This window comes from Phyllostomus discolor, chromosome 4 (genome assembly GCF_004126475.2).
Source record: "Phyllostomus discolor isolate MPI-MPIP mPhyDis1 chromosome 4, mPhyDis1.pri.v3, whole genome shotgun sequence".
NCBI lineage: Eukaryota > Metazoa > Chordata > Mammalia > Chiroptera > Phyllostomidae > Phyllostomus > Phyllostomus discolor.
The window spans coordinates 203,547,993-203,794,078 of NC_040906.2; the positions used below are offsets into that span (position 1 = coordinate 203,547,993).

Here is a 246,086-nt window from a genome sequence, read left to right on the forward strand (position 1 = left end):
AGTATTGAAACCAGTTGAATATATATGTATTGGGGGAATATGTTTTCAACATTGACAGAGCAAAAAACTATCCTTAAAAAAATATTTATATGAGCAAATACTTAACCTATGTTATAACACAAAAATCTTTATTTTATTTTTTATTTTAAAGATTTTTATTTACTTATTTTTAGAGAGGGGAGGGAGAGAGAGAGAGAGAGAAACATCAATGTGCGGTTGCTGGGGGTCATGGCCTGCAACCAAGGCATGTGCCCTGACTGGGAATCGAACCTACGACACTTTGGTTCACAGCCTGCACTCAATCCACTGAGCTATGCCAGTCAGGACATAATACAAAGAATTTTTTAAAAACAGAGAGAGGGTATGGGAAAAGGAAATCTATACATAAGGGAAAAAAATTTTTTTAATAACTAGAGAAATTGGCCTTAACCATGTGGCTCTTAAACCTAAAAGCAACCTTGGACTCAAACGGAACGTCTGTCTCCAAATCGTCTGAGGAGATGAGAGCAAATGCACCCAGCCTGGGTCCCAGGTGACGACATGGAAACCGGGAGAATAGGAAAGCGGCATAAGGAACGGGAAGCAGACATCGCAAGGACGGAAACGGGGCCAAGGGACCAAGCAAGCTGATCGGCATTTAATGCCACACCACAATGCACTACGATTGAGTGCTGAGTGACCCAGCCGGATGGAACACCACGCCCGTGCGAGTACAGCTGTGTAAAACATAGACAGAGGAATCTGGAAGGAGAGTGGGGAAAAGTCGAAATTAGCTGTGTCAGGAAATATGGGAATATCTTCTGTTTCTTCGCCATTTTCTGGTGTTTGCAGTTTGTCAACAGCGAACTAGGCGAGGCTCATTCTTGCTTGCGGCAGACTCCATCTCCCGTCTGCAGGGCGGGCAGGTGGGCAGGCTGGAGGCCCAGGGGAGAGCTGACATGGCCGCTGGTAGAATTCCCTCTGCGCGGGGTGGGATGCAGAGTGGGGAATCGGTCTTTTCTCCCCCTCAAAGCTTTCAACCGATTGTATGAGGCCCACCCACGCGATGGAGGGTAATCTGTTTTACTCAAAGTCTACTGATTCAAATGTTAATCTCATCCAAAAATACCTTCACAGCACCATCTAGACTAGTGTTTCACCAAATGTCTGGGTCCTGAGCCAAGTCGACACATTATTAGCCGTTAGAGCATCCAGGTGCAGTTGGATGCACGCAACTGCACACTCCGGGCACGCTCCGGAGTCCCGGCAGCCAGTGGGAGAGGAGACAGGAGCCCACCTGCACCCCTAGGGTGAGAAGCAGCGCTCTGTGCCCCACCCTTAGCACCCACAGGGGGTTCTCCATGCAGGAATACCACCCATGGAGGGGTCTCCATACACAAATACTACCCATGGGGGGTGCCCCAGAAGCAGAAGCAGCCTTTTAAGAGACACTTAGCAGTTATATTGTAAATAGGAAACAAAATTTCCTTAACAAAAGCATTGCAAGTTCAGCAGCAAGGCCGCCACGAGACTTCGAGAGCCTGAGTGTCAGGTTAGCCTGGTTTTGTGGCTCCTGAACCCCCCACCCCGTGCCTTCCACCCCCCCTCCGCCTCTTCCATGCCAAGTAACTGCACCACAGTCCACCTCGTCACCCACCCCAGGGACCTGGGCTTCACCCTGGACACCCCTCTGTCCCACTGCCCACACCAAATCAGTCGCCCAGTCCTGTCATCTCACAGATCCCTCCACTCTGTCTGCCTCGCCTGTCTGCCTGTCCCCACATGGGCTCCCAGAGGGTCCACACTACTCCAGTCTATCAGACATAAGGGACTCGTGACCCAATGTCACAACCTCTTGTGATAGAGGTGCTGGGATTGCGTGTTATCCACCCCCCCCAGATGACGGAAGGACACATGACACGGAGCACAGGTGGTAAACTACAGAACTCTAAATGACTCTACGTTTCCCAACTGAGGATGTAAAATGAAGCTTAGATTTATTCCACTTTGCTCAAAATGTCCTTCTGGATAAAATTTTCACTCAGTTTGCCTGTCTGTAGCCCCCGATGTGTATCCCACTATCTAAATATATCTCCACGGCACCCTGCCGCGCCCTTTCACGCATTCCCGCACGCACACACACACACACACACACACACACTCAGTCATCCAGCAAAGTGTTATGGCGTGTCTCCGGCAGGCGCCGGGCAGGCCCTGAATATCCCCAGATGCGTACGGGAGGGCTGACATATTTCAGCTCACCACCTCCATCAGTTTTTCCTGGCCACGGGCCTGGGGCTGAGTAAGGGTAGTAAGTGCTCGCCACGGGAAGAAGCACCCACCCCACGGGGCGTCTGCGAGCCCAAAGTTGTTATTTGAACGTTTTACTGGAATTCCATACCCCCAAAAGGAACAAAAGTATGTTTCTTTCTTTCATCAGGCTGGTGAGAAAGACAAACAGCCAAAACAGGGTCAGCCTCCAATTGAGCTTGTCTGTAACTCTTCATCGTTTTTGACAGAACACGAGAAAGGCGCCTCTTCCTCCTGGCAGCTGGTCCTGCTCCGCATGGCAAACCCACCACCCAGGCCTCTTCCTGGCCCCTCCTCCCCGCCCTGCCCTCTCGGCAGGGCCACGGGTTACTGAGTCACTTCTCCTCGACACGTGTAACAGTGACACAGACTCCCCCAGACACTCGGTAACTGTGAAGAGAAGCGTATTTGTGAAGCTGTATTCCGTGGGTAGGATCGTGGCTGTGCAACTCTTAGCGGGGAAAATGCAGCATCCCCAAGGTTCTCTATAAACGCTTTAAGGTGTAAGGCAAACCAAACAGCTCTCTGCAAACTGCTTTCTGCTGAATACTCTTAAAACCAAGGGAAAACGGCAGCTGGTGCCAACCAAATCTTTGACGACTTTGTCTTGATGTACAGTTGACCCGTGAACAGCACAGGGATGAGGGGTGCCCACCTCCCATGCAGCCAAAAATCCCTGCATAACTGCAGAGTGGAAGTGGATGATTTAAACCAATTGCCAAATAGTTTCTTTCCTTCTGAAGTGTAAGCTCCGTCGTCATGGCCACAGAATGGATGGATGACCTGGAAACGGAGACAATGGCGGTTGGGGCCCAGCTGCCTTCGCACGTCCATCTCAACAAAATACCCTTCTCGGCTTCTGCACGGGCAAAGCCCAGTGCAGTGTTTTCAGAAATGCTACCGATAGTCACCGACAACGAGAATGTCTACAGAGGACTGACTCCCCGATCCGGTTCCCCTGGGTGTTTCAACTGCCTTCCACCGGCCCCCTGCATGGCCCCCGCACTCCGGTCATGCTGGCCTGCTGCCCCTGGCCCTTTACTGAACCGCTCCTGCTGCTTTCCTCTCGTGGCCTCATCCTGAGCCTTTTACTCTAAAAAAAAAAAAGGCTCTTTGCTCCCATCACCGTCTAAATGATTCCTGTCCACCCATCAGAGGTGGAAGCCATGGCCGCCTCCTCCTGGAAGCCTCCACTGTTCACAGCCTTCCCTTCGCAGTCAGAGGACAAGAATGGTCCCTGAGTGGGGCAGGCGAGGGGGGCCCTCGCTCCCTCGGCGTCTGTACATCTTGGCTATTGCGATCGCTTTGTAACCGATCCTTGGGTCATGGACCACTTTCTGCTAAAATTCGCTCTGAGATCTACAAAGGTTTACCACTGTAAAGTGAATTTGATCACGTCCCTCTCCTGCTTAAAATCTTTTTTTTTTAAAGCAAATCTTTTTTTTAAGATTTTATTTATTTATTTTTAGAGAGGGAAGGGAGGGAGAAAGAGAGAGAGTGAGAGAAACATCAATGTGCGGTTGCTGGGGGCCGTGGCCTGCAACCCAGGCATGTGCCCTGACTGGGGATCGAACCTGCGACACTTTGGTTCTCAGCCCACACTCAATTCACTGAGGGCTCTCCTGCTTAAAATCTAAAGTCTAGTTGTAAGTTCCAGGAGGATGAAGGACCTAAAACTCAGGTCCCAGAAATGTGGCCCGCTGAGCTCACGTGGACCCCACTCCTGCCTCTCCACGTTGCCCCGACACAGAGAAATATTACATAAAGTGTAACAAAAAGTGTTTTAGATGAATGGATGAGCTCCAAAGTGAGTGGTGAAGTTATAACTTGAGGTCTCAGGTGTGGGGAAAGGGCAGGAATGATACCTGGATGTGGCCCCCAAAACAAGGGGAGGGAGTTCAACACCTAAGCAAGGGTGGGAGAGCCCACGTTATGCAAGGAGCTGGAACTGAGACCCTTAAATAAACGAGAGCCCTGGGTGGGCCGCCCTTTCATTAAAAGAAGGCCTAGAAGCTCGCCCTCCTTTCCCCAGAAAGCCACAATGAAGGACCCCCTCCCTGGTTCCTGGAAGATTCCCCGGTTCCACCCGTGCACTACGGAAGGTTCAGAGCTGCACCAGCCGAGGGCAGGGAGTTGGAGTCGACAATGCCTTCCCTGTGTGGGGGTTTCCAGACTATAAACATTTAGTAGGAAAACTAGTCTCTGACTGGTGGACTGTGTCTAAACGTGGAAGTCAGCGATATGTGTACAAACGCTGGGACTCCCCAAGGTACCCATGTTTAAAAAGGGTTAGGCCTCAAAGATGCAGAGGAAGGATGGATGGTGAAGCATGATGGGGATGTGCCTTGTTGACTGTTTTGTCCCCAGTTATTAGTACAAGGTTGTACTGATTACTGATTTTTTTTACTGTTGTTCAGGTACAGTTCTCTCCACTTCCCCCCCACCACTTCCCCCCGCCCCACCCATCTCCGTCTCCCACCCTCGATCCTTCCCTCTTCTGCTTTGTCCACGTGTCCTTTATACATGTTCCTTGATGACACTTCCCCATTTTCCCCCCGTTATCCCTCTCCCCCCTCCCCTCTGGTTACTGTCAGTTTGTTCTTTATTTCAATGCCTCTGGTTCTATTTTGCTTGCTGATTACTTATTGCCATGTAAGAAATTGCCCCTGCCAGTGTGGCTCAGTGAGTTGGAATGTTAGACTGTACACCAAAAGGTTGGGGGTTTGATTTGCGGCCGGGGCACATACCTAGGTTGCAGGTTCAATCCGCGGTCCAGGCGTGTATGGGATGCAACCAATCGATGTTTCTCTCTCACATTAATGTTCCTCCCTCCCTCTGTCTGTCTGTCTCTTTCTCAAATCAATATTTTTATACAATTTGCAAATCTGTATTTTTTAAAGATTTTATTTATTTTTAGAGAGGGAAGAGAGGGAGATAGAGAGAGAGAGAGAAACATCAATGTGCAGTTGCTGGAGGTCATGGCCTGCAACCCAGGCATGTACCCTGACTGGGAATTGAACCTGCGACACTTTGGTTCACAGCCCGTTCTCAATCCACTGAGCTATGCCAGCCAGGGCTAATATGTTTTAAATTAAAAATAATTACCCTGCTATTTAGCAGCTTAACACAACAAACATTCTGGGGGGGGCACAATTTAGCTGGCTGCCTCTGCTTCAAGGTGGCTGATGAGACTGGTTGTTGGGCTGTCGGCCAGGGCTGCAGTCATCTCCAAGTTCACTTGCATGACTGTCGGCAGACCTCAGGTGATCTCGGTAAAGCCCAAGCATACCTCAGCTTCTCGCCGCGCAGAACTCTCCAGGGGTTGCCTGGATATCCTCGTGACACGGCCACTGGGCATGAAAGAGAGGGAGGGGTGGGTGGGAACCCCAGAGCATCCAGGGTGGAAACCACAGCCTTTTTACAACCCAACATCAGTAGTAACATCCACCCCTTCCGCCCTTCCTATTCATTAGAAGCAATTCCATAAGCTGGGCCTGCACCCAAGGGGAGGAGCTTTTGCAGGGGAAGGAATACAAGGGGCGGGGGATCATGGGAGACTCTCTCGAGGCTGCCCAGCATGGAAATCCGGTAGACGCTCCACAGATGTGTGTGCGGTGGATGAAAGGGACAGGAACTGGAGAACGGGGAGGGAAGCTGGGAGAGAACTTTATAAAGTGGGTTGTGTATTTAGTTCCGGCATGTCCTATCTTGGTCCCGATGCCAGGTGCCTGAACATGGCCCATGTAAAAAGCAGAGGCAGAGGATCCTGGGAAGGGAGCTCTGAAGACTTTGGGGACGGTGAAGCCAAGCAGCAGGAGAGCTGCTTACGCAAAGCAGCTAAAGAGTAAACAGCAGGCGACAGCAAACGTCTGGCATCGGGCTAGGAGGGGCTTGCAGAAAGGGTGTGCCAGGCCAGTCTATATACTCTCAGATAATGATACAAATTTTGCACATTTGCCACCACTGCCCCCACCCCTTCGCCTCCACCCACTTCGGAGAGCCTCCCCTGAAGACCGTTGGGCCACGGTCAGTGGCATTTCTATTCCCAGTCCCGGAGGTGCAGCAGCCCGGCTGCAGAGGAAGGAAGTCAGGCGCTGGGCTCCTCCCTGGAGCCTCATTTCGGTTCGTGGCTTCCTGCTTCTCCAGGAGAGTCAACACGGAGCCTGTCAGGAGCCGCCCTGGCACCCAGTGTGAGCTCGGGAGACGTCAGCAGTTACTATCACCCAGCATCTAAGACACAGGTGCCTTCATTGTTCTCTTTCCACACACACAGAGTCGGTCACTAAGGCTACGCCCTTCATTGGAAGCATCTCTTATGTTTACGTGCGGCCAGGTCTGCCGATGAGACGCTGACGTCTAGGATTCTGTTCAGTGCCGTCCGGGAGGGAGCGGGTGGACGGTGTCAGACTCTGCCCACGGCTGATGGTTTCAGGGGCCGGGGAGGGGCTACACAATAGTTCATGTTACCGTTCTATCTACTTTGGAATTTTAAAACTTCCCACCGTAAGAGTTAAAATGACAGCCACAAAATTAGTTTTCTTGGCGATTCTGTCTTTTCCATCCCACCATACAGACATTTAAAGAAGCAAGAAGATGCTCGGTGAGCAGCGATGCCGAGACACACGCACCCTGGGAAGGCTGGCGTGTCACAGGAGGGCCACGGTGGCGTGTTTGTGGTGTGTTCCCTCCATGCCTCTGCCTGGGTCCCCGCAGGCTCAGAAACTGATTCGTCACCACCTCACCTGCAGCTTCACTGAGGGGCAGACTCCTGGGATCCAGGCTCAGGAGAGTGACAGCTACTTTGGGATGCCACTTATTCTCCCATAATGGAAGCTGTGCCTGCTGGAAGCGTGGGGCACTTGAGTCCTTTTGCCAGTCACTTCTCTTCCTCCGGGCAAGCCCTGTGGGGTAGATGCTGAGCTTGGAATCAGAGCACTGGGAGTTAGCCGTGCTCTGCTCGTGGCCACAGTGGCCTGATCCTTCCTGACAAGGTCAGGTGCTGGGTAGGTGCTTGCTGCCACGTTGGCCTCTGGACTCTGCTTTTCTTCCCTCCCAGGCAGATCAAACACCTCCTACTGAAAGGCACTTCCCTCTTTCTTCAAGTGCTTTAATACCTTCCATCTAATTCTTGTTAGAGGCACAGGCTAAGGAGCTGTTTTATCTCTTTGAGGTGTCTTTGGATATTTCCGAGCTTATCAATGCCGTCCTGATCTTAAAAGCATCTAGTGGTCACATGATTTCTCTTCATCCCGAATTCCTAGGGACGTGAAGGGAGTGGGGCATTTCAGAATCCTGTGGCTGTAACTACTACCTCTATGATGGAATACCTTCTCCTACCAAGACAGGCCTTGCCACCTATCCTCGTCTCCCTTGGGTCAGCCTGCTCCAAAGCTTCCCGAACTCCACCGCCACATTCACTTTCCAGGAGTGTTACTTTAAGATCTTTCCAGTGGTGTCCCATGGCCTCCCAGAGTCACAATCTGCCCTCTGTCTGTCTTTCTGGCTCGATTCCCCCCAGGACCACCTCTGCCCCAGTAAACCCGGACTCGCTAACATCAGGGGAATGGAGACTGAGCTGTTTTATTGTCGCGTCCTGGTTCACGCCATTCCCTGTACGTTGAAAAATTGAAATTGTAACTGTCGTTCAAAATATAGCTCAAATTCCACCTTCTTTTGAAGTCTCCTGATTGTGCCAGTCATAGGCTATAACTCTCTTGTGAAAAAACAATGGTTGACAGGACAGGCGTCCAGGGCGTGCGGCCCAGAGAGTCGCACGGGGCCCCGTGCCAGCGGGCTCACACTCAGTCTCCTGCTCTGCTGTTGCTGTCCTCAAAGTCACTGAAAGAAGGTCCCAGCCCTGGCTGGCCGGCTCAGTTGCTCGGAGCGTCATCCCACACACCAAAAGTCACGGGTCTGATTCCCGATCGGGGCACATGCCTGGGTTTCCAGTTCAATCCCCAGTCAGGGCATGTACAGGGAGGCAACTGACCGATGTTTCTCTCTCACATCTGCAAACAATGACAGTTTTACTCCTTTGCAATTTGGTGCAGGTGTGGGGTGGGGCGGGGTCTCAGGGAGTCACCAGTGTGGGTGAGTAGAGGTCACCAGGTTAATACAGATTCAAACTTGGGGCCCCATGTGGGTGCAGCACCAGCCCATTTTGCATCTCCACGCCTCTGGCCACACTCAGCATGGATTCTTTTTTGTATCCTCAGTGGTAGCACTTCCATTTAAGTCGTCTCCGATGGTTTTCCAGGCTGGTGGGTCTGTAATTTATCTGTAATTTTGATGTGGTCTTGGGAGGAGGTGAGTGCAGTGTCCACCTCCGCCATCTTCACCAGAACATTGTCGGTTTGAGTTTTTATGATGATTAGCAACCTTGAACACCTTTACATGCACCTGTTGGCCACTGGGATGATTCGTATGTCTTCCTTGGGAAAACGTCCATGCAGATCCCTTGTGCATTTTTTTAATCAAGTTGTTTGATGTTTACTGTTGAGTCGTGTGAGTTCCTTTTACACGTTGCATAGTAACCCCTTATCAGATACGCGGCCTGCGGATACTTTCTCCCACCCGTTGCCGGCGATTCCGTCTCACCGATGGCTTCCTCCGCCGCACAGTTCTCCCTTTGATGTGGTCCCGCTTGTTTGTTCCTGCTTTTGTTGCCTGTGCGTTTGGTGTCGTATCCGAAGCATCGCTGCCAAGACCCATGTCCAGGAGCCCCCCTCCGTTTGCTTTTAGGAGGGTTATGGTTCCTGGCCTTACGTTTAAGTCTTCAATTCATTTCGAGTTCTTTTTGTTGACAGAAGATAGGGATCTAATTTCATTCTTTTGAAATGTTTGATCGTTTCGAAAACATTTTCATTTTGCTCTGAGACGCGTAAATCAAGGAGCCAGACCTAATAACTGTGCCCACGGAGGAACGGACTTGGACCCCTGTCTTAAGTGACCCGGGCCTGCGCAGAGCACAGGTACCTGGTTCCCAGCAGAGCTCGGAACCGCGTTGCAGAATTATTCCCTTCCCCCTCATTGCGGTGAATTCTAACTCCTGAATACTTTTCAGTCTGGTGTGAAACAAAAGATGAGTAGTTTATTAATCCTCCCAAAAAAAAAACAATTTCTGCCCTACATTTTCTGTTCTAGCTGGTGTGGCTCAGTGGATTGAGCGCTGGCCTGTGAACGGAAGGGTCGCCAGTTTGATTCCCAGTCAGGACACATGCCTGGGTTGCAGGCCAGGTCCTTGGTAGGGGGCATGTGAGAGGCAACCACACATTGATGTTTCTCTCCCTCTCTTTCTCCTTCCCCTCCCCTCTCTAAAAATAAATAAATAAAACCTTAAAAAAAACAATTACATTGTCAAGAAAACATGTTAAATCAGTCTCTAATTGTGACATTCTAGACAGAGACATTTGAGGCAAGGGACAGTGGCAAGGCGCATCAGCCCTGGGGTTTGAGGTTGGGGCAGTGCGGTTTGACGGACTCCCCTCAACTGTTCTGCTTTTTCACAGCTTTCCCCTCTTTTTTTCTGAAACCACAGGTTCTCTAAAACAGGTGTTTCTCCCAGCGGTTCTCATGGCAACAGCAGGAGGGCCTGGGTTCTGTCTGTCTGTCTCACGGGAGTGAACAGGCGGCAGCACTGCGTGAAGGCCTCTGACCGTGGGAGCAGGGTGGCCGTCTCATGCTCCTTACAGTATTTCACAATCTAGGGGAGCGTGAAACACCTTTTGCACGACCCTGTGCTTATCGGCCATAGCTCTTTCCACATCGGAGCCTCTCAATAAATGGCCCGAGAGTGAAATGAAAAGCAGATAGCAGACCACACCAGCTGTACGGAGCTCCACTGCTTCCCGAAACCTACCCCCAGCCCAGCCCTGCGCCAGGCAGGACTCCGGTGCCCGTCACTCCAATCAATGACCCAACAATCGCCGCCTGAAAACCACACCTTTGCAAATGTTGACATGGACAGGTAACTGGTACACAGCAACTGTTTCTAAGAGCCACATGTGTTCCTGAACAATTATTTATTTAATCCCTAAAACGTTAAGCTTGGACGTTCTCTATGTCCACAAAGTATAGCATTACACTTGTTACTTATTTTGAAATGAATGCAGTACTTGTGTTTATAAGAATTGTGAGTTTCGATGCATTGATTTACCGAAAGGGATATTTTGCATTTTGACACTTCCCGACTTAATCAAAGTTTAAAGACCTTGAGAAGGAGAAAAATTGCTGAGGCATCTGTGAAAATTTCGAGAAACTACAGCAGAGCTACTGGACGCATTAGAGAAGAAATGAAAAAACCCAGTGACTTCAGTGAAACGCAATGAGGGTGAAGGAGGAGAATGCTAGAGAAGAGAAGAGTGCACGGAAAGGAAAAGGAGAAAGAGGGAGCATATGCAGCTGCTGGATGTAAATTGTTTACATTTACATTACAGCTTCACACTACACCTTTTACATCACAACTTAAAAAGGTGTCACGTTGTGGATAGCAGGTGCAGACCTTTGTTACAGACCTGAGAACCACAATAAGAAGCAGAAGTGCGCCAAGGAGACAGCTCCTGGCAACCATTCATCTCTGTTAGAACCGCACGCTACTCTGGCCGCAGGTGGTCTCCCCGGATCTCCTACACAGGCCTCGGAGCAGGATCACGTGCATGAGAACACTGGGGATCAACAGGAAGTGACCCGCTCGGATTCACACACTTGGTAAGCCGCGGAAATGACTTTCAAGCCAAGGAGTGTCCACATCCAGGGCCACCTGCTTACCGTCCAGCACTCAGCAGTGCGCGGTGGCCTTCCTGATCAGAGAGGCCCGGGGAAAGGAGAAGGGACTGAGGCTGTGATTCGCAGCGCCGGCGATAAAAACGTGCTGGTGGCAGCAAACGTCCCGCACGTGTGGTTAGCGAGCACTGTCACAGACCTGCCTTCCACGGAGCGGGAACTGTGTGTGTTCATGTGTGCCAGCACACTGGATGGGGCTCGTAGCTTTAAAGGTAACTTTCTGCAGCTTGTGACTTGAGCAACAACACGTGGGCTAGCACCATGGCCTTTGCTAGTCGACCTCACCTGCTGTCCACGTTACTCCCTTCTTTGTGCCCGCCGCTGTCTGCAATTATGTTTCTGAGAACTCACGCCAGTCTGTCCATAACAGGTCAGAGGATCAAGGCAATGTCCTAGGGTAAAGTTTTAGGGGCATCACAGAATTCAGAGGCTGAAAGCCAACTCGTTAGCCAACACCACCATTACTGCCCGATCTGAAGATTCTATCCCAGCCTTCCAGAAGTCAGGACGACCCAAACCGAACCAACGAACTAGCACAGGACCAAGAGCAGACAGTCCTTGTGCAGCCTGACCCTGCCTGCCGGTGTCACCCCTGCCATGTACACAGCCGCACCAGCCTCCAGCCTTTCCCTGCCGTCACCCACGTCCCTTCATGCCCGCTCAGATCCCAGCAGTGAGATTGCAGCTAAATCCAGTCTGGACACCATTTCCCATTATTACACAAAGACAGCGTCTCCCAGACAGTGGCAAGAAGGAAGTGATTTAGTCAACATGGAACCAAAACTAAAGCCAAGCAATTAGCCAACCAACCAACACAAACAAAAACCTTTTATACATCTCAGTGGCTAGTTTAACTCCAAGGCACAGTCTTGTGTGAAATAACCTTTCCTCTTTCTCCAGAACCCTTGGCCCGCCTGGCCCTTCATCAGAGCGCTTACTGGAGCGTCTGATGTGTTACACACGTCACTGTAGCCCGCTGCCTGTTGCCACGTGCTTTCCAGTCTAAGATCCAAAGGAGCAGGGGCTCTTATCTCCAGCAGTGCCTGCGCAAGGTGAGACTCCACACACGTACTGTGATTGGAAAGGCACCCGGCACACCCCTTCCTGATGCTTATTTTCAAGGCCACCCCTGAGGTTCACTTTCACCTCATTTAACTTATAAAGGGCAGGTTCGATTCCCAGTCAGGGTACATGCCTGGGTTGCAGACCATGACCCCCAGCAACCACACATTCATGTTTCTCTCTATTTCCCTCCCTTCCCTCTCTAAAAGTAAATAAATAAAATCTTTAAAAAAAAACCTATAAAGGGAAAGACCCAGGCTGATGCGGGGTCTGTATTATTCCCCACTTTTCCCACCCTCCAACATGTATACAGTGAGTGGCCATCACACATTTTTGTCCCATTTCCCGTTATTTGTCATGGTTTCGATTTCCCATATTAGTTTCTCATTAGTTGACCTAGCCTTCAGTAGGGATCTGAGCTATTGGAACATAAGGATCATCTAATTTTGCTAAAGAAAGAAACAAGAATTATCACTAATATTTATTGAGTGCTTATTATGTACAAAACATCATGCAAGCCCTCTGAGCTCATTACCTAGCTTAACCCACACAACAAGCCATGAGACAGGCAGTGTCACTACCACCCTCCCCACATTGAGCTCAGGAAACCGAGGATTGAAGAGGTAACACACCTGATGTGACATGCGTTATAACTAACAATCCAGCTCTATCGACAGGAAAGTCTACGCTCCTAAGGAAGAAAGGGAGGAGAGAGCAGGCAGAAGGAACGGGGACCATATTTGTGTTTTGCTGAACCATGATCGCTGTATCCAAGAAACGTCAAGTTTTTAAAAGATGATTTTTAAAGACTCTCATTTCAAGGTGAAAAAGTGAGGTTGGGGCTAGAGAGTTTCTGAGTGACAATAACAAAGTTATTATTGTCTGTAGTAAAAATAAAAGTGCAATAGCTTCCTAAGTATGTAGCATTACTCCTGCTGCTGAACAAACTCAGGGTGAAGGTTAACTGCGTCATTAGCACAGGCTCCCTGGGAATCCTTATCGCTCCCTGCCCCTGGCATGAGAAAAACAGTGCAGAGCCGGCACTGGATGCCTCCGCCGCCCTGGGTGCACCTTTTTATCCCTTTTAAAAGTGCAACCCAAAGCAGTCTGCCAAGGCAAATCGAATTCCTTAGTTAATCTATTGTGTTCTCACCAATGCAAGGAATGGAAACTCAGGCTGTAGAGGAAATGATTGAACTTGGTCTGCATGCCAGGTTCAATGCCAAGGTTCTGGGTTTTGAGGGAGCCCACCTAAGGCCTCCTATGCAAGCCCGTCAAAGGAAGGAGGCGGAGGGGAGGAATGAAGGGGTGTGAATGGGTGGTGGAATGGAAGCAGAAGATGAGACCACCTACTTCCCCAGTGTGCCCAGACTTCTGATCTGGAGTGAAGGCTGCTTTCCAGCCTGGGAGAAGCCGCCGTCCCACTGGGCAGGGCTGCACTTCGTGAGAGGAGGTGAACTGGTGTCCTCGGTTCTTCCATGCGGAGGGTGGCTCCCAGCACAATTTCAACAGGAGTCCCTCCCCTGGTTATAGTAGTCTGTCCTGACCTTCACAAAACTCCCTTAAAACCTAAGATATTTTTAGTTCAAAAATGATGTTTTTGACCACTTTTTTTTTTTTTTAAGATTTTATTTATTTATTTTTAGAGAGGAAAGGGAGGGAGATAGAGAGAGAGAGAAACATCAATGTGCGGTTGCTAGGGGTTATGGCCTGCAACCCAGGAATGTACCCTGGCTGGGAATCGAACCTGGGACACTTTGGTTCCCAGCCCACGCTCAATCCACTGAGCTACGCCAGCCAGGGCTGTTTTTGACCACTTTGATAAGAGACGTGGGCTCCTGTCCCTGCTCTAGCCTGATCTGTGGCTGCTTAAGTCATTTAACCACCCTGGTCTCCCTTCTACACCTGTGCACGAGGGGACCCGCATTTCATCGTGCCATGGGCTTGGTAAATGCACCCCAGACAAACGCCAGCCAGGGCGGTGTGCCAGCGGGAGCCAGAAGTCAGGCTCGCCTGGGGACTGCGTCAGTGACGGCCCTTCCGGGCTCCAGAAAACGATGCCGTAGTGTTCTTTTTACTAACTCAGTACTCTGGGTAAGTGATTTCCCTTTTCGTTTAATGTTTATTACTAATTTGCATCAGTCGTGATGTGTTTGGTGTCTCCACGGTTACTTCTAAAAGTGAAACCATGACTACGGGTATATTGTTCACATAGGAAAAGCTTGGACTCTGGTCTCGCTTTCTCGGAGCCATGTGCCCAGGTGGACTGGTTGCCCAGAACACGTGCGTTGCAGGTGTCACGGGAGCAGTCCTGACTTTGTACCTTGCTGTCAGACCACATGCCCTGTCGGACTGTCCCAGGGAGAGCTGTGCCCAGCTTTCAAATGTAAAAGAAGACGGAAAACTCATTCCTTAGAGTATTGCCCAAGTTCAGATGCTGGCTTCTCCACACACTAGTGCGTGCTCTTTTTAGTCAAGATAGTTGTTTTATTTGTTAAAGGGTAAACTCATTTTACAAATAAAATAAGCATTTTCGAAAAATTCTGACAATGGCATCTGATGAAACTTCAGAAATATTCTAGATATTTACAATGCATTTCCTACATTTTACACAAATAGATTATGCTCTAATGTTTTTACCTTTAACACCTCTTAAAATATTACCATTTTTTAAAGATTTTATTTATTTATTTATTTTTTAGAAGTGGAAGGGAGGGAGGGAGAGAAAGAGAGAAAGAGAGAAACATCAATGTGCGGTTGCTGGGGGTTATGGTCTGCAACCCAGGCATGTGCCCTGGCTGGGAATCGAACCTGCGACACTTTGGTTCACAGCCCGCGCTCAATCCACTGAACTAGGCCAGCCAGGGCTAAAATATTACCATTTTCTTGTGGGCTTCCTAGAACTTCCTCTGTGTGGATGTTCCATATTTACTGAAACGGCCCTATTCATAAATGTATAGGCGGCTTTCTGTCTGGGGCACGAGAGAGTGGCGCTTTACTGAAACTCTTGGCTCACTTGCGCAAATCTGGCAGCAGGATACATTCCGGGAAGAAGACCTGCTAGGGCCAAGGTTATGGTGGTTTTCAATTTTGGTTAAGTATCACCCACTCAGCCGAGTTGTTTCAGCCAGCCTTGATTTCTTCGCGTCTGTAAACAGTGGACACGGTGACTTTCTCCAAGGTTTTGCATCAGGGCCGCATGAGATTAAGGTCTGTGAAAGCCGAGGACACCGTGAGGAGGCTGTAACTGCTTGTTACTCTCCAGCCTTCCTTTTACTTCCACGGCAGTGTATGAATCTCACATGAACTGGAGCATTGGCCATGAACCCCACAAACGAAACAACTTACAGAAAACTCTGTGCCCTTAACATGTACCCATGTTAAACTCCATGGTTGAAGGTAACCGGTGAAATCACTGGAGGTCAAATGGAGTATCTTCAAAAGGACACAAATTTGTTATTAATTGTAAATCTCGCTTCCCTAGCCCAGCCAGGTCGCCTCGATTGGACAGTTGCTTCTTTTAACGCACACACGTGCCCGATGATACACACAGAATGCGCCACACAGAGGCACCGACAACGATCCAGCTTCCTGTCGTGTCTTTTCTTCTTGCGTGGAAATCTGGCTGCTCAAGTTAAGGCATTCATTTATTACTGAAACCTGTAGGTCCAACAAGGAAGAAAAACATTGTCACAAAAATGTGCAAAATTTTAGACCTCTCCTTTCCAATCCACCTCGGGATATTGAGCTGTGTCTTTCTCAAACCTCTGGGAGCAACGAGTCGTTTTTAAACTGATGAAAAGTGCAGAAGGAGGTTAATGGGACACGTGCGAATGAAGCTCCAGCTGCTGCGAACTCCAGGCAGAACCTTCTGGAAGGGCCAGTCGAACCAGGCAGCCATTGCTCCTCTCGGTCCTGGCTGTTTATTTCCCACTTATTTCGCTCAGCCCAGGGCCCAAGCGGCCCGACAGCACTGCCGACCTGGGCCAAAGGGCCCCGTCGGTCACCGGATCCCGGCCCAGGGGGCGGAGAGGCACCCTCAGCTTCGTGCCCACGCGGCCCCACTCGGGCGACCGTGTGCGGCGCGGTCGCGAGGGGGCCGGTCGGGGCTCGGGCCGGCAGGGCGCTCCCCCCGCGCCGAACGTTTCCGCGGGCAGCTCGGCGGGGGCGGGCGCCCGGGCGCAGGCCCGACCGCGCGCCGCGACCCCGCGCCGGGACAAAGGGCACCGGCGGCGCGGCCCGGGGCGGAGGCTCCGGCGGGGGCGGAGAGGAGAGCGGGCGCGGAGGCCGGGCCGGCCCTGGGCACCGGGCGCGCTTCCGCCGGCCGCCGCGCGCGCCGCGGTCCATGGGAGGCTCGGCGGCGGGGGCGGGGGCCGCGCAGCCGGGGAGTTTCAGGAACTGGCGGAGCGGGCGGCGGCCGGAGTCGCCGAGCGCCCACACTCGGGGCCGAGGCGGAGCTGCCGCGGCGCCGGGGCCCAGCCGTAGCCGCCCTCAGCGTCGCCTGCCCGCCTCGGGTCGACCGCGCGGCGCGGGAGAGGAGCCGGCCGTCCCGGGCCGGGGATCCGCCCGCCATGGCCACCAAGGTGAGGGGCGCGCGGCGCAGGCCCCGGCGGCCCCTCGGCCCCGGGCGGCGCGGGCTGGGTCGGGGCCGGGGACGCGGAGGAGGCGGAGGGGCCGGCTCCGGGGTCCCCCAAACCCCGGGCTCGGGTCGCGCGGGGCGAGAGCGTTCGGGACCCGGCTGGAGGTGCGGGAGGGTCGCGGGGCGGGACCCCGGGCGGGAGCGGCGCCGCCTGCAAAGTTTGCGCCGGGGCTCGGGCTCGGGCTGCGGGCCGGGCCGAGGGAGGGAAAGTTCCCGCAGCCCCCGCTCGCTGCGAGCAGCCGCCCCGGGCCCCCGCGGGACCGCGATCACGTCCCCAGCGGTGTCCACTCCGCACAGCCCCGCACGTCCGGCCGCCGCGGACAGGCGCGTCCCCTCGGTCGGCCGGGGCTGCGACCCCCACACGCCGGCGGGTTTGGGGGCCCGACCCCCCGCCGGCGAGGACCGGACGTCTGCAGTTCAGGCCCAGCTCCGGGGGACGGAGTAGGCAAATTGAACGCCCCGCGCTTCCATTTGCTTCGTTTTTCTTTTCTTTTCGTTTCGTTGTTGTTTTTTTCTTTTTATTTTGCTACCTTTTCAGTTTGAATGGTATTTCCAGCGTGAATAAAATACGAAGTGGGAAATGACTGTGCTTTCAACTACGCGTTTGCCCGAAAAAGGCCCAGGCCCGAGTTACGTGGTGGAACTTGGACTCGTGCTGGGTTATTGGCCGGCAGTGGTGTCGTGCTTACTTTAGGGTATCGCTTGTGGAATTACTGGTCACTCTTCTCCAGCCGAGTCTGCGGGAGGCACCCGTCCCCGCGCCGGTTCCTGGGCCGGTTTCCGTAGTTCTGGGTGTAAACCGGAGGGAGAAGCCTGCGCGTGAGGACCCCTCCGGCAACTAGTCCTGTGGTTTGATGGGTTGTGATGGATGGGTTGACTTTTGCAGGTGGTTTTAGTAATAATAGCTTCTAAACATCAACACCCTTTTTCGTGTTCCTGTTTGAAATCTCCAAGTTTCTTTTGGGGTGGTGAAAACCTTACTTTTGTTGTTGGGTTTTGGTTAGAGAGATAATACAAGAAAGTGGTAAGAATTTTGAAGTCCCATTGAAAGACCAGATTGGCTGATGTCATTTGTTAAAGTTTTGTGCTCAGAAACTATCTAGGTACAGTTTTTATTATTTTTTTTTAAATGGAGATTATTCTCCAAGGAACCTATTGCCTGCTGTCACTTCTTGTTAAAATATTGTCTGTGCTCTTCCTTGGTTTTATGATAGAATTTGCTTCCTTTGCACAACGTGTATAATTTTGTGTTGATTAAAAAAAATAAAACTGAACTCAAGCTAAGGCTTTCTAAGGGAATTGATTTTGAGGTTAGTTGCCACACATTTCGGAAATTATGGGTTACACGGTCTTATTCTATACTCATCCTGCAACCTTCAGGGCTGTGTGTGGGAGATACCTATTTGGTGGTGGTCAGCGCTGTGGTATTTCTCGTTCTGGACTACAGTGCATGCCTCCGGCACGGCCCTTTTGGTGGGGCCCAGCTTAGCAGCTGGTGCAGGGATAGTTCATGAAAATTGTACTCGACAGGTGCACCTGAACTTAGTTTTTCCCTAAAATAGAGAATGGTGCTCGTGGTTGTGCTGAACCGGAGCTGCACGTGTCCTCACTGAACACAAGCCTCAGAGCATGCATCAGCACTTCCTCCCGGGTGGTCCGTCCGGCTCTGAAGACACAGTCCAGTGACTCTGGCTTTTAGTTTCTGTGACCTTTCTAATCAGCATTCCACATGGGACCCATTTCCGTGTGTGTGTGTGTGTGTGTGTGTGTGTGTGTGGTGACAAACCACTTCCGTTTTGTTTGTTTTTGTGTGTGTGTGTGTGTGTGTGTTTTTTTAAGGAAGAGCAAGGAAGCACATAATAAAAAAGGACCCTGACTCAGTTTTCTGGTTTTCCTGCTTTCTGGTGATTCTTGTGTCAAACCAAACTCTCCTTTTTCAGTTGTTCCCAGAGAGGAACGTTGCCCTTGTCCGCGCCCCTGCACCTGCCACCCACCCCTCGGCCCTTGCCAACACCTGAGCGGTTTGGGCTCTGGCCTCCCCTTTTTGTAACTGGGTGTGTGAGGAAAACACACACCCAGGAACTAGTAGCATCCAGCTGTTTATAAAACTGAACTCACCTGGCACGCAGGCTCTTGCAGTGAGTGACAACAAATAAGCACAGGGCCTGGATATCTTAGGCCGTGTCGGGTTTCCCTTTGAACTTGTCATTGAGAGCAATGCAGTTTCCTTATATATTGTTCTTGTATGTTTTCTGAAAGAGACACTTCTAACTGCCATGATTAAAAAAAAAAAAAAAAAAAAAAAAACTTTTCTGGTCAGAACAGAAACTGTCTTTGAGAAGAGAAATTTGAATTGGTCAGTTCAATTGGTCAGTACCTGCATCTTTTAAAGGGGTCGATGGTCTGCCCCCGGGTTCTGATGGACGCCCAGTGTGCTGGATTCAGCCGTGTCCTCCTCGGGGACCAGTTTGGTCCCTTTTAATGGATGCGGGGAAAAACTAACGCAAGTGGCAGAGTCTTCTGTTCGAAGCGTCGGAAGGGTGTGTTCTGACACCGTCATATAGTGAACTTAGGGGTAAATTAAATTTTGTTTATTAAATCTTGGGAAAGAAATTTTTTTTTGGCCCATAATTATCAGAAGGCACATAAAGAGAATAGTTAATGAGAGCTAATCCATAGCTGTACAACTTAGTTGTCATTTCCATCTCAAAGTTAACCTTTGGTCACTGACGGATCCTTTTGTGCTTACGCAGTGGCTTTTAGGGGAAACCAATATAACCAGATTCTGAGAGCTCCTCAGGCCTTTTTTTTTTTAACTTTTCTTTCCAGTTCAAATGTCTAAAGTTACACATTTGCGTTATACTGCTTATGCGGCAGAACTAAGTGGGGATGGAATGTTGAAATTCTGCTAGGAAATCAGTTGCACAGGACTGTGCACGGCAGACGTTACGGGGAACAGCGTGGAAAGCAAACTTTGTGGTCTCTCCTGAGCAAAAACCTCTATCTGGGGGGGAGAAAAAAGAACAGAAATGGCTTTCTAAAGAGCATTCAGGGTTAAGGTTGGTTTTGAGAGTTTTTTGAAAAAGAGCATGGAAACTGCTAACCTTTTAATTTTTTGTAACAGTAATATTTAAAAAAGACTCTTAGTAGACTATGTGCACGGCTTTTGTCTGGTCAAAGGAAAATTCTGTGACAGTAGGAAGGTAGACCAGTTTCGTATTGAACAAGGAGTAGATTAGAAAGCATAAAAATTTCTGCAAAGCTTTCTTCTGCTCCCTGTCTTTATTTTTACTTATTTATGTATTTTTCATCCTCCCCTGAGGATATGTTTATTGATTTTGAGAGAGCTTCTCATATGTGCCCTGGCTGGGGATTGAACTCGCAACCTTTCGGCGTACAGGACGATGCTCCAACCAGCTGAGTCACTTGCCTAGGGCACTGCTCCCTGTATCTGTATTGACCATTGGAAAATTAAATTACGGTTTTACTTTAATTGCCCACCTAGCACTTTCTACCTTTGCATATGCTGCTTTTTATTTTGTGGAGTGCTGTTCTCTGACCTTTTCCCCCAGGTGCCTTCTTTTTATACATTCTGTCTCGGTTCAAAGCCTCGCTTCCCTCTGGAAAGCATTCCTGATTTGCCTGACCCTTGCAACAGGGTCACACATGTCCCTACTGCCATTTAAGGTGTGTTCCCACGAGCAGGAGTTGTCTGCTTTAGGATGCTGTCGGCCCCCGGGGGCTGGTACCATGTGTTTGCTCACCCTCGCAGGCTCTGTGATCGGCTCGAACCAGGAGGCTCTTGATAAGCTGTTACTACTCGGGGGCGGGGAATGCTGACTTTTCTTGCCCGGGTACCCCCGGTACCCCCGTACCTCCCTCTCCAGTTTGAAATAGCGAAGAGATATTCCAGTGAGATAAGTGACTAAGGGAAAACTGTCTCCCACTGTGAGCCTCCATTTAATTGTGCATTGCAGTAAACTTGTTTTTCAGTACACATGGGAAATACACACTTGTAGCTTAGGTATTATTAGCAATGTTTTTTAAATATAATAATTCACTTTTATTAGTGATTACATGAGAAGTTGGCTCTTATGTTCTAAGGTAATTGGAACAAGCTTCATACTTCTGAAACTTGGAAAAGATTGATCTTAACCCATGAGTTGTTAGAAATGTGCTTAATTTTTTGGAGTATTTTATTTTTTTAAACAATAGCCTTTTTATAAGAAAGGATTTTATTTATTTTATTTTTAGACAGAGGGGAAAGGAGGGAAAAAGAGAAGGAGAAAAACATCAATGTGTGTTTGCCTCTTCCATACCCCCTACAGGGCCCTGGTCGGCAACCCGGGCATGCGCCCTGCCTGGGAATTGACCCCGCGACCCTGTGGTTCCTGGGCCAGTGCTCAGTCCACTGAGCCACACCAGTCAGGGCTGAGTATTTCACTTTTTAAATAATTCTTAATTTTTCAATTATAGTTTACGTACAGTACTATATCAGTTTCAGGTATACAACGTAGTAATTAGACATTTATACAACTTACAGAGTGACCACCCGATAAACCTAGTACCCATTTGACACCATGCACAGTCGCTGCAATATTACTGACTGCATTCCCGACGCTGTACTTTGCATCCCCACGGCTGTTCCTTAACGACCAGTTTGTACTTCGTCGTCCCTTCGCCTCTCTCGTTCCCCCAGCCTCCATCTGGCAACTGTCAAAATGTTCTCTCCGTCTGCGAGTTTGTTTCTGTTTTGTTTGTTCTCTTATTTTTAGATTCCAGATCTAAGTGCAATCACGTGGTCTTTGTCTTTCTCTGACTTATTTCCCTTAGCTTGGTACCCTCTGGGTCCATCCATGTTGTCGCAAATGGTAAGATTTCATTCTTTCCTATGGCTGAGTCATACTGTGTTGAATATGTGGACCACTGTTTTATCCATTCATCTAGTGATGGAAACTTAGGGTGCTTCATATCTTGGCTGCTGGCAGTAATGCTGCTGCGAGTATCTGGGTGGATATGTCTTTCTGAATTAGAGTTTTGGGGTTGCTTCGGGTCAAGACCAGGAGTGGGACTGCCGAGTCCTCCTGAGTCCTCCTTTGTCTCTTGCTGTCGCCTTTGCTTTCAAGTCTGTCCAGTCTGGTGTAAGTATTGCTGCCCCAACTTTTTTTTTTTAATTTCTACTTTCATGAAATATCTTTTCCTCTCCCTTTACTTTCAGCCTGTGTGTGTCTTTGTATCTGAAGTGAGTCTCTTGTGGGCAGCATATGTGAGGGTCTTGTTTTCTTACCTACTCAGGCACCCTGTGTCTTTTAACTAGAGCATTTAATGCATTTGCATTCAAAGTAATTGTCAATAGGTAGTTATTGATATTTTTTTATTCATACGTTTACTCAGCCTTTTTTTATTCATACGTTTTATCTTTTTAATTTTTTCTCAAAGAAGTCCCTTTAACATTTCTTGTAATACTGGTTTGGTGGTGATAAACTCTTTTAGGTGTTTCCGGTGTGAGAAGCTCATTATGGTAGCTTTGCTTGGCAGAGCTACCTTGGGCATAGGCCCTTGCTTTTCATCACTTTGAATGTTCCATGCCAGTCCCTTCTGGCCTGCAGAGTTGCCGTTGAGAAAGTAGCTGGCAGTCTCACGGGCACTCCTCTGTAGGTAACTGCTCTTCTCTTGCTGCTTTTAAGATTCTCTCTTTGGGGTTTTAGTTATGACGTACCCTGGTGTGGGCCTGTGTGGGCTCCCCTCTTTTGGGACTCATTGCGTTTCCCGGGCTTGCATGTGTATTTCCCCGGCCAGGCTGGGGAAGTTCTCCATCATTATCTCTTCAGACAGGTTTTCTGTTTGTTCCTGTCAGTCTTCTCCTTCTGGCACTCCCATGATGCGAGTATTGATATGCTTGACATTGTCCCAGGGGCCCCCTAAACTGTCTTCGATTTTTAGGTTCCTTTTGCTATTTTGGTTGGATGTTTTCTGCTCCCTTATCTTCCAACTCTCTGACTTGATTATCTGCTTAATCTAATCTACTGCTGAGTCCCTGTAATGTAGTCTTCATTTCAGTTATTGTGTTCTTCTTTCTGACTGGTTCTTTTTTATGTTTTCCATCTCCGTTTTCATGCTTCCTGACTCTTGGTGAAGTTCTCACTGAGGTCACTGAGCATCCCTGTAACCGGTGTTTAGGTCTTTTTCTGGAGCTTCGTCCTGTCCTTTCATTTGGGACGTGTTTTTGGGTCTCCTCGTTTACTCTGCCTCCCTGTGTTTGTTTCTGTGTATTAGGTAGGGCTGTTATGTGTCTCCTAGTCTTGGTAGAGTGGGTTTTTATAGTAGATGTCCTCTGGGGTCTAGTGGCACAGCCTGCCTGGTTACCTGAGCCAGCTGCGCCAGGTGCGTTTGTTGTGTGAGCCCCCCTGATGCAGTTGAGCCTCGATTGCTGTTGGCGTGTCAGTCGCAGGAGTTGACCCTCAGGCTGACGGTTGTGAGGACTGAGCGTGACTCTAGTGGAGGAGCTGGCCCTGTGGAGCAGGGGTCACTTTCACGAGGCTCCGGTACCTGCTGAGTCTGCCCCTCAGGTGTGTCATTTGTGGGGAGGGTTGGGTGATGCTCTGGGGGGGGGTCTGATGCTGGCCACTGGGTGTGTTGGTGCTGGGGCCTCTTGGTGCAGGCCAAGGTCAGCTGCTGCCTGTGCCGTGCCCAGGGCCACTTGGTGTGAGCTACCAGGTACAGGTGGTTGCTACTGGTGCTGGGTTTGCCTAAGCCACCTGGGAGAGGCTAAGCTGTGCATTGAGGTCAGCTGTCACTAGTGTCAGGCTTGTGGCTGCTTAGCAAGAGGTAAGGGGCATGCCTAGACCAGTGCTCGTTTGGGGTTTGTGAACCCTTGAGAGGTTTTGTGGAGATCCTCAGCATGCGCCAAGGCAGGCCATTTATATAGAAAAGCTGCTGGAAGTGGCCTGGGTGGGCCTGAAAGTTGGGTGGGTTGGGGCCGCAGGGAATCGCTGGGGAGGGCAAACAGTGTGATGAGGTCGATGGAGACTCAGGTATGGTCAGTATGCAGGCCAGGTTGCGGGAGGGCTCAGAAAAGGAACAGCGGCCTGTGCCAGCGCTTCTGTCTGGGAGGAAGCCGCCCCTCCAGCCCGCACCCTAAAGCCAGACGATTCGTTTCCTCTGCGCGCCCCCTGTAGCCCTCGCCCTAAAGGCAGACAGTTCATTTCCTCTGCGAGCCCCTGGCTCCTTTGGAGCGGCTGTCCCGGTGCAGGAGCTCAGAGCAAGTGAGCCCTACTGAGTCTGTGCATGGCCCTTTAAGAGGAGTGCCTGGGACCCCAGAAGCCCTCAGCCTCTCTCAGCCACACTCCACGCTGGTGTGCACAGCCAGAAGCTGTGGGGACTTCTCTCCCTGGCGCTGAGGCCCTGGGTTGGGGGTGCTGGTGCGGGGCTGGGACCCCTCGTTCCTCAGGGGCGACCTCCGCTGCAGGAACTCTCCTCCCGATTTTCACCCCACATGTGGGTGTGGGACCCGCCCGTGTTGTGTCCCCACGCCTCCTCCCGGTCTCAGCAGGAGGAGGCGTGTCCTTAGTTCCGTTCAGCCGGACTTCAGGTGGCCCCGGTGTGACCGTTCTGCAGTCCACGGCCATTCGGACGTGGCTGTGGGAGGAGGCCAGCACAGCATTCACGCACCCCGCCATCTTGACCGGGAGCCCCGAAGCGTGTGTGAGCAGTTTTTATTAAAGTGCAGGGTTTTCCTGTTTGTCTTTTTGCTAACGGTTGCATTGTGATCAGGGGATCTGGTTGACACTAATGCTGTACCTGAAAATTTGTTGAGGCTGACTTTGTGTCCTGCGTACAGTCGGCAGTGGGCCGCCTGTGCGCAATACACACGCTCCCTGACTGATACACACGTGTGTGTTTTGAGTGTGCCCACTGGACTGAACTTACTAATTACGCCTTTCGCATCTGCGTCCTCACAAACTCGGGTGTATCTGAGTGACCTTGGGTCTGCTTGTCAGGCATGTTAAAATGGTGGACTTGAAAAAATTCTCTCTTGAGTTTAGAATTAGTATTATCTTCCAGGTGACTTGAGCTTTTTTTTTTTTTAAACAGATTTTATTTATTTATTTTTAGACAGAAGGGAAAGAAACATCAATGTGTGGTTGCCTCTCATGCACCTCCCCCCGCCCCATTGAGGACCAGGCCACAACCCAGGCATGTGCCCTGACAGGGAATCGAACCGGCGTCCCTTTGGTTCACAGGCCTGTGCTCAATCCACTGAGCCACACCAGCCAGGGCAGGACTTGAACTTTTTATCGTTATGAAGTAATGTTCTTTATAATATGCTTTTTTAAAAGATCATTTTGTCCAAAGTTAATGTTATTTCACTAGCTGTCTTTTGGTAAACATGTGCCCTGTGTATTAAAGGCCGTAGCTGAATTCCACCTTTCCATCTAGTCTGGCAGTCTTGCAGCCAGAGCGGTTTCTCTGCTTTTATTGGTGTTTACTGTCTGTTTGGATTTCTGGCTGCCGTCTTACAGATTGCGGATTCCCTCCCCCTTTCTCCTTTTACTGTTTTTTTCCCCTTCTTGGCCTTTTGGAGGGTTTGTCCCATATGCTGCCTTCTTTTTCAGTGGCTATCAGAGCGTGTACGTTACTGTTTCTCAGTTAAAGTCTGAAACTACTCGACATTATGACCTTCCTCCTAAGGGGAAAAGACATTTGGATTCTTAACTCCGGCTGTCTATCCCCAAATAGCCAGTTACTGCCGGGTGTTTGGATTCTCTCCTTTCCACCACGAACAGACATTTTTTAAATTTTTTATACAGTTAACGTTTATTTAAATTTCACCACATTTTACTGCATATTTTTTTTTTTTGCCTACTCTTCCTTTTTACATTCCAGTTCTTCCTGGCATGATTTTCCTTCCACCGAAAATGAATTCTTTGGAATTTCCACTGGGGAAGATTTGTTGGGAAATCCCTTATGTGTGAAAATGAAGTTTGCTTTATTCTTGAAACTATCCACCAGTTTTCTCGGTGGACAGTATTTTCTCTTGGCACGTTTGAAGTGGTCATTCCCCTGTGTTCTCCCGGCGTCCGGAGTCTCTGCGAGGAAGGTGGCCGTCTCAGGTGGTTCCCGTGTGGACGACCTGGCTCTTCCCTCCGCCGGTCTCGCAGACCTCCTCCGTGTCCTCAGCGTCACGCATCCTCACTGTGGCGTGTCCTCGTGTGGACGGTATCTCCCAGCCGGGGAGCTCACGGGCGGCCTGGGGAGCTCCGGAGCGGCGTGGTCCGGCAGAGCTTTCTGCGATGCCACAGGCGCGCATCTGTCTGTGCAGGGCCACGTGGCGGCCGGTGGCCACGCGTGGTTAACGTGACTGAGGAGCTTGGTTCTTATTTTTCATTTAAGTGGCCACACGTGGCTGACGGCTCCTGTGCCGGGAAGAGCACAGTGGTAGAAGGTTCCCGTGGTGATTGTTGCATGGATGTTGCCTCCCCCCCCCCCTCCCCATGCACCCGGGACCCTGGGAGCGTGGAGCAGTCCCGCAGACTCGTGCTTCCCCCTGGCTCTCGGCCCGCTGCCTTTCCTTCCTGCTGCATTCCGGGTAGTTTCTTGGGCTCCGGCTTCCAGATCACTGTTGGTTTTTCAGTTGGGCCTAGTCTGCTCTTCAATGTTTAGTGATGTTATGACTTTGGAATCGTATGTGGTTCTGTCCCCCATCTGCTCAGTCATTCTTTGTAGTCTCTCGTTCTTTCCTCACTTAAAGCTTCACGTAAGGGCAGTGAACGTTCGTAGCTTGGGTCTGGTGATTCTGGTGTTCGAGGTCTGATGTGGCCATCTCTGTCTTCTCCTCGTCCTCACTCGTGGCACCTTGTTTTCTTACGTTTTGTGGTTTTATGTTACTTTTTTCTGTGAGTTGCTCACTTTCCGTGGACCTTCATCCGAGGGAGTTTTCGTGCCTACATTGAAGTCACTCCACAGAGACTGTGTCTCTGTGTGCGCCAGTCCCCTGGGGACACCGCCTCTTGGGGTCGCTCTAACTTGAGTCCTGGCCGATGTTTTCCCAGCCGTGCTGGGCGGCGCAGACACGGGCCTCGGGCTCGGGGGAAGCCCCTGTTCTCCCCCTCGGTGCCGGTGCTGGTGTTTCTCAGCTGTTCTCTCCGCCCAGCAGGTTCTTCCCTTCACCCTGTGTCGGGGTCCTCTTGGGGTCCCCCCTCCTGGCTCTACACAGGAGGCCCGCCCTTCTCCGGCACAGCCTTCAGGTCATCCACCCAAACCCAGAGCCGCCAGGGTCTGCAGGAGGCCCCTGGGGCAGAACCCTGTCCCAGCACGTGGTTTTCCTCCCGGGGTGTCTGCTCTCCGCCCCGGGGAGAGCCTTTCCTCTCTGCTGACTCAGCGGTGTCTTTTGCTTTTAACATGTATTCAGCACTTCAGCGTGTCAGTCTGGTGGTGGTTAGCGTATCAGCCCGCCCTGTTTGCCAGAACAAAACCAAGTTAGAGCACCTGTCTCACAACAGACAGGGAAGGGGAAGGGGAGGGAAGATGTGCACGCAAAGGGTGAGTCTCTGTTTGGAGGGAAAAGGCGAAAAGACCAAGTTGTTCAACAGTTTAGTTGAAACCAAACCTGGAGTCAAGCAGTCAGAATAACAGACAGTGCCCTAGGGGGCTGGTGTGGCTCGATGGGCAGGAGCATTGCCTGGGAACCGAGGGTCTGGGTTCGATCCCCAGGCCAGGTGTGTGCAGGAGGCAGCCGGTCCAATCGATGCTCCCCTCTCTCATTGGTGTTTCTCTCTCCCCTTCCTTTCTCTTCCTCTTTCCTTAAAAAGCAGTGAAACAGTGTCCTCGGGTGAGGGTAAAAATAGCAGACTGTGGGCATTTCACTTTCTAACTGGTGCTTCTCTCACTCTGTCCCCCCCCCTTGACTCTCAAAAACACGTGTGATAGGTTCAGCCCATTTATTCATTTTCAGGCATTGCAAACGCCGTGCTGAAGGATGTTATTCGCATGACTCAGTTCTTTTAAGTTATTTTTCGTGTCTGGAAATCGATCAGGTGGTAGTATCAGCCGAGGAGGCAGGATCCACAAGTCGCCTGTGCGGGGTGGTCTGTTAAGTCAGAGAGAGATGTGTCACTTCAGGGATAAGTCGATGAGGGTGAAATGCAGCTTATTCTGGGAACTGTTGCCCCTCGTCGTCCACCGGCTCCTTCGTTTGAACTCCGAGGGAGCTCAGTGTCAGGTCCTCAGCTCCAGGGCGGTGGGCGTCACCCGCAAGGCCTCGGCCTCACCCTGGGAGATCAGGGTGTGGTTCCCAGAGGTGTCACTCATCCTGGAGGAGGGCGGGCCTTCCGCCTGGCTCCCCTGCCCCTCCTGCCGGCAGGCTGGGGGGAGCTGAGTCCTGAAATGTTACTTTTTCTTTAATCCATTCAGTGAACGTTTTAAACATTCTGTCACCTGGGTCTCTTTTTTTAAAATACTCGGGACCCCAGAGTCGGGTCCGAGTCTGGCGGAGCCCCAGGTGTGGGGGCAGCAGACGTGCCAGTGGCTCCTGTGCCTGTTCGTGCGGAAGCGGGGGTGCCGGGACCTGGGCCCTTGCCCAGGAGAGCCGGCGTTCGGAAACCCAAGAGCTAGTCGAATGGACCAGCTAAAGGCCAGTTTGGAACGTTTTGGTGTTTCCTAGTGCAAATCCACCGAGAGGGCTTGGAAGGGGAGAGACAGGCGTATGCTGGTGGCGGTCGTCTGTCTCATGGAGGCCGCTCTCAGCAGCTTCTTGCTCAGCCCTCGGCCTGCTTTGTGTTCTCAAGATTTTGAGTAGTAAATACTTATTGTTTCGGTAATAAGGAAGACAACAAGTTCATTTTTTTTTTAATTTAAAAATTTATCGTCGCCCTGGCTGGCATAGCTCAGTGGATGGAGCGCGGGCTGCAAACCAAAGTGTCGCAGGTTCGATTCCCAGTCAGGGCACATGCCTGGGTTGCGGGCCACGGCCCCCAGCAACCGCACATGGATGTTTCTCTCTCTCTGTCTCTTTCTCCCTCCCTTCCCTCTCTAAAAATAAATAAATAAAGTCTTTTTTAAAATCTTAAAAAAAGGAAAAAGAAAGAGGAGAAATTGTCAATCTTTAAAAAAACAAACAAAAAACTTACTGTCACTAACCAGGCATCTAAAGCAGAGTCCCAAACTTACCCACCTTCTGTTAATTTGTTTCGAATTACACTAAGTTGCGAAAAATGTTTTTAACTAGTGCCTTTAATTAGTAAGTCACATGTCAACAGAAAAATTTTTAAAAAATGCTAATGCATTCAGGATTACAGATAGAAACTTAGAGATTTATTTTATTTAAGCACTGTATTTTCCTGCTTCTTCCAAAATATAAAAAGTATTTTCTTAACTTTTAAAAATAACTAAAAACATAATAAGCAGCATTAAACCTGAAAGTCTTAAAAATGGCAGCTTTCTAAGCACAGGTGTAAGTCACCTGCCTCTCCACAGCCTGCGTCTCGGGGGCCGCAAGGAGGTGGAGCAGCCGCGCCTTCCTGGGCTGGTGACAGTGGTTTGTTTTCTTTTACATCCCTTCTGTGCTCTCCCCACCTTCGTAAGATTTGAGAGTCAGGAGTGAATTTTAAGATTTTTTTTAAAGATTTTATTTATTTATTTTTAGAGAGGGAAGGGAGGGAGAAAGAGAGAGAGAGAAAAACAGCAATGTGCGGTTGCTGGGGGCCGTGGCCTGCAACGCAGGCATGTGCCCTGACTGGGAATTGAACCTGCGATGCTTTGGTTTGCAGCCTGCGTTCAATCCAGTGAGCTACGCCAGCCAGGGCTAATTTTAAGATTTTTACAGCCTTTTTGTTGAGGCATCAGACTGACTTTGTCCTGTGGTAGCCGTTAACCCAGGAATTACATAAAGCACGTTCAGTATCCTTATAACTAGAAATCCCAAAAAGCTAGAAAATTAGTAGCGTTTAGAGTGCCGAGGTCTGTAGTTACGTTAGATTGAGCCGTCTTAATCACTGAAAGCCGAGATGATGCCAGCAGTTACGGGGTTTCTTGTTTGTTTGGTTTTTGTCAATTCTGACACTTAAAGGCCACTTCTGGACTAGCCTTTACGACTGTATCTACTGCCTTAAAACCCACCCCCCTTTCTGTTAAGTAAAAACGTGCTCTTCCTGTAGCTTGCATTATAAAAACAATAGGTGGTGACTCTCTAAAATGCGAGTATCAAATATCCCCTCCCCAAGTCTCCTCTGCTCCGACTCGTTAGGAATCTCTTTTAAAGGAAGGTTATGAAATGTGAGTAAGCTTTCGCTTCTAAGGCAGAAATTGGACTCTTACTAACGTGCATCATCAGTGTTTCATGTTTGCTGAGCGCTGGGCACTCCTGAGAGAGCCGTGGTGCCCAAGCTGCATCCCCGTCCCCTGCCGGGAGCTTCTTGCACCGCAGACTGCTGGGCTCCGTCTGCTGGGCTCCGCGGCAGAGTTTCTGATTCAGGAGGCGGAGCCCAGAGCACACTCGTCCACCAGTGCCTCACGGGTGCCGCTGGGCTGGGACCAGGCTTTGAGGGGGATGGGGAAAGGAAAGGAAAGGAAGAGCCTGGTTCTGTCCTTCGTTCGTGGAATCTGTGGGGTGTGAAATGGGTGGGCGCCAGGACGCCGTGTGTGCGGTGAGTATCGTTTCGTGTTCACAGGACTCTGCAGTCTATAACCAGGTTCAAGAGATGCCGGAAATCGGAATATTGACAGTCTTGCATGGAAGCTGTCCGTTGCCCATCAGCTGTTCTGTGTTGTGTGGGTCGGTCACGTGCGTCATGTGCAGCGTGACTCGACGCCGCTGGGGTCTGTGATTACCAGGGGGTGAGGCGACTGTGGCTGGTCCCTCCTCGTGCTGCTGCTGCTGCTGCCGTCCGCCCGGAGGCCTGCCGCGCCGCTCCGTGCCACCACCGTGCCGCACAGCTGTCAGCCCGCATCTGCCTGCGCTGTGCGATGCGTGCACTTTGAAAGTGGCTCCGTGATGATGGCTTTTCATTCTCTGGGGGATTGTTATGTAGAAGAACCCTGTTTTTGAAATATTTTATAATTCAGATAATCTGTGATATTTGGGTAAACCCAGTCTTTTAAAAACTAGGAGTACTTTTAATTTTCATGGTCTGTGGTTAACATGAGGATATCATTCTATGTAAATGCCAGGGGGTATTTATGGGAAATGCTGAGTATTCTACTAAAAATCAAAAGTTTTTTCCCTCTATAGACAGGCGCTCTCCAGAACCGACGAGTGCGGTAAGTCGACAATGCACGCACATTTCCCTGTGCTCCGAGACTTTATGGTCTGACGGGAAACAGACACTTGACTCTCCCATTAAATGTTACAGTTGCTGTGGTAGCACAGGGTTGGAGACAGAAGTGAGTCTCCAATCTACTTTCCTGCATCCCCTGTCATTGGAAACTTAAGAGTAAAAAATGAATTTAAGTCAGTAAAGAGGCCACAGTTTGAAAACCTGATGTAGAAATAAGTGCTCGCTGAAGACTCTGGTTACAGTCATCATAACGTAGAAGGGGGCCACTCCTCTACCTGCGTGGATACAGACCGGCATTAAATAAACGAGCGCAGTTGGAGGTCTCTTTGAAAGAGTTCTCTATCGCGCCGACTGCCCTTGCGGGGCAGAAAGTGCAGCTCCGGTCCCCTGCGTCCCCTGCGTCGGAGTCTGAAATGCCGCCTGGGACTGGTCCCTGGGAGCCGCCTCAGGAGCCGGTGGGCAGCTCAGGCCGTGCAGACCGCCGGCCTCCGTGGCCCGTCTTGTTCCAGATCCCTGTGCCCGTGGGCTTAGTGTCTCGGGATGGTCAGAGCCAGTCTGCTCCGTTTAATGTTTAGGTTGGCCGTTTAGTTAAAATGTAGGAAGTGTTTGGTGTGCTTGGTTGGAAACAACCAGAGTTTGTATTCCAGATTAGGGATTCCCAGCTGCTGACTTTTCGGGGATCTTTAAATGGAAATGAGCAGACATTGTTACAGATTGTGTATCTTCTTCACATTTGTAATTGCTTAAAAATATATGTAGATTATGGCCCTGGGTGGTGTGGCTCAGTGGATTGAGCGCCCTCCTGCGAACCACAGGTTGGCTGGTTGATTCCCAGCCAGGGCACATGCCTGGGTTGTAGGCCAGGTCCCCAGTGGGGGGCACATGAGAGGCAACCACACATGATGTTCTCTCCCTCTCTTTCTCCTTCTCTTCCCCTCTCTAAAACTGAATAAATAAATCTTTAAAAATTTTATACTTATTTAAAAAGTATATGTAGATTATGTTATTAATAAAACATGGATATTATAGAACAGTCATGGGGACGAAAAGTACAGCATAGGAAGTATGGTCAGTGATACTGTGATAACTGTGCATGGTGCCAGAGGGGGTACTGGGTATTACTGGGATGGTCACTTACTTAGTAAGTCTGATAATGTGTAGTCACTGGGTTGTATACCTGAAACTAACACTGTATGTCAACTATAATTGAAAAATAAAAATTATCTAAAGGTCAAAAATAAAACATGGATACATTTAAAATACTAATGACTTCGCAGTATCTTTTGGCCATAAGTATTCTAATGAAAGGTACTTTTGTGTGAATACTGTTGTTTGTGGGGAATGTGTGTGCATAAGGAATTAACCTTGAGGTTGTTGACTTTCCTCTGATCAAGGTAGCTATGACATAAAAGCCCACCTCCTCTACTAGTGTTTGATTTTCCTCGGGTCTCATACTTAGAAGGGCTTCCTTGTGTCTGTCAGTTTCGGGTGCGGTGGCTGGGTGAGGTCAGTCTCCTGGATCCTGGAGTTTGCGTTTCCATGCCGTGGTGGGCACACAGCGTGGAGACGGGGAGGTCTGGGTTCAAACCCCAGTCAAGTCCCAGCTGCGTGACTTTGGAAAGTTACTTAATGCTTCAGTTTCCTCATCTGTACAATGTAAGTAATAATATGACCTCGCGTGTGATTTTCCATCATACCATCCAGATGAGGGAAAAAAAAATAGAACTTAATTTTTCTGTAATAATTTGCAGCAAGTTATGTTTCCGTCCTGTTGGGGAAGTAGAACGACCAGTCTTAGTTCACAGGCCCTTCTTCCCAGGACTGGGGTATGGCGTGTGGGTGGGGTATTTATGCAGTGCCACGGGGGGCCATTCCCCCCCCCCCCCTCTCTGCAGAGGAGGGGCTCTGCAGTGTCGCTCGCCTGTGGGCTGAACCCCGTCTGTGCTGGTTCTCGCCACCGCTCCCTCGCCGTGCGCTGAGGGGGCTGGAGCCGTCTTGCCTCTGTTGCGTGCTCTGCAGAAACTCAGACACGTTCCGCCCCAGCGCCAGACACAGCCGGTTTCCCTCCGGTCCGTTTGCGGGTTCACCCTGGGACGGTTCCTTCCTGGCCTCTCCACTGTCTCTGGGCTCTGCTGTGTACTGCCCAGGCTCCGGGGGCCTCGCCTCGTGTCTCTCCTGTGCGCTCTTTCTCGCCCCCGGCTTCCGTCCGGACCGGGCGGTCTCTGTTCTCCGGGCCTTGGAACCCACGGCCGGTCCTGGGAACCCAGGACCAGTGACTGCTGTGTCCTGTCGCCGTCCTCTCCTGGGGGCAGCGGGGTTGCCGCTGGTCTGCGTCTGAAAGGTGGAGAAAAGATAAGGAAGAAAACACCCCTGAAGATGAAAAATCACATTTCAAAAATATTATCTCTACAAATTTTCTCTCAAGAATTAAGTGAAAATTTACAGAAAGGGCTCACCAAGTGTCTGGCTTATAGCAGGGGACAGTTTGTGGGGTTGAGCAGGTTTACTCGTTTTATTATAGAAATAAACCGTAAACGGGGGTCTGTTGGAGCCCACGGTGCAGGCTCTACCTTAACTGTGTTCCAGGGGCTCAGACAAGGTTTGTAATTTCACGTTACCCTTGTGGAGGTGGTAAACTTCTCGATCTGATTCTTACCCCAAACTCTGCTAACCCGAGTTCCCAGATGCCGGTTGTCCGCCATTTGAGGTTGATTCTTTTTGCCGTTGCCACGGTGTGCCTCGTTAATTCGGTAAATTACCTTTCATACGTGGAAAACAAGATAAAAACGAGGCGGAATGTCAGAGCCACAGAGCACAGGAGCGTGACAAACTCAAAGCATGTTGGCAGTGCAAGAAAACGGTGACGCGACCCCACTGTGTGTGTTTCACACGCAGGGCCCGTGTGCCGAGGGTCAACGCACACCCCAAGGGACGCTCAGAGTGGGAGGTCGCCGTGCTCTGAGTGACCCAGCTTCAATAACCTCATAGCGCATTGCCGGTAACTTCCAGTTTTAATGTTTTCAACAAATTTAGAAACAATTTCAACTCATTGTAAAATATAGAACCCTAGACTTTTAAATATTGTTCCCTATTTGTCTTAACTGTAAACTTTTCAAGCAACTTATTTTATCAAAGCTTCTCAGAACATTCAACTTTCGTGAAACAGTTCCTCTTTTCACGCTCTTGTTTCATTGAATAATAATTCAGTGCTTTGCCGCAGTAAGTAGTAAGTACAACGGACATCAGCAGGTTCGAGAGCCGTCTTGGGCAGCGTGTGAGTCGCCTGCTGGGGTGGGAACCGCCCCGGCCGGGGGCAGCCTGCTCCGTGCGAGAACCCGATGCCCACGTGTTTCCTGCAGAGCACGGGGGTGTTGGTGAAGCTGGTAAATTGGCCGTGTGGAATCCAGGCTGCGCGGCGCCCTCCTGGTAAGTGCGTCGTAGTGCTGCTGAGACTCGCGGCTGCTTACCTGGGCTGGCTTAGGCCGGAGCAGGGTTCTCCTGGACCCATCAGGCCTGGAGGAGCATTGACGGTGGGTGATGGCATGTTCCTTACACTTGTAACAGGATCAGCTGCCAGTAGTAACTCAGTGTCCGGTGCTGTATAGTGATGTATCAGAAGTGCTTCCGTAACAGTTTCAGTGAGAAGGGATCCTAGACAATTATCTAAAAAAAGACAAACAACGCAGTTTACGGAAGTACTGGGGTTGTAAAGAAAGTGATGCCGTGGCCCTTTAAATTCAGGGGGTATGGCCAAGTGTGGGGACCTGATGACAGTCGCCTTGGAAGTCTTTTCTTCCCCCTTCGACGGAGGGGGGGGCGGAAGCCTCTGAGAACGCACGTGTCCTGCTGGTGGTGGCGGGGCACGCTCTTCCCCGCCATTCCCCTTCAGCCCACACTCAGCGCTTGCTGTCCTCTGCACCTGAAGTTTACCGCGGAGATGCAGAAGAAGACGAGACAAACGGTTGCTCTTCGGAGGCCCTCACGTGTTTTGGGAAACACCGTGGACAAGACCATATTCCACAGGAAGAAGACGGAAGACAGCGCCCCAGCCGAGGAGCCTCAGGAGAGCCTCTCCTGGGCGCCCCACCTGCCCCCGCCCCTCCCAGCTGACACCCCCATCCCTGTCCACCCACAGTGGCCCGTTTCCCCTCCCGGGTTCTGTTCGTCACACCACGTGCTCCGTGCCTGTTCCCTGTCCCCTCGGCCACTGCGGGCGGTGGCTCTTGCATGTTTTCGTATCCTCCCAGTGTGATCAGTAGTAGCTATTCAGTAGTTGGGTTTTCTGGTTTTTTCCAGCAAGAGAGGCACACCGCATAGGTGTTCTGGAGCGGGCCCAGGCTTCACCCGCAGGCAGTCCTGCACTGCCGTCCCGGCTTCACTGCTCTCTGCTCTGCGGCCACAGAATCGCTGTGTAGCTACGCCAGAGCCTTCCGTATTTCCCTTGGGGGTGTTCAATGTTTATGAAGTGCAGGGTAGTCCCCAGAATAAAGAATATAAAGAACTGTCCTCCGCTCGCCCCAATGCTGTGTAATTGCATCGCTGTTGAGAAGCACTGGCCGAGGCTAATCGGGCCCAGATCTGTCCTTAGAGCTGGACGTGGTGTCGCTTACAAGATGGGGGCTGGGGGTAGGGGGGGTGTTGCCCAGTGCAGAGGGAGGAAGAGGGCGTGGACGTTGTAAGCATTCTACAGTGTGACTCAGTGGTGTGTCACTAGGTGTGTGTGTGGGGGGGGGTTGTGGAGTGGGGAGACAGGGTTAGATTTAGTGGGGGGTAGATTATAAAGGATCCAAAACACCAGAAAACGAGTCTGAGCCTCATCCGAGATCATCGGGAACCATCGGGCATTTTCCAGACTCGGCCTGAGCCCATTCATCAAGGGAGCCCTACCGGCCGGGTGCGGAGTTGGCCGGATGCCAGAAGACCTGACGGCAGGGACATCACTTATGGGGTTGGGACACCGGCCCCAGGTCAGCTGACGTCGTCGCAGAGGGTGCTGGGTGAAGAACAACGGGGCTGGCTTCCAGCCCTTCGTTTCTCAGTCACCCTGCCTTGAGACAGGAGACCTGATGCGGGGGAGTGGCATGAGCCCCCATTCCCCCGGCGGCACTGAGCTGAGCCCCCTGTGCTGGGGTCCACCTGAAAACCAGACGAGGTCACAGGTGAGGTGCCTCGGGCCTGGAGACGCCTAGTCAGTCCCGCTTAGTGGTGCTTCTGCTTGGCTCCCCCTTTTTGTCGTGGTCGCTAGTTTGCGGGAGGGACTCACTGCCGTGGTTGCTAGTTTGCAGGAAGGACTCGCTCACTGCTGCCGAGGGGAGAGCAGGTGCGGCAGGGCCCGGCCGAGCAGCCTTCCCGGCCGCATCCGAGGTGCCGCTGAGGGCACTGCGGGGAGCTTCTCGGCTTTCCCACGGGAGGAACCCCACCTCTGTCGTCTCTCCCCATCCCCTGGCTGCCGTGCAGCCCGAGTCTCTTCGTCTGATTAAGTTTGGCTCCTGCTCTATTTTTGGTGCAATAAACTTCGTTAGCTCTTCAGACTGTATTTTATTTTTGCTAACTTAATTCTCTGTGGTCGTCTTATTTTGTTCTATCTTTAGTCTTACTCTGTGATACAATAAAAACCAGCCGTAGTTCTGTGGTGAGCTTTATATCAGCTGCGTGAATCTGGAGGAGAAGTTGCCCCAAAGGGGAAGCACTGATAAAAACAAATCGTAAGCGTGTGGCCTTCCTCCAGGAGTTCCGCTGAAAGCCTCCCCTCGAACTCCTCGTGTAACCAGGTGTGTGTGTCCTTACGGGTGACCTTAAGAAGAAGCACCTTTAGAGCAGTTTAATTTCATTTTTTAATTACAGTTGACATACAGTATTATATTGCTTTCAGGTATACAGCATGCTAATTAGACATTTATATAACTTACAGTAAGCCTGACAACAGGCATAGTTATTACGATACAATATTACTGACTGTATTCCCTACGCTGTACTTTACATCCCCAAGGCTGTTCTGTTATCGCCAGTTTGTACTTCGTAAACTTTCGTCTTTTTCACCCGTCCCCACGAACCCCCTCCCTTGTGGCAGCCATCCGAGTGTTTTCTGTGTCTGTTTCATTTTTGTTTCATTTGTTTGTTTTTTAAATCCCAGATCTAAGTGCAATCGCGTGGCATTTGTCTTTCTCTGACTTATTTCACTTAGCACAATACCCTCTGGGTCCATCCATGTTGTCACAAATGGTAAGATTTCATTCTTTCCTATGGCTGAGTCATACTGTATCGAATATACGGACCACTGTTTTATCCATTCATCTAGTGATGGAAACTTAGGTTGCTTCATTTCTTGGCTACTGGCAGTAATGCTGCTGTGAGTATCTGGGTGGATATATCTTTCTGAATTAGAGTTTTGGGGTTGCTTCGGGTCAAGACCAGGGGTGGGATTGCCGGGTCCTCCTTTGTCTCTTGCTGTCGCCTTTGCTTTCAAGTCTGTCCAGTCTGGTGTGAGTATTGCTGCCCCAACTTTTTTTTTTAATTTCTACTTTCATGAAATACCTTTTTCTCTCCCTTTACTTTCAGCCTATGTGTGTCTTTGGATCTGAAGTGAGTCTCTTGCGGGCAGCATACTCGAGGGTCTTGGCTTACCTACTCAGGCACCCTGTGGTGTTGATCGGAGTGGTGGTCCGTTCGAATTCACAGTAACTGTTGATAGGTAGTTGTTGCCGTTTTGTTCTGTATAGTTCTCATCTGTTTTCCTTCTTAAAGGTGTCCCTTTAACACTTCTTGTAATACTGGTTTGGTGGTGATGACTCCCTTAGGTTTTTCTTGTCTGGGAAGCTCTTTCATCTGTTGTTCGATTCTAAATTATAGCTTGCTGGGTAGAGTTATCTTGGTTATAGATTCTTGCTTTTCATCACTTTGACTATTTCATCCAAACTTCCCTGACCTGCAACGTTTCTGTTGAGAAATTAGCTGACAGGTCTGGGAGCTGCTTTGTAATAACTGCTCTTCTCTTACTGCTTTTAAGTTTCTCTCTTTGTCTTTAAACTTTGGGCTTTTAATTATGATGTGCCTTGTTGTGGGCCTCTTTGGATTCATCTTCTATAGGACTCACTGAGCTTCCTGGGCTTGTGTGTCTATTTCCCTGGCCAGCTTAGGGAAGTTTTCCACCATTGTCTCTTCAGACAGGCTTCTAGTTCGTTGCTGTCCCTCTTCTCGCACCCCTTGATGCGAGTGTTGGGCTGCTTGATGTTGCCCCAGAGGCTCCTTTTACTGTCCTCACTATTTTCGATTCTTTTTTCTTTTTGCTGTTCTGATTGGGTGTTTTCTGCTACCTTATCTTCCAAATTGCTGGTTCGATCCTCTGCTTCATAGAACCTGTTGATTTCCTCTAGTGTATTCTTGATTTTAGTTATTGTGGTCTTCATTTCGAAGTGGCTATCTTTTATGTTTGCCATCTCATTTTTTACGTTTCCTGTCTCTTTGTTGAAGTTCTCACCGAGATCATGGAGCGTCCTTGGGACTTGGGATGATTCAGTTTAGTTACAGACAGACATCTTTACGGAGCTGTCCCTTGTTCTCAGGAGCAGGGTGCGATGTGTGGATGGACCGTCTTCAGTGAGGTTGCTTCAGCTTTTGGCTCTCTCTTCTTGTGTGTTTTGTTTTTGTTGCTATTGGGAATAATATCCTTCCAGTTATTTTTTCAATGAAGTTATCAATTACAGAGAAACTTGCTTTTGCCACTTTATTTATAATTGATAAATTATCGTAGTCTAATATTTTGTCAAATGACTGAGCGTGAGGGTCTCCCCGTGGACACCGTGGTCAGCGTTGCTGGGTCACCCCCACCTCCACGCACTCCACGCACTCCACGCACAGGAGTGGGGGGGCGTCGCTGGTTGGCGCCCCCTCTGGTGGGTCTGGCTCTCGAGTGATCTGGTGAAGTAACAGATGGCAGAGCCACTTTCTGTGGGAAGAAGCAACCCAGCACTCAGCTTTTTCCCTTGAGCTCCAAGGCTAGTCCGGAGACCTCCGTGGGCTGGAGAGACGGAAGTTGTGCGGCAGTTTTTCAGCGCGTGCGGCGTGTGCGTGTGTGCATGTAACGCTCGGAAAGCCCAGAGGCCACGGCAGCTAGCATCTGCGGGCCCCCGGGCCCGTCCCTGTCCAACGCGTGCTGTAGTGATGGCTCCGTTTATCGCATGTGTCACGAGGCCTTGCTGTTATCTTTACCTTATTCTTGAGGAATTCCAGAGACTAAGCTGTAAGGAATTCGGCCCAGTTGAAGCTGTGTGGTCTGGCCTCAACGCAGGCCCCGGGGCTGTGTTGTGACACTGGTGCTGGAGTGCACGCAGGCTCTCTCCCGGGGTCTCTGGGGGAGAGCGGGTGTAGGGGCACGTGGTTCTGTTGTCGCTGTAGCTTTCGTTTGTTTGTTCTTTACAATCAGGAGAACAGTAAAGCTGTGTAACCTTGGGGGAGGGAAGGCTATTTTCTTAAATCACAGCTAAGTGGGGTTTTGTGCGCTTTGCCCAGGGGGGGTTGAGTAGGTCGCCTTGCAGCTGAGGTGCGGAACAAGGAAAGTGTGCTGATGGGAAGGACCTGAGACTAACTGCGCGTGGCGTGTGGCGAGTGGGAGAGTGTGTGTGCTGTTTGGTTCTCAGTGGCTCTGTGTTTGTGTGCAGACGCAGGTCCAGTGCACGCTGGTTCGAAGGGCACTGTCAGACCTGTTAGCTCTTGTGTCCTCTGGCAGAAGAGGAATACTTTTTAACCTCTCCTTTTTAAACTTCACCATGTTGCTTCTGTTATTGCTATAAAGGGAGGGTGTGTGTGTGTGTGTGTGTGTGCGCGCGGTCACACACAGTGAAAATCACAGGACACAGAATGAGCATGGCAGGAATGTGTAGCCTCTAATACAGATTCTCTTTGCCTTCCGGTCACCTTCTGAGTTAAATTTTAGGACATTTGCGCTTTGATATAACCAGGGAGGATTCTCTATACTAGACTGCGGTATTTTCAACAGGATTTGGAACTTCGTAAGAGACGTACAAGACAGTGCTTTCAAATTTTCTTTCTTTTTTTTTTTCTTGAAATTAGGCAGTAGAGTCATGCTAAAAGCAAGACACTAGCCCTGGCTTGTGTGGCTCAGTGGATTGAGCACTGGCCTGCAAACCAAAGTCTGGCTGGTTGATCCCCAGTCAGGGCACATGCCTGGGTTGTGGGCCAGGTCCCCAGTAGGGGGCGCACAAGAGGCAGCTACACATTGATGTTTGTCTCCCTCTCTTTCTCCCCTCCTCTAAAAACAAAATAAATAAAATCTTAAAGAAAAAAGACAAGCAATTGTCACTTAAAAAAATAAGACACGAAAACGGTACAAAGGGGCTAAAGACTGAAAACCCCTCTCCCCCAGGCAGAGCCGTCATCTCTGCAGAGGTGTTCTGTGCACAGGTGAGCAAATGCACTTTCCCCTCTTTTTACACACGTGGTGTGTGTTGCTTTATTGTCTCACATGTGACGGGGGACCGCAGAAGACCAGAATTTATTTATAAAACTATATCTCTAACGTGTTTGAACTTCAGCCACCTTCCAGGTTCTCTCCCTTTGATGCAATACAGCCATCAGAACTTTTTCCACTCCTCAAAACCATTTTTGAACTCATCGATTTTCATGTAAACCTTTTAGTGCTTCTGCTGTTTTGTTTGTTTGTTTCATCTCTCCACATCAGCAAAATGTTTCCCTTTGAGGACTTGTTCATCCTGAGAAAACAAAAAAAAAGTCACGGGGCAAGATGGGTGAATAGGGAGGCTGGGCATTGCGGGGGTGGGGGGGTCACACCGTTTCAGGTCAAAACTGCGGAGCCCGCAGCAGCGTGCAGGCAGGTGCGCCGGTACATCACACACCGTGAAACGGGCCAGTGCGCTGCAGGAGTCTTCAGCGAAAAAACTCACTGAGGCTGAACACAGCCTCCACAAGGCCGCCATCTGGTGCACCGGTCCAGGTGGTTCCTAGACTCGCCACCGAGGGGGGCGAGCTTCCTGGGGGGGGCCGCCCCTCCAGAAGACAATTCCGGGTTTTCAGTCCCGCTCGCGTGCGTTAGAAGTACTTCCAGGTCCCAAACATGGAGCACACCCTCATTCTTCCTTGTTAGCACGCGGCGCTCCGCGGCGTGGAGGCTCCCTTCCCTGACCAGTCCCGCCCTCCGGGCTGCGTCCGCTCCTTTGTTCTTGTGGCGCTGCTGCTGCGACAGCAAGCTTTTTACACAGTCATTTTGTAGGGGGGTGAGTGTCTCCAGACGCCAGAGCCCCAGAGGTGGCGTCTCTGAGGGCATGTGGTTCCGCCTGACGTGCCTCCATGGCCCCTCTCTCCCGTCCACACCTGGGACCCCTCTCTCCCGTCCGCACCTGGGGCCCCTCTCTCCCATCCGCACCTGGGACCCCTCTCTCCCGTCCGCACCTGGGGCCCCTCTCTCCCGTCCGCACCTGGGACGCCTGTTTCCCGGGACTTCCACCCTCACCAGCGCCTTGTGCTCGCCAGCGTTCTGTCTTTTTGCCCATCCAGATAGGTGAGAGATAGTACTTATTTAGTTTTATGAGTGAGGTTTTACATTTTTAAGAGCCATTTTTACTTTTTTTCCTTTACTGATTTGTAAATCAAATCACTTGTTAGGGTGGGGGAGCCAGCCTGTAACCTGGGACAGGAGTGGCAGGTGTTTTTCCCACTGGCCATTTACTTCTATCTTGTTTATGTTGGCTTTTGCCAGGCAAGGCAGGTGTGTTTCATTTTGGGTGAACAGAAACTTCATCCCCTCTCCCTTTGAAGAACTTGAGGATTTTGTTTCACAGCCAGAGTCCTCCCCTACTGTAAGATTGCTTTAAAAATTCTCTTAACATTTCCTGTGATACTTTTTATAGCTTCCACAAAAAACCTTTCTATTGTAAAGAATGTTACACATAGTCAAAAGTAGAACGGTGTGAGGAAGCCGTTACCCAGCTGGAGCAAGTACTGACTCACCTGTTCCGTCCAGACGCATCAACTTCCCTCTCCGGCCCTTTGTATTTGAAGAAGTACCGGCTGTTTTATCACTTCATCTGTAGCTATTTTAGTGTCAGTCACTGAAGATGGGGAGTCCTTTTTTTTTAAGATTTTATTTATTTATATTTAGAGAGGGAAGGGAGGGAGAAAGAGAGAGAGAAACATCAATGTGCAGTTGCTGGGGCCGTGGCCTGCAACCCAGGCATGTGCCCTAACTGGGAATCGAACCTGCGATGCTTTGGTTCGCAGCTCGTGCTCAATCCACTGAGCTACACCAGCCAGGGCTGAAGATGAATGTCCTTTAAGAATGTAGCTACAAGACCATTTTGGTACCTGAGAGTTGAATACTTTCCAGTATCGTACACCTCTTAAGTCTTCAAATTTCCAGGTGTCTCAAATACCGTAATCTCTTCTGTTGGACTCAGAATCCAGATAGTCTGTATATTGCCATTGTGATAGATCCTCTAAGTCTCTTCATGTACAGGTTCCGTTACTTCTCCTCTCCTCCCCTCCCGTGGCTTGATTCTGCCTTTTGGAATTGTTAGAAAAAATGATTCTCTAGCCTTCTGTATCTGGATTGGCTTATAGCATCCTGATTGCACAGTCTAATATATTCCTTTGTAGCTCCTGTAAATCGGCACTAGAACCTATGGTATAGAGTATTAGGGAATAATATTCTAGTTTTCTTTCCAGCGTATTTCATCATTAGCATTGCATTCCACCAGCAAATCACTTCTGGTTGTCTTTTGGATGCACTTGGTTAGGTGCATTAAGTTATTAGAGATTGAATATTAATATCATATAATCTAATAATATTAATAGAGGATAATAATTCTATTCTCTTTCATCTTTGTCCTCAAGGTTCACCCAGGTTTTTGCATATTTCAGAGTTTCCTTTTTAAGGCTGAATAATATTCCATTGTGCAGGGGTGGACAAAGTAGGTTTACTCTTGTCAGTGCATGAAACATGGAGTTAATTCTTCTACTTATTCATGATTGTATTGTTCATTTGCACTGCAACTGTAAACCTACTTTTGCCCACCTGTGCGTCCACCCCATACTTTCTTTATCCGCTCCCCTGTCGGAGGACACTGAGCTTGTTCCCTGCCCGGGCTGCTGTGAGCGCTGCCGCGGCGAACGCAGGGAGTGCTGGCATCTCCTCAGTTCAGCACTGAGATCCTGGTTCACTTCTTTCAGATGAGTGTCCAAAGTGGGGTTCTGGGTCCTGTGGCAGTTCCAGTGTGTGTGTGTGTGTTTGTTTGTTTGTTTGTTTGTTAGAGATCTTTATACTATTTTCCATAGTGGCTACACCAGTTTGCATTAGCTGGAATATTTTTATAAGAGAGTCTTCTTTTTTACCTGCTAGTTGATTAGTTTGTGGTACAGTTTCTAAAGGAGAGGCAGGATAAATGCAAGGTGTTTTTTTTTTCACCTTACGTATCAGTTTGCAAAATGAATTGGTTCCCCACACTATCCTATAATGCTGGCCATTTAGTTTTGTCATTTGAACTCATGGGTTTAAACACATTTGATGTTTCTGTCCTTAACACTGTTGATGCCCATATTGTCCTTTGATTGGACAGCAAGCTTCTCTGTAAGCTGGAGCCGCGCCCTTTGATGCAACCACGTGGGCTGTGCTGCTGCGGTCTTCCATACCTGGTGAGAAAAGATGGTCCCAGCCTATCTTGTGTGTCTGGGTTTCGTTCTTGGTTCCCCACCCGCCCCCACCCCGAAACACAGAGTCAGCCATTTCTCTGAGTAAATTTGACTTCTTTTAATGGAAAATGCTATTTGGAGATTCATTCTAGGCACTAAGTGTGTGAATATGTACTTCCTTTCTTCCTTTTTTTTTTTTAGATGTAAATCTTTTCCATCTTGGAATTTATTTTGGTGTAAGGCATTCATTCATTTTGTGTTTTTTATTCCAGAGAGCTACTCACTTATTGTACAACAATATAATGCCACTTTATCATACTGCTACATTTCTATGTCTTTGGAACTAGTTGTGTGGATTTTGCTTTTTCTAGTCTCTGCTTGTTTTGGGGGTGGGGTTTGGTGAAAACATTTTTTTTTAGCTATTTTGGTATATTTATATGTCCAAGTGGATTTTAGGACTAGTTCTGTTTCAGGAGAAAGGAAGCCTGTTTATATTCTTGTTAGAAGCATGGAAGCGATAGCTGCTGTCTCGATGACCTGAGCCTTTCCTTCTGTAAACGTGGAGAGGCTGTTTGTATGAAGCCGTGTTGTTGTGTAGCCGACTGCCCCCAAACGTGGTTCCTTTTTTTTTTAATTTTTATTTATTTATTTTTAGAGAGGGAAGGGAGAGAGAGAGAGAGAGAGAGAGAGAGAGAAAACATCAATGTGCAGTTGCTGGGGGCCATGGCCTGCAACCCAGGCACGTGCCCTGACTGGGAATCGAACCTGCGATGCTTTGGTTTGCAGCCCGTGCTCAATCCACTGAGCTATGCCAGCCGGGGCACGTGGTTCCTTAAAACAGCACGTGCCTACTGTTTCTGTGGGCGGTTCTTGTGGTCTGGAAAGCCCAGCTGAGGCTGGGTGGCCTCAGGTGGCCTTGCCCACATGTTGGCGGGCCGCACATTGTACAGCCGGAGGCTGGGGTCAGACCGTGCAGACTGTGGTCTCGTCTACCAGGTCACAGAGGCGCTCCTGCTGTGGGAGCGGCAAGACAGTCCCCCCCCAACCCTCGGCTTCTAGTGCAAGTGCTTCTCAGGCCTTTGCTCGCGTCACATCTGCTGTCACTCTGTCGGCTACAGCGAGCACGCGACCCAGTCCCGAGTCCGGAGGGGAAAACAGCCTTCACTTCCCCGAGGGGGGAGTGGCAGTCGCCCGCCTGGGAGCAGTCATGGGGTGCGCGGGTTCCTCGTGACTGTGTGGACTGTCTACAATACTTGCCAGTTTTTCCCAATTTTCTGTCTTTTAGGAACATCTTCAATCTTTTTCCAGATCAGTCTGACACATCTCTTCAGTTTATTCCCACAATACATATTTTGTCTTTCGCAGGCTACTGTAAATGGTGTCTTCCCCCCACCCTCCGGATTTTAACGTGCAATCCCTGGGCAGGTGGTCCCTGTAACCATTGAAGGTGAGAGAACAGCAAGAGAAGTACCCTGAGGACTCTCACTCCCACTCCTGTTCTTACCCACTCATTTTCCTCTCCCATCTGTTCAGGTGACACATTCTAAAGTAATTTATCTGCTGCTCCTTTCTGGAAATAGTGGCAAATATAAATGTTCTTCTACCTATGAACAAGGTCGCATACGATATGCCCTATTCTGCAACTTGCTTTCCTCACTTAACGATGTCTTCACTCCGTGCCAGTGCGTGGAGGATTGTTCTCGTTTTTTATCGCTACGTAGTATTCCCTTGTGGTGACATTCCTGGGTTGATTTAAACCGGTCGCCTATAGTGGGCGCTATGGTTGCATTGCAGACAGTGCTGCGGTAAAGAACCTCATACACGCGGTCACAGGTGCATCTAGAGAGTGGGTTCCCGAAATGAGACTCCTGGGTCAAGGGGTAAAAGGGTCTCTGAAACTATATTGAAGTAGCATTTCTCACTTATCACATCGCCAAAAATCCAAAAGTCAGTTAATTGATTCTGTCCTGTGAGCCTGTGGAGAAGAACCATTCCTTTCATATGCGTTGCTGGTAGAGGTTTAAAATGGTACAGCCCCCAATGGGGGTAAATCCGACATCATCTACCAAGTTAATTTTTCTTTCTGTGTGAAATTGAGTCCCACATGTTTATGGGCCATTTATATTTTTCTATGAACTCTTTGTTCCTCTGCCCATTTTCCTGTTGGGTTGCGTATCATTTTCTTGACTTCTAGAAGTTCTTTGTGTGTTAGATTAACCTTTGTGATTCTAATTGCAAAGATTCTTTCCTGTGTAACTCATGTCTTCCGTATTACTGATTTTTGTGTAATGACTTTGTTCCCAGCCACCTTGGAGGAGTCAGCAGATTATGACCTATGGTCAAAACCCAGCCTGCCGGGGTTTTTTTTTTTCTAGTAGATAACATTCTTCGGAGCACAGCCGTGCCCGTGTGCTGACGTGCCGTCTGTGATGGTTTTTGCACTATCTCAGCAGCAGAGACAGATCGGTGTGGCCTGCAGACCCTAAAGTATTCACCGTCCGGTTCTTTACAGAAAAAAGGAAAACCGACCCCCAATTTAAAGCAACCACGTTTTTGTATGATGCAGTTTTTTTTTACTTGAACCTAAAATAAAAAGCCAGTAAACGCTTCGTGTGTGTGTGTGTGTGTGTGTGTGTGCCGCGCGCGTGCGCTTTAATGATGAAACTGCGAAGCCGTGGGTAGAGCAGGCGAGGCGCACGTGGGGTCAGAGTGCCTGTTTCGGCACACGGCATGCGTGGTAATGGTGACGCTGTGGTGTGACGTGGCCAGTGCGTTCCCACCACGTCCAGTGGATTCGCTGAGATGCTTTTGTCTGACCGTTCTTCAGTACGCTGCTGCCTCAAGAAGCTGGGGTCCGGCTGGGCTTGGCGCTCTCTCCAGCTCACCCAGGTCTCCAGCGGCTCGGTTTCCACGTGGCCTCAGTTCCGGGGCCCTCCGGGGTCCGAGCCCTCTTCAGAACCGCTCCGCCTGAGCGGAGTGTGGAAGTGGGTGGCACAGTTCGGTGGCTTGCTCGTATTTAGAACTTCTTCCCTCTGGGATGAGACAATTGCCCTTTGTTACACTGAGATTTAAGATGATTCTAACTAGTTCTTGGAAATTTATATTCCTGCACTCAGTGACTTTCTATTTACATTTGTATTTATTTTAGAAATTTCCCAAACTGCTCATTTAATTGACCACTAGTTAAAAAGTTCCTTTAAGCTCATCATTTCATCAGGATGCCAGGTATAAACCCATATTCTAGGAAAAACATTTTTAAGGAACGTATTAATTCATTGGTAGTTTATTTTTTTAAAAATTTGCATAAGAAAAATCAAATTTTCAGCCGTTCTCAGTGGCTGCTACCAGTGCTTTAGAGGAATGTCTTCCTTTGGGAAGATCTTGACTAGAACAACGGTTGAAATACGACCTTGACAGAGCTGTGTCGTCTCTACTGGGTTCTACTAGATCACTAAACACGCTGCATGTGTCTAAGGAGGTGGGCCGACTTTGTTTCTTCCTTGGGAATTTCAAGAGCACCACACGCGAGACCTGGTAATTAATTGATCTATGGCCTCTTGGAAAGAGTTCCTTCTCTTGGATCCTGGGGATACTACATTTAAACATTTTTTTGAAGATTTTATTTACTTATTTTTAGAGAGAGGGGAAGGGAGAGAGAAAGACAGAGAGAAATGTTAATTGGTTGCCTCTGTACGTACCCTACTGGGAACAAACTGGCAACCCAGGCATGTGCCTTGGCTGGGAATAGAACCAGTACCTTTTTGCTTTGTAGGATAGGATGATGCCCAACCAACCAGTTGAGCCACACAGGTCAGGGCTTAATTTAACAGTTTCAAATGGAGCAGGTGAAACTATGGAAAGCATGCTTATCAGGGTTTCTGATGACTTAGCAAGAAAGACAAAGGGATAATTGGACAATGGCTTCAGAATTCAGAAAACACTTAGTAGAGGAGCAGTGAGCCTTGAATCTAACAGGCAAAATTTACAAGGCTATTTAAGATTCTATATTTGATCCTATTTTGAATCAGAGTGAGCAAGCACAAAGCAGTTAAAATCACAGATATAAATTGAAAAGCAATTTAAGCCTTAGCCACTTAAATAGGGATAAGTACATATGCATATATTAATGTTACATACTAGTGCTCAGTCTATTAGAATAAGTTCCGTCTGATGATCTTGATGGCGAGGTAAAGGCAATAAACAGGAAGGCATTAAATATCCAAGACTTTTATAAAAAGCCAAATGAGTGTGCTTACGGAAAAACGAGCTCGCCATTTAAAAGGGGAACTAGTTACATAGAAACGTTACCTGCACCCCAAGCTCCACCGCTCACAGGTGTCAGGTCAGTAAGGAGTCCTCCGGTCTCTCGGATTTCTGAATGGTTGACGTTTTTCAACTCACTTTTTGAGCGTCTCTTTAGGAAGACGAGAGAGAGCTCCATTTCTGAAGGTTGCTACCTTTTCCAAGATTTGGTTGAGATTTATGTAAAACCAAGGAAGCGGATGCTTAGAAGTGAGGGCTTGTGTTCTGTGTTCTAACCCCTGTGCGGACTTGGTGCCGCCAGCTTTTGTTCGTGGTTTTTTCTGTTTTGAACTGTTTTAATTCTCTGTTGTTCATTTTCGGTTCTAGGTTTTTTTTTTAGTTTTTATTTTTTTCCTTCAAAGTAGGAATTATCCAGTGTGTTTCTTTCATTTAGAATGTTTAATAAGTTCTTTCATTTGGAATTACTGGTTTGTGTCAACTTGAACTCCCGGTTGCACGTGACTGAGTCTGACCTCATGTTCGCTAAAGCCCAAAAGGAGCTCCTTGGGCTCATGTGACCGAAAAGTCCCCGAGGGGAGAAGGAGCTTGCAGGCCTTCCCAGCGATCTCATCCGGAGGCTCCTTCCCTCGTGTCCTCTCTGCATTCCACTCCCTGGGTTTTTCCGGCTTCTTCGTGCCTCAGCTCCTTAGCCACTGGCAACGTTGTCGTAGAAAAAGGCCAGTCTCCCCAGCACTCACATCACTTTCTTTTTCCCCCTTTATTTTTATTGTTTTCACTGTTATATTTGTCCCCGGTTTCCCCCTTTGTCCACCGCCACCCATCTCTGCCCCCCCTTCCCTCCGGCCATCACCGCTCTGCTGTCTGAGGGTCCGGCATCTGTGTTCCTGGGCTCCTCCCTCCACCTTCTCTCACCTAGTGTCCACCGCCCCCCCCCCCCCCCCCGACAGCTGTCAGTCTGTTCCCACGTCCATGCCTGTTTCGGTTTTGTCAGTTCATCCTGTTCGTGAGATTCCACCTTCGGGTGACATCACGGTTGTCTTTCTCTGACTGGCTAATCTCACTTAGCATGATGCTCCCCAGGTCCGCCCCTGCCGTCGCAGGGGCAGGAGTTCCTGCTCCTCACGGCCACGTGTTGATTCCACTGGGTGAATGAATGAATGTGCCAGAGCTTTTGACCCATCATCACCTACTCATGGCGCTGGGGCTGTTTCCAGGTCTTGGCTCTTGCGGATGCTGCAGTGAACACAGGGGTGCATGTGGTCTTTCAAATGGATGGTTCAGGGTTCTTAGGGTGTATGCCCAGAAGTGGGATCTCACTGGTCATAAGGCAGTCTCATTTCTAGTTTTTTGAGGAGATTCCATACTGTTTCCCACAGTGGCTGCACCAGTCTGCATTCCCACCCACAGTGCACGAGGGGTCCCTTTTCTCCACGTCCTCGCCAGCACTGTTTGTAGATTTATTGATGGCGGCCATTCTGGCGGGTGGCATCTCACTGTGATTTTAGTTTGCAGCTCTCTGGCTAGTGATGCTGAGCGTTTTCTCTCATGTCTGTTGGCTATCTGTCTGTCCCCTTGGCAGAAGTGTCTGTTCGGGTCCTTTGCCCATTTTTTTAATTGGATTGTTTGTCTTCCTGGTGTTGAGTTGTATGAGTTCTTCCTGAATTTTGGAAATTACATCACTTTCTGGGAGAGGTTCTGATGATCCCTGTTGGGGTTATCTGCTCACCAACTGCTTGGAGTCGAGACAGAAACGGTTTCCAGAAGAAGGATGGGGGCGGACAAGACCACAGATGTTTACCCAAGAGGTCAAAAAGCACGAATATTTTTGTGCTGCTCTCTCTTCTCCCAAAACGAAGCGTGTGCTCAGGATGGCGGGTCATGCACGTACCAGGCAGGTGTGTGGTGGCTCCCTTAGTGTCCCAGGCGTTGGCCGGGAGGTTCTGAGTCCGTGAGTGTGTGTTCGCTGCATGTAGACGGTGGAACTTAGCGTGCGAGGGTGCCGCCTACCAGCCGCTCTCCTTGTCCGCGATAATCACGGCTGAATTCAGTGCATGCTGCAGCTATCTATTGATCAGAGGACTATGTGGGCATTTAGCTGTTGAAAATAAGTCATTTCTTAAAGTATACCTAATATTGGAAAAGCAGTATAGAAAAACAACTTTTTTCAAAGACTGTGTCAAAAATAGGTAGATTGGCGATCGGGGTCAGGGTCGGCATTTAGGTTCCGGATACTGTGCGGGGAGAGGGAGAGGCACAAGGGGGGTGTAAGGGGCGACCGAGCGGAGGCGGCAGGTGGGAGCCAGATGCAGGGACCGGAAAGGGAAGTAGGCGAAGGGAGGACCGTGTCCGGAGCCCTTCTGAGCTGAAGGGCTTCCGGTCACACTTAAGCTTTGTAAGAATAATTGCTCCTCCAGAACAAACAAACAGAACGGGAACAGACTCACTGTCACAGGGGAGCAGACCGGTGGTGTTGGAGGGTGGGGGTGGGGAGCTGGGGGGAAGGGGAGGGGACCTGAGCAGCACAGGCTGGCAGTTACGGAGTGGTCGCAGGGACGTGAGGTCCAGCGCAGGCAGCACAGTCAGTGAAGTGGTGTTGCAGTAACTACGCGTGGGTCCAGGTGGGACTGGAAAAGTCAGGGGACCGCTGGTAAAGTGTGTTGATTGTCTAACACTGTGCTGTATACCCGAAACCAGTGCAAAGTATATTGGATGTAAACTGTGATCTAAAAAAACCGGTGCTGGTGAGGATGTGGAGGGAGGGGAACCCTTTTGCACTGTTGGTGGGACTGCAGACTGGTGCGGCCACTGTGGAGAGCAGGATGGAGATACCTCAGAAAATTAAAAATGGATCTGACTTTGAACCCAGCGATCCCACTTCTGGGAATGTATCCACAGGAGCCCAAAAACAACTAATTCAAGAGAACATAAGCACCCTACGTTCATTGCGGTGTTACTTACAATCGCCAAGTTATGGAAGCAGCCCAAGTGTCCATCAGTAGACGAGTGGATTAAACAACTGTGGGACATTTACCCAATGGATACTACTCCACCGTAAAAAGAAGAAACTTGTACCCTTTGCAACAGCACTGATGAACCTGGAGAACTTATGCTAATTGAAATTAGCCAGTCACAGAAAGACAGATACCATATGATTTCACTCATATGTGGAATGTAATGAACAAACAAAACTAACAAGGAAATGGGGACAGACTCACAGATGGAGATGAGAGCAGGATGACAGCTAGTGGGGGGGGGGGACTGAGCACAAAGAAAAAGGACTCAGGACATGGACAGCAGTGGGTGATTGTGGGGGGGAGGGGTAAGGGCACTAATGGGTAATGGAAAAAATACAATAAAGATAAAATTTTTTTAAATTTAAAATTCGAAAGAAAGAAAAATAGTTCCTCCCCTAGACTGTTTAGTTATTTTCTGTTGACGTTCTCATTGAGGATGTGTTTTTAAATCTTTTTGTTCTTCAAAATTATTCTCATTTCTAATGTTTTCAGAAGCATCCTGGATAAGGAAAAGTCCTGGGTCAGCACTTTAAATAAACCTACCATGTTTATAGACATTCCTCCCTATGGGGGAATGTTCAGTAACATTCAAATGTATAAGAGTTTCTGTTGTTTTGTTTTTGACATTGATTTACCAAATGTAAATTGGTAAACAAGAGGCTTTGGTGTCCGGCGTTTGGGATTAGTTGGAGTCAGCAGGATTAAAAAAAAAATGTGGTCACTGGGATTCCCGAGAACAGAAACGGTAAGAAAGCATCCGCCTGGTCGGCCCACCAGGCCCCTCCCCCCTCCAGGGACGCCTGCACGGACCCCCCTGCCCGCCCCCCGTGTTATTTCCCGCCTGCCTCTCTGCCCAGGGGACCGAGGTTGGGAGGACGGTTTTTTAAAAACCGCTCCACAGCAGCGGCAAGCAGAGTTCCTTCTCCCCTGGCAGCCGCACGAGATAGACGACCTCCGCGCAGTTGTGTGTCCTTTGTGACGACCAACCCGAGGAAAAGGAACGCGGCTCTGGCTGGTGGGATTCTCCCCCTGCAGCCTGTCCTCTCACCCCCAAGCTCTGTGTAAAGGTGCGAGGGAGGGATCAGGTGCCGTTGCTGGACCACGGACTGTGTGCTGCCGTTCGCCCCTTCTCAGCATTTTATCATGGAAACTCTCGAACGTGTTGAACAGTTTGCATCATTTTCATGAATGCCATGCACCCACCGTCCAGATTCTGTAAATAGCGTTTACTGTGCATGCTTTGTCTCACATTTGTCCCTCAGCCCCTCTTACTGTTTTTTGCCGTATTCCAAAATAAATTAGTATTGGGTTTGTTTTTTTTTTTTTCCTATCTTCTATTAGCTGTGAGCCCTTACCCCCTGTGATAAGGGCCTCGGGCACCCGTGGGGGGCAGGGGTGAGGAGGCCCGCTGGCCGAGCGACGGGCCTCGCGCTGTTCTGCCACGGGGCAGGTGTGGGAGCGATGCTCGCTGCTGAAGGCGGCCCCTTCCCTCCTCTGTAATGTGCCCGGGGAAACCTCAGTTTTCCCCTCAGGACGAACAGTTTACTTTAAAATACACCACGTGTTCTTAGGTGTGTGGAGCCCAGTCTAGAAGATGGACTTCCTTCTGTAAGATAGTCTATGAAGGACATTATATAGCATTTGAAGTGGCTTAAAAAGGATGGATGTAATGATGTATCATAAAAGCGTATACGCAGTACGTTCTTTACAGTGGTGATGCACTTGGAGGGCGCATGTGGCAGTGCGGTCCGAGGAAACCCCGTTTGGGGTTGGCGCCTCAGGGTCGTCTAAGGGAAGAGGCTGGGAGAGGAGCCCCGCATCGGGCCAGCATGGCTTCCCTGTGGTCTGTTTGCAGTGAGATTAGCGTTTGTTGCAGGAAAAAGTTTGACACTTGCAGCTTGGTCAGGTCACCTGGCCGGTCAGCGCAGCCCAGTGGGTCACTGCGCAGCGGCCGTGCCGCAGCAGAGCATGAACACCTCCTGCCTCCGCGCCCTGCTCGGCTGGGGGAGGATGCACTGCGAACCCGCCCCAGTGGCTGTAGATAAGGCCAGAGGGAGGTTTCCAGCGGCAAAGGGGGTAATCTAAAACTGGGTGACTCTGGGACGTGGTGGCATATCTGTATGTCCACATGCATTATCTCTTTGGTCACCCGAGCGGGAGTGTCCCGGATGAACAAAACCCGCACGTCCCCTCCTCGCCTCCTGAAATGGAGGGGCACGCCTTTCCCCTTGGCGAGACGGGAGCGTTCTCAGTACTTTGGGGGGCTGGTCTCTGAGGGCAGTGGGGCCGCTGCCAGCAGCCTCCCCCTGTCCCAGAAGCAGAACAGGGGCTCTCACCCTGCTGGTGTGTCCTCCCTCCTCCCTCACAGGAGGGCTGGGGAAGTGTTCTGGTCACACCGGCGTGTTTACGGCATGAGCTTAAAGGTTGTCTTGCTAAGTTTGCATTTGTAACTCCCTTTCCTCTCCACTGCCCGACAGGCCTCGGGTGATGTATGACTCGCCGCGGAGCCTGGGAATAATGAACTGACGGTCAGCGAAGGGAGGTCATCACAATCACAAACCCGGTGAGAGCTGCGTCCTTAAAGACTGCTTTTAAGACTTTTTCTCACAAGCTGGTCGCTCCAGCCCGTGTGGATTCTTCCCGTTGCTTACGAAGTATTGATGGTAAAGTAAGAGTATGTGTCTGCAGACACCTGAGAAAGGGCGGTCCCCTGAAGACGGCTGGGTGGGGTTCCGGGTGGGGTTCCGGGTGGGGCCTGTCGGACAGGAGTGGAGACGGCACCCCCGCCGGATGGGAGGAGGGGCAGAGATCAGAAAGTGTTCGGTGTTTGTCCAGACACCTCAGCCACCACCTGACAGCCTTGTGAGCAGGGGGGGTTCGGCTAAGTGCTGCCGTATTCTCTCTAAGTATCTCCCCATGAGCTCTGTGAGGTCTGGATCTTTCATCTCTTTTTACAAACGAGGGTAGTTAGGAGACTGAGAGAAGTTAAGGAATCTGCCCCAAAACCATTCTGCTTGTAAGCAAGTGGCACACAAGGGTTCAAGCCACGTGTGCCTGGCCTGTAAGCCACTGCCTTCCCCCTCTCCGCTGGGAGCACTGGTGTGTGATCCATCCCACGTCCTGGGGTGTGCAGGGTGTGCGGACCAGCAGGCCGAGAACGCTGGCTCCCAGAGCCAGACCCCCCAGGATTCCCCCTGGAGCACGGCAGGCCGTGCGTGGACTTCAGACTTCATCGGTTGAGTGACGGGCTCGTTCAGGGTTTTGCCCGGTGCCCGTGGTTGGCGGTGGTGTGGCAGGTGGCAGGGCGAGACCCGCGCTTCAGGGAAGTTAACCCGGCAGAGCTGTGCGGAGCCAGGGGAGTCCGGGGCCGGACTGGAGGCCGTAGCAATGGGAGTGGGAAGCAGATGGGTATAAGGAGGCCGCGGAGCTCAGACCTTGGGGCCCCATGAGATGCTGTGGCTGAGAAGAGAGTTGAGGATGCCCAGGTATCTGTGCTTTCCATCCGAGACAGAGCCGGGCTCATTAACATATGTAAGTCTGGAAAAAAGTAAATGAGGTTACTTTTAGGTATGTTGAGTTTAAAGAACAGTAAATAGTCACCCTTGGCCGGTGGCTTCGCATTGGATTAGAAGTGGGCGTGCAGGGCTGGAGAGGAGGGTGGCACAGGAAGATACCAGTCAGGTGAGGGGACTCTGGAAAGGGGAGGGGTGAGGAAGAGGGTAGTGGCTTCTTAATGTTGACAGTATTTCTAAAGCCTATTTTATGTTTTTTAAGTTTTTTTTATTGTTGTTCAATTACAGTGGTCCCCATTTTCCCATTACTCTCCCTACCCTCCCCCCATTTAATCCCCCTGCCCCCCCCATTGTCCTTGTGCGTGAGTCCTTGATACATGTTCCTTGACTTGACCTTCTCCTCCTTTTCCCCATCGTCCCCTCCCCTCTGGTCACAGTCAGTTTGTTTCTTATTTCCATGTCTCTTATTTTATGTTTTAGATTCAAAAAAGATTTGCTAGATAGAAGTACTCCTATTTTGCCTTGTATACTGAGCATGCTTTGTGCAAATTTTTGAGGGGAAAAATAAGGATGCGCATTATACATGGGTTCAGTGATCCACATACCATGGGTCTAATAATCCCACGTGTAATGGGCACAAAAATGTGGGTGCTCATTGTACACAGCAAAATATGGTATATGTAGCTTTATAAAATATGCTAAGTGTATTTAAGTAAGTGGGTTCTGTTTTCAATCATAGGAAAAATTTAGATTATCTACTACCCATCTAATTTTTTAATTGAAGAAGTGTTCTTCATATCGTGGAAGAAACAGTATTGTCTTTAAGTTGCTATTGTCAAAAATGGACAAAGTGGTGGCTTAAAGTGATTTCTCTGAAAGAATATTTTATCTAGATTCAGGTAGTTATAACTAATTAGGGCACACTTTATGCACTTAATTCTTACTGTTCTAAGGGGGAAAACTGGGACTTTGCTGAGGTAATAGATTGAAAAATAGAAATCTCGATATAGAGTACTTTATTATTTAGTTTACTAATGTTACTTATTCGGAAGAGCTAAGGAACCATGCATCAGTAGTTAGCTTGCCCCAAACGGCAAGCAGTCCTAAAGCCGAGTGGCTTCAACAACCAGGAATCCACAAGTCGCTGGACGGTTCCCCGACCTGGGCTCATTCTGGAGCCTGCCATCACCTGGGGCCCAGGGGCCTCCCGTGGCCTCACTCGCCCGTCTGGCTGGGCTCCTTCTGGGGGTGGCTGGCTTTGGGTGGGGCAGGGGCAGACCAGGCCCTGTCCCCCTCATCGTCTAGCAGCCCAAGTGTATTCTCCTAGCAGCTCTCTGCGGGGGGGAGCCGTCTGAAGTGTGCAGAGCCTCTTGAGGCCAGGCCCTGAGCTCCCCCGCCATTTCCACCTCATTCTGTTGGCCCACGTGGTCACAAAGGCGGCACGGACTCTAGAGGTGGGGCGTGCGCTCCACTTCTTGACCCTGGAGCTGCTGCACATCAGCTGTGTGATCTCCCTCCCCCAGAGCAGGAGCCAGAAAGCGACCTCATAATGGCGGCCTTGTGTTGGTGGGCCGCCTTCAGTCTCCGGTCACTTACTGTCAAAGCTGGATGTTCTTGGTTTTTTTGGAGGGGGGAGTTAAGATTTTATTTATTTATTTTTAGAAGGAAGGGAGGGAGATAGAGAGAGAAACATCAACATGTAGTTGCTGGGGGTCATGGCCTGCAACCCAGGAATGTGCCCTGACTGGGAATCGAACCTGCGATGCTTTGGTTCTCAGCCCGCGCTCAATCCACCGAGCTACGCCAGCCAGGGCTGATATTCTTTTTAGATGATACGATTTTCTGGAGTAAAGAGAAGGCTTAAAAATGTTAGATTTTGAATTTAGTTTTATAGGAATAAAAAAGATGAATGTTCATTGTTTTTCATGTGTAACATTCATAAAGCAAAATTTCTGCATGAAATTCCAACTATAGTCTTTTTTTCTTCCTTTTTTTAAAAAAAAAAATTTCTCAGGATGTTGGCGGAGGCTGGCTGGAAGGAAGAAACAGCAGAGGGGAGCGAGGCCTGGTGCCCACGGACTATGTGGAAGTAAGAACTCCCGTTACGTACCCACTCCCCGTCCCCGGGCTCCGTCAGACATCTCTGTGTGGGTTACCACCTCAGCTCGGCGAGCTCGCTGGGGAAAGCAGCTTCTCTTTAATTAGAAATGTCCATTGTGAAAGCAGTGCGTGCTGACTGTGTAAAATGTGGGGACCACGTTGAAGTAGAACTGAGAAAACCCAGGGTCCAAAGAGCGACTCCTAATATTTAGATGAAGTTCTGTCCGAGGACAGCGGTGTTTAATTATCCCGAATACAAGTCTCTGTTGTTCACGTGCTCATATTGTGTAATAGCTGCTGCCTACGGTCCTGTTCGCTGGAGGATGGACTCACTGAGTTTAAGTAGTGGTTTTTTAAAGTAGCTTATTAGTTTTCCCTGTGCTGATTTAGGGCACACCCCTCAGCTCCTTCTTCCGTCCCCGCAGACAGAGGGTGTGAAGGGAGCTGCTGTGAGAACCATTGCCTGGTTGAAGTTCTAGTACGATAGATGCCAAGGTCAGGGTTACAACACCCTGAATGAAGGGAGCTCCCAGCCTGGGTCACACCCACTCAGCAAGCAAACCCTCTTGTGCGTCAGCCTCCTGGCGCCCCCTGCTGGTTGTCTGTAGCTCACTCAAACTAAGGACCTGTACCATAGGTGAGCTTGCCTCAGCTCCTGTGATAGAAACTAAGGTTGCCTGGTGCCCTGTGGTGAAATCAGAGCACGAGCAAGAACAAAGGTACCTACAGCTCCCCCCCAGTAGAGAGGGACGGTACTGGTACGGTGGGAAGGTGTTCTCCTGGGTGCCGCCTGCAGCACTTGTTCCTGATTGGGAGTTGGGGTAGAACCCTCCGGAGAAGGTGGTGAAATCTGTAGCCCTTCTCGGGATTCTGCCGATGGGCAAGAACGAGGACACTGGGAGGATTTAAGTAGATACTGGCATGAGCTGCATTCTCTAGCGTTCTGCATATTTACACAAAGGACTCGTTATAGATGGTCCTGGGCTCACTTGCCTTTCCAGAATATGAACCCCTTTCCCATAATGAATGACAGCTCTTCCTTGTGCTTAGGGACTCTGACTCTGAAGTAACACTAATCTGTGAAAATAACCGTGCCTCTCTCGGACATTCAGATTTTACCCAGTGATGGGAAAGACCCATTTTCCTGTGGAAATTCAGTGGCTGACCAAGCCTTCCTCGATTCTCTCTCAGCGAGTGCAGCTCACACTAATTCATCAGCCGCCAACAGCAACAACCAGGTGAGTTCTGCTCACCCCGCTGGGGGTGGCTGAGAGAGCCAAGTGCATTTGGGAACGCTCATGATGCGCTGTAGCTGTTAGATGTTTGTGTGGCATTTCTGCTGCGTATTAACAAAGAACTTGCTTGTTGAACCTGCAAAAGACTGTTCATGAAGGTGATTGTAAGAGAAAAGGCAGGGTGTTCATCAGGAGTTGCCTTTCAGCATCTGGCAGGATCTGAACGCAGACCCCGTGATTACGAGCACCCCGTCACGCCAGGGCGTGGAGAGAAAAGAGGGCCCTACGCTGAGGTGGGCGGTGTCGAAGCCCAGGCTGGCCCGGAGCGCTGGTCCGGCCTTGGCCGTCACTTGCGCTCTCGGCGAGAGCGCCCTTGTTTGCAGGCACAACGCAAGTGAAAGTGGCCTTGACTCCAGCACTCAGCACCTGGTACTGTTGGCGCACTGCTTCTGGAAAACTTGGGAGAGTGGGATAATTTGAGAAAATTACAGTGGCGTTTTACATTAATGTTAATGAAAACACAGTCAGTTCAGGTGATGCTTCCTCGTTCGGGAATTGCTAATGGAGTCCCCACCGTGAGCGACGAGCACTGAAAGGATGGGTACCAGAGCGCCGTCGTCTCGCGTGTCTTTGTAACGAGTGCTCTTTAGGCAATGTTACTTCTTTTTTTTTTAATCTTATTATTTTTTTTTAGAGAGAGAGAAAGAGGAGAGAGATATTAATGTGTAGTTGCTTCTCGAGTGCTCCCCCACTGGGGACCTGACCTGGCCCGCAACCAGGCATGTGCCCTGACCAGGAATCGAACCTGTGACCCTTTGGTTTGCCAAGCTGGCACTCAATCCACTGAGCCACACCAGCCAGGGCCTGTTGTTTCTCGGTATTTTTTCAACTTACTTAGGTGGTGTGTGCCTCCGTTTCCTTGTCAGTGAAACCTCGTAGCGCTGTTGGAAAGAGGACCTGGGGCGTAGTCCTGAAGTGGTCAGACCGGTGCTTCGTACTTAGGAGGGCTTGGATCCGATGAGTGTTCGCTGCAGTTACCCTCCGCAGGGTGCCGTTCCCAGCGGTCTCTGCGGCTCACCGGGCCTGCCCACCCCAGAGCTGCGGCCTGGGAGGCCTGTCCGGGCAGGGCCAAGTCCTGTGGCGCCCCATGCCCAGGGGTTTGGAAACAGTTCCGTATGTTTTGTCCTTTCTGTTTTCTAGTTTCAAGTGGAGGTGTAAATTGTATCCCGGTTACTCCACCTCAGTCACCTCCTTTGCATGTTAATTGATTTCTGAAACCAAGTGTATCTACGTCTGTAGAACAGAAATAATGCCACCACTTAGGCCGCAAGAGAGTCGCACCTGAAAAGTGCGTTCTCATAACCCCGTACGAACGTTAAATGATGGCAGTGACTTTCCTGATGGACCGTTGCGGTGCTGGGATTCCAAACCTGGAAATTAGGCTCCAAAGCCGTTCCCTCAATAGCAATGCCAGTGGGGCCATTGCCTGGCTTCGTGGGAGGCTGCCTGTTATTGGTGGTGACCTGTCCTCACGACGAGGCTGCATACCGAGTCAGGGTCGTCTCGGGAGCGCACCCCAAAAGCCCTTTGCTCCCGGGTTCACGGCCTGGACAGTCTGCTCTGTGCTCTCGGCCGGGCCTGGCAGGCCTGTGGTCGCCTCACGTCAGCCGGTGGCTCTGCTCATCTCGGCCGGGCTCACGTGTCTGGTGGCTGTGAAAGCAAAAGGCTCAACATCTTAACATTCTTCAAAGCTTGGCTGTGTTATTTCTCTGGAGTTCCTTTCGTTGGCTGGGTGACTTGCATGACAGTTATTCCATTCCTTCTGTGCTGCAAATACCTGTTTTTACTGCTCCGAGCTACTTGCAAATACTAGAGCTACCTGGAGAAGGGCAATGCATTACGTACGGCAGCAAGCAGCAGCCTTAGAATGTGTGCTGTGGCATTGAAGACGACCCGCCCTGCACCCCTGCACCCCTGTGGCTCTGCTCCCTGCACGCGGTGTGTGGGTGAGAGGCATGCTGGCGTTTCCTGGCGAACTCAGCCCTGCTGTGCACGTGCTGCCTTCAGTGGAAAGCTTTGGTGCACTCTCTTTCCCCTGCATTTACTGAGCGCCCTTTTTATTTTAAGGTGGATATTTTGGCTCAGATTCGTTGTGTTGAAAGTCTCAGCCAGTCACCACCTTCTTCATCTTCTCCTTCTCCTTCCTCTTCCATAAATAAGGTAAAATTCAAACTCGAATGCAAGAGGAAAGAACCAGTTAAGACTCCTGCAAGTAATACCTTTTTCTCAGTTAGGTCCTTGTGTCAGGTAAAGCATACCTTGTGTCAGGTATCTGGCAGAGCTCTTCGGGCCTGTGGGACATTTGGGATTGCAGAGTCAGCAAGGGCTTGGGGCCCTGACGGGAGGGAGAGGAGGAGGAGGAGGAGGAACTAACTGGTGGGTGGACCCGAGAGAGGGGAGAGCTGGCAGGAAGCCAGGAGGAGGCGCCTGGGGGTTTGAAACCTTAGGGAGGAGTGGAGTGGGTTCGTGTGTGACCCACGCCTGCAGGTGAGGGACCAGGGGCTCACCGGGGTAGACAGCCAGAAGTCAGAGGCCAGAGGCATGTTACTGAGCCGGCCATCACAGCCCAGTTCGTTACAGTGGGGTCAGGCTTTGAGGAAACCAAGGTCCCAGCGTTCAGTGCTCAGAAAACGTTTGTGCCAGGGCCCAGAGAGTTAGGGTTACAGTTGAGCATGAGGTGAAACAGTTCTCTCTTCTTCCTCTTTCATTTAAGTATCTGAAACCTTAGGTTTGAAACAGGTCTTTGGCTAGAATAGAAAACATCTTAAACGCTTGTTATTACCTCTTTCATGTGATCTGGCGTTGAAACCAATTGGAAATAGGACTTTTTGTCTTTCCTCCAAAGCATAGAACAGCAGGTGTACTGGCCATATTGGGTTTTGTTCAAAGAACTGCCAGTCTTCATTCTTTTCTTTGTATTCTAGATGACCCCTCCATGTAGCAAGGTAACCGCTCCTGCAGGCACACTGTGTGCTGGGTATTGTGTTGAGTGCTTTGCGTATGTTATATCATTTAGTCCTTACAAAACTCCCACGAGGAAGTTAAAGTTGTTGCACCCATTGTATAAGCGTAGAAACTGAGGGAGATGGAGTCACTTGGACAAGTTCACCCAGTTTGTAAGGGGTAAAGCTGGGGTTTAATCCCAGACAGACCGCCCTGGGGCCCCAGTTCTTAACCGCTGTACCCATGAGAGATTGACTTGAATCAAACTCCAGTGAATCTGCGGTCGCTGGATTTAAAAGTCACCTGGTGGACCAGTATTCTTTTTCTTTTCTTAATCCTCACCTGAGGACATTTTTTTGTTTTTTTGTTTTCATTGTTATTAGAGAAAAAGGAAGGGAGAGAGGGAGGAAGGAGCAAAGGGGGGGGAGGAACATTGATGTGGAGAGAAACATGTATTGGTTCCTCCCATACGTGCCTCCACCAGGGATCGAACCCACAACCTTTCAGTGCTCAGGATGACTCTCCAACCAGCTGAGCCCCCCCCCCAGCCAGAGTGGACCAGGACTCTTACTCTTGCCCTTTTATCTCCTGCATGTATTCGTAAGGTGCACAGCTTTCCTGGGATGGTCATCTCAGGGACACCCATCACTGCCCACCCCGTGGCCACGCGGGTTCCCCTGGGTCTTGCCAGATGTGCAGGCAGGTCCGAGCCAGGCTGCTTTCTGCAGAAACTCGGCCTGTGCTTCAGCCCTCTCAGTGGACGCACTGAAATGCTTCTCAAGCTCTAAGGGCAGTGTAAACGCATCTCTCTCTTTGTTCTATGAGGCCGGATTGCTCTTCACTCGAGAGCGCTGAATCAGCAACTGTGGGGCCTGGCCTTACGGGGCACTGGATTTAGTCGGCACGGGGATGAGGTGAAGAGTCGGGGGTGATCGGCCCGTCTCCGCAAAAGACGGATGGAAATGTGCATGTGTGACAGATGAAGACAGACACGCTCCGGGAGTGCTTTCATCTGACAAGCGCTCAGTCAATTTACTAAGCACCCACTGCGTGCAGGCCCCATGTTCATAGGCAGCAGGGAGTCGCTTGTGACTGAGGGACACGGAGAAGGGCCGTGTCCCCGGGGTGCATCCTGGTGGAGTGCAGAGACAGACGATGGTACATCCGGACTCTGTGTGTTGGATCCACCAGCATTTGCTGAGACTTCGGGCACTGAAAACTTCAGTGATTTCACGGTGAACAAACGGGAACCGCCTTCTGAGTGTTACCGTTCACGTGTCGCTGTTCTTGCTTCGTCACACACCTGCCTGTCCTTCTGTCCGCCTGTGCCTGTCTGTACCCTCCCCCTTCTCCGAGGTGTGCTGGCACCGATTTGGGATGTGGGGGGCGTGGTTACCCTAAGAGTGGGGCGGTGTCAGGTGCTGAAGCCCACACGTGTGGGATCGGCCAGGGCGGGCAGGCTGTGTCCCGAGAAGAGACTCGGGTCGGCGTGCAGGAGGAAGACCGACCTCCCTGTTTGTGAGGTGGGGCAGTGTTACGGAGGTCAGGTGTCTGACGGGGAGTAATGCGCATTCCACACGAATGATCGAGAACCTCATTCTGAACCACTTCAAGTAAAAAAAAAAATTTGAGACCATGCCACTTTATTATGTAAGATATTTTGAGAATTGTTGGGCGAAATTGTTTTGTGACTAAGATAGGCTTGTACCCCGACCCACCTAGCCGGAGTGACCACCTGAAGTGCGAATACCTCTACTTCAGCCCGACTGCGGGAGGGCCTGCAGGCGTGGCGGTGTGAGTGGGCAGGCTCTGGGACCAGAGCCCTCGAGCAGTGGGGCTTGGACACAGCTGAGGAAGAGGAGGAAGGGGCTGTGTGCACCGACGGAGAGAGTAGCGTGAGCAGAGGCAAGGACGCAAGGAGGCTGAAGGCCGAGGAACAGAGGTGGCAGCTGGCGGCAGGGAGGGCAGCGGGGCGTGTCCTGGGAGGAAGAGTGGGAAGGGGCGGGTGGACTGAGAGCCTGCGGTTTGTTCCAGGGCCAGTGAGAGCAGTGAAGAGTGTCTGACACCATGCGGTTGAGAGTCGGGAGGGGTTTGGTGCCCCAAAGGGAGGCAAACGAGGAGGAGGAGGAGGAGGACATCTGTGGATAGACGGGAGAGAGGGAGGAAAGCTGGAAATAAGCCGAGAAGAGGTGCCTTGGGGTCTCGACCTTAAGGGGGAGCAGAATGGTTCATGTGTGACCTGTGCCTGCAGGTGAGGGACAAAGGGGGCTTGTCTCTCACCTGCAGGGTGGGTGCGAGAGAAACAGACCGGGACAGGCCGTGTGAGCTGGGTTTAGCTGCCGTTGCTCGAGGTGGGGCCTGGGGGTCAGGACGCTCGCCCGGGAGCGGGAAGGCCGGTGGAGAGTCGGCGGGAGAAGCTGGAGAGGTTTTCCGTCGGTCGGGTTTGGGAAGATTTATGAGCAGGAGTCAGATTAAAACAAGATAGAGCGAATGTTCCAGGAAAAGGAACAAAAGTCAGATGGCGAGAAGCCAGCAATGACTAGATTCGCCTACAAGGATTTTATAACCTAGAGAGCTAAGACCATATACATAGCCAAATAATATGGCCATTTTTGCAAGCAATTTGTAAGCAGAGTCATTTTAAAGAGAATTATCATGTTACGTGTTCTTGTCCTAAGTGTTAATTTTTTAGGACACTTGCTATGAATAGCTCACGTTCGATTTTCCCCTCAGCATTGATGAAGATGTTCCTCTGGCAGTTTGCTGACACTTCCAGTCTAGTTGTCATGGCAACGCTGGGCTTTTAGTCCTCCTGCTGGTCTAATGTATAACCCTCTGCTCTTTGGGGTGTACTTCATTCAGTCCTGTCCGTCTTTCCGAGTCTGAGACAGGCTGCCTGGGTTCACATTGCAGCTGAGGTTACCAGGCTCGGAAGAGGCAGAGCTGGGACTTGAACTCCCAGCCCGAGCTGGAGGGCAGCTCTGTTCCGGACTGTGCCACCCTCGGTGTCTGCCTGCGTTTCCAGTGCCCTCTGGAGTAGCTTCAAGGTGTCATCTTGTAAGCCACGGGCCCGAGAAGCTCAGTCGTGTATTTGAAGTGTCTGCTATTAATCTTCGAGCAGAATCACTAGTACCTTCATTTCCTCCCCTGAGGGTATAAAGAGACGTTGGAATGAAGTCGTACTCCCACATATAAAATACATACTCTGTTTCCGATGCTTCTGGTCCGTGGCACCAGCTGCCACCCGTCTGCCGGGTGGTGCGGAGAAGGAAAGGCCAACGTTACGAGGCTCTGAAACCTCAGGGAGGAGGTTCCGCACAGCTTGGGGAAGTTTCTGGTAACTCCCCCGCCATGTCCTTCTCTCCGTCTTTCTCTCTCTCCCCGCCCCCACTCCCACTGTCCCTCTCCCACTCTCCCTCTCTCCCGGTCTCCCCACACCACATTGTTTTCATGTGAGAAAGAAGGCTCCAGTGAGGGAGAAACTATTCCCTTTTCCTGTATAAACAGATTCAACATTGAAAAAGGCAATATTTGTTTTCCCTGAATTTATCTGTACATTTAAGGTGATGAAAATGAAAATCAACACATTGTTAAAAATTTGACACTCTAAAGCTAAAGTCCAGGTTGTTTTAGGTGTAAAACATTCAGCTGATGCCCAAGGTCACGTGTAAAAATAAACCAGCAGGAGACGTCCTGCTGGAGCACTGCTGGCATCCTGCGCGGTGGGCCCCGCCCACGGCAGCTCGGTGCCAGGACGGGCAGAGCGCTGGTCACGGCAGAGCCTGGACACGGGCCCCGTCCGGTGTAGGAGGAAGGTGACGGTTCAGATCAGTGGGGGAGGATGGGTCATCCCTTAAATGATAGGGCAACAGACAGACTAAGAGAAAAAATTAAGTTGGATTCCTACATTCCTTCTTCCTTTTTAAAATCCTCACCTGAGGATATGTTTACTGATTTGAGAGAGAGAGAGAGAGAGAGAGAGAGAGAAAGAGAGAGAGAGAGAGAGGAGGGGAGAGAGGGAGAAAGGGAGGATCACTGATGGGAGAGACATCGATTAGTTGCTCCCCGTACGTGCCCTGACTGGGGACCGAACCTGCACACAATGATGGTCCAACCAGCTGAGCCACCTGGCCAGGGGTATATTATTTCTTATACCAAAGTAAATTCCAGACAGACTAAAGATTTAACATTTTTAAGTCACGGAAACAAACAAAAAAAACAAACAACACCGTGTCTGCCTCCTGGGTGGGTACAGCAGGGGTGAGAGGTGGGCTACAGGTGCTCTTCCTGCAGGTGCTCCTCGAAATTGGGTACCATGCACTGCCTGCTCAAAATCTTATTTATAATCGTATTTAGCCCTGGCTGGTGTGGCTCACTGCACTGGTATCCTGCACTGCAAAGCAAAGGTTTGCCGGTTCGATTCCCAGTCAGGGCCTATGCCTGGGTTGTGGGCCAGATCCCCAGCAGGGGACTTGTGAGAGGCAACCACACATTGATGTTTCTCACCCTCTCTTTCTCCTTCCCTTCCTCTCTCTAAAAATAAATAAAATCTTTTAAAAAATAATAAACTAAAATTACAGGAATAATGGGAGAAAAATACTTTAACTTTGGGGTAAGACAGCCCCCTTTTGTGGAAGACAGAACTCCTCAGCATGTAAGAGTGTAGGAATGGAACCGCACAGCCCCTTCGGAGAAAGTGGGACGGAGTCCACTGACTATCAGCACACAGTCTCGGACCCAGCGGATTTCCTTGGGAGTTTCACGTGGGCCGGTGGGAGCGAGGGGAAGGGGCTGCCAGGGCGTGGGCTGCAGCCTTCCTTGCAGGAGCCGAGCACTGAAACCAGGTAAGCGAGCATCACCACGTGCTGGCGCGTCACGGGGAGCACGCGCAGCGGAGCCTGGGTCCATGGGAAGGAACAACGCCGTCCCTGTGTGCTGGCGTGCCGTGGAGCCCGTGCCCGGCTCCCGGGTGGGGCAGGGCAGCAGTGCCGAGCAGAAAGTGTCGTTTGGGCTCGCTGACGTGTTTCAGCGCGCAGAAGGCCTCTGTGGGCGGGACGCGGGAGTGCGTGTGCGGGTGGTGTCGGTTAGGGGTGGTCGTCTTTGAAGGAGTGACTGGCGTCTTAAGGCAGTGGGCATCTTTTTATTAATTGTTTTATCCCAGCCCGAGGACTTTTTTTAAAGTGTGTGTCTTTTTATTCTGTTTGAGGGTTGTTGTTGTTGTTGTTTTTAAACTGGGAATGTATTACTTTTTCAAGTAAAAAAATGCTAGTAAAAATACAACTGACTGCTCTAACTCAGTTGAAGTGAGTAAAGCGTCCTACCTGTTAGCATGTGTAGTCTCACAAACATAACGCTGAATGGAAAAGACAAGCTGCAGAGGAACGCACGCAGTATAACGCTCTTCAGTCCACTCTGAAAGAATGAAAGTCACGAACGTGGGCACACGCAGCAGCAGTACATGCGCACACGCGGGAAGGACTGGGGTTCAGGGAGCAGTGACTCGGGGAAGGAGGAAGCCAGGGAGTGGGGGGCTGGCCCAGCCCCTCCCGGGTCGCTGGCGGTCAAATCCCAAGTACGTACGGCAGAATGTTAACATCATCAAATCGGGTCGATGCTGCTTTCCGTGCCCTCCTCCATGTTTAACATTTTTATTTAAAATTTTTAGTGTTTTAAATTTCTATTGATTTTTCTAAAACTTTTATTTACTTATTTTTAGAGAGGGAAAGGGAGGGAGAAAGAGAGGGAGAGAAACATCGATGTGTTGTTGCCTCTCATGCGCCCTCTACTGGGGACCTGGCCCGCAACCCAGGCGTGTGCCTTGATTGGGAATTGAACCAGTGACCCTTTGCTTTGCAGTCCAGAGCTCAGTCCACTGAGCCACACTAGCAAGGGCCCTACTGATTTCTTTCAACATCTCTACTGTGTTCCATTGTCCTGTGACTCCTACTGAAGTTGAGGAAGGCTTTCTAGAAATCACAAGCAGTCTTTCTTTCTGACCCCTGACAACAGGTCGGCAGTGGCAGTGACCCCTGGTCAAGCTGGAGTACTCCCAAACCTGGAAACTGGGACAGCACGGATGGCTGGGGGGCCAAGGCGGAGGGGACGGCAGCCCCAAGAAGCACCGCCAATAACTGGGACAATGCCTTCGGTCACCCCCAGGCCTACCCGGGACCAGGTGAGGGAGGGGCTGGGCCTGCTCTGGGGCCCGCCCTCAGCATGACTAGGGCGCCCGAGGCACAATGGGTTCTAGTCGCAGGAACTGCTCTCGGGGGGGCCCCCCCGTTCACGTGCAGCAGGCCCTGCACCCGCGCCTGCTGTGGGTCGTCGGTAACCCCGACCCGGAGTCCAGTCCCGGCCATCTGGCCAGGCTCGCGAGTGCACACGCTTGCAGCGGCCAGGTTCGCAAAGCAAGAGAACACTTTAAACTCTCGGCCAGTAACACACATTTACTTGCTTTTAAGTCTTGGGCAAGAAAATGTGTGTATGGGTCAACTACGGTCTATCACCCGCCAGTGTATGACCTCTGACTTAACTGTTTCACCTTTTCCTTAACGGCCTGTTTGACTCCCAGGCTATTAGTGGAAATGCTGAGGCAGAAAAGGAATTTCTAGAAGGGGGAGCCATTCAGAATTAAGGAAGGGCATGCGTGTCTGTTCTGAAATGAAGTGGAAAGGTAAAACTCCGCTCATCAGTTTCACGACCCCACGCGGGCACACGGTGCCGGAGTGGAACGTGCTCCCTGGCGAGGGGCCTGCCCGCAGGGACCCTGAAGGGCACGGAGCTGGCTCTGAGCTCCCACTGGAGGGGGCCGGCCTGTTGACAGACCCGGGGGTCGTGGGCTACGTGGACACGGGAGCCGGACCGCTGGCCTTTGTTCTGTAGGGACACGGCTCCTCAGCCCAGATCCTTCAGCTCCTTCTGTTTTTTGTTTTGACATTTGTCTCTCGTGATAGCACTCCGAGGGCAGAGGTCGAGGGCCATTTCCTGTCACATGGCCGTCACATGGTCAAAAGGACGCATCAGACCATGGGGTGGGGGGGCTGGGGGCAGAGACCCAGACCATGGACAAGGAGGGAAGTGGGGAAGCTGGCAGCCTCACCCGCTGCTGGGATTCTGTCTGTGGAGCAGCTGGTGCTGCCCCGTGACCCTCGTCTCTCGTGTTTTCCTTCCCCTCCCCTGCGCCCCCGTCCTGTTCCTCTCCGCCTGGCCCTCCTTGCCCTCCTCTCACCTGTATTATTGTGAGCATTAAACACAGTTCCTTCTCAGAGCTTTCTCCTCATGCCTTTTGACCTCCCCAGTCCAGGCATTTGATCTGCTTATTTGCAAGTTTGCCCAGCTGGGTCTATCAGCATATAAAGGCCCTGGAAGGCCTTCCCTTGGGTGCTGTGTAGCGTTTTTACAGTCTGGGTTCTCGAGAAATTACTTGGACAGACAGTCCTCTTCAGGCCATTTCTGCCCTGTCTTTTGCACTAAAAGACAGAGTCTGCCATTCCAGCCTTAGCTGCCTGCAGAGCCGTCCCCCTCCCGCGTGCACTGCACCCTGGGCACACCCTTTCCCCCGTTTCGGTTCTTGCACCCAGTCCGTAGTTACCACCAGAAAATCACGTCGTTCCCTTTGTGCTTTGTTTCTCTTCACTGACCGCGTTCCACCCCCACCTCCACCCGCAGCCACTGGGGACGATGACGACTGGGACGAAGACTGGGACGACCCCAAGTCGTCCTCTCCCTACTTCAAGGACTCCGAGGCGGCCGAAGCAGGCGGCGCCCAGCGCGGGAACAGCCGGCCTGGCTCCTCGTCCATGAAGCTGCCGCTCAACAAGTAGGTTCGGGGGCGCCGGGAGGCGGGGGCTCCGCGTGGGAGCAGACGGGAGGGACGAAGAGGCTTTTTCTCTTCTCGGGGATTTACGAAGCTTTGCGTGAGGCTCGCTTTTGCTCGGATCTTAGCTTGGTAGCTTATTATAGTTTGTTTGTTTGTTTGTTTCATTTTAAAGGAAACACTTGCTCTACTTAATGACCTGCAAACACTACTTTAGCTTTATCAACTGCATGACGTATCAAGGTTTCATTGCTGACGTCCCAGGAAAATTAAAAGTAGTAACTCTTTTCAGTGTTTTCCTAGTAGGTATGGCTTGCTGTGTTGCCAGGCCTTGTGCAACGCGGTTGGCATGCATTCTCATGTGACCCTCCCGCCCCTTTGCAGCACGTATAGTCTCTGTTTATACGTGGGGGAAACGGGCCCAGGGAGGTTAAATAACTGCCCCGCCTTACACAGGGGTACGTGGTCTGGTCAGGGTTCCGGTCCAGCCCCCCCCCCCCCCCCCCCGATCTCCTGAGCTGTGTGCTCTAAACGGCGCCTCGCGTGTGTAAGACTTGGTTTTCACTGGGAGTTCTTTAGATGAACAAGAGAAAGCTCAGAGTGGCACGTGTGGAGGTGCTGCGTCCCAGGAGAGCACGTGGTCAGTGTGGCCAGAGTGCCACAGCCTCCCCTGGGGGAGAGCGCCGGGCGAGCCTGCAGCTCTCACCGGTGTGGCCTGCAGGAGCCTCTTTGAGTACTCCTCTTGCAGCAGTTACGTTCCGAGTAGTTTTATGTTCTAGAGTTCCTGATCCTTTTTCTCGGTGTTCCAAGTCCACGATTCAAAGCAGATACCAAGGAGTGTTAATCTGTGTCTGGAAAAAAGCTGTAAACATAACGTTCGCTGTACACAGGGTCTGGCACAAATAACGGCCCTTTTTTAAATGCAAAGCCCTTTATTACAAAATCACAAGCACGTCATTCTGCACACCATATGACATTTTAGGTGGAACGTTCCAGTTGAAACTATAAATCGCTGCACGCATGCCGTTGCCCTCCCCACCACGCTCAGGCAGGCCTGACTTCTGCCGGATCCAGTGTGTCCAGGTCTCGGGCCCTAGGGCTCGACCTGCACGCGTGCGCACACGTTGAAGAAGTCATACAAGTCGCCTTAGTGTTTAAACAGCATCCGTGATTGTCATCTCTCAGCTACCCACCTTCCCTGCCTCTCTGTCTAGTTTCTCCCATTATGTATTTTTATGCCCAGTTGCTTGTATGAGAAAAAAGGAGTCGTTCGTTGTTGACCGTGTCCTGTTTCTTCGAGTCAAATTTGAAGTTTTCAGTACGGTCCACCGTGATGTATGTTACTCTCCATTCAAACCTGAATACACCGTATACTTAAAACCCGTTAGAACAGAACGTGGCTCTTCGTCCTCCTTTGAAAGTGAGGAGGCAGGGAGCGAGTCACGTGACTGGCCAAGTTTCCGTCGCTCGAAAGCGAGGTGGTGGCAGGCGCCCAGGCCTCGGGCTCCACCTCCCTTGCTCCCGCCCTGCGGCTCTCTCGTTCGCTGTGGGGTCTGGAGGGAGCTGGGCGACCTGTTTGAATCTCACTTTCCTCATCTCCCAAGGGAAGGGGTTGGCTTTACAAGTTTTCTGCTCTAAAATTTCATTCCAGGTTCACACGAAATCAAAGCAGCCCTGACTGGCACCTGCAAAAATGTCTGCAGCCCAAATGTACCCTGTGTCCTCAGAAGTAGTAACGCGTCAGGCGGCTGTGCGTTGGCCCCAGCCTTGCTCCGGTTTTAGAAATGTGCTTTGGGTTTAGGTTGGGTTTCTGGAAGTAGCCAGTTTTATTACGTTTCAGGTCTCTTGTGAAGAAGACTGGTTTCCTTTTGTGTCTCACGAACTGGTTTCACTGTCCTTGTGGCAGCTCCAACAGAAAACAGCACCAGTGCTCATGCGCAGCGGCGGTTTCTGGGGGTGGCTGTGGCTCCCCGCAGGGGGCGGGCCGAAAGGCAGCTTCAGTTCCCATGCAGAGGTGCCCGTGATGGCCATTGCCTGGGCGGTCAGTCCCCTTTGCTGGGCTCGGGGACATCTCCTCCTGTGACCCGGGGGGCATTTTTCCGGTCCGCCCTTCCCTCTTCGTGGGGCGATACAGTGTTTCAGACCCAGTGAAGCAAACAGAGCACCCTAAATATCACACCTCTGTGGAGTCACACTGCTCACACCAGATCGCACTTAATGAAGTGGCGAGTTGGCCCGCGAACAATCTGATTGTACCGGGTTCCCCTTACCACAGTTTCCTAGGTCTGGTCCATCTGAAAGACAGAGGGAACGAGGTTAGAATGGCCGGGCTAAGGAAACGTGGACGAGAGCTACAGAGTTCTTTTAAAGGAAGACCTGACACTCACAAGCCGTTTGTCCTCATGATTAGGTTTCCTGGATTTGCAAAACCTGGGATGGAACAGTATTTGTTGGCTAAGCAACTAGCAAAACCCAAAGAGAAAATTCCTATCATTGTAAGTGTGTTCATTTTTGTTTACTTGCTCTGTTTCTGATTAAGCTCTTTTGTGTGCTTGAAAGCTAAAAGGATTATTAGTCATTTGGAAAGCAGTTTTAAACACATTTAGTGCTCCAAATAACTGCCAGTATGTGTTAGTATTTTGAGAGTCCTGAAGATAATTAGCATAAAGTAATGCCTGTTCTTTATATTGTTTAGATAGTCTCTGCCTTTCAGATTTAGTAACTGAACCAGCAGCACCAACAGCACATACATCCTCTAATCGTTTTTCATCTCTAAGTTGTCTGGAGGTGTCTTTTATGTACTTACTGCTTTTCTACCAGCCATATAGGTTGAGCTAATAAACCCTGATCAAATATTTAGGTTTCTTCCTGGCAAAGTACATGCATGTTATCAGAATAAAGTGCCTTTGCCATGATGTTGGTACTAATTAGCCTTCCTTCCAGTACGCCAGCCCTCAGGTCAGAATAAGGAGCCAGCAGGTGAGAGCTGGGAGTTCAGGACACGTTAAGAATATCTGCCTCAGAATAACTTGGTTGTCATGTGTCACCCAGACGCTGATGGCCGGTAGACCCCCTGTGTAAGCATTATACAGCTGGCACACCCGGATGAAATTCCGGCAGAGAGCAGAGAGCTCTGGTGGCTGCCTGCTGGCCCCGCGGGCTGGGGACCCAGGCGAGGAAGAGGGGACATCTGGCCTCTCTCTGTGGTCTCTGGGTCCCGGGAAGCTGGAGGAAATTGCAAGAATGATATTGGACTGACTTTATGACTTCTTCCTACAACTTTGAAACCTAGAAAACTCCAGAAAGCAGGGATGTGACCAAGACCCCACTTTTCCTTCTTTCCTCAAATCAAATGTGGGGTAATTGTCTTCTGAGATACTCTAAGGCAGATATTCTTAACGATGTCACTCAATTAAATTAATTTTAATTTACTTTCATTTTCTTCAGACTTTCTGGTAACTACTGAACATGTATCATTGCTCTTTTGGTTAAACTTAAATCCCCACATAGTTAAGAGCCCGTGGCCCTGCCCCTCAGGTTCTCTGAGGGGGCTTTGTCACAGCATGGCAGCGGTGGGACAGAGTTAAAGGACCCCGGGCCTTAGGCCCAAATGTCTTAGGTAGGACTGGGCCGTGATCCCTGCAGGCAGCTTGCCTGCGTGGGCTTCCTGCGTGGAAAAGGAGACCTGGGTAAGCCATCACATCTTTAAGAAACTGCGAGAAAGCAGACCTGGTTCTTTGCTCTTAAAGCACAGCAGTGCCTGTTCCCCACCCCACTAATAAAATGTGACCCCTGGGTATTGAGCCCTCGTCATCGTCATCATCGGTCAGGATTGCCTCTCTTGGTCCCAGTCACCGAGACAGGTCCCCCAGTGGCTCCTCTGAGGGACGCCCGCGTTGCAGCTTGAGGGTGTTTCTGGGTCTGGGCCCTTCCTTGAGGGCCGGGGATGGGCAGTGTAGCTCTTTGAAGCTTTCTCTTTGGTCTCGTTCAAGTTCCCCGGCCCCCAGCCACCGCCCTGACCTAAGAACCTCTGAACTTGCATACCCCACCCCGTTTTCTCCCCCTCCCACCGTTAGTGAGAGTTGGGCCCGGGTATCCAGAGAGTGAGAGTGCTGACACAGTCTGATGGCAGCTTGACATCGATCTGACCCCCGAGGGTGTGATTCTCTGTTTCATGGACTCGGCCTGTGGTAGATGAGACGTTTTTTAAAAAGCAGCCCTTTGTACCTGTAACTCAGACAGCTGGACTAGAGGGAGGGATGGTGTGGCCCCCTGAGGAGCAGAGGGCGGGCTGGCGGCTCTGCAGGCCTGGGGGCGTCAGGGTCACTTCCCAAGCAGGGGCAGGAGTGACCCCCTCGAGGACTCTGGGTCTTAGAGTCGTTTGATTCTCAATTTTGACTCTCACTTGATACATCAGTTCTGCTCACTGTTTTTCCGTGTAACGAATGTTAACTCTCCCGGCACACTGTGCAGGTCGGAGACTACGGCCCGATGTGGGTTTACCCTACCTCCACCTTCGACTGCGTGGTCGCGGACCCCCGGAAGGGCTCCAAGATGTACGGGCTGAAGAGCTACATCGAGTACCAGCTGACGCCCACGGTTAGTGCCCACAGCGTCAAACCACAGAGCCGCGCTTCTGCCGCTAGTTGCTAGAGACCGGCATCTTCCTCGAGTGTCTCTGATGGGCATTGTGACTTTTCCTCCTCTTTCCCTTGTTCTGTAGAACACGAACCGATCTGTAAACCACAGGTACAAGCACTTCGACTGGTTGTACGAACGTCTCCTGGTTAAGTTCGGGTCGGCCATCCCCATCCCTTCTCTTCCAGACAAGCAGGTCACAGGTGAGTGGGCGAGGCAGACAGACGCCGGACTCGGGAGGCCAAGTGCAGGGCTGGGGCGAGCGTCTCCCCGCGGGGGGTGGGGACCGTTACGGCATCTTCCGTTCCCCGGAGCAGCCGGACGGAGGGGCTGGGAGACGGCAGCCCGTACAGCTGTGCGTCGTAGCGCACGTGTGTGTGTGTGTGTGTGTGTGTGTGTGTGTGAAGGTCCCCTAAGCACCTAGTGAGCAAGTGTTGTGAGGTTTTCCATCAGAGGTCTCGGGCACGTGTCTCGAATTCTGGCAGCCGTTGTGTCTTTATTGCTGCACCCTTTCCCGTGGAAGAAACACCTGAGCTTTTTAAATGGGAAAATGGCACCTGAGGAGACGGCAGTGGCCCGCGAGGCCTGACGCAGGAATGAGAGTCTTTGGCCGGCCGACACGCACACGGGTGCGGTCCAGGGGCCGTGTTTTCATTAGCAGGGCGCCAGCGTCGGGGTGCGGCCACGGGGGGGGGGGGGGGGGGGTTGCCCGGTTTCTTACTCGGTTATTTAGGTGACTGTTTGCATCTGGATGTTTTTGTTTTCCGTTGGTTGTTGGCTTCTCCTCTTTCCTACTGAGTTAGGCTGTCGTGTTTCCCCGCCAGCCCGACCCCGGGTAATCTGGGCAGTGACCCACGGTGCTGCCAGCGCCCCTGGCAGATGCGCGGTCAGACAGTAAATGTTTCTGTGTCTGTTCTGAGAACTGTTGATTCTTTTTAATCCCCTCGTACAGAGCCTGGAATATCAGTACTCAGGATTCAGTATGTTTTTCTTGGAATCAAAGTTTACAAAGAAGCTGAGCTTTAGTAAAGATTGGAAATAGTTTTAGGAGGTAGCTAGAGATTTTCCAGGTAAACGAAACTGGTAGGCATGGAAAGGAAAGGGTTAAAGATGAGTGTGAGGCTTAAAAGGTCTGAGCTGGACAGGCCTCCGAGACCCGAGACCCCGGGACGTCTGCCGGCCAGCGGAGACCCGGCGAGGAGAAACTCGGGGTCTGCAGGAGGGACGAGTGGACAGGGTTTGACCCCCACTCCCTGAGGGCTGACACGGTTCAGAGAGGAGCTGGGAGCCCTGGTCAGCCAGGGGGCGGGAAGGGGGTGGGGGTGGCAGGGCCCGCTTCGGCTCCTTTCCCAGCCGGTAGCTGCACTGGGCTGTCTCGGCTCAGAGTCGGCGCTGAGCACGCTCTGCTGGGTGGTGCTGAGCAGCCGTGCGAGTCTGGTCCGCAGCTTGCTCCGGTCCAGACGAGGTGTGAATGGCTACTCTGTAGAGTTAGTAACCTCAGATAAGAAAGCTGTGTTCTTTGAAACTTTCCTTTGCGCTTTGTTGTTTCATGTTTCCCTGAGTTTTTTTTTTTTTTTGAGGAGATGGAAACATTTGTTTTTAAAAAGTTGTTTTGAGCCCTGGCTGGCGTAGCTCAGTGGATTGAGCTCGGGCTGTGACCCAAAGCATCGCAGGTTCGATTCCCAGTCAGGGCACATGCCTGGGTTGCAGGCCATGACCCCCAGCAACCACACATTGATGTTTCTCTCTCTCTCTCTTTCTCCCTCCCTTCCCTCTCTAAAATAAATAAATAAATAAAATCTTTTTAAAAAAAAAAGTTGTTTTGATTTCGATATATTTTTTAAAAATTTTTGAAGTTTCGAGTTGTCACAGCAGAGGGGAGAGTGGGGCCGGGCTGCACTGCCACATGGTGGGCGGGTCCTCGCCCTGGTCTGGGGACTCCTGAGCAGGCACAGGCGAGCGGAAGCCCGTCTCAGTGGCCGCGCTGGTGTGCGCTGCTGCCCCCTTCCACTCTGAGGCACCCCTGTACCCCCGGTTCTGTGTCCCGTTCACATGGTCCCAGTCCGTCCTGCCCTTCTGCTGCTTTAAATTCATCTTTCTTTTTAAAAATTTAGATTCTTTCCATGAAAACTTCAGTCTGCCTTTCTCCGCATTTTCAAATTTCAGTCTGTTTCCTGAATGTTATTCTCTCCTTTACCAACTTGATTGGCAGTTTGTGAGTGTTGAAGTGAATGGGTTAATGAATTATTCTAGGGCCAGGGAGATTTCTCAGATCCCTTAGGTTTTCTCAGATCCCTTAGGTTTTAATGCATCGTTTATTCTGAGTCAGATAACAAAGCGCTACTTTTAAAGCATCATAGAGTCATGGCTCTATTCCCATGTTAAGGTTTGTTTTAAAAAAAAAAAAAAAAAGTTCAGGCCTGAAGCCAGGGTTGTGTCCTCGGAAGGCCAGAAAGCAGCAGCCCCTCATCAGAAGAAAGTTGCGCTTTGATTCACTGGCTGGGCCGCGTGCCGAGGAAGCGGAAGGCACAGAGGCCACTTTATCTCGCCCTCGTCCTGCTCGCCTCCTTCCTGAGGCTACAGGATCAGCATTATATAAACTTCCCTCCCACCGGCACCCGGGGAGCGAGCGGAAGGCGTGCCGAGGCGATGATGTCACGACACTCCCGTGGGCTGCCGACGGGTCCGTGAGAAACTTAGAGCAAATGTTGGTTGTTGTTGTTGTTGTTCATGGGCTTGCTCTTTGTGGAATAATACCGAGTGAACCTGGTTTTACTCCTGGGTGGAAAACTGGTATATTCACGTCCTTAGTGAAAAACCCAAGAGAGGGTCATTGAAGATGGGGAAATGGAAATCCCTCCTCCCCGCTTTTCTCGAATTCTCCCAAGCCTGGTACGAAAACCTCACCAGGCACGCAGTCACTTCTGACATCATCATTTGGAAATAAGCCAGCTGTCGGAAGAATTTCAGGAAGAGTGAGAATCGGCCAGTGAGTAGTAGGTCTTGTTCGCTCACGGTGGGGAATGGGCGCGTGTAGCTCAGGACCACGCCAACATAGTGGGTCTTTCCTGTCGGAGGTGGGGGCGGGTGGAAGGGGGCGTCACCTTACGCACAGCCTGAGCGCACCCCGTGCTTGGCTCTCTGCTCCCAGCGCGTGCAGAACTCGAAACACTCTCACGCGGGGAGCCCGCCCGGCCCCTGGGGCTGCCCCAGCGCCAGCCTTTCAGCCAACGAGGTTGGGATGCGTGGGCCGGCGACGCTCTTCTCTGAAGACCAGTGGGTGCTCGCTCGAGCTCAGGAGTCCTGAGGGCGAGCTCTGAGACAGTCATTTCCAGCCGCCCGTTCTCTCAGTGATCCGTCACACTGAGTTTATCTGGGAATGACTTTATTTTGCCTTTGTCCGTGAGGGATGCGTTTATTGGGTGCAGAATGCCCGTCTGACGGTTTTCTTCCAGCTCGGCGAACACGTCTCCCCACTGCCTGCCGGCCTCCGTGGTGTCGGGTGACTGATCAGCCTGTTCCGTGGTCACGCAAACACACGCGTGCACGTCCCCCCACTGTCCGTCCGTGATGAATCGCTTTTCGCTTCCTGCCTTCACAGTTCTCCTTTTGTTTGTATCTGCCAGCGGTTCGATTCTGCTCTCTCTTGGTGTGGACACTTTGTATTCATCCTACATGGGGTTCGTTGGGCTTCTTAGAAGCGGGAACTAAAGTTTCCCGTCAGATCTGGGGAATTTTTCCACATTATTTCTTTGAATATGTTTTCTTCTTTCTCTTCTCCTTCGGGGTTTCCTACCACAGGTCATGTTGGTGTGCTCAGTGTTCTCTGAGGCTCTGTTCTTCGGATTCAATAACTTCTGTTGGTTGACTTTCAGGTTCGTTCCTCCTTCTGCCTTTTTGAAACAGCTGTTACACCCTTACAGTGAAATTTTTTTAAGGTTTTCTTTATTCATTTTTAGACAGAGGGGGATTGATGCGGGGAGAGAGGAAGAGAAGAAACATCAGTGTGTGGTTGTTTCTCAAGTGCCCCCTACTGGGGACCTGGCCCACAACCCAGGCATGTGCCCTGGCTGGGATTTGAACCTGCGACCCCTTGGTTTGCCGGCCTGCACTCAGTCCACTGAACCACACCAGCCAGGGCTGCAGTGAATTATTTTTAACATCAGTTACTGTATTTCTGTCTTCATAGTTTTCATTTGATTCTTTTTCTAATAATTTCTGTCTTAAGAATTTGTTTGTTGATTCCTTGTCCGGTTTTTCTTTAATTTTTTGAACATGGCTTCCTTGAGTTCTTCGAAAACATTCACAGACGCTTCCTTGCCTGCTGCTGTGGTTCGTCTGCTCAGTCCGACATCCAGCAGCACGTGGGGGCGCTTCCTGCTTTCTCCCCGGTGTGGCTCATGCTGGGCAGTCCCTTAGTGGTTTGTCAAACCCTGAACAGTTTGGAGAATATATTTTAGCAATTCTGGGTTCTGATTTTTCTCTCTGAAGGTGGTTGTTTGTTTTATTTTTGTTTGTTTTGTAAGTAATTTGCGTGGGCTAAATTTCTGAAATTTGTCTCCCCTGCAGCTCATGTGTTAGTAGTAGTAGTAGTAGTATTTCAAATCTGGCCCCCTGGGTTCACCGGGGTCTGTGTGTACTGGAGCTGCGCCCCCTCGGGCCGCTCAGACTCTGTCCCCTGCCAGCGCGCCTGCGTGTGATCAGGGAGCACGCTCAGAGCTCCGGTCATGTTCAAGTTAGCCCTGGTCCCCGCCTTCTCCGGGCCCTTTCGTGTCTCCTGTACGTGCGTGCAGCCTTGGAGTCGGCCAGCTGTGCGTGCCTGGCTCGCACCCCATCCCGTCTCCGCTGCCCCAGCCTCAGCCCCAGCCTCAGCCTGGCGTGTCCTAGCTCAGCCGGTCACCTTGGCTAGTGGAGCTGCTGGCGCCCCCTCATCACCAGCCTCTGGGTGGTCACTGCCCCTGCTGAGCGTGGGCATCTCCCACCGCTGCAGGGCAAGGGAGGCTCCTTCCTCGCTAGGAAAGCCGTGGCTGCCTGTCTTCACAGCCCGCCGCACCACCCTGGTGGACCCCCTGTGTCAACCAGTAGAGGGTAGGGAGGTTGGGGGTGGGGAGACGGGACCTGCCCGCAGCCAGAACGCCACAGGTTTCCCCTGTGTGTGCCCGACAGTCAGCAGCTTTGCAGACACAAACGCTTCTCAGAGGGCCGTTTGCCCTCGGCTGATCTCCGGAGCACTGACTGTGTTGTCTGGGTTCCGAGTTACTTTGCGGGGACTGGATTGGCTGATTGCCTCGCTTGACCGTAGCTGGAATTTCCATCTGCAGAAGCCCTTTAACTGACGGACGGTGACTTGGGATGGCAGGCTTATAAAAGCCCTCAGTGTTCACGTGATGTTCAGTGTGTCAGTCTTGTTAGGCTCATTTTCTGCTTTTAATATTAGGCTGTATTAGAAATTTGATGTATTAGTAAATTAGCTGTTTTAGGATGGCCGTAAGTTCTAGGATAGCAGCTTTCGTTATTGCATTCATGGAAAATTGCTTTTTCTATTTTCATTTTAGGTAATTTACAAAACAAAATGAAAAAATCTATAATCCTGAGTTCCTTTGCATAAATACTAAATTTAATAAATTTGTATGCCTGAGGTTATATTACACTTGGTCACATTTTTATAAATATACAAATTTCATGTACTTTGTAAGAAATACTTATTAAATTCAACTGTATCACCCCTTACTCACTTGTAGGGCTTAATATGGCCACATGCCACTTGTATAAGAAAGAGAAAGTTTTTCATATTGAAGTAAGATTTACTTCTGATTTATTAGTACTCTAGGGACCCTTGAAGAGAGTCGCACTTTGAAGCTGTAGTATTCTTGTCACAGTTACTCTGTCAGATTGGGATTTCATTCATGCTTGTTTAAACGGAGAGGTCTGTTGCGCCGTTCCTGTGGGTCTCCGAGCATCGCTGTGCTGCTCGTCCCTGGGTTGGTGACACGTTGAACCGTGGTGACACGCTTCACCGAGTGACCCTCTGCCAAGCAGCCATCAGCCGTATCAGCGGCTCTCGGCCGGGGTAGCAGAGATAACACGCTCTAGGCACACTGGTGCGTCACTCTTGCATGTCCCTCGCAGGTCGCTTTGAGGAAGAGTTCATCAAGATGCGCATGGAGCGGCTGCAGGCCTGGATGACCAGGATGTGCCGCCACCCGGTGGTGTCGGAAAGCGAGGTTTTCCAGCAGTTCCTAAATTTCCGGGATGAAAAGGTAGGATGTTTTACTATGACACAGGCTCAGTGTCTGTTGGGAATGCCACACTCACACCAGTTTTATGTCTGAAAAGAGTTGGAATCGCGTTGGCTGGTCGGGTGTTTCTCGTTTCCTCCAAAGACAACGAGGGGACGGGGACCGACACCGCGGCCGTGGGCAGTGGGTCTCGAAGGACGGAAGACCCTCCCGCAGGACGGTTTTCTGGCAGCGGGGGGGAGCAGGTCGGCCCGAGCTGGTGCCCAGGGTGAAGGGAGGGTGTGCCAGGCGAGGCGTCTGTTCCTAGGCCCCTAAAAAAAAGGAGGTTAGACCCCACACTACGCAGGGTGTCATCAGCGTGAAGTGAGGGACATGGAGTGAATGGTTTCTTACGAGCACATCGTGACCTCACAGTGTAATGCGTTTTGAAAGGAAAAGTAGATTCGGAATTGAGCCATTCTTCTCAAAGCAGAGCTGTTTTTTCAGAACTGTAGTTGTGGGTCCAAAGTAAACGCTGACCTGTGGGCAGTCTTTTTCTTTCTTTTTTTTTTTTTTTTTGCCAATGGTCATCTGTTCTTTTTTGACAATCAAGGGACTGTTGGCAGTTGGGCATCTCATTATTGTCGGAGAACACAGTTTTCTCTCAAGCTTTTAATGCACTCTTTATGGTATCTTCTCTAAATGTGTTTTCTCCATAGTTTTCTTGTAACAATTATTACATATCCTAGAAAACGAGACTAAAAGCAAAAGTTAGCTCAGATGCCAACAGATACAACATAAATTATGATCCTAGAAAGCACTCATGAAATGATTTCTGTGTTTGATCAAATAATAGAATATTCTATGCCTTGTTGAAACTTTCAGACAAAGATACACATTTTTGCTAAATTTCTTCGTAGTACTTTTTCCTACTTAAAGTGACTACATTTACAAAAATAAGCCTAAATATTAGGCTGTGTGTTTTTTTAGACATATGCATATCATAAGACATATGCATATGTCTTAACAAAATGTAAATATTTGGGCCTTATTTCCAGTTACTGCTTATTTCTAGAATTGATAAGGGCATTTGAGCATGTCGCATGTAACCAGGCTGGGAATGAAAAACAATGAGGTGTTTCAGCGTTTCTTCGTGAATTCGTATCTGCCATAGGCCTAGCCTTACAGACAGCCCTGGAAAACTCTAGTTTTTCTGGTTAGGATGTGCTATTCGGTCACAGGGTGTCAGATTGCTATATTGGGTTCTTCATGTTGTGTAACTCAGTTTTGTTACTTTGTAGTTACAAAAGCTCCCTCCAAGGTTGTTGCCTTCCTGGTGACTCACAGGACTTCAACAAGGGTTTATTTGATGACTTTGGCAAGGATTTGATTTAGAAAATACTTCAAAAGTTCATGTTTTACGCAGAATATTATTAAAAATAATAATCTAGCCCTGGCTGGTGTGGCTCAGTAGATTGAGCACCGGCCTGCGAACCAAAGGGTTGCTGGTTCGATTCCCAGTCAGGGCATATGCCTGGGTTGCAGGCCAGGTCCCCAGTAGGAGGCACTCAAGAGGCAAGCCTACATTGATGTTTCTCTCCTCTTTCTCTCTCCCTTCCCCTCTCTAAAAATAAATAAATAAAATCTTTAAAAATTTATAATAATCTAGATATTGGTTTTGTATTTTAATGACTTCCACCTTGAAAGATTGGTCACCTTACCACAGAAGTGACATAAACGACAAAGGAGCCAGGGCTCCGGAGCTCAGTCTCCACTCTCGGGCAACTTCCTCTGGGTCCTGGCTCGGCACTTAAAGTTTCGGGCCACCATCTCATCACCTGCCCAGTGACGGCGTAAAACTAGACAGTGTAAATCACTAAAAACTGTGATTTCTGTGGTCAGTAGTAGCTCATGTAGATGAACGAACACTGAAAATTCCAGTGAATCTACAGGAAAGTTATTAGAAATAAGTGGTTAGTAAGACAGCTGGATATAAGACCTTGCATATCTCTATATTAGCAATAAACAGAAAACGAAAGTCTATAGTTTAGACTGTCCTTTAACTATCATCTACACTATCATTTGCAATAGCATGAAAACTATCTAGGAGTAAATTCAAGAAGATTTACAAAGATATACATAAAAACCTATGAGGTGTTGTTGAGAAAAATAGAGGAAGAAAGTAAGGGTCCCAGCATCACCGTCTGTCTCGTGGGCTGAGGGACAGGAATGGCGTCCCGTGCAGGAATCTCAGCACTGAGCAAAGCCGGGGTTCTCGTGAGAAAGAAGGAAGTGGGGGCAGGACTTCGTTGGCTAGAAGACTCCTGCGAAGACAGAAGAATTTCAAAAGCGAGGCAGCGGCGTAAGGAGAAGCAGACCAGCAGAACGGAGCAGAACGGACACTCACTCCGTGCCCCAGGCGGTGCTGAGTGCGGCGGGGGAGGGCGGTCCTTCCCGCACGCGGTGCGGAGTCCGTCCACTGGGGGCGCCGCCTCGTCGTCAGGTTCCGTGGCTCTGCCTTGTTAGGGCTGATACTGGCATCGTGGTTACGTTTTGAAAACATGGCCTTACCTATAAAAGATATGTAACACAGTATTTATAGGTGAAATGATATTATAACTGAGATTTCCACTTAAATAAGTAAGAAAAACAGGTAGAATGGAGGAGAGTAAATAAAATAAAATTGGCAAAATTTTGTCACTGTTGAGGACTGAGTCTGTAGGGGGTTATTGTCCTTTTCTTTTACCTTTGTATATGTTGGGAAGTTTCCAGTGTATAAGGTTTTTAAAAAATCAGCTCCAGCTCTCCCTTAGGTCTGGCTGTGGAAGGCGACACGAGGCAGCGAGGCAGTGTCTAGAAGGAGACGTGGGGGCACGTCTTCACCTCCCTGCAGTGGGGCGGGGCTTCTGAGACCAGACATAGAAACTACCGGCCACCCAGGGACAGGCTGGAAAACTAGACTGCATTACAATTAAGGATTTCTGCCCTGGCTGGAGTAGCTCAGTGGATTGAGTGCTGGCCTGCGAACCAAGGGGTCACCGGTTCAATTCCCAGCCAGGGCACATGCCTGGGTTGTGGGTCAGATCCCCAATAGGGGGCAGGTGAGAGGCAACCACACATTGATGTTTCTCTCCCTCTCTTCCTCCATTCCCCTCTCTCTAAAAATAAATAATTTTTTTTTAAATTAAGAACTTCCATTTATCAGCAGAAGCCCTTACAAGTGAGAAACAAGCATATGAACATAGATAAGCAAGGGCTGGATTTTAGAATATATGAAAACCCACACAAGATAAGATAATCATCCCAGTAAAAAAAAAATTGTAGATTTGGTAATGTACTTCCCAAAAGAAAGTACCTGACTCCTCACCGAACGTATGTTAAAAAGGACTTAATCTCATTAACAGTCAAGGAAGTGCACACTGAAACCACAGTGAACACCAGTGCGCACGCGCCAGAAACTCTGCCCCACCGCACGTGCACGTCCTCTCGGTGGGAGGAGCAGCTGCTGGGACTCGCACACGGCCCCGGCCGGCGGGTGTGGACATGGGGGAGACCGTTTGGGAGCCAGTCTCACGCTGCCTACCCACTCCCGGGTCGACACCTAACACAGTGGGCACACACATATCTGACCCACGATGTATGACACGTACGTCATGTACATGGCAGCTTCGCGCACGGCTCAGCACGGGCCAGGAGTGACGGCCAGGCGCAGGACGGACAGATACATGGGGAGCCGTCGAGCCGCACAGCAGTCAGCGGCTGTAACAGCGGCGGCCGTGGGATGCGGCTCCTGGGCTCAGGTGGGGGAAGGGAAGCCAGGCACACACACACACACACACACAATGCGTAGCACCGAGCTTAGGCTAGTTTAAAAAAAAACAACAGCGAAATCGTAGTGTAGGGACTCGTGCCTCGGTGGTCAGCACTGCAGAACAGTGAGGGAATGACCACCACTGAAGAAGGGAGGGTGATGTTACCTCGTTGGGGGGGTGATGGGGGGTCACCAGGGGCTTCTGGAACGTGAGCGCTTCCCCTGTGGTCACCTTGTGGATAGTGACGCAGGCATTCGCTTCGAGAGAATTCCTCGCACTGGCTGTTTTGCACTGGGCCCTTTTCCGTGTGTGTGTGTGTGTGTGTGTACGTTACAGATGTCTTACAGTAGTAGAATTTTAAAAGTGGCTCACAATATGTGTTCCTATCTTGTATTTTAGAAAAGCTTTAACCTTTTTTTTTTTTTTAGAGAACTAAACCTAAAATTTTGAGGCACTCGGTCACAGTTCTTAGGGTGTGTCTCTTCCTCTCTGTGTTCGGGTTGCTAGCTCTTGGGAGGGGAACCGCGGCTGGGTCACCTCGCCCAGAGAGGCCGTGGCTCACAGGGCGTGTGCGGTGCATGGGCCTGTTCACGTGCGGGGTGACGCGTGAGGTGTGTGGGCACTGGCGCAGGAGGCTGGCCCGGGACCTGCCGCTCCGTGAGTGGGAGCAGGGCAGCTGACCGGTGGGTGAGCCGCATCCGCTGGGGAGCTGTGCAGGACCGGCCCGGCCCTGCTCCGAGATGCTTTGCTCACACGGCTGTCCTGTCCGCAGGAATGGAAGACTGGGAAGAGGAAGGCGGAGAAGGATGAGCTGGTGGGCGTCATGATATTCTCCACCATGGAGCCAGAGGCCCCCGACTTGGACCTGACGGAAATGTAAGCGATGCTGCCCCCCTTGCCTTCGCCTGCGCGGTGTCCACCTCCTCTGCCCCGGGCCTGGCCAGCACAGCCAGCGTGGGACCCAGACTGTCTGACCAAGTGTAGGAAGGGAGCGGGGCTTGTAGTCAGGGGGCAAGGAAAGCGTCACCGGTGCGTGAAGCACATCTTTCCAGCCAGAACCCAGAGGAAGGCCTGCCTCCTCCTTTGTACCTGGAAGTCGGTGCTCTCAGAGCTGGCACAGGGGCTGGTCCCTGCTCCCAGCACGGTGCGGTTGGGCAGGGTGCGGTGGGGCAGGGCGTGGTGGGGCAGGGCGGCCAGAGCCAGGCCACACCCACGCCCCGGTCCACAGAGCGCGCTCGCTGTGGACGCCGCCTGGGAGGAAGCAGTCTCTGACCCGCTTTTCTGGGTTCTTTTCTGTTGTTGTTGATCACGGCACTTTTTTAAATGTGGGCGTGGTTGGAAATCCGGAGTACTTTCTTTTCTATGTAAGGACTAATAGGAAGACTTGAGGTTTATTTTAAGAAACGTTTCTTGTAAAATCATTGCTTATGTGTTACCAAAAATATAAACAAGGAAAAAAAAAACAGTCTTCTAACTGCCCGGAGAGGGAGTCACTGTTAGCATGTTGGTCCCCATCGTAACCCTCCAAACCCTCCTCTCCACGTACCTATGTGTCTGAGGGAAGAATCGTTCAAGCAGAAACGACCATCTCCTTTGTCATCTTTTTTTTTTTACTCTAAGAGTATTACAGCGATGATGTTTTTCAGGCTGGTGAATACTTTTTCCATCCTTAAAGAACTGATGTGTTCAGTGCCCCCTCAGACCAGTGGTTTTCAGGCTTTGCCCTCTCCCGGCGCACCTAAACCACCTGCTGAAGCGCTGCGGCTCCCCAAAAACAACGCCTTTTTATGCTGATCTGACAAAAATGGGTATAATTTTTACTAATTCACACCAAATGGCTATTGTGTTGGCTGTCATCATTTTTTCACGTGACAATCTCAGGGCAAAGAGGGCAGTGCCCCTGACTGAACAGTCAGCTGTTGCGTGCTTTAAACATTCTCGTGACGCACCAGTTGAAACTTGCTGCCTTGGGTGGTTGGGCAGCCGGGTTATTTTCTGTGATTCGCCGTTGGGAGGAACGAACACCTACCGTTAGCGGGCCATGTTATTGTTTTATGGGCTCGGGGGTACCTCCCATGATTGCACTTCAGTAAATAAGGTGTTCAAGAAATGGGGATTTTTTTTTAGAATAATTTTATTTACTATTCACAAGCAATTGAAAGGGAAAGGGAGCAGATTTAAATACAGATGACACGTTGCTAAGTGTCTAAAAGCCTGATCATCAAGCCTGTTTCAGTGCCAATCCACGTCAAGGGCCGTTGCTACAGGACAAGAAAACAAGGGCCTGTGGTTGTGTCCGGGGCGAGCGTCCCCGGCCGCGTCGGCGGTTCTCCTCCTGCGCCCGGTGCTGGCGTCGGCGGCCGAGCCCAGGACGCGCCTCCTTGTGCTGTTGCCCCGCAGAGAGCAGAAGTGCGACGCCGTCAGCAAGTTCACCAAGGCCATGGACGACGGTGTGAAGGAGCTGCTGACCGTGGGGCAGGAGCACTGGAAGCGCTGCACAGGCCGTGAGTGGGGGGCGGGGGGGCGGCCCGACGCCTCGGGTGGACTTGCGTTTAGTGGCTGGAGCCGTGGCCTCCCCGGGCTCCTCGGCGAACCCCACTCCCCACCCCGAGTTAAGAAACCGACAGTGGGCTCGAGCAAAGCCAGCCAGGAGCTCCCGTCAGAAAACACCGCGTTTGCTTCAATAGTCCCAGTGCTCCGGGGTGTTGTAATCCACGGGAAGGTCCTCTTTTCTGCGTGTTCACGGAGAGCGTGCGGTTATTTTTAGTCTCATGATTGTACCTCTTGCTCTCCATCCACTGGTAAGTGTTGATGTGACCAAGGCTCTGATTTTCAGGAAGAACCAGTGCAGCCGGCAGAGAACCTGAGGCAGGTCTACCTAGGGCACGGCGCCCTGCCTGCTGGTGCCCCCTCCTCGGGGGCTTCTTGCCCCTAGCCCCCCTTCGTCTGTGAGCTGTCGTTCCGCTGAGACCGGTGTCCGGCTGTGGGGCCCTGCCCGGCACCCGCCCGGCTCCTCCTGAAGGCACAGGGTCTCCGGAGGTCGGGCCCATGCTGGTGGCGATCACACAGGTGTCTCTGACCACCTCTGAGGGTCGGGACACGGTTCCCCACGGCGTCTCCTCTGCCCTTGTCGCCAGCACTGCCTTCTGAGCCCCTGAGGGAACCCCCAGCTTCCTGAGCTCCAGGGTGGCCCCCCCCCCAGCGTGTATTTCAGGTGAACAAGGTCCTGCTCATCTGTCACCAGGACCTGCAGGAACACGGGTTGTGCCCAGTTATTTTTAAAAAATAAAAGTGGCTTTACTTTGAATTAAAAAGTCATACATACCCACTTTTAAATTATATCAGTAGTTTGGTATTCAGTGTAGGAAAGAGGTTAAATGATCTGATTTTATAAAGATTTTTTTAAGGTATTCATTGTAGACGATCAGAATTCGTAGTCAGGAAGGCAGTTTTCATGAACGAGCAACTGAGTGGGAGTGGCGTGCGGGTGAACCGTTGAAACAGCCCAGCCCAGTGCAGCTGAGCACTATCCTGAGGTCGGCTGGCCCAGAGGCTGCGGCGGGAACGGGCGCGCTCCCGCCTGCGGCCAGACCTGGCCGGGGCCACCCGTTTCTGTAAAGAGAGTGCGATGGGAACATAGCCATCCCCCCTCATTTCCACGTTGTCTTGGGCTACTGCCACGTGATGGTGGCAGGTGCACAGGTGCAGCGGATGCCTGGGGCCCCGCAACTCCAGGGACGCTCGGCGCTGGGCCCTGTGCACAAGGAAGGCCATGCGTGCCTCCCTGTGCCGCCCACGCGGCTTCTGTCAGTGACACTGCGTGCGGAGCCCCTGTGTGCACGCACACCCGAGGGGGTGACCCAGCTGCTCCTGCCCCGCAGAGGAGGGCAGAGGTGTGTCTAAGGGGACTGTGTACGGACGCAAAGAAAATCGCCGATGGTGCAGAGCCTCTTCTTTGGGGAGGTCCGCAGAGTGACCCAAGGGTTCTGGAGTCTTAGCACCAGAAGGAGCCTTGGAGAGCAGTTAGTCCGTCTGCTTCGTTTGCCGGTGAGGAGACTCAAGTCTCTCCTCCCCGGTCCTTGAGGTTCCACTGCCTGTTTTCTCCACACCTCGGTGCTTTCAGAGTTTGGTTTGGTTTTGTAAATAATTATTCACGCATAGGTAACAGGGTGGGGAAAGCAATGTAACTGGAAGCACGAGGGCCAAGCCCACCATGTGTCAGCCGTGCGACCCCGGGCAGGGCACCCGACTTACCTGACCCTTATTTTCCTACCCGTGAGGCCGAGGGCTCCCTGGGGTGCCCGAGGGGAGTGGTCTCTGCAAACGCCCTGCACACTCAGCATGCACCGTTCATTGTACAGGTGGTTAATGACAGACTGAAAGAATCTGTTTTTAAAAATCAGTAATTTAAAAACCCGATCGTTTTATTAAAGAATATAGACAACTTTGAATCACATCAAATTTCTACTAAGAAAAGCAGTCGGTTTTAGAAAATAATCCCGTTTTGGGAACTGAGTCCCATTTCAGTGTGCCCCGGGGACCAGCTGACGGTCGATCTCCTCTCCTCTCCCCTCCCCGCAGCGTTGCCCAAGGAGTACCAGAAGATCGGCAAGGCCCTGCAGAGCCTGGCCACGGTGTTCAGCTCCAGCGGCTACCAAGGTGCGTCCTCTCCGTTCCCTCGCTCCTGGGGCTGCAGTGTCTCGCCCAGCCCGAGGCCCTCGGGGCAAGCAGGGGCTCTGCAGGGGAGCACCACGGGCGCTGACCCGTACTGGCCGGGCCACCCCGCTCAGGACTCCGGCAGCTTCGCCTTCCTCTGAGATGAGCAGGGGGGTCGTTACTTGTGTTTTCTTGCTCGCTCCTTTGCCCCCTTTTTTGCACAGCTCTTGTGTTTCAATGAAGTGGGTGGCTTTGTGTGCAGCCCCTGCTCCCGTCTCTGCCAGACTGCGGTCAGGTCAGGTCTGCCCCTCAGCAAGGCCAGACCTCATCAGGGTCATTTGGAGGAAAAGCTTTTGAATAACAAATTCACGTCTCAGTTCTCTCTATAACACGTAATAGCTCTCCACTCAGCCCACATCGTGTGTCTCACCTGAGGGGTTTCAGGTCCGTCGGAGAACACTCAGGAGAACAAGTTCGTGGTTTTCCCTCGAAGTTTTACTTTTCCTGGGGGGGCAGGCAGGAAGTAAAAGTATTTGTTAAGTGAGTGGCATCTATTAAATGCATGTCCTGTCAGTCACAGAAATGACGGGCCCCAGCTGGTGTGGCTCAGTGGATTGAGTGCCGGCCTATGAACCAAACGGTTGCCGGTTCGATTCCCAGTCAGGGCACATGCCTGGGTTGTGGGCCAGGTCCCCAACAGGGGGCGTGTGAGAGGCAGCCCATTGATGTTTCTGTCCCTCTCTTTCTCCCTCCTTTCCCCTCTCTCAAGAAATAAATAAATAGAATTTTCTAAAAGCAAATGCTTAAAAAAAAAAGAAAAGAAATGACGGAACCGGTGCTTTCACCAGGGCGTTCATCCTGACACCCAGGGAATGCGGGTCTTCGGATGCCCGCGTGTGAGTTGCAGGAATGAGAAATCAGTGTCAACGAATTTCAGGTTTGGGGCTCCCGTATAGGAACTGGAGTCCCCATTGACTAGCCTCTTCCGTGTCAAAGGAAATAAGGTCGGCAGCGATGAGAACGGTTTCTTACCGCCAGGTCCCTACCCTCGGGTACGCGGGCACCTCGGGGCCGTGGCTCTGGTGGTCCCCGGGTTACCTCGAATAGAACTGCCGTGTCCCCCAGCGATGTGCTCACTGACGTGGGAACACCGCCGAGACAGAGGCCCCGCACGGGCCGGGAAGCGTTTCGTGTTCTTGCGCACCGTCACGGAAACAGAGCCGATAGGGAACTGTAAACGGGTGTCTGCAGGGAGGGAAGGGCAGGCGCCGGAGCTGGGCTTCCGGTCGTCCCTTTTTTCGGTGGTTTTGACTTTGGACACGTGTGAGTGTGGTACATAATTATTAGAAAACAAACAAGTCAAAATGTTTTTAAAAATTCCTAGTAAACAAAAGCAAAATAAAACAAATGACTTGATACATAAAGACGAAGGCATAACCGCATAAAGAGGACTGACTTCCAATCGCCTCAAAACACTGTATTTTGACTATACATCCTTAACAGCAGATGCCTTATGGTGTAAAAAACTGCAAAGAAATTTTTAATTATTTTCAGTCATGCTATGATTAGCAATGTAGTACTGGTATTGCGATTCCAAAAATCCTGAAGTTATTTTACATGTTGTAAGAGAAAGCAAGTATGGAATTGTGTTACCGTTGTTAACATTTAAGATTTTTAAGAGGTAAAAATCAAAAGTTTTAAAATATAATCAGAAAAACCCTGTAGTCCTCATTTTGAGGTGGACACACCAGTATGAGCTCACTTGTGTTTTTCTCTTTTAAAAACACGAGTTCACTTTGCTCTGTTGACTGAAAAGACCTGGGACCGATGACCCACCCCTCCTGCCCCCGCCCCGCATCACCCCTGTGGTGATCTCTAGACACCAGGTTCCACCGGACGAGCCAGGTTCCTGTCCAGCCAAAGAACTCCGACTCCAGTCTGGAGGCCCTTCCCCCGACTGACCCTGAGGGAAAGATTTGAGCGTTAGGGCAGACGAGAACTGTACCGCATTCACTGGACTGATGCGCACCAAATGTGTTAAAGTCCGTGCTGAATGCGGTGGTGGTTCGGGAAATGTTGATCTCGCTCACCTTTGGAGCGTGGTGGGGGGTCAGCTCAGCACTCTGAGAGCTGTCAAGAGGAAGGAGCAAGCGTTTAGCCCGCGCTTCGCTCCCCGTTCCTGTGCCTCGGGGCTAGCCGCGAAGCCGCGCAGGAAAGCTGCTGCGTGCAGACGCGCCTGGGCTCCTGGGGAGGGCCGGGCGTGGGAGGGCACCGGGTCTGCAGACCCGTGCGGAAACAGGCCCCAGACGGTGGTCGTCAGCTGTGGCTTCGAACCTAACGTCCCACGAAGCTCACGTAACGAGGAGTCGTGTCCCCAGAACCTGACCGAGCCTCTAGATCTAACTCTAGTGTGAAGGGAATACGGGGAACGGTGGGTGGGGCCGTCGCGGCAGGGACAGTGGGCCCCAGCGCGGATGGCCCGGTCTCCTCCACACACCCCAGGAGGACGCTCTGCGTGAAAGGGAGCGGGGAGTGGGGCCTGTGGGTCTAAGAAACACGTGAGCCTTGCGCCACGTGGACACTTCCGCACCCCAGTCCAAGCCACCAGCATGACTTAGGACAGCAGGAAGCTGCACGGTGACTGCACGTCAGGGACAGTGGGCGCGCCTTAATCGTGTGTGGTGTTGTCCTTATACCCCAGGTGAAATTTGTGGGTGAGACGTCATGGGGCCAATGCAAGCGGCGGTGGGAGTGGACGGTGCAGGTGACAGTACTGCCCGTGAGAGTACTGTCCACTGGGCAGCTGGGTGACGGGTAGATGGGGATTCGTTGTACCGTCTGTCTAGTTCTGAAAGTGAAGTTTCCTGTAATAAAATTTTTAAATCAAACGAATGGAAAACAGTGCAGCTTGCAACTGCTGAAAACTGTAACAACTTCCAGGTGAAACGGATCTCAACAACGCGATAACGGAAGCGGGGAAGACTTACGAAGAGATCGCCAGCCTCGTGGCAGAACAGGTATTAACGGGACCCCTCGATTCAGTTAAGGTTTCGTGCCATCAAATCCACATGTCACTTAAAGTCGGTTTAAGACAGACTTTCCCAGGGGACATCCTCTTCCATGCTTCCAGATCTTTGTTAGCTGTACTTGGTGATGGTGTTCCTCAGGTTAGGCTAAAGGGGTGGGTAAAGTTGTCATCCAGAAATCCGAGGGAATGCCTTGCGGTGTCAAGGGTTCGGGTCTGTCCTCAGCCCTCGGGTCAGAAAGCAAGGCAGGCGCCCTGCCCCTGTCCACGGCGGAGGGCTCCGCTAAGCCTCGGTTTCCTGCGACGGGGGCGGCACCGGCCTAGGGAGGAGCTTGGGGTCCGGCAGCTGATGTGGAGAAGGCAGCTGCCGCAGACCCCGCCCAGAGCGCGTCTGTGTCGCCCACGTGACATGGTGGCGTGGATGGGGAGGCTCCGGGGCCGGGCCTCACTTCCTCCCACAGGAGTGCGTTCCTGGGAGGGAGGGAGGGGAGCAGCTGCCTGCGCCACCTCAGACCCCTACACTGAACAACACAAACGCACGTTGTTTCCGGCAGCTTTTTAAAATGTGTACACGTGCTCCTGTGGACACACGCGTGTCGTTAACTGCTCTCTGATCCTTGTAAAAAAGGTTAATTTTCAGACGTGTGTGTAACACAGCTATAGAAATTATAACTCAGGAAAATGAAGACTGTTCAAGATGTCACTAAGAATGACACTAGGTTTTCTTTTTATATTCTCTGCAGGAATTTAGACATTTAAACTTTGTGTGTGCAAACAGCCCTAACCAGGTGTTCTGGTGTCATGTTTCCTCAGGGTGTTGTACTCTGGGCCCCTCGAACTGGCTGATCTCACCAGCCGACCACCCAGTGGCCTGGTGTTCTGTCGTTTTCTGTACACCCAGTGGCTGCAGGCACAGTGGTCTTGGGGGCTATTTTCTTGTAGGAAAACTGACCCGAAAGCTTCGCCCTCCACACAGCCCCGGGAGGGTTGGGCTAGCACGGTCCTCAGGTCCACGTTTTCTTGCCCCCGAATGTCCCAGTCCCTCGGCCATAACAGCCGGCCTGTCTCGTTGCAGCCGAAGAAAGACCTGCACTTCCTCATGGAGTGCAACCACGAGTACAAGGGCTTCCTCGGCTGCTTCCCCGACATCGTCGGCGCGCACAAGGTGAGGCCGGGGGCCGGTTTGTGGGGGGCGGGGACCGGGCCGGCCTCTCGAGAGCTGCTCCGTTTCACGGGGTGGGCCAGGGGCGCTTTCCGGGGCCCCCAGAAGTCCGGGAGTATTTGAAAAGCAGGATCCCATCACATGGTTTGGACAGAAGAGCAGTTCTTAGTTTGTTTTATTCTGTAAAAAGGCTGTTTTGATGAAACTGAAAATACGAAAAGTTTTTCTTTATCCATGTAGTTAGGCGTCCAACAAAAGAATCCTAGTGTTTGAAACTCGAGGCGACGGTAAGAACAGTCTTTCCCTTGTCGGTGCGAAGCCGCTGAGCTGCTGCGGCAGATGCTCGGGGACCACCCCCCCGTCCATCCGAGGAGATGGGATGAGCGCCCCCCCCCCAGCCCCGCAGCGGGCTCCCCAGTGAGCATGAGACGGTCACCGCTGGTGCTGTCTGTCTGTCCAGCTCAGTGGAGAGGAAACTGTCATCGCCATCAAAAGGGCATTTTTAAACTAAATTTTAAAACTGACTTAGGGTAGACTCACATTGCATTTCTGGTTAATTTTTTCTCTGTGTCTAACTTGTGTGTGTATTACCTCGGAGTTTGGGGTATTCTATGAACAAGAGTACTCGAGGGTGTTGTGGCGTACTTGGATGCACTGGGAAGCTCTCTACAAAGGACTGGGCCGTGTCCATTGTAGCGTTCGGCTTCATAATCAAAGCGTGAAGGGGCCGCATAGGAATTAGAGTTTGTGCAGCTTCAGATAACTTGCCGTAAACCTCTGAACATTTTCTCATCCACTCATCCGTATCTTTGCTATTTTAAATCATGTCGCAGTGCCCTGGGGGTGCTGTGTCTCTTTGAGACGGTGACTTTGTTTCCTTCGAATGTGCCCCTGAGGGGGGGTTGCCAGGAGAGGGGATCTTCAGTACTCTCACCGCGAGGCAGGAAACTCTGTAGCTCTGTGAGCGTTAACCAGGCTCACTGTGGTCACCGTCCCACAACAGATACAGAGACCAAGTCATCGTGTTGCACGCCTCAAGTTAATCCAACGTTGCGTGTCGTCATATTTCAGTGAAACTGAAAAAGCAAAGTTAATAAAGTTAAAGTCTCCGTTAAAAACGTACCTCAGAACAGTTAGCGTGTCGTGGGAGTCTGTGCCCGCAGTCAAGAGTTCCAGGCGGGAGCCTGAGTCGTGCACGAGAGCGGAGGTGCCCCTTCCAGACGGCCGGGCGTGACGGGCACCGGGTGGCTCTCACGGTGGCTCCCGTCCGAGTGTTGCCTTGAAGCCCACTTGGCGCGTCTTACAGAGATCCCAGTGTCTGCACTGTGATCTGAGCCTTCTGCCCGGCGGCCTTCTGCCCAGCGGCACACACACCTGCGCCAGCCTGTGAAGTCCTCACCGTGGTGCAGGAGAGACGGGGAGCGCTCGCTCCTCGAACCACCGTGTCCGCCCAGCGCCTGCGCACACCCAGCGCCTGCCGCCCCGAGCGAACCGCTGAGGTCCAGGCTGCGGCTGACACGCATCCAGAGTGGAATGCTCTCTGGTTTCCTGCCTCGTCGTGACAGCGAACTGCAAATCTTAGCTCAGTTACGTTTTTCAAGTGACTTAAAGTTGTATTTAGATGCTCTCCTATGATTTTATCTCAGGGGGAGGTTTTCTGTTCAACAGCAAGTCAATTATAAAAGATGTGGTGGTGCGTTATAGTTTAAACTGATGACTGATCCTTTTAGCTTTGTTTCACTGACGCCATTTCATTTCCGTGATTCACAGGGAGCAATAGAAAAAGTGAAAGAAAGTGATAAGTTGGTGGCAACCAGCAAGATCACCCCCCAGGACAAGCAGAACATGGTGAAGCGTGTCGGCACGATGTCCTACGCGCTGCAAGGTGAGCGGGTTTGTGCGTGGCCGGTGCAGGCTGATCTCCCCAGCGAGGCTGCCCCTTCCCTGCAGTGAGTTGCCGTTCCTGGGTGTGGGCAGCAGTTACGTAAGAGCTGATTTAAACTGTCCTCGCAAGCCTGTTGTTGGCAGGGTCTCCTAGCGACGGCGAAGACGCCTTCACAGCCTGAATACCAGTGAGAGTGCCGTGGGAGGTCCCCAAGTTCAGCCTCTAGGTGCCTGCGACCTCCACGCCCAGGACCGTGGCATGCAGAGGAGTGTGGAGGTAGCAGACAGGCACAGTCTGTTAGTAAGAGGAGGATGCTAATCTTTACGTGGTGGAGTGTCTCCCGGCACACGGGAGCAGGGAGTGGATTTCTCCTGCTCTGGTGGACAGGTAGAGGATTCCCGGGCGAAGGAGAAAGGGGAAGGACGCTCTGGTCTGACGAGAAGCACAGACAGCGGTGGTACAGGGTCACGTCATTGGCCGTGGGGGGAAGACACGCCCGTGGGTTCCTGGGATGAGTGGGGGTGGTTGTGGAGGGCCTTGAGAGCCCGGCAGGAGGGTCTAGACTGGATGTGGGCGTGGGGAAGTCATCGGAAGGTTCCAGTGAGGGGCAACAAGGTGGTGCTCAAGGGCAAAGGGTGTGCCGGTTGCACGGGGCACGCTGGCGGGGTGGGGGCGGTCGGACCTGCCAGCCCGCAGCCACTGCTCAGGCTGTCGGGGGTTCTGGGGCCCGGAGAAGAGGTGGTGCTGGGGGGAGAGAACGGGCACGTTTGCAAGCTTCTCCCAGGAGCAGCCCCCAGGGCCAGGGAACTCTCGGGAGAAAGAGGGCGTGTGCAAGACCCCCAGAACCGAGATGACAGGAGCGGAACGGGGAAACCTGAGTGCCGAGTGGGGCTTCGGGGGGTTCAGAATAGGGCATTGGTGTTGAACTTGGGTTTGGGGTTATCCACACAGGTGACTGAAGAGCTCTGTGCAACTTGAGACACACTAATGTGGACCTTAGCACAGGACCCCTTTACATTAGCTCTTCGTAGGACTCGACGCTGGCAGTTGGCTTTCTGGGCCTGGAGTGGAAGGGCAAGGCAGGGGGCAGGGGCAGGGTGAGGAGGGCTCTGATGAGGAGGCCCCTGCAGGTTGTGGTTGGCGGGGGGGGGGGGGGGGGGGCGGCAGTGGCATCGAGAGACACGTTCCAGTAGGGACTCGTTGCTGAGTGGATCTGTCCAGCGAAGATGAAGAGTGGCCGTCAAACCTTCTCCCCCAGGAAGGGGGGGATTTCGGGCGGCCCTGGAGCTCAGGGGCGGTGAAGCCCCGTGACTGAGTCCGCTCATCGGCCTGCTGTCCGTCCGGGGGCACTTCGAGAGACCTGCCTGGGCTGTCGCTGTGCCCGGAGGAGCAGGGCGCGGCCCTGGGTGCCTTGCCGGGTCTGCCGTGAACGGACTTGAGCGTCTGAACTGTTGCCGTCTGCAGGGAAAACGACCACCGAGTGGGTGTCCTGCCCGGTCTCTGGTCACAGTGGTCCCCCGAGTCCGGGCGATCACCTGCCCGGGGTTCCCCAGTAGTTAATGTGCAGATCCGCAGGGGTCATCCCTCTCCCGGACAGACTCAGTGTCTGCCCTTCGCTGTTCAGATGGTTTTCCAGCCTCTTTCCCGAGGGGTTTCTCGGGCGCCGGCGCTGCCCCGGGGCCAAGCAGCGTGTGGTGGCGAGCGGCTGGTGGCGAGCGGTCACCGAGCCGAGAAGCCAGGCGTCGCTTGGTTGTCGGGGCACTGACGGAGCTGTTGGTTTGGGTTGCAGCCGAGATGAACCACTTCCATAGCAACCGGATCTACGACTACAACAGCGTCATCCGCCTGTACCTGGAGCAGCAGGTGCAGTTCTACGAGACGGTGAGTCGGCACCCCCCCCCCCCCCCCCCCCCCCCCCCGCCCCGGCCCCGGCCCCGGCCCGCTGCCCACGGCGGGATTCCCGCTCGCGTACTTCCACCGCGTAAAGTTAATCTGTCTGTGCTTTTTAATCCTGAGACTAAACCCAGACAGGCTGTAAATACTGAGTGGGGTTTATTTTAATCTCTTAATTACCTCTGCCTTCCCTTTTTAAATAATAGTGGGTTTTAAAAAAAATGTTTTCTTTTGAAGAAGGGGTCTTGGACGCTAGTGACGGGGCCCAGGAAGACCGGCTTGTGTAGCTCCCCTCGCCCCCACCCCCACCTCTCTGCAAGCGGGAGCGCAGCTGGACCAATGAGGTCACCCTGCCCCCAAGGCCCGGCCGGCCAAGGAGCCTGGCACCTCGGGCTCCAGGGCCGGGCGGGCGGCCGGCCTCTGTGAATGAGGCCTCACAGTGTGCCGCCGGGAGGGTGGGGCCTCCAGTCCTTTCGTTCGGAAAGCAAGGAAGGAGGCGTAAACGCCTGTGCCCCTGTGCGGCAGTTCCGTCGTGTGCTGGCGCGCCCAGACAGCAGCTCCCGCGTGGCGGCGGACGCTCCGCCCCCTGGCGGCGGACGCTCCGCCCTCCGAGGACATGGCGACAGTGTCTGTCTGTCTCCACCGGCACATTCTGGGACGGCCGTCACGTGCTCGGCGCATGTTGTGCGTTGGAAAGAGGTGGTTCTGGCAACAAGTGTGCAGGGAGGGCTCCCAGAGCAGTGTTCTCCCCGTGGCGCGCACGCGGCCCTCCCGGTGGTGCGCCAGCACGTGCAGCTGATCGGCGCTGCCGTGGGACGGTTGCCTGGCACCCTGGGCTAGAGTGGCGGGTGCCTGCGTTCGAGTGAGAGAGGAATGGGGGGACAGCTCTTAAAACCCCGATCGTGTTGATTTGTTAAATAATTCTCAAGCCCGAGTGAGGTTTAATTCCTAATGTCATCGTAATTCGAAAGAGTAACCCGTGTATTTAATCACGGTCTCTGTTGGGTCTCACATGGTTACTGAAATGTGCGTGTTTGTCCACGGGCAAACATTTATTGAGTATCGTGTGCTGAGCACTTACTGCGAATGCGCAGGACCCGGGGACGACTGAGGCCTCGCAGGGGGCACGAGTCTCCTTGCGGGAGACAGGCGCAGTGTCACCTGCCGGACAGCGGTGGCTTTAGGAGTACGGTGGCACTGCCACCCGCGGTAGCAGCAGAGGGGCGTGCTCCTTGGCTGGGTCTTAGGAGTTTGTGGGCGGACTGACCTCCTGCATCACTGGGTGGTCTTGAAATGCTGCCTGGGCCGGGGCGGGCCTGGGCCTGGGCCGGGGAGGGGGCGGGTGCTGTGTTGTCCCTGCCGCTGCCGTTGAAGAAGGTCCCTCCGGGAGCAGCGTGGAAGCTGGGTTGGTGCCGGCACAGCCTGGATGCGTAGACCCCAGGGTTTGAAATGGTTACAGTGTTTCTAGCTCCGAGGAGACCGAGGTACTAGAGTACTCGGAAGTCGTGCCGGAGGTGACATCTCAGACCCCTTCTGTTTCCCGCCAGATTGCAGAGAAGCTGAGGCAGGCCCTCGGCCGCTTCCCGGTCATGTAGAGCAGACGGACCGCGACGACACCTCCCTCCGAAGTGCTCCTTCCTGACCCGGGCAATGCCGCTCAATATCCTCCCCCGTCCTCCGACAGGAAGGAAAGAAAGAAAACCAAAAAGTTAATGGAGATGCAAAAAAAACGACATTTATTTTATTACCAGCCTAAATGCATCGGTTATATTGTCTTCTTTTCTTCGTTTCTACATCCATTATTTAAGCCAGTGGAAATCGTCTCTATTTTTGGAAAGTATTTAAAATTAGCAAAATTTTGAATGGAAAATTAGAGGTTTGCCCACCGATATTTTCTATAAAATTGTAACCTTCAGGTCGCCCATAATCTTCCAGTTCTTACCCGAGGTCGGATAATTACTAATTGCTTTCTTAAAAGTATGAAATATGCCAGAATAAAAGAAAATACGTTTGTATATATTTTTATAATTCTTTTCAGTGCTTTGAGACTCCTGTCTCTTTGGGAAAATCTACATGCCTTTCACTGACAGAAACGCCTGAGACTCAGTGCTGATGGTTTCAGGAGAGGAAGCGAGGGGGGCCCCGGCCGCGGGGGTGCCCGGGGGCTCCTTCCTTCAGAGGCTGCAGCCGGGCAGAGCGCAATGCCCGGCTCCGGGCCCCCCCCACCCCCCCAGGAAGGGTGCCCTGGTGTCCTCGTCGTCATCCTCAAGGTGTGCCTTCTCTCCGCTCCCTTCCGTCCTGAGCAGGCAGGCTTTGTGCTGGGAGGAGTGCGCGGGAGGAGTTGGAGTCCGTTTTCAAATACTCTGACTCTGCCCCCTGGGATGGAGCAGCTGCACTGGCCCCCTCCCACCCCCCACCCCCATGCTCAGGAAGGTGTGCGCCAGGGTGGGTGTGGGGGCACAGGCAGGCTCCTCCGGGGCTTTGACTTGCCTCGGTCTCCGGCTGCCCAGCCAGGCGCAGTGGGAGACGAGAGCAGGGTTCGCCCCTTGACTCCGCCCACTGGTGATGTCGGAAAAGGTGAGGAACCCAGTTCCGCAGGCCCCTCGCCTCCCCTCCAAGCAGGAAAGCTTAGGGGCTGAGAAGCACAGCGACCTGAGTCCTGTGCGCTGATCCCCAGGCTGGTGGCCTTCTTCCTGACTGCACCCCAGCTTCAGGCCGAGTCCCCCCCACACACACGCTGCAGTCACTGGGACTGCTGTCAGTGGCCTGAAGCGCAGCCGGGTCTGCAGACCGGTGGCTTCCCCCGCGGCCCAGGGCTCCGCCCTGCACACTTGCCTTACCCGTGAGCCCCACGGCCGGCCGTCACCCTCCTGGCCTGGCGACTGCCTTCCGGAGAGCGGGACCCTTGGCCCAGATACAGTGAAACCAAAAACTACGTAGGAGGGGAGGCCAGACGGACATGAAGGAGAGCTTCGTGTTCCTCAGTTTCACGGGTTTTTGTTAATGTTTTATAAGTAGTTTTCCCTACCTGATTTTTCTTTTATAAAATCTAATAGAACAGTGTTTATGATACACCATTTAATATATGTACAAATTGTAAAGAATATGTATAAATGTTTACACAAATGTAAGAGCATGTAGAAGCCAACATATAAACAAATTGTTTAAAAGAACTGTACAGTAAATTCTCAAAACACTTTTTCAAAACACTTCTTGGTGTTCCTGTGTGATTTTTTAAAAAACTCGTTGCTGTGTGCTACCCTCTGCTGGAAATAGTGCCCCTGGTGCCATAGGTGCAGGCTGGGCGGGGCGGGGAGTGTCGCTGGCGTGGGGACCACGGGCATTCGGGCCACTTCCTCAGGGGGCCACTGGGGCCGGTCCCGTAACCACTTCTGTTTCCTCTCTGCTGCGGAGGCGCAGTGGCTGCTCCCCGAGAGGAGAGGAGTTCCCCTCAGGGGAGTCAGGGCTCTGCCCCCCACACCCTAGAGGGCTGTGCTGTGTTCGCCCGTGAGCCTGCTGGAGGCTCCAAACCGCCTCCCTCCCTCTCCACTCCAGGCACATGGGACCTGCGGGTCCGCGGCCCCACGGGGGAGCCGCTTGCACGGCAGCCTGGACCTGGGGCAGGGCCTCGCCTCGTCCTGGGCCCCACGCCAGGTGTCTGCGTGCCCTGGGGCTCAGCCAGCTCGACATGGGCCGTTCACCCCCACATGGTGGCCACCTCCTACGTGCTGCCATCAGGTAGGACGAGGAAGGGGCCAGGGACGGAAGAGGGACTCTGGACCCCCCACCCCCAGAACAGCGAAGCTGACCGTGAGCCGGGAAGAAAGGATGGAGGGGGTTGAGAGTGGAATGTTACCCAGTGCATGCTCATGCTCAGCAGACGCCCCGCCAGGGGGCAGGATGCTAACAGCCTGGTGTGCACATCATGCTCCCCGGGTCCAGAAACACCGCCTGGTCCTCGCAGGCTGATGTTCTTTTCATTGTTTATGTCAGCCCTTAGATATCGCAGAAGAGGTGTGTGCATGGGGTCATTACAATTTTTACAGACCTTGACAACGCAGAAGTAGTGGGTATTGGAAAGGAGCTGGGGAAGAGGGCTGGCGGGTGGCGCTCGGGCCCAGAAAGCGGGACAGGGCTGTCCGAGGTCAGTGTCTGCGTGTGCACAGGGCGTGTGATCGTGAGGGACGTCATCGGGAAACTGTGTTTTCTGAGAGTTTTGTAACAAAACAAGCTCGCTGCAATGTCAAACCCTTATTTTACCATGAGAACGATTGCATTTCCCAAACCATCTGCTCCCGGATGTCTGTGAGCTCTGACCACAACTGGGCACCGGTCCTGCCCACACACACAGACCGCGGTTCCTGCTGTGGTGGTCACCCTGTGTCAGAGGTGTCACCGAAGCTTGGAGACCATCCTTTCGGTGGGGGACCCCTGGTCGTGCATGCAGGTCTGCACCGTGTGTGGGAGCCCCGGGCTCCATTTGCCAGGCCGGGGCCGACATCTGTCCTCATGAACCAGTCACGTAAGCTGTTCATTTCTGGTTCTTGCGTCCCTACCCTCACGTGGCTTCCTCACAGGAACGCATGGGAAAATGTCCAGCCGGTCTTCCTGGGGACTCCTGCAGGGGGCGCCAAACTGACTGTCTCTCTCCTTTCTCTTCTCTCCTGCGCTTTGCCCTTCAAACCCTGCCCACCGTGGTCTCCCTGAATGCTGATTCCTGGGCTCAGACCAGGAACCTCTATCTGATTTCTCCTCCTGTCCTGGGCCTAGAATCTGCATTCAAGGGATAATCTGGGGCCTCCATGGGGCTCACCTCATTTCTCCTCCTAGTGATCCTGCCCTGCCTGCGTCTGACGTCTGAAACCTTGTTCGTAGATTCTGGCTTTTTCGTTGAGGAGGGTAAGCCAGCCTCTATGACTCCCATCATGGCTGGAAGCGGAAAGCCTATGACTTACGTTTTAATTCTAAGGTGGGGGTAGTTTTCCCACTCACAGAGAATGTCGGAGCTGGGGCTTGGAGCAGCTGGTGCAAACCGGTTGGTGTGGGCACCTCTGGGCCCTGGGATCTGAGGCAGCCATCACCGCTGCTTAGCGAAGACCACGCTCCAAACACAAGTGGGCCTGCTGCCAGTTGGGCCTCCAGCTTCACAGCTGGAAAAACAACCCAAAGCACACCTGTCAGGTGGGGGGCGGGAGGGGCTGCAGAGCCTTGCACGTGCCAAGAACCACCAGGGTTTGCTCCTCCAGTTCAATGCCACCTTCAGGGAGGGCCGACCAGAGGCAGGGCCACTGTTCAGACCGGGGTCTGGCTGTTCAGTCACTGTCCACGGAAGGAGCTTTATGCACAGGCCCCAGCACAAGAGCTGGAGGAGACGGGGTGGGGGGCAGCCATGGCCGCCCGGCCCCTCTCCCCGAATTCCCTGCACAGGCAGGAGCAGGCCTCCTCTCCGGGAACGGGGGGGAGTGGGGGGCTGTTACCTTTCTACCCTTGACCCTCCTCCAGAAACACCCCTTTTCCGAGTGGGTTACGGAACCCCTGGAGAAAATGCCACCCAGCAGAGGCCGCCCATCATCCTGTGGAGAGCGGAGAAACAATGACAGGGGAGTGGGTATTGATCTAACATCCACAGGACCTTTCCGGAAATTAGATGGGTGCTGTGGTTCACTAACAAGGGGGGGAGCTGGATACCGCCCCTGTCTTGGGGGTACGTGAGAAAGGAGAAACTTCCTTTAGGTTTTATTTTTCTTTTCTTTTTTTTTTAAGATTTTGTTTATTTATTTTTAGAGAGGGAAGGGAGAGAGAGAGAGGAAACATGAATGTGCGGTTGCTGAGGGCCATGGCCTGCAACCCAGGCATGTGCCCTGACTGGGAATCGAACCTGTGATGCCTGGCTCACAGCCCGTGCTCAATCCACTGAGCTACACCAGCCGGGGCAGGTTTTATTTTTCTTAATGTTTGAACATTCTCAAAATATAATTGTATAGAAATTAAAAATAAAATATAAATTTATATTTTAAATTATAAGTGTATAATGAAATATAAGTATGAATTAAACTATGCTTCTAATTATGTTTGAACATTATCAAAATAGAAAATTTTTAAAAATTGCTCTTGAATTTTTCACTATATATAATTAGTTTTGAAAAGTAAAGTGAAATTGCAGATTACTACATGGTGATTCCCTTTTAAATGTAGTTTAGTTAAATCTTCCAGTAATATATTATAGCCAGTGTATGAAGTATATTTTGAAATGTTTTCATGAAGTAACAGAAAACTATAAAAGTCTTCAATAAACAAGTCTCTGGGGAGGTCACCTTAGCTGGGGTAGCAACTCAGCAATGCCATTGAAGACCCAGGTAAGCTCTTTTTGTTCCATTGTTCTTAGCATGTCAGCCTGTGTCTCACGGTCACAGAACGGTTGCATCAGCTCCAGGCATCACACCAATACCTAAGGTAGGAAAAAACAGAGGAATCCACACCAACTATTTCTGTCCCTTTTATAAGAAAAAGGCAAACGCTTCTCCAGAAGTCCCTAACAAATTTCTGCTTAAGACTCAGGGGCCAAAGCTGTGTCACATAGTCCCCACTGGCTACCGTGGAGACTTGTGCAGTCTCCTCACTTGGAGCTGGACAGATGAGAAAGGGGTTGGATGACTGACCAGCGGTGTCTGCCCCGCCTGGCATAGCCAGCGTCCGACACTCATTCTCGTTTAACGTGGGGCTCGATGCTGCCTTAGAGACAACTGTACGTTATTTTCATTTTTTCCATATTTCATGTATTTCCTCCCGAGGCAGACACGGGGAAGTGGAAAGGCAGGAATGACTTCTGACCTGCCCCTGGGAGCCCTGAAGCCCCGGCAGGACTGGCTGTGGGACCCCCAGCCTGCAAACTTCTCCCCGGTGTTTTTTCCTATTGGCCACACTGCCTCTCTGGTTCCATGTTTCATCTGTGTGAGAGGAGGTGTCTTTGCCCACATTCCCAACACACCCAGGCAGCCAGAGTGGTTCTCCTTGTGCGTGGAGGCAGGCACAGGTCACCGGCACCGTCCGCCCGGCTCAGAAACCGGAGCCCCCCGTTTCCTGCAGCCACGGCCACACTCCCGCGGGGGGGGGGGCGGGGCGTGGAAGACAGAAGTGGGGCAAGAGGTGTATTTTCTCCACTGGCCGTGGCGGGGAGAAAGCAGTGCAGCCCTCTCGCAGCTCTCAACTCGTCTGTCTTAACCTCAGCACTGGACGTAAATCCACGTAAGACGTCATGAAAATAACAAAAATGACCTGCCGGAGTTCGGGGACCCCTACCCAGGTCGCCTGGCTCCCACCGTCCGTCGGAGGAGTGCTCACTGTTACCGCTTCCCGCAGAGCTCGTGAACAGAGGTTCCCTGTTTGGCCCTCGGCGAGGGAGCGTCTTTGTGCTCTAAAACACCCCGTGGTTTGTGTTTCCAGGGTGTTGTGAGTTGAAGGGTGTCACACGTGAAAGACCTGGGAGGGCTCCAGGCTGTCCCCCACAGGTACGCGGGGTCTCTGGGCACAAGGGCTGTGCTCGGGCTTGAGCTCCTTCCTGCCCTCGGTGCCCGGCAGCCCGCCGTCATCCACACGTGTGTGTTTGGACAAGGATACTGACCAGCTGGCCAGGCCTCTTCCTCTCCCTGCGCCCAAAAGGCTTGCTCGGAATTAGTTACATGAGCTTTCTCTCTACCTCTTGGTGCCAAGACTGTTCAGGAAGTCGTGAGGACATACGTTAGACACCACTTTCTCCACTTTCTCTTTTCCTCCTGCTGTAACTTCCCCCACTCTCTCCAAAGCCCTTCGTACAAAAATGTGAAACTCGGCATCGAGTCACCCAGGGTGACTCCCTCCTCGGGCTCAAGGCTGAGGGGGCCCCTGTGGTCCACATCACTTCCCAGGGCCGTTCCGAGCAGAAGGTGCTTGTGGCTTCTCCCCGACGGAAGCGCTGGGGCTTGTGCAGACAGCACCCTGGGTCTTCGGCTGGAGCCTTGGAGGACTAACGGGGAACTGACTTCCCGTCCATGGGTGAGATTACTCATCCCTCCGTCTTCAGGACATCTTTTCAGTTCCGCGCCAGAGAAGGAAGGAGGAAAACCAACCACAGGAGAGAGAACAGGATGCGGCTGATGGCATGTGTTGTGAAAATCTGGTTGGGCGAGGAAACTGCCATCTCAGAGTGACCCTGCACTGAGTCACTCACCCCTGCAAGGAGCTGATGAAAGACACAGACCCTTTTTTTCCCCAGAAAAAGTGGGCAAAAGGCACACGAATAACGTGCCTACAATTGCACGTGATTCATGAATACGTACGTACGCCCTCCCCAGTACTGCATGGACCTCAGGCCAGGAATTCCTGTTTTAGAAGCAAGTTAGAAGAAGCTGATGACAAAAATACCTCTAAGTGGGTTTGGGAAATTAATGAACCGCAGACACATTTCCGAGGACATGAAGAGCTGTCGTCATGCAAAAGAAGGGGGTGAGGAACCTAGGCTCCTCAGAGAAAATGCTTAGCTCACCGGGGTGAGTTCTCCTGGTACAGGGAAACACTGTGTGTTTATGCTGGTGGGTTTCCATTCTGTTTGGCTGTGTGGCGAGGGAAGAACCAACCCTTCTGCACTGCAGTGGACTGATGCATCTGGAGAGGATTTAAACACATCAACAAAAGAATTCAAGCTCACGGAAGTGGTTTGCTTTTGCAAGTTTTCGTTTTTGTTTGGCTTCCTCCTGTGGGCGGGTCGTTTTCCAAATGCCTCCTTTTCAAACCCTCCTGCTTCACCAAGGCAACGTGTTTTCAGACCTCTGGTTGAGGGGCGACGGAAGAGGGATTGCAGCAGTCAAGACAGGCAGGCCACTGCAGCTCGAGCTGTGTAACAAACATCCCAGAGCCGAGTGGCTCAACGTGGCAGGAGTTTCTTTCTCCTGCTCCTGCAGGGTCATCTCTCTCCCAGGCCACGTCCCTCCCAGCTGCTGGCTCAGTGTCCTCAGTGGAGCCTCTTTATGTCACCACTCACTCCACTGTCACCGTGGAAGTACATGCATTGCTCCCAACTACCTTTCTTTGGCCAAAGCGGGTCCCATAGTGACGCCGGATTTTATGGAGTCAGGGGATACGGTCCACCGGTAGATCCCGTGGCAATGAGGAGCAGGCAATGATAAACGTTGTAATGTCTGCTCAGGGACAACTGGAACATGCTTGAAAATTGCTGTGAATTTTGAGGAACCATGCTACGGGAACGGCTCTGCCCCGGGGCAGGGAGGCAGGTGCTGCGTGAGCACGTGTGGGAGTCTGGGTCGCCGGGGCCGGTGGAACTCACTGAATGCATGTGTGTCTGCATGGCACATGTCACCGCAGGAGCTGCCAGGCCACGGTGATGGTGTGGGGCTGGCTCCGGGGAGGTTCTGAGAGGTCACGGTCCCGTGCGCTCTGCTGCTTCAGGTGCGTCCTGAGAAAAGCTAAGTTGAGACTAAATCTAGTTACAACAACCTGAGCTCGTAGTCCAGTCCTGTGTGTGCATGTATGTGTGCATGTGTGTGTGTGTGTGCATGCGTGTGCATGCATGTGTGAAGATGAACTTCCAAACAACCGTCCTGTTAAGGCCGCCTGACACCCCTCCTGCTGGCGGGGAGGCCGGGCTGTCCCGGGGAGCTGGGCGACATGCCTTCAGGCTCACCTGCCTGCGTGGCTGTCCCTCACCCCTGAGTGCCGACAGTGGCCAAGAGGCACCGCTGTTCTGAGGTGAGTGACTCTGGAGAACTGGAGGGAAGTCATCTGCTGTCCTCCCAGCAGGTCGGGGCCGGCTCACCAGGTGGGGCAGGGTGGGGCAGCGGTGCCCCGGCCCAGGCTGCCTGCAGGGAGAGGACAGAGCCGGCCTCCCTGAATGCCAGTCTCACGAGCCTCCTGCTCTAGCTCTTCCTGTGACTGTGGCTGCTCCCTTGTCCTCGTGTCACCAGACCGTGAGGCTGAAAGACAGCGGCATGTGTCCTGTCACTGCCATCTGTCCTGTGTCCACCTAAGAGGCCCAGTTTCCCAGCCGTCTCCAAGCAGGCGTCCTCGGGTCCTTCATTCCTGCACTCAGCAGGGCCTCGCCGGAAGCCAGGTGCTGGGGGGCCAACAGCCGCTCCAGGGACGTCGTCCTGGCTCTCGGAGCGAGGTGACCAGTAGGGGACGCACCATGACGGCCACACTCCATGCCGCCCACGGCACACCTGGCGCCGTTCTGTGCCTTTTCCAAGGATCAACGCACTTAATTCTCACGACTTCTCCATGTAAGAGACGAAGCATGTGGGGCCCCAGGGAGTTCAGTATTTAAGTTGCTCAAGGGCGCCCCTGGTGGAAAGGGCAGACCCGGGACCCAGACCAGGCGGTCAGGGTCCGGAGGCCTCACATCGGGGTCCTGCAGGGCTGTGTTTGAGCGAAGGGGGCGAGGAGAGCCCAGACGCCTGTGGGTTGGAAGAGGGAAAAGAACAGGGAAACGTGGCCGGGGGTGGGGGGTGGGGAATGTGTGGCCAGATCGCTCCGTGGGGTCAGGCTGAAGAAAGTTGAGAAGTGACCCAGCCAGTGGCCACTGGCACCTCGAGCTGGGGCTTGGCACAGTCACGGGACCAGGTGGGGAGGGCGGGCCTGCAGCTCAGGGCTGACGAAAGAGTGGCAGGTGGGAGGCCGGCAGGGGCGGGCGGAGGGGGACTGCACCCCAGGGCCACCAGAAGGTGAGAGGGGTCACATGACTCACCATGCATGCTTTCCAGCAAGGAGGGGAAGCTGGAGGCCCATTACAGCCAGAGCCCAGTGACGGGGCGGCCACGGTGGTCACGAGGAGAGAGGGGCCCAGGTGAGGCTTGCCTGATTTGGTGTGGAATTGACAGTCGGCTCTGCCCGGACAGCTCCAGCTTACTTCTAGCACCCCCAAACAGTGCTGGGAACACCCATAGTCTCGCAGGCTGGCTTTGCTCTCCGTTCCTGACCTCTGCGAAGGGCCCCAGTGAGAGGTGATCTGGGCTCGGGGGCGGGCCCCTCTTTGTGATGGGAGACACTGCAGCACACCTGTGCCCTGCTGGGAACGACCCGGGAGAACGGGTGGCATGGGACAGTGGGGTGGGGAGGGACACACAAAGTCCTTGGGGAGGGAGGACGGTCAGGGTCCCAGCACGTGAGGAGGAGGCAGAGACCCCCCCCTCCGCCACTGCGCAAGCTGAGGCTCCACCTCGCAGGGCCGCCTGCGGCCAGGCCGGCTGCTGAGGGTGGGGCTGCTGCTGCAGGGCGCGGATGTGGGGCGGGGGAGCAGCTGGTTGGAATGACTGTCTCCGAGGAGGGAGCTGAACTGCACCCTGTCCGGGACTCACAGGCAGGGAGCCCCGAGGCCGCGTGGGTGACATTCCCGGGCCTGTCTATGCCTGCCTGAGCTCTTGAAATCCTTTTGCCACCCCCCACAAAAAAAAACAGGACTTCTTGGAGCAATGATTCATTTCGGTCAAGGAGCAGAAAATGTGCAGGAGGAGCCGGATGCTGTCCTGCCAGAAGGCGCAGAACCGACAGAAGACCAGGCAACGACCGGTCGGGAGGACCAGGGACGAGCTTGCAGAGGTCCCCATGGGCCGGAGAGGGGCGCGTGAATCATCGGTGTGGCTCAGCGTGCGCTGGACCGGAACACACCAAATGCACTTAAACTCAATCATGAGTTCATAATGAAAGTAAATTAAAAAAAACAACAACAGTAAATTAGTTGGTTGCCATTGGAGGGTTTAAATGAACCAATTCACTGAATTCAAAGTAGCTCGTTATTTCGAACACTAGCAAACGAAGGGAGAGAGTCCTATTTGTTTGGTTTGTTACCGCTCGCTAAACCGACAGTAGGTGGGAGTTCTCTGTGCACGGAATTTCAGCTCCCGGGGAGGCGGCGTGACTGACTGGAGCAGAGTGTCTGGGGGAGCACGTGTAGGCACCGATGGCCTGTGGCTGCTCATCACGGAGGGGGACAGTCAGATGTGTGCTCCCTCGAGGGGGAGAACACACCCCCACCCAGGAGGCAGAGTCTGCCCCGGCCTCTACGACGACCATGCGGAGGGTGAAGGAATGGGGAGCGACACCAGCGGGACACGCACAGCAAGTCCCCCGAGGAGGAGTGCCGGGCACGCAGCCCAGGTTTTCAGTGAGCAAATATGAAGGAAGAATGATGGAGGGATGGAGAGAGGGAGACAGGTACCAAAGGGGCTTGCCTGTGTGAATCGCACACACGGTGGGGGAAACGGCCCTCATGAGACAGTTGGCAGCATGACCACTAACTGATAATGCTGAACAGTTACTCTTTAGGAAATGACACCAGTGAGCAAGGTTACGCTGCTTCTCCGGCGAGGTTAAGGGTCCGGAGTGCAGGGCACAGGGCGAGGACAGGCGCTGAACAAGCCCACAGGCAGCCGCCGTCTGGGGACGAAGGAATCTGCTAATATCGGAGAGCTGAGAATACTGGTGTCTCGCCTTATATTCACAGTGTCGTGCATGTCTAGTGAAATATGTATTAAGAAAGTACTTTGAAAAACCATGAAGTTTTATTTAAAAACTGGGGCTGTGGATGGTGCCACCACTGTCCCCGTGTCTGGACACGGGGCTCCTGTCCTCCGAGTCCTCGCCATCCTGTTGGCCTGTCGTGCAGTCGGTCAGGTGCCGCGAGCTGCCTTCCACCCATCACAGGGTCTGCTCTGCCTTCTTCGCCCTCTGCTCTGGCAGCTGGCTGGGCCCCGCCCCCCAGGCCCTGAGTCCCCACAGCCAAGCTGACGCTCCTGCAGTGGCTGATGGAATCGGCCTCCTCTCCCATCTCAGGGGCAGGAGTCCCCAGGATCTCCCCCCTCAGAGGGGTCCACCTGTTTTCCCAGGCTGTGCTGCTGGGTTAGGTCTCAGAGCTGAGCTGACTTTTTTTCTGTTTTGACTTTCTCAAGATCGGTTACTTTCTCCATCTGCTAAATGTGCCGGTGCCCATGACCCTCTGCCTGCCCAGGTGGTGTGTCTGTCCAGATGGTGCTTCCTCTGTGCCCACCCCTCCCCCCACCTCCGAACCACAGGGCAGAGACCGGAGAGCCCAGCATTTCTCCGCTCGCTCGGCCAGTGCCCGGAGGGGAGCAGTGCTCAGCCCTGAGCCCGACATACACACTGCAGTGTCGCTGAGGTCAGGGCATAGCTAACAACTTAATTAAATTGTTTAATTGGCAACCTTTCTTCTTCCTCAGTGGCACGTAATATACTGGTTCATCTTGCAATTGATTGTCTTAGATCCTGTGAGCTGCAAAGCTCGAGCGCTGGCCTTGACTGTAGGAAACTTTCTGAAATACGTTAGGCGTGCCACTGTGCAGAGCTTAAAAGTATGTGATGGCAGGGAAGGCGGGCAAGAGGAAGCGGGATACGATGTAAAAGACTTCTTCCCCTCCCTAAGGTCTGACGCCTAATTTGAGAAACGGGGCTACGAGAAAAGAAACATGAGCACACTTCTCGAGGGCCACTTGAGCGGTGAGAGTCAGAGCGCACGTCTGTGAATCCGAGTGAATATGTAAACCTCTCAGTGTTCCGGGAAGGCTTCATGGAAGAAGGGCACTTGGAGTTTAAAGGAAAGGAAAAGTCAGCCAAAGGCCACGCTGCCTCATTACTGGGCACGCGGTTCTCGTGGGGAAGGAGTATCTCGTTCTACAGAGAGAGAGAAACTGTGTTTACAGCTTAGGAGATCGCGTCGCCCCTGGGCGACCCTCCAGTTCTCACTGGATTTGTGAGCCGGGGGCAGAGGGCTCGGGAATGCTTTGCATCTCTTGCTGGTTATTCACGTTTCTTATTCCCGGAATCATCACCAGGGGGCTCGAATGTCTGGTCCTTCCTGCCTGTCCGCAGGGTGGTGCCCTGGGGGCCTGTTGGCACCCAGGCTCTGCTCCCCCTGCAACACCCCCGACAGACTTGGCTGGACCCACGGTGGTCCTGTCAGGGTGAGCGGAACGGGGTGAGAGAGGCGCCAGGCTGGTCCCAGGGGCCTGAGGGCAACATTCTGATGGAGGTCTTGGGGGAGGGGGAGAAACTACCCAACACATCCATAACCCGGGAGGGAAATGCAACCTCCACACCCACCCAAAGGGGGATTCCAGAGAAGCCTGCCCCAGACGGTGTGTCCTGACACCCAGGCCAGATAGGACCCAGTGTTAGAAGGGGGCCTGCTTCCCTGTCCTTAGCTACGAAGTCATCTAGGGGATGCTCTAGCAGGTCAACAGACGGAGCCCGGGTACCCACCGGTGTCTGCAGAGGTGAGCAGGGACTGGCCTGTTGCAGCATCTGCCCCCACCCCCCACCCTGGGCTTGACTCAGCAGAGCAGGAGTGGGGTGCAAGGTAGAGGGAAAAGGGACCCCCTTCGCTCCGCCCACCAGCGCCTCACTGTTACTTCCCACACTTTGAGCCCTTCACTCCTCTGACCCCACCCCCGCAAAGGTCACGCGATAATGACAAGCCTAGAGACAGAGGTCTGAGTCTCTCGGAGACAACACACTTGGATCTCCATGAAAAGCTAGTAAAAGGCAACATTTGTCTAGCACTTTCCACTCGCCAGGCTCTCTCCAAGCCCTTGAAGCGAATTAGCTCGATCCTCCCCTCAGCCTTACTAAGTAGGTAATTATTCCGCTTCACCCGCGGGGCAACTGAGGCACAGGAAGTTGCACTGACCCGCCCAGCGGCGCCGCACCCTGGTGGGACTGGGAGGGCGGCTGCCGGCCGGAGGCTCCAGCCCCCCAGCGCCGCCGGCCGGGCTGCCCATATAAGGCCTTGGCGTCCGTGCGGACTTCAGGGTCGTTCGGGCACCCCGCGGACAGCAGCCGCCTCCGCAGCCAGGAATGTGTGGCATCTTCCTCCCTGGCGGCGGCCCACCGCCGGGAGGGCTTCCCTGCCGCGCCAGGGCCCACGGCTAGCGGCGATCGAAAAGAAGCCGGGCCTCCCTGCGCGCCCGCGGAGCCGCGCCCGGGCCGGGCCTCGCCGCTGGGGGGAGCGCGGCGCCCGGGCGGAGCGGGCCGGGAGGTGGCGCGCGCCCTCACCTGCCCCGGGCGGCCAGGCGGAGGAGGAGGAGGAGGAGGAGGAGGAGGCAGAGGCGGCGCGGAGGCGCCCGGGAGGGGCCAGCGCCAGCCCGAGCCTCTGCACAAAGTGAAACTCCTGGAAGTTGCGGGCGCGGGAAGCGTGGCGGACGCGGCCCGGGCGCCCATGGCTCTGAGCAAAGGGCTGCGGCTGCTCCGGCGGCTGGAGGCCGCGGGCGACAGCAGCGTCCTGCTGGAGGCGCGTGGCCGCGGGGACTGCCTGCTCTTCGAAGCCGGCACGGTGGCCACACTCGGTGAGTGCCGGCGACCTAGCCGCGGGGCTTGGGGCTGGGGCCGCGCCCCGGCGTCTCCTGTCCGGTGGGGGGGGGGGGGCAAGGAAAGGACACCCCTAAAACAGAGCTCTACCTTGCTGAGACTTAGAGACGGGGGCACCTCCTTTCCCCGAGGTGACCAGTCCCGGGCTGGGCGGAGACCGCCCGGCGTCAGGGCTGGGGGCTGGCTTGTTTGAATGAAGTGACCCAGGGGACACAGGAGAGCGCTCGGTCTGGGCCCAGCGCGCGCCGGCCGCGGGGTTCCGTTCTTGGAGAGCCGCCTCTGGCCTTCGATGCTCGGCGCTACGCCGGGACTCGGTACGGATTCCTGAGGGTCGGAGCGGGTTGATGGCGGAGCCAGCTGGCCCATGTGCCTGGCGCTCTTGTCCCTCTGCACCTGTTGATGAAGCCCTTTGGTATGTGTTGGCTGGCTTCACTCCCAGCGCGGGTGAGGACAGAAGCACCGTAGCACGGACTTGGAGAAGCTGCTGATGCCCCCGTTGTGTGTGTTACCAAGTGCCACTGAGCTGAGCCGGCTTCCACTCCCGGTGACGCCGCGAATGAGTGATGCCCACAGTGTCCCGTCCTCAGCCACCTGCTCGGCCACGGTAGACTCGCTTCAGTGGCTTCCTTTATGGCATCAGGCCGTCTCATATTGGGTCTTCCTCTTCCTGCCGGCGGCGCCTTTGCCTCATACAAACACTTGGCAGAGCGGCCTCAGTGCTGCAAAGGACAGACCTTGGAGGCGGATACATTTTGTGGCGACTCCACCTTCGGGGAGGGTGTTTTTGAGTCAGAGCCGAGCGGGTATGTTTCACGTGGGGCTGCAGGAAGTCTTTAGCCTGGCATTGTGCCAAGGGCTTGAGAGGCAGTCTCCTTTATTTTTATGATTCTACAAAAGAGCCGTTATCACCCCCATATTACAGATGAGTAAACTGAGACCCAAAGAGGCTAAGAAACTTGCTTGCCCAAAGTGCTACATCTCTGCCTGACTCCCATGTGGCTGTTCTGGAATCACTGACCCCTGGTCCCGTGTGTTGTGGCTGACGTTCGCCATGAGGGCCTAGTGACACCAAAGTGAGTGGAACAGGGTCCGGGTGTTAGAACCTTAAACTTGACCACTGGAGAATAGGCTTCCAGCCGGTGTCCAGCCACTGCGTAGTCTCTTGTTCGTAGCTGAGCAGAGGGTGGTCGGTCACTTGTCCCTGAGGTCACTTGTCTCACTCACTTCCACACTTTTTTTTAAAGATTTTATTTATTTATTTTTAGAGAGGGAAGGGAGGGAGATAGAGAGAGAGAGAGAGAAACATCAATGTGCGGTTGCTGGGAGTCATGGCCTGCAACCCAGGCATGTGCTCTGACTGAGAATCGAACCTGTGACACTTTGGTTCACAGCCAGAGCTCAATCCACTGAGCTACGCCAGCCAGGGCTACTTCCACACTTTGTAAATGTCTCCAGTCTCTCGTTCGCACTTGTACGCACTGGTTCTTCCGTCAGTATCTACGTCTGAGAAAGACCATCTCCTCTGGTTCTGCTTCCTGAGTAGCCTTCCTACACTAGCCTGCAGTTATGGGCTTGTTTTCCATCGCTCGGTTTCCGAAAGGTCTCCAGTTTTTGTGAGGACCATAAGTGGGCAGCAGATGGTGGATTAAATTATTGTCAGGTTATTCCAACTTGGGCTCGGTCCCGAGATGTGAGACGTCCAAGTTTGGTCATTTGCTAAGGTCTTGTGAGAAAACCAGAGAAATGTCCGTTCCGTTTCAGATGTCTGCCTCACACTGCGTTTACCAGAGCTGAGAGATTAATGTCACGGTACCAAACCGTGGCTCCATCAAAGGGATTAAGCTACCCCTCAGCTGGATTACCACGTTAAGCCAGATTCATACACTTTTCAGTTCCTTGGAAGCCGCTGGGAGAAAGAGACTTCTCAAAAGTGAAGATTTACAAGTGGTTTAGGGATGCAACGTCGTGTGGATTTTCAATGGGGAGATTAGGCTGGGACCGAAGTGCCTGTACGTCACATTGGTGATGACAGCACAATAGTGAAAGGGCCCTGTGCCACCCCCATTTGTCACCTAACCTAGCACTCAGGTTTCGGGAGACCTGGGGCCAAGCACTTCATTGCTCAAGTCTATTTTTCTGATTTAAGTACAATGGTTTTTTAAAAGCAGCTGTAGCGTTTGGTAGGATAGCTGGTCGTGAGAAGGGCTGTACGGGCCTCAGTTAATGCAAAGCTGTCATCTCAGACTCTGAAAGGACCCTAAGCACGCCCGGTCAGCCAGGGTGGCTCTCCACTGGAAACCTCTGTCTGTGTTCCAGAGGCCTCTCTTTGTTGCTTGCCTTCCTTCGACAAGGTAAAAAATGCTTTCCTTCTTCCCCGTAGAAGGTAGCAGTTTCCGCTTTGGTGTGGGCTAGTACACCTGTGGCCACCCGCATAGCTGGCGGCAGAGCCCTGACTGTGGTCACTCTCTGTGTGAGGGTTAAGGTTAGGGGCAGTTTCCTTTTTCACTCCGGCTGTGGTTCCCTGGGATGGGTCTCCCCAGCGAGGAGCGAGAGGCCAGGGAGACTTCAGTGGAGGGTCTCCTCCTGTGTGAGTGGTGGCTGTTCCCAGCCGGCGGCGAGGGGTCCTGCGTCCTGCCCAGCTCTGTGGCAGACCAAGGGTGCTGCTGCTTTCATGGGAGCAGCAGCGGGAGAGCTGGGCGGGGGGATGGGGGGAGGGGGAGGCAGAACGACATCCAGCCCCTAGTCAGCAAAGCTCTTGGAGGCTCATTGAACCCCCTGAGGATCCTGACTTGAAAAGGCTTTCCTATCCCTGGCTGGCGTAGCTCAGTGGATTGAGCTCCGGCTGCGAACCAAAGTGTCGCAGGTTCGATTCCCAGCCAGGGCACATGCCTGGGTTGCAGGCCATGACCCCCAGCAACCGCACATTGATGTTTCTCTCTCTCTTTCTCCCTCCCTTCCCGCTTTAAAAATAATTAAATAGAATCTTTAAAAGAAAAGAAAAAGGAAAAAAAAAGGAAAAGGCTTTTCCGTGCAAGGGCTCACCTGGAATTGCTTCATGTTTTCAGGCAAGACCTGGACCGGGCCAGGGGCTCGAACTGGGCTCTGAGTTCAGGAGAGACAGAGGATCCTTGATTGGCGGGTGGCTGGGCCCAGCCCTTCTGTGACAATGTACGAGGTCATCCAGCCAGCTAGCCAGCCAGCCGGAGGGCGGCTAGAGGAAACTTCCCAATTCTGCTCCTAAAAGAATTCGCTGGAGAATTTATCTTTAATGTGGGCCAGTGGGCACAGGACTTCCAGAGGCAGAAGAGCTGCACGTTGGCACCTATTTCAGAGGTTTTTGGAGTTTTCCCCTGCCCTGGCCGACTAGCAGAGGTGTAGGTGAAAAGCCACAGGGTGCCACCACCATCCCCTGTGGCCTGCAGCCCCACACAGGGAGGGTACTGAAGTGTCCTTGTGTGCACACTGGGACAAAAGGTACTTGCCGTGCCGGTGTCTGTCTTTTAGACCTAGCGTGGGCCAGATGAAGGGGAATGGCCTGTTCACGGGAGCTACCCGCCTCCGGAACCAGCGCCGGTGTTCCAAAGTTCAGTGTCCTTGCAGCAGCCCCCAGGAGGGGTGGCCGGGGACGTTGGCACCTGCGTTTGTGAGCCGGTGCAGCCCCGCCCACCCTGGCTTGCTGTTGAACAGGCAGCGGGGGTGGAGGGTGCAAGGAGGGTTGGCAGGCTCCACTGAAGAGTGAGTGTCCCTGAATTAATCACCCTGAGCTCCCGGGGGGAACTTTCTCTGCAAACACGGGGCCTGGGGTTTCCCAGCCGCTGTGTTTGCACAGAGGCCGGAGTTCAGGGCTTCGTTTGAACGGGAGCTGCGCACGGCTTCCTCTGCTCGGTCGCCTTGGTCCCTTTCCCGGGCTCTGTGGCCCGGATTCACTGGGTCAGAGACTTGAAGTTTGACCTGTGTAAGACCGCCTGGGAGAGTCACTTGAGTGGCCGGTTGTCATTTCTCCCGGGTAAAGACTGGAGCACGGGCAGGCGAGCCGGGCGCTGCAGGTCCTGACTGGGGACACCTGAGCCACAGTGGCCTGGTGGCCTCCAGGGCTCCGGTTCGAATCCTTCCTTCGGAGGTTTGTTCAGCATGGCATTTACAAAAATGCAGACTGCGTTCGTGTGGGCTTCTGCCTGTGGGTTTGGTGACTGACTGGGGGGAATGTGGTTTCAAATGCTGCTGGGGTTCTTTGGGGGGCTTTAACCTTTAATCGTGGAAATGTTAAAATGTGCACAAAAATGGAGGGAAAGGGGAATTCTCAGGTACCTGTCCCTCAGACTTCACAATCATCAATACATTCCATATCTCTTACCTACACCTATATTTTTTATGAAAAATGAATCTCCTAAAATTTAGTTGGTTCCATGCCAAACAAGATTGCTGTTTCGAGTGGCCCCTCTCCCACCATCTTGCACTTGCGTGTGCAAGTTCAGCATTTGCTTGACAGATTTCCATGTAACCAGTAGCAGCGGTGGTGGTGGGAACTGATTCTGAGATTTTGGCCAAGACGCAGGTTGGGGAGCGAAGTGCTCACATGGGAAGAGTAACCGCAGCCTGGAAGGGCTTGGGCTGTCCCCTCTCAGGGGGTGACATTGGTGGGCTCAGGGGAGACAGTCCGCTTCTCCCGCTGGAATGAGCAGTGGGGCGGAGGGCCGTGTCCACCTGCCGTCTGGACCACACCCCAGGACACAGGTGCCCAGGGCCCCGGCTCCTGCACAGGGGGTGTCTGCTCTGGCCCCCTGCCTTGGGGTGGGGGTGTGGTGAGGGTCCTGGCTGTGGGGGGACTGGACGCACGCCGGTTGGGGTGTCCTCAGGTGTGGGCAGGAGGCCACTGCCAGGGTGGGTGGAGCCCAGAGAGCAGAGGTCTGTGCAAAGATACTGGGGTGGGGTGGGGCGGGGGCTGCTCCCCACACCGGCCGATTCTGGGCCCAGTGCTCCAGTTCATCACGGGGGTATACTTCTCACACGGAGAGGACAGAGCATATTTTGTTTCATCGTTTGTTAGCTTGACCTAAAACTTAAAAATAGCTCGACATGCAGGTGAGGGCTGTCAGGCAGGCAGAACAGACTGGCCTCATCCGAAGATCCCGAGTGTGAGTGGTGGGGCGCGTCCCCGAGTGCGGTGCCCTGCAGGGATGCACCTTCCTGGTCCCGGTTGCTTGTTCTGGGGGGCCTCTGCCCAGTGAGTGGATTTACGGTGCTCGGCACCCGAGGTGGATGCTGGACACCTGCTGTGGGCCTGGTACTGTGCCCCGGCTGGGAAGCCAGGTGCGTTCGGCCATGACCCAGGGAGGCACAGGCAGCCCTCCTGGCACGGGGAGCTGGTGGGTCACCGTGTGCTGTACAGCTGCCTGTCTCGGAAACGACTTGGGGTGGGGGGTGGTTCACTGCAAGCCTGGAGGGCCGGCCTGGCAGCCCCTTCCCATGGCCCAGTTCGTAGCAGCTATTCCACAGAGCGGATGCCAGACTTAAATTGAAGGCAGTTTCTTGAGGATGTGGGACTCCTCCGGAGAGGCTTCTGTAATGTCTGGGGAGCTGGCACTTAATTCTATTCCTGCCTCTGTGCCTCTTCGCACTGCCTCCTCCCTCTCAGATGTTGGGGCGTGGCTGGCCGGCCTTCCCGGAGCTCCCGGAACCCGGGGTCCTGGGCCGGCCCTTGGGCCAGCAGCCGCCCGTGCTCCCGTCTCCGATTCCGACTCTTCCCTGTGGGTTTTCAACGAAACCACACCCTCCCTGAGGGCTGGGCCTCACCTTCTGCCTCTTCTGCTCCGTGACAAGATCTAAGGTGACAGTCAGGGCAAAACGGGCAATAAGAAATGACAGGGGACTTTCCCGTGTCCTTTAACATGGTGTGAGGTCCCAGGGAGCAAGACACGAGTGCTGGTGTGGGGTGTGAGGCGTGGGGCGGGGAGAGGGCAGGGTTTCCCAGCGGATGCTCAGACCCAGGGCGGGACCGGGCTGCTCCGGACCTCCGAGGAGCCTCTCCGAGGGCCGAGGCCGTTTGGTATTCAGTGCGTGTTGACTGATCAGGGGTCGGTGGTAGTGACCTCCACGAAGAAACAGCTACTTCCCCACGTCTCGCGTCTGACCCTGGAAGACAGTGATACCACCCTACACCCTCCTGCTGCTGCTTATGCTCCCACGTCTTATGCAGCAGAGGCGGGACCTGACTTCTGGCTGTGGCCGCTCACGGGTGGTGGTTGTTGTTGTTTTAAATCTTGGGGGAATACAGTTAATCCTTCCAGGCCTCAGCTGCTAATCTGAAAACAAATGAGGGATAACCTGTATTGGCTTTCCTCTCTTTCCACTGAGATTCCTTGTGGCTTAAAAAAAAAAAAGCTTAAACACTGAGCATAAGCAATTAAGACTCACCACTACTTCATACACCCAGTTAAAATGGTAAGGATTAAGAAGTGCAAATTGGCAGTTACAGAACAGTTGCGGGGAAATCAAGTTCGGCGTAGGGAACAGAGCACGAGGTCCCCAGGGACTGTGTATGGTGTCGGGGGTGGGGGGGTCCGACGTCTCCGGGTGGTCGCCTAGAAAGTTGTATAAATGTCTGTACACCTGCAACAGATGTAACGTGGCACATCAACTGTAGAGGAAAAGTGAGAAATTATTAAAATTTAAAAAGTGTCACAGATGCGCGCATACACACACACACACGATTGTAAACTAGCCAGAAAGTTGAATGTTAGGAGAAATTATCTGGCACACAAAATCCGAGATGGCACAGATCTTCGTCTGAGCTTAACCCAGGAATATCGGATGCTCTCCATTTTTTAGTGGATACTTTGTGAGTCAGTTAAAGTGCATGAGAATGTCTGTCCTTCACTCTGCTTCTTCCTTGCAACCAGCAATAAATAAATAAGCCATAACCATGTAAGTTTAAACTAGGAACAGAAAGTACGGTATTTATTAAAATATCATAAACTATGCTGGTGCAGTAGCTCATTTAGCCGAGTCCTGTTACTATCCCTGGCGATTCCTAACTACCTTTCATCATATTGCATAGCTTTTGTTTTTTAAATAATCTGGGCTGCAGCGGAAAGCTGGTGTGTCTGGGGGCATGCGGTCTTTTCTCAGCTGCCTGTCTCACGGACCGTGGCTGTGTGAACTTGGCGTCAGCAGGACTCTTGTCCAGGGGGGACGGACACCGTGTGCTGGAGAAGTCCCTTCAAGCAGAGGAGACGGTTCCCCGCAGCTCCTGCTGCCGGATTTAGCAGCTGAGGTCAGGCGGGGCGGAGCTGGCTCCTGCCGGCAGCGAGGAGTGAGCAGCACGCCGTCACCCGCGCTGTGGCCCCGCTCAGCAGTGACAGTCACGCCCCGGCCTGCCCCAACAATGGGCTCCTTGGGTGCGGATAAAAGAAGGAATAGTGCGAGACAAGGGCTGGAAATAACTCGCCACCTGCCCCACTGAGCCAGGGCCTCCTGCCGAAGTCCCCCGGCTGTGCATCCGCTGGGCGTCTTGCCGGACCATAGGGAGGGGGAGCCCCTGCACCCTCAGGGAGGCCCAGAGGCCAGACACACCTTCCAGGGTCACAGGAGGGCCAGTGATGCAGCTGCGGGACTGGAATTGCACGCTCACATTTCTTGTCTCCTAAGTGGGCAGATGGAGCCTTCTGTTTCTCCTTTCCAAGGGCTCCCGGCCACTTCCCCTGGACGGACGACAGAACAGTGTTTTGGGCTAAGGCCTGAGCGATTTTGTCTGGTAGTGTAAGTAAGTTGATTTTAATCAGAACTCTGTCTGTCTACCTATATCATCTGTCTCAGTTTTGCTGATGACTGATGGGGGACGAGGCGTGACTTTCATGAGGATGTTGAAAAGGTTGAAGATGCCAAAGACCCCAGGGGGGCCTGTGGTGGGGACACAGGGGAAGGTCCAGGCCTGGGCGCCAGATCTGAGGGCTCCACCCAGGTGTGTGTGTGTGTGTGTGTGAGAGAGAGAGAGAGAGAGAGAGAGAGAGAGAGGGAGCGAGAGAGCAAGCTCCCCTTCCCAGCCCCGCCCCTGCTTTCCAGGCTCTGACTGGGGGTCTCAATCTGCCCAGAGGGGGCACTTCTCCCCAATTCCCCATGTGGGCTGGAGGCTGCCCTGGAGAAAGTCAGTCGGTAAAGGCTTTTCTCTAACGCGTGTGGTCGTGATAAAATGTTCAGTCCGTCCGCAGAACTGGCGTTCATACCTCTGCCGCGTAGGAACCAGGCACTCGGAGGGAGAAATGGCGATGAGAAACCTCTGCCTGCAGAGGGGGGGCTCCAGCCCTTGGGGTCTCGGGGCCTGTGTCCTGGCTTCCCCAGCACTGCCCCCCTCTGGGGATCTGGTTCAATTTGCCGATGGAACAACGAGGTTCCAGAGAGCCTGTTAGGATTTTGCCTGAGAGAGAACGCGTACCCGGGAGGCGGACTTGAGGCGTCACCCCGCGTGGGGAAGGTGGGGAGCTTCAGAGGAAGAGCTGTGTGGCGGCGGTTAGGTCACCACCCCTGGCCCTGAGCACTCCCCAGCCTTTTGGGGGCAGGAGGTAAGATGTGTACACTCAGAAAACGCAGGAGACAGGCCCCAGAGTAGCCAGAGTGCAGCGAGGCCACGTCTGACACTCCAGGAGACGGATGGATGGACAGACAGACACACACGTGCTCACACTTAGCAGCGAGGGTGGGTGGGGGACATGAGCCTGGGGGATGTGGGGGGCTGTTGGAGCTGGGCGACAGGTGCTCGGGTGTCCATTCAACTCAGCGAATTGATAAGCTGACGGCTCTTCAGCCGCAGTGGGTGAGACCTGATGGGTGTTTCCCGAAAGCCGTCATTGGCCAGTCAGAGGCAGCGATGGGAAAGAAGGCTCCGCCCCCAGGGACCGCAGTTTCTGGGAATAAACACGACAGAATACAGGAGGCCTGGAAGAAGAAGAAAGTTTCCCCCTTTCCTTCCAGCCTAGGTCATTCTTGCCATTACACCCACAGGCTGTTGTTCACGCAGACTGTTGTACACGCACAGACTGTTGTACATGCACAGGCTGTTGTTCACACACAGGCTGTTGTACACACACAGGCTGTTGTTTGCGCATAGACTATTCACCCACAGACTGTTGTTCATGCACAGGCTGTTGTTCACCCACAGGCTGTTGTTCACGCACAGACTGTTGTTCACCCACGGGCTGTTGTACATACACAGACTGTTGTTCACCCACAGGCTGTTGTTCATGCATAGGCTGTTGTACATGCAAAGGCTGTAGTTCACACACAGGCTATTGTACACACACAGGCTGTTATACATGCACAGACTGTTGTACATGCACAGGCTGTTGTTCACGCACAGGCTGTTGTTCATGCACAGGCTGTTGTTCACTCATAGGCTGTTGTTCACCCACAGGCTGTTGTTCACGTACAGGCTGTTGTTCACCCACAGGCTATTGTACACCCACAGGCTGTTGTACATGCACAGGCTGTTGTACATGCGCAGGCTGTTGTTCACCCACAGGCTGTTGTTCACTCATAGGCTGTTGTTCACCCACAGACTGTTGTTCACCCACGGGCTGTTGTACACACACAGACTGTTGTTCACCCACAGGCTGTTGTACATGCACAGGCTGTTGTACATGCACAGGCTATTGTACATGCGCAGGCTGTTGTACATGCACAGGCTGTTGTTCACACATAGGCTGTTGTACACACACAGGCTGTTGTACATGCACAGGCTATTGTACACAGATAGACCATTGTATCTCATGTTAAGAAACCCACTCTGGACGCCTATCCCCCTCCCTCCTTCCCTCCTTCCCCAGGGGGACCAGGACCTGCTGTCTCCACTCTCTCCCATCCTGTCCTCCCCGATGCAGGGCCAGCCCAGCCCCTGGAGCCCCTCACCACCTGCCGTCCCGAGCAGGGCTGACCACCGTCCAGCAGTGACCACACCCCCCCTCCTGCTGCTTCTCCGGGTCCTGTTTCTGCCTCTCTGCTGCTTCCCAGGGCCTAGAGTGACGTCGGGGGCGGGCGGCAGGCGTCTGGAAGGCTTGCCGAGTGATGGACTTGGAGTGTGAGAGGGTGACCTTCCCCTCCCCCCCGCTGCCCCCCTGCTGTGCATGTAGCAAGATAATGTATGGGTAACACCACATGGCTTCTGAAGGGGAGGTGTGTGTGTGCATGCAGTGCACACGCATGGAAATAGGGCTTCCGTGGGAGGAAGGTCACACGGAGGCGAGGTTGTAGCAGAGCTGGGCGGGGCGTTCAGCTGGCAGGAGAACCTGAGTGAAGAAGAGGAGAGAGGAAGCTCCCGGAACTGGTCTAGCTGGTCTATTGGCGAAGAAACCAGGGAAGAAACTGGAGTGGAACCCCCAGCACCAGCCCAGGCCTGGGCCGACCTCGTTAGTCACTGGGCGCGAACCGAAGGGCTTGCTGCAGGAGGAGGGGACACGCCTGGCCTTGGTCCAGCGGGCATCCCTTGTGGGGCGGAAGAGACTGGGCCCAGGAGTGGGGTCTGTGGCCAGGCCGTGACCCATTGCCCACCAGGATCTGTCCTCGCCCCCCGCCCCACTGCCACCCAGATCTGAAGAGAGCATGTGCACATCTGAGGAGGGGGGTGTTTTTGTGCTTCGTTCTTATCCCCCACAGCGACCCTGCCCGGAGCTGTGAGGACTGCTGATGGAGGCTTGGGTCCCGGTCCCTGGCCCCTGGTCCCTGGCCAGCCAGAAGCACACTCAGCACTGTATCAGTGCTCAATGAAGACCTCAATTTCCTCTTTTTAAGGGGGAAAGAAACTGTAAAGCCCCCGTGTCCAGCTCTGCACTCGAGCCTTGTTGTCCAAGCCACCGGCCAGGTCCTTCAGCCCAGCACCCTCAGCCGCTGCTGACCTCGGCGCAGGGCGGGGGTGCCCTGCAGAAGTTTTTCCAGCTGTGGCCGCAGGAGAGGATACATTCCCCCCTTATTTTTTCTGGCTGGGTTGTGCACAGCAGCGCAGCTGGGTGGGGGGCGGTGCACTTGCTTAGGTAATGCTTTTTGGAGGACCCCCTCCCCACCGGCGCTTCTGTGTGGCCTGGACAGTTCGGGGAGGGAGGGAGGGAGGGAGGCAGCTGACGTGTCAGCCCCGTTGGCTTTTGTCTTGGCTCGGCAGCTTCTGTTGCAGACTGCTGTTTTGATTTCCACTGTGCTTAGCAACGCCCCAGCAGCCTCGGTCCGCCCAGGAAAACCATTGTCTCTCTCAAGAGCTGCGTTAGCTCCCAACTGATATAACTCTGGAAGGAACAGCCCCCAGCCGGCCTTAGCTGAGCTCAGAATGAGCACAGGATGGAGACAGTGGCCTTGATCTGGACGATTCTAGCCTCTCGAGACCCTGAAATACAAGAGGGTGGTTTACTGTTCTCTGCAAGAATGCAGCCACAAACGGCCCCTCAGTCTTGGGCCGCCTGCACTGTTCACTTGACCTACTTGTTTTTTTGACCCGCGGGCCGGGCTTCGCTGGAATTTCCTTATAGTGGGTTCCTGCGGAAACTTTGATGAAAGAAAAGAAAGAGAATGTGCAAGAAAGAAGCACGTGTGGCTGGTGTGAGTCACTGGTGATGCAAAGGGGCTGGCTGTCTGCCGGCCAGGAGCTCAGCCTGTGGGCCCCGGGACTTGGGAAGCAAGCTCGGGCCGCCTCGGTCAGGGACAGCCCCCCCCCCGCTGCCTCGGGGCGTCTGACCACAGCGCTGTCCTGGGAACCAGAATGCACGGCCGAGCTGGCTCTGCTCTGAGGCAGGACACTGGTGCTCCTGCAGGCCACTCACGTGGGGGCTGATTCTTTTCTGCTCCGCTTGGCCCACCGGGCCCCGGGGAGGAATGTGTGTCCCCTGAGCCCCTCTGCACCCTGCCCAGACCCTCTCCTTTGCTCCTTCCCTCCTCCGTACCAGCACTCAACTTCCATCTCATGCACCGCACCCCCAGCGGGGTCTTTCCAGGTCCTTCTAAGCGTCCAAATGGCCATCGCCCCTCCGGGACCCAGGATGGGGCCACGGCTTGCTGGCAGGGCATGGGGGGGTTGGGGGGGTGATGGGGGGCATTCTCCTCCAGAGGCATCCTCACGGCGGCCCTGTAAGTCCACGTGCAATCTGGAGACCCCCCCAGCAGCTCCCTCGCATGGTGGGGTTCTGCTTGGTCCACACCCGACCACTCGGGTCTGTTTTTATCGTTAGCCCCGTTGTCTAATAACGTGGACGACTCGTACCAGGTTACCAGGGAAACAGGGCCGGAAGGGGAGCCTAAGGTCAGACTCTCCGGCAGGCGGCGTCCAGCCTTTGCCCACACGTGTCTAGGAACCAGGTCACCCACCGCCTTCCGCAGACTCGCCTGGTGCCTTGGAGATTCGACCTTCCTCCTCCTCGGTCAGTCCCCGCAGTGCCAAGTCCCGCCCTCGCCGGTGCCTTCCGTGGCCCTGGCGTGAGCCTTCTGACAGCCTTGGCCTTGGGCTCCCTGACCTCCCCTCCACCGGGGAGTGTGTCTGCCGCCCCGGCTCAGCTGCTCACTCCACAGCCACCACCAGCGTCCAGCGTCCCTGCCTCCATCCTCCACCTCGGTCTTCTCAGCCCCTCCCTCGGTGCTCCCATTCCAGCCTCCCCCACCCCCCGCCCTTCCTGGGGCTGCGGTCCCTTTAACCGCTGCCCCGCCCAGTCCTCCCCTGCCCCACGCCACTCCTCCCTGCTCGCCCGCTCACCTGGCCTTGCACCCTCCCGCCCTCGTGTGGTCCTGCTCACCAGGCACAGCTACAGTTAGAGGTTTCTGGAAGCCACCCACTACCACGCTGCCCGGTCTCATCCTGTCACTTCGTGGTCCCCGGGTCCCGGCGGGCCCTTCAGATGCTTCTGCATTCAGCTCGCTCTCCCGCCTTCGCTCCCACCCGCCCCCTCCCCTTCCTCCCCTCCCCCGTTCTCGTAGCTGGTAGAGCCGCTTCTCCTTGCAGGGAGAGAGTGCAAGCAAGCGGGAGAGAATTTCCACAGTTACCCGCCCACCCGCATCTCTCCCTTCTCTCCCGCTGGCAGGGGACAGGCTGTGAGTTCGGGGTGAGCGCCCCCCACCCTCCCCCCGCACGTCGGTGCTGACCCGCTTCACCTGAGGCACAGCCTTTCCCTCCCCCGGATCGTGTCCACCCCCCGCCCGTGTGCAGGCTGGGGGTCAGCCCCCAACTTAGAGAGGGCTTTCGACCTCACCGTCCTCTCCACAAGCTCCCCATTTCTCTCCTCTACACACGCACACACACATGCACAGGCATGCACAGACATGCACACCCATGCACGCACACACGGAATTGTCTCTACTCGCCATCCCCACTTTCTCTCCCTCTTCATGACGGCTCTGCTCCTCAACTTCCCTGAAACCGCTCCTCAGTGGCTCGGTTTAGCCCTAACTAAAGTGACAAGCACTCACTTTGTCACAGGACACAGGGCAGCGCCACACCCCACTGACCCCTCCTGCCTCCCTGACACGCTTCCGCCCCCAGGCCTGCAGGACGCCACGCACTCCTGGATTTCTGACATCTTTCTGGCCGTGTCTCTTCAGCCTCCCTGGCCTGTGACCATGCTGTCCCCTGCCCTCCATCCCCGGGTGATCTGCCCCAGACTCAGGAGGCTGGGGACATCCAGGCTGTGTGTCAGCCGGCCTTCTCTGTGGGGCTCTGTGCCAGCGCTGTCCCGGCTTCTCCCCAGGGGGCCCACAGCTGCATCGCCCGTGTGTCCAGCTTCAGCTCCCGCCGCTGCACCCACACCTGTCCTGTCCACCCTCCCCACTGTGGGCGACAGCCACTCGTCCTTCCGGGGGTTCAGGAGACAGACTTGGCGTCGTCCTTGAACCCTGTCTTCCCTCCTGTCCCACATCCGGTCTTCCACAGGCCCTTGGGTTGTGCTTTCAGAAAGAACGAGCAGATATTTAATGGTGTTAAGGAATTATGCTTAAGTTTCAGTTCTTTTTTTTTTATAAGAGATTTATTTTTAAAGATTTTATTCACTCATTTTTAGAGAGGGAAGGGAGGGAGAAAGAGAGAGAGAGAAACATCAATGTGCGGTTGCTGGGGGCCGTGGCCTGCAACCCAGGCATGTGCCCTGACTGGGAATCAAACCTGCAACACTTTGGTTTGCAGCCCGAGCTCAATCCACTGAGCTACGCCAGTCGGGGCAAGTTTCAGTTATTTTAGATGTGGTAATGATACTGAGGTTATGTGTTTACAAAGAACCCTTCCCTGGCTGGGTAGCTCAGTGGATTAGAACATCACCTCGATACGCCAAGATCGTGGGTTCGATCCCTGGTCAGAGCCCATATGAGAAGCAACCAATGAATGCATAAGTAAGTGGAACAACTTTCAGTGTTTCTCTGTGTCAGTAAAACAAAAAGAAAATCAGTCAATAAAAAGAACAGTTACCTTTTGGAGACTCTTACTGAAATATCTGTAGGTGAAATGATACTAAGTCTGGGGTTGACTTAGAGTAACACAGAATTGTCTCTACTCGCCATCCCCATTTTCTCACTCGCGACTCTCACCAAGAGGACTCGATAAAACACAGATTCCCGGGTCTCAGGCCCAGAGTCTCTGAGTCAGCTCGGCCGGGGAGGCGCCTGCTCACTTGTGTTGCTAACGCTGGGCGCTGGGCGAGGCTTACTGTCCAAGGGCCGTGCGCTGAGGCCCAGGGGTGCTCAGGGGTGGGAGACGGGACGGGGCCCGAGCTGATGCTGGAGCTGGTGGGGGTGTGGTGTGTGGGTGCATGGGGCCTATCACACGCTCTGCACTTTCCTTCGGAGATTTCCATGACGAAAGCGTGTGTGTGTGTCCCCAGACTCCGGTGGTTTCTCGGCACTGCGCGGCCACCGTCGTGGTCCAGGGGGCATCCCCTCTCACCTCAGTCGCCGTGGTCTCCCTGCTGTTTCCTCGTACCCCTTTGGGGTCTGTTCTTAGTACAGCACCAAAGGGACCCCAAAACCCTGCAAGGGCCCCCTCACGCCCAGGGAAGTCCCAAGTCCTTTTATGACCTAGAAACCTGTTTGTGATGTGTCCTCACTGCGAGCCCTTTGTCGGACACACTCCCCTTCTCTGGTTCTGGAGAGCTGCTGCCTCAGGACCTTGGCACACGTTCTGCTGGGCCTACAGGGCTCCTGGATCTCCACCCAGCCTTCCCCTCACCTCCCTCCGGTCTGCATCCAGGTGGCCGTCGTGCGGAGGCCTTCTCGAACCATAAGATTTCACACACACACACACACCCCACACCCCACTTCATACCCCCTGCTTTGCTCACTTCCCTCCTTAGCTCAGGTCACTGTCTGTATTGTGCTCACCGACTTTGTCTGTCCGTCCTGGCAGGGGGCTCACACGGTACCTGGCGCCCGATAGGCCCCGCCCCCCGCTCCGCTGCCTTGGTGAGGGGCCTCGGCTGTGCCCCTCTCCGGGGCCCCACCCACTGGGTTGGCCTCCACCATCATCCATCCACGGCACATGTCCCCGCTTTGCCGCAGCCCCGCGCCTGCCTTGCCAACTCCGCTGTGCTCGGGCTGCCGCCCACGCGGTTCACTGCTGGATCCCCGTGCCCAGCTCCTGTCGACGCCCGCGTGCACGCTCGAGAGTGAATGGCGGCCTCCCACGGCCAAGACGTGGGCGAGGAGGAGGATGGGAGGGTGGACGAGAGGCCCTTCCTTAGCAAGCTGGACGATCGTGGCCAGTGGCTGGGGAAGCAAAACCGTTCTCACGGGGGAAAAAACCCGCAGGAAATGCAACGAAGGTGGGGAAGGAGGAGTGTTCCCTCCCGAGCCGGTGCGCGGGACGGACAGACGCTGCTCGCGGGCCGGCCAAGCGCAGTCGGCAGCGGTGCGTGCGCCGCCCACACGGAGCCCGAAATAAGCTCGGGCTGCTCGTCACACTGAAAACCAGGATGGCCTATTTCTCTGGAAAAGCTGGAGGCCTGCCGGCCCGGGGCCGGCGTGCCCACCTGGGCAGCTGGCTGGGACTGCCCGGCTGCAGCCCCCCCAGCGGGTGTGTCCTTTGTCACCCCGCCCCCCACCCAGCACTGTCATTCCCTCCTTACCTGCTTGGTGCTTGCTTGCAGATACTGGATTTGGAAGCTCTTTGTTTGTTTGTTTGTTTGTTTGAAGACTTTATTTATTTTTAGAGAGAGGAAGGGAGAGAGAGAGGGAGGGAAACATCAGTGTGTGGTTGCCTCTCGAGCGCCCCCTACTGGGGGACCTGGCCTACAACCCACACCAGCCAGGCCAGAAGCTTGTTTTTGAACAAAAGGGATTTCTCCTTCCTTCAGCCCTAATGAGGAAATTGAGTTGTTTGGGACCAACAGGGGGACCAACAGGGGTGGCGGGTGGTTTTGGGACAGGCCATCTGGGAGGCCGGGCCCAGGGGAGTGTGGGGACCTGTATCACAGGGGTGGGTTAGAAGGAGCCTCGGAGCCCCAGCTGGTGTGGCTCAGTGGATTGAGTGCTGGCCTGCAAATCAAAGGGTCGCCGGTTCGCTTCCCAGTCAGGGCACGTGCCTGAGTTGCAGCCAGGTCCCCAGTAGGGGGCGTGTGAGAGGCAGTCACACATTGATGTTTCTCTCTCTCTTTCTCCCTCCCTTCTCCTCTGTCTAAAAATAAATAAATAAAATCTTTAAAAACAAAAAAAGCAGCAGCAGCCTCGGAGAGGAAGACATCGAGAAAAGGAAAGCAGCTTCCTGCAGAGACGGTTTGCAGGGGAGTCTGGGCTTTGAGAGGACTGGGTCACCGGTGAAAAGGTGTGACTAAGTATTATGGGCTCGAATGTGTCCCCAGCATCACACGTTGACGTCCCAGCTCCCCATCCCGAAGAGTGTGACCTGACTTGGAAATAGGGTCACGGGACATGCAGTCAGTGGAGGGGAGGTCGTGCTGGAGTGGGGTGACCTCAGGTCCAATGGGACAGGTGTCCTTCCAAGAAGAGGAGGGGGACGCAGACGCACGGGGCAGAGGTGGCTGTGTGGCGGTGGAGGCAGAGGCCTGTTTCCCGGTGACCCACCCGGTCACACTGGGCTTCGGGGTTCTGTCGGGGGCGTTGTGAAGCCCCTGGAGTCCAAATACTTATTCCGTGTGTGTCAGAATCATTCTCTCGCATGTACCCCCTTGTCTGCTGCGCCAAGGCTGGGGAGCTGCCTGGTCACGGCTCCCTGGCTCTGCCCGCAGCCCCTGTGGACGTGGAAACGCCACGCGGGGCCTCGCACGTGGCCTGCCGGAGGGGCACCCACCTCCACCTGTGGGGTGGGGGTTTCACAGGGCTTACCTGTCCTCCAGCAGGGAGGGGTCTGTTTGCAGGGGGACTCCCTAGGCACCTGGCAGTGCCGGTCCCTTGACAGGGGGCGTGTCGTCGCCTCTGTGCAGAGGCTGTGGCTCCCGTCGGTGGCCGGGAGCAGAGGCGAGGGCTGGAGAGGATGCCTCGTCCCCTCAGCCGTGATCGCTGTGGGAGCAGGGCCCCCGCGGGCTAGCAGGAGCAGGTTGAGTCCATCCGTGGGCCCCAAGGCCGCCCACGTCCTCAGCCACAGCTCCTGGGAATGGCCCCTTACCTGGTAAAAAGGGACTTCGCTGCCGTGGTTAAGTTAATTGAGGGCCTTGACCTGGGGGGGGTTATCCTGCGTGCTGTGGGTGGGCCCAGTGTGCACACACTGGACCTTAAAAGAGGGAGAGAGGCGGATGGGAAGGGGGAGCGGCCAGAGCAGCTCGGTGGCCGGCGTTGGCCAGGGTGGGGGGTGCCCTGCAGCCAGCGTGGCCCACAGAAGCCAGACAGACCCAGGGAGTGGATTCTCTCCTGGAGCTTCCAGAAGGAACAGTCCTGGGGACACCTTGACTTTAGCCCCGTGAGACCCATCTCCGTAGGGCCGTGGGTGTGTGATGTGCGAGCCACGGACTCTGGGTCATTGGCTTCTGGGTCATTGGCTACAGCAGCGGTCGGAGACTAAAGCTGTTCCACCTGCCCCGCCCCTTCCCCCTCCCCGCAAGGACAGAGGGGGCAGGGTGGGCGGGACTGTGGCCTCCCAGTCCTTTTCATAATTATCTGTGGGTTCTCTACCCCCACCCCACCCCCCAAAAAAAACCCAATCAGAAAAATTCAGTGAGTATTGGGGTAGAAATGTAATTTATTAAACTGGTTCTTAGGCTTCCTGGCATCACCAACCTGAGATTCTGATGAAAACTATGGGCCTAGCCCCATGAAGTTGCATGTCCAGAAACATGAGCCCCCCACTTTAGAGATGACGCAGGTTCTCCCCAAAGCCCCACGTGCAGCTGCCGGGCGTCCCGGCCTTCCCTGTCACCCCAAAAGAGCCTCTGTAGCCAGTGAGTCCGATGGAGACGAGGTGCCTGCTTCCTGGGAAGTGTCCTCCTCGTGGCACCTGCCGGGCCCCGTGCGAGGACCCGCCCATGCCGCCGTGCGTCCTGTGCACTGGGGGCCGTGCCCTGAGAAGGGGTCTACAGCCTGGCCCCCAGAACGGCCAGCAGAGGGGCTGGGGCTCCCTGCCCCTGCGGGTCCTTCCTTCTGTCAGCGTTGCTTTCGCGCCAGCCTGTGACCTGCCCGGGGGCTTCGAGGGCGACTGCTGAAGTGGGGGCGCTCTGCTCATGCAGTGCACCTCGGGGTCCATTGTACAGGGCCCGGGGCTTCTGGGCCCCGCCTTCTGCTCCGGTTAGCAGGTCCCTGGGGGCGCGGGCACTGCAAAACTAAGCCTCCGGGGAACATCCGTAGGAGCATTCTCAGCAGTAATGTCTCGTTCCTGTTTCTGGGCACGTGGACCGTGGCACAGGGCGGCACGCTCGGGCCCCAGGTACCTGCTCCCAGCTGGAACCCCGTGCCTCCCGCCAGCCGCCCGCCGGGGGGGCCCCCAGGAAGTGGTGGTGGGCGCTTCCAGGGAGCGAGCTCTCCGTGGGAAGAGCCAAGTCTCGGCTGCCTGGGGATTCGCTGATTATGAAACCCTCACACACGCGCGTTCCTGGGGGCCGAGCCATTGTCTGCGTTTTCTTCCCCGGGTGGGTGGGTGGGGAGCCGTTGGAAGGCTGCGGTGCGGGAACCCTGCCGGGGGCTCAGGCTGACAGCGTCTGCCATGTGTTTGTCCCCCAGCCCCGGAGGAGAAGGAGGTCATCAGAGGCCAGTACGGGAAGCTCACGGACGCTTACGGCTGCTTGGGGGAGCTCAGGCTGAAATCCGGTGAGTGTCCCCTCCCCCGGAGGAGCCGCCGCCGCCGCAGCTGCTGCCGCGGTCAGAGCGCCTGCCAGCCAGCGTGTGTGTGTTGGTTTGGAGGGACTGCTGGATCCAGGCGTTGTGTGTGAACTGCGGGGAGCTTGTAAATGTTTGTTTTGTTGAGCCTGCTCCTCCATGCCCGCAAGGTCAAGGTGAGTGCAGCCTGGTTCTCACCTGTCTGTGTGGCTTTGTGGGCAGAAGTCTCGGGTGCAAAGAAAGCTCACCTTTGTAGTTTGCCTGTCAGCACCGAGCATCCGTGGGGGGTGGGGGGCGGCGGTCTGCCCAGGGGGCTGTTTGTCGTTGGCAAGGGCCCTGTCCTCTAGGAGGGTGGATGCCAGGAGTCCCAGGCCCCCTGGACAGGCTGGGTGTGGGTTTGAGGGAGGGGCCTCGGCACTGTCAGGTGAGGAAAGAAAAGCCACCGGGACCTGGAGCCGTGGGGGGAGGGGAACCTGGAGGAAAGGAAAGTGCATCACAAAACCCGCCTGGGCTGGCTGGAGAGGGCAGAGAGCTGGCCGGGGCACGTGGGCTCCCTTGCTCAGGACCAGCCGGAGGGGCTGTGCTGTCAGCCGGGCCGTCCTTGGGGGTGGCTGGCCGCCTCCCCAGGGGCCCAGGGGGCCTCTGAGCCACCTCCACGCTCCTAGACCTCACAGGGGCCCTGGTGCCTCCGTGTCCTTCCCTCCGCCTCAGCCAGCTAGTGTGCGTGTGTGTGTGTGTATGTGTGTGTGTGTGTGTGTGGGTCCCACCCGGTGTTAGCAGAGAGGCTGGGAGCTGGGACCAGAGCGGGGGGCCTTCCTGATTCTCCGTCCCCCTGGGGAGGGCTGTGAGCATGCGGGCACGGTGGCTGAGCGCCGGCGCTGGCCGTGGCTTTTTGGGGTCTTTTATGGGGTGATGTTTCCTGCACTACGCTGACAACATGGCTGACTTCTAAACATCCCTTGGGAAAAGCACTCAGTCCCCACTCAACAGGGCAGGTGTGTGAAATGTCCGTTTTGTGTAGCCAGGGGCTACACCCTTGTCACCTTACTTACTCCTGCAGAAGACCCCTTCCTGCAGAAGATAGGCAGGCAGGGTGAAGACCCGAGTTACAGGAGGGGGAGCTGTCCCCAGAGGGGCCAGGTCACTGGCCTGAAGAAGCCCAGCCGGGCGTCCAGCCCAGATCCGGCTGCCCCCCAAACGCTTGCTGTCTCCCTGAAAACGTGCTGCCCGCCGAGGGTTTTCCATGGCGGGCAGCACCCTCCCCACCCACCCTCCTCAGCGATCTCGCCAAGGTTACGAAAAATTCCCATGGCCCTGGTCTCAGTGGGGGTGACGTGAGGACGGCAGGTAGCCTCCCAGGGTGCTCCGCCCTGTGTCAGGGTCTCGGCCATGAACTCCGCTCCCCCAGCAGCCTGGAAGGTTGGGGCTGTGCTTACCCCCCTCTGCAGACTCAGGGAGACACGTGGGGAGCTACCTGCTGGGAGTGACTGGCAGCTTTTTCCTGGTGCTTAATTAAATGATGCATTGTGCATCAGAAGGGGGCCTGGATTCAGGGCGGAGCTGCCCGAAGTCAGGCAGCTCTTACAAGTGACTCAGGTTTAGTGCCTTCTGGCCCCAGGGGCTGCTTCCTGCCCCCAGGCCCCTCTGTCCCTGAAAGGGCAGAAGGCTGAGCATGCCTCCCCCACCCCACCCCAGGGGGAAGCATTTTTCCCTGGGCGGTTATCTGAGGTCAGCCATAGGAAATGCATCCCCTCCAGGAAGGGGGGATAGCCCCCAGAAGAACATCGTCACCATGAGCTTGGGTGCCTGCAGGGTGCCCGGCCCAGGGGCAGGGTCCCCGGGCCAGGGGTGTGGAGAGAAGTGACCGACTCCTGGGGCTGCTTCATCAAAGCCCCTCTTCCTTCCCTTCCCGCAGCTCCTGCCTGCCCCTGTCCCTGCATGGAGGAGGAGGGGGGTGGGACGCAGGCTCAGGCCACCCAGGAGACTAGCCGAGGAGGCCCCCACTTCTGACGGCCTCTGAATGCCCCCAGGCCCACCTGCCCCGTCTCCACCCAGGGCCTGGGGGGACGGGGATGGGGGGGTAGGTTGGCCTTTGGAAAGTTGGGAAGACTTGGCTTTTTCAACGCGTTTCTGAACGTGACCTGGGGTGTCTGGAGAGGGGAGGGTCGGGCCCCAGCACCCACTTGTTCTATCTGTGCTTGTTGGGCACCCCCCCAGACCGGATCTGTCCACTTTGCTTTGCTTTGTTCTGTTTCGTTTGTCCTCCCCTGCCGAGGGCATTGGCCAGCGAGGAGCACACTTCACTGTCTGGTGGCCCCAGGATGACCCTCCTCCCCAGGGTGGTGGGGAGGTGGCCGCCCTTTTGACGTTTTAGGCTGCGGAGCTCCCTGCAGAGGAGGAGACCGCCCCTCGGGCTCCACCTTGGGGCCGGTGGCTCCGTTCCCTCCCACCCTTTTGTGTTGCAGAGGAAGGAACGTGCACGGAAATTGCGTGAAAGCTTCACCCACCTCAGGTTCCTAGGTGTTCGTGGGGAGCCCACAGTCCCCCTTCCTCCCGAAATGCCAGCCGGAGGGCTGGAACCCCACAGTCAGCAGGGCAGCTGGGCTTCCCAGGGACCACCGGCGCAGAGCGGAGCACTGCCCGTTGGAGTGACAGAAGTCTGTCCCCAGACGTCAGGGGTTTGACTTGCTTCTAACCTAAGCATCCGAGGCCTCCCTGTTCCCCAGCCTCGGGCCGAACACACATCGAGGTCTGTAAGGCATCGCGTCTGCAGGACTGTGCCATGCACAGTCTGTGGGGCAGCGTGGCAGCCCTGTCCCCTGCCCCCTGTCCCCTGTCCCCAGACAGCCCTGTCCCTTCAGAAGGCAAAGTCTGGAGAGGGGAGTCCGACAGTCTTTTGAGATTCAGGGTAGGCAGTGTTCTCTGGCAGGTCTCGAGATGCACTGGCCTCCATCAGTCTCAGAATAGTTTATTTGCATACCTATACCTTGTCCTGGCTGGTGTGGCTCAGTGGATTGAGTGCCAGCCTGCAAACCAAAGGGTCACCAGTTTGATTCCCAGTCAGGACACGTGCCTGGGTTGTGGGCCAGGTCCCTAGTTGGGGGCGTGCAAGGGGCAACCACACACTGATGTTTCACCCCTTCTCTTTCCCGTTCCCTCCCCCTCTCTCTGGAAATAAATAAGTAAAAATCTTTAAAAAACAAACAAACAAAACTATACCCAGTGGTATGCTGGCAAATATGTGACATCCAGCTCTCTGGGGAGTTTCCACGGTGTAACCACGCCGACCCTGGACGGTTGCCGTGTACCTGCTGTGTATCTGTCGGAGTGGGGACACCATGTGCGCGGCCGGCTGTCATGAGCTGCACAAGTGGCCGGCACACCCCGCTCTCACAGTCTGGGAAGGGGAGGCGAGACAGCTCCCTGAGAGGGCACCACCTGGCTACGGAGGCAACAGAATCCCGAGGGTGTTAGTTAGTACGGGGCAGGCAGGGGGTTCAGGGAGCCCCTGGTCAAAGCTCCTCCCTTCCCAGTGGGGCAACCCGGAGCCCCGAGTCCTTCGTTCACAGACGGGAGTTGGAGCGTGTGTTGGGGCAGGAGCAGAGAGCAGGCGGTCCCTGCACAGCCCAGGGTCTGGGGGGCGGGGGAGGCAGGACCCTGGCTGGGGAGAGGACACAGAGCTGGGTGGACACGGAGAAACGCCAGCACAGGGAAGCGGCGCTCCGGGAGGACACACCAGCACTGTCCCCAAACAAATGGCGTTGTGTCTGCCGTGAGCCAGTGCCAGCCCTCCCCTGCCGCGTGGCAGAGGGCCAAGGCTAGATAAGACACTGCAGGCCTCAGGGGCCTTGGGGCCTCTCCGAGTTGGAGGTGGGTTTGGGGGGCAGCCCTCTCGAAGGGAAGGATTTCTGAGTTGGTGCTGAGGTTTGGGAGTTGGTTTGTTTCATTGCTGTAAAATATGCGGGAGCTAGACTGTACACTTTTATCCATGTTACGTGTACAGTTCAGTGGCGTGAAGGGCATTCACAGCGCTGGGCACCGTCTGCCTGCAGAGCGGGTTTCACCTTCCCAGACCGAGACGCGGCCCACGGAGCTCCAGGGGCTGAGGTGGTGCGGGCCGGGCTCCGTCCTGCGCGTCCCGGCTGCAGCCGGAGTTCCCTGCGCTGTGTGCCTCCTGCCCTCTGGAGGGGTGTGTGTGCGTGTGCCTGTGTAAGAGAATGTGTGTGTGTGTGCACGTGTGCGCATGTATGTGTGTGTCTGCAGCCTGTGACCTGTTGCTTTCGCTCCCCGCCACCCCGCCTGACTCTGGCCAGGGCCCTCTGGCCTGGGGTGGTGTGGCTTGGGCCAGGGCCCTGGCACCGGAGTGTTGGAGCCGGAAGGACACGGAGACCATCAGGCGCCCCACCCCGGAGGCCCAGGGAGCTGGGGGACCTGCTGCAGGCCACTCGGGCAGGTGGGGGAGCTCCGAGTCCCGTCTCCTGTGGCCAGACCGAGCTCGAGCTCGTCTGCCCCTCCCTACACGGTCCTCGCTGGTCACTGGTCTCAAGGCCCCCCGATCGACGCAGCCCCTCCCCAGGCCCCGCGCACTTCCCGCCGGGGAGAACGCTGGCCTGTCCAACTGCTGTAAAACCAAAGCCTGGCCCCTGCACTCCCGGTGAGCCCCGGAGGGGCCTGCTCACCCACCTGCGCAGGCGGGTCCCACCGGCCTCCCCCTTCTCCCCCAGAGACACCTCTGGGGGCACACGGCCAACGCTGCCCTGACGGGTGGGCCCAGGGGCAGCAATGGCCCATGGCCCAGTGCTAGGCTCGAACCGGGACCCTCCCCTCCCTCCAGAGCCTCTCTGTGCCGGTGTCTCCCTCTGTATAAAGTGGGGCAAAAACGGCACCTGCCGCGCACCGCCCGGGGCAGCTGGGAGGAAGTCTGGGGGCCGGGACCGTGAGCACTGCTGTTATCAGAGCGCCCTGCTCCCAGGGCCCCACGTGACTCTGACCCACCCGCGCCTCTCCCAGCGCTCACCGCCCAGCTCTCCGTGGGGGTGGCTCTCTCCTTTGTTCTTGTTCATTTGGAGAGCCTCCTCGGCCCGCCTGTTCCCAGCGCCCCCTCCCCGGCCACACCCTGCCCAGGAAGTCCCCGCAGACTTCACGGCAGGCAGCCCGGGACTCTGGCCAGGGACTCGGTTCTCCACGCGGAGGCCGGGAGCTCTCAGATGCAGAGACGGGAAGGAACATTCTCCACGCCACGCCTCTCCTCACGCCCACGCCCTTCAGAGTCTAATCTTAGGGCTGGAAGCCTGGGGCCTGGGGGCCGGCCTCCGGGCTCCCAGGGGACTGTCCCTGGATGCTGCTTCCCCTGCCCTGAGCCCGTCGGGCAGGTGTCGGTCCCCGCCCAGGCTGCAGGCAGAGTGGAGAGTGAGAGGCGGTCCTGTGAGGCTGTGAGCTCCTCATGAACCAGCCTGCCTTCCAGCATGATGCCTCTTCGACCTCAGACACCCAGCCCCTGACTCCTGTCGCCGCCTGCAGCTCAGGTGTGCCTTCAGAGTGGTCTCCCGACCAGGGGCGGCAGGCGGGACGTGGCCCTAACGGCCACCTGGTGGACCCCTGCCCCCGCCACAGCGGCAGGCATGGCACAAGTGGTGACTAGTGTATCGATAATAAAAGAACAATAAAGAGCAGGCGTGACCTGACCCGGCAGCACGCTCCTTCCGTTGAGTGTGAGGAGGGGTGGGGGAGGGGGCCGAGGTAGAACCGGACGTCCTAGGGGTCTTTTATCCGTGTCCGGAGCTCTGAGAGCACCGACCGCCATCGCTCCAGCACCGGCCACTGCCAACGGGGCGGGAGAAGCACCCCGTGGGCCAGACCCTCGTCACCCCGAAGGCTAATCCGTCCCCCACATTGCCTCTCGGGCCCCCTGAAACGTTCTCCTGCAGCAGAAGAGGGCGGGGTGCTGTCCCCACTGTCCCCCAAGCCTGGCTGCGCGCCCGACCTGCACAGCACCTCATGTGCCAGGTGCCCACTGGGCAGTGGGGGGTGCAGCACAGAAAACATCCGGGGACAGCGTGGTGGTGGCGGCGGGGGGGGTGTCCCCGGAGGGGGTGGGTGACCTTTCACGGGGGGCCGGCAGCTTGTTTGGGAGAATCCATCCAGCACTGGTCACACACAGTGCTGCCCTGCGGACGCCCAGTCTACTGGGGACTCGGCGGGGGATGCAGGGAGGGCGTGAGCTTGGCCAGCAACGAGGGCTGACCGGGGTGCACTCCGTATGTACACAGAAGGGGCGACCAACTGTGTCTCTGGAGAGCAGGGTGGGCTCCTCGGAGGAGGTGCTGCTGAGATGAGCCCACAGGGTGGGGGGTTTTCCTGGTGCCAGGGAGCAGGGGTGGCGAGGGGCAGGCAGGATGGCCCTGACTAGCAGTGGGGGGCTTGCACTGTTCTGGGGGTGCAGGTGAGTGGGGTCAGGAGGGGCTGTGGAAGGCCTTGCTGGGCGGGGGGGGGGGGGGCATCCAGGGCAGAGGCAGTGTGGCGGGTGCAGGCCCGGGGGTGGGGGAGCATGTGGCATGTCGAGGAGCTGCAGAGCCCAGCCCCCAGTGGCTGCGGGACCCTGGTGTCCATCCCTCCGTGGGGCCGGGGGCTGGCGAGAGGGGCTCCCATTTCCGCTCCTGGGGAGTGGGAGCCGTGGGCGGGTGTAAGTGCAGGAGGGAGGTCTGCCATCATCGAGCTCGGGGGGGCCACCCCAGGGACAGAGCTCGGAGGACAGGCGTCAGCTGCAGGCCCAGAGCCGGCGGTGGCTGGGGACTCGGGAGTGTGGCTTTGAGAGGGTTTGGGCAGCAGACAGGAGAGCGGGCGTGGGCTGGGAAGGCTCCGGGCCAGTGACCCTCAGCCCCCGACAGGCGGCAGCCCCGCCTGGGGCGTGTCAGAGCGCGGGCTGCTGGCCCGGGCCCACAGGTGTGGGCGGGACCAGAACCTGCATTTCCAGCAGGCTCCCAGGTGGTGCTGCCACTGGTCCGGGCCACGTGCAGGACCGCAGCTCAGACCGTGGGCCCGCGTGGTGGGGGAGTTCCCGAGGCTCTGAGTTGGGGAATCTGGGGTGCCAGAGGATGCGTCTTGTAGTGGCTGCAAGAACTGGGCCGTTTGGGCCCCTCACTGTGCGCTGCCCACGGCGATCCTAAGCCCCACTGTCTGCTTCCCCCCCCCCCCCCCCCAGGTGACGCGTCCCTGAGCTTCCTGGTTTTGGTGACGGGCTGCACGTCTGTGGGCAGGATCCCGGAGGCCGAGATCTACAAAATCACCGCCACCGACTTCTACCCGCTGCAGGAGGAGGCCAGGGAGGAGGACCACCGGCTCTCGGCCCTCAGGAAGATCCTCAACTCGGGCGTCTTCTACTTCTCGTGGCCCAGCGACGGGTCCCGCTTCGACCTCACCGTCCGGGCGCAGAAGCAGGGCGATGACAGCCACGAGTGGGGGGACGCCTTCTTTTGGTGAGGCCCGGCCCCTCCCCCGCCCCCCGCATCTCCTGCCCCCGGGTCATGGGGCAGGCAGGCTCTGGTGGGCATCTGTGTCCTCGACCTCCGCTTTGCGCCAGCCCAGGGGGTCACCTCTGGGCCAGCTCGCTCTCTGTGCAGTGGGATCTCCACAGTCCCCAGCCCGGGGATCAGGGGGTGTTCAAAGTGGTGGGTTTGGGAATGACATTCTGGACTGCAGGCAAAGGGCACAAAGCCACCATCCACCGGGCGCCTCCTGGGTGCCGGGGCCTGCGCACCGTTCTCCGCCGTCTTCCCAGCCGTGCTGGTCACGCTGTGCGGGCAGACACCGCGCTCACGTCCCAAGTTCTCCTGGGGGAATATTCTCATTATCCTCGTGGGGATCTGCGAGGTGGGGTCTGTGAACCCCGTTTTACAGATAAGGAGACTGAGGCTTGACCCAGGGAGGGAATTCGAACCAGGAGTTCTGGCTCCAGATCCCAAACCAGCCCCAAAAGTGGGGAAACTGAGTCACCCTGCCAAGGTGATGCCGTCTCGTGATAAGACATGTCCGGCTGCCCAGACGGAGCTGGCTGGATTTGTGCTGGGGAGTGTCGTCCCGGCGCCCCCGGACATGGCTAGGTGTGGGTGGTCCTGTGGGTGTGTGAATACTGTGGCCCCCTCTGGGTGCTGGGGGAATGGCCGAGATGGGTCCCGGTGCTCTGCCCGGGTCGTCAGGGCTGCCACTCCCACCCGATGCACCAGGAGACGGGTGAGAAGCGAGTCAGGAGCCGGAGTGGTACAAGTCCTGCTGTGCAAGTTGTCCTGATGGGCCTTACGCATCGGGGGGTGTCCCTAGAACTCTAGAACTTCCTAGAACACCTAGAAGGTGCAGCACGCACCTTCGGGCTGCCCCAGTTCCCCAGCCCTGCCACGGGGCGGGCGGCTCATCGATGTCCTGTGTTGGGGCCCCGTCCCTTCGCCCAGGCAGAGGAAGTCCAAGGTCACCGCAGGAATGTCCTTTCCTTGGCGATTCAGACCCTCCTGCCACAGTTACCCTGGCTTCTGCTCGGAGATACGGGGCTACACCCACCCTTCCATCGCCGCCCCCAGATCTTCTCAGGCTCCCCGGTTTCCAGCTGCCCAGGCGGTGCCGTGCTCAGACTGTAAACCGCCCGTGACTCTGCTGCTGGTCTCGTTAGGAGGCAGCTCTGACTCAGCAGGTGGGGACCGGGGCCCGAGCCTCAGCGTTCCCAGCGAGGTAGAAGTGGAGGCACCGGGGGCCCAACTCCGAGGACCCGGTCCGGGGGCCGCGTCTCTGCAGCTCAGCAGCTGCACCTGCAGCGGAGCTCACAGACAGAGGGGCTTTGTGCGAAGGCCGCGGAGCCGTTTTCGGCGGGGACTGCCCAGGGAGCAGAGGGGAGATGTCCCTGAGGCTGTGACATTCCTCGGGAATGTTGAAGGGCCAGAGGGGTGTCAGGGACTCGGGACACCCCACCCGTGGAGCTGCCCTTCTCCGGCGGCCTCCTGCCGGGGCTGTGGCCGCACAAAACCAGAAAGACAAAGCAGAGATTCACCAAGTGGGGGTTCAGAGGGGCTTGGGAAGGGGGGAGAGCCCGGTGGACACTAAGGAGGACAGACTGAGCATGGTGTCAGATGCCCTTGACCCCCAAGGAGCAGAGGCTGAGGACAGAGTCAGGCGACCTTACTTGTGGGAAGCAGGGGCGTTGGCTTCCAGGCCTCTGTTGAGTCTTAGATGGTGGGAGCCAACCTACAACAAAGAGAAGCCACACCAGGCTTCGTCTGGAGTTGAGAGGGGGCAGCGGCGACCCTGAAGGGTGCCAGGCCGCTGGGCCGTCCCCCCGGGTGTGGTGTGTGGGCTCATGGAACTGACCAGTCGTCGGCCCCGGCTGAGCGGTCACGGGCCTGAGTCCCTAACCCGCCATTGGGGATGCCGCGTCTGGCCCCAGGCTGGAGTCACATGGGGTCAACACTGTGCGAGGCTGGTGAATGAGGGGGAGTTGGTGGAGGGGTGAAGTCGATTTTCCAGACTGGTGATGGGCTCCCGCTGATGACTGCTTCCCAGTCCCGGCAGGCCTGGGAGGAGAGGCAGAGAGCTGCTCCCTTTCTGGCTCCTCCCTTCGAGGACGTGAGCCGTCTACCCGCCAAGGCTCGGGCCAGGGTGGCTGCACGCAGGCCTTACTCAGAGCCGTCCGCTGGGCAGAAGTCTCCTCCTGACCCTGGTGGGGGCCGTGGCTGGAAGACTTGGGGATGTTGGAGCCTTGCCTTCATGCCACGTGTGGGTCTCACGCGTTTGTGACTCAGGCTGGTTTGTTGTCTGAGCTGCAGGGAGGGATGCAAGAAAGGGGGGGTTTCTGCAAAGCAGTGCCCACAGTCCTCATTTGTCAGGCAGGCAGGCGGGCCCTGGGGTTCTGAGAGCTCGGGGGTGGGGGCGAGGTGTTCCCTCCCCGAGGGGGTCTCCATGCCCAGGGGGAAGTGGCTTTGCTCACACACACATACTCGGGGAGACCAGCCTAAGAGCTGGGGATCACTGCCCCTTCGAGAAGCCGCCTGAGACGTCAGGGCTCACAGCCCACTCCTCCCGAAACCGAAAAGCGCTGATGATGCCTTTGAGGAGGGCTCAGGGCAGGGCGCCATCATCTCCCAGGCGGGCCAAGAAGTCCATTACGTTTTTTCCAACACATTTTTCATTTTCACCAATAACTTGATTGATGTGGGTACTTTGAGTGTGTTGCCTGTCTCCTGCCATTGGCTTCCAGGGGTGCTGCTCAGCACCTTCGGGTACACGAGGCAGCCCCCCAGCGAAGGGTTACTGGGCCGAAATGCCAACAGTACCAAGAAGCTTCGCAAACCGTTTTCACACGTTCGATCAGTTGCAGCACCTTCTCCATCCACTGCTTGGATTTTTTGGTGCTTCAGTGGCGTTTTCACTTTTCTTGAAATAATAAAGCATAATAATGCTGAGAATGTGTGTGTTTTTTCCCCATCTCCAGGATTAAAATGGCTGCGCAGAAATTCACCGATTTTGATCAGTTTTTTTAAAACGCACACTGGTATGACAGCTGTCACAATACAGTCTCACAACATTGTTTCCAAGGAGGTTAAAGATGACCAAGCACTCCTAGAGCCATTGTGCCGGAAAAAACAGAACAGACGTTTTGGCCAGCCTGGTAGATTTGCTTCATGCCCACAAGAGGGAGTCTCGAGTGACAGCTCTGCCTCCCCGGAAGCCTGTTAGGGGCCTCCAAATGCCACCACTCAGGCCCCCTGCGCGTGCCATGTGGAGCCCAGAGGCATCCAGGGGTGTCTGAGTGTCCCTGCACCCCCACCAAGCCACCGCTTGCCCTCTCAGTGAGCTCGAGGGGGTGTTGGGAGGCCGAGTGAGTGGGGGAGGAGAGGAGGGCGTGAGCACATAGGTGAGCTGTGCAGGTAGGACCTCATCACAAGAGGGGCGGCCCCCCAGCTTCGTGCCACTGCTTCCTGCCTGTGACCTCGGGCAAGTGGGTACTTCCCTCCACTGTGCCTCAGTTTCTTTATCTGTAAAATGGGCGAGTGATAATACCTGTCACATAGTGTCGTTTCAAGGATGAAGCGAATTGCTCCATCCTGAGCACACACTTCATAAATGTGGGCTGTTATGTCTATCATCATTACATCAGGGGTCTCCAGAGGCCAGGACCACCCACCAAGTATGGACAGATGTGTGGACCTTCCATTACGTTTTTTTCTAGCTCATTCTCTTCTACTTGTTTGGGATTGCTTTGTAACTCACCTCGTGGGATATGGACAGAATTGCAATGAGCACGGATATATTTAATATGATTGTTTTCATTACTATTAGGTAATCACAAAACATGATTAAGTTTTTACTGATGGGATTCCCAGTTAAAAACGAGCAGCAGCTCCGGGAGAGGACTCCTGCCCTTCCCTGCTGCGCCTGTCGCCGTGGCCCTGCCTGGCGTCTCTGCAAGTCCACGGGCAGCAGCGTGAGCCCGCCTGGCGCTGGGAGCGAATGCTGCCCCGCAGGGCCTCCTCCCGGCCCGCCCTGGGGCATGGTTTCCTGGCGGTGACCCGAGCCGCCCCACTTTGCAGGAACCAGCTGCTGCACGTGCCCCTGCGGCAGCACCAGGTGAGCTGCTGCGACTGGCTGCTGAAGGTCATCTGCGGGGTGGTGGCCATCCGCACGGTGTACGCCTCGCACAAGCAGGCCAAGGCCTGCCTCATCTCTCGCATCAGCTGCGAACGCGCCGGCGCGCGCTTCCACATCCGCGGCGTGAACGACGATGGCCACGTGTCCAACTTCGTGGAGACGGAGCAGGTCAGTGCCCAGGCCGGTCCTGGCCCCAGTGGTTCAGAGGGGTTGCTGCCCGTGCACACGTGTTTCCGGTGGGCGGTGTAGTCGCGGCAGTTAGTTTCCGGTGAGCACAGCCTCTCACTCTGATTGGAGGACAGAGTGAGTCAATGGGGGGCGGGGTCCCGCCCACAAGCGTGGCCTCTGCTTTGCATGCCGGGAACAGTACCACCTCCCTGAGCTTTTTAGGCGAAAGGAAGCAGGGTTTTGCCACGATGGTGCCGGGCGGCAGTCACACAGAGAGCAGCTGAGGGCGGGTGAACCGACAGAATTCAGAAACCCCAAAACATGCAGCGTGAAGCCACAGCCTCTTCCGTTCCAAATCCACCGAAGCTTCGCCCTAGGGGCAGTCCCAGCACTCGGGCACGGTGAGGTCGGCCTGCTCCGTGGGCGCTGCTCTCCGCGACGCCCGGGGACCGGCCCCTCTGCAGGATCCCTCACCGACTGGTTTCCCGAAGCCCGTCCTTAAAGCTCCTAGAGGCGCCGTCTCGCAGCGGCCGTGTTTCTCTCTAACGCGCCTACGCGGAGGATAACGCCGCCCCCATGCGGACCGGCAGGTGGAATAGATCAGGAGGGAACGCCCACGGAAGGCACAGGTGCTGTGGGGCTGTGGGTGTCGATCCGCAGACACCTGTGTTTACGTAGTGGCTGCGGCTTTGTGTCCCCTCCTGCCGCCTGTGGCTGGGGGAGGGGGTTGCCCAGGAGGCTGTAGGCAATTTACTGCGGCGCAGATTGGAGCACCTGGCTCCTGCATGTGAGCTGCCGCCTGTTCGGGCTTCCGGACGCGCAGAGGTGAGGACGGTCCCCCTCAACTCAGAGGCTGAGTGGGAGGACCTCCAAACGGGGGCCTTCCGAGGAGCAGCAGGGCCCGTGTCTTGCCTGTGACGCCTCGCAGTGTCTGCGCTCCTGGAGATAGACGAGGCGGGTGGATAAATATCTGGTTTAAACTGACAGAGAGAAGACAGTGTCCCTACATGGAGGCCGCTCACCCCACCCGGTAAAGTCTCCGTGATGAAAACGGCTTGCTTTGTTCTCGCACCTCCCCACCTGCTCTGCTGTGGGCGGCAGGGTCCCGGGTGACGCGTGCCATCGGAGAGCCCCCAGGACAGCGAGCCCGCCTGGGCCTGTGGGGGAACAAGGCAGCTCCCAGGGGAGGGGAGGATTCAGCTCCCAGAGCTGGTTGCAGGGGTGTCTCGTTTGGCCACGTGGGCGCCAACCCGGGGCCTCTCAGCTGAGTTCGGGAGCTTGCTGGCGGGGACGCCACAGGAACGGGACAGAGAGCTGGCCCTGGCGGCGTCCTTGTCCTCTGGGGTCCCTCCCACAGCTGGTGCCCACTGAGAGAGCCCTGCCCAGGGAGAAGGGAGGGGCTGCACAGCACTGGCGGGCAGGGCGGGGCGGGCGTGCTGGGGTGGGGGGGGCTGCCAGGTGGGGAGTGCGTGGGAGGGGGAGCCGGAGTAGAGCTGGTGGAGCGGGAAAGCGTCCTGACGGTGGGCGTGGCTGGTGCCCATGGACCCAGCGCAGCCTGCTGGGGGGTCGGCCCCTCCCCCCAGTGGCATCTGCCCTGGGCGCACTGTCCTCTCGCCGTGTGAGAGCGCTGCTCGCGCCCCGTCTGGGGTCCTGGCCTGGTTCGGTCAGGCACTTTGTAGCAGCAGAGGCGCTTCGGTGGGTCTGAGTGGTTTTGTTTTTAAGCTCCCAAGTCTCTAAGTGGAACACATGTTTAACCAGGTTCCTGCCGAGTGGCAGCTGTGTGGGCCTCCCTCCCGCCACCTGCCCTGAAGGCGCTTCTCAGGAAAAGCCAGGGACTGGAGCCTTGGGAGCGTGCTCAGCCCGCCAGTCCGGGGAGCGTGAGGGAAACCCACCTGTGGCCCTGCCCCCAGTGCGCCCTTCCAGGCCTCGGGGGTCCGATGGGGCCACGGGGGCGGGGGCAGCCCATCCTGCTCCAGCTGGCGCAGCAGCCCCCATTGTGAGCCCCGGGTTGGGGTCGTGTCGTGGGGCCCAGTGCGCCCCCTGGAGGACGTTGCTGGTGGAGAGAGAGCAGGCTGTGCCTGGCATCCTCAGGCCTCAAGCAGAGGGGGGCTCAGTGGGCAGAGCGGGTGGTACCCCCAGGTGGCGCACTGTGGCCTGCTTCGTGAGACGACACTTAAAGAAACGGCAGCCTTTGGAACTCAGTGTCTTCACCCGCCCGCCCGCCCGAGGGTGCAAGCCGCATCTGGGAGGGAATGAGTGCTGAGCCCGGAGTGGGAAGGAGCCTCGGCTGGGGTGGTTGGGCCCTCCTGGTGGTTGCCTGCAGGTGACCGCTGGCCCGAGGGGTAGGCCCCTGCTTTGGAAATGAGGCCCCTCAGGCCAAGCCCTTGGCTGCTTGGGCCCAGGAGGCCTGTGTTAAATGCAGGAGGACAGCTGACAGATTGCCCTGCTGGTGTCCTTCTCAAACACACGAGGGGACTAGACAAAGGGCAGGTGGCTCCCCGGTGGCAGCTGAGCTCCTCCTGAAGGCGCCGCTCAGGGAGGGCAGAGGGACCGGCTTCCGACGCCGCCCACTCTGCCTCGTGGGAGCCTCGTCCCTGACGGAGGACGGCTTTCCTCCCCCGAGGCAAGCTGTGTGAGCGCGTGATGTGGGTGTGGGAGGTGTTTGTGTGTGTGTACATGCACACATGTGTGAGCGTTTGTGTTGTGTGTGCACGTGTGCACATCATCTCAGTCTTGCCCGGAGGAAGCCTTGAGTCAGACCTGGTGGGCTGGTTCTGCAGCTGTGACTCACGCACCAGGCAGAGAAGCAAAACCTCCAAGGCCCCCTGCCCGGTCCACCTTCCGCAGGGAAACACCAGGTGGATAAGGGCTGCTGCAGATGAGGCCCCTGATGAATCCGGGGAGGTTAGGGTGGCTCTGTGGGTCCCCCTGGGAATGCAGGCTTGGAAAGAACTGTAAACACCTTGTCTGGAAATAGAGGTTCAGCAACAAGCCTCCTGGATACGAGTGTGTATGCCCAGCCATGAGACTTACTGCTTTGTCCTTTTCTCTTTGTGGCCACTGGGACTCAGCTCCCAGCGCCCTGTGAGAGGGGCGCTCAGAGGGGCCGGGCCCAGGGGGTCCCGGGCCTGGTGTGGCCACCGCACAGCCACAGCGGACACCCTTCTCCCTGAATCACGGCTGCTCTGCCCCCCCCTCCAGCCCCCTCTCTGTCCTGTCCCGCACCCCTCTTTCCTCAGCCTAAACTCTGTCCCCTGGTGCTGTGACCCCTGCCCAGCCCCTCGCTGTCCTCTGCGGGGCCCCCTCCACACTCATGGGCAGCGCTTGCCTGGCAGGAAGAACTCACACTCCCTCGGTGACGGTGACTCTCCCCTCTGTGAGCAGGTGACAGAGGGGGAAGCCAAGGCTGAGAGTGGTGAAGGAATGTTCTCAGAGTCATCCTGCGGGGCCCATGGGAGTGGGGCCCATGTTGCTGTCACCCCAGGGCCCACATGCTGACCTGCTTTCCCTGACCCTCCTGCCCCCTCCCCCAGGGGCCCTCGGTTAAAATCTCAGCTGTGGGGTGTCCAGTCTTTCGGTGGTTAAACCCCCGTCCTTCATCCAGAGGGGAAGCACTGCGATTCCGTCAGGGGTGTCCGGGGATTGCCTTTGAACTGTCACCTTGGGGCCGAGAAGGTGACCTCCTACAGAGAGGATAGGACATGGAACTGAAATGTTCTCGTGTGGGAGGGAGGAATGGAGACATGGGGAGGCGGTTCTTCTCGCCCCCGGGGCGGGGTCCTGTGACTCGGGTTCCCCACAAGTTCCTGCTCACGGGGCATGGGGGCTGACGCAGGCTGACAGTTGTCACCACGGGCTCCTCCAAGTAAAGGGCGACTGTCCCCCAGCTGGGATCGGGTCCTGGGCACCGTGACGGGTCATCCTCTGGAGAAGTGCCGGCTGAGCTGCTTTCCTTCTCTGCAGTCCCTGCCAGGGGCTCGGGGGCCATCACTGTCAGCAGAACGGTGGAGGGTGGGAGACCAGCTGGCCGGCGGTCGGCATGTGGACGCAGGCAGCACGTTCTCAGCCCGGTGCTCTTCCCCTCCGGAGAGCCAGGGATGGAATGTCAGCCCCGCAGAGCAGCTCACCCGGCTCGTGTGCTCCCTGCCGCCCGGGAGCCCTCCGCCGCGGGATTACTAATGCATGGGCGACCTGAGCGCGCTCTAGCCGGTGGAAAGCTACCCGGAGAGGGAGCGGGCTGGTGAGGAGTGGAAAGGACCGGCGGCGGCACCCGGGCCGGCCCTGCCAGGCCAGGGTAGAGTTACTCAGATAAAGGGCAGTGCATCTGAGAACGGCCACGGCCCCCCTCGTGATGCTCGGGCCTGTACTTTGTGTCCCTTTCAGACTCCCTCATGCGGCCAGCTGTGTTGGGGCGGCCTGCAGGCAGATGAGGGGTCGGTTCCCTCTGGAATAATGGGGGGGCGGGGGGGTGGAGACGTGGTCTCTAACGTGTAAGTATCACCTGTGTCTGCTCAGGTGGTGTCACACCGGGCGCCTGTGGCAGCCGAGTTGTGTGTGTTGACTCAGTGAGTGGCAGGTTTAAAGGACACAGTGGCCTAGGGCCAGGACCAGCTGCAAGTTCAAGTACAGCCTCAGCTCGCATGGTCAAGTACAGGGCTGACAAGTGCCCTCGGTGGCGCCTTTGGCTGTGGCTCATTTGGTTCATCCTTTCAGCCCTTGTCCCACGGCCCCTAAACGCAGGGCTCTGAGGAAGATCGGGGTTAAATCCTGGCACTCCCTTGCTTGTCCTCCTAAAACGGGGGTGGCAGGCTTTGCTGGGCCTTTCAGGGAGCTCCAAGAGGCGGAGGGAGTTCCCTGCTGGCTGCCCGGACCCCAGAAGCCCTGCCGGCTCCAGGCCCCGAGGCTGGCCAGCAGCCAGCATGCCTGCGAGTGTACAGGCCAGCCTGGGGCTTGGGCAGCCGACCTGGGGCTCGGGCAGCTGGCAGCCCCGCGGGGGCGAGGAGCCCGCCCGGGCTGAAGTCCGCTGTCTGCCCTTCATTCCGGTGTCGGGTCTCAGGCGGCCGGATCCCATTACCGGCCCAGGACCTTGGGTTTCACTGAAGAAGACTCTCCTTTCTCTTTCCTCGTGGTGCAGACGATCTACATGGATGACGGCGTGTCGTCCTTCGTCCAGATCAGAGGCTCCGTCCCGCTGTTTTGGGAGCAGCCAGGGCTGCAGGTAGGTGACGAGAAAGAAGCGCGTCTGTGTGTGTCGTGGCTGCTCCCCCTGCCGTCTCGTCTGGGCGCCTGGGGCGGTTGCTTTGGGCTTTGTTTCTTTCCCGGCACGGTTTCTGGTCTTTTCCGTCAGCCCATTCGGATTGAGCTGAGCTGTCAAAGGACACGTGCAAGCCCGAGTGCGTGTGTGCGCGCGCGTGTGTGCATGTGTGTGTGTGTGTGCAGAAACGCACACATCGTGCGTGAGTCTCCGATCCTGAGCTCCCTGCTGCGGAGGCTGAAGGGGGAGGTCTTTGCGGGCAGCGAACCACGTAGCATAGTCGAATGGCCTCACTGCAGTTAGACCCACCTTGGGTCTGTCGAGAGCGTGGTTAAAGGTGGGTCTTTGAGACAGCGGCTGTCCCGGACGGCGTTGTGAGGCCGGGGTGGGGCAGGCCTGGCGTGTGGAGGTGCCTGTCATGGGGCCACGTGAGAATTGCACAGAGCTTTCCCATGATTTCTAAAAATACCCCGTGCCGTCCAAAACAGCTCTGGCCAGCGCCAGAGGCATTCGCGGCGGCTGGTCTCCGGGGAGGGGTTGGGGGGCGGGGGCGGGGGGGTTGTGCTGCGTTCCAAGAACACACTTGTTGTTGTCAATGGAATGGCACTGCCTCATTCACAGAGTTCCTGGGGTGGGGGCGCGGCCGAGTGGGCTTGAGCTGCCTCAGCTCCAAGCCCGGGTCTTCCTCCCTGGCCGGAGGGGACGTGCTGTGCTCAGCAGACCGCTCTGCCCGGCCTCTGTCGCCTGGGCTGTTGTTACTACGGGCTCAGTGTGACAGCAGGTGGGTCCCCAGCGGATGACGGAAGGGGCTCAGAGCCGTCCCCCAGGCTCCTGGGGGTGTTTGACACGGCTGGTTCTTGCCTGGCCCTTGACTTCACCCTGAGCCACCATAGCTGCATTGTCCTCGTGTCTGTCACCGCCCTGCCACCAACAGACGTGGTGATGAGGCGCGTCAGCTATTAGAGCAGGGCAGACGGACGAGCGTCTCGTCTGGGCCCTGCGTCCTGTGGGCGGGGAGACAGCTTCACGAACATTCCGTCTCTGCCCTGGAGAGGAGTGCCTGGGCTGTGTGTGGACAGCTGGCGGCGGCGTTCGGCGGTGGCAGAGAGAAGCCCTCCCCAGGACGGTCGTGTCACGGAAAATTCCTCTGGGCGCATCCCAGAAGAGAGTGTGCGCGTCTGTGTGTGTGTGTTTTAGGGGCCTCATTGAGACGTAATTCATGCACTTAGACTTCACTCACGGAAGGCGTCCGTGGATCCCACACCCTGACCGAGTTGTGTGGCCACCGCTGGAATTAATGTCAGAACACCGTCCCCCCCAGCTGGAAGCCTGTCCCCTCCCCGCTCTCCCTGCGGCTTCAGCGGCTGCTCGTCCGTCTTCCGTCTCCACAGAGTGGCCTTCTCCGGACCGTCCAAGGCAGAGTTTGAAACTTAATTCCTTTTTTTTTTAAGATTTTATTTATTTATTTTTAGAGAGGGAAGGGAGGGAGAAAGAGAACGAGAAAGAAACATCAATGTGCGGTTGCTGGGGGCCGTGGCCTGCAACCCAGGCATGTGCCCTGACTGGGAATCGAACCTGCGACACTTTGGTTCACAGCCTGCGCTCAATCCACTGAGCTACGCCAGCCAGGGCTTGATACTTAATTTCTTTAGATTTGGAGTCTTCCTTCTCACACTTCTGGAGCTCCGCATTTAGAAGGATAAAGAGCAAAGATCCAATGAGCGGAGTGCAAAAGGAAAGGAGGGGCCACATTAGGAAGTGACACATTGAGGGGGGACGGTCACGACAGAGTCTTAGGATTTGGGAAGGATGCTCTGCAATGTGTCCCTTGCCCCCAGGCGGGGGTCCCGCTCGCAGGAGCTGAGGGCGGAGGGCAAGGCCACGCTCTGGGGTGGCTGTGGTGGTGAGCGCCTTCCCCCTGCAGCGTGCCTGTCTGCATCTGGGTTATGCAGCCCCGGAGCGGGTCTGGCTCTCCGGACCTTGCAGCTCCTTGGCCGTGCTCAGTGGTACTTCTTCCCTCCGTGTCCTGGTCGCCCTCTTCTGAAAACAGAGCAACACTCACCTGTCGTGACTTCTTCCCTCCGTGTCCTGGTCGCCCTCTTCTGAAAACAGAGCAACACTCACCTGTCGTGCCCTGTTTGAGGCTGATCTCCGGTAGCCCCTCCTGTGACAGGGCGGTGGGCCTGGGTGTCCCGCTGTTCGGCAGCTGTGGCATTGTTCAGACCCTGACACGGCTTCTCCAGAGCCTCCACGGTTCCCTCAACGTATGCTCCTCAAAAGGCTCTGTGCCCTGGCCGGCGTGGCTTAGTTGGTTGGAGTGTCGTCCCATAACGGAAAGGTCGCAGGTTCGATGCCTAGGGTGCATGCCTAGGTTGCAGGTTCAGTCCCCAACCTGGGCATGCGATTCCCGGTTCGGGTGTGTGCAGGAAGGCAAGCAATCGATGCTTCCCTCTCAAATCGATGTTTCTCTCTCTCCCTCCCTCTGTGTCTGGAAAAGCAATGAAAAAATGTTCTCAGGTGAGGATTAAAAAACAAGTCTTTGTGTTCATTAATCTTATTAAGGATTTACTAACTTTTGGGTCTAACACCCCCACGTGTACCATCTAAATACCACCCGTCATCACGGAGAAGTTAGGCCGCCTCCACAGGGGGCCAGCAGGGCCGCTCCCAAGGGGGGGCGGGGGGGGGGCGGTGCTGTGGCCTCTTGCACTGAGCTGTGTGAACAGCAAGCTCGAAGATTGGTTCTGGTTGTCTTTCTCCTTTTTGAACTTGTCCCCTTCCTTCTTCATTTAGGTTATATTAAACGTGAAAATATTTCTGGGTGGAAGGCTTGCCTTTTAGGTTGCCGTGCGGCCCCCTCTTGGGGCTGCCCCAGGGAACCTGAGCCTCGTGGGGAGGGGGGCAGGTGGGGAGAGGGGTGGGCAGAGAGGATGGTGGGGCGACGCCTCGTTTGCCAGTTTTCACAGCAACGGGCTTTACCAGAAACTCCTGGATGCCGAGGCCGCCTCCAGCAGCCGTGGCCCGTGAATACTTGCATCCTGGCTGTGTCAGTAGGTTGTGCGGTTTATAAATAGCCACGCTGAAATTTTACCCCCAGAGCTAATTGCCCTCCTGGAAGAGGTAGTGGTAGAGTATGTGTTTTATACACCGTTCGTCCGTCGAAGACTTTGCCCCCCTTGCCCCGACGTGAGAGCCTTCTCCCCACGGAACGTGCTTCCCCAGCCCCCGTCTCGCACGGGGGAGTGAGGTCTGCATGTCAAAGCTCCCCCGTCAAACGCTGTTCACTGAGTCCTTGGGTGCTGGGCGCTGTATGTGCTGGTTTGTGCGCTTGCACCATCCTTTGCTCCCCATGTAAGATGGCTTGTAGAACCACGGTTTCAAACAGTGAAGAGTTCTGGCCAGTGCAGCTCAGTAGATCAGAGCATTGTCCCATAGCTGAAAGGCTGTGGGTTCGAGTACCGGTCAAGGCATGTACAGGAGGCAACTGATCAATGCTTCTCTCTTGAATTGATGTTTCTCCTCCTGCCTTCCTCTCTTTTCGAAAAAGCAGTGGGAAATAAAGGCCTTCGATGAAGTTAAGAAATGAAAAAATTAAAATTAAAGTAATGAGGAGGCTGGGGTAGGGGGAAAAATACTTACAAAGGAAATGAGCCCAAGCAAGATAAAGTTGCTTGCGCATTCCAGCCTCAGGTCTCACGGGTTGCACAAAGCTCCCAGGCTTCAGGCAACCACGGCAGAAAACAGGTCGCTCTTCATGTGACAGAGCGCACAGGCTATGACGTGATACACACCTGGGCTCCAGTTCAAGTTCTGACTCTCCCGTCCAGCAACCGAATGCTTCTGAAAAGTCCTTATCTCAAAGTTCTTATCTCAAAAACTGTTTTCATTTCAAACGTGAAGTTCTTATTTCAAAAAAAGTGGAGTTCTTCTTTTGCTAAGCCTCAGTTTACTGTCCTGTAAAAGGGGGCCAGCGGTGCCATCCTCAGGGCTATGGAGCAGATGAAATGTGATAACGTGGACTGGAATTTCGCACGGGATCTGGAACTGAGGAAGCACTGAGAATGGTAGCTGTCCACATCACTGACACGGGCTATAACATCGAGGATGTTATAACAAATAACAAAAGCCCCGGCTGCATTTGGAGAAGCGGGACTGTTCGCATCTGGAAAGTGGAGTGCGAGTTTCCCCTGGGTCTCCCTGAGGACGCTGAGCCATGGTGACAGTGTCCTAGTGTCTCTGTCAGTATGTGGCACAAAGACCGGTCTTCTAGGCTGTTCCCTCTCCCCGCCCTCACAGGTGCCAGGGTTAAGCTGCTTATCCCATAGACACGCACTGAGCATCTGGGGTCACATGAGGCGCAGTCCTTGGCATCGGGTGCATGCAGCCTCTGGGGAGGAAGGGCCGGGGTGCACCGGTGTCATGTGAATGGAGCCCATGAGAGAGGCGGCTGTGGGGAGGGCCGCTCCCCCAGGCCGGTGGGGGGGGGGTGGCGTCGGAGCTGACTCGGGAAGGCTGGGGCAGAGTCACCGGGCGAAGAGGGAGGGCCTCGCAGAGGAGCTGTGGGTGCAGGTGTGCGGCTGCTTAGCTCCCGGCAGACGGGGGCAGTGCTCTGGTCTGGCTGCCTGCAGCCCTAGGCACGGGGCCTGGCGGGAGGGGGGACGGGACAGGCAGGCGAGGGCCGGGTCAAGACAGGCTTGTGTGTCCTGCTGAGGAGGTTGCGCTTCCCTGCCCAGGACCCACCAGAGGAGCGGTGCCCAAACCTCGCTGCACATCAGGGTCACCTGGGCAACGTTAAAGCTCCCGACGCCCAGGCTGCATGACCCCCGATTACATCGCAGTGTTGGGGGGGGGGGGGCGGGAGCCAGGTGTGCGTACTTTCTGCAAACCCCTGGGTGGCTGCCATGCTCAGGAAGGGATGGGGCCGTGCAGGGGCATGCCGGTAGACCAGCTTGCTGAGGCCCAGGGCGAGAAGTTCGACTGGCGGCCCTTGCCCATTGCTGTGGTGTAAACGCTCCCGTCGAGGCCGGTTTCAAGCCAGCAGCTCATTGCTCCTGGACGTGGGGTTGGGGAGAGACATGTGCACGGTGGGCTGACTGGAGAGGGTCTCGAGCGCCCTTCGTGGTCGTGGGGCTGTCTGAACGGCCGGGGCGGACTCCGGGCCGACTCCCTGCCAGGCGTCCCAGAGTCTGCGGTCACTCCCGTGGCTGCTGTCCCCAGGTCTGTGGTCTGAGGGAGTGAAGGGATGACTTCAGAGGGGAGTGACTGTCCATGTGTCCACCCGGCCACAGGAGGAGGGTGGGTGAAGGAGGAGGAGGGGGATGACAGAAGGCATCTCACTCGGTTCCCGTGTGCCGGTGCCGACGGGAGCGCCGCCCCCTCGGGGCTGCCGACACACCAAGGCCTCGGAGCTACGTGACACCAGAGAGGACCCATGTGGGTCAGTGTCGGGGTGCATGGGGTGGGGCGGCAGGGGCGGGGGAAGCAGCCGGGATGCTGTTTCCCGGCTGCTGCCCGGCCCCGAGTCTCACCGCGGTGGCATCTTACCCAGCTACGCCGCTTGTTCCTGGCAGGGGCATGGTCTCCACCTGGTGGATTTGCACTTGTCAGGCAGACTTGATGGAAGCCGGGAGGTGTGTTTCTGGGTCCCCCCTTGGCGTTCCCGTTGTGGGGAGGCATCCAGGGCAGGGAATTCAGGCCCACCCCCCTTCTCTCCTCGGCCTTTCTATGGCAGCACCCAGTGCCGTGCAGACGTGGGTGTCGTTGGGGTGTGCTCATTGGCCCTGTGCAAGGCTGGTGACACACTTTTCTCATGGTGGGAGGAGTTCCGAGCCCAGAGCCTGGACACTGCCGGGTCGGGTCACCCGCGGCTGAAATTCCTGCTTGCAGAGAAACACTGGGCTGTGGCTCGGGGAGGGACAGTTGGACACGTCCAGGAACAGGGTGGTCACGGCTGAAACCCAGGCCTCCGAGCCCCCCTCTTCTGTCTTGCCCTTAACTGCATTCCCATGGGGACAACTCCAAGAACAGCCTCAGTCTCCCTGCAGCAGGGGGAGATTTCTGGGGTGACTGACAGACAGACAGACAGACATGGAGCAGCCACGCCTTCTCAGGGTGGCCTCAAGGAGTGCAGACCCGGTTTCCACAGGAATCCAGATAAACAGACAGGTGGGCGCTGCCTGGCCTGGGAGTGCTGGGCCCCGCCGTCCTCCCAGCCCTGGCTGGGGAGAGCTTTTGGAATCAAATTAGGGAGCCCGTGTCCTCAGCCAGGGGTAGACGGCCCCCGGAGAGCGGGGCCGAGCAAACGCAGTCACCCCACGAGGGCCTTTCCGTGGAGTCACCTTCGAAACCACCCAGGGTTTCTCGGGGCCAAGAAGGGATCTGGGACTTCATTTATAGACTCACTCAGACCGGCCAACCCAGGCCCGGACTCCCCTCTCCGGGTCTGCTGCTGGGGAGCCGGCTTCCCAGGCGGGCACCTTCTCGGGCGGGGAGAGGGGTGGCTGTGTCCCCTGTGGAGCGGAGAGCTGCCGAGTGACACTCAATACATGTTCAGAGCAGCTGCGTCTGACCCTGCGGATGAGGCCAGCGGCACCATTTCTGTGACCCTCGGTGACGACAGCCCTGGGCAGGGCGTGTTAAGAAACCGTCTTGAAATAGCCTCAGACCTGCAGCCAAGCTGGCGGAGCAGCGGCGAGAATGGCCGTGTCCTTCACCTGGGTCCCTGAGGGTCACCGTCTCGCCACACACACGTGCTGTCACGTTCTGAGCCGCCGAGAGGAGGTTGTGTACCTGTTCTCTCCACGTGTTGTCTCGTCGGGCCATTTCTCCTCAGAGCAGAGACCCTCTCTTAGTCACCGCAGTCCAGGGACAGGTGCAGGCCAGGTGACGTCGGCACAGCTCCTCCATCTGCCCCTTTGCCCACATCCCGGATTAGTCAGTCGTCTCCGAGACGCCGGTCTCAGCACCACCCGCCCCGCCCCGGCCGGGATGACCTCACAGTCAGTGGTCACCTCTCCGGTCTCCTGGAGTCTCCACGCCACTTCCTCTGCCTTCTGTCTCGGGTGATGCCGACCTTTTGGGGAACACTGGCTGACTTTTGTGCTTCCTTCCACGGTCAGGTTCAGGGTCTCGATCCCTGACGCCGTGTCCTTCTCGGGGTGTCCGCCTGCCCCTCATTAGCGATGTGAATTGTGATCCCCTGGGCAAGGTGCTACTCTGTGCCTTCGCTTACAGTGAGTGCCTTTGGCTGGTCAACCAATGAGCGTCCTGTGGGGGGCGCTCCGAGGCCCAGCCGGCATCCCGCCCCCCTCCGGACCCTCCCCAGCAGTCATGGCCGTCGCAGGGCTTTCGCTGGGCGACTGTTGACTGTCGTGGCTGTAAGATGGTGACTCCCCACCGCTCCATCCACCTGCCTACCGTCCGCCCACCCAGCCACCTACCTGCCCACCCAGGAACCCCGCCAGCCGGCTCTCCTCGGTGCGGGTCGGTGGGTGGGCTCCCATTCACCCTTCACATCACAGCCCATCGCTGTGCTTAACCAGTTCAGTGCTGGAAATGTCCCAGGTCGTTCAGAGAGCCCTGGCTCCAGGAACAGTAGGTAGTTTCAGGCTTGTTTTTAAACTTCCAGTGCTCAGCAGCCAGTTCTGAATAGTAAGCACAGTGGTTTGCAGGCCGTGAATCACTCAGGTTTTGGAGGCACCCGAGGGCCCCATTGTTGTAGAGGACGCTGGGCCCGTGGTCTCTCCCCTGTTGGCATGGCTGTACCTCTGACCACAGAAGCGTTGGTGGCTCTGATGTGGGCCTCCCCCCTGCCCCCCCTCCCCAGTTTCTCCTCTGTCTGCAGAAGGACCCAGTGGCGTGGTCTGCACTGCAGTTCAGGCTGGGCTGAGCAGAGCCTGAGTTAGGCCCAGGAGCCGGAGTTCAAGGCCTGGCCTTCCTGGGCGGGGAGGGGCCCCCGAGGGCCCTGGGAAAGGGCCACTAGAAGCCTGGCTGGCAGCTTGTGGTGGGTGTGTGGGGCAGGGGGGGACCCCCACCTCCTGGGTTCGCAGAGCAGCCGGAGTCACTGGTGTGGTTTCTCTTTGTTGTAGGTCGGCTCCCACCATCTGAGACTCAACAGAGGCCTGGAAGCCAACGCCCCTGCTTTCGACAAGTAAGGTCCCCTGACACTGTCCTCAGCCTCTCCTCCTTAGGGGTCAAGGGCATCTGACACCATGCTCAGCCTGTCCTCCGTTGGGGTCTGTTTTCCATCAGACAGAAGCCTGGGGGACAGCAGGCAGGGGAGGGCCCCTCGCCCTGGGTCTACATGTGCCCTTTACTTCGCTCCTTTGCAAAAGGGGGTTTCCAAAATGAGATTTTCCCCTGCTCTCAGGTTCCCTGGAGGTTCAGTAGTAAATGTGCAGGTAACACTGGAATTATCTTATCACTTCTTTCTGCAACAAAGCTTTATCCCTTTGCCCTGGTTAGTCAGGGATCATCTAAATAATGGGATATTTGTAGCGACTTGGTTTTGTTTTAGAAATAACAGTCATAGGGTTTTTTGCCCTGGCTGGTGTGGCTCAGTGGATTGAGCGCCGGCCTGTGAACCAAGGGGTCGCCAGTGTGATTCCCGGTCAGGGCACGTGCCTGGGTGATGGGTCAGGTCCCTGGCTGGGGGCGTGGGAGAGGCAACCAAACGATGTAGCTCTCACACATCAATGTTTCTCTCCCTTTCTTTCTCCCTCCCTTCCCCTCTCTCAAAAAGTAAGTAAAATCTTTTTTTTTAAAGATTTTATTTATTTATTTTTAGAGAGGGAAGGGAGGGAGTGAGAGAGCGAGAGAGAAACATCAATGTTCAGTACTGGGGGTCATGGCCTACAACCCAGGCATGTGCCCTGACTGGGAATCGAAACTGTGATGCCTGGTTCGCAGCCTGAGCTCAATCCACTGAGCTATGCCAGCCAGGGCAGTAAAGTCTTTTTTTTAAAAAAGTAACATTCACAGGTTTTAAAAGTCAACACTTGAAAGGTCCGAAGTGAGAAGTAAGAGTACCCTTACTTCCATTCCCACTGCTAGGCGTTTCACTGTTAGTTTTTTTCACGTATCATTCTAGGAAGAATTGGCCTATACATAGTTCATGCTTTAAAACACAAATGGAATTGTAATGCAGTATTTTGCAGTTTGCTTAAAGGAAGCCATTGATAACCTGAACTATTCGTAATTTGAACTTGAAGAGTTAATGGCGTCCTAAAATGTCTGCTTTTTAAATCTGAATACTAAGTTTAAAGATTATGTTAGAGACCATCATAAAATTTCAAAAAGTGAGCTTGTATGTTAATCACTGTGCCGGAAGCTGCATGTGGACTTGAACCTTGTTTGCGGCCGCCCCTCCCCCAGACCGGTACCGCCGGCCCCAGCGAGCAGGGCCCCGGCCGACCGTGGCTTCTCCTGGGAGAGGTGTGTAACCTTCCGGAACGCGGTACTGCCTTTTCTCCCCGGACGCTGTTGGCGTGGTCTGCACAGGGTGCACACGGCCTTCTCCTAGCTGGCACTGATCTCCGTTAGGTGTTCGGAGGAAAGTAAACATGTGACTAAAACGAAATTCTTCCTGAGTCCGCCGGAAGCAAGAGAGAAAAGGGGTGTGCTGGGCTAGTTTCACAAACCTGCATGTCCGTGGGACCTTTTTTTAAAAAAAAATTAGGAATGTTCCATAGACTCAGTTTTAAATCAGTGTGTGTGTGTGTGTGTGTGTGTGTACGTGAGAGTATAAGCCCCTCCTTTTTCACACTCACTTCTTCCCTGAATCCGAGAGCCAACTCAGTCCCCTCTGTGAATCACCACGCGCCTTCCTGAGACCGTACGCCCCTTTGCAGGCAGCGATGGCTTCAGATTTCGGGCTTACAGCCACCCCCCCCGCCACCTTTCCCATGCGCCTAGCTGGTGGGGCCAGCTCTGAGCCCTCTCCGGCCCCTGCCGGAGGAGCTGCCTGGATGTCCTGGCAGCTGCGGACGGGGCCGCTGTCAGTGCAGAGCGGTTTGGGAGCACGTGTTTGGGAATAAGGTCACGGGTGTCCACAGCAGACCACGATGGAGTGCTGTGGGCCCCCAGGGAGCAGGGCCGCGTCACCCCTGCAGGGTCGCTGCCCCAGGTCTCTGGGACTTACTTCACAGGGCCGTGAAGAGAGTCTCTCCGTCCTTGGGTGTGTCTGGTCCAGACTGAGTCCCTCCGCCCGCCCTCGCACCAGCGCCCTCCCCGTGGGGAGCTCTGACACCCACAGAGTGCTCGTTGTCAGCGCCACACTGGCCCCTGCGTTGCACACTGTCACTCTGTCCTCTGTCTGCCGCGCTGGAGGAAGGGGGTGTTTCGAGCGGGCCATGGGCTGTGACTGCAGCGTCGTGCAGTTCGATGACAGTGTTAGCCTCCCACTGGGCGGTGCCCCGTGTCACCCCCAGGGGACAGTGAAGCCACTCCATCCGCCCTCCCTCCCTTTGCGTGGGTTTAACTGTCGGTCCCTCTGCTATGCCCAGCTGGAGGAGGATGTGCCAGAGGGAACTCGGACTCCTCACTGTCCCAAAAATCTCCCAGCTTCCCGAGATGCTCCATGTGACAGTAGCAGATGGGTAGAAAGTGTAAAAAAAAAAAGACCCTAAGTGTGCAGAGCCACCGAGGCCAGGGGGAGCCTTACTCTTGCTGCCCTTGGAGTGGACTCCGAGACTCTGTGCCTTAGAGCCAGTGAAATGAGTCTTTCGATTTATCAATAATCAATATTTCAATTTCTCAATAAATGGAAAGGAGAACCAACCCCCACGTGACAGCACCGGACTTGTCACGGTCACCCACCTTCTAGTCCTCGTGCCTGTCCTTTACGGGAGGAGGATTACTGAGCTTCGTGGTGCACATGAAGGGACTGGCTCAGAGCGGGAACCACTTTTGATCAGGGCTGTTTGGGGCCGGTGGCGTGAGTGACATCGTGGTGTTTCTTTCGGAGCCTTGGGGTTTGGAGCCAGCGGGGGTGTGCGTGCCGGCCTCGGTCAGGGGGAAGTCGGACATCAGCCTTGTTTCTGATACACTGCGCCGTGGCTTGGTCTCGCCTGGGGTGCGTGGCCGCAGTGGGCTTCCTCACATTCCACCCCCCAGTCGAGGGGCAGCTCAGACATCCCTGCTGTTGGGTCCACGTGCCAGGCCTCAGGTCAGGACGCCCCTCCCCTGGGCAGGCAGACCCCACAGAGCAGGCGGAAGGGCCAGGCTGTGCATGTTCTGTTTTTTTCCCCTGGCAGCCTCACCCCGGGCTGCCCGAGCACAGCCCTGGGGACGGAGCGCAGCCTGCCGGAGCCCCTGAGTATCCCCGGAGGGACTGCGGGGCCGGCGGGGCCGCCCGGAGCACTGCTCCGGGGAAGGCTGTCCACACAGGCAGGCGTCCTCAACTGGTCAGCCCAGAAGCGCAAACTGCCCACTTCCGAATCCTGTTCTTCTACCCAGTGCTGCCCCCAGAGGTACTGAGAGAGTGTTTCTGCTCTAACGGGGGATGATCGGGCCCTGGCCGGTGTAGCCCAGCGGGCTGGCGCGTCATCCTGCAACTGAAGGGTTGTGGGTCCAGTCCCGGGCGGGGGGGCTCGCACGGCGGGCAGGCAGGCAGTGTCTCTCTCTCACGTCCAAGTTTCTCTCTCTCCCTCCCTCTCTCCCCAAAAGCAATGAAAAAACTGCCCTCTGGTGAGGATTTGTTGCAAAGTGTTCTTTGGCCATAATTTCTTAAATTTCTTGATAAAATAAACATTGCAGAAATTTGGAAAATAATGAACTGTTTAAAGAAGAAAAAAGTTGAAATGACATAAAAATCCCATCCCTTTTCACATGACAATATGTTATCTTCTGGTCTTTTTTCTATATTTAGGTATAAAAATGGCCCTGTTAAATTAGTTTTCTGTCTGCTTTTCACATTGCCTCCTTTTCCTATGCTTTTATGAATACGACATTTAAACAGTTCTATCATTAACATTGTAAAGTTACTTTTCAAAAGTTGGTGATAAAAGATATTATAAGCTCCCCCTAATCTTTCAACATGGATATTTTTAAAATGGTCTCTGATGTGCCAATAACTTTCCTAAAGACCGAAATGTTGCTGTGCCGGCCCAGTTGGGTTAAACCTCATAAACGGCAGCACTCACGTAACAGTCAGGCCCCGGGGTGGACCACTGTGCTCCCGGGCTCTCGTTCTCGGGACCCACGGTGTGCGCAGTGGGGCGGAGTGGTGTCACAGATACACCTGTGGCATTTTGAAGGCTCCGTTCAAATGAGGCCAAGCCAGCTGTCCTAGATGCGATGGGGTGCTTCATAGAAAGTCCTTCCTCTGGTGCGCTGGGTTTATTTATTCCTTTTTTTTTAAGATTTTATTCTTTTATTTTTAGAAAGGGAGACACAGGGAGACACAGAGAGAGAGAGAAAAAAAAACATCAGTGTGTGGTTGCCTCTCACGCACCCTCTACAAAGGGGCCATGGCCTACAACTCAGGCATGTGCCCTGACCGGGAATCGAACCAGTGACCCTTTGCTTCGCAGGCTGGCACTCAATCCTCTGAGCCACACCAGACAGGGCAGTTTATTTAGTCTTGGCCGGAGCCCTTCATGCAGAGGCTTGCGCCGGAACTGAGTGCCCGGCGAGCCCTTTCTACCCGCTCTCTCCTCGCAGGCGGGGCCGTCTGTCCTGAGGGTGTGGGGTCACCGTGCGGCCCTGCTGTGTTGCAGGCATATGGTCCTGCTGAAGGAGCAGTATGGGAAGCAAGTGGTCGTGAACCTGCTGGGGAGCAGAGGCGGTGAGGAGGTGCTCAACAGAGCCTTCAAGGTAAGCACGCAGGGCATGGGCGTGCGGTGGACAGGGTCGGGGGGGGGGGGGGCGGGGGGCAGCTGGGGCCCTTGCTCTCTAGAGGCGGCTCCCTGACGGGGGGCGGGGAGGGTGGCTGGAAACGACATGGCAGATCTCACCCGAGCTCCAGCACCAGGCGACTTGGGCTCCTGACCCGATGGCCGGGAGAACTTGCTCAGTCAAAACAGGTCGCCTTCGTCTCCAGCCGCGTTTCCCGCAGCGCCTCCCACTGGGTGGGCATGCACACACACTCACACGCATGTGCACGTGCGCACAAACGTTTGGGCTTCCCCCACACACCCCTGACCTGCTCAGAAGCCTGAGCTCCCCACCCTCCCTTGCTCCAGCCAGCTGCCGGCTGCCCCTCCTGGCAGCTTGCATGAGCCCCCGCAGGGCACTGCCGGAAGTGGCCCTTCAGAGCCCCCGGCGGGTTTACGACAGGCAACTTGCACGATTCCCACCTGCCAGCCTGGAGCCCTCCATCCTTCCACCCAAGTTTGGGCCGTCCCTGGCTCGGCTTCCCGTGCCCGTGGGCTCTCTGGGGCTCCCCGGCCTGGGGTCGGGGGCCTGTGGGGAGAAACCCTGGGCTAGGGAGGAAGCAATTGGAGTAAGAGCCCCTCCTTCCTGCTTCCCCTCCGGCCACTGCCGCTCTGGTCCCTACTGTTCCCCGAGCTCCTGTCTGTGTCCAGTCCTCTGCATCAGGGACAAGTCCCAGAATGGGCGTCCCCAGCCCTTGTCCAATCCCCCACGGCCCCCACTGAACAGAGAAAAGCCCTCTGGCCATTCCCAGACCAAGGACGCCCCCGATGGAGAGTTCGAAGTCAGACCTCACCTCAGGAGCAGTGGACTTCGCTGTCCCCCTGACCCCTGGCCAGCTGAACCCCGCCAGGTGCCCACTTCACTCTGCTTAGGAAAGCCTGGGCGTGGAGCAGACTCTCCAGTTGGCCAGACCTGCTTTTCCTGTTTGGTTGTTGCTACTAGCAACGAGATTGAGAGATATCTCCCTTCCGCCCATATCTTGGCAGCACGGTTGGCAGCTTCTTGTAAGAAAAAGAAAAAGGGGGGAAGCAAGGAAAAAAACCTCAAGAATCCCTCTCCCCTTCATGCCTTGAGATACGGGAAGGGATGTCCCCAGCACCTGTCAGCTGCGGCAGGTGCCTCCGAGCCCATGGGCTCCTTTGTCACAAGAGGGGCTGGGGACACAGCAGCCCCGCGGCCCAGGCCGGGGAGGGCAGGCTGCTGGGCAGGTAGGAGGCAGGAGGCCCGACCAGGTGTCAGGTGGAGCCGGCTCCCGCCGCCGCCCGTCAGCCCTGTAATGCCGAGGTCCCCGCGCCTGCCTGCCGCCATCAGGGCCCAGGGGGACGAGGGGCTCACTCCAGAGTGTAAAGCCACAAAGCACCACGCTGTTTAGTTCAGCGGACTCGATTTTCATAGCAGGACTCTCCTGAGGACGGTGGCCCCCGGGCATCGATTTGCATTCCTGCGCAGGGGGCACAGGGTGCACAGGGTGCTTTGAGTCCTGGGGCCAGGCAGCCGGAAGTCCTTCAGAGCCATTCAGAGTCATTACACGCTCTGGGCTGGTCTGACCCCAGGCCGTGGGGGTGGGTGGGGCGGGGCAGGGGGCGGGGCCTGAGCCGGGCCTCTGGAAAGGCTGCCAGGTCGCCTCTGCCAGGAGCACCCTAGAGGCCCTCCCGGGAGGCTCAGCCCCGACAGAGCACACCCGCCTGGAGGCTTGTGCTTGTCTGGATGGGACTGGTCACCAGGCAACCGGGAGCTGGATTACAACCTCCCAGCCTGCGGCTCGGCCCTGCGCCTCAGGGGCCCACGGCACTTGGTGCCGGAGGACACAGAGCCCCTCCCCTCCCCAGCACCTGGGAGAGCCCTGCGGAGGGAGGGCGCTGTCAGAGCAGGGCTGGGGGGCTTCCCGGGTGAGCCCCACCTGTGCTGGCCGTCTTCTGCCCAGGCGGGACCCTCTCTGCAGGCAAGATGCTCCTTGTGGGCCCGTGCGTTTGCTCCGTGCTTGCCTTTGGGGTCGGGGCTGGTGACCCGCTCGGGCCACGGTGCGCCGTGAGGCTGGACCGTGGGCTCCACTGAGTGGTGAGATGGGCCACTCAGACTGCAGCGGCGAGAGGTTTGCTGTCCCTGCCCTGCCCCCCGGTCCCCTGCCACGCTCTCCCTCTCCCCTTCCAGAAGTTGCTCTGGGCTTCCTGCCACGCCGGCGACACGCCTATGATCAACTTTGACTTCCATCAGTTTGCCAAAGGCGGGAAGCTCGAGAAGTTGGAGAACCTCCTGAGGCCCCAGCTGCAGCTCCACTGGGATGACTTCGACGTGTTCACCAAGGGCGAGGGGGTGAGTCCACGGTGAGTCTCCGCCCGTGGCGCCCTCTCCTGGCGGGGCGGGGCCGGGCCTCAGGCGCCCTGGGGCGCCCTGCCACTGGTGAGGGGCGCAGGCTGGGGGATGGAGCCATCTCCAGTTCCGGCCTCTCCTTTCCCTCCCATGGTCAGACGTGCTGTTGAATCTTGTGAGCAGGCAGTGAAGCATGTTAGGTGGACCAGTAAAGGGGCCCGGGTTGCCACATGGAGCCACGGGAACCACGTAACTTGTCCGGACGGTGACGGAAACCCCTGAGGGTGGAGGGGAGCCGCCGGCATCGTCCCGATCATGTGGTATAAAGCCGGGATGCGTGTTCCCCTGCCCGGAGCTCGGCAGGAAAAGGAGGCCCAATGTCTGCACATCCCAACGCGGTCGAGCGGCCTCACCCCCAGGTTCTGTGTTCGCCGTGGTGCCTGCTCACTAAAGTTTGTCCGTGGCCCCAAATCCACACTCACGGCACGTTCACAGACACGCTCAGAACGGTGACAGCTCTGTCGCCCAGGGCTCCCGTCTTTACCGGGCTCTGCCGGCCTGCCCAGCTCTCTGCCGCCACTGGTGCCCCTTTTGCCATCCTAGTGCCACGTCTTCATGCTTTTGTGCGTTTTTTTGGCAATTTCACCATCCAGAGCGGCCCCCAGTGCAGCGGTGGGGGCTGTCTAGGGACCCTCAGCTCGGGGAGGGCGGGGCGTGCCTCGACGGAGAAGACGTGAGACAGAGAAGCTCCGTTCAGCTGTGGGGGTGCCCTTGGCGGCAAGTTCAGTGTTAATGAGGGAACAGCACGCACTCAGTGAGGTGTCTTGGAACAGGAGCACCCACAGGCGAGGTTCTGGGTCAGTCAGTAGATGGGAACGTGGGACTAGTGGCTCGCGGGGGCCTGGCCCAGACCTCCCCCAGGAGCAGCGGCCCGGCGTCTGCCTGCGTGCTCGTGGTCCAGTTCCCCGAGTGTCCACGGCGACGTTCAAAAATGTGACTCTGGGGAGTCGCCTGCGAGAGAGGACTGTGTTTCCAGGGCCCCCGGTGCCCGAGCGGCTGAGCGTGTGCCCTGGGGTATGCCTGCCACCCAGCAGAGCTGGGCTCCGTCAGGACAAAGACGGGGTCCCCGCGAGCCGCTAAGGAGGGGCACGCGCCGTTGGCGGGGGTCTCCCGTCAGACACGTGCTCCCGCCGTGGCTGCTGCCCGAACACGATGCGTCACCGCTGACGTCTCGCCGTCGCCCCAGTTTTCAGAAAGGCACCCTGCGCATGAACTGCCTCGACTGCCTGGACCGGACCAACACCGTGCAGAGCTTCATCGCGCTTGAGGTCAGTCCCCGCCGCCGCCCCGGGCCCCTGCGTCGCTCCCCGGCCCTCAGCCAGCGGGGCCCGACGGGGGCGTCCCTGGGCTCACGGTCTCGCTGTGGGGAGGTGGGACCCCCGGGCTCACGGTCTCGCTGTGGGGAGGTGGGACCCCCGGGCTCACGGTCTCGCTGTGGGGAGGTGGGACCCCCGGGCTCACGGTCTCGCTGTGGGGAGGTGGGACCCCTGGGCCCACGGTCTCGCTGTGGGGAGGTGGGACCGGGGCGCCAGGCGTCTGTTTGCAGGGAGGGTCCCTGGGGGCTGGGCTGCCCCTGGCCCGTCGCAGGCACACCTGCCGTGCGTCTCAGACGTGGCGACCCAGGGGCACCCCGGGGACCTGTGGGTCTAGCAGGCCTGTTGTGAGCGAGCCGCAGGGCTGATGACACGAGCCTGGCTGGAGGCCTCGGCGGGAAGCCCCGGGTTGTCCCTGTGCCTGGTGGTCTCTCCGGCTCCCTGCTCGCCGGAGGCCTGGGGTCCAAGGACCACCCTGGCTTCCCGTCCAGCCCCCTCCCTGGTGGTGGGGCGCAGGCGTCGGGAGTACAGGGGTCGGAGGAGGGCTGGGGGGATGGTAAACATAAAGTGGGGGCCCCATCCTGTGCCGCAAAGGTTCCTCCTCCTGCTCTGGGGGGACACAGGGTGCTCCCCCGTCTGCCGAGTAAGGGACCCATGTGGTGACGTGAGCAGGCGACCGTGGGGGGGCTTCCAGGTGAGAGGTCAGCGACAGCTGCCCCTTGCTCCTCCCCCAGGTCCTCCACCTGCAGCTCGAGAGCCTGCGGCTGAACTCGAAGCCCATCGCCGACCGCTTCGCGGAGTCCTTCAGAGCCATGTGGTCGCTGAACGGGCACAGCCTGAGCAAGATGTTCACGGGCAGCCGGGCCCTGGAGGGGAAGGCCAAGGTGGGGGCGGGCCGAGGGGGCTGGGTGGGGGCGATGGGCTGGGGCCGGAGAGGGCGCCTCTCATGGCCTGTGGGCCGGCTCCCGGCAGGTGGGGAAGCTGAAGGACGGGGCCCGGTCCGTGTCCCGCACCATCCAGTCCAACTTCTTCGACGGGGTGAAGCAGGAGGCCATCAGGCTGCTGCTGGTCGGGGACGTCTACGCCGAGGAGTCCGCGGACAGAGGGAGGGTGCTGCTGGACAACGCGGCCCTGCTGGGTACGGGGGGGGGGGGCCTCTCTGCTCTTGGGGGGGGGGGGCGGCCGGCTGCCCTGCCACGCAGAGGGGGTGTGTGGGGGGGGGAATGCTAGCCAGCCCTTCCCGCCACCCTCACGCAATCCCGGGGGGCCGGTGGCAGACCCTCCCCCGAGCCTTGGGCCAGACGGCGGGAGCGCCTCTGCTCTGCACTTGGCTGTGACCTGGGCTCGACCCGTTGACCCAAGCAGCCTGCAGCTGCGTTTTGTCCTCTTTTGTGAGATGGTCAGTCAGGGGCGGCCACGAGAGGAGGCAGAGGAGAGGCTCCGGAAAAACAGAGTTCTTTATGCCCACGGGTGCTGGGGAGGGGGTGGGGGAGGGGTGGGCAAAGGGGGACAATGGTCCGGTGACGGGCGGGAACCAGACTTTGGGGGTGAGCACACATTGGTGGATGCGGATGGTGAATCTCAGCGTTGCCCCCAGGAACTTACATAACGTCATTAGCCAGCGTTACCCTGATAAAAAAATAATAATAATTTAGGAAAGAAAAGAGAATTGGCTAATCCCTGGAGGGACAGCGTCTCCCCAGACAGAAAGGATTTTTGGGCTCTCAGACGTCAACACTCACGCGTGTACAGTAAAAGTACGCGTGCAGTCCCGGCTGCCAACGCATGTTCCAGGCGCCCAGGCTTTCTGGCCTCAAGCGGGAGCCCACTCTCGTGTTTCTTAGTTCAGACTCTGTTTCCCCACCAAGCGGCGTCCGTGTACTATTCTAGAAGCATCGGGCTCTTTGAACGCCAGCTCACACCAGAGACTCTCTCTTGCCCTAGCGAATGGGTCCTTGGTCCCACTGCCAAATGTCTTTTGTGCCAGCGGGCCACCCCGAGGGGGCAGCGTCCTGCCTCCTTCCTGCCCCAGGGCCCTGTGAGAGTGGAGGCCGTAGGAGCGCCCTCTGCAGGGGGCGGGGGGTCCCGGTTCTGTCTGCAGCCAGAGGTTTCTTCTGCTTTTTGAAAAGTGGGACGTAATTGACACGTTGTATTAGTTTCAGGCGCAAGATACAACGATTCAATGTTTATAGGTATCGGAAAAGATCTCCACAGTTTGCCTGGTTAACGCCCATCACCGTACAGAAGTGCAAAAATGTTTTTCTTGGGACGCAAACTGTTAAGATCTCCTCTTAGCAACGGTCCCAGAGAGGTCACCACGTTGCACGTGACACCCCCAGGACTCATTTGTCTTCTGTTCTTTGACCCCCTTCACCCACCCGCCCCCAGCCCCACCTCTGGCAGCCGCCAGTGTGTTCTATGAGTTTGTATCTATGAGTTTGCAGGTAATTTTGTGGGGTTTTGGGGGGGGGGCGTTAGATTGCATAAATAAGTGAGCTAGAGGTTTCTCTGGGAAAATTTTAATAGCATCTCATCTCCCAGAGCCTGTACAATTATAGGAGAAGGGGAGACAAGGCCTTTTTCCTCATATGAGTCTTAAGTTCTGTTTCAGAAAGTTTTGTTGTCAAAAATTAATGTGCCCGTGTGCGAGATGGTTTCACAGCTCTTGTCCACTTCCCCTCTCCCGTGGGGGGCTCGTCCGTGGCTTCGGGGAGCCCAGGGGGCATCTGTGTCTGTCCCCGCGGGAGGAAGGGCGGCCTGGGAGGAAAGCTGGAAGGAGTGCTGGGCGGGACGGCGAGTCTCGTGGGGCAGCACGGGAGACGGGATGTAGGTTTGGGTGAAGTCGCTAGCTTGAAGAAGGGAACGTGTTTTGGAGAGCTAGGGATGGGCGTGGGTCAGAGGAACGGATTTTTAAAGCCTTGAGACTAGGTTCAGACAAAACATGTCGGGCGTGCAGGGTGGAAGGTGGAGAATGCACGATGGGAGTAAGATATTTACGTTTTTATTTATTCAGAACACGGCATGTTTCAGTGCCTCCTCACTTAAATCCACCCCCCCCCCCGGGCCGTGGAGGGGATGCAGAGTGGGTGAGAGGCTGTGGCCTGGTGTTGCAGTCTCTGTGGCCCTGGCTGGGGACAGGGTGTGGACAGGGGCTCCCCAGTCCTGTGTTTTCGGGACTCCTCAGCCAGAGTCCCTCAGCGGGGCGTCCTGGTCAGGGTGGGCAGCAGCAGCCTCTTGCGACCATGGCCCGTGCCCACGGCACAGGCGGCCGCCTCCTGCGGGCAGAGACCCCGTCCGAGTCTCTGGAAGATGCAGGCCGACGCCCCTCTGTGCACCCCCCCCCCCCCCGCTCCCCGCAGTGACCCCCAGGATCCTGAGGGCGATGCTGGAGCGGCAATCGGAGTTCACGCACCTCAAGCAGATCCGCGTCGCTGTGGGGACCTGGAACGTGAACGGCGGGAAGCAGTTCAGGAGCAACCTCCTGGGGACGGCCGAGCTGGCCGACTGGCTGCTGGACTCGCCCAGGCTCTCGGGCGCCGCCGAACCCCAGGGTGAGTGCCGTGGAGCCCTGGGGGCTGGCCTTCCTGTTCTGGGGGCGGCCGACTTGTGAAATGAGGTGTTTGGCGTTCTTGCCCCACCTTTTCGGAGCACACCTGGCCAGTTAACGGTCTGACGCCTTCTCTGGTCCAGGCATTCGGAAAGGCCGTCAGAGCGGTGGGTCTGTCTCCTCTCCTCACACGGGCAGAGTTCGCGGTTTTCGGTTTTGACTCTTAGAACCTTTTGTCTGAGGAGGGCGGGCTGCCTCCTGGAAGAGCCGGGCCAGGGGTCACGTCCCTGCTGGCCAAGGACACCTGTCCCGGCCTCGCCCCGGCTGACCGTGTGTCTCTGTGACAGCCGCTTCAGGTGGTCACGACCTTGCGCTCCTTTTAGGGAGGAGATAACTCCAGATGTGACAGCCCACCTGTTGTCTTAGGGCTTGCTAGGGGATAGCGAAGGGGCTCAGAACTCAGGACTTGGAGAACACGTCGATTTGCTCCCGTGGACCCGGTGGCCTTGCTCCCTCTGGCTTCCCTGGGCCCTGGAACAGACTGGAGACCCCGTTCTCTGAGGCCCATGTCAGCAGGTCCCTTCCCCGCGGCGGCAGGCACAGGTCACACCCCCTTGCTGCCTTGCGGGGGCAGGGTAGCTCGAGTCCAAAGTGCGGGGTCGCTGGGACTGACTGCCCCGCCCCCCCCCCCGGCAGGCCCTGTATGTGCCGAGAGCATGAGCACCCCCTGGGCCCACGAGACTCCCCCCACTTTCGCTGAAATGGCCATTCTTCCCTGGCCTGCAAGGGGGGGGGCCCGACGCAAGCTGGCTGTCACTGTGCAGGGGGCTTTGTGGGACAGAGGGCTGGCCAGGGCTCCCGCCAACACTCACCACACTCAGGAGCGAGAAGGAGCTGCGGTGACGGTTGCCCAGCAGATCAGAGGAACGGTGTTGTTCCTTAAAAAAAAAAAGGAAGGAAGGACACTCTATGCCAGCCAGGCTCGCGGTTCCTGGCTGGACCGTGTGGGCAGCAGGAAAGGACACTGACAGCCTGGCGCTGGGGACGGAGTGGGAGGTGGGGGTGGGGGGTGGAGTTACACGCTCCTGCTGGCTCGGGCCGCTGAGTGTCAGTGGGATGCAACTGGAGGGGCAGCCGGTGGCTGCAGGCAGGGTCCCTGTCCGAGGGGACAGAAGGAACGCCTCTCTCCCACTGTGTTTCCCGTGAGCCAGGAGCGTCTTTAGCAGATGTCATCCGAGCCCCAGCCCACAGCCCACAGCGGGGCTTGTTTTCCCTCCTCTGAGATGGCCCCCAGAGCAGGTGGTCCAGCAGGACCACCCAGTCAGCCATTAGCCTCGGAAGCTGGGCCACTGGTGGGGCTCAGACGAGCATGAGACAGTGTCCGCCCCTGTCACCTGGGGTCTGGCTGGGGGGATGGCGAGATGCCCCCGGCAGTGGGACTTCCACGTGTGGCCTCTGATTGATGTTTCGGGACCCCTGTGAGGTGCAGTCACGTGCCCCAGAATGTAGACCGGGAAAGGCCCAGTGCACACTGGGAGCCAGGGGAAGGTGGGCCCCGTGGACTGGATGAGGGCCCCCGGGCGGCGGGACAGCTGGGCCCACAGGCCCACGTGGTGGCAACCCACACCCCAGGCAGCACAGCCTTGGTGGGCCTGACTCCTTCATCTGCTGCTTGCCCGCAGACGACAGCAGCCCAGCCGACATCTTTGCCGTGGGGTTCGAGGAGATGGTGGAGTTGAGCGCAGGGAATATCGTCAATGCCAGGTGAGCGGCCGGGTGCCAGGGGTGCGGAAGAGTGACGTGAAAACCGAGACCAGAGCTTCCCGGGCCAGGTGCGGGGCCACAGCCACCTGGGTCTGAACCTGCTGACCTCGCCCCTCGCTGTGGAGGGACCGCTGACTGCCCTTTCCCCCCACCTCTGTCCTCTTTCCCCACTAACTGCGGGAATGGAAGTGGGGTGGGTTACTGAGCACGCTCTCTGAGGTGCTGCCCAGCCAGGTGTGCAGGCTGCGTCCAGCTGGGAGCTGGCAGGCGGCCTGGAGGGTGCGGCTGCTGAGTCACGTTCCCGGGAGAGGCGAGAAGGCAGGAGTGTGGGAGGAGGCCCCTCTCTGCCCTCCACCGCTGGATTCACACTGGGTGTAAAGTCAGCCAGCGCTCTTCTTGCCAGGCCTGCTGCGGCTTTGTTTCAGAAACTTCCTGAACAAACAATAAAACCTGGCTCTGCAGAGCTCTCAGGAGCCGGGGTCCTCTGCTGGGCCCCAGGCGGCAGGGCTGGGGACTGTGTGTCTGGTGCATGTGGCACCACCAGAAGCAAATGGCCAGCCGAGGGGCCCAGTGGAGGCCTGGCCCCACAAGGCCGACTGCCTGCCCTCCCTCGTGTTTGTGTCCGGGACGAGCTCGGGGCTGGAGGCTTTGTAGGTGGGCGAACCCCCTGTCACCCGGCCGACGGTCACTGACGCCGCTGTGCTTTCCTTTCCCAGCACCACCAACCGGAAGATGTGGGGCGAGCAGCTGCAGAAAGCCATCTCGCGCTCTCACCGGTACATTCTCTTGACCTCGGCGCAGCTGGTGGGCGTCTGCCTTTACATCTTCGTGCGCCCCTACCACGTGCCGTTCATCAGGTGCGAGCCTCGAGCGCCCGCGCGTCCCGGGGAACAGGGAGTGTGGGCGAGTTTTGTTCTGACTTCCTCCTCGCCCTGCCACAGGAATCTCGGCCCGCCATGCACTCTTCCAGATCAGTGGAAGAAAACCCCCAAGGAGAGGCTGGGCTGAATAGAGCATTGTCTGGCAATGAGCAGACCCACAATGGGGGGACCTTCTAGCTTAGGAAGCTGAACTCTTTCTTTTTTTCAAGGTTTTATTTATTTAGCTTTAGAGAGAGGGGAAGGAAGGGAGAAAGGAAAGAAACATCACGATGTATCGGTTGCCTCTTGCACACCCCCAGCTGAGGTCCTGGCCTGCAACCCAGGCATGTGCCCTGACTGGGAATCGAACCAGCGACCTTTCAATTCACAGGCCAGCCCTCAATCCACTGAGCCACACCAGCCAGGGCGGAAGCTGAACCCTTTTAGGGACGTTACTGTACATGGCCATCATCACCTGAGCTCAGCTCTGCACTAGGGAAGGGAGACCTTGTTGAAATTTAAGACGGGAAACCTCTGACCAAGAGCTGAGTAACTCACCAGGAAATGTCAGTTCTTTTGCCTCTTTTAAAAAGAAATCTAGCCCTGGCTGGCGTGGCTAAGTGGGTTGAGCGCTGGCCTGCAAACCAAAGGGTCGCCCATTCAATTCCCAGTCGGGGCACATGCCTGAGTTGTGGGCCAGGTTCCCCAGGAGGGGGCGCCCGAGAGGCAACCACACATTGGTGTTTCTCATCCTCTCTCCCTCCCTTCCCCTCTCTCAAAAAATAAATAAATAAATCTAAAATAAAAAATAAAAGACAACAAATAAATAAATAAGTAGGAAATTCTAAATAAGACGTGGGCAGAAAGCCTCTCTAGCAGGCATGGCCTCTGCCTCAGCCCGTGCGTCTGTCTGTGGTCTGATCGCCTGCACACTCACTCACGTGCATTATAGGCTGGCGTTCAAAGGCGATCAGGAGCCTGCATTGAACCACCTACCCCGCCCAGCTAAAGAACTGGGTGCTTCCTGTCCTTAAACGTGGGACGACCTGAGGGCACCTCCTGGGCTTTGCAGGGAAGGCAGGTGGGGAGAGGTCGGTGGTGGGGTCCGTGCTGTCCCTGCTGGCAGCGAGAACCCAGAACAGCAAGCAAGGATGGAGGTGGGTCGGCCTCGGGGGGCCTCTCTGTGGGGTGATTTTGTGAGTGCAGAGCCCTCCGGCGGCGCGGCTGCCGACCCGGGGGCAGCTGCCGACAGCGCACGGAAGAGGTGCGGAGAGACCGCGGCGTCAGGGGCAGCCCGGCCCTTCTCTGCGCAGACGCGTTTCCCTGGAGCCGCTGAGAAGCACCCGCTCGTTGTGTGTTGCAGGGACGTGGCGATCGACACGGTGAAGACGGGCATGGGAGGCAAGGCCGGCAACAAAGGGGCCGTGGGCATCCGCTTCCAGTTCCACAGCACCAGCCTCTGCTTCGTGTGCAGCCACCTGACGGCCGGGCAGTCCCAGGTGAAGGAGAGGAATGAGGACTACCGGGAGATCACGCAGAAGCTGAGTTTCCCCATGGTGAGCGTGGGCGGCGCGGGCGGCGGTCCTCGGTGCTCCGTCCAGCCCCGCCCCCCGGTGGGTTTCTCAGCTGCTCCTCTGGGCAGGCACTGCTGCGGGGAGCAGGGGGCGCACCAGCACAGGGCCCTGCCCTTGGGGACTGCGTGCTGGGGGAAGGAGGCAAGCCCGGGGCGTCCAGCCTGGAGGCTCGGTCCCCATCTTCAGACGTCTCTCCAGTGCCCGCGAGTACCCTGCATTGTCCACGTGCGTCTTCTGACTTTCTGTCTAATTCAAGTGTGTGGAATGGGGAAGGGAATCTGTCCTTGCTTTGTCCAGGCGGATGAGGAACGTTTGAACCCTCGCAGCACAAGACTCGGTTTTCTTGAGAGTCACAGTCCTGGCACACGTCCTGCTGTGGCTCCCAGAAGATGGCCCGTTTTAGAAAATAGTGAATGTTTTTTTTGACTCGGGGGCCCTGGGTTGCGCATCTGGTCACCCAGTCGCCAGTAACGTGCATCGTGCTGCCCTCTCGTGGTGATTTGGAGGTTTTCATTCTGAAGCCTCCAGGTTTTCCTTTTCAAGTTCAGATTTGAAGTTCTCCGTTCTGTGCAAACTGTGGCCCGCACCCCTCCAGTCTGGTGCTGACCACCTGCCTCGCAGCCGTGAGGATGGACTCCAGCCATTCTCCCCACGGTGTCTGCACCACCGCTGACGAGGTCCCGGGGCCCTTCCACGGGAGGCCAGACCCCCCAAAACTGACATCCTGTCTCCTCTAGGCTGCATGAGCACTCCAGGCAAAACTCCTTCGTTTTTGTTAATAATTCCTATCACCCTTGTTGTAGCTTTTGTTTCCTGGTTCAAAGAAGACACAAATGAGTTGGGAAATTGGCAGTTTGTCGTTTTCCAAACTATGTAGGACACGATGCATTTTTGTGTGTGTGTTTTATGTAATTTTTTAAAAGCCCAGCCTTCTCACTAGAAAGTGCTGTTTGGAAGTACATTCGGAATAATCATGTCCTATTCGAAGGACACATTCAGAGTAAAAGATGTGCTATAGCTCCTGCGTCAACAACAGAAGGAGTGAATGTATCTATAAGGAAATACTCTACACCTGCACTGTCCGGTAGAGTGGCCACTAGTCACACATAGCTACTTAAATGTAAATCAGTTAAAATGAAATGAAGCAAAACGCCCTCGGTTGCCCTGGCCACATATCGGGGTCTCAGGGGCTGCGGTGGCAGGCGGCCCCCGTCTTGAGCGGTGAGGAGGGGACCGTGCCCAGCACTGCAGAAGGGTCTACGGGGCGGCGTTGCCCTGACAACTGTCTTCTCTGGCTGTGGTCACTGCAGCCTCTGCCCCGACGGCTGTCATGGGCCGGGGAGGCAGAGCAGAATGCTGCACCTATGCAGTGGAATGCTGCACCGCATAGTAGGACCGACACCCATTTTGGAGCCAAGTTCAGATTTTGTCTTTGTCACATGCTACTACTGGGACAGCCTTCAGCAAGCTTTTCTGAACTTTTTCTTTGTTACTATAAAGAAGCCAGTAGCGTGTGCTGCCCAGGGCTGCCGTGAGGAGGTGCACCCCCGGCACAGAGCCCAGCCCTGGCAGACAGTCAACAGGTAGCAGCTGCTGGTGTGGGATTCTCGGTGGGGAGCGGGGCAGAGACCTGGGCTTCCCGGTCAGAGTGACTGGGCAAGACGGAGAGGGAGGGTCACCGGATGGAAATGAGTGGAATCCATGAAGTTTTATGAAATTGCATGTCCTGAGCAAGTTTACTTAGTCCCTGAAGGCTCATCCTCACACCAGGGAATGTCTGGGCAGTCCGCCTTGGGGTGCAGACACAAAAGCAGAGAACAGCCTGATGACCGAGCACAGTCGTGGGGCCCAGGTCTGAGCTGGCACTTCCCCCAAACCCCGCAGAAACACCACCACTGCGCGAAATCACAAAGTCAGCCGTGTGGAAGGTCCTCAGTAGGTCTGTGGGTTGAGTGAAATGTAAGATGTTCTAGTAGGAGACGTTTTTTTAAGGAACATTCTGAGGAAGTGCATCTTTTATCCCCTGCGTGGGGAGGTCTTCTCCCCCGCCCCCCCCGCCCCACCCTCCCTGCGAGACGGGCCGGAATGACCGTGACCTCCTTTACGACGCAGGGGAGAAACATCTTTTCTCACGACTACGTGTTCTGGTGTGGCGATTTCAACTACCGCATTGATCTCACGTACGAAGAAGTCTTCTATTTTGTGAAACGCCAAGACTGGAAGAAGCTTCTGGAATTTGATCAGCTGCAGCTGCAGAAGTCCAGTGGAAAAGTAAGTGGTGCCCCTAAAGCAACTGTAGCAGCCGCTCCAGTGGGGAACGACCCCCTCAGCGTGCGTGCTCCTGTCCAGCAGACGGGTTCCGGGGGTGGACTGCACAAGGGCCGTGACGTTGTAGGACACGCGTGTGGCCCCGAAGCTGGAGAAATGCGAGGGTCTCTTCACACACACGCCTCCTGCCCCTCTCCAAGCGGGCTGTGTTCGGGCCTGGGTGTCCTCTCGTGGTGGGGGGTGGGGGGGTGCCGTTGCTCTACGAAAGCACACCGCAGGCACCCCAGCCAGCTGCAGGAGCCACCGCCAGGGCCTGTGCTCCGTGGGTGGGGGTGTCCCTTACTCTGTCAAGCCAGGAAGTAGCTGTGCTCCTTCGAGTCGCCACGGCTTGGAGTGGCCCCGCCTCTGAGTGCCCCGCGGCGTGAGGATGGAGAAGCTTGGGTCCAAAAGCCCTCCCACTCATACTCATGGGCCAGCCTCGCAGGGACTGCCGTACTCCAGACGCACTGAGCCACGCTTTAGGGATGCTTGAGGCCCTGCTCAGAATACTGGGATGTCTCCATTTCTCATGGGCGAGCCCATGAACCACCAGAGAAATATCTAATAACATACAGTTTACACACCAGTTCGTATGGTTGACTCTTGAGACTCTCCTACAAATTGGTTATTATTAATATTTTTTCATTTTTATTTTTTAAAAGATTGCATTTAGAGGGGAAGGGAGGGAGAAAGAGAGGGAAAGAAACATCAGTGTGTGGTTGCCTCTCACACACCCCTTACTGGGGACCTGATGGGGCCTGCAACCCAGGCCTGTGCCCTGACCAGGAATCAAAGAGGCGACCCTTTGGTTCGCAGGCCGGCACTCAATCCACTGAGCCACACCAGCTGGGGCTGATATACCCATTTTGTAGACAAGAAAACTGAGGCTAGGGTCCCATAACTCATCCAAAGTCACATGGGTCAGTAACAGAGCCACGATGCCGTCCCAGGCTCCAACAGGGCACATTCCCCCCTCCGGGACCTGAGTGCGGATTTTAGTGCCTCCTGAGGCCGCGGCATAACTGGAAGGGATCAAGTGTAGGGCCTTGCTTACTTCTGCAAGGTCACACCGGCCAGCCTCCAGCTCGTGCTGTGGGCGCCTATCGGTGCCTGTCGGCCCCCGCGCCCCCACCCCCAGGCTGGGCTGGGGTGCGGTGGCTGCCAGTACCTCTGGGGAGCGCTGCTGGTCACACGCGTGAGCGGAGGGAGGCCAGGTGCAGGCGTGCCTCCGGGTGTCTCACACCTGCGCCCCTCAACCCTGCCGGCGACGTGGGCACTGAGGGGGTGGGGGGGGTGGATGTACCACACCATAGCTTCCTCCTGCCGATACCCTCCACACACTGAGGGCACGCCCTGCTCCCGGGTCTCCCCAGCACCGGGGCTGCATCTGGAGCCACACGGAGACAGAGGAGAGTTCGCCAGCAGTTCTGGGCTTCTGTGTCCTCCGTGCGTTCGGTTAACAAACACCGGTTAAGGCCTCGCTGGGTGGGTCCGGGCGGGCGCGGCCAGGCCGGGAGTGCGCACCCTTGCCTCGTGCCTTCCCGCCCCGTGGGGCCCATGAGCAGACACTGCCAGGTGGGGCGGGGGCGGGGGCGACCCAGCGGTGGGAGTCAGGCCGCAGAACTGGCCATCGACCCTGCGTTGCTGGTTAAAAGGCACGTACGTGTCCGGGATCAGACGTGTTCGTAAATGTAACGCAGGTTCCGTGGCTGTTAGGAGCGAGCGCCCTGCGCGGCCCTCCTTGTTTTCGTGCACGGCGTACGGAATCTCAGGGGACTGCGGTGGTCCTGCAACTTCCTTCTCCCCCCCCCCCCACCCCCCAGATCTTCAAAGACTTCCACGAAGGCACCATTAACTTCGGACCCACCTACAAGTATGACGTCGGCTCCGCGGCCTACGACACCAGCGACAAGTGCCGCACCCCCGCCTGGACAGACCGGGTCCTGTGGTGGAGGAAGAGGCACCCCTTGGACGGGACAGGTGCGTGGGAGGGGACGTGTGCGTCTGATGGGCCTGGGGGGCCGCGGCGCTCGGTCCCAGGGAGGGAGCATCCCGCTGGCTCCGCCCAGTGCCCTGTGTCGCATAAACAGCCAAAGCCACACGGCGTCACCCCAGGTGTTAGGCCCTAAGCTCCGGAAGTTGTGCTTTAGGGGAGCTGCCCCGCCCTCTGTCCTCCTTCTAGAGACTGATCTGCAGGTGGACCTGGGCTGGACGGTCCCCCTCCCTGCACCACCCCGTCTGCCTTGGGACGGGGAGCAGGAGAGAAGCCACACTGTCCCCCTCCCCTGCCCTCCCCACCCCCATGTGCACGTCGTCCCGACCACCCCGTGCGACCACACTCTCCCTGCTGAAGCCCCCATTCAGATCAAACATGGGCTTGTTATACACCAGCTTCAGTGTGCCTTGAACACTGAGTGAGTGATGCCCAGGCAGGACGTGCAGTCAAACTAAAACCAGACCACCTATAAACAGGCGCATAAACACCCGAACTTCTCTGGCCGGATGCGTGTGAGATGTGGAGGCCGGGAACGCACACCTGCAGGTTGAAAGACGCGCTGTGTCCCGTGTGGGCCTCTGTGAGGCCCCAGGGCGCTGAGGGGCCTTCGTGTTCTCAGCCTCGGCCTCCCCCGCTGTGCGGAGCGCTGCAGGCCTGCTCCGTCCCCGAGCCCTGGACGGGATGCCCGCAGTGTGACTCCTGTGCCCCACCCCCCACTGTGCCCCCTGGGCAGGGGGAGATGCAGGCAGGGCTGGTCTACTGTTCTGGACGGCCCCGTGAGAGGGAGTCTTTTACCCCAAGTCCAAGGCCGCCTTGGCGTGGTTCCGAGCCCCAGGGGCGAGAGCAGACCAGTCGGACACAGGCGGGGTCCGTCCCTGCCGTACGAGCTCCGCAGCCGGCGTTCGTGTGTGCTGATACAACGCTGTGTCTGTCTGTGCGTCTCTCGATGGGCATCCTGTGAGCAGCCGGAGAAGTCAACCTCCTGGACAACAACCTGGATGCGGACTCCAAGGTCAGACACACCTGGTCTCCCGGCACCCTCAGGTACTACGGCCGAGCAGAGCTGCAGGCGTCCGATCACAGGTATGGTCCTCGCCGCCGTGGCTCGCGCTCCTCTGCCTGCTGCTCCCCGTGGGGGGCACCGTGCTGTCGCCGTCCGAGTCCGTGTGTGTGTGTGTGTGTGTGTGTAAGAGAGAGTGTGTGTGAGAGAGTGTGTGTGTGAGAGAGAGAGAGAGAGAGAGAAACACAGCGAAGCACCAACAGCCGCACACCCAGCACCGGGAACTGACAAGTGTGCATTCCGCCATCGCTCCATCTCACAAATGGTGTCGTTCATGAAAGTGCCAGAGACACAACCCGTGGTGTCTTGTCATTTAAAGTCTCACAAGTGACGTCATTGTGTGCCTCGCTTTTTTGCCGACTAACGTTTTTGCGATGCCGTCCCATCGACATCACACACCCGGCTCGTCCGTTTGTGCCCGAGGTTTGGCCCCACAGCGGACGCCTCACCTGTAACCAGCCTGCTCCTCCGTGAGGAGTGTTTTTCCTCGAGTCTCACAGACACGGCAGGGCTCCAGGGATTCAAATGCTCCGGGCCGTGGGGTTGGCCCGTGCGTCCTGCGCTAACGAAGGAGGGGCCCCAGCCGCAGAGCGCTGCCAGCCCTGGGTGCACGGGGACTGGCCACAGGGGGACATGAGTCTCGTAGACCACCCTTCAAGGCCCCGGGGACGGCGTTTCGGGGTGTCAGCAGGTTTGATCGCCCCGTGGCTGCCACCGAAAGAGCACGTGCACTTCAACATCCACAGGGAAGAAATTAAGAAGGAGAGCTGGCGGCCAGCCCGTAGGTCTCCGTCTTGAGACACCTGTAATTCTTCAGAAACCCGTGGTGGAAAACACACACCTGGCAGTGAACCTCGGGAAGTCTCCAGGCTCAGGACTTTTCAGTTTGCTCGCTCAGTGCACGCACTCATTTGTCAGTGACATTTGGACACTGTTTACCGAGGGGCCATATGTTCTGGGCCCTGTTCCTGGCGCTGAGGGGTCAGACGAGGGGTCAGTGCTGTTTTATGCCTGGTGGTTGGGGACTGCCGCTCGGACACGCTGACCTTGGCCCCGGGCCCTAAAGGACAGGCAGTGGGCGCCATAAGGGTGTCGGAGGCGGGGAGGCTCCAGGGGGGAGCGTCGCACGTCATGAGCCCACAGCGAACCCTCTGCGTCCATATCATCACTCACGGTGCCCCCGTCCCAGAAAAGTGAGATGGTCCCCCACAGCGTTGGAGGGACCGGCCTTGCGCTCAAATCTTGCTCTGAACCCCTGGTCGTTCCTTAGAGCAGAGTCCCAGAGTTCAGATTAGAAGAGACAAGCCTCTCTGAGACTCTCGATGCACATCGCCAAACAGCCCCCGGAAGAACTTGATGGCCCCCTCCCCCCGCCAGCACAGGGAGAACGGTGCCCACCCCTCTGCGTTCGCAGCCGTGCCAGCGATCACCACGTACAAAATCTTTGCTGGTGGCTGGTTGCGTTTCCTCTCCCCGCACCCTTCCATGAAAATGTCAGGATAAGCCCTGGCGGGGGTAGCTCAGTGGATTGAGCACAGGCTGCAAACCAAAGTGTTACAGGTTCAGTTCCCAGTCAGGGCACATTCCTGGGTTGCAGGTCACGGCCCCCAGCAACTGCACATTGATGTTTCTCTCTCTCTCTCTCCCCCTCCCTTCCCTAAGAAATAAATAAATAAAATCTTTTAAAAAATCAGCAAGTTAAAGTTTTAAAAAAAATGTCAGGAGAGCACTGAGGTTGGGGGAGGATGAGACCGGGGGCAGGGGGTGAGGGCGGCAGCACCTCTGGGGGCCACAGCAGGGGTCGTGGGTGGCCCCCGTCCACGGGGGAGCTGTGGGGCTGCGCTGAGGTCCCGTCCCAGGCTAACGGTTGCCCGTCTTCCCTCCGTGTCTCACGCAGACCCGTGCTGGCCATCGTGGAGGTGGACGTTCAAGAAGTGGACGTGGGTGCCCGGGAGCGGGTGTTCCAGGAAGTGTCCTCTTTCCAGGGCCCGCTGGACGCCACCGTCGTCGTCAACCTGCAGTCGCCGACCTCGGAGGAGCAGGCCGAGTTCCCCGAGGACGTGCGCACCGAGCTCATGCAGACCCTGGGGAACTACGGCACCATCGTTCTTGTCAGGTGACCGCCGCCGCCCTGGCAGGCGTGGGTTGCAGGGCCAATGACCTCTCCGACCGGGGCTGCCCCGCCCTCTTGGGGCTGACCGGACCTGTTTCCCTGGTCCCAGGATCAACCAAGGGCAGATGCTGGTGACTTTCGCAGACAGCCACTCGGCGCTCAGCGTCCTCGACGTGGACGGCATGAAGGTGAGCCACGCCGGCCACCCGTGGGGTGGGGGCCTCTTCGTGGTCTTCCCAGGGTCACGTGGGCACCCCCGGAGGGCAGAGCTGGGACACTTCAGCTGGCGTCTAACTCTGGTGTCTTCGAGGAGGTGTCTAATGCCCGGCCCTGGGTACCTGCAGAATTTGGGAGAGAAAGAGCAAGTTTTAGAGTCCGGCTCCCGCTGAGTTCCCGGGGCCGCCCTCAGCCACACCTCCGTGTGGGCGCGCGGCGGTCTGTGTCTCTAGAGCGTGTGTTCTGGAGCCGGCAGCTCAGCTGGCTTCCACTCTGATGATATCCTGAGTCTAAATCCACACGGGACGAGGAGCTGGAGGTGGTCGTTTGACTTTTATTGAGACCGAATGCCAGCCCGCCGGAGGTCTAGACACTCCGCTTCTCTCAAGACGCCTGAGTCTGAGCACGCAGCAGCCCTGGGGGCCCCGGGGTGGGGGTGGCCCGGCCCCGCGCTCAGGGGCTGCGCCCTGTCCCTCGCAGGTGAAAGGCAGGGCAGTGAAGATCCGGCCCAAGACCAAGGACTGGCTCCAGGGCCTGCAGGAGGAGATCGCCCGCAAGCGGGACAGCGTGGCCTCCATGTCGCCCACGGCCAACTCCTGCCTGCTGGAGGAGAGCTTCGACTTCACGAGCTTGGACTACGAGTCAGAAGGTGAGCCGGCCCGGGAGGCCTTCTCAGCCGGGATGGCGAGGTGGGCGGGCAGGGGTTCTCCCCAAAACTGGTGCTCCAAGTGCCCTTCTTCTTCTGGAGCAACAAGGCGGGTGGCACTTGTGTGTGGGCTGGTGCTCGGGTGCAGGGCGACATTCGTGTGCAGGGCGGTGCGTGCCCTGATAAACAGGCCTGGAGATGTCGGAACTCACCTTGAAAACAGCAGCTTTGGGGATGTCAGGGCCTGGGGTTGGGGCCCCGTCCCAGGCACGAACGGAGTTGGGGCCCCGTCCCCGCTCACATGGGGTCACCGTGGCCCGCGAGCCACAGTGCCGGGGTGTCCCTGCAGGAGCCACAGGCCTTGCTGTCGAAACAGAGCCCCTGTGGAAGGCCGTGCCCTTCCACCCTCACTGTGTCTGTGACTCGCTCTTCCCCAAGGGGACATTCTCGAAGACGAGGAAGACTATCTGGATGAAATAAGCCAGGCCCTGGTCTCGGACAGTGACCTGGCGGGGGACGACCTTTCCGACGCCTCCGGCTCCACGGCCGCGGCCCCGCCCAGCAAGTCCCCTGCGCTCACCAAGAAGAAGCAGCACCCAACCTACAAAGGTAGCGTGGACCTTTGTCTTCCCGGCACCGAGTTCCCTCTCTGTCTCGGCACCTGGCATCATCAGGCCACGGCCGAGCGCGCCTGCCCCCTGAGAGGGCACAGCACGCAGTCACGGCCGGTGATAGGCACTGGGCCGGGGAAGGCAGCAGCGACCAGCACGCTGATCTTCTCTAGTGATCTGTGTTGTCCTTACAGTTCTTGGTGCCCCTGTAATATCCCAGATTCGTAACCGCTGTTTCTCCTGTGTATTCAAGTAGCCACGGCGCTGAACGGGTTTTACATTTGATTTTTTTTTTTCCTCTCCAAGACTTTTCTGATTCAGCCTCATAAGAGACATTCGGTATCTGCGTCCTGAGTCCCGGGTCTGGTGTTACCTACCTATAACGTTATGTTCATACACAGTAGTAACTTCATACATTACGTAACTTTATGTGTGTAATTAATGATGCTACTGCACATTGGCATCATCCTATCACTGTGGACTGAGGGTCCTATGGATGGAACTGCATGGCCCTACATTATGTGGTTTGGCGACTCTTTCGAATAGTTTAAAACCCACGTGCACACTCCTGGGCTGGAGAGAGGCGGCCCCTGTTTCAGCGCCAGGCCCACCAGCAGCCACACACGCCGTGTGGCTGCCGGGCTCGTGTCTCCTGTTGGAGGCGCGCTGTGCCCAGCAGGTGCAGGAGCTTAGCCAGGTGCCAGGACCCTTTGTGCTGGGGCAAAAACAGAGAGCAGGGGTGAAAGGGAATTAAGGTGCTTCCCAGGGAAGGTGCGCTGTGGGGAGAGGTGCAGAGGCCCCCAAGTCCCTCTGATTAGACAGTGGCTCCAAAGCTGGTTCCAAGCCCAGCTGCTCAGCCCGCCGGGACTTACAGGTTTTTGAGCCCCATCCCGGAGATGTGGGTTGGGGGTGGGGTGCCTGGGAACCCCAGGTGATGGAGATGCACAGCCAGGTGCGTTGAGGACCAACAGCCTTCGTCCAAGCATATGGTCGCTCCGTCATTACTCGTCCAGAGGGCTCCTGCCCTGGAGCGGGGGTGGCTGAAGGGACGTGCCCCTCAGACAAGAGGTGGCCAGCGTCCCGGCCACTGCTCAAGGGGAGGTGGATGTGAGGGCAGCACCTCTGCGTGAGGACCACAGCAGCAGGCTGTGCGGAGGCTGCCTGGCCAGCGGGCGGGCACGAGGGGTCTTCACCCTCCGGGTGCTCAGACATCCCTGCTGGGAGGAGACGCCCCACTTCTCCCAGCTCAGCCTTCGGCCGCTCGCACGGGGCGCAGCTGTGGGCTGGAGGGATGGCATGTCCGAGCGAAAACAGAATGAACCGGGCCGTGTTGTGTGGGAGGGAAAACCCAAGAGCATCTTGGCTTACAGCACCGTAGTAATCCATGGCACGCCAGGGTTTTTTAAGCGTATTTCCTACTTTTTTGAGTATATAGATAAAAGATTTGACTGTCACATGTTTTTGTTCTGAACTTAGATGTGACGAATGCACGTGTAGTAAAACACAGCAGTCGCTTCCTCGGGCTGCTCTCGGCTGCGGCCAGCTTTGGCACGACAGGTCAGGACAGCGAAGGCCTGTGAAGTGGCAGGCCCCGGGCCACCGCGTGTAGGACGCACTGGACGCTTGGGGACACTCCCTGCTGGGGGCTTGTCGCCGACGGCAGGCTGCTCAGGGCAGAGGAGGGACATCATTCTCAGCTTGCCAGACGGTCGCCCTGTTTTTAGAGTGAGGGCCGCACAGCGGGGGGCTGTGGTCTCCAGCTGTCTCCTCCCGTCCGGGTGGATGTCCTGTCGGTTATTCCAGAAGGAAGCACACCTGCCTGCCCTTCAGCGGGGGTGTCCACCCTGAGGCCCACCGGCCGCACCCGGCCCAACACAAAATCGTAAATTTACTTAAAACATGATGAGATTTTTTTGTGATTACGTGTCACAGCGTACTTGACGTGTGGCCCAGACAACTCTTCTTCTTCCGGGGTGGCCCAGAGACGCCAAAGGGCTGGGCACCCCCGTGAGTTTTCCGTGTCTCTCGTGTCTGGACACCGGGTCTTGCCGAGGGTTCCTGGCATGTTCCCGACGGGCACGGGGTGTCCTTCCCCGCCCCCGCCAGCCGTCAGGGGGACACTCCAGCTGTCCCGAGGGGCTCCTCCCGCCACAGGTGGCCCTGTGCACAACCGCGCCTGACCCCCACTCACCTCACCCGCCTTCCGCCGTGCCCTCAGGTGACGCCGACCTGGCGGAGTTAAAGCAGGAGCTGGAAGCCGTCGGGGACCGCCACCGTTCTCCAAGTCGGTCTCTGTCGGTTCCCGGCCGGCCCCCGCCGCCGCGCCCGCCACAGAGACCCCCGCCTCCAAGTAAGACCCGCTGCTTGGGGCTCACGCACCGGCTGGGCTTCATAACCGCCTGCTTCCTGCTACTGAACACACGGCCGTGAGCCGCCTCCCGCCTTCGCTCCACCGCGCGCTGCGCCCTCCGCGGGCTCCTTTCGGGGCCAGGCGCACCACGCGGCCGATACCAGGGCTGCGGCTGCGTGTCTCGTGGCCCGTGAGACGTGGCCCCTCTGTGAGGCTGCCCCTGGCCTTCCTGTCACTGTGCTTTCCTTAGGCTGCTTTCTGCTCCACACCTCAGAGCACGGAAAACCGGGGTCCGCACTGAGCCACGGGGCCGGGGAGGGGGTTGTTGGCGCCTTCGCCACCCCTGCCCCATGGCGTCTTTCGGAGCCCTCTCCCCTGATTCTCCACCGCGGGGCAAACCCAGGTGCCCCGACGCACAGGGTGCGCACACGCCTGCGTCTCCCCGGGCGTCTCCCGCCGGCAAGTCCAGGCCTGGGCGCCCCCAGCGTTCTCCCTGGGACCTGCAGCCGAGCTCGTCCGGCCCGGGGCCCCTCGCAGACCGCTGCTCTTCCTAGCTCCCCAAAACACGATGGTCAGCCCGCCGAGCTTCCGTTAGTGACCGGACAGTAAAGCTGTGAAGTGCTTCTGATCAGGCTCTAGTTACCGCTGTTGTTGGCTTCTCCACCCCCGCCCCCCGCCCCCCGGAATGTGACGATTAGACGCAGGTGTTGCTGCCAGGGTCTCACTCTCCACACCGGCTCGGCTCTGTCCGCGTCTCGGTGGCGACCGCCGGCCAGCCCGACGCGCACGGCGTTTTCACTCATGCTTTTCACTTTCCTGAGTTGACACTCAGAAAATGAAATACGTATGAAAATTTTAAATGTTACAGATTTTTGTGGAAACTTCACAAATATAAATATGAATAATTAAAAAATTTTAAAAGATTTTATTTATTTTCAGAGAGGGAAGAGAGGGAGAAAGAGAGAGAGAGAGAGAAACATCAATGTGTGGTTGCTGGGGGCCATGGCCCACAACCCAGGCATGTGCCCTGACTGGGAATCGAACCTGCGATGCTTTGGTTCCCAGCCCACACTCAATCCACTGAGCTATGTCAGCCAGGGCTGAATAATTAAATTTTTAATTTCCCCTGACTACCTAGAGATCATAGCCATTAAACAAGATTTCCAGCCTTTTGACAATGACATAGATATACATTTAGAGGCAATTTTTTATTTTCACGATGTTTACAAAATCAATGTCCTTTTCCTTCGGTCACATGTTTTCATCCAGTGTCTGTGTCGTTAAATGTTCCAGACCGTGATTGTGTCCCAGTAGCTGCGAGTATAATTGAACAGACATTCCCCTGCTCTGGGGCTTTTTAGACCTTGTCCTCAGAACAATTGAAACATTTGGTCTTAGTAACAGCAGTACATTTTAAACCACTCAAAATGGACTGACCTTTGTATCTGGTGTGAACCCCCAGGATAGCAGGCTAACATTCACATGGAAATAATGCATTTCCAAGGGGACTAAATGGCAAGGGGGGAAAAAATACAATAAAGATTCAATTTTTTTAATAATAGTTTTTTTTTAGATTTTATTTTTATTTTTTTTTTTTAGAGAGAGGGAAGGGAGGGAGAAAGAGAGAGAGAAACATCAATGTGCGGTTGCTGGGGGCCGTGGCCTGCAACCCAGGAATGTGCCCTGACTGGGAAGTGAACCTGCAATGCTTTGGTTCACAGCCCGCGTTCAATCCACTGAGCTATGCCAGCCAGGGCAAGATTCAATTTTTTAAAAAAGAAAGAAAATGCTTTTCCGGAGCCTCTCCCCTGACAGGAAGCAGCTGTTAGCGAATTGCCAGCACTCCGAGGCCCCGGTGGAGGCCCCAGGCCCGTGCACGCCCAGACCCTGCTGGCTTCTCTGGCCTCCCGGGCCCCAGGCCCGCCTTGCTGTCCGCTGGCTGGGAACCTGCCGGGAAGAGTCAGCGACATCCCTGAGACGGAGCCTGTCCTTGTTGGCTTTTACAGCAGGCTTCATGGTGAAAAAGTCGGCCTCAGACGCATCCATCTCCTCCGGCACCCACGGGCAGTACTCGATTCTGCAGACGGCGAAGCTTCTGCCGGGAGCGCCTCAGCAAGCGGTGAGTTCCGTGCTCGGCTCCAAGCGAGGCCCGGACGTCTCAGCCCCACGGGCTTGGCCCCGTGGTCCCCCTGCCGCAGCCCCTACGATCACCTGGGATCGGCCCCTTTCCATGAATGTACCGATGGCTATCTCTTTAACCCTCCCCCTGCCCACCAGTGTGCCCCTGAACCCCCTAACTTAGGAGCAAGTCTTTTACGGGCTTTGAAATGGTCGTGCAGGGCACAGGGGAGGAATCGTGTTCATGAAAAATCCGAGTATCCCTGCGAGGCAGGCTTGTCGGTTTCTAGGCTCACCTGCTTCGCCCTCTTCCGATGCCCGACTTTGACCCTGGCGTGTAGAGAGCAGTGCTTGGTAGAAGGGAAAACCGGAAAAGTTTAGATCCCTTGTCCGGACAAAATTATGATCATCCTGCTTCCAAGTTAGCTGAGAGAAAAAGACTTTAAAAAAAGGTCCCGTGGGCCTGAATAACGCCGTAGCCAGCAGTAATCATTAGATTGGTAGTAATAATAATTAGACACACTCTCTAGTAATAATTAGATAGTAGTAATCATTAGATTGGTCAGGTTTTAGCGGTGGAGAGTTCTGGAGGGTGGCACTGAGCCGCAAGGCTGTGGTGAAGGTCAAAGGGATCAAGGTGATGGCAGAGAAGCCGGGTGCGGGGAGGGGGGAGCTCGCGCAGCCCAGGAGGGCGCAGAGAGCAGGGTCAGGTGCTCGCTCGGCCGCAGCAGGGGCAGGGGGCTGACGGCTCGTCTGGGGTTTACAGGAGAGAAGAAGGGTCGTCACAGGGGGCCCAGAGGTTTGGGTGAAGAGGTGGAGAAGGCACTTGCCAGTAAACCTACCTGGAAGGTGTTTCCGTAGCCCAGCTGGGCCGAGTTTGATGCGCTTCGTGGCTCTTGCCTGGTCCTTGAAACAAAGCGAGCCGGTGGCTTGTCCACATTGCAGAAGCCTGAAACCCACCCGCCTTGGGAGACGAGGGCCCCTGCCCTGAGCACTGTTGCCCTGCTCCTCTTGGAGTATGAGTGCCGGGGGAAGACAGGCTCAGACAGGACTGGGTTTCTGCCACCCTTCGATGGAACCCCAGGGTACACATCAGGGGTGGGTGAACGGGCCGGGCACAGCTGTGTTAACACGCTCCCCTCCCTCGTTCTGTCCTCAAGCCCAAGGCTAGGACTGGGATAAGCAAACCCTACAACGTCAAGCAGATCAAAACTACCAACGCTCAGGAGGCGGAAGCAGCGATCCGGTGTCTCCTGGAAGCCAGGGGAGGTAGGTGTGCCCGGGGTGTCCTCCCGTGGAGAAACACCCACTCCCCTTTCCTTGCCGTCTTCCTCCTGAAAGCGCAGGGGAGAGAAAGCAACTTTTTTTCCCCCTAAAGGCAGTATTCAATGAAAGTGCCCATTAGCGACATTTTGTAAAAGTCCACTACTCAGATTTATTGTCCATTTAAAGTTATGTGTTTAAAATTCAGTATGGATATAAAAGGCGTCCCAGGATTACTAAGCAGCACTTAAGGCAGAGAATGAAATAAGCCAAAGTGAATTTTGGAAGAGGTTAATGCCCCGGGCACTGACTCATTCTGCAGCCAGAAGAGGCGGCTGGGAACACACCCACGCCTGAGACATGAAACCCCCTTTGGAGCCCGCCAGCACTTGCAGGCGCTCGGCTGGCGGGCACGCCGCCTGCCAGTGTCATTGCTGTGACTTCCCTCAAACCACACTGACCCTGTGTTACCCTGGAATCTCTGTCGTGCATGCAGAGCCACCGTAACTAACGTGCGGTTCTGGAAAGGAGAGGTCATGCCCTCTGGAAAGCCACGTGCGATCCCCGCCCCCGGGTCTGTAGTTAGTCGGGGCGTCTCCCCTGATCTGGGGTCTCCACGTAACGTGGAAGGGGGGCATCAGTGACGAGGGCGCAGGATGCTGGCAGGACAATGTCATCACAAGTGGTTCCTTATTTAAATTTATTTATTTTACTTTTTTAAAGCTTGTATGTATTTATTTTTAGAAAGAGGGTAAGGGAGAGAGACCGGGAGAGAAACATCGATGTGTGGTTGCCTCTCACGTGCCCCCTACTGGGGAGCTGGCCTGTAACCCAGGCATGTGCCCTGACTGGGAATCAAACCAGTGACCTTTTGGTTTGCAGTCCAGTGCTCAATCCACTGAGCCACACCAGCCAGGGCCTATTGAAATTTATTTTAAAATACTTATTTTTTATTTAAAAATGTAACTACAGTTTGTATATACCACTCAAGTGTCCATCAGCTGTTAAATGGCTAAAATAGGGTGTGGCTGTACAGTGGGATATTATTCAGCCGTAAAAAAAGAACAGAATACTAATACCTGCTGTGCTGTGGGTGAATCTTGAAAACAGTGTGTTGTGTGCACACACACACACACACGCACACACGTCCCATGTGTATGAAGTACACAGAACGGGCAGATCCTCAGAGCCAGAGAGTTACGGCGTTTGCAGGGCCGGAGCGAGGGGGGCCTGGGGAGTGAGGGCCGTGGGCCTCCCTGTGGCGCTCCTGTGGGCACCGCAGATGTTCCGGGATCGGGCGTGGTGATGGCTGCAGGGCTTTGTGAGCACACTAACCACCACTCAGTGTAACCTTGAAAAGGGTGTATCTTATGGTGTGTGAATCATATTGCTGTTCGTTTTTTTTTTTTTTTTTTTTTAAGAAAATTCTATGGATGTAGAGGTTAGGAGAGGTTGGAGGTTTGAAATCAACCTGGCGCCTGAACTCAACCTTCCCTTGGTCGTGGGCCCTGCGGAGATTCTGAGGAGTTTTAGGTCATCTCCTGTGAGAAACGCACAAGTTTGTGTGTGTGACGCCAGGGTGTCACTGGTCCCCCACCAAGACCACCCACGGACGCGGCTCACCATCCCTGTCGGGAGGGGGGCATGAGAAGCCGGGGGCGGAACCTAGCTGGTTGTCCTGGCAACCCTCCAACATCATCTTTTTAAGAAACAAGGAAACACGCGGCATTAGTAAAGCACCCTCAGGCCGTAGCCTGGGCAGAGATCACATCACACAGCCAACCGCACACTTCCGCCACGTGCTCGTGTGTTCCAGGCTCGCCAGGAGAAGCCCTAGACGCCACGGCCCTGAGGGACCAGGGGCCTCCCAAACCAGAGCCCGCCGCGGGGGCGGCCCCGCCCCTGCCCCGTCGGCCAGCACCCAGAGTCCCTGCCATCAAGAAGCCAACCTTGAGGAGGACCGGGAAGGTAAGACTCTGACTCCCGAGTCTGGTTGGGCAGGAGTCCCGTCTCCGTGGAGCCTGTCTCTCCGTAAACAGTCACGGGCCCCTGCTGCGGCCCCATCCTTGAGGGGCGTGCTTGGCAGTTGCTCCTCCTCTGTGTCCCTGGTTCCAGCTGAGCAGAAAAACCAGGAATGTGTCACCGTGGCAGGAACAGCTCGGAGGTGTCACCCTTTCTGTGCATCCGGGTTGAGCCCCCACATGGAACTGTGACTGCCTGATTCTAGGCGCTCCGGTCCTTCCTGTGTGTGTGTGTGTGTGTGTGTGTGTGTGTCTGTCCTGTGCGCGCGGTCTCGCCCGGACACACCCGGACAGGTGTTGTCTGCAGCGGAAGAACCCTAACCGGCCCCTAGAGGAGCGGCGCCGGCCTTGGAGGCGGGGGGTCCACAGCTTTTCTCGCCACGACTTTTCTTGCAGATTGTGTTCTGCTCTCGCTCCCAAGCTTCCCAGCCTTGCTTGCTGCTGCAGAGACATGAGTTTGTCAGGACGGTGGCGGCCCAGAGACTGGCGCCTCTAGAGGCATCTGGATCTTCCGTTTGACCTCAGGGTCCTGGTGCCGGACGCTCGGTAACCCTGGCTGGTCGCAACAGATGAGTGCTGCTTTCCCGCCGCCGGTGGGCGCGGGCGCCGCGGCCCGGGCGCCGCCGCGTTCACACCGAGCTCGCTGTCTCCTCTGCCCACCTCGGCTCCTTGCATCTGTCGGTTTTCCTCCCTTTCCTCCGTCCTCGTTTTGCCTTCTCTCTTAAAAGCCAGGGGCAGAAACCGATCCGTTTTCCCAGCCGGCTGCACGTTGTGCCGCCACAGGCAGGCAGAGGCTGCTGGAGAAGGGACTGTGTTTGCCGTTGTTTCCTGAGGAGCCAAAGGAAACACGGAAAGGCCGAAGCTGCTCCATAGCAGCCGCTTCGGTACAAAAGCTTCCTCTGCTCTGTGCCGTCTTCGTCTTTGGGGCGGCTTTGGATTAGAACCGAGGAAGGCAGGAGTCTCTGTGAAATTTTCCATTCTTCTGTATCTACATATCAAGATTCAAGGAGCAAGGGTATCCATTAACCCTTTAATTAGCCTAATCCTGGAACATACCATATTTTGCCATGTATAGTACACACTTTTTTGCCCAAATTTTTTTTAAACAATTTCATTTTGTCTTTTTAAAATTTCTTATTTATATTTATAAGAGAGGAGCTGGTAGGGAGGAAGAAAAGGAGAGAAACATCAATATGTGGTTGCCTCTCGTGCATCCCCCACTGGGGACCTGGGCCACAACCTAGGCATGTGCCCTGACTGGGAATCAAACCAGTGACCCTTGGGTTTGCAGGCTGGCACTCAATCCACTGAGCCACACCAGCCAGGGCTGCCCAGGTTTTTGAGGGGAAAAAAATAAAGATGCTTATTATACAAGGGTAGTGCTTGAAATACCTTGTATCCGTTCTCATGTTATATAGTTATTTGTTACATAAAATTTCTTGTACCCTATGTTCAAAATAAATGCTAAAATCCCTTTATAAACAAAAAAACAAGTATCTAAGTACAAATAAATAAATAGCTGAATTAAACAATTAAAACAAAAGGTTTTTTTCCTGAAAGTTTGGGCCACAAACGAGGGTGCGCATTATACACAGCAAAATACAGTGCGTGACTTCCCTGTGAATTACTAAAGCCGAGGCCTCAAATGGAGACATGCGGAGTGGTTAGCTCTCAATAAGGAGAGCGGATTGCCCTGTTGCCTGAGGTGACAAAGGGAAACCTGTCTCAGGTTATTCACCGCGGCCCTGGTTTTCAAGTCTCCGCTCCCATTGCTTCGGACCTGCCGGTACGCCTCGATCAGTGTGTGTGTGCGCGCCTCTGCCGTGCTCTCTCGTTCCTGGCCGCCCTTCTTCTGCATCCCCGACATTCTCAAATCTCAGATTTGCTAGAATGTTCCGCTTCGCTCCTCCCTGCTCCTGGCTGACACCGTCCGAGTGCTGAGTTCCCTCCCGCCTCCCCCCCAGCCGGCGACTGACTTGCTCTGTCGTGCCTTTTCTCAGCCCACGTCACCAGAAGAACCACCAGGGCAACAGCCGGTCCACTTTACCATCGGGCCCCCCGAGACGAGCCCTGAAGCCCCTCCTCTCGTGGCAGCCCCTCCTGTCCCCAAACCAAGAACACTGCATCCTGGGAAAGGTGCCGAGAGCGGGCCCCGCGTGGAAAAGCCAGCAGAGGATGAGGCCCCTTCCGCCGTGGCTTCCCTCCTGGAAGTCCCGCCCCTTGTGCCCCAGGCGCCCCCGAGGAGGAAGAAGTCCGCCCCCGCAGCCTTCCACCTGCAGGTTCTGCAGACACGCAGCCAGCTGCTCCAGGGGCTCAGCGGTGGCGGCCCCCCTGCGCACCAGCCTGACCGGGGCACGCCCTTTCCACAGCCGGCTTTCCCGGGCCCTTCGTCCGCTGCAAGCCCCGAGACCGATGGCCCCAAGGGCCCGAAGCCAGAGGCGGCCCCCCTGCTGGGCAGCTGTCAGGACCCCTTCTGGAGCCTTCTCCACCACCCCAGCCTGCAGAACAACACCTGGCTCTCCAAGAGCTCTGACCCCCTGGACCCGCGGACCAGGAACCTCGGAAGGGTGCACACAGCCCCACCGCAACTCAGCGGCTCAGCTGCCATAGAGGGGGGGCCGCCGCCAGAGCCCCGGCAAAAAGACTTGGGTCACTGGGCGGCCGTCAGCGACAAGGACAAGAGGACGGTGCTGGAGGTGTTCGACCCGCTGGCGGAAACCTGAGCGGGAGCCGCGGACGGCGCCCTCGTGGAACGTGCGCCTTCTTCCCTCCGGCACCGCCGTGCACATCCAGCCCCCGGGGCCTCGCCACCCTGGCCAAAAGCCCCCCCTGCCTAGGGCACGCTGAGAAGACACCCCTCCCTGTCACTCTCGTGCCCTGTGCGAGAGTCCTGCCTCGCGCTCCGCAAGGTGACGCCGCAGCCCCCGGGAAACGCCTCCTTCCGGACTTGCGCAGTTCGGGTTCCCTCTCGGGGGTGCGGGACGCTGCCCGTTGGAGTCCGCGTGCGGGTTTTAGAAAGCGGACTCGGCGGAGGGTGCCTGAGAAGTTCCCTCCCGTCGAATTTTAAAAGGCTGTTCAATGTATGCGTGTACGCGGTGTTTCTTCATTTTGTCTGCGCTTCGCAGGTCGGGGTGGTGTTCGGGCGCCACCTGGAGGCTGGTGCGGAAAGGAAGGGTCGCACGGAGAGGGGGTGGGGACCAGTAGGAGCCGGCCCTGGCCACTGACACCGGGTTTAAAAAAGTCAGAGTGGCATCACCTAGGTCAGCCAAGCCACTGGGCCGTCCGTTCCCTGTGTGAGCCCTGGGGTTGACTTAGGTACTCGGGTGTTAACCCTGACCGTGCGGGAGACGGTGTCCACACTCTCTGGGTTCTGGAGCCTTTGCCATTAGCTTGACCTGAGCTCAAACCTGCTCAAGACTTCTGCATCCTGTCTCAGATGTGCGTGCCCCGTAAGCTGGTACTGTCCTCGGTACTGCCCTGGGGCGCCACTCCAGCCAGGTCTTACACTCTGTCCATCCCCTTTTCCAGGGAAGTCGGGAATCCTTTCCTTCCCGCACTCCGCATACCTGGCGGAAGCACAGATGGGAAGACTCGCCCCGGCGCTGAGGTTGGTCCTCACTGTTGCAACACGATGAATATTTGCTTTAGGTCTGCCTGGCTGCAGATAATATTTACGTCCCTTTACGTCCGAAATATTTACGTCCCTTTACGTCCGAAACCCCAGAACAAGCATTTCTTGGTTTGCTTCTCCATATGTGTCGTTAGGTTTATCTTTTGCCTACGTTTTTTCTGTGTGTCTCCAACACCATTCTCGCCTGTTAAATCATTTAAAAAGACATCACTGTACTCTTCTGCATTCTAAAAATAATGCTATAAGGTCTAGAGTATCATTTGGAGCAGATACAGTTTTGCTAATAAGTAGTTGACTGGCAAGATCTCACCGTGTCCCGTGACTCTGCCACCCCTGCCGCGACCGAGGAACTCTTGTACATGATGCTGACATCGGGACGGCAGTGACCATCTTGCCCGGGGTCCCACTCTCTCTCTGTCACTCAGACCTCTGTGTTTTCAGAATCATTTCTCACTGCCACTCGCAAGACACACTGCCGATTATTTAAATCTGGCACTCGAGACGAAACAAAACCGCCCCATTGTCTCAGTTCACCTGAAAACTGATCAAAGACAGAGGTATGGATGACCCATGAGATAAGCAGAGAATCCTTGAGCTGAGGGGTCGTTCCTGGCCCCAGGTGATTAGCATACCATCTGTAGTAAGTGCTTCATCTACACCACTTTTCGCTCCGACCAAATCAAACACACAACACGACCCGTGAAAGCGTTAGAGGGAGAAAGGGAGCAAGATGGACAGTGGGCTCGGGGCAGCTCAGTGATTGGCCGGCATGCCGAGGGGGCACTTGGACCACGGAAGTGAAGATGTTTTCATCCAAATGCACTTTTGTGCATAACCTTTTCTCCCCCACCGCAGAGGAGACGGATTTGAGAGCAGAAACCTGTGACGAGCAGTCGGGAAGGCAGGGTGAAGGGGCTCCCATGACAGTTGCCTGCAGTGCTGGGAATCGGCCCAGTTCTCGGCTTTCTTCTTTGCTCCAGAAAGCCAGCCGCCAGCAGCGGTGCAGAGAACAGGGTTTCAGCTCAGACGCATGCCCGCCACATGGGTGGCGCTTAAGAACCCGACGGTGGGTAGCGACACCCAGAACCGTGCCGACCTTGGGAGACAGGTCCCAGGAAAAATGACAAGTAGTTTAACATGAAGAATTGACCGAATGTTATGTGATCGTGGGTGTTCAAGGTTAGTGAACAGATGGAGTTGTGCGTATAGGGTTCTCACACCAACGTTCTCTAAAAAAAAAAAAAAAAGACGATTGGAATTCCTATTCCGGGAACTCCTTATTTTTTAAATCAGCACTCGCGAGATGGTGGGTTTCCGACGTTAGCAGCGGTCCGTTGAATAACCTCGACAGCGAGCCTCTGCCATCTTGGGGATTTCATTCTGTGGTTTTTGTATTTTTTGTTGGATGCCCCCACACAGGGCTGTCACTCGTGACCTTGTCGTTCATTTCATTACTTTTCCGTAAGACATTACGGTTCACGGCAGAGTGTGGCAAACTCGGTACTTTACAATCCAACACCATCTCTATCACTCAAGTTCCTGTTCTCCCTTTTACAACTTAATCTGCAACTTCTTGCGTATTTTTAAAATCTGTTCCACTGAACGGCCCTGGCTGGTGTGGCTCAGTGGAATGAGCGCCAGCACCTGCAAACCAAAGGGTCACGGGTTTGATTCCCAGTCAGGGCACCTGCCTGAGTTGTGGGCTGGGTCCCCAGTAGGGGGCGTGCCAGAGGCAATCACACATGGGTGTTTCTCTCCCTCTCTTTCTCCCTTCCTTCTCCTCTTGCTAAAAAATAAAATCTTTTAAAATTTGTTCCAGTACATGATTGAGATTAAAACATCTGCCTAAGCAATTCCTGTAAAAGTTTTCAAGTTGTTGAAATTCAAGACACTTAATACAATTCTCTCGACGTGTATAAGCAAAGAAATGCATTAAAACATTCTCTGAATAATGAAGTGATTTCATCAGAAAGGGGAACCACAAAAATTATTTATTAACTGACTTGGCGATTACTAAACACTTTGTAATGTTTATTTGAAGTGTTAGTTTGTATTGAAATTGTAAAAAAAAAACCTATTAAAATTTTTTTTAATTGGGTTTCTTTCTTTTTAGATACGATAAACACTTTGGGGTGTCTTTTTTGGCCAGCCTTCTATTCTGGATGAAATGTGACTCCTAGTTATTCCTCTGTTTGAATTTTTGGTTTTGGTTCTTTTTTTCAACCATCAAACTAAGTTGGAAAAAAAACATAAAAATAATTTGGTTGAGAATTTATGGGACCACTCTGGTCCCATAAGTCTGGTCCCAGAGTAGGGACCACTCTGTTAACTGTATAATAACTCTATGCTACAATATCTGTAAGACGTGAGGAATGCTGGAACTCATTTTCCGCAGGGTCTAACAGTGAGCTTCTAAAATCCTAGACGGCTGTGTGGGTCTGAGTGCATTGCTGCACAGAGGAGGGAGAAGAGAATAAACAGTCTTCAACTTTTGTCTAGGCTTGTTTTTGGCTACTTCACACACAGAACATGTATTGTAATTGTTCTCTGATGATTTTCAGGAATGAGAATATGCTGACCATCTCAAAATAGTAAAGATGGCTAGCCCTTCCCAACCAGGAAGTACCATTGAGAAGTCCTTTGGCCTGAATGCACAGCCGGGGACTCGGTGGAGAGGGAGGAGACGGCACCGCTTCCAAGGCAATGGGGGCGGGGAGGTTTGCAGCTCAGTCCGTTACAGGGTGACGTCTGCGTCGGGAGACGCGCCTCTGACTCAGGGAGGGGGGAGGGCGCAAACGAGGGACTGCGAGCAGAAGGGCAGGAAAGATCTGCAGGGCGAGGGGTAAGAACATGGTAAGTAGCAAAATGGATTTATGTACTTGGAAAGGATGTCAGCTGATGGTAAAGAACCTCAGAGGGCCTTCAATGACAGTTTAGGATCTTATGCTATGGAAAATAAAAGGAGTGGATAACAGATACTTAAATCTCTGTGTTGGAGTGGTGGAGGTTTCAGGCTTTGTCTGGGCTGATAGAAACTCTTCGAAGCACCTAGAATGTGGTTTATAAATAGTGTGGGGGCCCAGTATCGCCTTCCTGAGGGATAGTTGTACTATACCATTCATTAAATAACAAAACATGGCTCTCACTTTCTTTTTTTTTTTTTTTTTTTTTTTAAGATTTTAGTTATCCATTTTTTTAGAGAGGGAAGGGAGGGAGAGAGAGAAAGAGAGAAACATCAATGTATGGTTGCTGGGGGTCATGGCCTGCAACCCAGGCATGTGCCTTGACTGGGAATCAAACCTGCGACACTTTGGTTCGCAGCCCGAGCTCAATCCACTGAGCTACGCCAGCCAGGGCATGCTCTCACTTTCTTTCATTAGGTTTCTCAAGGAGTTGATTTTATAGACATTTGGAAATAACATTAGGGTTTATCTATCCTTTCCATTGCTTTAAAAAAAATTTTGTCAGCCTTAAAAACATTTTTCATTATTTAATTTGCACCCTTCTCCTACTTTCTGTTTAATTTTTTTTCTTTTCCTAATCTCTTCATTGAACATCGCTCCAGGCCTCTGGCTGGTGTACCTCCATTGGAGCGCTGGCCTGTGCCCTGAAGGGTTGCCAGTCTGACCCCGGTTGGGGCACACGTTGGAGATGACCGGTCGATGTTTCTCACATCAGTGTTTCTCTCTTCCCCTCCCCCCACCTCCTCCTCTTTCTCTAGAAGCAATGAAAAAACATCCTCAAGTGAGGGGGGAAAAGCATGGAGTTCCACCATTTCTGGGTCCCATTATTTTCAGTCTTTCTTACTTAACAATAAAGACATTTAAAGTTAGGTATTTCCCCCGATTATAGCTCTAACTGCACCCTACAAATTTTGGCATGAACTGTTCCCCTTTTCACTCATTCCTAGATTGTTACTTACTTTTATTTTCTCCTTGATCCAGGCAGGACTGCATAACTTTCCAGGAATTAAGGGTTTGGTTTGTTTGGCATTTTTAAATTGTTAACGCCTACTTTTTATTGGATTATGACCTGAAACCATGGCCTATATAAACATCCACTTTTAAAACGTTATTAAGGTTTGCCATGTGGTCAAACGCAGGGTTGCTTTTTGAAGTGATCCCATCAGTAGAAAATGAGAATGTTCTGTAGTCCCGGGGCATGGAAGCGTGTGTGTTGGAGAGTTGGGGGGTCGGCTCCTCCGAACGCCAGCGGGGCAAGCCCTCCTGCAAGGCGGATCTGTGTGGGGATGGACGCAGGCCCTGGCGGGGGTGTCCAGCCCGCGGGCTGCATGCAGCCCAGGATGGCCAAGAATACGGCCCAATACAAACTTGTACATTTACTTAAAACCTTTTTTTTTTTTTTTGCTCACCAGTTTTCGTTAGTGTTCGTGTATTGAATGTGTGGCCCAAGACAACTCTTCCCAGGTTCTAGCTCCATGGCCATGGCCTCCCCTTGTTACCAGGATTCCTTAGATAGTGTTAAGCAAATGCGTCTCGGTTTGCTGTCTTTTGACTGCTCTCTACACACTCGGCTGCCCTTGCTAACCGTGAGTAGCCGGTGCAACGCCTGTCTGAGGGGGAGCTTCTCCTGAGCCCCCACTGTGCCGCCTCAGAGCCCCCTCGCCCTGGGCACTCTGCCCCGTGCCGCCGGCTGGCCTGCCGGCCTGCCAGTCCCTGGGCCAGCGCCACACTGTGTGGCTTCACTGAACTTGGATACCTGGTCAAGCAAACCCTCCTGCCTTTCTCCTCGGGGTGTCTTGGCTATTCTTGACCTTTTGTAATTCTGTTGAAATTTTAGAATCAATTCGTCAGGTTCCTTTTTAAAAAATAAAACCTGCCCTGGCGGGTGTGGCTCAGTGGATTGAGTAACCGTCTGCAAACCAAAGGGTCGCTCGTTTGATTCCCAGTCAGGGCACATGCCTGGGTTGCTGGCCAGGCCCCCAGTAGGGGGCACACAAGAGGCAACCACACAGTGATGTTTCTCTCCCTCTTTCTCCCTCCCTTCCCTTCTCTCTAAAACTAAGTAAAATCCTTTTAAAAACAGTTACCAAATCATTTTTTTTTAAACCTAGCCCTGGCCAGTGTAGCTTGGTTGGAGCATCGTCCTATAGACCAAAGGGTCAAGGGTTCGATCCCTGGTCAGGCGTGTACGACAAGGCAACCAGTCAATGTTTCTCTCTCACATCAATATTTCTCTGTCTCTCTTTCTCCCTCCTTCTCTCTAAACACAATGAAAACAAATTTTTTTAAAAATAAAACCTATTGGAATTTTTGACTGGGACTGCACAGAATAGGCAACTTTACAATACTGACTCCTCAATATAAAGAGTCAGTGGTTTATTTCTCCATTTAAGGATTCCATGAATGTTTCTCAGAGTTTTCAACTTGTTAAAAAAATTTCAAAGATGTATGGAATTAAAGGGAATAGTTTGAACTCTAACCACCAGGATTTAATAGTAACTAATATTTTGCTATATTTGCTTTGTTTTTTCCTTTGCTCAAAATTTCAAAGCAATTCTGTTAGGATTATCAGACTCAAATACTTCCAATATGTATTTCTAAATAACATTTTCTTTTGTAACTTTCATACCATAATTATACATAACGGTTAACAATAATCATTACTCTAAATTTCGGTTGTTTTTGCTAGTATACTTAAGTATAAGGTTTTTTGTTCATTGGCTGCATCAAGCAACCTCTCATAAAATTCCCACTTATGGTACTTTAATACACCTAATATGCTATCCGTTATAAGACACACCATTTATATCCTGTCATTCTTAAGAAGGTGTTACGGTTTTAATGTTTGTGTCCCCACAGAACTCCTGTTGGAACCTTAACCCCAGAGATGATGGTGTTAGGAGGTAAGGACCTGAGGAGGTGCTTAGGTCGTGATGGGACTAAGGTCCTTGTAAAAGCGACCCCACAGAGATCCCTCATCCCCTCCCCCAGGCGAGGACAGGGGGAGAAGCTCCCAGCTCTGAACGAGGAAGAGGGTCCAGAAGGCAACGATGCTGCCATCTTGTTCTTGGACACGGATGTTTACTTCCGGGTCACCCTGATTTTGTACATACATGTAGCCCTTTGCAGTCCCAGCTTAACAAACGGTGGGGTTAGCAGACCCTTTGGTAGGCCTTGAACATGGGCTCAGATTCGCTTTGGGAATTTGCCAGAACCTCAGCCCAGTTTCTCAGTCGCTTCTTTTGGCTCTGCACACGACCTCCGACCTCCGTGTGGGGCCTTGCATGAGGACACCTGGCCAAGGAGGGTGAGTGGGCTGTGTGCTGGCGGAAGACAGCCCTTGTCACAAATGATCTGACTGTGGGGGACAATTTTTGGTGATCATCTGCACAGAGGGGCTGCCAAATATGGTAGTGGCCTCCCTGCCTCAAGCAAAGGTAGTTTTGACTGCTGGTCTCTCTGGTTTCTTGTTTTTGCCTTTTTCCTTTATTGTTTTTTGTCAGTAAGTCCCTATTTCCTTGTTAGCACTTTGATCAGTTAAAAACATTCAATCCAACCCTGGCTGGCGTAGCTCAGTGGATTGAGCTTGGGCTGTGAACCAGGCGTCACAGGTTCGATTCCCAGTCAGGGCACATGCCTGGGTTGCAGGCCATAGCCCCCAGCAACCGCACATTGATGTCTCTCTCTCTTTCTCCCTTCCCTCTCTAAAAAGAAATAAATACAATCTTAAAAAAAAAACATTTAATCCAGATTTTTGGTTATTTCTATAGGCAGGCTGGAATCCAAATCACCAAGCCTGCTATTACTGAAAGCAGAAGTCTATGATAATTTTTTAAGATTTCCTTTTCACTGGCATTGCAACTTCCTTTTGCTTTTCTAAGGTAGACTCGAGCTTATGTTGCAATGACCTGAGTAATGTGGCTCTGATTTGGAGTTTGACTTCTGTAGAGTCTTCTCTTAGAGTGAGTTAGGTAGCAAAATACTCACAAAAACTCAGCATTATGAAAAGTACAGAGGTAAAAATTCACCCAGAATCTATCCAGAAATTATTACTGTTCCAGAAATTGTTCGATGTGTAATGTCCAGTAAAATGCTAGATGAATAATATATGTCACTGTACCCTTATAATCAGCATTAGGTTTAATCGCAGCTAGCCCTGCAGCTAGCCTCCACGGATGGAACTGGAACAGATACCAGTGTCTCCCGAGCTCCTCCGGGCCTGAGCTTGTTGGGCCATTGCCTTTGAACTCGTGTGATTTAGAGTTCAGTGTTTTCGTTCCTTTTGTCTATGCCTACATTTAATCAATGAGCAAATTTGAGAGAAGAGGCATATGGGTCCCTATTCCCTGAGAATATGTTGACCATGTCTGTCTATTGCCTTTTTTTGGTTGAATAACTCATCTATTATTTTCTAATTGTTTTATTTTCCTCCTGTATCCATTATGTTCTAGATCCCTCTTTTAAGAGGAGGATTTTCTTCCATGTCTCTATTCCTTAATGTGTATTTTTCACTTTTACTTGTTGATTTTTAGACAGAGAGAGACATTGATTTTGTTCCACTTACTCATGCAGTCATTGGGTGCTTCTTGTTGTACGTGCCCTGACTGGGGATCGAACCTGCAACCTTGGCATATTGGGCTGATACTCTCACCAGCTGAGTTTCCCGGGCAGGGCCCCATACTGGTTTCTGCTTGAACTCTGGAACCGTGCTGACTTGGTTTGCAGTCTGTTTCCGTAGTTCTGCCCTTGCCCTGTCCATCACTCTGCTGCCGCTGTTCAGGGATTGCATTTGCGTCTGGGAGCGAACCTCTAGCCATCGTCATCTGCTAGTTTGGTTCTGCTTTGTTACACTGTCAGCCCTTTCTCTTCATCTGGACGGCACACAATAAACTGCATCCACACAGCTTGCCCTAATGAATGGCATCCCCTTCTATCTCAGGCTGCTTCGGTCCGTCCGAGCTTGACATTACGGCTCGTTGTCCTTTTCTCTGAGGATGGGAAGGGGGGAGAGATGCCCCTGCAGCACAGCCTGGGCAGCCTTACCCTGCTTTGTTAGGCGCTCTGGCCTCGCACCCTCTTCTGAAGGTTTATTGCTAGGTTCACTTCCCTTACTCCCATCAGGGCTTCAGAAAACAAAGCCTTGCTGTTTTGGTTTGCTTTTCTAGCTTTAAAAAAAAAAAAAAACATTTCCAATGTTAGATGAGGTTTCCCACCTTAAGGCTTTTTCCTTAACTTTGCTTAGCACCCCCTTCCCCTTTTTTCTACCAAATAGGGAATGATAATCAAAATCTTCAAGGTCATATTGATTAACCTTCCCTAATATCACTTATTTTTTCTTAACCACCATTTTTCAAAGTTAATGGTAGTAGCTTTTAATCTTTTGGGGTTTTTTTTTTTTTGGTTGCTGGTGAATTTTTTTTTCTAGTTTTCCTCCTGTTTTCTATTTTGTTCCTTTTAATTAAGTATAAGGGGGAGAGAAGTTCGAAGATCAGCTTGGAAATCCTAGACTATTTTTGCTGCCTCTTTTTGTCAGCTTTTAAAGTTAATGGTGCAAAATGTTCTATGAAAATATTGCAGTGTGAACATGCATGGATTTTACAATCAACACTGGGTTTTACCTTCACTCTCAGCTCCGAGACTGTGGGCTAGTTTTGTCTTTTTTTTAATGCTTAGTTTTGTTATCTCTAAAATATGACTAATAAAGCTACCTTTTATTCTAATGCAAAACAACACTTGGAGCACAGGTACTCAGTAAGCACTCACTGAATCACAATTTTACTTTTTTGTTAGGATGAGGAACCCCTCAGAAGGTTCTCACAGCCCAGGCTGGCTGGGAAAACCCGTACTGGAGTCTGGGCAGGAGAAACGCCCAGGAGAAAGGCATTCTGGTACCTTTTGAGCCAACCGCACAGCATTTGGTGCTTAATCGTATGTGCAGAAGTCAAAACAATTGAAAAGGGCCCTGCGTGAATGAAATGTAACAAATTATCTGAAAGAGGAATAGGAGACATAGTCTTCATTGAGGATAAACAAAATATGAAATTCTTATGAGCCTTTGATGTTTCAAAAACAACGTTTCCATTTATTTGTATCATCTTCAGTTTTGTAAGTGTCTTATAGTTTTCATTGTACAAATATTTTACCTCCTTGGTTAAATTTATTCCCAGGTACTTTATTCCTTTTTATGCAATCATAAATGGAATTGTTTTTCTTAATGTTTTCTGAAGTGTTTAGAAATACATGATTTTTGTATACTTTTGTTTCCTGCAAATTTGCTGATTTTATTTATTCTAAAAAGTTTTCTGAGTCTTTAGAGTTTTATATATGTCATCAGCAAATGCAGTGCCATTTTATTGTTAGACTATTTCCTGTTTTTTTTAATTATTTCTCTTTTTCTTCTTCTTAAAGCAAGCCCTTTCATATTCGTTGCAGTTCTGGTTTGGTGTTAACAAACTCCTTTAGCTTTCTCTAGTCTGGGAAGCTCCTTATTTCTCTTTCAATTGTAAATGATTACCTTGCTGGGTAAAGTAGCCTTGGTTGTAGGAGCTTGCTTTTCGTCACCCTGAATATTTCACACCCCACTCCCTTCTGGCCTGAAATGTTTTTGTTGAGAAATCCAATGACAGGCTAATTGGTGCTCCCTTGTATGTAACCACCTGCTTTTCTCTCGTGGCCTTTAGGATTCTCTGCTTGAATCCTTGTCATTTTAATTCTGATGTGTCTTGGCATAGGCCTCTTTGGGTCCAACTTGTTTGGGACTCTCTGAGCTCCCTGGACTTGTGTGACAGCTTCCTTCATCAGACAGGGAGTTTTCAGCCATTACGAGGTCCCATCCCTTGCTCACTCTCCCCCCTCCCGGTGTTCCCACGATGCACATGCTGTTACATGTCATGCTGTCCAACATGTTTCTTAAGCTCTCATTTAAAAAAAAATAATTATTTTTACGTTTTTGCTGCTGTGCCTGGGTGTTTTCCTTGTCTTTCAAAACACTGGTTCTACTTCTGCTTTATCTAACCTATTGTTTATTCCTCCCAGTGTATTATTTCTCTCAGATATTGCATTCTTTCTTTCTGACTGGTCCTTTTTTATGGTTTCTATGTCTTTGTTTGGTGCTGTTGAGTATCTTTATAATCATTACTCTAAACTCTCCATCTGATAAACTGCTTGCCTCCATTTCATCTATCTCTTCTGGAGAATTCTCTTGTTCTTTCATTTGGGGTGTATTTCTTTGTCTTCTCATTTTGGCTGCTGTGTTGTATTTTCTGCCTTAGATGTTAAACTAATCAAACTTATGGCCTGATGGTATCCCCTAAGTCCCTTATGCTGTATTTACCTTTTTCATTTTTTCTTTTTGTTCTTCTGATTGGATAAATTCCACTTTGACTTTGCTGATCCTTTCTTTCACATGATCGAATCTGCCATTTGAACCCTTCTGTTGGATTTTTCCATTCAGTGATTATATTCTTCATTTCCATGACTTCTGTCTAGTACTTATATTTTCAGTGTCTTCGCTGAAATTCTCACTCTGTTTATGCATTATTCTCCTCACCTCGGTGAGCTTTATTATTTTGAACTCTTTAGCAGGCAAATGACTGATCTCTATTTCATTAAGGTCCGGTTCTGAAGTTTTATCTTGCACTTTTGTTTGGACCATATTCCCTTTTCTTCGCTTTCCAAGACCCTCCGTGTTGGTTTCTGGGCGGCAGATAAAACAGCCACTTCTCCCTGGCTTGACCTACACGGTCTCATGTCTCATGCAGGAGATGAACCTCGCCATTTGGCCCACTGAGCTTTTGGTGGTCTCTCCAATCTCCATGGTTGTCCAAGCCACCTTCTTTGTTCTCAGCGGCTCCCAGCAGTTGAGGGTCCTCCGAGGCCTGCGCATGCTCCAAGGGGGAGGAGCTCCGTCAGCACCTAGATGCAGGCTGATTGGAAGCTGGATGCTCAGGCGGCAGCTCTGAAAGTGCACAGACAGATCTCTCTCCCGGACAGCCTGGGAGGTGAGTGTCTCTGCCTGCCCCCTCTGCAGAACTGTCTGTTTGCTCGGGTCCTGTGAGACCCACAAACACAAGCCTCACTGGCCGCGAGAGCCTGGTGATCAAGGGGTGCATTCCCTGGGCAGCAGTCACAAAAGCTGGGGGCCCAGACAGACGTGTGCAGGCTCCTTCCAGGGAGATCCCAGCGACCGGGAGTGGGCGAGCGGGAGGCAGCGGAGATGGCACCCACTGGCCTCCCCAGTCTCGGAGAGGACCGCAGTCGCTGTCGAGATGTGCGCTGAACCAGAAGCCTGGCCCTGAGAGGGGCAGCTTTCATGTGTGTAAATAGGCCTCCTTCGGGGGAAGACTGGGAGATGGGCCTTTTTCTGCTGCCCCTGCACTGGGCCCTGGGGAGACAGCTGTGGCGAGTCCTTGCGAGGCCTTTCAGAACTGTTCCTCTCTTTACTCTTGTGGGTCTCATGGACATAACCCCCATGGGCTTTCAGAGCTTCGGGGGTCCATCCTTTGGGTGGACACCCCAGGTGGGGTGCTCGACGTTGGGTTCAAGCTCTTCTTTCCTCGGGGAGAAACGGAGTCCCACTGTGCCGGGGCAGGGGGTTCATGGGGAACGGCGTCTCGGCCCTCCTGGGTCTAACCTGGGCGTTTTCTCTCTCACTCACTCAGTGCTCGGGAGCTGCTCAGCCGGCGTCTGCACGTCTTCCAGAAGGACCTGCTCCGTGCGTAGTGTCCACCTGGCGTCCGTGGGAGCAGGTGAGTTCGGGAGCCCCTGTGTCACCATCTGTTTAGGATGTTTTAACCTAATCACCCCAGGGGTCCAAACAGTCTGAAACCCGAATGGCAGATGTGCGTATGACACAGACCATTTCTGCGTGGGGAACGCGCTCACGTCCCGGCACCCTCACAGTCCCAGGAATCAGTGCATATTCGACTTTCATTGCAAACAACTAGGTTTACACTCCAGAAATGACGTCGGGGTTAACCTGCAGGTCAAAGCTCCGGGAAGCTCACTGTGTCCGGGCTCTGACGCCAGGACTTAACCCCCAGGGCAAGCTGGAAGCAGATTGAGACCTGGAACTTTTACAAGAATGGCTTTTAAATTTGAACATTGCTTACATATGAAACTGGTTTATGTCTTCTGCTCTATGAAGGTAATCGTAATAAAATACCACTTTTCACAGAGCAAACTTCTACCAGATGTGAAGTGATCAGCTGTGGTGAGTGTCCAACCTCCAACGTAAGGGCACAAGCAGCTGTGGTGAACACTTTAAAGTGTGACATTTATTGAACATGTCTGAACTTTTTTCATGGACATGATTTTTGTGCAAAACGTCGATAAAAACAAAACCACACAATGTAGTTGATATTACAAAGGGATAAAAGTTCAGAAAGGTATGCCTACAACTCCAGTGTCAGGAATTAGAATCTGAGGGCACGGTGAACTATGATATCCTGGTTGTCGGTGTAGTAACCTTGGCTGAATGGCTGAGATACTTCGAGAAAGGTGTCACGGCCCTCTGACCCTTTCTGTAGCGACATTTAATTTAAACACTGGGAGGGGGAGAGGGCTCAGGGCCCTGGAAACCTGGGTTAACCATGGAACCTAGTAGGTCTGGGGACACATGGTTGAGAAGTGGATGGGCGGTAAGGAGGAATAACTGTGACTGCATTTTCATTCTTGCCTCAGTGGTTCGTTTGGGGACCTATATTGTCTAGTTGATCTTGTTCCAAAAAGAGTTAAAGTGACTTTTCACATGAGGGGAAAGGCGACGGGAAGCCTCGTGTGAAGTTTTTTCCAGGAAGGATACTTATACAAAGCTCATGAAACTCGGAGAACCGTTGTATTGGTGGTCTAATTTTAAAACTATTTCAAGTACGTGTGTTTTCCTACTTCGTGTTCTTCAAAGTGTTTTCCAGGTAGTGACTATTTTAAAAACATTACTGACTTAACTCTCACAAAGCGGATGTGCGGAACCTGTGCACATTATACCCATTTCACAGGCAGAATGAAAACGAGTGTCACGTGGCTTGCCCGGAGACCTGCAGTAACCCAGCCCCGCACTGGCACTCTCCCCAGGCTTTGTTTTGAAAGCACAGCTGCGAGAGCTGTGTTGACAATTTAAGGAGCGGGGTTTCAGACCGTCGCTCATAAGCTGATGAACAGCGGTTCCAACCACGGCTCACAGAAAACAGAAAAAGAAGGTGAGCAAACACAGCCGCCTCTTCTCCCCGTGTCGCCCCGCCAGCCGCTCGCGTCGCTGTCGGCTGAGCACCGCATTCCCTGCATCTGCTCAACAACGCAAGTGGCGCGGCTAAGTCACCGGTGAGGCTGCTGCACAACCAAACGATCAGACGCTGATGGCGTGCACTGATGGCCCCGGTCTCCCTCCGGCCTCTGTACTCCGCTTTAGCTCGGACTGTCCCAGTCTACGAACGTCTGTTATCCCCAAAGTGGTCAACGTAAGATTGACATGACCCAGCACTCCACGCCTAGCGTGTACCCGAGAGAATGGAAAACATACATCCACGCCAAAACAGGCACATGAATGTTCAGAGCAGCAAGAGAGCCGAAAAACTGGGAAGAACCTAAGCGCCCGTCACCTGACGCCCACATGGATAAGCGGGGCCTGGCCCTGCGACGGAGCGTGGCTGGGACGGGACGAGGGAGGAGGCACTGATGCGTGCCCCAGTGCGGGTGGGCCGCGAGAACGCTGTGCTGAGAGGAGGGGGCCAGGCACAGGCAGGCACGTATCGCACGGCTCCCTTCCCACGGAATGTCCGAGGCTGGCAAACCCACAGAGAGCAAGTGGACTGGTGTCTGCCAGGGCTCGGGGGCAGCGTGGTGAGGGGTGACTGCTGATGGCTCTGGGGTTACTTGGGGGATGACAGGAAGTTCTGAAATTAGAACGTGGTGATTATTGCACAAGTCTGTAAGTATACTAAAAAAAATCAATGAACTCTAAAATGTGAATTTTATGGTAGGAGAATTATATCTCAATAATGCTGTTGTTTAAAAAAAAGTTATCAACACAATTTCCTATTCTCACATGCTGGAAGTCAGATGAGCAAGAAAAAAAGGTGTATTTTATTCGCCTACAGAGAATCTGAGAATCTTGATACTAAGTATTGCTAATATATGTAATGGTTTAGAGTAGTTTCATTTCACACTGATCAGTTATAGATTAGCTACTTTATCTGGGAAAAATTAAAAGTATAGGTAGTTAAACTCTGGAAAGACTATAAGCTGGATTTTTTTTAAAATTTGTTCTAAAAAAATTGTTCTCAGCAATAAGAAAATAAAAACTTACGAGGAGCCGACCCGCGGATGCCAGCAGGTCTAACAAAGCTGACACGTTGGACAGAGGTTTGTGCTCACATGCTTGTAAAAACTACAGCGCACGGAAACCCAGAACGAAAACACAGTCTTTTACGTTCTAGCTCACTCTCCTCTCCATGCTGCGCTTCCTCCCAATGGCACTGCCCTGTAGGCTGACGAGCACGCTCCCTGCAGGGGGCCACCAGGGCTCGTCTAGCGTGAGTCGGAGGCACTCACAGGTGACAAAAGCCACCCTCTACCCAGAGCACCTTGCTCACCAGGGTCGACACTGCGGAACCCAAGCTGGCACACACGGGCTTCCCTGAAACCTGGCGAGTCCAGCCTGGCCCTCAGTTCTCCGGCCCACCAGCCCTGCGTCTGGGCTTTACAGAGGGTCCGCCTGCCCGCCGCGAGCTCCGGGCCGCACGGGTGCTGGGGTGACTGGTTTGCACGGTCGCTTAGAGAGAGAACAAGGACACCGAGTTTCCTGCACTGTGTTCACGGGAAAGTGGAGGACAGCGGTCAGTTCTCGAGGTCTTGGGCGAGACTTTCACGGATGAACTGCAAGGTGCGCTGGTACAAGAACGCGTCCTTCTTCTGTGGCTTGCAGATGTTCAGGTGGTTGACGTCCACGGGAATCAGCTCCCCGATGCCTAAGTCTGAAGAGAGCGGAAATGTCAGCAACAGTAACGTCTAAGGAGAGACTCCTCCCCATCAGCATCCACGGAGGCCAGGCGGGCGGCTCTAAGTGCCGACTTGGCTGTGACAGGGGACCCTTAAAGGAACTCGAAGGTTGACATTTGACTAATCATGCCAGAATGGGTTCTGAGCAGGGATAATGGTCATTTATGCTTTCCATAAATTCTTCACATGCCGTCTGGCCTCCGTCCTGGCCCAACAGCGAACGGAGCCTGAGCTGGACCGTCTCCAGACCTGTACACACCTGCAGGTTACTCTAAGCCATTCCACACATCTCGTTACCACCCCTTTCCCTAGAGTCAGTACTATAACCTTGACAATGAGCTCCCCGTCCTGATAAAGAACTGGGAATGTCTCACAGGGGATCCGTTCCACCTACGACTGGTGCTCAGGATGCTCGGTGAGCCTCCCAGAGCCGCCTAGACGCGAGGCCGGCGGGAGGCAGGCGTCCCGGGGACGCGGAAGGAGGCACGGACATTTGTGACTAGGCCGTGTCACCACAACAGCTGCTCCATGGTATTCCCCAGTGCCTCTGCTACCTTGCTTTGTCTCTCAGCTTCTGAAGTCCTTTTTCTTTTTTTTTTTTTTGCTGCTTTTTAGACACCCAGCAGCTGTCCCTTGATCTCTTCAAGCCTTCAACCAAGAGTTACTTCAAGAGTAACACGGCATACTACTTGGAGGTAACTGTCTTTAGGTTTCACTGGACTCTTCGGTGGTTTTCGTTTTATTTAGATACTACGTAATGAACTTAGGACAAAACTTGTTACGCATACCAAAGAACCGCCTGGCAAGTGCCCTGTTTTCACACCGTCCCTGGCTGCTCCTGGAACAGCCCTAACCCAGGCTCGGAGGGGATCGGATGAGGGTCTAACATGCACACTGAGCTGTTCCGGGGAGTGCCAGGTCGGGCTTACCCCCCGCGCCCAGGGAAACGGAGGCGGCTGTAAAGACAGCGCAGATCCGGGCCCCGCTCCCGAAGAGCCTGCGTGCAGTACAGGGCGCTGCGGTGGCGGGCACCATCCACCCCCAGCCTCAGGGCCGTGGAGAGACTGTGCCAAGGCCTGGTCCCTTCAGCTGATCTGTGCCAAGGTCTCTGCACGCTCTCGGCCCGGCTGGTAGAGGGCTTGGCATGCTTAATGCGACAGAGCTCACGGATGATGGCTAATACAGAGCTGGCCAATTAACCTTTGCCATCAGATCAATTAAACGAAGGGAGGAGAGGGGTGATACCATGGTAATGTGTCTGCAGAGAAATTTTAATCTATGGCTGAAAAGAATAATAGAATTAGAATCTACATCTTCCTAAAACTGAGAAGCTGAACATGAAAGTGGTTGCTTGTAACCAAATGCTAGGTGCCGCCCCCCGCGGCCGGCGGCGGAGGCGTACCTGCCGACTCCGCGGGCACCACCTGCAGCTGGATCATGCTGCCGATGGAGGTGGGCAGCGTTTCCACAAAATTCAGCACCTGGAAGTTCTTGTCCTTGGCAAACCTCAGGAAGTCGTCCTGAAGCACTTTCAGTGCAGGGGAGTCTGTGAAGAAAGGATCGAGAACAAGACTGTGACACTCTCTGTCTGTCCAACTCACAACAAAACATACTAACCTTCCAGGTATAGAGAGAAAATTAGGTTCTAATTTGAGAAGCTGGCTCATGTAATTTATCCCCTTCAAAGAAGCCCCTAAGACGACAGTCGAGGGCTCAAACCCACGCAGAAGGCAGCATCAGGGGGCGGGGCTTCCCACATCACTGGCTGGGCCGGCAGGGAGCAGTCCGCAGGCGGTCTGGCGTGTGGGGCTCCGGTCCCCCAGTGTGGTGTGCTGGCCGGGCCGGCACGCCCACCCACCCTAAAGCACAGCCTGTCCACAATCACAGGGTGCCCAGCCCTTCCTGTCCCTCGGCCTCAGCTGGCACAGGGCCACCAGGAAGCACCGGACAGAGAGGGCAGCCGGAAAGCTAACAGAGACGGACCCGAGGGGCAAACAGAAAACAAACCTGGGCAGTGGAGAGACACAGAAGGACTTAAAAAAAATCCACCAATTTGGGTATCTTTAGGATGATTTCAAAGGACAAGAGATTAAAGAACAAGAAAGAGCTTATGGAAAATAAAATTTGACTGCAAAAATTAAGATTCAACAAAAGGTTTCCAACAGAAGACAGTGAAGTAACTCTCCATAAAGGTGAGAAAAAAATATGAATAAAATGACTTCTGGCATATTAAGGCTCAAGCCAAGGGCTCCAAATTCTGATCAAAAGGTATGCCAGAAAAAAAGAAAATGCATATAAATTAAAACAAATAATGGTTAACATGGCAAAAGTCTTCAAAGCTTATGCATACTTTAACAGTCGATTTTCCAAACTCATGGAAAAAAGCTATTAATTGGTCATTTGAAATTATACTTACAGCAAAACAATATATAACTTTTTAAATTTTAAATATTTAACACAGTATCGAAACTGTTCTACTTGAGCAAATAACGGCTGAAGACGAAAAGGGAAGGTCTCGGAGAAAAACCAAGGGTAACATGGCGGGGGAAGCATTACCCTTGCTGAGCTCCTTGACCTCCAGGGACGGGAAGAGCAGGTAGCGCACGTTCACGGAGTACTCCGCCAGGTGGGAGCCGTGGTGCGGCACGCTGTAGAAGATGATCCCGCGGGTGTTGTCTACAACGGGGCTCGTCTCCGGCTTCTGGGAGGCCTCCAGCAGCATCTTTTTGACGAGAAGCCCTGGCCACGGAGAAGGAAGAAGAACAGCACGTGAGCTTCCCTCCGCTGTTCCTGAAACCCAAAAGGGACAAACCAGAAACACAGGACCAGAGCTGCCGTCTCTAAGGAGTTTAAGCGATGATTCTCTGTAGTCCAGTAAACGGGGCCTTAGAACGTCAGCCCTGGGTGGCTGTCCTGATCCCTTGGATCGAATCTTCCCCACGGACAGGCGGCCTTCTAGACCCCCCTTGTGAGGCGGGCACCTGTCACAGGCTGCCACCGTCCCACAGGAGGCGTGCCCAGACCGCTAGTGGGGTGTCTGCCAGAGACGCGAAAACGCAGCCAGCCGCCAGTCTCCCCCCTGGCCCCCTGCCCCCCTCCCCACAGCAGCCCACTGATGATGGCCTCTCCCTTAGGACAGCACTAACATCCCCAAAACACAGTCCCATAAAGCCCACCCTCCGTGCAAAACAAAGCTTCCGTGGGAAAATGCACCCGGCAGGGCACCTCCGTCTCCCCCCACCAGGCCTGGAGACAGTGGTGAAACGGAGGTCACACAGATGGTGACAGTGCAACTCCGAGGACACCAAAGGCGACATCTGCTTTCCTCTCAGCAGGACGCCAGGCCTCAGTGGCCGTCCTGAGCGTTTCACAGACAAACCAGGCAGTGGCAGTGGCAGTGGGCTGGGAGAGGGCTGGGAGGAGCAGGCGTCCCTTAGCCAGCAGGCGCTGGGAGCCACGGAGCAGACGGCGGCAGGGCTGAGGGCCGCGGGCACACAGGGGCCCGGGCTGTGCGCACTCGAGCACCACTGGGCTCCAGACGGTTGGGGTGCAGGGAAGAAGGGGAGCCCTGGGACCAGCCGGGAGTCGTTACAAGACAGGTCTGCAAAAGCCAGGGGCTGCGTCTGATGTTTGCTCGTTATCACCACATGAAAGCCTTAAGTTGTCAAACTCACATCCCTTTTCTGTGGTTTGTTACTAGTTGTCCCCGTCTAGAAACAGAAATAGCACGGAAGGAGAGTAGCAATTCAAAAACTCCTAGCCACGGCCAAAAGGATTCATCTGGGGGCACAAGGGTCACTCTAAGTAGGACAGGCGCAGGGAGTTAGGTCAGCCTCAACGGCTGGCCAGCCCCTCACAACGTGCACTTTGCGGAGACGAGACAGACTCACCTCCCATGCTGTGGGACACCCAGATCATCGGCCTGTCCCCGACACCGGCAGCTCTGAGCTTCCTAAGAAGTTCTTTGCTCCTGAACGCAATGGACTTTCTGAGCAAAACAAAAACAGGCGTGACGGGAGGCTGCTGACGTCCCACAAAGTTTGCTACCCCATTTTTAAAGCAAGAGCTCGTGTTTACGGGCCGATGCTACGTGCTGCATCTGGAGCCAGGAACACCCCCCTCTCTCTCTGCTCGATTTCTGCAGCTGGTCGCTCCGTTCTAGCTCAGCCGCACTCGCCCCAGTGGGGGCACCTCGGCACCAGACAAGCCGCTCATTTACTGAACAGGCACCGTCGGAGCATCTGCCACGGGGCTGGTGATTTTTACAGGTCAAAGGCAAATCTCACCCCAACTGCCCCCACCACTTGGGACACGTGCCCTTTCCCCTTACGTGGCCCGACACCAAGGCCTTGCCTCTGTTGTGATTCACCTACATGAAGGCATCTGGCATTGCTGCTGAGTCACTGCTTGTATCAATATTTATGCTGAAAACATAACACTGGTTTGGTGCTTAGAAATACCAGAAGGCTATTACAATCAGAGAATTCAAAGTAAGGAATTTTCAAAAGGGAACTGCAAAACTATCTGGTCCAGTAGTTTCAAACTATTTACCTGTGGAATCCTTTCTTCCATATAAGGCTCGTCACAGTTCCTTGGGGTGACCCAGGGAAGGAGCCCCGAGGTCTGGTCTGCTGGCCCTCGCACCCTCCCTCCGGCCCCTAGGCCGGGCCCTTCAGAGCCCCCACCGGTTCAGGCCGGCGCCCTCCGCTTGCAGACCAAGTTCCCGGGAAGTGAAGTGACCCGTCTGGGACCTCCCGTGAGTCAGAGGTGGAAGTGGCTGCTATCGTCTGGGCCCTGGGCCCGGGAGTCCAGTGTCCCTCCTGTACATACAGTTGCACCGTGACATGCATGTGACCTGAGGGGCCTGTGTGCCTCAGCATCGTCTCCTTTGCTTCCTTCAGCCACGATGACTGAACACAAAGCCAGACGGGCCACGGTTGGTTACTTCCAGGACTGAAGGGACTTCGTCAGAGGGTCCCTGGCCCTCACTACTGGAGTAGTTCTAAGCGAGCCGCGCTAGGTGCCCACCATCTGCACTCCGTCTAAGCCTCATTTCACTAACTTACTTGCAGAAGAAAGAGAAGGAGGCTAGGAAATCCTGTCTGTGACGCCCAGGTCCCCTCCGCCCCAGAGGACCGGCGTGTGGCCCGGGCCCCTGCCCTTCCCGAGCTGCCCCCCGCCCCCATTACCTCTCCATCGGGCACCGCGCTCGCCAGTCGCTGAGGCTGGTGTCGTACTCCACGGAGATAATCCGGAGAGCGGGGCAGTCCTCTGCCAACCACGACTGTGAGAAATACAAGGTACAGAGGGACGCATGAACCTCACTGCCCAGTGACTTCCTGCTCGTCGAAACTCTGACCAAAGGCCCCGTGCAACGTTGGTGACGAAAGAGCACCCTGGAGCCAGGTGTAAAGGTGACTGGAGAAACAACTCCAGCGTCTTGTCTCTCCACATCTCCGGTCACCAGGTGGTGTCAACAGTGACAGCACAAGGCCAACGCAGGTGTCAAGAGAACGTCCCCAGTTGAATCATCAGTGGCCTAGAGCAAGGCCTGTTTCTGAGTCCAGATCAGACTGGCTTTCTGGAAGCATCCACAGAAAACTACGATCTCAGAACAGTGCTGCCTGACAGCTAAAGGGTTTGCCCTGAGAACTCAGAGATTCAAGGGCAAGTCCCCACCCCTGTTCTCTGTGGCCCTGGGCTCTGTCACCGTCCTCACGCCTCGGTCTCGTACTCGAGCACACATGGTGCCTGGTGCCTCGTGCGTCCCCAGGAAGGGGGGCGAGCAGCAGCAGGGCAGGCCCTGGACGCTGTGTCTGTGTATGTAGCACGCCGGTTCCCACCGAGCGAGCGTTAGACCAATTCCACTCGGCGAATGCACCTCAGGGTCAGGGCTCTTCGGGAGCAGTGAGGTCCGAGAAACCCAAGTAGAAGTGTTTCCTCAAGGTCTTTCTATTTTTAAAGTATTAAAATCGTAGAACTAGCCAACTATCATGAATGACATACATTATCATCTTTTAAATGGAGATAAAGGATGACTGGCCCTCCCCGAGTCTGTCTTACTGGAATATTCTGAGTCATGGGTCGCACCCCAAGTTACACAACGCGGGGAGACGAGCCCAGCTGCTCCTGTGACCCCCCGCAAGTGCCCCCACGGGGAGGAGAGCGGCAGGGAAACGCCCCGGGGGACAGAACGGCGGGTCCCGAGGCCCCGTGGCCCACGAGCGTCAGCCGTGTCCTTACCTTGGGCCAGCACGTCATGTACCTGCTGCTCTCGTCCTCCGAGACCTTGTCCGAGAGAACCTCGCTGCTGTCCTGCTGGCGCCACGTTTTGAATGCTGCTCCCATAAGGCCGTGAACAAAAAGGACATCTGCTTTAATGGCTGACTACCAGGGAAAGAGTTTTAAAAAGAAGCAGAACACACACATTATTGTTTTGGCAAGAATCTCCGTAGCACTCTCTGTGGATGGCGCTTAGCAGGTTTACATGACTTAAAGTAAAAATTAAGGCAAGCTTGGGAGCGGAGGTCTGCTGCGGGACCCTCCAAGGAATTTCGGCAGAGACACGCACGGAGCGCGCTCACTGCTCTGCAAAGACGGAGGCGGGTCCAGCCTGGCGGACCAACCAGAACCCACCGCCCCGGGTTTACCGACCAGTGAGGTGACAGATGTCAGATGACCCTCCGAAGAATTCCATGAGAATGTCCCAAGAATCAGTAAAAGTATTTTTTAAAATAAAAAGACTATGCTAGTGTCATTTCAAAGTCAGCGTGCACAAAAGAGTTTTTTAAAAAATTATCAAGGGTGATGTTTATCAGAAAACAGAGCAAATGACACTTTCAAGTAACAGGCTTCAGATAGGACATTTAAAAAATACGTAGGTAGTATATTGCTTGCATCTGCTTACAGGGCACACACAATTACACGACACACAAATACCGTAGTATTTTATCTACACATTGGAATTAAGTAGGTGATTTTTCAAATTAAAAAAGTTTTTGCTGTTTTTTGAGGTAATAAAGTGCCTGACAGAAATCCAAGAAAAATGTAACTTTTCCACTGTGGTCCTTTCTGCAGTTACGGTCTCAGCAGTGACGCAGCTGGACACGGTGACCGGAAGTGACCCCGAGGAGGAGCAGGAGTCACGTTCATCACCACTTACCCCTTCCGGCCCCTGCTTTCCCACCCGGCCTGCGCTCGCCCCAGTCCCCGCAGGTCCGGGCCTAGGCCGGTTCAGGTGCTCGCACTAAGTCGTAACGTGCTGTCTCCTTCCCACCCAGACTGGCCTCTACCGTCCCAACCAGACACTAAACCTACGTGGGAAATGCTGGGAAACAGAACTGCGCACACGAAGTTTAAGTGCGACACGTTGTAGAAGGTGACCGCAACCTTCCTGAACGTAAGCCCTGGTGTAAGATAGCCCGATGCCTCAGCCGCTTCCATACTGTGGTGCCAGCCTGCCTGCCGTTCCCCGGAGGTGACTGTGGATAAACCGTTTCAGGGAATAAGGTGTGTGACCCGTCCATAAGGAATCTGACTTCTCAGAACCACTCAGAAGTAAGCTCAAACGCGAAGCCTGCCAGGCACGCACCCCCACGGGGACGGGGGCTCTCCCCACCTTGTGCGGCACTGGGGGGTGGAGCACGTACACGCCGTCCTGGTACTTCTCCCGCACGGTGTCCCGGTCCAGGTTCGCCAGCGTCCGGGCGGCGTGCGAGGCCGCCATGACGTGCGGGGACTTCACGGCCTCCGCCAGGAGGGAGACCCAGCCTGGGGGAGAGGAGCGCACCTCCTCAGTCCCGCCTCTATCCGCCTCGGCGGCTCCGAGCGGTCTCGGGCGGCTGGAGGGGATGGCCGAGGGGCGACCCTCAGCGTCGGCCCGCGCGGGCAAGCTCCACCGCCCCGCCTGCGTTCTTCCCGAGGCCCTCGGGGTCCCCGCCACAACGCCGTGGGGTCCCCGCCAGGTCCCACTCCTGCGTCTCCGAGCAGGTAGGAGGGGTTCCAAAGGCATTTTCTTTATTTAGAAAATCTAACAGAAGTTGCAAATACTTGAGATGAGGTCATAAACAGTAAGAAAAAATCATATTTTACTTTTAGCAAGAATGATGAAACTCAGTGAGTCAATACCAGGTACTTCATCCTGATGGGCAGTCATATTCGCAGCCTTTGACGTGTGTGGGGGAGTTATTTTTTATAATAATGACTCACTTAATAGATACAAATCTTGTAAAACTTGGGATTCAAGGAGGGAAATTTTTTAAAGAGAGACAGAGCAGTACAATTTCATTTATTTTGTATGGTTTGGGTTTCTGCAACAATGTCTTACTTTATGCATGTGAGTGTGTTTGGAAGTGGCAGGGTGCATTTACACACCCCAACAGGGGCCGGGGAAGAGGCACCCAACAGTGTTAGAAGGGACCTGGGACTGGAGAGGGCCCTACAAAAAGGTGGGCTTATTTATTTATTTATTATTTTAAAAGACTTTATTTATTTATTTTAGAAAGGGAAGGGAGGGAGAAAGAAGAGAGAGAGAGAGAAACATCAATGTGCAGTTGCTGGGGGCCGTGGCCTGCAACCCAGGCATGTGCCCTGACTGGGAATCGAACCTGCGATGCTTTGGTTCACAGAAAAAGGTGAGTTTATTGTCACCTGTGTTCTCTGAGGTATAATTATATAATGCACCCATGTGCATTATTTATATGATCTGAAATAAAACAGCATGTGGGCCTTGAGATCAGGAGACCTGGGCTCGCATTTCTGCCTCCTCCCGACCTGCGGTGGGACCCTGGCCGAGTCCTTGGGCTCCTCTGCGCCGGAAGGAGATTCTGAAAACAGCCGTCCACGTGGGCCGCACCTCTGAGCAGGCCCCACGGGCCCCCCGGAGAGCAGCTGTGCCCCACACCCTCCCTCCGCCCGCTCGTTGGGGCCCACGCGTGCGGTTGCCGCGACGACGGAAGGCCAGTGTTGACAGCCCGAAGGAAGCTTCAGACCCCGGTAACTCCTTTAACATTAATGTTCACATCTGTACTATCAGAAAACCCCTCTTTAGAATCTGTTAGAGGGTGCTTTATAATAACAAGAATGGTTTAAAATTCTACCTATAGAGACATACAAGTATACTGTTGGTATGTGCAAAAATGTGACCTGATTTTTAACAGGGTCACGAGACTCCGAGAGATGAGAGGAAGCAGGGCACAGGCCATCTCTGTGTCACCGTGTTTGCTCAATGTCTGAGAGGCTTCTTCACCTCTTACACAGTGTCAGCTCTCCCTGGGAAAGCTGTGTCTTCCTTTAATACTTAGTGTTTTAGCCCTGGCGGGCGTAGCTCAGTGGATTGAGCGCGGGGCTGGGAACCAAAGTGTCCCAGGTTCGATTCCCAGCCAGGGTACATTCCTGGGTTGCAAGTCAGACGCCCAGCAACCGCACATTGATGTTTCTCTCTCTCTCTATCTCCCTCCCTTCCCTCTCTAAAAATAAATAAATAAAATAAAAAAAAAAAAATACTTAGTGTTTTTAAATCATGTAACCTCTTAATACCTGTTAACTGTGAAAACAAACCAAAGAAAATGGCACTCAACAAGGGAAGCGCCAACTGAGCACGCCCGCCGTTCCCCACTCCATGCACAGCAGCATGTAACTGAACTGAGAAGGAAGGGTAAAAGCGGTGTGTACATTTCCACCGGAAGTGTCTGCAGCCCGGCCAGGCAGCCGTGCCGGTGAGAGCGCCGTCCCCACACGCGGGACTGTGGGTTCAGTCCGGGTCCGGGCGCGTGTAGGAATCAACCAGTGATGCGTGAATACACGCAACAACAAGTCAGGGTTCTCTCTCTCCCTCTCACCTCTCGCTGCCCCACTAAAATCAGTAAGTTAAAAAAACTTTTAAAGAAGCTACAAAAATAGGAACAAATAAAACTTAAAGAAAAGGGGGCCAGAATATGGTGACAGAAGATAAGCTGACGTCAGGTGGTGGACACAGAACACAGTACACAGACCGTGTGTCACAGAAACGCATACCTGAAGCCAAATGACCCTACTGACCAATGTCAGCCCACTAAACTGAACTTTAAAAAACATGGTAAGTGTTCCTTTATAGAGTTTGCTGATCCCTCTTCTGCTGACCAAAAGACACTCTTAAATGTGAGTTCATAATTTACGTAACTGTGAATTTACATAAATTCCTATGTAAAAATAAGAGCAAATGGATATGCAGCTGACCCTTGAACAATGAGGGGACTGGGGCACGGACCCTCGCCTGCCCCACGCAGCCAAACCCGTGTGTAACTGTAGACGCCTCAACACCGAAGCTGTCCCTCAGTATCTGCAGGGGACTCGGTGCCAGGACCCCTGCAGATGCCGACACCCAGGATGCTCAAGTCCCCTGTAAAGACCAGTGCATACAGCCAGCGCTCTGCATCCGTGGACCCCCAGCGGTGATCTGGAACAGTCCAGGTATGTACTGAAAAACACCCGTGTGTAAGTGAACCTGCGCACTTCAAACCCGTGTTGTTGAAGGGTCAGCGACACGTGTGCAGGGGTGTGTATGTGATGTGTGTGTTATTCGTATGTCTCACCTACCTTTGTCTACTGAAAAGGCACAGAATAAAGACACCCCAGGAGCCGTAAGCACACAGAGTACCCAGATCTGGGTCTCTGGTAATCATTTGTATCGAAGATATACACATTTAGATGGTCACCAGCAAACACTGCTCTCCTGTGACTACCCACACGCTGCTTATCTTAGGCGTGGATTAGCCACACATGGAAAGCAATTCCTCGCTAGAACGGCGTGCTCTAAGCAAAGCCCTCAGTCTGCTGCAGAGTTAACGCGTCACGATGGACGGAGGCGGGGACACAGAGGCCTGGGTCCCGAACACTGAGCGCGTGGCGCTGTTACCTGAGCGCACTATGGTCGGGTGGAGGCGCTCGTTCAGAGCCATGTTGCCGACGACCCGCAGGATGTTCCTCTGCACGCTGGGGGAGTCCTTGTGCAGGCGGTACAGCCTCTGGAGCAGCTGCAAGCCTCCGAAGGCTTCGATTTTGTCGCAGTGTGTGGGTATCTGGCACAGCAAACCAATGAACACTCACTCAGTGTTGCATAAACTCACTCCCAGGTGCCACGGCACGCTGACGGGCAGCCAGGTGGCAGAGTCCCCGAGAGACCCACCACCCAGCCTCGCCGCTCAGCTTACTTAATACACAAACCCCGTCTGCGTGGGAAGTGCCGCAGAATCACTGAAAAAAATGAGTCATCTCCCCAGGACGCCTGGAATGTTTCTTCTTCAAGTCACTCTGTTTGGCATTGGGTTGGATATACCTTGACAGTGTCATTATTACAGAACTGTTTCAATTTCTAGTGACACTCTGGTTGGCTCAGAATGGTCCTACCCTTGAGGAGCCTGCGCCCTGATAACAGGACCCCGTCCAAGCGGCGGGTCGCACAGAGATAAGCAACATCTGCCCCACGCAAACTCACGGCTACTGGGGCTGGCCTGAACTTGGAAGTCAGAAAATTTTTTAAAAGGGGAAGATCAAGAAAAAAGAGAAAAGGATATGAATTTTCAGTGGCTAAAAGAGGTAAAAGAAAGCCGAAGGAAATGTGTACGCTAAGGTAAGGTGACAAAATCGACCAAGTCATTATGTCTGCCAAGGTCACTGGCGTGGCCTTGCCTTTTCCAATCACTAGTTTTACTCACTGTCCCATCACTAGTGACACCATGTCACTCACATATGTGCAACTATTACCACTCTCTACATTGTCATTAAATGTCGTCACATTTTATATGCATTTGAAAGTATGCCTTCTAGACATCGAGTGAGGTCCGTCGTGACCGGAGAGGCTTCCGGAACTCCGCGCACTGTGGTTTGCTGCGGATGCACCGACTGCTTCAGAAACCGGGCGCAGACCGCCAAAACTCGAGCTAGTCGTCCTGCATCCCCTTCTGCAGCCCAGCACTAACTCTGCTCTGTCCCTGACTCCCAATTCCACAGGCGGGACCGGACGTGACCAGAAAGCTCCGTGCTTCTGAGCCGACTCCAGTGGTCCCCAAAATTAAACGGGAGAGTTTGGAATGTCCAGGAGGACGTTTCTCTCACCACGTGGGAACCTCCCGCAGCGGCCTCACTGGGGACGTCTGGTACAAATGCCAGTTCCCAGGCCCCACACCGCACCTGAACGTGCCAGTGGCTACAGGTGAGCAGGAAGTGTGCGCTTCCTTTGTGGTTAACATGCTTCCTGAGTGGTTCTATGCACCAATGTCTGAACACCACACAGTCTGTGACTTTTTTCTTTTTGTGATCACAATAGAAAAGTTGCCATAATACCAAGAAATCTGAAAATCACTGGTATGTGCTATGGTTAAAATTTGGTCATTCAAATATTTTCTGCCGTGACACATCTTTGACAGATGCTTTCATGCAAATTAACTACCTGATAACATGGCTCGTAAAAGTGATCTGAGAAAGGTCGAGGACAGCATAACTCAAAGATAAATGCTCTGCTTTCTTCGTGTGCAATTAAGATCACGTCCATTTTTAGAAAAATTCGTGAGATGAAATCCATGTATTGGTGCTAAATCATTTTTTATCAATTGGAACAATCAAATGGGGGGGGGAGCAGAAATTGAAAAACAACCCAAAAGCTTCTTTTGTACTAAATGAGGATGATTTCCCTGGAATGAACGTGCATATGCATAACTTTGTGGTTAAAAATAAAACACACTGGAAAGTGTAAGTTACCTCAGAATGTCTTACTAAAGCTTCTAAACAGAACATCTCCACTGTCGCTGAAGGAACTTCTCCAAAGCTCTCGGCGTAAGGAAGTCCGTTTCCTCCAAAACACCATAAGCCACCCTGGAAGTGAGACGATTAAAACTTTTACTTAAATACAAAATGACTAAGCCCTGGCTGGCGTGGATCAGTGGACTGAGTGCCAACAGGTTGCTGGTTCGATTCCCAGTCAGGGCACATGCCTGGGTTGCATGCAAGGTCACTGGCTGGGGGCATGTGAGAGGCAACTGATCAATGTTCTCTCGCACATCGATGTTTCTCTCCCTCTCTTTTTCCCTCCCTTCCCTCTCTCTAGAAAGTAAATAAAATCTTTTTTTGTTTAATAATTCTTTTTTAAAAGATTTATTTATTTTTAGAGAGGGAAGGGAGGGAGAAAGAGAGAAACATCAATGTGCGGTTGCTGGGAGCCGTGGCCTGCAGGGAATCGAACCTGTGACACTTTGGTTCCCAGACCTCACTCAATCCACTGAGCTACGCCTGCCAGGGCTAAAATCTTTTTTAAATGACTAATATTTTTTGTTGGACAAAAAAAAATGCACTAAACAGTATTATAAAGGACTAATACATAGGAGTCTAAATATTATGGGAACTTCAATCATGCAAACTGTGGCTTACTAGGGTAGGAAACATGGAATTATCCCTAGAAGAGAATGATCTCTGAGTGCTTCTCAATTCTTTCCCCCTCTGTACCTGAAAGTACGAAGTACTAATACACAATTCCTTATATGTAAGAAGCCGGGGTTAATCATAATGTTCCAGGAACAGGTTATGCTAGCCGAGTCTACTTAAAGTCTATTAATCGAGATGATAAAAAAGGGAAAAGCATTATTGAAAAAAATTAAAGGCAATAATGACAGAGGTCGTGCAGGTTTTAATCCTTCCCAAACTGAAATTCAAGTCTATGTGGAAGAAAAGAAGAAAAAGGAAAATTTTATGAAACAGAACAGTGAGGAATAGTCCTAAAAGATATTGAAAACAGGTGAGAATAAAGTTGGGCAAGAACATTTCAACCCTTACCACAGATTAGGGGCCAATGTCACTAATCTGCTGATTTCCTACAAATCAGTGAGAAAAATACCAACCAGGCTATGGAAAATGAGCAACCGTCATAAAAGAAAGTCTTCAGGAAAAGAGATACAGCGCCTCTGGAAGACATGAAATGATGCCCGGCACCGTTCACAGTGAGGGGCACGGAGGGCAGAGCTGCACCAAGAAAGGACGTTCATCCACCGTCTCCCTGTCACCCCGAGCACCTGGCCCCAGGCGGGCACACTCCGGGAGCCGGTTACTCGGTCCCTGCGGCCTGGCACAGCACCCTGGAGAGCGTGGGCACCGGGAAACATTTACGGGGTGAACAGGCGAGCTGACCTTCTGTGCCCCAGGCTCTGACTGCTCTCGCTCGCCAATGACGTAAAGTACCGGATGCACTCATCCAGGTCCGTCTGGGGTAAGGACGCCAGCAGGCACCTGAGCTCTTCCTCGATGGAGGAATCCTGAAATAAAAGGAAAAGAAATTCTTTACAATGAAGCTCAACAACTGAGTGCAACAAAAAGTACAGAAAGAATCTAAGCCAAAAAAAGCAAACAAACAACAAAAACCCCCCACAGAAATGAATTAGTGCTTTTTAGTCTCAAAAACAGTCCCCAACCCAGATAAACAGAGGACTGCTTAACTTTGAATTCTATACTTTCGTGTCTGCTACCTCGATCTGAAAGACTCGTTGCGAAGCACAACTCGACATTTTTGCCTCATCAGCTGCTTCACAGCTTGATTCAAAATGAAAGTTACTATCTGATTTTCCCTAATAACTTACATCCAGTCTATCTGGTTTTCTATTTTTCAAAAACTGACAGCAACTTTTCAGATTTTCTAGTCTAGGAAAGGTACTCCAGAAGCATGCTCAAGTGTCTGTATTACCGATTAAAAACTGGCATCTCAGTGCATTAACACATTAATAACTGCACAGCGGTTCTCCAGCCGTGTCCTGGACCTCAGGAGACATTTAGCATGATCTGGAAACACTGTGGTTGTCACGATTTGCGATTGCTACTGCACTCTAATGAAAGGAGGCCAGGAATGCTGTTAAACACCCTACAATGCACAGGACAGCCTCCAACAAAAATATTATTTGAGCCCTGGCTGGCATAGCTCAGTGGATGGAGCGCAGGCTGCGGACCAAAGTGTCGCAGGTTCAATTCCCAGTCAGGGCACATGCCTGGGTTGCAGGCCATGACCCCCAGCAACCACACATTGATGTTTCTCTCTCTCTTTCTCCCTCCCTTCCCTCTCTAAAAAATAAAATAAGATAAAATCTTAAAAATGTATTATTTGGCCAAAAATGTCAGTAGTGTTGAAGTTGAAAAAAACTCACCTAAAAACCACCTTCCATCAAGAGACCAATTCATGTATGCTGATGTGCTGTGAAGCTACCCTCTGGGGCCAGAGGCCCCTCGTGCCGAAAACAGAAAATGACACGAGAGGAACCGCATCCCTGAGGGGTCAAGGACCCTGTGTGTGAAAACTACAATCTCCACTGACCTCATTCACCTGCTCGTGAAAAGCAGCCAACGAACTGCCTTCTGAGTGTCTGTTCTGCACCCACGGACTATGTATCAACCCTTTGCTCACTCACTGGGTTATCCACTCACTTCTTTCAAAGACGGCAGAGGGGGCGGAGGCAGGAAGAAGCGCAGGTCACTCTGTCTGCTCCGCGCCAAGCCGATGAGCGTCCTGGGGTCGCAGGCCTGAGCGACTGTCCGGTACTGGTAATCTGCGGCGGCGAGAGTCTGCCGTCAGCGGCCCGCGGCCTTAGAGTGTTCCAGGCATCATGCGGACAGACTGCGCGAAAGCAGTCTGCTTTTTCTATCGCACATTTGTGTCCCCAAGTGCTTCCCAAAACCGCAGCGTCAGCCAGCTGCGTGCGCAGCATTTCCACACCTGATCTCTCAATTCCCCTCACCACGCATCCCGGTATCTGGGTCCGCCAGGGTCTGACATTTTTGAAAAGAGGAACCTCAGATGTGAACATTGACAGGTCAGGACCAATTTAACTTCTCTTTAAAAATGATTCTAGCGTTCGAAAGCTGTCTCGATCGCTCCCCCCAAGCCCGACCCACCGCCAACCCTGGACTGCATCACGGTCGCAGGGGGGGGGGGGGGGGGGGGGGGCACGTTCCCTGGTAGCGGAGAGGCCCTCGTTCCCTCCCGCCCACAGACAGGCCGAGCCCCAGGCCCGCCGCTCCACTCCCGCCCACTGCCGCAGAGTGCGTGTCGGTGCCCCCAGGCCCGCACGCTGAAACCCGCCCCCAGGGTGCTGGCATTCGGAGGAACGGCCTTTGGGATTCGGTCACGATGGGATTAGTGCCTTCCAAAAGACCCCAAGAACTGCCCTGGCCCTTCCGGCAGGTGAGGAACAAAGAAAAGGTGGCCGGCTCTGAACCAGGACGCGGTCCCACCAGACACCAACTCCACTGGCCCCCGATCTAGGACTTCCGGCCTCCGGGACTGTAAGAAAGACATTTCTGTTGTTTGTAAGCCCCCCAGTCTATGATGCTTTGTTACAGTGGCCCAAAGGGCCTAGGAAATGTATCAGAACAAATTCCACCCCTGCAGCAGACACTGTGTCTAACAGGGGCAGTCCGCAACCCGGGGAGCGCTTCAAGGCCAAGTGGGGAACTTTCGAAATGCACACGCAGGGCCCCAGCCCTGATTCTTCTGATACGTAGTCCAAATTGGAGTCCCAGAAGGCAGATGTTTGAAAAAGATTTTTATTCTAAGTTTGCCTGAACATGAAATAAGCTTATATTTACTTTATAAAGTGTAATTACAGCCACCAATCAACAACTAGTTAACTTATGTGGAGGCAGAGATCTTATTGAGACTTACTTTCTTTGATAATTTTTTGTTTACTCATTTTATGACACGAAGCTACTCACAAAGTGTACCTTAGTCTCTGTACTAGAATTAGAGCAGATTTGAGCTGTAGACTCATGTATTTTTACTGCAAAACTTGTGAGTTTTAAACAGAAGTATTTTAAATACCCCTTAAAATGACATATACACACAATTAGGTACACTTTGGATTATTAGTATCAGAGCCAACTGTCAAGTAAAAGCAAATATAATTGTGGCAGCCAGCAATTAAAATATTTTATTACCTATGAACCAAAAGAGAAAGTAAACACAGCATCACGCCATAACTATCAGAGTCGAGAGTTTCCGGGATCGAACAGAACTCTGTCTCGTACAAAGTCACACAGACCAACCAGCCTCAGCCCGGAGGTGGTTCTCATCCAGCATGTCTGCTTACCAGGCCAGGGGTTTCACCGGAGTTTCCTTTTTAATTTCTGGAAATACTTTCAGTATATGTTTAAACTGCCTGAATTATTTTCCTTCCTGGAAACCCCATTGCCGCCTCGTTTCTCTGAGAAACGGAGAGCTGGCTGCCGGGGTGCCATGCGCTCAGGGTCATTACCATGCCAGTGGTGGGCCTCCGACATCTCCTGCACAGCCTGCCATCGGGCGGCCGGGTCGTCCGACTGGCTCCTCCGCAGCAGCAGCCACGAGGCGCACTCGTGGTCCTCCACGTCCACGGTGCTGAAAGGGTCTTCGCCAAGAGAAAGAAAAAGACTTATGGAAGAACTGAAAGAATGATACATTAATACCCATATGCCTACCACAGCTAGATTCAATAACTGTTATTTTGCCGTATTTGTTCACTCTATATGCATGTCTGTGTATTTTTTCCTACACTATGTGAAAGGAAGGTGCAGACATGTGGGTTTTACCCTTCCACAGTTCACACCGACTCTCCTAAAAATAAGCCTGCATCCTCCCACGTACAATCCCAGTGCCTGCCCTGGCCGGCAGGTTCAAGACCCAGTCAGGGCATGGGCCTGAGTCCCCAGCTGGGGACAAGTGAGAGGCAACCTATAGGTACATCTGTGTTTCTCTCCCTCTCTTTCTCCCTCCCTTCCTCTCTCTAAAAATAAAATATTTTTTAAAAGTCACAATGCCATTGTAACAGCAGAGAACACTAACAGAGATTCTCCAAAATCATCGAAAATCCAGTCTAACTCCACATTCAAATTCCTTCAGTTGTCCCCAAAAATGTATTTAGAGTTGTTTTATAAAACCAGGGTTCAAGTCTTTTTAGTCTCTCTTAATTCTAGAAAGGCTTCCCACCTTTTCACTTTCATGATTTCAACTTTTTAAGGAGATCTGGTCAGCTCTTTTATGGCTACTCCACACCGCAGGGCTGCTGGTTGTGAAATCTACATTTTTTTTAAAGATTTATTTATTTATTTTTAGAGAGGGAAGAGAAGGAAAGAGAGAGAGAAACATCAATGTGCGGTTGCTGGGGGTCATGGCCTGCAACCCAGGCATGTACCCTGACTGGGAATCTAACCTGCGACATTTTGGTTTGCAGCCCGTGCTCAATCCACTGAGCTACACCAGCCAGGGCTGAAATCTACATTTTTGATGCAATATTCTCATTATAAGACAGCATGGAAGAGATTCCCCAACAGATTTTAAATTCTGAAGAGGGTATACTTAGTCTTAATGCTTATTTACAAATATCTAACAATATATCCTCAAAGATGGGAGGAAAAAAATGTCCCAGGAGTCAAGCCTTAAAGTTAAATACAGCCCAAAAGAATCATGTTACCCAGTGTTTCGCCGCAATAAGAAACGTCAGCACGTGCGACGGAAACATGCCTTGGGTGCACCACCGGATTTGACTTCCGGAATACTGAGCAGGCCCCCCCATGACGTGTTTGGTACTCACCAGCAAACGGGCCCCGTAGTATCTTGGCGGAGGTCGTCAGTACTTTCCTTACTGCTTTGTGAAGCTCTTTTCTTGCCTGGTAGGTGAGTCCTAAAGTGATCACAAAGTTAAATGACACTAAACTGTACTCGGCATGCCAAGCTCCAACACTTCAAAGAGAAATATAAACTCAAATCCGTGATGTTTCAAAAAGAAAACATAAAATAGCGTATTTCTGTTTCTGTCGTCGCTGTCAAAGCAGCTGAAATCATCATGGAGCACAGCGCTCTAAACCCCAAGACAAGACTGCTCTCCAAGTCGGGGAAGGGCCAAGAACAAGAACTAACACACCAACACTAACAAAAACCCTCATGTACATCACAGTATTAACTGCTTTCAGGAAAATTTCCCCTAAAAATAGTCACTTTCAAACTAAAATCTGGAGCTATCCAGCTGGGATTGAGCTTCACTCCACAGGTGAATTACATAACATAAAAAACTGGAATCGAAACAGCACACCATAAAAGCATGCTGAAATACAGGAAGGTGAGGTAACACGACACACATGAACCGTGTCGACGGGGAGCAGTGCCCCCCCCCACCCCACGCAGGGATCACGATGCACCTGCAGGCGAGGTCACTGCGGCTGACGACGCAGGCACCCACAGCTGTGACTCACCCCCACACCCACCCCTTGATGAAGAGATACTCCCCTGCGCTCGCCTTTCCTGTCCGCCCAGCCGTGGTCTGACTGCTAACTGCGTTTCCATGCGACCCAACCGCGGCGAGGAGGGCTGTCCTGACTGGTAGAGCCAGGTTTCCTGGTCTTTGTGGCAGAGCTTTCCCTCTGCAGTCGTCTGTGTTCATACTTATAAACCCATCCCCCCCGTCTGGTGTCCGTAGTGAACAAACCCCCTAAATCAGAAGTATCCCTGAGCTAAGTGACAAAGTCAGGTTTTTGTGTTCGCCAAACTGAGGGCCAGCCTCTGGGCCGCCGGTCCCCGCTGAGGTGCGGGGCTGCAAGTTCAGGCCGAAACAGCCGGCTGGCTTTCACTGCCCCTGGTTCCCGGAGAGCCGCAAACCTGCGTTGGATGTGGAAGTCAGAAACCTGGTCTTCAGTGAGCTCTCCAAGACCTTGGTTCTCCCAGGCAGGGGTTTGGGGTTCTCAGAGCTAACGGGGTGAATGTTTTCAATACTGTGTTTTAAATACTCATTTTACAATTAAAGAACTAGCTCCCATTTTTCACAGTGATGAGATAACTTTATCATCAACTTACCATAATTCTCCCTTTTATCCAAAGACACTGTGGGCACGTATATGTATGACTTCATCTTTTCTCTTTCTACCACTTGAGAGTCTAACGTCAAAGACTTCTTCAGGGCCAGAACTTCGTATGTGAGAAATAAAGAGCCTCTTAAAAAGAAACAAAAAATTCATCAAAAATAGATGATATAAATGCAACACAAGAGTTCCTCTTTCATTAAGCTTTAAATAGTTAACTGTTCTTTTTTAATTGAGAAACATTTATGTACAGTAATGTACATATACCACGTATTACACATACATAAGAAAAACGTATGTATAAAGGTACACACACATTTCAGTTAACAATAATAACAGCCACATTACCATATCCAGGCAGAAAACCCACCAAACAGAACGTTAACAGTAAGTACCCAGAAGCCCCCACTGTGTCCCTTCCTGACCCTGACCCACTCTCTCATCTCTACAGCTAATCATCATTATGACTTTTATTATAGTAATACTGCTTTTCTTTATACTGGGTTGCCCAAAAGTCCGTTCTGTTTTTTTTCCATACGCCGGCTCTAGTACTGAGCACTTAGTTGTCTTTGACTTCATTCGAAACAATTTTGTAAGACTGTACTGTGACAGCTGTCATACCAGCGTGCATTTTTAAGAAACATCAAAATCGGTGAATTTTTGTATAGCCACTTTAATATTGATGATATTAAGGAAATACGAAAATCAGCAGCATTTTTGGCATATTATGCTTTATCATTTCAAGGAAGGTAAAAATGCAGCTGAACACAAAAAAAGATTTGTGCCATGTGTGGAGAAGGTGCTGTGACGGACCAAACATGTCGCAAGTGTAGACCAGTTGAAGCTGATAGTGATCAAATCAAGATCTTAATTGAGAATGATCAACATTATACCCCATGGGAGACAGCCGTCATACTCAAAATATCCAAGTCAATAAAGTTATTGGTGAAAGTGAAAAGTGTGTTTTTTATTTCATGGAAAAAACTAAACGGGCTTTTTGGCCATCCCAGCAGTTCACCATGTGCACACGCGCCCGTAACCAACACTCGGTCTGCCTGCGAACTTCACAGGAGTGGGTCGCACTGAGTGTGTCCCTTGTTCAGCCCTCTGTCTGTGAGGTTCACCCACGCCGTTGCGTGGATGAAGCTCACCGCACTTACACTTCCGAGAGGCTGTGAGTCATCCACTGCACGGACACCCCACAACTTCCTTGTCCACCCTACCACACACGGGTATTTAGGGGGTTTCTGTCTGAGTCCCTGACAAACGTACTGTTACCACACGTCACACCCCCTGACACTGCACACGCGTGTCTATGTTCCTCTAGGGCACGTATCTACAAGCAGAATTACAGACTTTCTCACAGCATATACATTGTTCAACTTTACTGGATAATGCCAAATTGTTTGTTTGTTTTTGTTTTGTTTTTTCAAAAAGAGGAGTCAATTTGGGCTCCCGTCACTAGCATACTGAGTTGCTCCCCTCCTAATAGTTATACCTAAAGTCCATTTTAAATGTAACGTTCGGTGTTTGTCGCGTAACCCCAAATGTGGGGGTTGTTCCCCGAACCAGACTGACCTGCACACCCCCTCCGCCCAGACACAAGGCTGCCCTCCGTCTGCATTCAGAGCCTAGTGACGGCAGCCGTGCTAGCAACCCCGCTCCGCAGCATCCCCCCCGCCCCGCCCCGAAGCGGGAGCAGGTGCAGCAGAAAGGCCAGACGCTGGCCGGCACCGGGGGAACAGCCAGAAGGCTTGGGAGAACCCTCTTCTCTCTTGGGGACACCCCTGAGCAGCCAAGGCCAGCAAATGTGTTCAGCACTTTTACCCTGCCATCCATGAAAGACAAAATCTCTTTACTAAAAATGTGTGTGACTGATTCCCACGTGATTCCTGACTGTAACTGTGATACAGACAAAGAAATTCTTTATACAAAAGAGTACTTTTGCCTGGAATAAGTCACAGGGGAAAATCATCTAAATGTGTTTTGCCCAACCTTACAAATATCATGGAGAAACGCATGTATTCGGATAAAAAGCCAAGTGCGTCTCCTCTGTCGTTTTAGCACCTAAGAGTGGACTTCACAGTCGCGCCAGTGGAAGAGCACCCCCAGCAAAAACACTGGGGCAGCGGCAGACGTGCATCGAACACATCCGGGGTCCGGCAGAGGGAACGCCACCGAGTGTGGTCGGCACGGTACGCGAATGTCTCGCACGGGATGGACTGGCATTTGAACATTTCACCTAAAACGTCACGTGGTGTGCTTGCGCGTGATATTGTTATGCTACAGAAGTACATGCTTATGGTTTTGTAATAGAAGATTTTTATGTAATAAAAAAGGGGGCGTGTGCCGGAGCCTGTATCTATATCACACCCTCCTCCAAACACAAGGAAAGAAACAGAATGAAAATGCAATTTTCTGAAAGTCACTCCATTCACAGAGCAAGTGCCTGTGAAACAGCTCATGACGGGCGGTGTCATCTTTGGCATTTCCTCAGTCTCAGTTTCCTCCTATGAGAGCTTCGTGGTGATTCTTAAGATTTCCAAAAATTATTGTGACAACAGTGGATCTTTACCTTCTCCACCCACTTTAGAATCTGAGACAAGGTGTGATTTTAGGCGTGTGGAAGCTACTCAGGGAGTCCCTGCTCTGTCCCTGTCATTCACTGGGACCCAAGAGAAACCAAGACCTGGATGGCGAAGTAGCTGCAGCTTCCACCGAAGTGGCAGAACCAGTGATTAACCAGTGACGACTCCGCCCGATTCCAAAATCTGTGCCCTCCTCACTCCCCCATGCCACCTGCGAATCACTTCCACTGAGATTCCAATTAGCATTATAATGCAGTCAATTTCACCAGTGACACTTACCCTAGAATAAGTGATCCAGTAAACTTTATTATATTTCCTTCAAAAAGAAAAAAAAAAGTCAATGAGTCAATGTAATGAATTTCATTTTAAAAACGTGACTGGAAATAGCATGTTCAGATAAGAAGTTACTGATATTTCTCCATTAAAATAAGCAGTTGCTGTCACCACAAGGCTTGCTATCCCCAGACAGAAACGAATGAACCAGTAAGCACTGGGTACACAACAGAACCTGTGGGTGTTTCACACGCATTCTCCCCTCCGTCCACCCCCAGCCCAGCCTAGCAGCGGCCCCAGCACCCACCGCCCTCTGGACTGCCAGGCCCACAGAGCTTCCACTGAACACCACGTCCAGGGGCCGACTTCCCTTCTGACTCCGTTTAGTTCACAAACAAGAAAGGCCCAGGGACATCTCTCCCCACCGCCCAGATGTCACCTTTGTGTTTGGACTCAGGACTCATTTTGGTGGTGGCAAGACACCCCGCTTTGGCATGATTTATGATTCCTTGGATGACGAAAGAAAATGGACTCAAACATAAACTTGCAAGACATGCATGATCCACGTGAGAAGATCTCAAGAACAGAGTAAAAACACCCGGCGCACAGTAGGTGTTTAAAAGTAAACATCTGAAACTGAGAGATGATCTAGGCCAATCTTCTCATTTTACAAATGAACACTAGTGGTAAATACAGATTTACTAATAAAGACAGACCAGGGCTAGATGCTCAGCTACCTTGCTCACCACTGCATTCAATGTCATGAACCTCACATACACGCAGGGCACTGTGTTTGGCGGGGGACTCAATAAACAGCTGCTGAAGGAGAATGCGGTAACCCTTAAGTTGACCTCACAAGGATCAGCAGGAGTCTGAGAGGAAACTTAGGGGAGGGACAGGACTCCCGAGGAGGAGGAGTATGCACGGCTCTGGGCCTGCCAGTGTGGGACGGACTGTTAGCCCAGAAAAGACATAAACAAATCTGTTAGAAACTATCGTTTAACCAGCACTCACTGATATCTTTCCAGTACGTGTTGCTTTTTGGAGGAGGACTTGAGGTTCCCATTCTTCTACAACAGATGACACAGTAAGCAGCCAGGGACATTCTGTGCATTGAAGACAGTGATAAGAAATTTAGTTTAGCGTCTAATTAAAAACATATCTTTTACTCATAAGAACATGTCGAAATCACAGTGGACTGCCCACAGAATTAGGTTTTTCGAGACTAGGAAAAAATATTTTCATTAAAAGAAGTATTTCTCCCTTGATTTATTTCTAGGTAACTTTAGTTTGAGTACCATTATGAGCATGTGATTATTAAATTCCTAGTTAGTTATTGCCGGTGTAGAGAAGTTATATTTTTATTTGGAAATCTTCCTGAAGACCATTTTTCTTTTCCTTTTTCAGTTTATTGAGTAATCCTTCTCTTTCCCATTGATTTGTGATCATTCCTTTACCTTATAAATTTGTGTACGTATAGATACACATACATACAAACAAACATGTTTTCGTTTTGTTTCTGGCTGGCTGTTCTGTTCCACTGATCTGTCTCTTTCTGTACTCCTATCACCGTGATTTAAGTGCTACAGTTTTATATATTTTGACAGCATTAATCCTCTGTCTCAAACATTTTTGTAGCTACCTATGTCAGTTTACTCTTGCCGATCAATATCACAAGCATTTTGTCAGGGGTGCCGGTTCCTCTCCAGAGCCACCAAAGTCCTACATACAGTCCGGGGGCTCTGAAGGCCATTTCTGACACCACCTAACTAGCCAAAGCCGCTCCTCCCATCACTGTCACATCGCCACCTGAAACCTCCTTGTCAGCTGATTTCAGCGTCTCTCTCCCCGCACTACAATCAGTTACTTGTTTACCGTTGTAACCCCGGTGTCTAGACTAGCGTCCGGCACGTATCCCGTGCACAAAAACCTTTGTGGAACAAATGAATGGAGGTTTGAAATCAGGATGATTCGCTGCAACAGGAAGAAAAGCAGGCTTTGAAGTGAGGGTGAAAGATGAGAAGTAGCTCAGTTTCAGAGGACACTTTCACTGTAGCACAGGGCAGGCGTCAAGCCGGCTCCCGGAGCGCCCGAGCGCAGGGAGGCGCGAGGCGATGGAACTGCCGAGGTGGTCACGCAGAAGAAGGCTTGCAAGAAGGAAAGAATCCTTGGGCAGAACCGGGCAGATTAAAAGAGAGAGCGTACGCGCCCACAAAAAAAAAAAAATATATGGAAACCAGGGGGAGGGAAAAGATTTGAGGGATAGAAAAAAGGAAACGAGTGGAAAAGCTGGGTTCCTAAATCATATAAACCCACGAAGTAAAAAGCAGCGTGAGCTCAACCGAGAAGTACAATTTACCTAAGGAACGGAAAGCAAGAACCGCACCTCCACAGGTAAGAACAGAGAGCGCGAGCTCGGTTAGGATGCAGACCAAAATAAGGGGGAAGGAGTTCATTTTAGAATCACCTGGGGTCTCCCGGGGAAAATGTCCGTTACCGGGTTTACACGGCTATCAGCATTTAATCTATTCAACCTCCAGGAGCAGAGCTAGAAGCTGAGGTTTGGAAGGTTCCAGTTTGAATGGACACTGTTTCGTCCTCCTTGTTATCGTCATTCCGTCACTACAGCGCCCGGGTTGAGGGCACCCGGACGCGCTCCTGGGTCTCGGGGAGGCCCCAGAGAGGGGCGGTTAACCGGCATGGGTGGGCTGCCAGAGGCCCTCACACCCCGCGGAAGATCAGCGGGGCCATCGAGGCCGCCCGTCCGCGCGGGGGCGTCCCGGCCGCTCCCCCGCCAAGCCCCGTCGCCATTCGACCATCTCCCGGCTTTGCCGGGTTTCGCTGACGTCGTGGCCCTCCCCCACCAGCCCGGCCTGGGCTTCCTACCTGCCGGCACGTGGACTTGGCCTGCCCGCAGCGGCTCACAGACAACCGGGTCCCCAAGGCGACCACCTTTCTCTCTGCGGCGCCCCGCCCGCGCCCTGCACCCAGCGGCGGGCGGCACGTGACCCCGCCCCCCGCGCTCCCAGCCCCGCCCCTTGGGCCCGCCCTCGCCCCGCCTCTCACCCGCGAGGGGTCGCCGACGTGATGACGTAGCGGGAGCTTGCGTACTCTGCTGCGTCGCGGTGGTGCCGCTGGGTCTGTAGGTGGAGGTAGGACGCCGTCTGCTCCCGCCGCGAGAGGGTAAAGAAGGGTCTGTAAGAGATGGAGGGGTCCCCAAGAAAGCGAGGAGGGGGCGAGGAGACCCAGACACCTGTCCTCCAGCTGTTGGGGTTCAGGGCGGTGTCCCGCACGGTCTCCGGGCCTTTCTGACGAGGCCGGGCGGCTGGTCTGCAGTGGCTGAAACGTGAATTAACTGGGCGCCCCAGTGCAGAAGCTTAAGGGTGAGGTTGACGTGCACTGGGTGTGTGTTTTCCTTTTTAGAGTAGATCTCCGGGGAACGTCATTTATTTGCTAAAAGAACACAAGCTCGGGACCTGGCTTGTGCCCATTTGGGGGACGGGCGTGGGGGTAAAGCTACTACTACGTTTGTTCCAAGGCTTGCCCTCAATATATAATTTTTAAGGCCCATTTCAGAGCTACCATGCTGTGATTCCTGCCTCCCAGAATCTTATTTTTCATCATACTCCTGGCGGGGAAGAGAGGTCCTTCAACTAATGTTGTAAAAACTGGACTGGACACACGGGGTGGTTAAGCCACTTGGCTTTCATTGGGATTGGGTAGAATTTGTTTGCAAGGAAGGTTTATATGCTAATACTCCAATAGACTCCTGATAATTTTTTTGAAGTCTGAAATATGTATGTTTTCTCAATGTCAGCGCTATGTTTTTCCACAGACTTGAATGGTTGCTAGTATTTCATAGTTTGCCTCATTTCCGAGGTAAATCTCCAAAGTGTGTATTATAGTTGATGCTTTTGAATTATATGTCACCTTATTCCTTTTGTTAGCATTTCTAAGGTTGTCGGCATCGCCTGGTTGAGGAAAAGATGGTCAACGTCTTGAAAGGAGTGCTTATAGAATGGTTAGTAGTTTTGATACTGAATGAGTTTTTTTTTGTTTTTTTGTTTTGTTAATACAGTACTTACTTGTCTTTCCTCCGTCAAACCCCGGGCCATCTGCTTCACCTGGCAGCCTAGGGAGGTATAAGAACAGGATCATACAGGGCAGGCAACACATGGGGAAGGAACTACGGGGGGAGGTGGTGACGCTGCATTCATGTGGTGACGAGGATGAGCAAAGCCACCATCTGGGCCTCTGAGAGGGCAAAGCCCAGGGTGGCGTAGGAGAAGAGCCATTGCTTCAGAGAAGGCTCCTGGCATAAGCAATGATGAGGCTCCCCAATTCCAGTCCCAGAGCCTGTGACCCCTACTGTGGCAGCCCCAGCCCCAATGAACTTGGCTGCTGTGCCAGTGTCTCTTGAAATGGCGCTGGTTTGGAGAGCTTGCAGCTAGAAATACGTGAGGTCAGAGGACCTGGGGCTACCAAGCTGCTGAGCTCTCCTCTGTCGGTGTTTCTGTTCGCGTCAGCACCACTGCATCTAACACCCATCCGTTGCTAAACACGTTATTGTATATTAGATCAAAAGAGTGTCCTTTGTTGCGATTCAAGGCTTTTATGAAAAAGACGTACTTCGGTAAATCCAAGAAATTATATCCCTCTTTCCCTTATGACTGTCCTATTCATTCCAAACTAAAGCCACAGATAAACAGAATTGAGTTTGGATCTCCTCTTTGAGCTCAGTATTCTCAGAGAGATTTTGTTAGGCTTTTCTTTAAAGATTCTGAATGATTGTTCAGACTTAACGTGGTTCAGAACTTTAAAGAAGAGGAGAAAAAGTGAGTACCTACCGCAGACCAAATACTTATCCTTGGCATTTCTTCTCCTGTAGTTTCCGTAACAAGCCTGTGTGGGGGCTCACTTTGAGGCCTTGGGAGACTCAGTACGTTTTAAAGTCACACGAGTGAGTGATAAAGCCAGGGTTGAATCCGGACCTGCCTCCGGCTGTACACCCCGTTTTAGCAGAGTGACAGTTCAACTGGTTTCGTTCATTAATTTGTCATTGGCCAAATGGTGAAAAGCTATTGGCTGTTTAAATGTAATGGTGGTGGACGAGTGAGGAAATGCATTTTTAAAATTGATTAGGGAGGCTGTGATTCTAGGCCTACTAACTAAAGGCTTTCAGCATTACTTTTTCACTTGTCAGTGACAAATCATTCTTTGAAAATCTCATCATTGGCCTCCTTCTCTTAAACTTGCTCTAACAGTTCTAAGATGAAACTACATCTATAAATCATCGACACTTAAGGCAGAGTGGGAGTGAGAGTTTAGGACTTTTTAAATTAACCTAAATCTTCTACATGCTCAAAATTCTGATCGCTCAGTTTCCGATATAATTGAAGTTCAAGTTTCTCCTCACCGTGTGTTCCCTGCAGCGACCCCGCCATGAAGCAGTTCCTGCTGTACTTGGATGAGTCGAATGCCCTGGGAAAGAAGTTCATCATCCAAGACATCGACGACACGCACGTCTTCGTGATAGCGGAGTTGGTTAATGTCCTCCAGGAGCGAGTAGGTGAATTAATGGACCAAAATGCGTTTTCTCTTACGCAGAAGTGAAAATATTAGATACTGGCCACTTCAGAATTCAGAGTAACGGATGCGAGAGAGACTGTCCCCATTTAGTATCTCGTGTGATGAGTCAGACTTGGAGAATTGCTCAGAAGCGTGCCACGGAGAGACTGGGGTATCCTTTGTTCGGAAGAAAGCGCCCGAACTGGTTTTCTTGTTCTGTCTTTGTCAATACGTGTGCCCTCAAATTAAAAAAAAGTCTTAATGGTTGGCTATAATTTGACTTTTATTGTCCTTTATTGCAATGTAAATGTGAATGGTTCGTCTACCTTTTTAATGCCAATTTAATACATTAAGAATATAATTTTTAGCCCTGGCTGGTGTAGCTCAGTGGGTTGAGCACGGGCCGCAAACCAAAGGGTCACTGGTTTGATTCTCAGTCAGGGCACATGCCTGGGTTGCAGGCCAGGTCCCCAGTGGGGGCCACGTGAGAAGCAGCCACACATTGATATTTCTCTCCCTCTCTTCCTTTTCCCTTCCCTTCTCTCTAAAAATAAATAAATAAAATCTTTAAAATATATATAATTTTTATTGTTACAAAAATATGGTTTTTTATTATCAGTCTAGCCTAGATGCTTATTTTGCTTGTTCCTATAAGTAACTGAGTTTTGTAGTGTGGATATGGTTGGTTCTGTCTCAACTAGAAACTTCAGAGAAGTTTCAGTCAAAGCATGACATATGTACAGAAAATGCCCAAGTCGTGAGTGTTCAAGTCTCGGAATTTTCACAAACTGAAGCACCCAGATGAAGAAAAGACAATTCCCCCCCACCCAGGAGCCTTTTTCCCAGATCACCCCAGGGTGCGTGCGCACTGTGCCGACCTCGAACAGCACCTCTGTGCTCGTCGTCGTCGTCACCTCGGTCAGGGCGGTCACTCGGCACGTGTCCCTGCCTGGCGTCTCCGCGCGGCGCTGTGTGTGTGAGTCACCCGTGCGGGTGCACGACGTGGCGCGGTCGACCTGGAACAACAGGGGTTCATGCTGTGCAAGTCGGCTCATACGTGCGTTTATTTCAGTAAATGCTGTAAATGTACTTTCCTTGTGATGTTCTCTAGCTTATTTTATTGTAAGAATAGAGTGTATAATCCACATAACTTACGACGTGCGTGTTCATCAACTGTGTATGTTATTGGTAAGGCTTCCAGTAGTTAAGTTTTGGGGGAGTCAGAATACATGGATTTTCAACTGCGCAGGCGTTGATGCCACCTCTCACCACCCCCACTCCTGCTGTTCAAGGGCCAGCTGGTTTTTTCATTCTCGTTGCTGTACAGTAGGCGTTCCGTTGTTTGCCTCGGCCACCCTAGAGATGTTTTGGTCAATAAATAAAGCAGTCCTAAAAATTTAAGAACTATACATTCATTAAACTCCAATTTGAAGTTGATACACATCCATCAAAAAACTTGACCACTGTCGCGTTATCACGCTAATTTTTCTCCAGTGGCAGAAGGTATACGACTGTATTGCATTTGTTAGAGAAAAGATGCGGAAGTACAGAATCTAATTGCAAATACACTGGCGTTAGTTACACTGATATCCTATTGTTATTATAATAGCTTCTTCGGTTGATTCAGTCCTTCACTTACTCATTGAAAAAATAATCAAGTACCCACCACATCCTAGTGTGAAGGATAGATAGTTTTTTAAAAGGTGGGTGAAGCACCAATATCAAGAATGCTTTTAACTTCAAGTTGATGTGGACCCTGGCCGGCAGGATCTGTGTGTTACAGCTGCGAGAGACAAATGCACACGGACTGCAGAAGTCCTGTGGAGTAAAAGGGACGGCATGGCCGCTCTCTGAGTGAGAGAGAGGGCCTCGACCCCTGCCAGGACAGGCTTTTATTGCCTTTCTGGGTACGTTAAGTTGAAGATGGTCCTCATTTGTTGCGCACAGGTTTGCCGTAGGGGATTACCTTTTACAGATAATAAAGGAAAGAATGTTGCTAATTACTTCAAAGAGAAGGATGTTGCAGACCAAGGGGAAAGGTGGTTGAACTGGTTACACTCCATACTTGGGAGGTTTAGCACAGACTTGAGGAAGTTACTTTAGAGATATGCAGTAAACATTTGCAGCCTCAATCCAAAGGTGAGGGAGTTTTAGCAAAAGCAAGTCTCATAGTGGCCTAGGTACAATACAGGCCTGATTCCCCACGGGAGAACCTATCGGTGGGCGTGGGTCCTGTGTGCGGGACCTTGATTTCCCACTGGCTTTTCTGAGTGGGAGCTAGGCTACATCCCCCACGTCACACAGAATGGTTCCCTATATCAAGTAGCAGAACAACAGTGAAGACGTATTTAAACAATAAAGAAGTGTAATTGTACCCTGGCTGGCGTAGCTCAGTGGACTGAGCGCAGGCTGCGAACCAGTGTCGCAGGTTCGATTCCCAGTCAGGGCACATGCATGGGTTGCGGGCCATGACCCCCAGCAACCACACATTGATGTTTCTCTCTCTATCTCCCTCCCTTCCCTCTCTAAAAATAAATAAATAAAAAATAAAATCTTTTTTTTTAAAAGTGTAATTGTTCAATATAACAATTATAATTCCAAACAGAACAAGTTTGGAGACAGTTCCAGGTGGTTCAGCCTGCTCGTCATCCTAATAATGCTGGCTTTTCACTCCCGGCTTACTGCCTCGTGGTCGCCACACCGCGGCTGCCCCTCCAAGGTGGTGCATTCACAGCAGCAGCCCAAACAAGGGACGGGAGGCTCCACTTGCCAGCAGAGAAAGTAAGGAAAAACCTCTCTCTGGTGTAACTCTCTTTATAAGGGAGAGAAATCTTTGCCAGAACCTATCCCTAGACTATTTGTTGGCGAAGAGGAATAGAATAATAACTGACTTAGATCGGTGACTCTCAACCTTTAAAGTCACCGGGGGTTTTCCAAATAACAGTGTAGATACTGTTCGGTCCACGTGGAGCTTAGTTCCCTGCAGTGAGAACGGGCTGCACTTAGGGACTTGCTCCCAAAGAGTAGATTTGGACTGGGCGAAAAGTAGCTGCACCGTGGAGGAACCTGGAGAACACTACCTCAGGCAGGTGATCAGGACGTGACAGGTAAGTCACGTTGAGAACGTGTGCCCCTGGTGTGATGCCGAGAAGGGTACTTCGCCCTGACCCGTGTGGCTCAGTCGGGCATCACCCTGTGAAGCCCAGGTCGCCAGTTTGATACCTAGGTTGCAGGTGTGGTCCCCGGTCGGGATACGTGCAAGAGGCAATGGACTGATGCTTCCCTCCCTCTCTTTCTCCCTCCCTTCCTCACTCTCTAAAAAGTAAGTTAATTTTTTAAAAAAGAATAAAAAGTTACTTTAAAAAAAAAGGGGGTGCATCACCTGTGTGGCTTTCTTCCTAAAGTCTTTCCCAGTCTTACCGTGAGAAAAGCCTCAGACCACCACAGGTTTCAGGGGGTGCCACGAAACCCGTGGCCAGAGCTCCGGAGAACCGTGAAGGTCACGTAAAACGGGGCGAGACTTTTTGAAAAAGACCAGAAGAGGCTGGGGAGGGATGACGACCAAATGTGCAGCCGCGTGCCAGATGGAATCCGGGGGCAGGAAGGGGGCGCTAGCTGAAACCGGCGGAAGTCTGTGTGAAGTCTGCCGTTGTCATTAACGCTCTGTCTGCTTTCGTATGGCCTTGAAGATTTCCACCAAAAGTTTCTAAATGTGAAGTCTAGTACCTAATACACTTGCATGTGTTTCAATTAAAAAAAATGGTGTATCATGATGGTTAATAGTCTGAGTTTTGGCATCAAGAATTCTGACTGAATCTCAGTTTGGGTTATTTGTGGCAAGTTACTGAACTTCTCCAGTTCTTGATTTCATCTTCTAAACTGCCAGGAGCCCTGCCTGATGAACAGAGCGCTTTCTGCCCCCCCCCCCCCGCCCCACCCTCTCTGCCGGTACAGCGGGAGCCTCAGGTCCACCACGGGGGAGGTCTCTGCGGGGACAGCCAAGCCGGTGGCTGCTACCTCAGTTTTCGTGGACCCCCTGACCTGCGTGCACAGTCCATTCTGGGAAGCAGTGGCCCCCACGAGAGCAAGTTCCCTTTCCTCCAGGAACCAGATTTCTCTGGGGGGCCCCCAGTTCCTTCTCCGCCTCCACCGCAGGTGTCTGAGGCCCTTAGAGCCCTGATAAACCGGGGCTGGTGCGCAGGTGGGCAGCCTCCGCCTCCCCGGGGCCCCCCTTCAACCTGACCAAATCCGAGTCGCTTTTCAGGGCGTTTCCCAGGGGATTCCCCCGCACGTTCAAGTTGAAGGAGAACGTGGTGAGGGGAGCCACTCTGGGACAAGGGAGAGATTTGAAAGCTCATTCGGGGAGCCCCAGGAAGAGCAGATTAAGGGGTCAGACGAGGGTCTTCCCAGCGCTCCCTGTGGAGCCCTTAACCAACCTAGTGCCTTTCAAGCGCGTGACCTAAACCACGCCCCCAATTCCCGGAGAAACCTGGGCGCGGCGTTGCTGCGAAGAGGCTTTCCCCTGTCGCCCTCTGGAGACGGGTACAGGCGCCTTTACCGGAATAAAGCCGGGCCCGTTACTGCACAGGAGACGGGGTCTGAGTTATGTGCGTAAAAGAGACAAATTCTGCGATGTTGCAATCGACAGGTGAAAAGCACAGAGCCGCCCCGTGCACGGCCTCCGTGCCACTCGGAAGGAAAAGGGAGGCAGGCGCTGGCTTTGCTGCTGGTGGAGCTGTTGGGTGAAGAAAAAGCCGCCCCTTCTTGCACAGGGGCTCTGTCCCCGCTGACCCCGTCAGGGGACGCCCTGGTGCACGGCCGTGCGCGTGCGCGGCAGGCAACCTGGGCCCCGCGGCGCAGGAGGGTGAGGACAGGCGCGCAGGGCCGCTGCCTCCGGGCTCGCTGGGTTCCCTTAGGCCGGGCGGGTCAGGGAGGCGACATCATTCGAGGATCTCAAAGACGCAGTGACAGAGTTTACCCTGTTCTTCCCTCCGTTCCTGCCCTAGTGGCAAGAGGAGGGGTCTGCCGTTGAGGGAGCACGCGGAAACCAGCCCCACTTCTAACGAACGCGTGGTGCCGTGCGTGGGCAGCGCCACGGACTGAGCTCCTGCCACGCAGCAAGCCTGGCCCGTGGGCCACCTTGGGCACGAGGGCAGGAGCCTGGAGCCTTTACCGGGTGTGCGGTGTTGCACCCACGGCTGGGGCCTGGCAGGGGGCGCGGAGACATCTCCCTAACGGGCTCCCACCTTCACCGAGGACACTGTCGAGGCTTTCTGAAGCCGAGCTGGGGCGGCAGGGTGGACAGAGACCCCGGGCACACAGGAAGCTGGGATCGGTATGTGAGAAGACAGAAAGCCCTGCAGGGTCCCGAACGCGGGCAGCTAGCTGGGCCGGTGTCTAATTGTAAAGCGCACGGGCCTGCAGCTCCAGCAGCCGGGGCTGGGCTGCACACAGGAAGAGGTCTGCGGGGCGGCGCTGGCGCTCAGGCCCCAAGCCACATCACAAGGAAAGTCCTGACCCCAAAGAGAGCATTCTAGGAACCTCTGGTTTCCAGCCAGTCGGTCAGAAGTGCGAGGGAGCCCTGGTCCTGCGACAGGCCTCTGCAGTGGGGGACAGTGGGCGGACGTGCAGGCTTGCAGGACTGAGCCCACCCCCTGCGGAATCCGAGGCTACCTCTGGGTAGGCAGTGTCAGAATTCAGTGAAATTCTTGGCCGGTAACTGAGAATCGCTTTTTGGCGTGGGGAACCCTTTCTCCCCACACTGAAATTCGGTTTCGGAACACGGGAAGAGTCATTAATAACCTACAGACCTGAGAAGCAGACGGAACTGCAGGACAGACCCGACGAACCGCCATACTTAGGCCCGATACAGTCAGAATGCTGGAACCAAAGATAAAGGGAACTCTTCAAAAGCAGCCGGAGGGAAAAACATACCCATCACATACACCGTGATGCCAGAAGACAATGGAAACACACCTTTACGTTGTCGAAACTGAAAGAACAAATTAGAATTCTAAAAATATCCATCAAGACCGAAGTCAAAGTGAAAACATGTTCAGACAGGCAAAAGCTTGGAGGCTTGTCCTCAGCGGACCTGCCTTACAAGACATCTGAAAAGACGTTCTTCGGGCTGAGGGGGCACACCTGCAGAAAGGGCTGGATCTGCTGGGGGGGATGAGGAACACCAGAGAGACAGGCCGAGTAAACAGATGGAAAAAATATAAAAGGCCTTAAAAATACTGCTTTTCTCTTTTCCCTTCCCCTCCTCTCTTTCCTTTCCCCCCCGGGCACAGAAACCCTGGCACTGGAGGAGGTAAAGCTGGGAGGCGGAGGGCGCCCCAGGGTTCCGGAAGGTGTCACGGTGGAGGGACAGGAACACTGCAGAGGCCGCCGTGGGATGCCCCGGTGGCTGAGGGTGTGGGAGAGACAGGCAGTGATGCCACGCGGAGGAGGCGTTGGTGGCAGAGAATGCAGCGGTGCGGAGGTGGGAAGGGGAGGTGGCGGGGGGAGTGGTTGGGGACTGGCTACATTGAGCAAGTTAACAGGTCGACCAAAGAAGTAAATATGCTGAGGACAATAGGAGCCGGGTTTCTCGTTGTCTGAAAAGAGATTTACAAACAGGGAAAGGGGGAAGGCTAGAAAGAACACCAGAATATTAGTTGGAATTGGAAATATGATATAAACTCAGGATACACATGTAATCTATAATAAATCCAGATAGTTCTAGGAATAATTATAAAGGTGTGTGCATGCGCAAAAATTTCCTCTGTCTCCTGCAAGGGCCTAGAAGCAATGACACCCTCCTAGCAAACGCCCCAGATCTCGGCCTGTAAATGCCGCCCTGCACTAAAAAGATTGGAGTCTTTAGAGAATGGCTGATTCCGGAGCCAGGGCAGAGAAAGTGTAAGATGAGTAAAGGTGCAGGATATTTGACAACTCTGTCAGTCCGTCTGATGTTTACAGCACACCTCACCCCACAAAAGCAGAACCCTCATTCTCTTCACGTGTGCATGCAGCAGCCACCGCACAGAGCGTGTGCTGGCTCAAAAACCAAGTCCCAACAAAATTCGAAGGTCAGGGGAAAAAAGGACATAAATTAGACATGTCAGGATGAGAGAGGGGATATCATTACAGAGTCTATGGACTAAACGCATAATAAAGAAAACTGACAGAGGATTTGATGCCATTTTGAAGGCTTAGGTGAAATACATAAGTTTCTTGAAAAAACAAAATTTATCAAAACCCATACAAGATAAAATAGAAAAGCTGAACAGTCTTACACTGTTAAAGAAATTGAATGTTTAATTTTTAAAAATCTTCCCCAAAATAAAACTTCAGGCCTGGATGAAAGACAATCAAACATTTAGAGGGGAAATTATTCCATTCACACAAACTCTGAGAAAATAGCAGAGGTGAGAACAGTTCCCAGCTCCTTTTATGAGGCCAACATAATCCTGACACCAAACCTAGGCAAACACCTCCAGAAAAATCATCAGCTAAAATCTCTCATGAGAATATTACCCAATGGAATCTAGCAATGTACAACAAGGAGATGTTTATTTTCTAAAATCAGCGATGTAGCCCTGGCCAGGTACTTAGGTGGTCAGAGCATCGTCCCTATAGGCCAAGACTGCAGGTTCCATACCTGGTTGGGGCGCACAGGAGAACCAGCCAATGAATGCGTAGGTAAGTGGAACAGCCAATCAGTGCCTGCCTCTCTCTCTCTCTCTCTCAAATCAACTTAAAAAATCACCAGTATATAAAACAAAGATAAAACACCATGAACATTGGAGCAAGGTTATTTCAACATCCAGAAATCAATTGGTATGACCTACTACATTAATAGAATATAGGAGAAAAACCATATGATCATCAAATATACGCAGAAAAAGTACCTGAAAAAAATTAACACTTGTCCAGGATTAAAAAGACTCTCCACAAACTAGAAAAATATGGGGACTTCTTCAATCTGATAAGCGCATCTATTGAAATGACTACAGTTAATATATACTAGCAAAAAAAGAGAATGCTTCACCCCCTAAAACGGGGAACAAGGCAAGAATATTCACCTTTATCATCTCTGATCATTATTATACTTAAGTCCCAGCCAGCACAGTAAGTCAAGAAAAAGAAATAACAGGCACTGAACAATGTAAAGGAAAAGATTAAACTGTTGTATTCACAGACATGATTATGTTGAAAACCTTATAAAATCTGAAAAAAAGGCAATAATTGAATTTAACAGTCATAGGATACTAGATCAGTAAACAAAAATTTAATGCTCGATACTACAAATGAAAAACTGAAAAGTGAAATTTTAGAAATACCATTTATACTAACATTAAAATATCAAAACGTAGGACATAGATTTATCATGTGTCTCAGTCTCCTCACCTATAAAATAAAGATCATAGCAGTTCCTCCCTCATACAGTTGTTAGAGCTAAAGGAATATTTTTAAATTTAATTTTTAATTTTAATTATATTTTATTGATTATGCTATTCAGTGGCCCTGATTTTTCCCCCTTTGGCCCCCTCCACCCAGTGCCCCCCACTCCCTCAGGCAATCCTCCCACCATTGTTCACGTCCATGGGTCAAGGTACTTGGCTTCTCTATTTTCTATACTGTAGTTTACATCCCATGGCTATTCTGTAATCACCTACTTGTACTTCTTAATCTCCTCACCTCTTTACCCATTCAGTTGCCCCCCCCCCGCCCCCCAATCTGGCAACCTTCTGGTAACTAACTTCTTTTCTCTTGCTTTTAAGAGTCTCTCTTTAACCTTTGGCTTTTTAACAATGACGTGTCTTGGAGTGGGCCTTTTTGCATCCACCATAATTGAGACTCTGCACTTCCTGGACTTGCATGTCTATTTCCTTCACCAATTATGGAAGTTTTCTTTCACTATTTTTTCAGATAGATTTCCAGTTTCTTGCTCTTTCTCTTCTCCTTCTGGTATCCCTATGAGGTGAATGCTGGACATCTTGAAGTTGTCCTGGAGGCTGTTTATACTATCCTCATTTTTTCTGATTCTCTTTTCTTCTTGTCCTGCATGGTTGTTTTTTGACTCCTATGTTCTAAATTATTGATTTGATTCTTGGCTTCATCCATTCTATGGTTGTTTCCCTGTAAATTGTTCCTTATTTCAATTAGTGTGTCCTTCATTTCTGACTGGGTCTTTTTTATGCTACCAAGGTCCTCACTAAGCTCCTTGAGCATCCTTATAAACAGTGTTTTGAACTCTGTATCTGATAGATTGCTTATCTCCATTTCCTTAGGTCTTTTTCTGGACATTTGATCTGTTCTTTCATTCGGGCCTTATTTCTTTGTCTCCTCATTTTGGCAGCCTCCCTGTGTTTGTTTCTGTGTATTAGGTAGAGCTGCTTTGACTCTCTGTCTGGTAGTGTGGCCTAATGTAGTAAGTGTCCTGTAGGGTCTGGTGGCACACCCTCCCCTATCATTCAAGCTGGGTCCTCAAGGTGCACCCTTCGTGTGGACTGAGTACACCCTAGTCTTGTAGCTGAGCCTTGGTTGCTGTTGGCGGATCAATGGGAGGGATTTACCCAGACCAGTCAGCTGCAAGGACTGGCTGCGACCATGACCGTGACCACGGACCACCATCCTCCGCCCTCCATGGAAGGTCAGCTGTGCAGAGGCAGGGTGGTGGTGCTCCGACATGGTCTGTAGTTGTCCAGTGAGTGTGCTGGCCCTGGGGTTTCCCAGGTGGTGTAGACCAAGGTTAGCCCCTACTTGTGTTTCACACAGGGCACCCTGCCTGAGCTATAAGGCAATCTGAGCTGGCTGCTGCTTGTGCTGGGCTTGGAGATTCTCAGGTGAAGCCAAGCTGTGACTCTAATCTGGCTGCCACTAGAGTTCACTGAAGCCAGCTGTTGCTTGTTTGATAGGATTTAGGAGCCAAGACCAGCCATTCTTATGCAAAAGCAGCTTGGGGTGGGGCAGAGCCTCTGTGGATCTCCAAGGTGGGCCACACAGTGTCAGCCAGGTTATGGAGTCTCAGATATGGCACCAGCCTCCCGGCTCTGTGTTGGGGGAGGGCTCAGCAAAGGGACAATGGCCTCTGCTCCCCCTGAAGCCAGACACTTCGGTCTCTCCCTGTGCACCACTGGTGCCCTCCAAGCTGCCACCCCGGTGCGGGAGCTCACAGGGAGTAGGTGAGTCCATGTGTGGGTTCCCCAGGAGGAACTGTTAGGGCTCCAGCAGCCTCCTCCGCCTACTCAGCCCCCACTGGTTTTCATAGCCAGAGGTTATCTTATCTTCCTGGGGACTTATCTTCCTGGCCCTGGAACCCTGGGCTGCAAGGCCTGGTCTGGGTCTGGGACTCCTTGCTCCTGCGATATCCCTCCCGAATTTTTATCCATGTGGGTGAGGGACCAGCCCGTTCCATGTCTGCGCCCCTCCTACCAGTCTGGAGGGTGCTGTTTCTTCAATTCCATAGTCGTCAGACTTCCATTCAACTAGATTTCTGACTGTTCTGAGGGATGGTTGTTCCGTATTTTAGCTGTAACTCTGATAGGGTTGTGCGAAGAGGTGAGCCATGTCTGCCTGCATCGCCATCTTGACTGGAGACCCTAAATGAGTATTTTTAAACATTCAGAAGACTGCCATACCTGGCCGTAAGTCCTGTGTAAACGTTAACCCAAATCGCAATGTACATA

General features: G+C 53.9%; 4 protein-coding genes and 1 long non-coding RNA gene across 11 annotated transcripts; 3 read left to right on the forward strand and 2 right to left on the reverse strand.

Moving 5' to 3' along the window:
* The first annotated feature begins 16,703 nt into the window (after nucleotides 1-16,703).
* SNX9 (sorting nexin 9) lies at nucleotides 16,704-97,547 on the forward strand. The gene is given in 20 exon segments (XM_036022612.1): nucleotides 16,704-17,212; nucleotides 53,459-53,475; nucleotides 53,478-53,519; nucleotides 53,522-53,544; nucleotides 56,508-56,582; nucleotides 57,706-57,831; nucleotides 66,841-67,006; nucleotides 68,500-68,650; nucleotides 71,058-71,142; nucleotides 73,121-73,246; nucleotides 73,371-73,488; nucleotides 79,415-79,545; nucleotides 84,088-84,191; nucleotides 85,716-85,819; nucleotides 87,897-87,974; nucleotides 90,912-90,988; nucleotides 92,072-92,161; nucleotides 93,929-94,043; nucleotides 95,833-95,924; nucleotides 97,484-97,547. Coding segments are annotated over 20 exon segments (2,277 nt in total). The 3' UTR covers nucleotides 97,532-97,547.
* A 13,472-nt stretch (nucleotides 97,548-111,019) lies between these two features.
* SYNJ2 (synaptojanin 2) lies at nucleotides 111,020-194,427 on the forward strand. Of its 7 annotated transcripts, XM_036024943.1 has the most exons (28): nucleotides 111,020-111,280; nucleotides 130,410-130,496; nucleotides 137,707-137,980; nucleotides 142,076-142,301; nucleotides 147,436-147,519; nucleotides 155,643-155,704; nucleotides 160,272-160,368; nucleotides 162,580-162,752; nucleotides 163,985-164,066; nucleotides 164,846-164,995; nucleotides 165,084-165,249; nucleotides 167,471-167,662; nucleotides 169,341-169,422; nucleotides 170,139-170,279; nucleotides 171,646-171,838; nucleotides 173,969-174,127; nucleotides 175,987-176,143; nucleotides 177,125-177,242; nucleotides 179,117-179,335; nucleotides 179,442-179,520; nucleotides 180,029-180,197; nucleotides 180,633-180,803; nucleotides 183,024-183,155; nucleotides 185,162-185,274; nucleotides 186,434-186,542; nucleotides 188,353-188,504; nucleotides 188,954-189,103; nucleotides 190,558-190,687. In XM_036024943.1, exons 1-27 carry the CDS (start codon nucleotides 111,154-111,156, stop codon nucleotides 189,074-189,076), a joined length of 3,837 nt encoding a protein of 1,278 aa, XP_035880836.1. In that variant the 5' UTR covers nucleotides 111,020-111,153; the 3' UTR covers nucleotides 189,077-189,103; nucleotides 190,558-190,687. The 7 variants fall into 7 exon arrangements, with proteins under 7 accessions (XP_035880836.1, XP_035880837.1, XP_035880834.1 ...); XM_036024944.1 differs by lacking the exon at nucleotides 183,024-183,155 and having other exon boundaries at nucleotides 190,558-194,427; XM_036024941.1 differs by lacking the exon at nucleotides 188,954-189,103 and having other exon boundaries at nucleotides 165,132-165,249; nucleotides 190,558-191,413.
* An 11,786-nt stretch (nucleotides 194,428-206,213) lies between these two features.
* Nucleotides 206,214-232,867, reverse strand: SERAC1 (serine active site containing 1). The gene is made up of 18 exons (XM_028510259.2): nucleotides 232,729-232,867; nucleotides 230,857-230,948; nucleotides 229,849-229,885; nucleotides 226,977-227,113; nucleotides 225,721-225,810; nucleotides 224,407-224,538; nucleotides 222,581-222,702; nucleotides 221,300-221,424; nucleotides 221,014-221,017; nucleotides 219,881-219,994; nucleotides 218,040-218,202; nucleotides 214,764-214,915; nucleotides 213,389-213,532; nucleotides 212,335-212,429; nucleotides 211,036-211,133; nucleotides 209,702-209,884; nucleotides 208,548-208,691; nucleotides 206,214-207,120 (listed from the first exon to the last, which is right to left on the reverse strand). Exons 2-18 carry the CDS (start codon nucleotides 230,945-230,947, stop codon nucleotides 206,984-206,986), a joined length of 1,968 nt encoding a protein of 655 aa, XP_028366060.1. The 5' UTR covers nucleotide 230,948; nucleotides 232,729-232,867; the 3' UTR covers nucleotides 206,214-206,983.
* A 76-nt stretch (nucleotides 232,868-232,943) lies between these two features.
* GTF2H5 (general transcription factor IIH subunit 5) lies at nucleotides 232,944-235,685 on the forward strand. Its single transcript, XM_028508758.2, has 3 exons — nucleotides 232,944-232,994; nucleotides 233,790-233,863; nucleotides 235,275-235,685. Exons 2-3 carry the CDS (start codon nucleotides 233,829-233,831, stop codon nucleotides 235,453-235,455), a joined length of 216 nt encoding a protein of 71 aa, XP_028364559.1. The 5' UTR covers nucleotides 232,944-232,994; nucleotides 233,790-233,828; the 3' UTR covers nucleotides 235,456-235,685.
* An 11-nt stretch (nucleotides 235,686-235,696) lies between these two features.
* Nucleotides 235,697-236,121, reverse strand: LOC118500387. Its single transcript, XR_004902954.1, has 2 exons — nucleotides 236,006-236,121; nucleotides 235,697-235,784 (listed from the first exon to the last, which is right to left on the reverse strand). It is a non-coding gene; the product is annotated as an uncharacterized LOC118500387 (long non-coding RNA).
* Between the last annotated feature and the right edge of the window lie 9,965 nt (nucleotides 236,122-246,086).

Bases quoted from the DNA above. Each gene is read 5' to 3' on its own strand.
- SYNJ2 (XM_028508756.2), top strand. From the start codon at position 111,154: ATGGCTCTGAGCAAAGGGCTGCGGCTGCTCCGGCGGCTGGAGGCCGCG. The intron at 162,753-163,984 runs GTGAGTCTCCGC...CCGTCGCCCCAG, and splicing joins GGCGAGGGGGTGAGTCCACG to TTTTCAGAAAGGCACCCTGC. The intron at 180,804-183,023 runs GTAGCGTGGACC...CCGTGCCCTCAG, and splicing joins GCAGCACCCAACCTACAAAG to GTGACGCCGACCTGGCGGAG.
- SERAC1 (XM_028510259.2), bottom strand. From the start codon at position 230,947: ATGTCCCTGGCTGCTTACTGTGTCATCTGTTGTAGAAGAATGGGAACC. The intron at 224,539-225,720 runs GTGAGTACCAAA...CTCTTGGCGAAG, and splicing joins ACTACGGGGCCCGTTTGCTG to ACCCTTTCAGCACCGTGGAC. The intron at 209,885-211,035 runs GTGAGTCTGTCT...CTCCGTGGCCAG, and splicing joins GGTGTCCCACAGCATGGGAG to GGCTTCTCGTCAAAAAGATG.
- GTF2H5 (XM_028508758.2), top strand. From the start codon at position 233,829: ATGGTCAACGTCTTGAAAGGAGTGCTTATAGAATG. The intron at 233,864-235,274 runs GTTAGTAGTTTT...TGTTCCCTGCAG, and splicing joins AAAGGAGTGCTTATAGAATG to CGACCCCGCCATGAAGCAGT.